The sequence below is a fragment of the Columba livia genome, chromosome 4, assembly GCF_036013475.1.
Source record: "Columba livia isolate bColLiv1 breed racing homer chromosome 4, bColLiv1.pat.W.v2, whole genome shotgun sequence".
Taxonomy (NCBI): Eukaryota; Metazoa; Chordata; class Aves; order Columbiformes; family Columbidae; genus Columba; species Columba livia.
In genome coordinates, this window is record NC_088605.1 from 2,883,120 (window position 1) to 3,169,649 (window position 286,530).

The 286,530-nt window shown below is 45.5% G+C and overlaps 3 protein-coding genes across 15 annotated transcripts in view; all 3 read left to right on the plus strand.

Moving 5' to 3' along the window:
* Positions 1 to 11,666: 11,666 nt before the first annotated feature.
* Positions 11,667 to 139,014, plus strand: SLC4A11 (solute carrier family 4 member 11). Of its 10 annotated transcripts, none has more exons than XM_065060203.1 (21): positions 11,667 to 11,697; positions 55,790 to 55,840; positions 68,855 to 69,007; positions 78,871 to 78,917; positions 83,492 to 83,723; positions 84,369 to 84,431; positions 84,973 to 85,054; positions 94,542 to 94,665; positions 98,932 to 99,138; positions 104,080 to 104,164; positions 111,648 to 111,773; positions 112,508 to 112,621; positions 113,540 to 113,672; positions 113,986 to 114,059; positions 118,666 to 118,915; positions 119,652 to 119,758; positions 120,898 to 121,066; positions 124,071 to 124,244; positions 129,739 to 129,934; positions 131,973 to 132,142; positions 135,198 to 139,014. In XM_065060203.1, the coding sequence occupies exons 1-21, from the start codon at positions 11,682 to 11,684 to the stop codon at positions 135,259 to 135,261; spliced, it is 2,637 nt and encodes an 878-aa protein (XP_064916275.1). In that variant the 5' UTR covers positions 11,667 to 11,681; the 3' UTR covers positions 135,262 to 139,014. The 10 variants fall into 10 exon arrangements, with proteins under 10 accessions (XP_064916275.1, XP_021148537.1, XP_064916274.1 ...); XM_065060202.1 differs by lacking the exon at positions 11,667 to 11,697 and adding an exon at positions 37,860 to 38,100; XM_065060199.1 differs by lacking the exon at positions 11,667 to 11,697 and adding an exon at positions 41,923 to 42,401.
* A 12,289-nt stretch (positions 139,015 to 151,303) lies between these two features.
* Positions 151,304 to 164,156, plus strand: LOC102088062 (5-hydroxytryptamine receptor 7-like). 3 transcript variants are annotated; one of them, XM_013368327.3, is made up of 3 exons: positions 151,304 to 151,520; positions 152,547 to 153,109; positions 162,085 to 164,155. In XM_013368327.3, the coding sequence occupies exons 2-3, from the start codon at positions 152,601 to 152,603 to the stop codon at positions 162,854 to 162,856; spliced, it is 1,281 nt and encodes a 426-aa protein (XP_013223781.2). In that variant the 5' UTR covers positions 151,304 to 151,520; positions 152,547 to 152,600; the 3' UTR covers positions 162,857 to 164,155. The 3 variants fall into 3 exon arrangements, with proteins under 3 accessions (XP_013223781.2, XP_064916282.1, XP_064916281.1); XM_065060210.1 differs by lacking the exon at positions 151,304 to 151,520 and adding an exon at positions 151,556 to 151,685 and having other exon boundaries at positions 162,085 to 164,156; XM_065060209.1 differs by lacking the exon at positions 151,304 to 151,520 and adding an exon at positions 151,738 to 152,128 and having other exon boundaries at positions 162,085 to 164,156.
* Positions 164,157 to 248,794: 84,638 nt separating this feature from the next.
* The window catches only part of DDRGK1 (DDRGK domain containing 1), a 38,550-nt gene continuing 814 nt past the window's right edge, over positions 248,795 to 286,530 (plus strand). Inside the window, exons 1-9 of one of the 2 annotated variants that reach the window (XM_065060211.1) lie at positions 248,795 to 248,985; positions 255,197 to 255,349; positions 265,010 to 265,116; positions 266,964 to 267,065; positions 276,776 to 276,898; positions 278,828 to 278,866; positions 282,892 to 282,948; positions 284,257 to 284,305; positions 285,816 to 286,530. The exon at positions 285,816 to 286,530 is cut by the window's right edge and continues 814 nt beyond it. In XM_065060211.1, coding sequence (XP_064916283.1) covers positions 248,898 to 248,985; positions 255,197 to 255,349; positions 265,010 to 265,116; positions 266,964 to 267,065; positions 276,776 to 276,898; positions 278,828 to 278,866; positions 282,892 to 282,948; positions 284,257 to 284,305; positions 285,816 to 285,988 — 891 coding nt within the window. In that variant the 5' untranslated portion in view covers positions 248,795 to 248,897 and the 3' untranslated portion in view covers positions 285,989 to 286,530. Of the gene's footprint in view, positions 248,986 to 255,196; positions 255,350 to 265,009; positions 265,117 to 266,963; positions 267,066 to 276,775; positions 276,899 to 278,827; positions 278,867 to 282,202; positions 282,734 to 282,891; positions 282,949 to 284,256; positions 284,306 to 285,815 lie in introns of those variants that run through there. The other variant, XM_065060212.1, reaches the window with a different exon arrangement.

Sequence of the window (286,530 nt, forward strand, 5' to 3'; positions counted from 1 at the left end):
TAATGGTGCTGCCCAGATTAGGCAGTATCACAGCATATTGAAATTGCTCTGAAGTTGGATGTTGGAGCCAGCTGGGTTTCAGATCCCGATGGGGGAAGCTGGTCTGCACCTTATGTGGAGGGTGAGCACTCAGCTTGCTTCTTTCTTGCTGCTTTTCAGCAGGACAAATGAGATTTGAATAATTGCTGTGTAAACTGAGAGCAATTGTTGAATCTGAGAAGGCTGAAAAATACGTGCTTTTCAGTTCTGTTGTTGATGTCAATTCATGTTGATCGTGGTTGGAATCTTAATACTGTGCCATTATGGCAAGCGTTCCTGTTATAAAATAAAAGGGAGGCAGGTTCCTGTTTTGCGTGACTTTGCAAAGTTGCAGTTAGAATAGTCAAACCGGTCACAGGCTCCCAGTTTGCAATGGTCTGGTGTTGGCAAGAACTTCGTGCTGTCAGCATCTGTGTGCACTTGGCCAAGGCAGTCCTAGGCCAAAAGGGGGTGCAAATATAAATGACTGATGTGATGCAGCTCCCACCTTCTTCTTTGCTCTTCTGTATGTGTGACCTGTTGGCAAGTACATCTTGCAGCAAGCTTCAAGCTTGCTCTCCTTGGATTGGGGAAGGAAAATATGTATATATACACAGATGTTTTTTTTCCCTTGTTTTCATATCTCTAGAGCACTTTCCTCCCTTTAGATGAGGGAATGGAGCCTGTGGGAGATGTTTAGACTCTTGCTCTGCTCCAACAGGTGGAATGTCACCTAAAGAGTGCAGCTAACATGCAAGGAAGATGATTTAAATCATTGCAGTTGGAAGAGACCCTCAGGACCATTGAGTCCAACCACAACCTGACTCCAGCACTAAACCATGTTCTGGAGAACCTCATCTAAATGTCTTTTATACCCCTCCAGGGACGTGGTGAAGGAAAACGCAGTTATTCTTTCTTAATGGTTGTGTGTCCTTCTGTTTCCTATCTTAAGCCAACAGTGATTATTTTCAAACTGCCTGATCCTCTGGAAGAAGTTTCCCAACAATAGTAGTGCAGCAGGTGGCTTTCTGCTGATGGCTGCCTCCTCAACCTTCACCAAGATGAAAAGACCAGATTATCTGTAGTTAAGTGCATCTGCCCAGCATGGGGTTCAAGGAGGTAACAGTAAGTTTCTAGATACCTTCTGCTCTTTTTTCCCTCTTTCTGAAAAGTAGTTTGGCTGTGATTGCAAATAGTGGCATCTGTCACATGCTAAAGGGCTAAAAATCTGAGTTGGTTTAGTAGAATAAATAGAAGCTACCTTTTGTTATCGGGGACTTGTTGTTGATCCCCTCAGTTTTGGGAGCCCTCATATAGGTGGCACTTTGAGATGCGCATCCGCTGACCGTCTGAACTGAAAGCCACCCATTATGCTGAATGGTATGCAATGGAAGTGAGCTGGGAGGTGGACACTCTGCCTACCGGTGCCTGATGAAGCTGCTCAGTTTTCGGTTTCCAGGACGGCTGCATCATAGGCTGTCTCTGCTTAAAAATTCTAACTTGCATCTTCACATAAGGTTAAAAAGGTCTCCAACTCAACAGCTGCCTGGAGCCCAGATACTATCAGTTAATTTAGTGACTTAAGTCTAGTTTATTTTCCCTTGAGATCATGAGGCTTCTTTTTCTTTAGGAACAACTAAAACATCAGTGTGCTATGAACATTTTTCTCATACTAAATCCTAAAAGCAGCATTATACTAGCTATTAGGAAGAAATTTCTCTCTATCCCAGCTGAAACCAAGACATTCACCTAAAGCTTTAAAACTGCAACTGAATCTCTTGTCCTCTTATTCCAGCCAGACTGAAGTTTTGCTTGAAAAGGGTACAACCTAGTTCTCCCATCCTCTGATTTCTTTTCTGGCTTCTCCTCTGATAGACAACTGCATTGGATGTGCCTGTTCTCTGGCAGAAAAGCCCCTGATGCTCAGTCGCAATAATTGCTCTGATGGGACCTTACAGGTAACAACCTTCTGTGTTTTGCCCTGTGTAGGAGTGACCGAGTCGAGATGAATTTAACAATTGCTGTGCATGCTTGACTGTTCGCTAGCTTATGCAAATCTGGACTTGAATTGGGCTGGGCTCTCTTGTTTCAGAGAATATATCTGCTCAATAGCCTCTCAAATCAGTTGGAGATGGTTTCCTATCTCTGAAGGGCACATGAGGGAAGGCTGGGGACAGGACGTGCTGACAGTATCCCATTCCTTGCCAAGATAGTTTTGTGCAGCCATGGTGAGTCTGAAAAGATAGAATCTGATACCCATTTGGATGTGGTGAGGTCACGTTGACAACAGAGACACAGTGTTTCACAACCCCCATCACATCATCTCCCAGCCTGAAGGATATGTGATAGCTGGAGCCTGAAGAGGATTTGCTTTTGAACAGCTCTTGGTCTCGGTGCAGATATGATCTGCAGTTGCTTTTGTAAATGGCTTGCATGACAGTGGAGAAAGATGTTGGTCCCTTTCCCACCTGGAGGAGGGACTAAGCTGATGTGCTTAAAGCTCCACCTGGCTGGGTAGCCTGTGTCCCCTGATGCCTCTAGATTGTTAGATCTGGTAGGTAAGCTCTAGAAACCCTCTATCTAGTCCTAGCTAGCTGCTCTTGCTGGCATCCAGTTTGCAAACTGTGGTGCTGTAATAATAATAATGCCCAAGAGACCAGCTGAGTGTGGCCCCAGGACAAAAAACCAAGCCACAGTCTAGCCTTGGTTAACACTTCTCTGTTTCATGTCTGTGTTTGCAGCAGCCCACAATCGGGCTGCTGTTTGTGATCTTTGATCTGAAGTTGTGATGCTCCCAGTGTGACCATACACATCTTCAGAGGCCAGATCCCCCCCTTGCTGCTGAAATATCAATTGAAATCTTTTCAGTTTGGGGGGGACACTGTCACCTTGTCACCGCTGCTGAACTTGATGGCTGCAGGCTCTGTGAAATGCAGGTCATAAAAAGACAGTTAAAAGCAAAACACTAACTTGGGTGTAGCTCTTTCAAAGAAAGACCTATCTGTTTTTCATTAGTGTTTGGGGGCTCTGTTGTAGTCTCTCCTGCTTGTTAAAAGCCCTGAGGTGAGTCAGAGGACTTTTGGTGGAAAAAGTACGGTAATGATGGCAGTAGACAAGTAAATGTTTTGCTAGCATGGCTGGGGAAAGGCATACAATATGGCAAGGGAAGTTGTTCATATGCTTCTTGGTCCTTTTTAGGAAGCCACTGCTGTGTAACCAGCCTGTCTTTGCAGTCCACCTTGGCTCGAGGTACTTGCAAACTGCTGAGGGCAGCTCATGCTGATCGAGGCTGACAAATATAACATAGTGCTCTGCTGTAGGTCTCTTGAATTCCCTGTTTCTGTGCACGCTGTCACCAGGTCCCTCCTGCAATGTGTTACTAGGGTTTTGAGTTGGACAGCGGTGAGTCAGTAGTGGTCCTGGTTGTATCTAAACCCTCTGACTTGTGGTATGCTGTGCATCTCCGTAGCTAAGAGTGTCCAGAGGACACCCACCACATGCAAGCAACATGGCCAAGAGCTACCTGCTTCAGGACAGCTTTCCTGTAGTGCCCACACCAGGGGAGTAAGTGTGTGAGATCTTTGGCCTTGGCCACCCTTTAACTGAAAGACAAAATCCCAACAACAGCATCCCTGTAGCCTTGTTCTGTATAGAAGTACCTGTCTTGAGGTCACTCCAGGTGAACTTCCAGGCTTGTTTTTGAGCTTCTTTCAGGGAAAGGGGCTGTTGTTTGGTCTCATTCTGTGACATGACTCACTGGTGCTTTCAGCAGCAACAATGGCTGAAATAGCCAGCACTTCTTGCAATGTGATTATTCTTAATTTGTGCAGGATGGAGAAGTCTGGAGTGGAATTGTACTCTACTTGTGTGGCTGCTGTCCTGAAGGGAAAGTGCCTCTAATTTCTTAAGCAAAAGGATTGTGAGTCTTGCATTGGTAAAAACCTTTAAAATTTGAATTGTAGAATAAATCAGGTTGGAAGAGAAGTCTGGAGGTCTCTGGTCCTGCCCCTTGCCTCAGGACCAGCGGCTTTTCAAACTAGGTCAGGTTTCTATGGCTTTTAAGGCTCAGTCAGGTTTCTAAGAGCCATGTCCACTCAAGCTGTGAGTAATTCCAAGGATGGGAGACATTTCCACCTCACTGAGATCTAAATCCAGTGCATAACCACTGTCATTAAGTAAGAAAGTGTATGGTGGGGGGAAATACAATAGGACTGAGTTGGAATGTTGATTTTCACAGGTAGTATTTGTAACTGTGCACCTCTGAAGTCTGTCTTTTATGTTGACTTATGTTAGACAACTGTTTGCACCAGTGAGATACCTCCTTTGATATTTCTCCAAGCTGAATGGACCCGCTCATCCCATTCTTCTCATACTCTGTAGGCTCCTTGTTTGTTCTGGTCTTGCTCTGTTGGTTTTGCTTCAATTTGCCTCTTGTGCTGGAGAGCCCAGGACTAGGTAAAGCACTCCTGATGTGGTCTCACCAGTGCTGAACAGGGATAAAGAATTACCAGAAAGTTACAGAAGAATTTCCATAGGCATAGGTGGCTTTGCTGGTCTGCTATCTCTTCAAAAATTCTTCCTGCTCTGGATAACGCAGAACACGAAATAGCCAAATATTAGATGAGTAAGAGCTTAAATCTTACTATGAATCTACAAAGGAACAGTAGTTGACACTACTTGCCTTGACCTAGAGATAAACACCATGGGCTCTTGGTTGTCTGAAAGGAAAGTGTGGGTTCAGTTGTCTGTGTCAAGAGCAGAACATCACATTCAGATACCCCTCATCCATGATGAGCAAACCCACTGCTTTACCTGTTTCTCTGGATTATGATAGATCAAGAAAGTGGGTGATGGCATCCTCCAAGATGCTTCAAGAACAAGAACCACCATCCCACATCTCTGCTATCAATACATTCTTTCAGTAGTTTTAAATATTGGCATTTCTTCAAATAACTCTCATCCTCCTGTGTTCCTTTGAGAGATGACGCAGTTGCTTGTGAGGGAGGTGAACTGATGCTCAGGCTCATTCTTGTCTTGCGTTAAGGTGATAAACAAAAGGTTTAAGTCTACAACAAACAGGCTGTAGCTTGGTGTCAGCTCTGAGATTACTCATAATTGAAAGGCGTAAAACTTTATGCACCAGCTGTTGCTTTAGCACTGAAACAATTGGTTTCTCCAGGCAATTAGCCTGTTGACTCTTGAGTTTGAAGGCTTTCACCTGCACAGACAGTGAGGCCAGATGACTCCTCGGGTGATTTCCTGGATTCCTTTGTATGTGGCCAGGCTCATTAGTGTGGCAACTCTGCCTCGGCCCTGCCTTGTTTCCTAATCTCGTGGTAACTCTGGCATGCCAGATTTCTTTCAAGTACAAGTGTTTGTATTGGGCATCTCATTAGGATTTCAGCAGTGTTATGTAAATGTTTGTTATTGCCCTAACATGATGTCTGAACCCATGTCTATTAGTTTGCCTGTGCTTATTTTCGTCGGGAAGTCAGACCAGTTTACTATTTGCTCCAGGTCCAGCTCTGCTGTGATGGGAGCGGTTCAGGCATTGATATATTTGCCTGTATTCAATGGTGGTTCAAAAGGGGTCTGGCTGAGACTACTGGTTTATTGCTTGCTGTGGAACATGCCCTAGATGGGACAGCTGTATGTCTGCTGAAGCTGTCCTCAGGATAGTTTTACAAGCTAGACAGCCATGTCATCTTGCTAAATCACCAGACAAAGGTAAAATAAGGGAGCGCTGGGGTTTTCCTTGTGGCATATGGATTTTCAACCAATGTTTGTCCAGAGTGTTGCTCCAGACCCCAAACTTCCTTTTCCCCATTTGTCATTGATGGCTTGAGCTGCAGTTTGCTCCTGGGAATGGGGCAGAGCATTGGAGCTGGTCCATAGGGTAGAAGTGGTGGGAGATACCAGCTCCCTCCCATGAATGCTTCTAGGTCTGCTGGTATTGATGACAATATCTATTTGTATGAAGGTCTTGGACTGGAGTCTGATATTTGAGTTGCCAGAGCTGCTACAAATCTACACAAACATCCTTTTACATTGATATTTTTCTGTATCTGTTTGTGCAAAAGGATCCTTGGACTAATCCTAGAGGCTGTTGGTTTATTAATCTCTGGATTCCTCTGTTCTTGCGGTTATAGCTTCCCTGCTAATTAGCCATTCTTCCCTTGAAAAGCAGGAACATATCACCTCTGAATAGGAGAGTTAGGCTGTTCAGACCCCCACCAGCCCACTGGCATTTCTCCACCTGCCACAAGATAAGGGAATTAAGAAGTGAGTTTGTAATAACAAAACAGCAGAGTGATGCCCTGTGCAGTGCAGATGAAATAGCTGCTTTGTTTGCCGGAGGCTTGTAGCTGACAGCTTGCTCAGCCTGGGGATGCCTTTTATTTCAAACCGAAATAAAAATAAATGTCAAAGTCTGTGCAAGCTGTTGTTGTGACTGAATGAGGTACTTCATCCCCAGAAATGTTCCTCTGGACTTGTGTGAGCTGTCACAGTCCTGGAAGAATCAAAGTTGATTGAGCCTACAGCTCTGTGTGCATCCAGATCTTGTCACTCCGAGATCTATTGTAGTCTCTGCCCTGGGTATTTGAAGTACGCTAATAACTATGTGGGAGGAGGTGCTCTTAGCTGCTTTTCCCCCTAAAGGAAGTAAGGTTTTATATAATGGTACCACGTGTGTCTTGTCTTTAACAACCAGCTACAGCCAAGCTTGAGAGGTGATCTCAAAGCCTTTTACTAGATTATAAAGGAACGGACACACAAAGGGAAATAGCGAACTAGCATCTCTGCCGAAGGAGTTTCCTTGTACTACAGTGGTTGCTGAAGAATTTGCTCATGATGTTGAATCCAGGAATAAATCTGGAAGTCACTCATTCTGTTGCTACAAGAAAACCCTTGAGGTGCTGGAGTGAGTTGAGAGAAGGGAATGGAGCTGGTGAGGGGCTGGAGCACAAGTGTGATGGGAGCGGCTGAGGGACCTGGGGGATTCAGCTGGAGAACAGGAGCTGAGGGGAGACCTTCTGATCTCTGAACTGCCTGAAAGGAGCTTGGAGCCAGGGGGGGTCGGGCTCTGCTCCCCAGGAACAAGCACCAGGAGCAGAGGAAACGGCCTCAAGTTGCGCCAGGGGAGGTTGAGGTTGGATCTGGGAACAATTTCTTCCCCAAAGGGCTGTGGGGCATTGGAACAGGCTGCCCAGGGCAGTGCTGGAGTCACCATCCCTGGAGGGCTGGACAGATGGAGATGAGGTTCCCAGGGACATAGGTGGACTTAGTGGTGGACTTAGCAGGGCTAATTTAATGGTTGGACTTAATGATCATAACAGTCTTTTCCAGCCAAAATGGTTCTATGAAACACTTGTCTGTCCAGCACTAGTCTCAAATACTGGAGTCCTTTCCAGCTTGGATTATGTAGCCATTTCTAACTAGTCCCCCATCTCCCTAGTTCCTTGACATAGGGAAGGGTTGTGGGGCATGCCTTGAGTGTTCAGAACTCCGCAATCTTATTAGATAATTCTTGCTAGAGGGAAAATGGTTATATTAAACTTTGACAAACTCGTTAATTCCGTGTAGTTGAAACTTTTCCCCCTTGGCTAGCATAACTCACAATGAATGATAGTGCATGGTAGGACAGCAAACCTGGCTCACAAGTAGCACAGCTGACATGATATGGGGAGCAAATTATGCAGGGAGTGGGTGCAATCCCCCTGTGAAAGCTTGTCCATGTGCTCCATGATCAAAGTGAAAAAAGCAGTTGTGCGGTTGGGTTTAAAGATACTGGCTTGCAGGAGAAATAAGCTGTTTGGAAGAAAAGTATTTTGGTGGAGACACATTCATGTTCCTGTTGCTTCATCAAAATGGGATGCATTCAGGTTATTTGAGACCTGCGATCAGATAGATGAGCCCAAGAGTCTCCATGTTTGAAAGGGCAGGCTGAAGTCTCCTTTCTCTAAAACCAGAAAGGGCATGTGGCTGAGCGGGAAGCTGAACCTCCCTTAATGTTGTTGTTGACTAGTTTCTCAACTTGTTAGGTTGGCATTGGTTTGTGTAAGAAAAAGTGGAAGTGGGTGAGGTTATTCTTAAGATGGAGAGCTTCCTGTGGCTTGGTTGCTAGGATGGGTAGCTGTGCACTTCTTAGAAACAAAGCAAAGGAGAAGAGCTCTGTCTGTCCCACAAGACAACATGCCTTTAAGAGTTTACTGCACAAGTACAGAGGTAGTGATATTGTAGTTTACAGCATCTATTTATAAACCTCTGCAGCTCAAACCTGGTTAATGAGGCTATGCTAAAACAAAACACAGCTGAGATAAGGTTTTGGAGTCTCCTGAAGAAACTCCTTGTGGAAAAAGCCTGTGAAGAGCAGTATTCCAAACTGCTCCTGATGGTTGGAAAGGCAAGAGATCATCTTAACTGGATGCAACATACCCTCTAGCTTGATATCCTCAGGTTCTGAGAGTGTCCTTTTTACCTTTCTGCTAGTCTTGTTATTACCTTTAAATTTACAAGGCAGGTTTTTAAAAGGGCTTTGCTGTGCCCAGCAGTTATAAGGATGATCTTGAAGAAAGAGCTGAAGTTGTTTGACATGTTTGCGTCTGAGCTGAGACAATTAATGAGCAGTTAGCTTGGCAGAGATTGGAAGAACGACTGTTCAACCTATTTTATGCTAAAAGTGTGGTTGTTTAAAGCACAGTAGGATTATAGAATTCCTAATGAGGACACTGCCTAGGTCAGGGATCTGAAAAACCTCATTTATGAAAGCAATCCCATTGTAAATAAGCTTTTTTAGTCTCAGTAAATAGATGCCAAGTGCTGTGGACTTGCAAATGGTGAAACTGAACTGTAAGGGGTAACATCTAGGGGTAGGCTTCTGTTCTGGACAGGATTCATTACCTTTCTGCAAGCCATTAGTTCAGTAAAGTGGAGTAACTGATCCATTTCTGCCTCATTTTCAGATGATATCATATGCTTTTATTGTACCCTGAAAAAGGTATGAAAAACTTCTATGTGGATGGCAAGTTGGCAAGGTCTAGATAAACAACATAAAAGCATAGAAAATTTACCTTCTTAAGAGTATGGGCTGACAAAAGGGGAAGAAAGAGCTACCAGGGTCATAAGTTAAGGCAAGGCTTGCATAATGGGTGCCTCTAGTTGATTACACTTCTAACAAACCATAAGAGACTTGACAAAATTTTTCCTCTTCAGCTCAAAGGTGTGATTGAATAAGCTGAGGAAACTCAGTCCCTACAGAAAGAAGCGGGATTTTACTTTGTCACCAGTAGTTTTACTGCTTTAAAGATCTTGTATGCCATTGATCAGAAGAAGATATACTTGACTTTCACCAGCAAATGGTGAAATTCTCAAATACTGCAATTAAGCCTCTGCAGTTGCATGAGCAGAGTTTCATTTAAGCATGGAGCATCATAGTTAGTGTTACCAGGTTTTGCCTGAAGCTACAATGAAGGAAGAAGATGAAATCAGAGTTATGACTTTTCATACAGCCTCTACCACATAAGTAATAGTAGACTGCCTGGGACTTGTGCATGTGTTACTGATATAAGCTTAGGACTGGAGATGCACCTTTCATTGGAATGTTCTAGACATCAGATGGCCTGGCACTTAACTGGGTACTTGTATTTATAATCTTTGCACCCTGCATGGCTAGTGTGCAACTGATTTGGTACCATATAGAACCCTTCTTGCTGGAGCTGGAAATCCTTAGAGCAGTCTGCATCTATGGTGATAGAATTGTCTGTCATTGACTTAATGGAAAAGATGCGACCGTATCTCATTATTTCCATCTCTGTTCCAAAACATAAAGCAAACTGAATAATAATCAGATATAAGGTTATACAAATGTTGAATGAGGCTCAGCAAACACTACTGTTTCGAATCTGTTTCCCTTGAGCACAATGCCTAACACTCAAATTCATGCCAAATGGTTTAAAAATGGGCAGGCCACAAAAGCACAGAATAATGGAACTAATACTGTATGTTTTATGGCTGAATAATTAAAGACTGACTTACACTCTGTCACTCATAAAAATAAGAAAAACTTGCAGGAACTGATTCCTGCCTGCTACTGTGAAAGTGTTGGTGCTTCTGGTGCTGGTGTCCATCAGCAGGTTTGTGTTTCCAGAGCTGCTGGGCAGCCTCTGCTCCTTAAAACAAGAACATCCAACAGCAAAGGGCTTCTCCACTTGAGCTGCACTAGTTATACAAAACATATTTTGGCCACCTGAGCACTCCTGACAAGGAGAATGAGTGAAATGAGGACCTGCCCATGATGTAGAAAGGCATGTTCTGTGGTGGTCTTGCCGCATCTGTTTGGACACCATCCCTTATTACAACTCCTTGACCTTCCCAAGCTGCTACTCTGGCCTACTGGTGTTAAACCCAGGTTTTGAATCTCCTTCAGTCACTAATTATCTCGATATATCTCCTGCTGTTGCATATTTTCTCTTATTTTTTACTGGCTCCTATTCATTACCTCCTGCTTGCCCCATACCTGTTTCCAATTTCATTCAGTAAAGCCAAAACCCTTTAGTCTTAAATTCAAAAGTCTGAGGGTTGTTGAGCATATGTAATTTAGTTGCTTTTTCTCCTCCCCTCAAAAGGCTTATAATTCGCTTAGATTTTCAGTGATGACAAAAATTAAATTTGACACAAAAAGCTATCCCCTGCTCATTAAAGTCCCAATTCTAAATCATGGGTCCAAGGCTTTTTTTTTTTAAAAAAAGTCACCAGAAATTGAACAAAACAATGTGTTTATTCCCATGCTGCTTTCTGAGAAGCAGTTGAATTCACATGTTCCAAAATAACTCTGCCCGAGGCAGACCCGGCTAGCATGCGAACTTCTATCTCGAGCAGCCAGGACTTGGTGAATTTATAAGCAACTGAAAACAGTACTGGGAAGAGTTAGGCAGCCTTAATAATATTGTCTGAAGATGCAGTCTTGGAAGGAAGATTATCTCTTTAAACAGTCTCCTTAAAAAAAAAATTCCCATAAGAAGATGAAGGGTTTAATTCAGACTTGCCACACTCTTGCGCAGACCTCCACAGACCCCCACATCATTCCTGTTTAAATAGCCCAGTATTCTTGAATCTACCACAATAGCACAAAAGACAAATGGAAGCGATTGTGTGCTTGCAAGTCTATTTTCTCTAATGGATGCATTTCAGGGGTCATGGGCCATGTGGCCCTCCCTTAGATATACAATCAGACCCTGAAAGAACATTGTCTGCTGGAGAACTTCCTCTGACACACCACCCTGCTGAAACAGCATGACAACAGCCGTGTTTCATTTTTCAAAGGGCTGCGTCCAGCCAACTTTGTAGTTGGGACAATGAGGAATACGTATCTCTAAAGCAGCGTGTCTTTTAATAGTTGATTTATTTTTAAGAATGGGTGTGATTCAACGACTTTTTAAAAACTTCATCTCCTACTGTCTGTATCTAAAGGAATAAGCCTGGTGTTGATCTAGTGGTTCTTTAAATGGAAGGCTGGAGTTGGCTGGCTTCACTGTTTTGAATGTATTTTTATCAGTGTCATAGCAGAGTCTGGGTTCTCCAGGCTTGCTCCTTGGCCTCTCTAATTACTGTCAGTCTCACAGCGTGTTCGTCTGACCTGTCCAAGCGGGTGCCTTGCTGCGGTGATGTTTCCTGTGAGAGGTTAGTGGCATTTCTCTAGTCTGACATTGGCATGTGAGCTCTGCAATAACCAGCATGAATGTGTGTGTTGGATAACCCTGCTGCAATGGTTTTTATTATATTCCCCCCAATTAGAGGCTGGGGAGGAGGAGAGATGCAGATAGGTCTGGGGCTTTAGCTGCTGAGTAGTAGTTTATGGTGTATTGGTGCTTCACAGTGGGCTTTTGAAGTAACGCTTTTCTGTTTGTTTGACCATCATCTGTGTAAGGGCTGCAGCATGTTGGTAATTTCTGCAGTTCAAACTCCTCAAGGGCACTGGAAAATCCCTGCTAGCCCTCATCCTGGATAAGAAATGGGAAAGAATGAAGAAACAAACAGTAGTCATGATGCTCAACTGATGTCCACCATACTAGGGGCTCCTCTTATGCCCTTGCTGCCTTTTCAATGCCAAATCTATAGTACTGGAGCATGAGGCACCTCTGCTCAAATCCTCTTCTATGCTCAGAATTTTTTCCTTTCTTTTTCCTTACGAAGAGGTGCTGACCTGTAATACTTGCTGTGCAACACCTCCAGACTCTTTTATCCAGGCCTGCATTGTGCTGGTGGATGTTGGAAAGCAAAGTATGGTGCTGCGAGCAGGACTGGGCATGGGGTTTTGGAACATAAGATGAACTGCAGTGGGTGATCTGTGCCTGTTAAAATGATCTTGAGTTTTCTATCAATTCAAGTTCGTCCATGCCCATCAGAAGAACTGTCCCTCAATGCTCCCTGAAGCTCTGACTGCTCAGGTATGGTAGTCAGGCTGTTATGTACAATTATCTTTAAAACTGAATCCCTATGTCTTCTAAGTTTACTTGTGTATTTTTTGCCTTCCATAGTACTTCCCAAGCTTCTCATGCTCTGACCCATAAGTCTGGTGGGGTGTTTAATGTACAAGCTGAGATGAACATAGGTGCCAAACTTTGAGATGAACAAAGCTGACCATTGGTTTCCACCCTTCCACCCCACTACATGTTCATTTCAAATTCAAGCTGATGGAAGCTTAAGTTGTTTTTGGCATCTTGTATGGGCTGACTTATCTTCCTGATAAGTCCTTGAAGGGTCTTGCTTGTAATAATATTCCTCGGTGTTTAATGCAGCTGAATAGCTCCCTGGTACCAAGCAATGGAATTAACAAGAAAAGTAGCCAGTTCTGCTCACTAACTCTTGGAAAATAGCCTTGCAGTTGGAGAAGCACATGCCTGTGTTGATTGTGACCTGGGTTTACACTGGAGTAGCCACTACCACCTCTCTGTGGACCTACAATCCCAGTCTTGTTCTTCCAATGTGCTCTCAGGTTGAGGTCTACTCTGGAACTGGACTAAATTCAAAAAGGGACTAAGAGCAGGCTGTGAGCACAGTGATAGGCATCCCTTTTACGTCCCTTCCATGTGTTGCTGACACATTTGGCACTACAGTACATAGAAAAATGTGCTCTTTGATTTGGATTCAGCATAAACATCTTAGGGGGCTTGCTATTAGTGCGGGATAGGGAGCAAGAAGGACAAAGGATAAGGAAATTGTATTTTCTCAAAGCCACAGTATTTTCATTTCTAATTAGAGGGTAGGCATAGCTAGCAAGTATTGGTGACTTTTTTCTTATTACTTGTATCTCCTCTAGCTTTCAAATGCTACTAACAGTATATCTTGTGCTCTGAAGCTAATTGGTTTCTCAGTAGCCCAAGTTGGTGTTTGTTAGTGCCAATGGGCTGCATACATAAGCAGGCTTTGACTTCTGTACTCAAATAGAGTATTTCCTTTGCATACAGGCAGTTCTTTAACTGAAAGTGAATGCCTCCAGGTTGGAGGAGACCAGTTCTTGTCTACTGAAGATGCTGTTCAGTATGTAGAACCTGGCCAGGGCTTCAGCTGACCAGAATGGTACAAGATCTGCCTTCAGGTCACAGACTTGAGGTTTTCTGCTAACAGTGCATTTGAAATGCCACTTTGCTTCAGCCTTTAACCCTCCTGAAGAGGTCCCCATGCTCATTTCACCTATTGCATATCAGACTTGTGGGAATATAAACTAATGGGGGAAAAATGGTTTTAAACTGAAGGAGGGGAGGAAATTGTTGGCCCTGAGGGTGGCGAGAGCCTGGCCCAGGTTGACCAGAGAGGTGGTGGATGAACCATCCCTGGAGTTCTATCATATGAGGCCACAAGACACAGCAACCAATGAGCTTAGGTACTAAAATTTGAGCTTAGGTTTGGAGTAAACAGTGCAGGATCAGCCTGAGAGGGATCTGGGCATCAGTTTCCACCCTTGTCAGGTGTTGAACTTGGGAACCTGCACCCCTCTGGAACAGGCAGCTCCTGTAACTACACTATTTAAGTATTCTTCACACAGATGGGGGGAATCATTTTACAAGTTGAATTTCTATTGGCAACAATAGAACTTGGTTGCTGCTGTGGGTTTTTTTTTTAAGTTTAATTTAATAATCTTGTTCACACAGAGTAGAGAAACAGTTAATCTGAGTGGTGAGAAATCTGCTGACAAAGCATTAAATACTTGTTTATAACAAGTTAAGACTTTGTTATCTCTGGTAATGAACATCTCCTGGGCTGACTGAAGAGCTATGACAAGCCACAGTACTCTTCCTCACTGTGTTTTGTTTGGATGTATGATCCTCATCTTGATAACTTACCTTTGGAGAGGCACTTGGAAGAGAGACTCTTTCTTTATGAGAAACTGAAATGATATTCCCTAAATTATCTTTTCTTAAAATGTCTTTTTTTTTTTTTTTTCCTGGTACTTCATGGTGGCACTTACGTAACACTTTATATCTCAAAAGTTCTGAGTGTGCACTAAATTCTGCTGTAACTATTAGAAAATAAAACTTCTGGCTATTGGCAGAAAAATGAATGTGATGTTTCCGTATTTGAATCATTTAGTACCTAAAATAGTAAAAGATGGGGATCTGGCCGGCAGTTATGTAGCCCAAGTGTGACACAGATATCTAGTAAGGAGACCAATAGAGACAGGCAGAGGAAGCTTGAAATGATGAGCACTAATTCTCTGAGGCAGGTTTCTATTAACATGACTATTTCTTGAGTAATTTTCAGCTGTAGCTCTTGTCTCAGACCCTTCTGTGTGGATATATTTAATTGCACATGGTGTACCAGACTCTGAGAAATGTACTGCAGGGAAGGGATGTATCCACACTGGGATGTGGATTCTAACCTCAGCAGATATGGGTTTGTAACCCAAATTGCCAAAATACTGAGTCTAGCAAAAAGCGTTTTCTTAAGCAAACATCCTTTGGCAGAGGGGAAGACTGGATTTCTCTAAATAACAAGGTTTTTAGCTTAACTGACATCTTCATCAGTTCATCAGCACTGTATGTTTGTGGGTGACAACTCCTTTCTCCTGAAGGAAGGATACTATAGGTAGTGATTACACATTTATTTCTTCATCTCCGACTTTAACCTCTTTCAGCTCCTCCAGCAAGCTGATAAATGGATTCATCATTAATTCTTGCTGTATTTCTGTGTTGATATATGCCCATCTCAAGTGTACTTCATTCCTGGTTTCTGTGGAGGTAACTATAGCACCGTAAGCCTCTCTCTGCTTTTTTCTCTACCTGCTATTAGTTGAAAGGAGGGATTCAGCTCTTTTCATGCTGACAGAGACATCAGTAAGTTGTCACTTCTCTGCAGAACTAAAAATCTGTCTCTGTGTGAAGCTGAGCTCGGAGGAACTTAATCTTCATCTGTGGCACACTCTTCATCACCAAGAGCCCCAACCCTCCTGTTCAAATGCTCCAGGGTTTCTTTTGTGCTGTGGTGCTCCCATATATTGCTCACTGTATGAGATATAGTTTTTGTCCGCTGCAGTTTCCAGCTCCTAAGAAGATGGATTGCTTACTTATCTAACTTTTTTCATTTTTAAATGTGGAGGTATCCGTTTATGGTATTCCTTGCTTGCTATGCATGTACCTCACCTGGTAAGCTGGTTAATTATGATGTCCCCACTGCAAGGCAGCTCCTTTAAGAGCTGGGATAGTGTTGGTCAGGCATGATACTTGACTCTGAAAACAAAGCAGTTGGAGGCTGAGCCCCTTAGGAAAGCTCAGAAATTGGAGTAACTTTGCTTTCATCTTCAAAAGGCAGTAGGTGACAGCTCTTGCTGCAAATTAATCACAGTCTGTGCATAGAATGCCAAGAAACCCAATGCCTTGATCCTGCAATGCCTGGCTGCTCTTAACTATGAACTTGGTATCATCCACGTCATTGGTGCTGTGTATTTAAAGTTGAACAGCACCTTGTTAGAGGATTGGGAACTGTGCAACATAAGTATTTCCCCATTAAGCAGATGAAGTGGTGTCCCTTGGCAAAATGTGTTTGTAAAACTTCTGCTAGAGGTCCTAAGGCTTGGTCTAGGAGATACAGGTGGCTTTGTTCCTGGTCAAATTCCAGTTGAGTTCTGCCTCCTGACAAGCTGTGGGAGCTCTGGTGGAATATGGTAGACACCCTATGCTGTGTGGATCCTGATGTGTTGATGCTGGATTGCTGTCTTCTGCTAAAAATGGTGGAAGGTGTGATGTAGGTCCTGGGTGAAGCAGTGCAGGGACTCTTGAAGGAGAGAAGGTCTGTGTGTGCAGCTCTGGCCTTGACTCAAAAGTCACATGCAGACACAAATCAAGTGGAGAGTATTCAAATGTCACAAATGCATCATGGTCAGTAAGTGTCTCCAGCTTTGCAGATGAGAGAATGTGAGAACGATGTGTTTTTGGAGGAGTCTTAAAGGATAAACTGTTTTGATATTTAAATATGCACCCGGGGAGGCAGGTAGTTGTGTGTCTTGGAGAAGAATGCAAATTTATTTGCTTGCTTGGATGATTGCTTGACCACCGCTTGTAGCGTGAAATGTGAATTTGGAGAGTGACTAACAGAATGGCTCCAGTGACAGAAGGCAGATGTGGGGTGGGGCGTGCTGTCTACAATGCGTATTTAATGAGCTCGGGTTTAAAAGTTGGATGTAGAAACACAACCATGCATGCATGTCTGCTGTAACCCTTGCACAGCCTTTGCTGGATCCTTATTGAATTGCAACTTCGGTTTTTACTGAGGAGGTTTGTGTGAAGGCATTGAGAAGGAACCTTGAAAACATGGTCCTGGGAAGTCCTAGGGGGAAGCATGGCAAGTTTGGACTTTCCACTTCTGATCAGCTTTGGAGGCTTTTGAAGCCTTAGGTGTTGCTTGGGTGTATAAAAGCAGAGAGTCTGGCTTTTTACCTTCATGGAGTGAGGAGACACCTTGTTCCCAGGGTGACAAGCCATCCAGCAGCTCTTCAGGGACCTCTGATATGGGGTGATGGAGTCTTCCCTACCTGACATGAGGCTGGATGACCACATGGAAGAGCAGCATGAAATACATCTGTAATGGAGCTTCAGATAAAATGTGCTGTATCCATGCAGTTTAGCTGTATCTGTACTCTAATTAAGAAGCAGTTTAGCACTGGCAGCTTAAAAATGAATCTATAGTAGTGGGGTTTTTTGTATGCTGTCTTACTATGAATAAATACAACTGGTCTTCTCTATCCAAGTGTTAGCAAAAGCAGAGCAGGAGCTAAGAAGTCAACATCCATGCTATTTTGCTCTTACAAGATAAATAGAGCTGCCTGATAGAGTTGTAAACAGTTCAGTCTCCTTTCACTGTGGTTGACAGTGGATGTGAATAAAAAACATCTTCAATACTTTTATAATCTTTTTGATTTCTGCCCAAACTGGACAATCCAGAGCACTCATCTGTAGGTCCGTGGATGCTCTTAACATGAAAAGGTCAATGTCCACCAGGTAGTTTGTCTGCCCAAAACTGGCTCCATCACACCCTCCATAAGGGTGGGTTTGGAAGTCTGAAGGTAAAACCATTCTTGTTGCTCTGATCACTTGCAGCAGAAGTAAAAATGCTTCCAAGATTAGGAAATAAATCTGAGGTGACTTACAGGGGTACTGTGATGTTATTATGTCTTGTGTTAAATAACCACTCGTGATGACCTTAATGAGTGTGTTTGCCAGTGAAAAAGTATGAGGCAGTTGGTGTTTAAAATGACATTCTAATACCTGCTTGTATTACTGGGCATTATCTTAATATGGAAATACTGGTATCATCTGGGCCCTTAAATTTTACTGAAGGGTCTCACCAGTGTAAGGCCATATATCTATTATGTAGTATTCGAAATAGCCTTCTGTAGGTATCTGAAATTCCCTGTGGGCAGCTGAGCCTTTGGCTCATCCCATGGGTTGCTGCAGCAAGAATCTGCTAACAAAACCCAGCCTGATCCACTGAAATAAGCTCTTCCCTCAATGTCATCAGCCATTTGGGGCTCTTCTCTTGAATAACACATGTGACCTTCTGGTCCTTCATCTTTGGGAAAGCTGGGGGACGGAGGATTAGTGTTGTGGCTTGTGTGCTGTAGGTTTTGTTGTGTGGGCTAGAGGTGTTCCTTGTTCTCCTCTCCACTTTAACATCTCCAGCAGTGCTGGGGGGGCTTTGGGATGCTCTGTTCTGTCCGTGAGCACTCCTTGCCCTCAAAATGAGTGTGGATGGGCACGTTAAGGAACATTTTTCTGTAACAGGGCATCTCCTTTGCAGGGTAGAAGAGAGATGAGCTGTCTGTGGTTGCACATCTTGCCTTCAGTTGACTAATGCACTCTAAAGCATTCCTTCCATCTTCTCTGGCGGTGGTTTTTCTTTCAATCCAAATGAGATGAAATGCAAAACAACTCTTTGAAATTAAAGCTTCTTGAGCTCAAAGTGCTGCAAAAGTCATGCTGGATTGCAAGATGGGTCTGTGCCTACAACCCCCCCCACTAAGAAGTCTCCCATGTGAGTAATTTCTGCCCATTTAAAGACTAAAATGAACCCCTGAGATAAACACCTCATGTTTTTCTGAGGCACTGAGTGTTTAATCCCTACAGACTCTGCCCCCTGAGACACAGCCTGGCAATTTATAGCAGATCTGAGAGTTTTCTGAACTGGGGCTCCAGAAATTCTTTTTACCCAGTTTCACATCTGACAAACTTTTAACTTGGAGTGTACAAAAACAAATTCAGAACTTATCCATCCGCAATCCAAAAGGGCAGGAGTTCAGACCCACTTCAGAGGGCTTTTTTGTCAAGCAATCCTGATTATGGGTTGGACGGCCAAATCACACTGCAAGCCTGTAGGCTAAGGTGGTGGTGGAGAGGCGGCATGAGAAGTGGCTGTGATAATGATGTGTGAGGTTGGCAAGGTTGCAAGGGCTAAATCGTGTGTGTAATCTCACAGGAGACTTTGCTATGGAACAACAGATGTCACAGCAAGGCCAAGAGGGATGCTAGCCAGAACCGAGCAGAGCGGGCCATATGTACCTATTGTAGACCACATTTTGTTGGCTTACAAAAGCATGGTTGTTACATGGTCGTTGGGGTTCCTCCTCACGCTGTCCTTGGCTCTTCTAGTGTACAAACATGATGTCCCCCAGAAGAGCCTCTGACGCTCGAAGGCACCCATGCTGGGAGATGTCAGTTCTCTAAAATGTTCTTTTTTTTGGGGGGGGGGGGAAAAAAGCAGAACTACAATTCAGTCAAATTCAAGATGTGCAGAACAAGAATCCTATGGTGCAGGACAAAGCAGAACATGCTGTGCTGTGTATTCTGCTGGGGTTTCCTTTCGTATTAAATGACTTAACAGAAGGAAGTCATAACCCACTCAGTGTTCTCTCTTTTGTCTGGAAGAGTTAACTTTGCAGCACAAAAACAATCCGGCACAGCAGAATGACCTCGTTAAGCAACGTAGAAACCCATTTGCTAAATGGTGGCTTTCTCGGTAGTTCTGCAGAGTGCCTCTCTAAAGAGAAACTATTATGCTTACTGTGGGGGTCTTTTAGATGTAGCAAAGATCATTTGACAAATTCAAGATGTTTCTAGCATCTGACCCAGCTATAGACTGTGTTAAAGTACAGCTGCCTGCTGAAATGACCTTGGTCATCAGGTTGGCTTTGGCCACTTCAGAAGCAAGGGGGTGTGTGTGCCAGGATGGAGTGAGCATCGGGAGATGGATGTGAAACACTTGTCAGCAACAGAGTGAGCGAAACAGACTGCATACAGCTTCCTACCTCTAGAAAAAACATTCTCAAGTGGTCTAAGAGGCTTCTAGTTTTCCTTGAGTTTACCTCAGTTTACCAAGAGGCAAATAACCTGAGAGCTTATCTGACTCCCACTAGAGAAGATGTGAAACAATAGTGGTGGTGGATGAGACCCATCCAGAGGCAATAACCAGGAGTCAAGAGAGGTGCTGGCAGCCCTGGAGTCCCTTGTTCTGGAGAAGATGAGGGAAAAGCCCACATGACTTCTCCAAGGTGAGCCAGTGCCGCGATGTTGGCTGCACAAACTGGGGGAAATCTGGAGAGCAATTTAAAATGAAGATTAATTAGCTGTAGATGCCTTTCTGCAGAGCACTTGCTCCTGTCCACACCTGGTTAGACCTCATTGGATCCAGGAAACATTTGGAGGTTGCCCAGACTGCTGTTTTTGAGCACACTGAGAAAGTCTGTTGCATATGTACGTGCTTAAAGCAGCAGATATATTCATTTTGTGTGCCTCTGGCTTCTTCTGGATGGCTGAAAACCTAGAAAGCAGGCTCTGAAGGCCTGCTGCCTGCTTCCATGCCTTCTGCCTTAATATTTCTAAGAAATGAACATTGTAAGCAGGCTGTGTTTGTGCTGGGAGTGTGACACTCAGAACTGACACCCTTAATTGGGATCTGCCTTATAGACAAACTTCCTCGGTAATAAAACACAGAATTTCTTGCACACAATTCCTAACTTCTTTATTTATTTACCCCTCATCCCTCTGAGCCTGGAAGCTTAAAGTGAACGTGCTGTTCCCAGCTGTAGCTTTCTTCCCTGCTGCTCCTGGTAGGGAAAACCTCTGTCCAAGCAACAGCCCCTCTGTGGCCAATGAAGTAACAGGGATGGGGCTATTTGGCTTATCCCAAGCAAGCAATGAGCCATGGGTCGTTGAGAACAAGACGAAGGATCACCCAGATGCATGGCTGGGACTCCTCCTATTGCTCTATTTCCCTCTTGAACTTGGGCAACCAGCTTTATTTCTGCCTTGGTCTCCTCCAAACCTTTTTTTCTTTGAAGCTTGAGGGGAGGGAGAAGCCAATGCCAGAGGAAAAAGTACCTTTTCAGGAGGTGCTGAAAGGACAAGCTGCTTCTGGATGCTGTTATCTGCTCTTATGGCTTTGTTCCCAATGCCCCGGTGCAGCCCTTAGGGCTGTCCCTGGGTATGAGTAATGGTTATAAGATGAGGCAAAATGAAGGGGCGTCCCTTGGTCGGGGCTGCCAGCACAAACAGCTTCCCCAGCCGTCCAAGCCAGGAAGCCACGAAGTAAGCGTTTCCCCTTGGAGCTCCTTCCGGAGACAGGGGACCTTCCTGCATGGGGATGCCGGCCCTTTCCTGGCTATATTTGGATGATCTGTGCAGCACAATCCTGTGTAACTCTTGCAGCATCAGTCCACAGAACAGAATTGTAGAACAGTTTGGGTTTGGAAGAACTTTTCAAAGCTTATCTAGTGCAATGGCCCTCCCATGAGCAGGGACATCTTCAACTAGATTGTGTCCAACCTTGGGATGCTGTGGTGGAGAGGGGAAAAAAACAAACAAAAAACCAAAACAACACCTTCCCCCAAAAAAAAAACAACACCCACCCTTCTGAGTTAGGATGAAGCAGCAGATCTGCAGGAGGGATGGTGGTGAGACAGTCCATGGCCACAGTTTGCCTCCTGTTGGTAGAGGTGATGATGGCAGGGCTGATAAATGGCACTGATGGTCAAGATGGAGACAAGGCTGGCCCTAGGAAGTGTGCTCAGCTTGTGTCTTTCTGTCTCTCCCTTGGGATTTGAGATCCTGAGCAGATGGTGAGAGCCCATCTTAGGGTAATGTTGTGGAGTCTCCTTCTCGGAGACATTCAAACCCACCTGGACACGACCCTGTGTGATCTGCTCTGGTGACCCTGCGTTAGCAGGTGGGTTGGACTGGATGATCTCCAGAGGTCCCTTCAACCCCAGCCAGTCCGGGATTCCATGCAAGCTGGATTTTGTTGCTTTTAAACTCACACCTCATTTTCTATTTTCTTTGTCAGGCTAATAGTATCTGAGTGGTGAGTGCTCAGATACTATTACTCACATATGGGTTGCTATGTGGTGGGACACATGGTTGGGGATGAGGTTTCTCTGCCCTGTAGAGCTGCAGGATGGATGGAGAGGAGGAGGAGGGGTGTTTGGGAATGGTCTGGATAGTTCCAGCAGCTGGTCCTGCAGCTTCAGTCACGCTCCTAGCGCAGGTATGCAGGCAGCAGCCCAAGATGGTCATGACTGAGATTCCCAGCCCTCACCAACTCTTGGGAGTTTGGGTTGGCCAGAAGCTGTTCTTGAGAAGCACTTGGAACCCACCCAAAAATTGCAGGTCTTAAACTTACAGAGAGCTGGCAGCTCTGAGGAGCTGGCTCCAAAGGATGCAGGTAGAAAAGAGTTGCTTTTGTTTCTTCCTGTGCCAACAAACCATGTTCCAAGGTCGTAATGGTGTGAAGAGGAGCTTTTGGCAGCCTTGGGGTCTCCTGGATACTGGTGGTTACTTTGATCATCTTAGATGGAGTGTCCCCAGCTGCGTAGCAGGACTCCAGTACCCATCTCACACCAGTACAGTGGTCTGGCAGTAGGAATATCACCCTGAGGGCACTGTGTTTGCTTAGAGCACATGAAAGTTCCTGCTGAATTAAAACAAACAAACAAACAAGAACACCCCAAACAACCAGAAAACACTGAAAAAATCCCCACAAAACAAAAACAACAACAAAACTCTTCCAGATGGCTGAAATAACTTTGGAGCAGAGGTGCTGCTGCTTCATCAAGCGCCAAGCTTTTGGAAATCTTTAATGTTGGCAGCAAGTGTTCTGTTAGAGGATAAATAATTGTCCAGTGTTTTTCCTGACTGGTTCTGTGATGCTCTCTCTTGCCCTGTTAATCAACTCTATCATCATTAAACTGGATTCTAGTGTCATTACTGGGGCATAATTCACGGAGGGAAGTAGAACATAAGCTTGTGTTACTGAGCCAAATTTGCTTAACCTACCTAAAATAGTCTGTCAAAGTTGTATTCCTCCAGGCTTCCACTAATTCTGTTTGTGTTGCTGAAGATCTGAATGACTCTCTATGATTTGATCATTCTTTGATTTAGGAATTATTGGTTATCTGGGAGTTCAGTGAGACGTTTCTGGCTTACACTGGAGAGTTGGAAAGGCAATAGTGAGGACCAAGGTCGAAATATAATAGCTTCTGTAGAAGATATAACAAAAATGAGAATATCTCCAACCTGGGAAATGTCACAAGGGAATAGTGAAGAGTGTTGACAAAAGTGGGAAATTAAGGTACGTTATCCAGGGCTTTTATGGCTTAAAAGACTAGCAGAAGGAAACTGTTCTTATGACAGCATGTGAAGCTGTGGAGCTCCCTGCTGCAGGAGTTTGGAGATGCTGAAATGCAGATGACCTCAAAAAATGAGTGAGAATGAGTGAGTACAGACATGTGTTTCAGGTTGTAAAATGCAGAGACCCATCTCTAACTCGAAATCCTTGGAATCCAGGCTTGTTGAACACCTTAGGAGACTTCCCCATAGGCTGGGCTGGTGAGAGCACTCTCTTCTAGGTATTTGTTGGTAGCTGTTATCCAATCCAGGACACTAGACTAGATGGAGATTTTGTAGATCAGTGGAAGGAGCTGTTCTTAAGCTCTTGAGATGCTCTTCTTTTCCACCCCACCACTATCAGCAATTCCCATCCTGTTCAAAGGTAATGTACTGATAGCAACAGTGCTCCAGGCTTTAGCTTTCTCTGCAGAACCAAAACCTTAATGGGATTTTTGTGTGGGAAGTGTGGCCAGAAACACTTGCTCTGTGTTGATGTTGTAAGCAGGTGGGTTGTGTTTTCAGCTGTCTGCATCCTGCTCTCTTCCCCAGTTCTTACTAAGCTGTTCCTAATGTTTTTCAGAGGAATTGCTAAAGCCTTTCCTCATAGTTTCTATTGCTTGATGATGCTCACAACCCTTATTACAGAGGAAATGCACCAGGTGAACCTCTTAGTCTTTCAGAAAGTCAGATAATAACTTTGAATCTGGCCAGGATGGTGCTCTCAGTGCCTGAGTATGCTCTGTGGGATTGGGACACTGCTCGTTAGTGATTTCAACCTTTTTCATGAGTGAGGTTGAAAGCAGTCCGGTGACTTGACCCACACGAGATCTAGGCAGCGATAAGTTCAATATAGACTGAAATCGCCTGCAAATTGTGCTAAACTGTTCTGAGCTGGACCACGTGCCTTGGGCAATATGGATAAGACTTTGACAAGGCTTTGAGCATCTCTAGGGCTGTCAGATCTCATTTACCTTACTTTAGGACTGAGCTTGAAAGCTGAGTTGGTTTTGATGTTGAGACAGAACCAGCCTTTTCTCTGGTGAAGACACAAATTGCTTCTTCAGCCTGCTGCTGGGGGACCGAAACCAGAGACGTGATGTCTAACCAGGTTGCCCGTGGAGAATTGCTTGTGGTGAAGATACACAAAGCTGGGGAGCAAGCTTGGGTCAAACCTTCACTGAAGATTTCTTGCTCAAACTAACAAGAGAACTTAATTTATCAGTGTGGACCATGATAGATATCTTCATGCCAGTCTGAGCACTGAATGTCTGTATCCTGAGGAGGTGACAAAAGTCCTGGGGAGGTTACATTGCTCAACCAACACGACAACAACTGGCTCTCAATACTTAGTAATGCCCATAGCATTGCTGCAGAGTACAGAGAAGTATTTTGACTGTGATAGTTCAGGTAATCATCAAAATAGCCCAACTAGACTACAGGGGAGTCTTGTAGCACATGTCAACAGAAGATGGCTGACAGTAAACTGCTGTGGTGTTTGCAGTATATATTCAATAAAATACTTGCAACAGCACGCAAGCCCTCTATTCAAATGCACCGTGGGTATCTGCTTTGTATCTTCAGGCTGAAAACAGAGCTCTGCCTGGGTTGCTTCCTTCAAATGCTGCCTTGATTTGCTCCCTTCTGTCCCTGCCAGCTGGCAGCAGTGCAGCCTGTTGGTAGCTTCATCTGACAGCAAAAGAAAGACTTAAAGGAATAATGTTCACATCAACCATAACCTGAGTGAGGAGAGATGGACAAACATCTTGAAAAAAGTGTGACCAAGGAGATTAAGTATATGCAATGCAGCTCCTACCCAAACATTTTTGCATTGTTTAGGGAAGAGCAGTGCTAGCTTGGTATGTTTGTGTATAAAAGTAAATATCCTTGTAGGAATTTACTGTTGGTTTTGTTCATTTTTAACAAGGTATCTTTTGTGATCAGAGTGTTTGGTATCTGGAAGGGGATGGAAGGTCAACCTCTGGCTGCTCTGCAGGAGGGTTGCTCCGGGAAGGCGTCATTGGACCTTTCCTAAAGCTTAGGACAGTATGGAGTTACAGCAAACTTGATTATTTAAGGGCATCCTTTGCTCAGCAGCATTGTGCATTAGTTGGTTTAATGATGTCAACTCTGTGACCCCAATTCTCGCTACTTCTCTGGCTCCCAGCAGGTCTCAAGTTCAAGATCTCAGTGTTTACAGGCAGAATTATCCGAGGCTGGCACTGTCTTGGGGAAAGAAAATTATGTGAATAGAGGAGTTGTTTCTAGCTCTCAACTGAAATGTTCACAATATCAAAATGCTGTCCAGTTTACCAGGGTGTAAGAATATTCTCTTGCGGGAATAGCAATTGCGGGACAGTCTGAGTTGAATCTAGCTGCCTTCGTGTCAGCCTGGAGTTTCTCTGACACTAGAGGTTTTCAGAAGATTCAAGATATGTGATTTTTCTCAGTGTTTTTTTCATTGGAGTAATGAGTGAAACCTTTAGACTATCAAGAACATTTTATTTCATGTAGAGGCCAAACAGTTGTTCTGTAGTGGGTGTTAAACCAGTGAAACTCTAGTTTTGGCTGCTCTGGTGCTGAGAGAGTTGAAATGGGTTCTACAAACCCATCTTTGTGGATAGTTCAAACAAGTTGAACTCTTGTGGGGGGATTTCAACCATCCAAAAGAGGGGTTGAAAATAAAAAGGATGTAATGTTATGTTGAAGTTGTGCTCCTGATGTGTTTTACTTGTTTTTTTGGGTGTAATTTCTTGCCACATGCTAGGACTTCATGACTTGGTTCACTGGAAGGCTGGTGAAAGGGCAGGGCATGTGGGAGCTGCCCAGAGAAGGAAATCACTGTCAAGTCACTCTCTGCTTTAATTTCAGTCTCTTTCTACCTACTTCCTCAAGATTCCTAGCCAGGAGCCAGTCTGTCTGCATGAGGAAACCATCCGAATGCATGACAGCATGCCAGCCTTTCTGTAGGTGGCTTTTTGAAGTCTGGTCCTTATCTTCACCTAGGACACCCAAAAGTCTAGGACTGAAGGACAAGGAGATTGATGTTGTAATCCCAGCTGCCTGCAGAACAGGATCTGCAGCTTGGTGTATACAAGGCTGTCATGGTGAACAATTCTCAATGCAGCCCTCAAACTGGCAAGTCAAGCTTGGTGTTTGCCAGTTTGATGCATAAGACTTCTTCCTGGGGTAAGAGCCCTGCTAACAACAGTACTTTGAGGCATTTTGTATAATTCTGCAACCTCAAGCGGAGCATGAGAAAAAAAGGATGGGCTACCTAAAATATAAATCAAATTCAAGTGGTGGAGTCTCAGAAACATGTTGTAGTTGTTGATGTTTTGCAGGTTTGGTGTTGTGAACCGAGGCCAAGTGCGTCCATTCCCATCTGTAGGAGTTGAAACTATCTGGATGGGTTGCAAACTCTTGCCTAGGGAAGAAAATCTCTTACCAAAGAGCTTATGGTTGTTTGTGCACAGTTACAACCTGTTTCCCTGAGAATAAGACCTACCCTGAAAATAAGCCCTATCATGATTTTTGAGGATGCTTGAAATAAGCCCTACCCCAAAAATAAGCCCTAGTTACAGTTAATTTAAAAAGTCAAATTGTGTCCAAGCAGCTATATATGTAAAAAAGTAATAAGTGTGGGAGCAAAATTTAATATAAACTCTGTCTTATTTTTGGGGAAACAGGGTAGTTGTGTGAGGTTGCAATGTTTCGGAAATGAATCCTACATGACAAATAAATTCTACATGAATACATTGTGTCCCTTTACATGTAGGGTTATTTCTGGTGAAGGAATCATTTATTCTTCTGGCGCAGAACTGATGGTAAGACTGAATTTGGAGATAAGAACCACTTGCTTTTCTTCAACTCTCTCTATATATACATATATAAATAAAACTTGTTTGCTGTACTGCAAGCTTTGGGTTTTTCCAGTTTGCGCAGGAATAATACTCTCCTGGGAGAAGATGACTAGGCTGCAGTCTAACTGGTTTAATTGTTGGCTGACTAGCAGAGAAGTCTTCAAGATTACCTTGTTTGGTTGTGTTGTTTCAACTCCCCTGTCTCAAAGCCCATCTACAACTGCTTTCCTCACAGGTTGGACTTCTGAGAAACTGTGATCATTCTCTTGTTTGCTCTCAGGATCCTGTTCAGCTCTGTCAACAATGCTGGAGCGAGCGATAGCTATTCCAACTGCAGGCTTTAAACCTACTTGCCCGATGCTTTGTGCCAAGAATGGAGCTGAATTATTAAAACACTGATTATTAATGCTAATATGCTTGATTATGGGTATGGATGAGGCAAATGTAAGCAGCAAAACAGGAGCTGTGAAATGTGGGAAGCTTACAGTCCACCTGGAAGTGTTCATGGAAAGGTTTCTTCTTGAACCCTTTGTAGACTGGCAGGTGACTTTTTTAAGCTTGTTATTTAATTTTCACCTTCTGTTGTGCAAAGACTGAAAAGAAAACTCAAAGTCTCCAGATCATGCTGAAACAGTTCCTCCCTATTGCAAAAGGTTGCAGAAAGCAGGCTTAATGATACCAGAGTTGGACTTGGATGACTGTGGCAGGTCCCTTCCAACTCGAAATACTCTATCTCAATAATGGCTTGTCCATCTGTTTATTCTTTCTTCCCTCCCATGGAAAATTGGAGGTGTGTGGCTGGATTTAAAGGGGAAAGGGAATGACTGGTGAGGTGGTGGAAGGTCCAGATGGATTTGGCCCAACATAGTTATGTAGATCCGTTTGTCTGCAGGTCTGCTAAGCTCCTGCAGGAAGTCTCTTCTGAAAGTGGGCTTAGCCTTGTTTAATATTCGGGAAAGCCCTGGGTTGAATGAAGACTGGCTGGTCCAAGACATGTTATGGATAGCTCATGGTGGAATGGTGGACCTAAGAATGGAAGACTTTGAGCTTTGAATTAACTCACCTACACCTAAGATAGAACTTCAAAGCATGACTATCTGCATTAACCAACAGAAATAAAAATGCAAGTGTGTGCTTGATTAAGAAAGAGAGCTATTTGTAATACTTTCAGACTCTTTCCTGCTTGGCCTTGTACTTTCTCAGTATTGACAGAAGGAGATAAGGCAGATAAGCCCTTTGTGGCATTGATTTTTCTACGGTGTTTAATGTAAAAATATAATTATATGGGTGCTGAGCTGCTTCATAATGTCATCAAGGGTTTTATTTACCCAGTTTCCCAGGGAGTGGGAATGCTACTGCTCCAAACTAGTTTTAAGGAACAAGTGCTATCTAATAGCTTGTACACTTGAGTCAGCTGGGCTTTTAACATCAAAAGAGCTTGGTTTTGTTTAATTTGACAGTAGGGACTGTAGATCTTTCTCCTTGTCTGGGAGGTGGATTACCTAATCTTGACTTTGCTGTTGGGAGGTGCTGCTGGTGTTTTTGCTGGAGTGATCGAGGTCTGTGTACCAGCATCCTGAACCATGGTGAGCAATGGTCCCTCAGCAACAACATCACCTACCTGTGTGTAGAAATGAGGCAGAACTGGGGCTGTTCCTTCAGGCGGTGGCTCCTGGAGGCTATTATGCTACTGATCAGCAAGCAGTCAATTAAGTTTTTGATTAATGAGAATGCTATTTTAATGGTCTGTGCTTCAGTATGTGCATTCCCAGTTACTGCTTTCATGCTCTAATTAGCTTGGAAGGGCTCACCTGTAAATGGGACAATTTCTATCCCGTATTTGTAGGGCTGAAATAGGATGGAAAACTTTAATAACTATAACTTGAGTGATTTTTTTTTTTTTGTGTGTGTGTGTGCTTTTGTTTTTGGGGTTTTTTTGTATATGGTGTTTGGGGGTGGGGGAGTTGTAGTTGAGGTTTTTTGTGGCTTTTTTGTGTGGTTTTGTTTTGTCAAGGTTTTTTGTTTGTTTTTAAGGAGGTAAAAGCTGACTGGCTGCTCTGTGCTAGCACATTTCTTACCAAGAAAGGTGGTGAACACCACCTTAGATCTGTAAATGACCAAATTTTGTGCCCCAGTTCCCTTGTAAGGGTAGGGAACTGCAAACTAGACACCTCTATACCTGTCCCTTAGTGTCCCCAACCAACCTGAAACAGCTGTTAAGAGGGTTTTGTCCTGTCTGTGCTGTTTGAGGTGTGTTGATAACTACTAAGGGCTTCTACTTAATAGTGGGGAAACAAATCTCCTTGTTGCTTCCTTATCACAACCTGCAAGTTGTGTTTGTGCTGATGTTGGGGAGGTGAACCTGTGAATTGGTCTGGCCAGAGATGAGACTAAACTCATCAATTAACTTGGCTTCATCTGAGCATCTACTTCAAAGCTTAGTTATAACATAGCTTTATTGTTGGTGGGTCCTTCAGCTCACCATAAACTTCTGTGTCTGGCTGGCCAAGAGGTCCTCCAGTCCCTAGGGTGTCCAGGTACTGGCACATACTAGTCCAATGGGGGTCAGACTAGATGACCTTTGAAGGTTACTTCCAACCCAAACTATTATATGATCCGCATTCCATTTCTAATTGATGAGACAATCTCCAGAGTATTATTACACTGAGTTGTGGTTCTGCATTAGCTTTTACTGTTATTTTATTGGCTTCAGAGGGCAGGTGTCTCCTTAAAACTGATGTTCCTTTGAAGCGATGGTCTCAAAGCTGAGCAGATGTGCTCACCCATGGGTACATGGACACTTTCTGCCCTTGGTCCCAGTGAATTCTTCGCAGAGGACAATGATGTCCCCACTCCAGGAGGACCTGAACAGGGATGCTGCTGTTCCCACACTTGGCTCAAACTCTTTGCTGGCTACTTGGACTTGGCATGTTTCTTAAAACACCTCCACTACCACATCCTTTCACCCAATATCCAGTTTTGATCCCAGTCTACTCAGTGTCAAAACTAGAGGTGTCAAGTTATGATAACTTCACTTGGAAAACCCTGCTACTTGTACCCAACTGTCCCATCACTGGGGGAGGATGGCACTTCAAAGGGAGAAAAGCAAGAGGCTTTTAATGCAACTCAATGTTAAACAAGCATAACAATCTGTGAATGTTTTAGCAGCAAGCAAAATGTTATAGGGCTTTGAAGCTTGTTGTGGAACTTGAGGCTTTTTTTGTTGTTGCTCTTGTGTATTTGCTGCCAGCAATTGTATCTACTCAGTGAGATGAAAGTTGTCATCCCAAAGTGTGAAGAATCTTCACAACCGCATCACTGCATATGATCACTTTTGGTGTCAAAATTGGGGTTTTTAGCTCATCTGGAAGCCGTTACAGTCGCTCCTGACTACCAGTCTCGTTGTACTGCAAGTCTTCATGAACCTGCTGCTGAGTTGGATTAAAAACTACCCTTCGCCTGGAAAATGTTGGTCTTCAGGCTCGTTCTCCTGTGTGGTTTTGCATGGCGTGAAACTGCGCTGGTGCCTGGTGCCCTCCTCTTCTTGGTCACAAAGGTTTCGGGTAAATATTTACATCCCATGGATGTGGCGTGATCTAACTGATGTGTTAGGCAAGGGGCTTTGCAAGTGTGTGTAGCTAAGATTGAAGGCTATTCCTTATTACATCTTTAGATGTTGCTGAGTGTTCCTGTTTTTTATCTGTTGCCCTCAGTTGTGTAATTCTTTATTGCTCTATTACATGACATCATCTGGATCTGCCGCTCTAGTCTGTTCTCTGAGCTTCATAACACGTTCAGCTGAGTCTTGAGTAAGGACCATCATTTATTTCTAAATCCATTGGTGTTCTGAAAATAACTAAATAACTGCCATGCTAAACTCCTTATCACCAGTATGTTGCCTCCAGCAGCAGTGAAAATATTCACATTGTTTGGTCACTGCTAACTACAGAAGAGAGCCTGGGTTGCCAGTGGCTGGACTATTTACTGAGGGTTTTTTTTTCTTTAAATTGTACTCTTGCATAAAAACAGGCTGGCAAGTGTGTTCTCAACTGGAATCAACAGTTTCTTAATGCTCTGAGGCTAAACTGAGGCTGAAGTCAGCTATTCATCTGCTGCTCTATGCAAATCTATTGTTTATTTATCTCTGCCTGAGACCTCCTCATTAGGATAGGAGGACATTGTAGGGCTGGAACACCATTTAAGGGTAGGCTTTTCCAATGTTTTGTGTGATTCTGTGGTCTTACCTACATAGAAACCAAAGCAAAGGAAAACCATCTCTTGCTGAATGTCACTTCTTAGGTGACATCAGTGGCATGGCTGGGTCTCGGTAATCCTGCTGCACAAGTATATGTTGTGTCCCACGACAATAAGATGTGAGCCCTCAGCAGAGGACATGCATGGACCTGCTGAGTGGGGCCAGAGGAGCCACAGAAATGACCCGAGGCTGGAACAGCTCTGCTGTGGGACAGGCTGAGAGAGTTGGGGTGTTCAGTTGGAGAAGAGAAGCTCTGGGGAGACCTTATTGTGGCTTTTCTGGACTTAAAAGCGGCCAAAAAGAAAGATGGGGACAGACTTTTTAGCAGAGCCTGTTGTGATAGGACAAGGGGTGTTGGTTTTAAAGTGAAGGAGGGGAGACTGAGGCCAGACATGAGGGAGAGATGTTTGTGGTGAGAGCCTGGCCCAGGTTGGCCAGAGAGGTGGTGGATGAACCATCCCTGGAGACATCCCAGGCCAGGCTGGACGGGGCTCTGAGCAACCTGAGCTGGTGAAGATGTCCCTGCTCATGGATGATCTTTGAAGGTGCCTTCAACCCAAGCTATTCTATGATTTTGTGTTGATTCTGAGGAACGTGCTGGCAGGGAGAGATGGAGCCTTGGCTCTCTGGTCCTTGGCTGACTGCTGCTATAGGGTCTAGGGAGCAGTGATACACATGGAGATACTGTATCCTGTTGTTAATGAGACATGAAATGGAGATGTGCTTTGAGCTCCATGGAGACATCCTGTTTAATTATTTTGGGAAGGTAAGCTGATACTCAGTGTTAGTGGCAGGCTAGAGCCTAAGTTCCTTCTCAGGAGATGGATTTCAAAGCAACACTCACTTAAAAGTAACTTTTTCCTTTATACCAAGGTAACAATGAGTAATATTCCTTCAAATTATGGTTCAAGTCTTTCCCTCAGAGCGTCCTCAGGAGCCTGGAGACAGACCAGAGCTGTAAGAACAACGAAGTCCACATACTGTTGTTCCCCTCCTGAGCTGCTCTATCTACTTTACCTCCCCTTGTTCTTTAGTTCACCTCCCCTACTAAGCTGTGCTGCACCTCTGCTTTCCTACAAAAGATGGAAAGACTTGAGATGGCATTTGGTGTGCTGTAGGACTCCAAGGTCTGGATTAGATTAGGCTTTGTGTTGTCACTTGCCTGGGGAAATCTTTCTCTTCTGCTTTCCATGTGGATCTTGCAGGGAGCCTCAGAGTCCCTGAGATGTTCTGTACTGTACAAGGTGTTTTAATCAGTCAGCCAAGGTGAGTGCATGGGGCTGTGCTCTCTGGTGGAAGCTTTCAGTGGCCACAAGTCCATGTCAGACTTACAGTTCACTGGTCGCAGCCTGGAGGGGTGTCAAGACAAATCTTCTGCTAACTAAACTTTTTAGCAGGCTACCAAATGTTCTTCTTGCTCCCTTTGTTTCCAAGATCATTAGGAGAAGGTTCTTCACCCAGAGGGTGCTGGACGCTGAACAGGCTCCCCAGGGAGGTGTCACAGCCCCAACCTGACAGTGTTCAAGAAGAGACTGGACATCATCCTCAGACACACGGGGTGACCTGTGGGGTGTCCTGTGCAGGGACAGGAGTTGGACTCGATGAGCCTTGTGCATCTCTTCTAACGCAGGACATTCTATGATTCTAAGATAAGCCCAGCTACTGGGCACTTAAGTCTGACCAAGTCTTGTCTTAGTGTGTTGTGACTCTGTCTCTCCAGTAAAGTGTGAGCTGGACCAGTCTGACTGCCTGATCTTAAGTGTTGCTTGTGAAATACTTTGTGAAAAGAGACGGCTGGATGAGGAACAACTCTTTAACCCTTACTGAGGGGAAGGCCTGAGCATCCTCTGTTCTTAGACACATGGGAAGGGAATGGTTTTCTTGCCTTGTGGTCTAGGCAGTTTCCAGGTAGTCCACAGTTAATATTTTGGCCCTTGAGGCCTCATAGAAGGTGAACAAGGTTAATTCAGTCCCTGCTAACCAACACAGTCAGGAGACAAAAGCTCTGGCAGCATTGGTGTCCATCACATGAACCAGATGTTGTAATCTGCTCTGCTGAACCTGTGTTAGCAAGTGGGTTGGACTGGATGATCTCCAGAGGTCTCTTTAACCCCAACCAGTCTGGGATTCTGTGAACCACAGCTTAGTATTGTGGATGTCCAGCTGTGCTGGTTCCTGCTCTGCTGGCAAGTGGGAACTTCACACTTCACAAGACCTTCCAGTCAGGATGCCCAGGTTTTGTTAGGGGATCCTTATTCCTGCTGCTTCTGTAAAGGTGTGGCATACATTGAAAACTCCTTCAAAGAGGAAAAGGTTTATTCCTGATGCTATTCCCTGCCCTAGATGTGTGCTCCTTAGGAGTGCTAGAGCAGGGACTTTGCAGTCAGATCCTAGGGGTGTCTGTAAAGAAAGGTGGGATCAGACTTTTTAGCAGGGTCTGTTGTGATAAGACAAGAGATAATGGTTTTAAGCTAAAGGAGGAAGATTCAGGAAATTCTTGCCCTGAGGGTGGTGAGAGCCTGGCCCAGGTTGGGCAGAGAGGTGGTGGATGAACCATCCCTGGAGACATCCCAGGCCAGGCTGGACGGGGCTCTGAGCAACCTGAGCTGCTGAAGATGTCCCTGCTCATGGCAGGGGTGGCACTGGGGGAGCTGGGAAGGTCTCTCCAACCCAACTGTTCTGTGATCCTCTCCAAGCTGCAGTCCCCTCCTGTGGCATTCAGCTCCTTTCCAAGAAGGCAACGGTTGGGTGAGAACTGCTCCCCTTATATGCTTGAAGAAACCTTCAAATACCTCTGGGGGATGAGGTAAAAACATGGGGAGGGGGCTGTGTTTAGAGTAAGAACAGTTACTGTGTTTGAGCACTCAGTCCTGCTTGCATCTCTGTCCTAGTTGGTGGTAATGTAAGCTGGCTGACTAGTCCTGGCCTAATAAAACCTGCATGCTGCTGTGACTTTTGCCAGGGAGTTTCTGCCTGTAGGTTTGGCAGAGCACACTGGAGAAACTGGCTGCTTTCCCCCACTCCTACCAGTGCCAGGGGGAAATCACCATCTGGGTGCAATCTACATCTAAAGGACCTTCCCAGCAGCACCAGCCTCGGTCAGTGCTGGCCCTGTGGAGCTCCAAGCAGCTGGAGGAGAGAGCCAGTGGTGCTTTAAGAGCTGTAGTAAGCCATAGGAAAAAAGAAGTCTACAGGAGGGAGACAAATGAATGAGTATTTATGTACCTCTTAATCAGATGTAACTAGTTTTTCCTACTGGCCATCCCCTTAGTTGTGAACATGAGCAAGGAGAAGCAGCAGTGTTATGTCTTTTTGCCTTAAAGCATCAGGATTCTGCATCAGCTCCTTGTGCTGCTGCCTCTTAAATTCCTTGGATCCCCCTGTGCTAAAGGGACTGGTGTTGTGCCTTCTCTTGGAAATTTGTGACTATTTTTCTGCAGTATTCTCTCCTATTTTTCTCAGGTGGGGGGAACCCTCAAAGATTTGACTCTTGAAGGGTAACTTGAGGCTCTCATACTGTTCTGTCTGGTATGTATTTGTGCTTTCTCAGTGGGCTGGAGGACAGGCACCAAAAAAAAAAGGGGGGGGGACAGTTGCTAAACTCACCCCAGTGTCTCAATCTTCAGGTTGCAGCTGCTCAAATTGTGAGGCCACTATTACCTTGGCCTATAATACTGAATTTCTGTGACTGTTGAAAGCACATTTAGTGCTCCAAACCAGCCTGGGTCTCTGCAGGACCAGTTCAGAAGTCTATCATGAACTGGGATCCTCAGTACTGTGGTTGACACCTGGAGGATTCAGCTCCACAGCTGAGACCCAAGAGCTACAAGTGGTGGGATAAACACTTTAAAACCCTTCCAAATGACAAAAACTCCAAGAAAAGTAGCTGTTAACTGGTGGTTCCCCTCGGGGGGGGTTCCCAGCAGGACACTGTGCTCCCTCTGCCGTGCTGCAGCATTTATTGCAGTGTCCTGCAGGGCTGGGCTGCTGCAGCTGCACAGAGCAGGAGATGCGGTTGGGAAGCAAAGGTTCCACTTGACTTGACTCGCAGTTAAAGCATCAGGAGACAGGAGGGGATTTAACAAGTTCAGAGCATGATTAAAACAGAATAAATGAACTATGACTGCAGGTATGGTAGTGCTTGATTTTTTTTGTTGATTCCATGAGCAGCTTCTTGGCTCTTGTTTAAAGCCTTGGCTGTGTCACAGGGAATCCCAGCAGTACTGCATGCACGAGCGTTGGGTAAGAGTTTCTCTGCAATGCTTGGGTCCACCTAGTGTTGCTTTCTGCCTTCCAAATTCTTGCAGTCTGCAGCGCTAGCCCATCAGAAAGATCATGGTCTTGGCAAAATTGTCCTACTAAAAAGCAAATGTACCTGGTATCTGTCCACGGCTTGGAGGAAACCCAAGTATCTTCTGCTGGGATACATGGCTGATCCTGCTGGACCAGGCGAGCAGGTCCTGTGTGACCTGGTTGTGAAGTCAAGGAGAAATCCCACCGGATTCCCAAACCAGCGCTAGATACAAAGAACTACCTCATACCAGTCAGACAGTCAAGAAGAAATAACTTGCTAAGAGAGGGTAATGAGCATCTGCCTTGAAGGGAGTTTGTCTTCGTGCATAAAGTTAAAACCTGCTGGAGGGAAATGCTCAGATGAGGCTCCTCAGAAGCTGAAGGGCTCAGGGTAGGGTGGAACTGCTGCTCCTTGGATCCAGCTCCCTCTGGGTGACCGTGCTGAGCTGGGTCAGTGGAGACCGCTGGCAAAAAGTGGGTCTGGAGACACTGGGGTAGACCAGATAGCGCCAGACAAAAGGTATCTGATACCTTCTTTGGTGCCTGGCATCATATCGGATAAATTGATACCTTTCCAAAAGCTATACTGGTGGTGGGGCTAATATTTCTAGCAAGGGACACCTATTGCTATAATAATTTGTCATCATCGTAAGGAAATATGGTTGGGTTTGTACAAAAGGAAATTAATATGGGGCCCAGTTTTCCACCACTATCTGTGCGCCCATGGGGTGTAGGTCTTGAAACAGGTCTACAAACCTGTGTAGGAGACTTGTATGAAATACAACCCTGCAAAGTTGTCCCTGTAGGCTTTTGTATGTGTTCCCATAGGCATGTCCTGGTTGCCTCTTCCAGGAGGTGCAGACAAGGTCCCCACTTGGGAGACCGGGCTCCCAGTCACCTGATGTAACTGGACGACTATGTATTCGACTTGTGTGAGGAGCTAAATGTATTAAATTTGTACAGCTTAAACCATTAAAACAACTATTAGCTTCTGCAATGTAAGTAGAACTTCAGCAAAACCACGAATGGTTACTTTTAAAAATACATACATCTTGTAAACCAGCATAATTGCATTAAAACCAGATTTCCTTACTCTTCTATGATGATTTTTGGGTGGGAATGGGTTTCTCTTGTGAGCTGAAAGAGGGGGCACTTAACTAATGTTCCATTTTCAGATGCTGATTCTTTGAAATTAGGTGATAAATAGCACCGGATAAAAGAACATTCATGCTTTACTGGATCTGCACAGTATCTTAAGCCTTCAAATCTTTGCAGGGGATTTCCCACCTCCAGCTAAAATGCTGCTAAATGTTTTTCTAGGTGTTTTTTAATGGTTGTGGTTTGCTGATTTAGAGGATGGGGAAGGTTCACTCTGGATATGTTGCATTGAGACAAAGATCTGTAGCAATCAAAAGCCAACATACCTTTTAAGTCTTCTTTAAACCTCCTTCAGCCCTAATTTCCAAATTTCCCCAATTGCTTGCTGCAGCTCCACCAGCTCAGAACCTTTTGGAGGAAGAAAGGATTGGGAAATGGAGGAACAAAAGAGTCCAGCCTTTATGGTCATATAGCTATTTATCCTGATATACTGTTTACAGACTGGGGGTGATGCAAACATCCTGTTGCCAGTCTAATTGCTACCTTGTTTTTATTTCAGCAGAGGGGTGTTAAGCTTTATTTGCTGCTTCCCCAAAATGCTTCATGTTCAATGTTCCTGGTGTTGGCACCTTCTGGGGAGAGTGATTTAGCAGGGAGGAAAATTAATAATAATAATAATAATAATAAAAAAGGCTTGTTTGGGTTGTGAGCAAACAAGGTAGTGGCAGCTGGGGAAAATTCACCAGAGGGGAAAAAAAAAGGGGACAACAAAGTCTGTAAGAACTTAAATTTGCCTGTTTTTTTTTTCTTAAAGCAAACAGTGCAGGTTGGGGAGCATCACTCTGCACCTGCTTTTAAAGACTTTGTTGCTGTTGTTGCTGCTTGGTTTTGTAAGGAAACTCGAGGTCCATCGCTGCGCCCTGGGGATTTATTTTGTAACCCAACTGGCTGCTTTTGACTCAAACCTGCCTGTGCCAGGTTACTTAAGAGGAAGTTTTGAAAGGACAGAGAAAACTGGTCCGAATGATGGGGCAGCGTGCTGCACATCAACACATATTACGGGAGAAGCGAGATTTGTGAGAAAGGGGCTTTGAATCTTTGTTGTTTGAGTGGAGCCGGGGCCGTGCCGGGGTGCCCCGAGGGCCGCGGCGGGCGGGCACTAGGACCCAGGCGGGGGTGTGCCGCCGCTCCCTCCTTCCCCTTCCAGCCCGCACCGCCACTTTAGTTCTTTATTTATTATAACTATTATTTCTTTTTTTAAGCCGAGCCGGCTTTTTTCCTTCTTATTTCGGCCGGGCGAATAAATAAACAATAGCCTCCCGAAACCACAACAAAGCCCGCCAAAAGTGTGGAGATGAAGACGGGATGAGAGGAAAACCCCGGGCGGCCATGGCAGCGCGACGGGTGTTTCACCTCCAACCATGCGGTGAGGAGCAGGAGTCCTTGCGGGGGGGACACGCACCATAAGTGTGATGAGTGTTTGCCGGCAGTTTGCATAGTTTTCCCCCCTTTCCCCCCCAGCTTTGTTTTTTTGCAGCAGCGGGGAGGGCTGGGATGCAGGGGATGGGGTTGTATCCTTCTCCCTCCCCCTTTTGGGTGCTGGGTGGGGGGAGAAATCTGTGAAATTCTTCTGTTTGCATCATTCCTCAAGGCTTTTTGTTCAGGAGCTGGTTGTTGGCTGGGGGGAGGTGGTGACACCCCCCAAATTTTGCGCTCCGTGGGTCGGAGCGAGATGTTCCAGCCCCGGGAGCGCGGATGCGGAGTGAGAAAAGTACCGGGGGGTAAAGGAGCGATGAAAACTGCCGGGCTTGTTGTTTTGGGGGGGGTTTGCTCCCCTTTTTTGGTACTTGTTTGTACCTAACTAAGGGGAGGGTGTTTAGCTCCGCTCCGGCACTTGCGGATGCGGTTGCGCGACTTTGGGTTGGTAATGGTGTAAAAGCCGCAATAAAGAGGAAAAAAGGAGGGGGGAAAAAAAAGTGAAACTGTATATGTCAAGCTGAACTAATGTAAAGGGTTTGGGCAGTTGTGTGCGTTAACAAAAACTCCACCGATGTGTTGTGGGGTTTGTTGTTTTTTTTTTTTTTTTTTTTTGAAAAGGTGGGTTTAAATGCGCTTTGAAATGCACTTTGTGCTTGACTCTAAATTAGCAAAGTTATTTTCTGAAGTGCCTCCCCCCCGCCTTAGCAAAGGAAGCGCTTCCTTCATCAGCATGGCTGCGTTAGCGCTGGTTTGACACTGCACTAAATGACAGGGACTTGGGTTCGTGGAGGAAAAGTCTGGCGTTTTGGTGGGTTTTTTTTATTCTGGAGTAAAAGCAACTGTAGGTGGCACAACAGCTTTGCTGCTTGCGAAGCAGCGATCAGGAGCCTGGTGCTCAGATCCTCTTGAGGATCTCCAGGAGGATTGTGCCCTCGGTTTATTTCCTTTTTCTCCCCTTTCCCCGTTTAATAAGAAGTTTGAGGAAGAACATGAGATATGAAGCGCGGCTTTCTTCTGCCCTGCTGTTTTCTATTGTCGCTGTTGAGACCTGGTGTAGTAGATGGGCTGTGCAGCGGCAATATGCATGTGAATAATCTATTTGAAACATAGAACTCTTTTTTTTTTTATTGAGTTGTTGCAACATGCAATGTTTGCAGGACTTCTTAAGTGGGTTTTCTGTAGGTGTGAACGTAGCTTTGTTCCCTCCTTTGTGGAATTTTCTGTCCATCAAATGCTGTAGCTGAACCACGGGACAAACAGCTTGACCTGGGGCTGGGTGAATCCAGTGGTACTTCACCCTTCTCACCTGGGTTGCTGTTGAAATTGGTTTTCTGGCTGTCTTTTTTTATAAGGTTGGAAGAGAACAGTGATGCGACTCTTCAGTCTTGTCCACCCCACCACCTCAGTTGTTGCTACCACCCTGTGACCCGTTTCCCTGCTATAATTGAGACACGTTGGCTAATCCATCACAAGCATCCTTCTAGTTTTGAAATATATGTAGCTTTTACATGGTTGCTGCTCTGTGAGAATTAAGTACCGCAGAGGAAGTCCCTCTCTGGCTCTCGTGTCGTTCCTTGGCAATTTGAACACTTTAGCTTGTTTAAATGAACGCAGCTAGAAATACAAGTTGTGCTTTTACATGGAGCACTGGCTTGACTCCCCCAGCGGCATAAGATATCTGTATGTAAACTCATAGCACCTTGACTTCTAGTAAAGCTTGTAGTAAATCATTTTAAGGCTGTAAACAGTTGTTAAAATGAGCTTTATTTTTACGTCGAGCCAATATGAAGACAAAGATGTTAGCTGCGAAGCTGGATTTTAATCGGGAGTTATTTGATTTAGCACGGTGCTGTTATATTTGCCTGTATAAGGCTGAAAGCTCAAACCTTGTCCTTGCAGAATGGTGGTGATGTTCTGCATATGTACTTTATGCCTTAAGAAAGGTGATAAATCATATTACCTAGGGGGGGAAAAATAGCTGTGTGGTGGAGTTTGGGTTTTTTGGGGGGTGTGTTTTCAGTGAGTAATTCTGAAAACTGTGCTGTGATTTAGGTGTTTCTGGGAAGCCTCAGTGATCGCTATCCAAAAGCTTTCTAGTTCTTTAGCTTGCGCGGCACTTGAGTTACCACTTCCTAATACAGACCCACCAAAATTCATCTTTCCAATGCAAAACCACTTCTAGAAGAGCCTCGTTTCTTTCATGTAGGATTTGTTTGGAAGTAAACAACGCTTTGAGATGCTTTAATGACTCATCTTCATGAAATTGTCATCTAGACTCTAAATATGCAAACAACTGCCCAGCACACCAGGTAATGCACCATATGTTAAATCCATGCTCCCTTTGCTGCCAAGATGTGACATGATTTCCCTGCCAGAGCAGGACATGGATCCCGCTGGGAAGGATGCGGTGCAGAAACGTTAAGGAATTGCCTCAGCATTCCCAGTTTTTATAAGTTCATCTTAATTTGAGCAGTGGTTTGTGATGGTGAAGTCTGCAAAGCAGCTCCTGTAGGAGTTTGTGCTGGGGACCTGGTGAAACTGGAAAATACTTACTTATTTTCTAATGCAATATAATTTCCCGAATATAATCTAATCTAAGGTCCTTGTAAAGCCTTTCTGCAGAGCAGGGTGACATGCTGGCTCGGAGCAGAACACTGTAGGCTTCTGCATCTGTCAGTGCTGGCTTCGATATCAAAGTGTTTAGCTGTCACTCATAATTCCCTGGGTTTTTCTGTTCCCTGTTTCTAAATTCATCCCTGGCTCTGACTTGCAATTAAAAAATATATATACACCAAGGGCTCCAGTGTAACTCTGTTATTGAAGGAGTATTTGCGAGCTCTGGTGGACCAGTGGAAGCTGTGATTTGGGTTGGACACAGAGGGAATAGAGTCCAGTTTCACTCCTCATAAACATCCTGCTGAGAAACTGAGAGAAGATGGGCAGGAACACATGAGAACTCCATCCGCGCCACCGGAGTGGGTAACGCTGAATTTATACTTGTGTTGGGCAGGAACTTTCCTCTCTGTGGTTGCTTTTTGGCTTTCTAGGTTTGAAGGACCTGATGCAAGTGCCAACAGTGAGGGATGGATGGAGATTAGTGATAATGTGGGCTCTGGTGGGGGGGAAGACTCCCACATTTGAAGCTGGTGGAGAGGAGATCTTGGCCAGTCACTGCTTGAAGCTGGACCAGCCCTCATCTCAAGATGCTGTGGGTGGGTTTTGAACAGCAGTGGTGACGGGAGTGAGTTATTGTTGGGTGCTGCCTGCTCATGGGGGCAGAGGAGCAGAAAATTAGGAGAGAGGGGCAGTCTGGGGGTTGAGGATGAGGGGACCTTCCTCCCCTTTGGGTGTTGGGGTTAGTGATGACCCCCTGCAGCAATGGGAGCTGCATCTTGGGCTCATCCCCTGGGGAAGAATCACCCCATAGGACATGGAGCTGAGCATCAGGCTTATTCCATCAGGTTCATTCTCCTTTTCCTCTTACTCACTGCCATCTCCTTCTCCAGGAGCGAAACGCCTCTTCCCCCCCGCTCCGAGCCTAATTGCATCCCCAGGGTTTAACACACGTGTGTTTGTTTTATTCAACGTGTTGGCTGTTCCCACCGGAACAGCCTGATTTATTTATTTTTGTTATTTTTTAGGGATTGAGCTTTTTTTCTCTTTATTTTTTTTTTTTTGCTTATTGTGCACAACAAGCCACCGCGCAAGATATTCCTTGGGGTGGGGGGTGGGTGGGTGAGGAGGAATTGTAGTAATGCCAGTACTTCTTGAATATTATAAACCTGGCTTATCAGCGCGACGCAGAGCTGGAATTTGTCTCTTCCTGTGCTGCATCTCTGCTTTCTGCGAGGGGCGTTTAAATACAGGCTGGAAGACGCAGCCTTTCCAGTGTGCTCTGCCGGGCTGTGACAGCAGCAGCAGGGCTGCTTGAGCAGCTCTTTTTTTATATATATATATATATATTTTCTTGCACTAATTCCTCTCCAAAAAGGGACTTCTCTAGGAGAAGGCTTGGAGACTGCATGTCCCAACAGTACCCGCTGAAGGAGGCGAAGGGAGACGCGGTTTGCTTCGTACCTGGCTCTCCTCTCTTCTCCGTCCTCATGGAGCCGGCTTCTTTTTGCTACCCCCGGCTCACCTTTCTCCGCTCGCCCTATGGCCAGTTTGGGGCCAGCGCTGGCTCTTCGCAGGATTTGGCCCCGTGGCCACAACGTTTGGTGGCGCAGAGGTGGAGCGGGTCGGTGGACGGTGCGTGATTGGGGCTAAAAGGGTTGGCAACTGGAGAAGGGGTGGTGTTGGGGTATAGCAGAGAAGCCCATTGAGATTTCGGGGGGTTTTGGAGGCTGGGGGTGAGGTGGTGCGGGTAGGACGCATTGGGGTGGTTTTGCTGATGGATTTTCCCCTCGTGGAGCTCGTTTGGCCGCTGTCATCTCCACCGAGGAGCAGCTCTGGTCCCTCCTGCACCCTGGTGCCCAGGGAGAGCTGATAAACAACCTCAGCACGGAGAAAATAATACAAATAGAAACTGATCTTAGCCATTCTTCTGTTTCATAAGCTCGTTCACTCACTGAAACGAATCCGGCGGTCTTTTGAAACCTGAAATACTTGCTGGAGGCTGGGTGGGCTCCTTTCACCTTTAGACTTGGGATGCTGTCGACTCTTCTGAACTATTATTAAAGGTATCAAGTGTAGGAATAGGGGAAGGTATTAAGATCCTCTAGTGGAGATTTTTCTCACTATGAGGAAGTATTAAAGTATCAGCTTGGTTCAGAATTTTACATGTTTATTTACTGCAAAGAGTCTATAAGGAGAATCTCAGTGGATCCTGTTGTTTTCAGGAGTGGTGTAGGTGCTGGTCCCAAGGAACAGGAGTCTTGCCTGTAAAACTCTTTTTGGAGAAGGTGTGATGATGAGGTTCTGAGCAGCCTGATGTAGTTTGAACGTGGTCCTGCCTGGAGCAAGGAAGGTGCTGGGAGACCTCCAAGGGTCTTTCCCACCCTCAAATGCTTCTTGAACCACAATAATCCTTCCTTTGCATCTTATTAACAGCCTGAATATGATGTGCCTTACCTGGAAAAGCTCGTCAGGTGGCATGCAGAAAAAATAATAGAGGCTGGATGAGCAGTCTCAGCAGAGAAAATGCGTAGGAGGTGTTTAAAAACATGCGTTGCCTGTGGTTTCGTGCAGCGGAAACAAGTCTGTAGCAGGGACTGAAAACGGGGTATGTGGCTCTGACTGAATTTCTCCGCTAACAGCGATGCCTCGCCTGGCACTGGGGAGCGTTTGCTGCCTCCTGGTAAATACGATTACTGGGGAAATTGTGACTTAAAAGTCACAGAATTACTGTAAGGGACTTGGAGATGACGGCGTGACCCAGTCTTGCCAGCGTTTGGATAACTCGCTGTTTATTTCTGTCTTTTTTTAGGGTTCTGCTTTTTCTAAGCTGACTTGATGCTGCTTTGGGGAGTTAGGTTTCTTTCTTTATTATTATAATTATTATTATTTTTTGGCCAGCACAGACCATTCCTCTGGGCTTTAAACATCCAGCTGGGGGAGACTTGGCTTATTGTTATGAAAATCTTGAATTGTAAGGAAAGTGAAGCACTAGAATAGGCTGGAGGGGAGCAGGGGGGGGATGTGGCATCTCCCCTCCAAAGCATTTTGGGCACCGTGCAGTCGAGCGCCGGGCAGACGGGCTCGGGTTTAAGTCTCCTCGGGTGAGGTGAGGTCTTTCCAGCTCTATTTTCTGCGACTTGCCGGTATAACGCAGACTTATCGCCCTGTTTGCCGTTCCCTTGTGCAGGCTCCTCATTGAACACGTATGTTAACCCTTGAGTTGCTGCTGAACTGTCAGGCTGGGTAGCATAGAAAAAAGCATCGGAGCTCAGCCCTGTACAGGGCAGAGCACAGCAGCTATACCTTTAAGAAATTTGCAATATATACCTCTTGGCAGCAGGTTTTTTTGTGTTGTTTATGGTGGGGTTCTTTCCCCCCCTTTTTTCTTCCTGCGTCTTCACATCCTCTTGTTCTCCCTGTACTTCTGTCTGTAAGGTACAGCATCTTCACTTGAGTTGAGCCTGGCTGCCACAAAGCTGCTTTTCTTCTATTTTTTTCTTTTTTAAGGAGGCATGAGCTTCATCTATACAGCATCCAGCACAAACCACCAGCTCCGAAGCACAGGGTTGCTTTAATTCTATATATTCTTTCCCCTCCTTGGTACAAGAAGCAAACAGCTCTGAGATGGGGCTGGGGGTGGCAAGAGGAGACAACCCCAAGCCCACCCTTGGCATGTGGAGCGATGCTTGGCAGGCGTGAAGTTCCAGGTTGGGAGAGCTGGGTTCGAGGTGTCTGTTTTGGGAGCTAATGAGTCGCCCTCTCACTCCACCCATTTGCCTCTCGCCAATCGGAAGTGAGGGAGAAAGATGCTCTGGATGGATTAATATTGGAGCCGTGTAGAAAGCACCAAGTGTTGCCTCTTCGGCCACCTGAGCGAGTGGCATTTGGGAACAAGTGCTGGTGGCTCGGAGGGAGCGGGGGCTGTTTGAACAGCGTCTCTATTGAAGTAGCAGCGCAGGTAAGTTTTGCTCTTAAAAAAAATAGAAAGCCACTCGAAACTGAAGCACTAATGTTGCTGGCTGATGCTTTTGGACAGGAAATCTAGAAAACCAGCTCTGCCAGCTCTTTAATTATTTAATTCGCTGAAGTAAGGCAGTGCTTGATGTATTTTCAATGGGCTTTGCTGCTTAGCGATGATATCTATTGCCTGTGCTGGATGTCTCTGTGCTGTTGTGTTTAAGGATGGAGGATACCTTTTGAATTCAATTTACATTAACCAGAGTGCTGTCTTTCAGGCTTTGAATTTAGTTTCAGGGTATGCAAGGGGAGAGGAGCACAAGAGGTCTTACCTGTTCTGTTTTATTTCTCTAATTAATGTTAAAGCATCCAAACGGTGTGCCTGCAAGGCTTTACATACTGATGCTTCACGTGGGGAAAGTGCAGTGCTGAGTGAAAACAAAATGCATATATGTAATCTAAAGATGCTCGCAAACATCATCCCTGTTGCTGTAGCCATGGAAGCCACGTAGATGAATGGTAAACAATGTCCTAATGAATAACACTATCATGGATTGTCAGTCTGCAATTATTTCACCACTGGACCAGGGCATTTTTATTTTGGGTTGGTGATAGACAGTAAAATCAGATCTGATGCTGCTGGCTCTTTTTCCCCCCAGCCTGTGGTGGTGTTGTCACTGCTGTTGTTTTGTGGCTCCTAGACATAGAAACTCTATGGGGTGATTTGTGTTCTCCTGCCAAGCCTGTTGTAATTAAAAATGCCTCTTTCTGTGGGGAGGGTTGAGGCTGAGCATCCTTCGGACTGCTTGAGCATCCTCTGAACTACCCACTTTTAATGGCAAGGGGAGGTTTTTCTTTCTGTGTCTTTCTGGGAACCACAACTGAAAACCTGTTTGGTGATCAAATGGCTGAGTTCAGTGCTGTGTCTTTTTGTGTTTACAGCAGAGACCTTGTTTTTTTATTTAACTTCTGGTTTGGGGTGAATTAGAGCTGGTCTCCTGCTTGATCCAGATGCCTTTTGGGTGGTGGTGGTGAAGGGGTGCAGGAAGAACTTCACTGCAAACTTGGCCCAGCCACTGCTGCCTCTTTAGTGTCTGCTGGCAGTAAGATTGGGGATAAAATAAGTTGTAGAAACATGTTTTGGAACACAAAGTATGGTCTTGGTATCCTTGGGGGGATGCTGGAGCATGAAACTTGTGGTGCTGGAGCATCTCTTCCACTGAACACCAAAGATGAGTCTGTAGCTGCTAGTTTACACCTTAAGTAGTAGCTTAATTTTTACAGTATTTAACACAACCGAACCACTGTAGGGAACAGCTCCCTTCCTCTGAATAGCCCCAAGCAAGTGAAATGTTGACAGACTGACTGTCTCTTAACCGCTTCGGCATATTTTACATGGTACCACTGCAGATAAGTGGCAGGTGGTGGCCTCTGGAAGACCTGGCTGTACAAGGGAAGCGTTTCAGCAAAGAAAACTATCCAAAGCAGCTTTCTGAAGCCGTGTCCAACCCTCACCAAGATTTGGGGCCATTGCAATATCTTTCTCTTTTTTGATTAAGAGTTAGGAGGTTTTTGATAGGGCCATGTAAGGGAAAGAGCTGTCAGAAAAGCTGTCAGGAAGAGTGAATGCTTTCTAAATTATTGAAATGTTTCAGGAAAAGTCTACCAAAAAGCTGCAACCGGTCTGTTCTTGGGTCTTTGCCAGCTTGTGGGATCTCTGGAGGTATTTGCTTTCTCTTCTCTCTGTGTAGCACTTATGCAAGAAATCCTTGCAAGCCTTAAATCACTTTGTTTAGAGGGCCCAACGAAATGAAGCTTCCCCCTGGAAAGAAAAGGCAAAGAGCTCAAATTCTGTCTGGCAGCCAAATCCCAAAGTGTCGTCGTTCCCCCTGCTTCTCAGCTTGTCCCACTCACCTATGAAATGCTGGCCAAGAAACTTGGTGGAGGAGGGAAACAATATCCCATTAGCAAAGCAGCTGCATGATGGGCAGGGTTGCTTCCTCTTGCAGCTCACCTCTGGGAGGCACCCTCGGATATTAATTGCTTGGGTGGGCTAAATTGTGATGAGTGTGGTGCTGCTGGTAAATCCAAGCACCTCAAGCCCAACCTCTAACATGCATGGGTTGGTTTTTGAGGGGGAAGGTCTCTGGTTGTCCCCGCTGCGTCCAGCAATCTTTTATTAAATGGTTTTATGGCGATGGGTGCTCTGGAGGAAGCTGGGGAGGGCATGGAGAAGGGGAATTATTTAATGTAGCAGGGAAAATGCTTTGAAATCAGACATGTCTGATCCCTGAGCCTGTGTGTGGGTGTGTGTTTGCCTGGCAGCGAGCAGGCAGGAGATGCCTCCTGCTTTATCCTTTCAATATGATGCTTTCTTATTTTCACAGCCAGCAACTGTGAAAATTAGTTCTGGGGTTTCGTGTACCAGAGTGACCCCAGCATGATTTAAGACCTCCTCATGCAATTTACCTCCACCAGAAGAATATGCAGCTCCTTGCGTATAATCCCTGAATCTTATATTTTAGTGACTGCTGAGCCATGAAGCTAGAAGTTGTGTTTCCCACCTAGATCAGGACTGGCATCCTGGGGTGGTGACACTGTGATGGAGGACACTGTTCAGGTAGATCTGTGGAGCAAAGTGACTGGTACACCTGGGAGATGTCAGAGGGTTGGTGTCACCTCCTTCAAAAAATCAGAAATGGGACACAGGTGTGTTGGAGATGTTTATTTCAGGGTGATCCAGACCTCTTAGTCCCAAAAATGCAAATTCTGGGAATATGAAACCCTTGTGGGAAGCGAAGAGGTGGTGCAAGCCTTTAGGGGATACTTCTGGAAAAGGGGGTCAGGGAAGACAAGCAATTCATCTGTGGAATTCTGTGGCAAGAAGAGTATGTTTAAACATATGTAACTTCTATAAAGAAGTGCTTTTTATGAACAGAAACATCCTCTCCTGTAAGGATTGCTAGAGGACTTGCCTGTGTCTACACACAAGGAGGGAAGAGCTTGTGTCCCTGCAGGCCTGAGTCTCGTGGCCAAAGCAACAATTTGCCATTGGATTGAGCTACTTAAAAGCACCTTCCTGCTACATGTCTGCCTTGGACAACACTTAATCTTCTCAGTTTACCAAGGTGGAGGGGTTTGGAGTAGATTTAAATCTTCTAGGGTCGTGGCTGTCTTCTAGACTGTTTCCAAGACCTCAAAAATTGATTTATTGTAGGTGTTTGCATGGGGGTGATGTGTAAAATGACCCATCTAGGTAAAGGTCTCCAAAAAACAACCTACTTTATCACAAAAGTGGTGGCAACGCTTGCTGGTATAGCACACTGCTGCCTGTGTTAAACCTATAGGCACAGCATGTGGGGATGAGTCCTTCATCCTTTGGTGTCTGGTTGCGATTTTTCAAAGGCTTGACAGCTTCATGATGAGGAGGATAAGCTGAGAGGAAAAGTGGGGGCAGAAAAGGAATGTAGACAGAGGGTTTTCTGCCCTTTTTGTGAGCGCTGGCTGGAGTGTCCCCTTAAGCTTTCAATGTGATGACTGATAGGTTGTGAACTCTTCAAACAGTGATGAAGAAAAGCAGTATTAGGAAGTTATTTAGATATGTAGTTCCTAGGTCTATAAAGTTATTTTTACAGGCAGAAAATAGTGGGCTGGCATAGCATAGATTACCCCTTCAGCTCTATTGCTTGTTGAATTCAGTTTTTCATTTACTTCTTGAGTTATTTTATTCAAAGCTTGTCCTGAAACTTTACATGCTGTTGAGGACTTGAGAGTGTGAACATGTAGGTTCTCTGTCCTCTAAATATAAGCACTGGAGTTCTGTGTCCAGCTCTGGGTCCTCAGCACAGGACACACATGGACCTGCTGGAGAGGGGCCAGAGGAGCCACAGGAATGATCCAAGGATGGAACAGCTCTGCTGTGGGACAGGCTGAGAGAGTTGGGGTGTTCAGCTGGAGAAGAGAAGCTCCGGGGAGACCTTAGGTGCGGTCTTTCCGGACTTAAAAGGGGCCCATAAGAAAGACTGGGACAGACTTTTCAGCAGGGCCTGTTGTGAGAGGACAAGGGGTGATGGTTTTAAACTAAAGGAGGGAGATTCAGGCTGGACAGGAGGAAGGAATTGTTGTCCCTGAGGGTGGTGAGAGCCTGGCCCAGGTTGGGCAGAGAGGTGGTGGATGAACCATCCCTGGAGACATCCCAGGCCAGGCTGGACGGGGCTCTGAGCAACCTGAGCTGGTGAAGATGTCCCTGCTCATGGCAGGGGGGACACTGGGGGAGCTTGAAGGTCCCTTCAATGCATACTATGCTATGATTGTGTGTGATGGGCACGGGGATGTAGTTGGGGGGAGGAGGAGCATGGCTGGTCCTCTGGTAGGTTGTCATGGGTCTCAGCCCTTCCCAACAGCGGTACCCCTGAGAGGAAGGATGAACTGAGGAGGACAGGGCTCGGTGCCTTGTGAAGGGGTTGATCCCCTCAGCCTCTGCTCGGGATGCGATGTGGCTGGATGTGTGTCCTCGCTGAGACACGTGTTGTGCTTGCCGGGGGTGAGACTGTAAAACTGCAGTCAAGAGGAGTTCTGTAGTAGATCTTGATTCTTATCCCTTCAAGGTAAAACTCCCTGGGAGGTAGCAGAGTGCCGTTATTTCCCATTTAATGACTTACAAAAGGTCTTTTTATCACTCTCGGTTCTTTTCCATTATGTTTCCCACTGCTTTTGTCAAAGCAAACCGGTGCTTTCCAGGGAAAGGTCTGCGTTTGGGCTTGCCATGGGCAGCAGCATTACACCATACTTACCAGGCGCTTTCCTGCCCGAGCATTAACACACACGCTTTACTCGTCTTATACTTCCGTGAACTACGGTGATCGGTTTTGAAACCCTGACTTTTGTGGTTTGTTTCTTTTGCCTTTGTCACATCTCCAAGTGTAAAGAAAAACAACAGGTAAAATCTCAGCCTTCTGTTTTTTATGTGAGTTGTTATTGCCCAGCAATACGGGCACATTTCTCATCACTGTGCCAGTATGAGCTGTGCTTTCAGTAGTGTTTTCCAGTTGAAATATGCAGGCCCGTGGGGAAGGGATCAGCCTAAGGAATGGATAGAAATGAGATGTGGTAACTTAAGGCCAAGCAGCTTTTCACGTGCTGCTGTCCACTTGTTCTTGCTGACTTGAATGGTTTTAAGTAATCTGCAGCAAATGTCTCCACCAGGAGACCTCGCTGCTTGGTTCTTCCCTGAAAGCTGCCAAAACCTCATGTTCCATAAGCACAAAAGATGTGCATGAGAATCCTGCAGTATCGATGTATTTGGACCCCTCGGCTGGTCAGTGCGATCAGATTTGCTGCCTGCCGGTCTCTTTTCCTATTTTTCTGTGGTGATGTAGTTTTGTGTTACAAAAGGAGTTTGTGGCTGAGCTCTTGCTGCATACAGAGGTTTTTAGATTCTCCTTTCAGTCAATGCTCCACGTAATTAAAAAATGAAACCGCTTCTCCTGCAGGTTTCCCTTGGGATATTATTCCTTCTGTGTTGTTTTTTTTTCCTCAAGTCTGATTTTTCTGCTGACTTGGGGTGGAGGAGGGGAGCAGCATCACTTGGTTATTAAAGTATTAGTATAAATCATGACTCTCTCCCAACCCCAAATGGCATAAACCTGGGTGCAGCTCCCTGGTCTCTTGTGCCGCTGTGGACCCCTTTGTCCTGTGATGTTGATTCATGGTGAGAACAATAAATGAGTTCAGAGTTTAGTATCAAATACCAGGTCTGGTGGAGCCTTGGATAAGGGAGAGTTGTATCATCTTCCCCAGATCTAAACCTTAGATGAGACAAAACACTTGCTCAAGCTGGATTTGGCCCCAGATCTGTTTGAGGGAGTGCAGCCAACCGCAACGTTCCCCATCATGCGGGGAAGCTGGTGCCCAACTATTTAAATGGTAGTGATGGATCTTTTAGCATTGATTAACAAACTCATCTTGAAGTGGCCAAAACCTCGTTGTAATGCTAAAGCCTGACATGTCTTCTGGAAAGTAGATTTATTTCTAGATAGTTGACTCAGTCACGTTGAGAATTGGTAATTCCTTCTGGGAGGAAATTGGAAAAGTCTAAAGGTTTTTTCCAACTGAACAGGTGATTTTTAAGAAATCTTTGTTGTTATTGTAACTTGCTCAAAGGTGTTTTGCCTTATCAGCTTTAAGGCAAGACGTTGTATTTGCTGATGAGTTTCAGAAATGTCCTCAGAGTGAAGAATGTGTTGAAACTGGGATAACGGAGCACACCCTGAGTAGAAGATGAAGGTACCCAATGGTTTTCCACTGATGGGGTAACTAAATTCTTCAGATGTACAGGCTGCTTATGTTCAGAGCCAATGTTAAAGGGTCTGTAAGTGAAAAAGTATCTTCCTAATAACTCTGTCAAGATAGTGTTGCCTTAAACTCCAATTAAACCTCAAGACACCAGAATTTAGAGAGATTAACTGGGGTGAAATCATAAAAGCTGAAGTCTGGTACCGTTTGTATAGAGCTTGTTTTGCTTCAATATAAGGCTTGTGCTGCACGGGGCTGTTTGTTTGGAAGATGCCAGCAGCAGAACATTGTAATTGAGTTACCGAAGTATCCAGAGAATGTGTTTTTATTTGTAATCCGCTAATATTGCAAGGCTCAAGAGAACTTATTACTAACTTTAAAACAAGAGAGTTAAAATGGGTTATTAGATCTGAGACACATTTCCCCGCAGGAATTTAATAATGGAGGATGGCACGGTAGAGCTTGTTCTTTGTTAAATGCAAATGTAAAAATGGTAAGAATGTTAGAAATCAGGAAGTATATCCACTTATCTGATATGTCCCACTGCAGATCATCTGATTCGTCCTAGTCCTAAAACCAAGCACCTTAAACTAGAGCAAAATACCAGTTGAGTAGTAAACTTCATGTACCTCCCTCTTGTTGGCTCTAGGAGTCACTGCAATAGCTTTAAGTCAAAAGGCAGTGGTTTATTTCTGAAATCCTAAGCTGTATCCCTGAGTCTAGAGAAATAGGCTTTGTTTTCCATTTTGCAGTGCTTCAGCTCTTCAATTTTACCTTTTGAATTCAGTGCTCATAAAGGGATGAGAAACCAGTCAGAAGCTTTTATTTGAAGAAGCAACTGAGTGGTGACACTTGTAATGCCTGTCCAATTCAGTCTCATCTCAGAGACATCCCTGTAGCAAATGAGGTGGGGTGGCAGCCAAAACTGATTTGCTGGAGTAAATTAACTCTTAAAAATGAAGAGTGCTGCTGAAATTGTCAAAAGACCTATAGCACAGGCTTTTTGGCAGATAACAGAAGATGGCATCTTGTTCTGCCTTTGGATGGGGGAGCCTGGTTGTCCCTGTAGGTGTTGGGTGGGGAAGCGAGGGCATGGACCTCTCTGTCCAAGATACTAGAGGCACGAGGGTGAATTTGCTGTGTTGGTGTATCTTGGCTCCTTGGGGTAATGCCTCCAGCTTTGCCTCTAAAACCCTGACCTTATGTCTTGCTGAAATTGCTTTACTTGGATGTTTTTTTAATTGCTGAAATCTTTGCAAGAAAATCTGGGGGAAAAGAACAAGCCAAATGTGCTTGGTGGATGTGAGGGAAATGATGTGCTGGTGTGGAGAGGGGAACTCCCACCCTGTGCTAATGAAGTGCTCCCCAGACTGCAAGTCTTCTCCTCCAGCCTGCAAAGGGCTGATTTATACTTCATAGAAACACTTCTGCAACTTCAGGCAAACCCTGGAGCATTGTAATGTTGATCTCTAACATCTTTGGAGACTTGTATTCCTGTCCAGGATTCCCTGCGCTTAACAATTGCATTGATTAGCACAGTGTTTTATAACTGCCTGATGATTGAGCTCTTTTAATTTTGAGAGTGGAGAGATGGGGCAAGGAAAGGCAGGTTGGGGAGTGTCAGGCAGTGGGTATGTACCTTATTGCTAGAGAAAAGATGGCTCTGCCTTGCTGTCGGTTCTGCATAATGTGAACCCGTTGCTCCTGTCTCCAGCAAAACATGATTAAGGAGCTGGGACCTTGGATATTAAAAATCCCATAAGCCTTATGCAAGGAGAGGCATGTGCTGTTGTTTGCCATGCCAACTGCTACTGAGTATGCACTTAAGCACAGTCTAGCTGGTCTTGTCCTTAGCTAGCGTCCCATAAACATATAAGCTATGCTTGTGCGAAATTGATTAAGGAAAATACAGTGTTGTAGAAAGAGTTTGTGTTGGAAGTGATGTTCCAAGCCCCCCAATGCCCCCCCTGCCATGAGCAGGGACATCTTCACCAGCTCAGGTTGCTCAGAGCCCCGTCCAGCCTGGCCTGGGATGTCTCCAGGGATGGTTCATCCACCACCTCTCTGCCCAACCTGGGCCAGGCTCTCACCACCCTCAGGGACAACAATTTCTTCCTCATGTCCAGCCTATAGGGAGAAGATGACTGATGCATAAGGAGGAAATATATTAATTGCCCCCTCTTTCTCTGTTCTGCTCAGTTAAATGCTACTTTTTCTTGGCTCTCAGAGATGCAGATTATGTGGCCCCCAATTTACCCATCCTACCTCTGCTTCTGCTTATATCTTCAAGCTAGTCCAGTAGCTCTATGCGTGTGTCTGGGCTTGCGTAAACACCCCATTACCTTTTACCTCCTGGGCACATTACACACCATTCCTGATACTAATGTGCGTAGCCCCTTCCGTGGGGGGTTGTAACAGCTCTTCAAAAGGCTCCAGCAAGACTGTTTGGAAGCCTGAGTCCCTTTGGTGCTATGGGACAACATTACACAGGGAGAAGACAAATTACCAGGGCTGGATTTCAGTCAGGACAATAGTAGGGTGAGCACCTGACCCTTTTTTTTCCCAAACTTGCCATTGCATCTTTAATTACAAGGTTAAGACCTCTGTTTTATGACTCATCTGAAAAAACAGTACCTCCAACATAAATGCTTGAGCGTGTTGCCTAGGGGACTATCGCTCGTTAGTGACTCAGAGGAACGAGTGCCACCTAATGAAGTGGCACTGACTGCTGTAATACCCCAGCTTTGCCCTTTTCATGCCTGGTCCAAGCAACGACCAAATCAGAGCCTTCTGTAAAGGTATGATGTCAACTTGGGCAATGCTGCAGTTAGAAGATACTTTTAACAAGGAAACCAACCAGCCAGCTCTGAATTCCTGCTCATTAGGCATTATCAAGCCATAGAAATAGGTGTGTTCAGTTAAAAAGCAAACAGTGCGTCTCATTTTGCCTGGTGAAGGATGAACATGTTGCTTCAGGCTCCCTCAGAAGCTGTAACAGAAATGAGAAGTTGATATACCTTCCTGGTGGGAACGTCAGGTCCTTGGGTAATCCATCCGCATAGGTGTATTTTGTTTCTGTGAAATACGTAAATGCAATCATTACACAATAAGAGCCTCTTAAAAAAAAAAAAAGACTTTCCTTTGATCGTTAGCATGCTAATTAGTCTGGATGGATCTTCTCCTTCCCTTCCAGGTGGAGGGAAACAATTGACTAGTGTAATGGGTGCCCCTTGGCCAGGGTGCATTTGTTCCTCCAGCCTATTGTTCTGGGATGAATTTTGGAACATCGTGTTTCTCTCTTGGACCAGACAGTTGAATTGCCCTCAGGTTTTTGTATTTTATTTTATTATTATTTTTTTTAATGGTCATCAGGGTGTCCCTCCAGGAACTGTCTGCACTGAAGGTCTGTGACAAGCGTTAGGGCTGGAAGGTGCTGCCGTCAGTGGCGTGACTTGTATCCGTCTGGTGCACAAAGGTTCCCAGTGGACCAGGATGAATTATGATGCTTGAAAATGTGACACACTGTAAAGGGGGGGGGGAACAAACCAGAGCATATAACCTGTAAGCCAAAAGTTATAGGGTAGAGAAAGGGTTTTTGGGAAACTGTCTCATACCTCAAACGAGAAGCAGGAAGCCTAATCTGTAGAACAATAAAGCAGGGAAAACCTCTTTCCTTGTTGGCCCAAATTCATCCCAGGCTTGCGTAGGTAATGTTTGATTAGCTTAATGAATTGGGAAAGACAGAGCAAATATATTCCTCTTTTTGATTGCGTTTTGGCTGGGAAGAAACATGTAAATGGGCATCATCTAGTAGTAGCTTTCTAAGAGACCGCTTGGGTGACTTTTGCTCAAGTAAAGAGCTTTGTTAGCTCACTGTAAAACAGGGCATGCACCTGTGCAGAAAAGCTGGTGCTCCTAACCTAGGCAGTCTGAACTGTCAAATATTATTAGTATTAAAACCAGCCAGGCTGGGTTTGGGTACCAGCCTTCAATCACACCTGAAGGCAGGTGCCTCCTGTGCTGTTTGTACATCTCTTTGCGTGCTCAATACGTAATTTTGTCAGCAGTTAATGGCAGGACTGCCTTGCTAACAAATAAAGGATTTGGTCCCACTGCGTTTGTGGGTTCGTCCTTGGGCAGCGTCACTTCCCACGTGTGGTTTCCTCGGGACACCCTGTTGGTGCAGATGGTGCTTGCAGGACCCCAGCTCAGGAAGGAGACCCAGGAAAGCTACAGAGTTCTGGTGCTTATCTCCAAGTGCCAAGCACTGTTTTGGGATATCCTAACAATTAGGAGCAGCAGAATAGGATGCGATATCCTGTTCTCATCTAAATTGAGTTGTTTTTTCTAAATTAAACTGGTTCTTGTTACATAAGCATAAGCTACAGCCTGGACTTCATTATAGCTTTTATTTTTGTATACAAGCTTTGTAGATGCTCAGGCTGTATTATTTTTGGATGCATTTGTTCAGGTTTAATAGGTCACTGAGATGATCAGGCTTGTCCTGATCTTTAGTCTTGCTGTTTTGTGGTCCCAGCCCAGGATGTCTGAGACCACTTAACTCTTTTCAAGCAGTAACTGTGACTGTATGGAATATTCTGGTAAATACAAGTCAATAAACAAAAGGTTGAAGTTGCCACACTCAGGAAAATCTGATGCCTGCAGTATTTTGAGCCTGGCTTGCTGGTGTAACCCAGACTTACAGTGAGTTTAGCAGTAAGGTGAGGACACTCAGCATCTTGATGATTTCTCTTTTTCTGTCTTTTTAGAGTCTCCACCAGCAGCGATGTCAAGGAATGGATACTTCTTTGAAGAGAGTGGCAAGTATTATTTGACTTGTTTGTGTATAGTGTCACTGTACTGGAGGGACAGATGCGCTATGGGGTTAGCTGGACTTCAAACTCAAGAGATCCAAAATGCATTTAGTTTAAGCAGCATGTGAACAGCATCCTGCATGGTAGTTGTGTAATCTTGTACTTGAAGCAGACTCTGCATTTTTAAATCCTGTAGATGTTCTAGATATGCAAAGCAGTAAATAATCATCTTTGCATTGTCATCAGTGACTGTTCTGGGTGGCTCCTTGTTTTTCAAGTTCTTTCAGGATGTTTTCCTGTAGTGCAGGCTTGCAGGTGTATCTGTGCGCCTTTTTCTGGAGTGGAAATCACGTGGAGGTGTCAGATCCCTTTGGAGACAACCTGCCAGGCAAATGTTGGATGGCTCTGGTAAACATGTCTTTCAGCACGCAGTGCCCTCAAAGATTTTATTAATAATAATAATATTATTTGAATTAAGTTGTGGCACTTGGACATTTGTATCATCTGCCTCAACAGAGGTGGCTCAGTGTGTACCGGGGGTTGCTAGGGAGAGATCGTATTGAGATTTTGACTCAAGACCAGCCTCTTCAGGATGTAGTTTTGAAGGTCTTGGGGCTTCTTGCCCTTGAGAAGGGGCAGTGCTTGGAGTATTAGGTACTTCCAAATGGGGAGAGTAGAAGACTCAAATGTTGTTTAGGCCTGTTGCTGTCTCAAGGCTTATCTTTCTTTTTTCCAGGGGGCCAAGTTTTAACATATGGGAAAGGGGAAGCTGAACATCTGCCAGATGTCAGCTGCAGTAGATCCAGCATCTCTTTTGACAGTGTTTCCTTTGGTACTGGCTCGCTTGCCTTCTCTGAAAGCGTTAAATGGAGCAGGTTTCTGGGTGCAAAAGGATGAAATGTACTCTCAGCTCTATTGGGAGGTATTTTCTGAAGGCTGGATTGAATTGTAGAACAGCAGAAATTAATCCCTGACCTCAGGGATGCTTTATTTCTTTGGTATTGGCAGGTTTTCTAAGAGTACGTGGTGCATGAGGTCTGGGCGGTCTTGCTCTGGCCTTCTGTGGCTTCCTTCTGGTCCCTTGGGATGTGGCTGGTGCTTTCTTGAGGACTGGGAATGTAAGAGGGTGATCCAGGTTGGGACCTGGAGAGATGACTGAGTCTCCAGCATCTGGCTGAGAGCTGTGTAAAGGCTTGGGGAGAAATTCTACTGTGTGATATAACAAGGGAAAACATAGAGTCTGACATCTGGGCAGGAACAACCCCAGGTTCCAGTATAAGCTGGGGAATGACCTATTGGAGAGCAGCATAGGGGAAAGGGACCTGGGGACAGCAGGGTGACTGTGAGCCAGCACTGGGCCCTTGTGGCCAGGAAGGCCAATGGTACCTGGGGTGGGTTAGAAGGGGGTGGTCAGTAGGTCAGAGAGGTTCTCCTGCCCCTCTGTTCTGCCCTGGGGAGACCACACCTGGAATCTTGTGTCCAGTTGTGGCCCCTCAGTTCCAGCAGGACAGGGAACTGCTGCAGAGAGTCCAGCGCAGCCACCAAGATGCTGAAGGGAGTGGAGCATCTCCCGTGTGAGGAAAGGCTGAGGGAGCTGGGGCTCTGGAGCTGGACAAGAGGAGACTGAGGGGTGACCTTGTTAATGTTTACAGATACATAAAGGATGAGTGTCAGGAGGATGGAGCCAGGCTCTTCTCAGTGACAACCAGTGGCAGGACAAGGGGTAATGGGTTCAAACTGGAACACAAAAGGTTCCACTTAAATTTGAGAAGGAACTTCTTCATGGTGAGGATGGCGGAGCCTGGCCCAGGCTGCCCAGGGAGGTTGTGGAGTCTCCTTCTGTGCAGACATTCCAACCCGCCTGGACACCTTCCTGTGTAACCTCATCTGGGTGTTCGTGCTTCATGGGGGGATTGCACTGGATGAGCTTTCCAGGTCCCTTCCAACCCCTGACATTCTGGGATTCTGTGTTTTGGTGTCACCTGCTTCATCCCAAGCCCTCCTGCCCCAGGGAACACTAAGCTTTCTGTCTTAGCATCTTCTGTGGAAAGGTTCTACGTGTCCCCTCCAGGACTCGATGTTTATTCTTCCTGAAACTGTCCAAGCAACAACAAAAAAAGCAGAAATCTGGATGTTTTTAGAGCGCATGTTTGTAGTTGGGGCATTCCCTGTGCAAAGCTCTCCCATGAGATATGCAACTTGGTGCCATGGCAGCGAGCATTTATTTCTGCTCTATTTGTGTTATTACTTGGCTTCCTCTTTTGTTTTAAGGAGATGACACCTTAGAGGTATCATTAAGGACATCATGAAACTGTGTATGCTGCTTTGCTTCCCTGTCGTTTTTGGGTAGGAGGGAAGGTTGTCCTCTTCAGCCTGCATGCAGGATTGAATGCTGTAGTAACTGTGACTGAAAATACAGTGGATTTCTTGGTTATTTCACGCTCAAATCTGCTGTCATTCTCGTTCCTCATTACAAACTGACCTTTTTTTAAAAGTTCAGTTGCTGTTGAGTGATGAGTCACCTCCGACTGCCTGATTTAACTGTGGGCTTGTGTGTATCTGCACAGAATATATGGGCAGCACATCTTGGAGGTTGCGTGTCAATATTCACATCCCTCCACTCTCTCTGTACAGAAGTCTCATGTGCTCAGATTCTTCAAGACTTACCCAAAAACATAATCAGGGCTAGAGGAAACCACAGAGGAAGAAGTTACCTTTTCACATGGTTTCAAAACTGCTTGTTTTGAAATGCAGCTGTGTGATGATTAGGCTCTTTCTTGGCACCACTTGCTGGGATCTGCCAGGTCATTATGGAGACCAAGAGATGCTCTTGCCCAACCTTTAAACTAAAAACCACCATGAGCCAGCACTGGGCCCTTGTGGCCAGGAAGGCCAATGGTACCTGGGGTGGGTTAGAAGGGGGTGGTCAGTAGGTCAGAGAGGTTCTCCTGCCCCTCTGCTCTGCCCTGGGGAGACCACACCTGGAATAGTGTGTCCAGTTGTGGCCCCTCAGTTCCAGCAGGACAGGGAACTGCTGGAGAGAGTCCAGCGCAGCCACCAAGATGCTGAAGGGAGTGGAGCATCTCCCGTGTGAGGAAAGGCTGAGGGAGCTGGGGCTCTGGAGCTGGAGGAGACTGAGAGGTGACCTCAATGTTTAGAAATATATAAAGGGTGAGTGTCAGGAGGATGGAGCCAGGCTCTTCTCGGTGACAACCAGTGACAGGACAAGGGGTAATGGGTGCAAACTGGAACACAGGAGGTACCACTTAAATTTGAGAAGAAACTTTTTCCTGGTGAGGGTGGCAGAGCCTGGCCCAGGCTGCCCAGGGGGTTGTGGAGTCTCCTTCTCTGCAGACATTCCAACCCGCCTGGACACCTTCCTGTGTAACCTCATCTGGGTGTTCCTGCTCCATGGGGGGATTGCACTGGATGAGCTTTCCAGGTCCCTTCCAATCCTGACATTCTGGGATTCTGTGAGAGCGGGGGAAGAAAGATAAACGTCTTCCTTTGATTGCCTTAGCACTTATATTTTCTTCCTTCTTTCTCAGTAGAGAAACATCTTTTGATACTATTGCTCATTGCATGGCCGAGTTTTTTCCTTATCTCCTTCTGAGATCGTGCATAGACATATGGTTTTCTGTTTTCCTAGTAATTAGGATGTTTTTGTTTCTGACAATATCTGGGGCTCTCTTCAGACACTGTGTCTCTCTGCCAGCTTTTTCCTTACCCTTGTTGCATTCTCAAGAGCAGCTGTGGCAATGTTAAAACTCAAGTTGAGACTCCAGGTTTAGTTTAAACTGTTGTGATGGTAGTCTTTGCTGTAGCCCCAAACCAGTGTTTTGTAAGAATCTCCTGGATACTAACTGGTCATAAAAACTTAATTCCATATTTAATAATTTGTAGCTGTTTGTTAATTGCTGAGGAAAGCCCAGGAAGGATTTTCTAGTGGAGAGATGCTAATATCTGACTATTCTGGAAGCTCAGAGGGTTGTTATGGTCCCAACCATGTACCAACCTATTTGATAACTTCTTAATGGGCTAAAAAGCTGGAAAATTAATCCAAGGAGCCCGTGTCTTGAGCTACAGGTTCCAGTTTCTATCATACTGTCTTTTCTTCCTGTGTTGCTGGAAGAACTTGACTTAAAGTCACTTTTGTGGCCTTTAGTGCATTGCAGAAGGTAAATGCATGCGGGGTGAGTGGGAGGGGGGTAAAATCTATGTAGTAGTTTGCTCTCTAGAGGCAAAACCAAGGGAAAAAACAAGGAAATCAGTTTGTACCTGCCAGTGAGAAGTTTCTGATGGGGAGTGTGGTGGCAGCGGGTACAATGACAGTTGTTGACCACGTTGTGTTTTCAACCCATGTGTTGTCATTTTCAATAGCTGTCCCCTTGACATTCTTGCTGATGAAAATCCATGCTTTTACTCATTCTTTTGAGTCAGTGGAACAAGCACAAGCAGATGAGTAGCATTTGGTGTCCCCTCATCCTCCCCGCGAGCGATCCGCGTGTGTTTATGTCAATTGAATCTTCCGCAAAGTTGTTTTGCCAAAATGAGTTTTTCTCCCCGGCAGCTTTAAGTGACTAACGAGATGATTGTGTAGACCCAATCCAGACCTAAAGATAATTGGAGTCCTGACGAAATGCAGCTCGGCAATCAGTGCTCGGAGTAACTGCTTATCAAGCGCCGCACTGTTGGCTGTCAACCTCCTGCACCCTCCGTGATGGTGGTGGGGAAATCCAGTGTCTGCAACGAGTGGATTAGCTCTAAAACTATCAGTATTAGCTGCAAGTGATTAAATTCTGCCAGTGCATGATGAGCTTTTTAATTGACCCCAGAACTTTTGCTGATAAGACACAACCAGAGGGTTTCTAGTTCCTCTAGCAAAATCCGAAGGAAGGAGTCCCAGTATAGCGCTGGCGATATGTGAATTTGTTGCATTATTTCAAAGCTGGCTCGACAGATATCGCACCGTAATATTTTATATTTGTCTTCCAGAGCAAATCCCTCACTGCTTGGTCTCCTCTGACTTATTAATTGGTTTTGCTGGCACAATAAATTGCAGTTGCATTGAGGGGCCCCAAGGCCCCAGTCTGCCTTGGGATGTTTGGATATGTTTTATCTGCTTGGTTTTGTTTTTCAGTTTACAGTTTGGTATGTGTGCTATGGGTGGTTTGTTTTGTGTGGTGGGTTTTTTTGTGTGTGTGTTTTTTCTTTTTTAAATTTGCCTGTATCTATTTTGGAATTGTTTGCCTAACTATGAGATGAATCTAAATTTTTTTAGTGAAACAAATCATTTTGCAATAGGTTTCCCCTGATGAGATGCCCAGTTTACCAGTAGGAGATGAGCTATTGCTACCTATGGAGAGCCCAAGGGGCCGCTTGCAGGTTTCTTGCAGATTGTTATTTCAGAGAACTGTCTATTGGGAGGCCTATAATAAAATGAACACTCCTGATTTCTGTGGGTTCTGGTATGGAGCTGAACCTCCACGTGCTGCTGTGTTTTGTAAAAACAAAACAACAAAAAAATAAACAGAGCCCCACTGAATTACTTGGACTATTCACAACATTTCCTAGAAATCTGGCTGCAAAACACAATACTGGAATTAATTCAAAGTGCCTGGGTGTTGTGTATTTGTTTTGGGTTTTTTTTACAGCAGATCAGTTCTTTCAGTTCTGTTATGAATTATTACTGAAGTGGCAAGGGAAGCTTGGTTTCCATCTGGCTCCTTGTGACAAAAGACTGACTTGAAGTAGGGTTGGAAACATGGCTGGCCAGCACTGGAGGGATCCGGTACTGAAAGGATTCAGGTCTGGTGTTGGTGATTGCACCTGCTAGACACTTTCTACATCTCTTTTTTTTTCTCCACAGGAGGAGGTTATGGTTTAGTTCTGTGGTCTTGAAGCAGGTGGCTGTTACTCCAAAAGGCTGCAAACCTGCATCTGATGGGTTCCCAGTGGCTGCTCAAGAGCCAAGAAGCATCATCCAATGCTTCCCCAGCTCTTCTGCCCCTTAAGCTACTCATGGAGGGGCTGGGAGGAGAGGACATATCTCTAAATCCCATCTAGGTGACCTGGAGAAGTTGTTAGTCTACCTGTACCAACCTAGAATATTTAGCTTAATAAAGCAGGTTGGTCTTCTGTGCTGGGCATTGGGGAGGCCAGACCTCAAATCTTGGGTCAGTTTTGGGCCCCTCACGCCAAGAAAGGCCTTGAGGTGCTGGAGCGAGTTGAGAGAAGGGAACGGAGCTGGTGAGGGGCTGGAGCACAAGTGTGATGGAGCGGCTGAGGGACCTGGGGGGTTCAGCTGGAGAACAGGAGCTGAGGGGAGACCTTCTGATCTCTGAACTGCCTGAAAGGAGCTTGGAGCCAGGGGGGTCGGGCTCTGCTCCCCAGGAACAAGCGCCAGGAGCAGAGGAAACGGCCTCAAGTTGCGCCAGGGGAGTTTGAGGTTGGATCTGGGGAACAATTTCTTCCCCAAAGGGCTGTGGGGCATTGGAACAGGCTGCCCAGGGCAGTGCTGGAGTTGCCATCCCTGGAGGGTTGAACAGATGGACATGAGGTTCTCAGGGACATGGGGCAGTGCCAGGGGTGGGGAATGTTTGGACTCGATCTTGAGGGTCTTTTCCAACCAGAATGATTCTGTGATTTTAAGCAAAGCATGGGAGAGAGAAACTTTGGACTCGTTGTGCCAAACAGTTCTCAGCAGTCCAACACCGCAGTCCGTGGACATCCCCTGCCCTCCCAGTTGTCTTCTCCTGGGCTGGCACGGACCACAGCCATGTGGCTGCCTGCCACACCATGGGCGAGTCTCCTTAGGACAAAACCAGGGAGCTTTGCCAGGGAATCTCTCTGCTGTGGAGCAAAGGAAAAGCTTAAAATTCTAGCAAGCATCCAACTGTATGCAGAACAGCTTTATTTAATCGCCGTGGCTTAAAATTTTAATTTTGAGAGAGACAGCTTTGCGAAACGTGACTTGATAGTGTTGCTATTGCTTGGTGGCTGCAGCATTTCAATTGTTCTTGTCTGCGTAATGAAATAATTTGTTAGGAAGGAATTTTTCACAGCTGTTTTTTCAGACTCTTGTGATTCAAAACAATAAGTAACCCCCTATCTTTGAAGTTTAACCTCAGCAGGAGCATGAAAAATTTAGGCAAATACCTGTGTGAAAGATGTTCTATCCATAGGATTGGGGTTTTTTGCCTGAAAAATGAGAATTATTTTGATAAATAGGTGATTATGTGGAAATCAGCATATGAGATGTGACCAGAAACTTGTCTTAGTGTGAGAGCAGGATGGTATTTAAACCCTTTTTTTCTAGAATACTTTGCAGATTGGAGGACTGGTAACACATGTACAAAGTTCTTCCTGATCTCTCCCAAATCCTTCAATTGCTTTATCCCTGCTAACCTTAACTAATTGTAAGGTTATCTAACCTTTGGAGGCAACACAAGTTTTGTGCAGAGCGTGAAGGTCGGAATGGAGGTGGAGGCTCCATTATTGAGTTTCTTTTTGCCACCCATTGTTGGGTATTTGGGTATTTTCTGAGTGATGCAGTGAATCTGCAACCCTGCAGCACTCGGGGAACCAAGCAAGTCCTCTGATAGCTTAAAGCTTAGGCTGATCAATTTAGCTGAGGTTAATCAAAACCTCATGCCTTTACTCAAAATTAGTGTCTGCTGTTGGTTTAAGTTGAAAATCCATGAGAGTGGAAGAGTCAGATGAAGCTGAATTGTGTGTGTTTTGTTTTTAATTTAATGCCAGTATCGTGACTGGTTTTTAGTTAGATACAGGGCTTAATTTTCTCTTGAGTTTCTTAACACTGTATTCTAGCTGAGCACTGGGATGCTTCAAGAACCGGATCTGATTTTAGGGTAATGCTCATGTCCCAGTTGCTCCCTGCTTACCTTTATAAGCTATTGAATATATACTATTATTGTTTCTGTTGTCCTTCTGTACTTCTTCTGAGAAAGTAGATGTAAATAGCTCTTGGGCTCGTTTGAAACGAGAACTTGCAAACTCTTGCCTTTGCCTGTTGGGCTCCAGCAGAGCTGGTTCTCTGGCTGTGAGGTTTATGGCTTGAAATGCTAAGAGTGGGGCCAACGGTTGGATTTTTGGGTTTTCTTCAGTGACAAATGCATCTAAAGCAGTGATGTTAGAAGGAAAACTTTACCTTTTCCCAGGGTGAAATGTCTGAGGCTGCTGAAGCTGCCAGGAGCAGAGCACCTGCTGTTGCTCCTGTGTTCTGGTGAGGTGTCCATAAGTCCTGTTTTGCAAAAGCAGTAAAAAGGACCATCCTGTAATTTGCTGTCTTTTGTGCTTCAAAACTCATTTGAGAAATCTGAGATGGGCTAGCTGATTGAGTTTCCTGACATTGAGCTCAGAAGAACCAATTTAATGTAACTTTAGCTTTCTGAAGAGACTTTGGGATGGGGCAACTACCACTTCTGAAGAAGAGATGCCATCCAGTGATTCTGGAAGCTGGGACTTGGATTTGGCTGCAGGAATAGGCTTTGCTGTGCAAAGAGGTGCTGTAAATGAAAACACTTTTCCAGATTTGTAGCGTACCTTGAAATGTGAGGTTAAAGAGCAGTGGTTTCCAGAAAACTGCATTGAGTATTTGGAGTGCTAATGTAGCATATGTCCTTTAGAAATAAAGCCACCAATTTGTGCAGAGACTTGGCAGAGGTCAATAGCTATTGACAAGCTTTGATCTTAGCTTTCTTATTTTTGCCCTGCTAATCTAGCTATGTGGATATGTACCTTATCTCATCCATGTAACTTCGGTTAAAACAGTAGCAGCAATATATCTGATTAAATAAAAAATGTGTAGCATGCACATGCCCAGAAGTGGACAACATCTGGGTAATGCCAAAAGGAAGAAATGCCCAATCTCCCCCCAAAAATCTTTCTTAGATGCTTTGTCTGGCTTTCTGTGCTAAACTGAGTCTGCAGCAATGTGTGGATAGATGCATTTGCACTCCTATCCTCCTGGTTAGTGTGGATGCTTGCAGATGTTGATTAAAATACAGTGATTGGCTTTGTCTCCTCTGAGGCATAACCGAGAGGTTATGCTGGGGCTGTGTCTGGCATAAGCCTCATAACCTAGGATATGAGATGATGTTATTAGTAATAGAACTGCTTCTCTCCCAGGAAATTGAGTGTGATTAAGATTTTTTTGGCTTTCCTGGAGAAGTCTGCAGCCCTTGGGCTGTGAGTGCTGCTCCCACGGAGCAATTAAGCTTTTCTAGGGAACGTATATGATGTGGCTGAAGTTGTGCTTCCTGCTAACTCCTACTCTGATATTTTTTATTACCCCAGGTGCAGCTGCCAGGTGCCACTAAGGCAGTGGAGGGAGAGTTAATGCCACCTCTGATTGCTGCAGCTCAATTCCCTGCTCTTCCTGGGCTCTTAAAACTCAGCTCAAAAGCCGAATAGCCGCAGGGCAAAGCACCTTGTCGGGATTGTGAGAGGGCTGATAGTGGCAGGACCGGGTAGATGAAGTGGCTCTGAGAAGGTGATGAGAGTAAGGAGAGAAGGCTGGGGGTGGATATTGAGATGTTGGAGAAAGGCAGGTCTGGGCCAGGCATGAATTACAGGGGAGGGGGTTGTGCTTTAGAGAGGAACGGCTAGGGAAATTGCCTCTTCTTAAAATTCACGGCATCTGTACTAGAAGGGGGATGGTTTATTTTCATGTTGCATATGATGGGCTGAGGTACAGAAGGACTCAGGGTCAAGGCATCTGCTACTTATGGCTGCACAGGGTGAGAAGTTGATTTTATTCCTGTAGTACTAAAGGATGGTACCTGCTGTCCTTGGCCTTGTGCACTTTTCATGCTCTTGCTTTTCTCTTTGCGATGAGATGAGTCCTGCAGAATGGACTGAGGGGGATCATCCTGACCACAAGGTGTTCTTCAAGGTGCAGGAGGGGTGCAGGGATCTTCTAAGCCAAGCTTAGCTCAGTTCCCAGCTCTGACCCCCTGCTCAGCAAAATCTTTTTCTCTAGTGCTTTCAGACAATATTTCAGGGTGAAGTGGCACTTCCTGTGCTCAGAGGTCTGACTCACCCTGTCATGTAGCTCATGGTGCTGCAGCAAATGCTGCCTGTGTATGAAGGCAGCAATCCGCAGTGGTGGAGATGGGGGGGAGCATCATTTTCGGGCTCTTAAACTCTTCCCCAGCCAACTTAAGGCAGTATGCAAAGGTGTCTAAACCCCCTCCGCCTCCCTTGAGCGACTGCTCGAAGCACAGGTTATAAAGCATTAATGATAGTGCTTCCATATGGCAACCTGATTGATATTTATACAAATTATGTGACGGCCACAGCAGATCTGGCTCTCAACTTCTGCAAAACACCAGCCAAACTTTCAGAGGAGCTGAACAGCTTCTGCTGTCGCTTGTGGCATCTGCTGCCCTTCAAGCAGCAGGGATGGCACTTGGTGTTCATCAGGCGATGGGGAGAAAACAGCTGCCGGGGCTGGAGGCAGCTACTGATCCATGCTCAGAGGGAAGGAAAGGTGCATCTGCCATGCACACAGCTCATCTTCTCACCTCGAGGTGACCCTGCATTTGACAGGAGTAAGTTGCTTGCATTTTAAAATGCCTGGCAGGCTTAACAGGCTGAAGGATTCTAAACAAGGAGTGGGTTTGAAGCCTTAAGGTGGTTTAGTGACAAAGCAGACACCTGCCTGGGAGCGCAGTTCTTGTACAGCCCAGGTTTGGGATTATTTGCAAGCTGAGTGTTTTGTCCGTCCCTTGCCCAAGGGACACGAGGCTTCGGCTGCCTTTTGTTCTGCTCTTTCCTCCCCTAAAGAGGGAGGAACAGAGGATGCTTCCCTTGCCAGAGTCCTCGCTGACCTCTGCCCAACCCTCTGATCTTACTCCACCCTTGCCCTTCTTCCAGCTCCTGTGCTGCTTCTCTCCTGTCTCCAGCCCTCTCTGCTGTCAGGGCCAGTTTCAGTGGGCTTTGGGAGGTCAATAAACAAGTTTTCCCTGCTTGGCTTTTACCCATTTACCCATCTGTGTCTTAATTGCATTAAGACAGTGGGGAAAAGCTCAGCTGTGTTCTCAGAGCTGTGTGCTCAAACCATCTTGCCCCCACATGCCTCTCATTGGACCCACCAAAAAGGGAAGGATGGAGAAGCTCAAACCTGTTGTGACAACTTCCCTGGGACTGCAATCCTGGATATGGCTGAGATGGAAAAGCTGGGATCAGTGATTTGAGCCTAGCACAGGATGATTTTTGCTTTGCAGGGCAGCCCAAGCTGGCATAGGGAGGCTGTCAGCACTGGTGGGTGCTCTACTTTGCTGGGGAGAGATTGTGGTGTCCATCATGTGTTTCAGAGGAACCAAACCCCAAATTTGATGCTTTGTTTGGGATTGAGATGCTTGCATATGCTTCCAAAGCCAATGGGAACCTGCCTGGTTCTTGTCCATCCCTCCATGACACAGGCTGCCGCTTGATCCTGACACATCTGCCAGCCAGGTGTTTCATACCTGGTGCTGTGATACTTCAGGTACTGCATTCAGGTGTCTCCTATGCTCTCCTCACTCAATTATTTTTGGCTGTTTTGGGCAAGTTTCTGTCGTGCAGGGGTGGAAACAGCTGCTTAAGCTCCACCAGCAGCAGAGGATGGTACCTTTGGTGCATTTTGGTGGCAGGTTGGATGGGGACAGCAGCAACTTGGATGCTTTTTGAGGCTTTCAGAGCAGTTCTGACAGAAACCCATTCACATTTTTTCATGTAAAAGAGATAAATAAAGGAGGCAGAGATCGGGAGGGGAATTAATCTGAGCATCTTGTCAGGTTTCCCATGCCCTAGATAAGCAGCTCAGAAGTCACCTGAAGTCTTGGAGCCCCTGCAGCCCTGCCAGAGAGGTGATGAGTGTTTGGGATGAGTGCCCGTGGGGTGTCACCCACAGCAGGAAGCCCTGCTGCCCCTGTGCTGTGTCACCGGGTTCCTGTTTGTGGCCTCCCCGCTCGGGGCTTGTTTTCTACTGTTGGCTCAAGATCACTCCAAGATGCTGCTGCCACCTTTGTTTGCTTATGAGTTGTGTTTTTTTTTAAAAAAAAGCCATTAATACTTTTTGTTTCCATTCAAGCTTCTGCCTTGAAGTTCATCCTTTTCATTTTGCCGTAGTGCCTTAAAGCAAGCTAATGAAATATATCCCTCCTGCTTCAAATTAAGCGTAAAAGACTTGTCAGAAGATGGGTAGAAGCTGCTGAATAATCCTGGTAATGTAAAAATTGACATTCTATAATGTCCCTAATTCTCCTAATTAAACATGATACATGAGCACACCACAAGAGTCCTCCAGCTGCTTCGTAATAAAACATTGCAGTGAACCAGCTTGCTGTTGAATGTGGCTAGGTTAAACTCTAATTAGACGCATTGCAAAAGGCTAAGGAGTTGTCCGCTGTAATTAAGAAACTTGTCCTGCTTTCTTGGTGCTGCTGCCTCCTGTGACCTGCTCCTCTGCCCCACGGGGAGCTGTAGGTCTGCCTGTCCATATCAGGTATCTCCTTGGAAACCTTTTTTTCCTACCTTCCCCCCTCTGGGTTTCAAATTGCTGAACCGCGACTGAAACGGCCGCACGGTGCTGGTGATTCAAACTGCCGAACGTGTCGAGTTTGGGGGTGTACTGGGGGGGGCCGTGGTGCCAGTTTTGGCTTCTTGGGTCGCTGCTTGGCAATTTTGATGGTTTCCAGTTGGAGTTTTCACCTTGCGTGGTGTTATTTTTGTGATTGGAGAGGAGGGAGGTGCATCCCCTGGGATCCACCACTTGCCGTTGGCCCGGCGGGTGGGCCGGTGTGCGAGGCCCATGGTCTCTCCAGGCCCTGCAGCTGCCCTTGAGACCCACCTCTGAGGCTGATCCAAAAAGCATCAAAACTGATTTTTCTGTTGTTTTCATCCCTCGCCAGGCATAGGAGATGTCCTTCAAATTGTTAAGAAGTGGGTATCCCCTCACCGAGTGGCTCCAGGCCCTGGTGCGTCCCCATTAACCACTTTCACATTTTGTTGCAGGGTATCTCAAGTGCGACACGGATGATGGCTGCAGGGCCAGGGAGGAGTCAGGGGGCGAGGAGCTCTTCGACACGGTGAACTCCTCCATCGTCTCGGGGGACAGCATCCGCTTCTTCATCAATGTCAATGTGGAGGGGACGCCGAATGCCACTGGTGAGTGACACCCCCCTGGGCCATTCCTTGCTGTGGAATTTTGGTAAACTTAAAAGTTTTGGCTGCTGAGTGGGTCTTTAACCATCTGCATGAAGCGTCTGAACTCATTATTCCCCCTGCCAGCTTTTTTTATTGTATTATTTTTAATTAAAAAGGCCTCGAATTTGGGGCCTAGGCCTTGTGTTGCTCTCGGTGGTGTGGCCTGGTCGCTGGAGAAAGAACCATTTCTAGCGAGAAATCAGGATTTTTGGTGTGTTTGGTCCCTGTAGATAACTCAAATGTGGCTCTGGGGATTCCCAAGGGTTTTAGAGGTTTGTTGTTTGGTTGGTTTTTTTGTGGTTTTGGTTTGGGTTTGGGGGGTTTTGTGTGGTTTGGGTTTGGGGTGTTGTTTGCTTGAGTTTGGGGGGCTTGTTTGGGATTATTTGGTTTTGGAGGGGGGGTTGTTTTTTGGAGTCTTTGTTGGGGGTGAGTTAGGTGTTTTGTTCTTTTTCTTTGGTTGGTTTTGGTTGGTGTTTTATCACATTTCAATTTAAATGCTGGAAATGAGTTGGAGCTGTGGACTCTCCAGCTCAGCTGCTGCTCTCCACAGCAGCCGGTAAGGGAAACATGTGGTGGGACTTTCGGGTTCAGACACTTGCCTTTTGGGTTTAATCATCCCAGCTACAGCAAGCAAGCCCTGTACCTGCTGTGTTGAGGCAGACAGCACAAATGAGGAGAAAAACCAGCCTGTTAGCCACCTCGGATGGAAGTCAGTCCCCCGCAGCACACAGCTATGTCTACAGTACAGTGAAATGCTGTTGTGTGTGTCATGCTGGGTTTATAAATATAAACTATGTGCTCTGTGTCAGGGCACAAGTCTTAAGCTCCCCTAAATATACTTCAGTGGGATCTGTGCCTGCTTCATGCTGGGGAAGGGGATGGTTTTTGGTGGCGGTGCCCACAGCATTGCTTGTTGGTGGGCACCAACCCACTGGCAAAATGCACCCCTGGGGCTTCCACCCTTGGTGGGGAGTCACAGTGTCAGCTTTGAGCAGTGGTTTGGCTCATACCGAGTGTTTTGGGAGGAGACAGAGAAGAGCTGTGCAAAAAGCAAGTGGCAAAGAGTGCTCTGCAGATCAGTGGAGAGACGTTGGACCAGGCTGGGTTTGCTGGAACCGCTGCTGTGTTGCTCCTGGGGGGACAGAGCTGAGAATGAAGCTGTGCAGTCGTGTTGCAAATGGACACGTGTGCCCAAAACTTGTGTTCTTTCTGTACTCCCTGCCAGGCCAGCGTCCTTTAGAAACTTTGTCCAATGTGGGGAGCAAGGTGGAGGCAACTTCCAAGCAGCATATATTGTGATGGTATCTAAAATGCTCCCTATTGAGGGATAAAATACCTGGCTTGCTTGAGAGGTTGCTTTTGCCTCTAGAATGCTATTTTAGCATCCTTTGTAATGCGTGTGCTAAATGGTGTGGGAGGGCTAGCAAAACCTGCATTTCATGCTTTGTGCCTACAAAAATGCGACCTCTAGGACATGGCAGCAGTTTAGGTTTATTCTGAGCAGGTGGAGGCAGCCTGGAGCCTGCTTGTGTGGGCACGGACTGTTTGAGAGATTAAATGCAAGGGCTCTGGATTATCCTTGGTGTCATGGTACCGGAGTCCTTTAAGTTTGCTGAAAGTTATTTTTAGATTACAAGCAAATCCTGGTTGATCTACAGCGATCAATTATTGGAAATGGTGATGCAGAACAGTCAGGACCCAGAACTTTGCTCAACTATTTTCAAGTCCACTTTTTAAAGTCACCACTCAGGCTTCAATATCATCTAGCAATTTTAAAGCATGCGATTTTACAAATGGTATCTGAATTGGTAGATTTAAGGGGAACTGGACTTTGCTATGACAAGTCTGGGATTAATGCCGTGGGGTGCATTGTTTGGGAATGAGGAATGCAAGTGCTGTGGATTCTTCTGTGTCTGAAGAAGCTGATTTTCCTTGTGTGTCCTCCTGGGCTTCTTATAAGTGTTTTCCCTTCCGTTCCAAACAGGACAAAAAAGGCTTCCTTATTTCCCTCAAGCACTGATGCTTGTGACGATGGTATTAGTTGCATTCCCCTTTTTTCAGCTGAGGTATTTAGGATTTTTAAGGAAAAATGTATCTCTGTGCTGGGGAGTCCCCTTTCAAATGCAAGGATAGAGGTTTAAAAAATGGATTTTAGACAGAACTAAAGTCCAGACTTTCAATAAGAGCGGGTGTAAAGTGGGTTTTTTTGGTGGTGGTTTTCTGTTTGGTATTATTTTCCATGACAGCATCAAAGTGGTCCAGGTAGCCAGGTGGTTCTCTGTGAGCATCAGGCATGGGATTCCTCAGACTTCCAGGTATTTGAGTCATCTGGGCTGTCAGCTCTTGCTCAGAGGTGGTTTGCTGAAGCATCTTCTAGAACTGATTTTATACGTGTGTGTGTATGTATATATGTATGTGTATATACATATAATATAAGTCAGTCTCTGGCTGCAGAGGGTACAGCTGATCCTCCTGGAGAGCTGACTTTTCAGGTGGCTGGAAGTGGCTGAGATGAGCCCCTTAAGCTCTTTTGCTAATGAAAGCAGCTGTGGGGAGAAGAAAAAAATTCTTCGCAAGCTTTCTATGATCTTTTCAGAGCCGAGATTTAATTGTGCCCTTGCTGAGGTGTATCTGGGAATACTGCTCCTTGTTCCACCCTGCAAGGGGACACTTTTCAGAAATGCCCTTGCATTGTTGCTCCCCTCTGGGTATTTTGTTTTATGTTCAAGCTTTGCATTCCTGGTTCAAAACTTGTGGAGCTGAGCACCTGTAGGGCTCGTCTCCTGCAAGATGAGCTGAAAAGGAAGTGGAAAGAGGAGGAAAAAATATCTACATGCAATGCAAAATCCCCCTCAAACACCTAATTTCCAACCCCGACTTGAGCTAGTGCACCAGGATCCTACAAAATCCCCTGTGGCTTTTTAAGCAGAGGGGAAAAGCAAGTGTGGGAATGACACCTTCCACCCCTGTCCCTTTTTCTTGCTTTCTCCAGGCTCTGTGAAACCTCTGAGCTGCAAGACCTTGTGCCAGAGGGTTCGCTGTTGCCCTCTTGTGTCTTGCAACCCATTGCAACATTTGCTATGGGGCTTGGGCAGTTGATGCCTGGCCAGAGAGGGACTGACCATGGGCCATCCTCTGAAAAGTGCTGCCCAGGTTGATTTGCTCCCTAGTGTCAGGTATTTGCTGCATAAAATACCTTAGCTCAATCCCCAGCAGCAAAAGCCTTGAAGGTGACTTGAAACAAGACAAATCACTGCCCTGTGATATTTGTGGGTCTCTGTGTGTGTGTTCTGGTTGTCATAGCTCAGTCTCTTGCTAAATGTGGTGTCCAAATCATTCCTGCTGGAGCCTTTTTTCTGGCGAGCTGTTGTGAGGTTGCTGCCTGCCTTAGTATAAGGATAAAAAATCCAAGAATCCCATCTGGGAAGGAAATGAGTTGGTACCCCAGCGTTTGGCTGCTGGAAGACAATGAAGTGGAATTACAGATACAGTGACAGCTCTGCCATCATCCTGTTGAGCTGTTAATCTCTGTATGATGGATGTACAGCTTGCTATGAGCATAATTGGATGCACTTTACTATAATTCTGTTTTAAAAAGATCGCTGTGTGGGATTAAACGTTGAGCCAACAAAACATAGCACAGCCCATAAAACTCTGACAATTAACCATTGTTATAAAATGCTGGGCTGTGTGCACAGATGTGTGCAAGCCAGGATAGCCTGAAGAAATCTAGGGTTTAAGGTATGGCCTATCTCATTTTTAGCTAATACTGGCTGCCGTTGCATGGAATATTGAGCCCAAATCACTGCAGGTTACCAGGTGCTAAAATGCTGCTCAGTCTTGACACTTGAGTCCTTTCTCCTGGGTGTTTTATTGCTTCCTTTATAGTAGATGATGAAAAAGGTGGTATGTGTGGGTTCTATTTTTTTTGGGGTGCTGGTTATCGTTGTTGGTTCGTTTTGTGCTGGTGTGTGTTTTTTCCTTTTTACCTCTTGTCCTTCCAGTTTGGGTTTTGCTGGCAAAACTTCTGTTTTCAGCAAATAATAGCTCCAAATTGACTGTAGGTCTTTACCTGAAGCTGCGTGCTTTTGGACCTGGGATCTGCACTTCAAGGGGAAGATGAGGATGTTTTTTAGAGAGGCTCAGGTTTATATTTCAGTCACAATAAATAGAAGTAAAATGTTAATCTGTGCCCTGCTGCATGTATTTTTGTAGGAGTCAACACTACATTCCTGACCCAAATGAAGTCCTTTTTTCCTTGACTCCCTTGCCTGGGGTCAGAGAGTGAGCCCCCACCAAAGCAGCAGAATTGTTGCCTTTCCTGTGCTGTAGTTGGGAAATCCAGCTTGGTTTGTGTGCATCCATCACAATTCTATGTGTGGGCTTTTCTGTAAACCCATCTGGAGCCTGGGCTGCAGGTGGACATACCTACATCCCTCCAGCCTAAACCATCAAACCAGGGGATTGAACCACTTGCTGCTTTATTTGCAGCACCCTTGGAAATAAATCCCTGCAAGTGAATACAGCAATTTGGCGTCGGTTGAGCCTCAAAGTTTGCAGACAGGCAATGGGAGCCTCATTTCTTGCAGTGGGTCTGTACGATTTGCAGGGCTGCAGCCTTGTCTTAGGTCACAGTGCTCTGATCTGTTTGGCAGCACCCTGAAGTCAACCAGGCAAGTATTTTCATCGCTTGGATGTTGTTCTTGCAGTTTGGGGCTTTAAAACAATTCTTTGGACCTCATTCTTGTGGCTTGAGGTTTTTAAAACAATGCACCTTCTCCTTCTCGCCCCAGACTGCAATAGAGGGGTTTGCACAGGGCTTTTTTTTCCCTGAACTTGGTCACAGTTTATCAGGGATTTGTGTAGCCGTAGCTGCTCAACTTTTGCAGTGTGTTGCTCCTTATGGATGATGCTTGTACTGGTGGTTTTAGCTGCAGAGAGGTGCTTGAAACTGTTTCTTGTTGGGGGGGAAAGGTAAAAAATCCTGATGGCAGCAAAAAGCCAATCGGCAAGCAGGATGTGCTTTTGTCGGGGTGTGTGTGGGGGGGAAATAACGGAACACGATTTACGCTTCAGGAGAAATTAAAGCCCGTTCCACCCTCTGGACAATTGATCATTCCTAGATACGGAGAATCAACAGTTTCCTGTAAGCCGTTCCAGGGGCACGCACGTGCGCGCCCGCCGCCGCCGCTCCGAGCAAAACACGGCGCGTTAACTCACGGCCCAGCCCCTGCCGAGATGACTTTATTTTCTTGAAGGGGACGAGGAGAAACGCTGGATGCTGGCGCCAAGGATATTCCAGAGAGAGTAGCGTCCAGAGACAAGTGGTCTGGGCCTGAATGGGTATCATTCTGTACACAATAGTCACATTTCCTCACATTAATACCAAAGTCCTTTTTATGTCTCGAGGCACAATGCTGACCCACGCGTTCCATCTGATAACTCCTGTTTTAGCAGTTTGATGTCAGCGTGGGATGTTGGGCTCCCAAAGCTTCCTATACTCTAATGGAAAGTGGATACACCGATTGTGTCGGGGAGATGGCCTCCATCCGAATTTCCTGATGAGGGTGTTTTCAAAGCGGTGCTTAGGAAGTCAAGGGAGGTGCGGGGGGGTTGGGGAGCGCGGGTGGTTCTGTGCAAAGGAGGCTTATTCTCTCTTTAAGGTGCTTCACCTCGGGTTTACTTCAGGGCAGCTTCCTCCAGGACTTTGAGCACACTGTCCCTCCACTTAGTGTGGAAAAAAAATACACCTTTTTGCCCTGCCCCTACACAATTATTTATCTAACAAGATTTAAAGAAAATTGCTCAAGTTTGGTGGGGATGAGTCCAGACTCAGCACAGGCACAGCAGGACGGCAAAGCAAAGGATCCCCTGGAGATCCTGCTTGTGCAATCCCTCGCTGCCAGTGATGAGTTAGAGCTATCTGCACTGCTCCTAACAAGCTTCTCTTGTGTAATGTGCTGATGTGTTTTTATTTACATTTTTTTAAGGCAACAATCTAAAAGCAGAACACTTTTTGCTGTTTGCAATGTGCTTTAACACAAGTGGTTGTGGCTTAGATTTGCTTAGACCACTGAAAAAATCACCCATATCCAGTTAAAGTTACTTTTTTAAATAGTAAAAACACAGCAACTCAAACCTTAAACCTCATGCCAGATGCCTGATATTTTTCTGAGAAAATAATAGAAGTGTTAGTGTAGTGTTCTGCTCTGATTTATTAGCCTATTTATTATGCAGATGCTCTGGGGAGTGCATGTAGATCTTAAGTAATGATCACTGACACCTGCACAGCCAAAAAGTTCCTGCTCTCCCATTTCCACTCCTATATTCCAACTGAAATATGATCTTCAGATGCTGTGGATGTGCAGTGTGGAGCTGTTCCACTCCAAAGACTGTGGTGTCTTCTCAGGTGTTAGGGGCGGCACTGGGGACCTGTACAGGGGAAGGGGTGGAAAGGGGATCTTCTGTGAAAGGAGATCTCATAAGACAAAAGGTGAAAAGCCTTAAACTTTAACATATTAATTCCACGGGTTTATTTTCAGGGCGGCCTTTGCATAGATGTCGGTATCTAAATGAAGGGCAGAGGGGAAGCGAGTAGGGGATTTCATTTCTCCGAGTTGCTGTTGGGATGTTATGCGAAGGGCAGCTGGAATGAGACCACTTTGGAGTACAGCAAACAATTTTCCTGCTGCGTTTCTTGCTTCAAAATATTAAATTTCCTTGTTCATAGTCCTGTCGTTCTGAAAATGGTGGGAAAGAAAAAAACAGAGGAACGCCACTGTGCCCTGGCAGGGTTCTGAATGTGGCTATGAGTGCAAGTCTAACATTGGCGATTCATCGCTGTTGCTGGAGTTGAACTCCCAGCGAGCCGCTTGTGGCACGTTCAGAAGTGCTGCGTGCTTGTGTGCATGAGGCCTAGAAATTCGGGATATTCGCGTTGCCTTGATGTGGCTGCCAGGGGATGTCGGAGATGTGTCGCTGGCTTTTTGGTTTTTCCCCTGGGCAGAACCTGGAGTGCAGCCCAACAGATAAGGTCGGTCACCCTGGCAGCTCTCCTTCAACTATGGATGAGGACAGAGACAATGCTGCCCCTTACCTAGCTTGCCGAAAATAGACTCTTGCAGCCTGCTTTGTCCAACAAGGAGGCCCACCAAAATAGAAATGAAAATCTTACATGGCCTTGACCTCTTATTTCTGTTTAAGTATACATAATCCTGACCTTTAGGTGTGAAATCTAGTTATTATTTCTAGTAGCGAGACATAATGGATGATTGATGGGTATTTTCTTCCTTGTTGTCAGCAGATGGTGAATCTGTGTTTTTTCTATATCCGTTTTGTCACCACCAAGGGCTCCTCCATGCAAGAGTCAAGGGTGTTGCATCTTTGCAGCTCCTCCATAGCTGGAGAGAATTGGTGATGGTTCCACAGAGGAGAAAATGGGTGTCAGGCTGGTGGTGGATGGTCTTGGGCTTTAGCCAAGCTGTCTCCTGATGGGTCATGGGCAACCCTATGCAGGGTTTTGTCCCTCATGATGTAGTAGGTTCCCCCATAGTAACTAAACAGGTGGTTCAGAAGCCAGGCAGAAGAATGTTTGGAAATTCTCTGTAGTTTGGGGTGTTTCCCCCCCATTTTTCATGTTATAGTGGATTTACTACTATCCCTTAGCAGATTTTTTAGCATTCCAGTGGGTCTTTAAGATAACAGCCCTGAGCTGGGATGGCTGTATCAGTCCATCTCCTTTCCCTGAGTCAAGTCTGAGTGACATGTTGCTTGGATGAAATGACAAACGAAGCTCTGGGCTTTCCAAATCATCAATTCCATACCCAGAACAGCTTTTTTTGGGAAGTTTGAAAGATCTCAGTCCAACAGATGTAATTAGATTGGTTTTATTTGTGTTGATAAAGCAGCACTCTGAGCACCTGAGAGAGCTGTCAACGGAGAAGATTGATACACGCTTGAAACTGATAAGAGGAACCAAGAGCTGCTGCATGATAAGAGGACAACGTGAATTTCTGTTGTATTTTCGTGCATCTCTAAGGACAGACTGCAGATATGTAGATACCTTTTTAGCGTGTGTTTGCTATTGTTCAGGGTTGTGGGTGTTTTTTTGTCTCTCTAGAACTATTTCTTGCAAGAGCAGAAAACCCAAAACATGTTTTCTCCTCAATGAATATTTATGGCTCCCAAATCTTCCAGCATACTTTTGCATGTGTAATTAGGCTGCAAGTTGAGTAAGTGAGCGTTGAAGAACTACAAATGTAAGAGCCTGGGGAAAACACTTGATGTTTCTGGTTTATTTGGGTGCTTGCTTTTTAATAATAAATAACATTTTTAAGATGAAACAGCTTGTGTTTTCCAAAAGATGTGTCAGAACAGCAGTAATTGGGACCATTGCACCAGCAGACTTGTCTAGTTAAGCGACTCTTTAATCACATGTACAAGGCCCAAGTGAACTTGGGGAGAGGTTGAGTGATATAACCAAAGCCTCTGAACCATCTTATTTGGTTTAGTGGGAGATGAAGGCAATCTTTACCCTCTCCTCCACCAACTCTGCTCCCAGTTTGCATTGCAGCCTTTTAACCCCACCATGGGCACAATTTGAGTTCCTGTTTGATCAGGGATGGTGTTGGTTAAAGCAGCTTTCTGTATGCAAAAAGAAAACAATTGCTTTTTTTTGAGTTCTGGCGGTTTTATATGAATTGCATCCTCCACTTATTGAGATTAGCAGGGCTGGGTTTGAAGGTGCCTGTGCATCAGGTCAGCCTGTGAAATGGAATCATTGCAGTTCTTATAAGTTAGGAATTAAAGTCCAGATCTGGAAAGGAAGCAAAATCTTTGTCTGAATAGCTGTACCTCTGTGTTACATCTCTGTACTTTTCCACAGCTTGGCCTCTGGCAAGGTTTTTGGTCTTCAGTGGGTTTTTTCCAGGCTGTTGCTATGCTCATCTGAATGAAAACTATTCATGCGTTCCCTGTATAATGTGGGGAGCAGCTCAGTCTTGCGGGTTTTATGGAGAGTATGAAGATGGGGACTTGAGGATGCACAGTACCTTGGTACTAGTGATGCTACAGGGAAGTTACCTTGGATACAAACAATATGGAGTGGACTTGTGGCAAAAACAACTGGGCTTCATTTTTTAGCTTATACCCCCCCAAACTTCTTCATAGATACCCTAAGAAAATGTTTATGTTGGTGCTTGGGAGATTGAACTGGGGATTTCCCGGGGACCCTCATCCCCGTGTGTCGGCTGCATATTAAGTGACGTTTAATAGTCCCTAAACAGCAGTTTTCTTTCCCAAGAGCTGTGTTGCTTTATGCTTAGATTTATGGAGGCGGCGTGGTGAGTTGACAGGACATTAATGTGCTCATCCTCGAGTCACTGCGTGTGATCTCTCTTGGAAGTGCCTGGGTGTTATTGTTGACTCTTTAACGAGGACAAGAATGGTTTCCAAACAAGGGTGACTCATGCAATCTTAGCCTCAATCTATCAAACAATGATGCATGGGATTAAATGATTACCTAAAGGATTAGGAGTTAAATTTTTGGGAGGGATGAAGGGTAAAAATACATACGGAATCTGAAGGGAAAAAAAAAAAAAGCTGGAAGGCACAAACCCTGACTGGTCGGATAAAGCCAAAGGCTGTTTCTACACTTTACACTCCCAAAATGGGAGATGTTGTCAAAATTGAATGGTTGGTTTTCTCTAGAGATCATCCTTCACCAAGAGAGCAATACAACACTTTGTTCTGAGCCTTCTGCTTGGTTTCTGCTACCTGTGATCATAATACTGCTCTGATTTTGTCTTATTTTTTCCGTTTTCCAGCTGAAAGTGAGAGCGCTGGCTGCGTGTTACTGCACACATCGAGGAAGGTAAGTAAGAACGCTGCGTGATCTAGTTACTGTTCTTTATAATCTAGAAGCAGCAAAAAGGATCTTGAAACACTCTGTGGGGGTGAGGAGGTGGTTTTTGCTGACCAAAACAGAAGGCATATTAACACCTCCTTCCTTGAATTCCTCTAGCTGTATTTAAACCTTAAAAAGCCATGTGCTGCTTGTTCTCTAAACAATTTCTCTCTAACTCTGGTTGTTCCGCTGCTTTTTGTCCCAGACAATTCCTTGACATGTTAATTCATCACTTTCTCTTCCGCAGCTGCCTGCGAAGGGATCCAAGTCCGCCCCACAGAGATTCAGGCTGCTGAGCTCCTCGGGAGCCGAAAGCAGAAACACCCAATAGACATTGCCGTGATTTGGTTTCCTGTTTATTCCAGCTAATCAGATCTGCCTTCATGAGCTTCAGCAGGAGTGAATTCCCTGGAAACACACGGTCTAGGAGGATGATTAGGAAACAACGCTTAGTTTACGCTTGCTCCCAAGACCGTAACTCAATAGCGATGAGGTGGAAATGCAGAAAACCCCCCCTCATATAGGCTGTATTGCTACAAACCTTCAATTGTGCAAGTACACAGAAAGTATAGAGAGAGGGAATAGGCTTATTTAATACTATGCGCAGTCTTGGTTTTGGGGGCTGTGAGACATGACTCGTGGTAATTTCAGATTTCTTGACTCTTGCTTCATCTGCCCATTGGGGGGACTGTGTGAAAAACGTCTAGCACCACCGATCCTGGTAAATCAAATATTACAGGCTTCGAAGGCTGTTATTTGGGCCCTTAAATCTGTGTCCTAAAGCCTTGGGGGCATTTTAGGGAAGCCTAGAGAGCTCTCTAACTCTGCTTTGATTCTGGCCTCTAAGACAGTTCAAAAGGTATTTCAATGGGCTGAATTAGTAGGGGGAGAAAAATGTGTAAATAACATTAATAGAAGAAACTTTCTGTGTTAAAAACCAAAACAAACCCACCACTAGCAAAACAAACCAAACATTGTTTGGTGTTAAGTCATAGAAGTTAAAATAAGCTATTCTGTTCTCAGGAATGGAAGTATCTTTGATAATAATTTGTCTTGTTTAATACTAGTGCCAAGGTTCTCTGAGTTGCATACACTTGAGTGAAAGTAATGTAAGAACTTGATCACATAAGTGCGAATTCTAAGCTCAAATGCAGGATCTGCCTTTGATAAGTAATAGTTGGAAACAGCTAACACATAAGTGTCTCTTCTATTTTATTTTTCCTTTTTGGAGCTGGAGTAGTCCTGCTTTTCTTGCCTGTTGAGCAACAAATAGCAAAGAGCTAGCAAGCTTTAGCAGGGCTTGAGAAAAGACACCCTTGCCAGTTTTTGCCTCCAAGGAGGACTGATGTAAATTTTGTGCTTCAAATGTGAAGGAAATCGGGACCTGAGTTGTGGAGGAGATGGTTCAGAGTGTCTGCGAAGGGGGAATTGCTAGAAAAATGGTCAGATCCGTAGTGTTGTCTGACTTTTCCCTGTCTCTAGTAGCCTGTGGTTCTTGTGCCCCTCTGGAGTGCAGGAAGGGCAAGCTGTGTCTTGGGCAAGTTGCGATCTGGTATGGCGCTTGGTAGCCATAAATAAGGAGAAGCTCCTTTGACACATTTTAATAACCATCACAGTGTGTTTCTGAGGGAATTGGCCCAAGTGACTGTGGCAACAGCACAGGTAGAACTCTGCTCAGGACAAAATGCTTTTTGGACACCCCTTCTGAGGTTCTTGCAGTAAGTGGAGTGGTGTCCAGAGCAGCCACCCAACAGAGAACCTGCATTTTGGGCCTTCTTGGTGAGCGTTGAGAGCTCTTTTTTTGCACAGGTAGTATGCAACTTTGGCCAAGAGAGCTGCCTGAAGCCAAGGGAAGCTGTTTCAACGTGTTCCCCCTTCTTTGGCACAACAGTCTCCCTCTTTGCCAGGATGCAACGTGCAGCTTTGCAATCAAGGATATTCAATGCTATTAAAACAGCTATTAGGTAGCTGTCTTGGGTTTCTTGCTAAGCAGTTTCCAGCATCAAGTATCCTGGTGTGACTTGACTATCTAGATAAAAATATCTGCGAAGAAGCAATCATTAATCTCTCCTGAAACCGGCGAGTGTTCTGACTGGAATAGTTCAGTTCAAGCTGTCTCTGAGGCATTGCTGTACCAGCACTTCCATTCATTTTATCTTGATTTGTCTCAGGGAGTGATGTGTTCATATCTTTTCATGGTGACTAGTTGTCTCGAGGTGTTTAATGTGCATGTCTTCCCCGGAGTTACGGGAGAGACAATAAGGGCGGCTATTGTCCCTATTTCCTATAAAGGACCAGGGCTATGAAACAGGAGTTGATGTGGGGTTATTTACCCAAAGCGTTGCCCGAAGCCTGTGGCAGAGCTGGAGCTGAATCCTTATGAAACATTTCTTCATGGAACTGGTGGCTGGGCATTGGAACAGGCTGCCCAGGACAGTGGTGGAATCACCATCCCTGGAGGGATTTCAATGATATATAGATGAGGCTCTTAGAGACATGGTTTAAGTTATGGTTTGACTCAATGATCTTTGAGGGTCTTTTCCAACCAAAATTATTCTGACTTGCAGTTGACTGGGTTGTCCTGCCCCAACGAGCAAATGCTGCTGTTGTGCACAGGAGGATCAGTGTTGATTGAGATGATGTGGGCCCTCTTTGGATGCCTTTGATCCGTGTCTGCTGTCCCTCAGCTTTCTCCTTCTACTGTTTTGCTTCTGGTGGCTTCTCTTGTGCATGGGAGAAGTTGGTGATACGAAGCCACTGCTGCTTTTTTTGCAAGCTCCTCGGCACGGTGGCACTCCTGATCCTCTTAACCTTCCTCCTACCTCCATGGGTACCTCTTCTGCCATCCTCATCAAATCCTCTCTAGGTCATTTGGCTTCTTTGCTGATTGAACCTACATCCTAGGTTGGATTTTCCATGCAAGACAAGCTGAAATGAGTTACCTTTGGGAGGTGGCTGCTGGTCATATGGTGACCCCGTGAAAACCAATGTTACAGATGGTGATAGGTGTTTTAATTTGCTATCATACAGTGATAATTTGAGAATGACATTGCCGTTTGTGGTTAAATGGTGTCTTTTAAGTGGAGTTGTAACATGGCTGTGTCACTGTCTCCTCTCCTAAGAGCAGATGGCAACAAAGCCTTGGGGGTGGGAGCTGAAATCTCTGTGAATCCTCTCCTGGATGCTGTGTAAGAAGTGATTGATGCAGAGTAAAACAGTGCTAATTGCGATGGATGTATACTGACAACTTGATAGTTGCTGTGATAATTACAGTAATTAGGGAGATGTTAGCATTTTTTCCCTGCGTCTAGGCTGTAAATGGAAAAGGTAGAGAAGGTTTGTGTGAGAGGAGGGTGTCCATGACTCAGGCTCTGGGGTGGTTCCGTAACTTGGGGGGGAATGCGCCAAGATCCTGATTGTGGAGGCAAATTGGTGTCAAACTTGTAAAAGCCGCTCAAAGCTTGATTCTTACTGAGCTTAATGGGAGCTGGGGGTTTAAATGTACCTTGACAATCTGCTCCTCAACACCATGAATTCAAGCCTGGCCGCTTTCCCGTTGGAAGGAAGACGCGTGTCGCAAAGCGCGATTCCCATTTCCTCGCTCCATCTTAAGCTGTTGAAGGAGAGGACAGAACTGTCAGTCCTGGAGCACACTGAGAGTGCCAACTGTGTGCGTGGATTTCTGACGGCTGTGAAATGGGAATGATGCATTTTGTAGTCTGATCACTCAATTAACGAACTTCACAGCTGACAAGTACAGAAAGAGGTTGAGGTTCTGTAATACAGCAGGATTGTTTCTTCCATTTCAAGGCCAACAAGTCTGGGACAGCAGAAGGAACCAGCAGAGAGTTGAGACAGTATCAGTCTGTATCAGTCGCTGTCTACTGTCTTTTTTTTTTGTTTTTCCCCTCCTGTCACACATTAATTCAAAGTTTAAATGTTATGCACAAAGGCAGAAACTTCCCTGGGAGCAGGAAGGATAGAAATGTAGGAAGCACCAAAAAATGTAATGACCCAGATGGCGTTTCCTTCTCCCACTTCAGACTCCCAAACTGGGAGCACTGGGGAGAGGTGGTTTCCAGTTTGAGAAGAACTGGGTTAGGTTGCCCTGAGGTACATACTGAGCTCAGAGTCTATTTCTTCCAAATGGCTTTTCACACATCTCTGCAAGCTTCTGGAATTATCTAAACTTAAAGAGAGTGTTAAATGCTCTCTTAAGCTAACTTATGTGCTTTATCCTGGGCAAAAAAACCCTAATGTTTTTATTCTGCTTTCCATGTCAGGGTATAAATGGTACCTAAGCATTCACCTGTGGTGACTCTGTTATGGTAATATACTGAAGGCTTGTGTTTTCAAGTCTTAATAATATGACAGAAACCTGATTTTTCCTGTAACATGAACTTGAACAGTCAAAGATATAGTAGAGTCATTGGTTTGGTGGCAGTAACTTCAATGGAACTGCTTGTGAACTACACAGAACCTACACCTCTGCTGTTGGGTGTTGTGTGCAACTGTCTAACCCTCTTCTTTTCTTAACACAGTACCTGAAATTAAAGAATTTTGAGGAGGAAGTCAGAGCCCACCGAGATTTGGATGGGTTCTTGGCCAGAGCCAGCATCATCCTTGATGAAACAGCCACCTCCTTGGACGATGTTCTTCGGGAGATGCTGAAACACTTCGCCGAAGATCCTGAGAACATGGAGCCGAGCTGCAACTTTGAAAAAATCATGAGCACTTTATTCACGGATTCAGGGACCCCACGAGAAGGGAATGGTAATCAACTCTTGATTTGGTTTTGCCTGCGGGTTACTGTTACGTTGTCATCATTTCCATTGGTGATGTGTTGAACACTCACTACCATGTGGTCCCCAGACTTGCATGTTGCATGTGACACTTGGGGTTTATTTTTCCATGTCACCCAGGCTGAAGGGTCTCGTGTCTCTGGGGTTTTTATGTTTTCGTGGGGTCTCACCCCTGTTTCATTAAGATGAGACATGGTGATGTTCTCTGGGTGAAGAAGTCTACGGTGCTGGAATATCTTGTCTGTTTGGACCCATTTGATGTGCTTGTCCTCAGAAAGTGTCTGATGCTCTTCAGCCAAGAGACACTTGCTGGTGCCCCTCCAGAAATGCCTCCTTTGTCTTGTGATTCTCCATCTGAGTTCACGCAGACTGGGGAAGTTTAATGCTTTGGAGAAGTAATTGGTTGGGAAGGGCTGAACCTTCACGTTGCTCCCAGCCCACTGGAAGGGATGAGAGCCGCTTGGTTTTCCTTCAGAAACTCAACCAGGGCAGCGCTAACCAACATCGTTGGCCCACATATCACCTTAAATTATCAGCAAATATCATAGTCTAGTCTAAAATGCTACCTTTTAGCCCAAGATGTAAAGAAGCTTAACTAAGCGTTGTTTCTCTGTAGGCACCCCCGAAGTTTCAGAGTCAACAAGAAAGAATATACAAACATGTACATCGCACCTCAAATGTAACTGTCACAGCCTGAGTGAATTTGTTTAACAGATATGTCGAGTCCTGAGCATGTAGTAAGCATGTTCATGCTTTGGTTACTTCTTGCTACCTATCTTAGAGCTTTGCATTTATAATCTCTTTAATTTAGGCTTTCTGCCAGTAAAGAAAAGTTAAGCAGTGCCACAAAATAATATAAGAACAGTAATTAGGAAGAGGGAGAGAGAAGGCAGGGGATTCAGAAGCTGATGCCTCAGTCCTGTCTGTGTGTGTGTGTTGAGTAATACTAATCTAATAACCTAATATTGCAGTAGGTTGATGTTGGGAAGGGAACACAGCTGCCTTTGCAAGCTGTGAATAGTTTAAGGACAGAATTCAAAAGCATCAAAACAAATGTTTCCATCTTTCTCTGTCACCCCCTCATCCTTTCATCAATCCACTGCGCAGATAAATAAGTGTGCTTGGTATTAGTACTCAGCTTCCATTTGAAAGGAAATGTTATTTGCAGTTGCAAACTGAACATGGGTAGCCTGTAACATTTCCCTTTCTTCTTTTCTTAGTTCACCTCTTATCGGACACAATTCAAGGGGTCACAGCGACAGTCACAGGGGTGCAGTATCAGCAGTCCTGGCTCTGTATCATGTAAGTACCTCTGTTAAATTAGCAGAATCCACTGAATGCTCAAAATTTGTAACTTTTCCTGCTGCTGGGAAAAACAGTGGTTCTGAATGTGCTCTTGGAAGTCAAGATGGTGATGCCCTCTCCATCTCTGCATCCTGTCCTGGGGGATCTCAGTCTCAGCATTGGGCTGCTTCTCTTTGCAAATCACAGTATCACAGTGTGTTTGGGATTGGAAGGGACCTCGAAAGATCATCTAGTCCAATCCCCCTGCTGGAGCAGGAACACCCAGGTGAGGTCGCACAGGAACATGTCCAGGCGGGTTGGAATGTCTCCAGAGAAGGAGACTCCACAACCTCCCTGGGCAGCCTGTTCCAGTGCTCTGTTACCCTCACTGAGAAGAAGTTTTTTCTCAAATTTAAGTGGAACCTCTTGTGTTCCAACTTGATCCCATTACCCCTTGTCCTATCATTGTTGGCCACCGAGAAGAGCCTGGCTCCATCCTCATGGCACTCACTCTTTATATATTTATAAACATTAATGAGGTCCCCCCTTAGTCTCCTCTTCTCCAAACTAAAGAGCCCCAGCTCCCTCAGCCTTTCTTCATAAGGGAGATGCTCCACTCCCTTAATCATCTTGGTTGCCCTACGCTGGACCCTCTCCAGCAGTTCCAAATGGTCAAGCAGCAGCTTGAGTGGAGACGACTGCAGTCTCTTCAGGGAATTAAGCTGCTGGATGTTATTGAAATCTGGTGTTAATAAGCTAAGAATGCTGAAAAAAAGTCTGAGCCAGAAAATGCTAATTACTGAGAAATGTTAATGAGAAGAACTTCTGAAAGGGACAATCAAACTGGTTCGTGGATGGCTTTGCCTGCCAAAGTCTGGGAACTTGTACCAAAAGTTCTCATAGGTTCTTTGACGAAAACATCTCAACTTTGTAGCTGAAAATTGAAGTCATAAATTCCAACACTATTTAGACACTGATAGCTTTGTCTGACAAATAATTCAGACACTTATTAATTGTCAACACTGTTAAACATCAGAGCAGACCCTTAAGACAGTAAGGACTCCTGTCACCTGGGATTTATGAGACGTGGTGGCTTCACCCCAGCTTCCACTTGACCCAAACTGGATTTTGAAGTATTGTCCTGAAGTCAAGCGCATTGTGTGAGCTAAACCGTCCCTTCCCAGAGGATGGCCAGAACCTGAGTCGCTGAGCCAGCCAAAACAATGCGATTTGGCTTCTGTCTGTTGCTTTGTACCTACGCAGTCTCTAAGTCAAATTATCAAGAAATATGTTAATTTGTGGAGAAATTACTGGGATATGTTGGAGAGGTACCTAAAGGCTCGGGGAGTACATGCACATGTTTTGGCCTTCACTGCCAGTTTGCTAGGACAACTGTCACAATGGGTGTCCTACTAGCATTTTTCTCCTGTCCTCTGCTTATGGCTGGAAGAAAATCTATTCTGGTTTGGAAACAGATTATTTTTAAAAAGAGGAGGGAAAGCAACAAAAGCAACAAACCCTCCCTACCCTTCTTTCTAATCTCTAATGAAAGAGAATAACATGGTCTTTATATAAAAAGGTAACTATTCCATATCAGGGCCCTGTTCTGCAAAACAGGTGAACTGGGTAATGTCTGTGCTACATGTGCTACTGCCAGCTCTACACATACATCTGGCATGTACAGAGCAGCTTGCACAAAGAAGAAAATGAGCTTATACAGTTAAATGGTCTTTCTGTACTGCTCAACCAAGAGGGTTTTTGATGCCATAGGTAGTGTAGCTGCAATGAGGATACGCACATTCTACTTTAAGAAGGGTAGAGGGTGGAGGTTTCTACAGTGACATGGCTCTATGGAGGCTTTAGAGAGCGTTAACTTAATAACAAAGCTTTTCTTGAGGTCACAATACAAATGCTATCATTATAGATATGAAGCTGAAAAGGGTAGGTTCAGCCTTTCTGTAGAAAGTGTGCCAAAGCTTTAAACACATCCATGTGAGTAATGCCAACTTCCAGGACAAGACATGATTTGAAAAATAAGCTTAGAGCCTGAAGGTGTCTTGTACAAAACTATCCTTGTTTCTTCCTTTTGTTACTCTGAAGAGGGAGTAGAAAGTGGTGGGAAAGCAGTGATGAGTTATTAACTATAATTATCTAATTATTGTGCTGTATTTCTGCCGTAGCTATTGTGCAACAGATTGTGAACCATATTTTTAGATCTTACATTTTTCTTGAAGTTGGATTGCAAAACAACTTCCAAAACCCTGAAGTAAAAGGAATTTGTTGATGAAAAAATTATCCATATGTGTGGGAAGACCCTTTAAGATATCTGCTGTTCTTTATCATTGCATTTAGTCTATACTCTTTGTTAAGTTTTAAGTTAGCACTAAAGTTTTTTGTGCATGTTTTTATTGCTAGTGGATGAGAGAGGCTTGAGTATCATGATAGGATTGTATTAACGAGGAAGAGTAGCTCTGAGACTTGGTAGTGCTGCTTCTGCATTGTTTTAGAAGGGAAATATTGAAGCTGAAACTAGTTAGAAAGAAAAATCTTGTGTAGGATTTTCACTGGGTTGTGCGTAGTCTGGATGCAGAGGAGCATTCATAATGACACAATTTGATTCTCTTTTCTATGCTGTAGAAATGGCTGTTCTTTCTTGTCTGCCCTGTCCTCAATGGGAAGCATGGTGGGGAAGATCTAGGGTGAAATAGCTATTCTGCTTCTGTTGGAATTGGTGCTTTCCTGACAGTTTCAGGTCTATTTAAACCGCCAGCAAGGTCTGATGTACCATATAGATCTGGGCTGGAGCCACATGACAGAACAAATTGTTGGGGAATTGAAGATCTTGAGACTTGAACATTCTCCTGAAGTGTCCAGGAAAATAATTGGCTTCTGAATCACAATAGAATTTAGGGGTTATTTTAAGTCAAGAATAGACTAAAACTTGACCTTGCTGAAGCCATACCAGGCTACTTAAGCTTATGGAAACTCTGAGACTCCTTCATTAAATTCTGTGTAGCTGAGAGCAGCACAACACTGCGTGCCCCACTAAGAGCGATCTTCACCTCTAGAAGAATGAAGGTTACTAGTTACTTGTGTCTGTGATGGTTTTCTAAATAGAAAGCAAGTCTCCAGAGTTATGGATCAGCTTCATCAGTCAATGACATGATCTCATAGCTTAGAAACCATGGACACAACTCTTTCTTTCTCCTGTTTACAGCATTTGCCAGAAGGGTAAGACACAAACCAGCATGGAGATCTCTTGGTGCTTCACTGTGAAGCTGCTGGTTGATTGTTTATTGTTAGAGAACTAATGGCTGTGGTGAGGCTGCATCTGGAGTTCTGTGTCCAGTTCTGGGCTCACCAGTGTAAGAAGGACAAGGAATTACTGGAGGGAGTCCAGAGTCCAGTGGTGGCTACAAATATGTTTGGGGGCCTGAAACATCTTTCTTATGAGGAGAGACTGAGAGAGCTGGGGCTGTTCAGCCTGGAGAAGAGAAGCTGAGGGGGGATGTCATCAATGCTGATAAATATCTCCAGGGTGGGTGTCAAGAGGATGGACCAGACTCTGTTCAGTGGTGCCCAGTGACAGGGTGAGGGGCAACAGGCACAGACTGAAATACAGGAGGTTCCATCTGAATATGAGGAGCAACTTCTTCACTTTGAGGTGCCAGAGCCTGGCCCAGGCTGCCCAGAGAGGTTGTGGAGTCTCCTTCTCTGAGACATTCAAACCCGCCTGGACACGACCCTGTGTGATCTGCTCTGGTGACCCTGCGTGAGCAGGTGGGTTGGACTGGATGATCTCCAGAGGTCTCTTCAACCCCAGCCAGTCTGGGATTGTATAACTTTAGATTAAGCATGGTATGAGAGATCCCTAAGGCTAAATATGTTAAATTAACTGTTAACTGTCTGCTGGTGGATCTCTGTCCTTGATGTCCTCCTAGCACAAACACCAGCTGTCTGGGTTATTCAACAAATGCTGCCTGAGCTGTGTGGACTTCCCAAGGCATCACAATTTCCAGGCTAAATTCTCCTTGCCAGGAGATACACATAATTGCTTTGTTCCAAAGCTGAACCCTTAGAAAAACATGAAAGCAAGCTACTTTGTAGTCTGGGTTGAGACATTGAAGAGTGTTTCCTTTAGCTGCATTGATAAGGCACATGGATTGGTGAAGGACTTATTTTCAGTGCATGGAAGTGATTTGCTAAAGCTGTTTCAACAGGCGAAGCAGGGGAAGAAGCCTCTCTGAAAGCACAGGGTGGTTTCGTGGTTTGTGTGTTCCATGTTGCTATAAAATTGCTTATTCTGATATAGTGTGTTATTGCGAGGATTCCTGTGGAGGAGTTTAACTTGGAAAAACCCAGGTAGCTTTTCACAAACAGGTATTGTGAAGTTATTTTGGCTATCAAGCAAGACTGTTGTTCAAACAGAGTAAAGTTTAAGAGCAGTAACTTCTCAGATTTAATGCGGAACTGATGGTTGTGTGAAATGCATTACTAATGGATCTCTTAGCAAAAGTAAAAGCAAAGCCTTTCTCATGTGCTTAAGAGTTGGTTCAGACCCAGAGGTGCTTGGATCTGTAGAAAAGTCATGTTGCTTCAGGTTTTGCTGTAGAATAGATTTCAAACAGAGATGCTTCAGTTGCTATGTATTCCTCAGAGTAGCTGCCTTTCTTCCAAAGATCAAAGTGGGTTGCTATGGGAAATTAAATAGTTCAACGGTTTAAAACAAATATCCTTTAGAGGAATGAATGCAAGATTTGGAGTGTTGTAAACAAGAGCCTCTTCTCCAGAACTTACTTGCATCATCTCTCAAATGTTCTTTGGGTTCCAAGAACTGCTTAATTTTCTTTTGAGTGCCTGTAGCCACACTTGTTGGGCTGTCTTAAGTTACGTTGGGGAGCTGAAGTGCTTGAAGATGCTGTGTTATGAAAAGGAGTTCTCAAATTCAAACCCTTCATTAGGAATTTGGATCCTGAAATAAACCTCTTGGTGAGAAGGATGACTCGTTCCAGTGTGTGCGGGGAGGAGGAAAGGTGTCTCCTTATACATTGACCTGTAGGAAATACTTTTTCCAGCAGAGATGAACTGTGAGAGGAGATGGGTCTTTCTGGAGCTCAGCAAAGCGCATTTACCCATCCAAAACAATATCCAGCTTGGAGCGACTTTGAAACAACGGTGCCAAGCTGCGGGTGAGCTGGTTTGCTGGTCACAGCTTCGTTCCTCACTTGCACATTCTGGTTTCTGAAAGCTTGTGCCTGGAGCGGCTCCGCGGAGGAAGATTTATTTGCAGCGGATGAGAACAAGAAGTGTCGTTGTTGTTGTGCATGGGGACAGGAAAAGGCTGGCTAGCTGATTACCTCTGCTGGGCACTTTTTCTTACTGCAGGGGATAATTTGTTTCTGAATTAACTTCCTTTCTTGCCCTGTTTAAAGAGGGTTTCTGTTTCTCTTGGGTCTCCATAGTTTGACCCTTTTTATGATTTGTTTGAGAAATGTGTTATTACTCCGATAACATCTTGGGCGTGGGGCAGACCTGCAGCGTGTGTGACTCGATGGATCAGTAATTTTGGTGGAACGTTGCCAGTTCTCACCATCCAAGTGCCACGCTGAACGCTGCTAGATACCCAGCCTGGAAAGAGAGGACGGCAGCAAAGGAGAAATACATGCTATAATTTAAATGCCCTTTTTATGAGCTCAATTATTGGAAGATCAAGATAAAATTGCTGAGAACACAACCTGGCATCTCATGAAATCATAGCACAGCACTTTCCTGTGTGACTAATACTGGGTGAAAACAGATTTTTCAACTTGTTGGCCAAACCGAAGGGGAATCAAATTTAGCTCAACTCAAACCAAAAGGGAACTTGGAGGCTTTGGCCAAACCAGACATGATTTAGAGTCAGCTGAAAATGTCTTGCTAGTTCTCGGATGTTTTGGGGCTTTGGCTATTTACCCTGGAGGCCTTTTTTCTCTTAGTGGGAACTTCAGTGCTACTTGAAAAAAAAAATTGCTTGATTTTCAAAGTGACTTTCATATTGGCCTGAATTATGCTGAGTTTTATGTATTATATTTGTATCTGAATTCTGGAATTAAAAGTGGAAGCTGTAGGTGCTACATGAGGGAATAGGATTTGAGGCAACTAAATAATGGCTTAAATTTGAAGAAAAGCTTGAGATGCTGGATGACACACAGGCAGAAGTGACTTGGCCTTGTGATAGAAGTACTAGTACATGATCTTTTTACCCAAATAAGTAGGTATAATAGAGCAAGACCAGGCTCAGTGCGGGTGAGGCTGCGTTCTGCACAAAGGTGCTGTTTTTCTCCTCCATGCAGCAATGCTCAGGTGCATCAGACCTGTTTAAATCTGCTTTTACTCTGGTTTACCCTCACTAACCAACTCAGCCCGATTTGTAGAGCTGTTATTGACTTAAATCGCATCCATACATTGACCTAAATTAGGCTGGAAATTCTTCACTCAGTTTTACTGATGTAAGTGATATTGGGATTTGGGTGCATGTGTTGGTGCCAAGAGGGCTCTTAACAAGAGAGTTGGAAAAAACACTCTTATAGGTGTGAGAAGTCTCAAATTCCAGCTCTGTGCATAAAGCTATTCCAGAAAAAAATGGGTAATGATGACGTTGGGTTTCTTGAGAATATGCTCGGTGTTGCTAAATCTTTCATTATGGCCTAAGCTCTGTAAGATCCTCTTGTTGCACACTCTCCCAGTCCCTCAGGGTAAGGAAACAGTGGATCCTGGTTTAGAAAAACACAAGATTTTTGGGGTGGCTGCTAGGAAAATTCAGAACACCTCTGAAGAATGAGCTTTGTGATTCAGTGACAAAGAGCAGCCTTTTAAATAGTCAGGATTTCCCATTTGTACCCAAGACACTCTTGAGCTGAAGGGGTGATGTAGCCCTGTGGACTGGCGCTGTTGGGTTTAGATAGAAATTACTGGAGCTGAAACACAACCCTGTCATTTAGGGGAGAAAACTAACTGCAGAAGAACATGTGACTTGCTTAATAATTGCACTATATAATAGATTTTTTCCAAATAACTTGCTATATTGCTACATGACTTCACATGTTGTAGCAAGAGGAGCAGGGCTCCCGCCTGTTGGCTCTTCTCCCTTAAGTAAAATTAAGCTGAAATTGGGGGAATTGTGTGAGGTTTCAGTTCTTTTTGCTCAAATGGAGTAGGAGCAGGCAAGCAGGAGAGCTCACTGGGAACTTGGACCTAGCATGTACGAATTTAATTGCACGTATGTGACTTGGTATCCTGCCCAACTTCAGGCTCCGGGGCATGTGCTGGTGTGATCAGGAAAGGGGTGATGTCTGGAAAGCATTAGTACGGCTCTGAGCAGGAGGTATCTGATACCTGCTGCTGGCCATCTCTGGAATAGAAATGATGCTTTCCTTTTCAAAATGAATTAACTGGTGAGCTCAACAGCGGAGGTATGAAAATGCTGAGAAATGAGCACAAAATAAGGGCCACTTTTGCCAGCGGTGCATTAACCATTCACTGTTGTTGACCAGTTCAGGTGGATGAAGGTGAGTGAACTGGAGGTGTTGGACCACTTCAAAGTTCTCTTGTTAGTCTAAAGCCCAGAGTGCACCTGTTTTCCCCATTAACTAGTTGAACTATAACACAAGGAGATTCTGTCCAGCCACAGCAGGATTGCTAATGAGGGCTTTGATCTGTCTAAAAACCAGTGTAGTCTGTGCTCATTTGATCCCTTGGGAGAGAAGGACAAGGATTGTTGCAGATCCAAAATACAACTCTGGAAGCTTGCTTTCTATTTCCAGTTTCTTCAGAAGAGATTTACTCCTAACATTATACGTAATAATCAAAGCAGGTCCTATATATGTATTTTTTTCCCCTCCCTTCAAGGCTGATACAAATGATCAGAGTTGAAAAAGGAAAAGGGGCTGTGGTGGAGGGAAGTTAGGAAATAAATGAAATACTCTCATCTTATTAATGACCTACATTGTTCTAATTAAGCTGTTTGGTTGCTCTCAGACAAGTGCCTTTGTCAGATTAATTTGCACAAGTCGGCTGCTTCCAATCTGTGATCAGCAAGTCAAATTCCATAAGAGAAAACCATGGTGTGATTTTTTGTGTGCATGTTTTTAAGAACTTGATAGAAAATGTGATGTGCTCCTGACTAGAACATCTCTAGCCAAAGGTCGTCTTCAGTGGAACAACCCTCAGGGTGCATGGGTGCGGGAACACATCTTAAAAGGAAAAAGGTGGGTGAGGATTATGGAAGAGAAGTTGGAGGAGAGATTATTTAAGGACCGATAGGTGCTTGCCAAATGAATAAAAGGGAGCAAGTAGTCCAAGTGACTTTGAACCAGCTGAAAGAAATCACTCTGAGGTAGGAAAACACACTTCTAGACCTCTTTCAGGTAGTCAAAATTTGCGTATGTATCTTGTCAGTGCTTTTCTGAAAAGTTGAAGTAATAGGTGGCTTTAACAGGAGCAGAAGATCTGCAGTCCAGGCTGGTGTTAACCTCCTCCTGCAATTGCACTGTTTAAATATCCCGGGGGGAGACAGACCTGGTCTTTCACAGCCTCCAAAGATGATCTCTGTGTTTATTTCAAACAACTTGTTGCTGCTCTTTGTAATGGGAGTCAAACAGCCCTTGTGTGCCCAGCGCTGCAGGATTGCAGCCAAGGATTTCCCTCCGAGCACTAATCCTGCCTGTGACAGCCTCTGAAGATCTTGAGCAAGCAGGTCAGCTTGGTTTCTGTAACACACCTGGACCAGAACGGGGAAAAATAACAGCTGCAAGCAAATAGGGAAAGCCGTTCAAACAGAGAGGAAGATCTGCCCAAGGCAACAGCAGTGGAAATGTGTTGGCTTGGCATCTTGCCTTAATGTTTCTAAAAGCACTTTTGGAGATCAGGTGAAATGAAATTAATTGTAAACTGCTTTCCAGTAACGTAGGTGTTGTTTTTTTTTTTCTTCTAAAAGCATTTTTTTTTTTTCAGAAACTGCTATAATACCACAAGTACTACATGTGTTATATTGTCTTTTGATTTCTTGGCTATTAAAAAGCAAATGAGGAAGAGAGATAATACATCTTCTAAGTTATGTCCTGTAAAATAATAACTGTTCAAATTCTGCAAGAGAGCTAGCAGAATTGGGCTAACAGTAGCTTAAAGTCACTGCTTAATACTTCCAAAGTGAGCTTTTCACAACCAATGTTTTGTGTTTCTCAAAGTTGAAATGTGTTAATAGACCTTGCACACCAGAAGAAAGCAGTTTTTATGGTGCAGGTGGTGAGAGCCTGGCCCAGGTTGGGCAGGGAGGTGGTGGATGAACCATCCCTGGAGACATCCCAGGCCAGGCTGGACGGGGCTCTGAGCAACCTGAGCTGGTGAAGATGTCCCTGCTCATGGCAGGGGGGGCACTGGGGGAGCTGGGAAGGTCCATTCAACCCAAACCATTCTGTGATTTCATGTGTCATAGTGCCAAGTATAACAATGCCATCTTCTTTGACAGTTGCACTATAAGGTCCCTTCAGCGACGTCACGTTTGCATCAGCCGCCTGGAGAGGCCTCAGAATTGGGGTGAAAACTCCTGCGAAGTGAGATTTGTGATATTAGTCTTGGCTCCTCCTAAAATGGTGAGTATCGTGCTTTCGGTTTTCTTTCTGGTGCTTCAGAGGGTTCTCCCAAGATTGCTTTTCTTTTGTCTCCTTCTAGGGTTAATGACGACACACATCATTTTTAAAACACAAGGGGGTGTGAAAAGGCCTGAGATCTTCTCCACAGTTGTCAAGATGGTTTATACTAAGTGTTTGTGAGGGTTAGATTAGTCAGCTGTGTCCTCATGGGACCTTGGGACGTTCTAGTCTGGTCTGTCTGTCGTCTCCTCTCTCCGCCACTACCCTTGTTTAAATGGAAATACTGGTGTTTCCTTACTTCCCAGGATTTTCTGGCAGGCTAGAATGGCTTCTAGCCTGACTGGGAGGAGAACACTGCAGATCAAGTATGTCCATAGTCCCCATACACTTTTTGTTAGAGCTATGGCTGTGATGTGTGTAGTACTTTCTCTTTAGTACCTCCTCTGGAGACATTCAAAACCCACCTGGACATGTTCCTGTGCTACCTCACCTAGGCATTCCTGCTCCAGCAGGGGGATTGGACTGGATGATCTTTTGAGGTCCCTTCCAATCCCAAACATACTGTGATACTGTGAGTATTCCCTCCAGCTTTATCAGTTTAGCTGCTGTTTTTAGAGGTAAGTAATGTTGTTCCTGGTTAAATCCATGTTTGTGAAGGTCTCTTGCAAGTCTGCAGCTGATACCCCACTGCAAGAGTCTCAGTTGCTTTCCAGCGAACTCTCTTGATGGGACTGACAGTTACACTACAGCTGTGGTTCCTGTGGTTGTGGATGGACTGATGGAACCAAGAGGAAGATGTAGTTTTGTGACCTGTATGGCAGTATGGGCAAGACTGTTTGGGAGCTGGGGTGCTTGTAAGGTCAGACTGTGCTGAGGTCCTTTGGGATGTGTTTTCATAGCTATTGGCACTCAAACCTGCAAGGTTAAAGCTTGATCAAGTGTACTTAGTAGTTCTTTGGTGTAGACAAGGCTAACAAATGACCCAATAGAACACATTTACTGCGATATCACAAGGGGAATCAAGGTCAATTGGGGATCACCATCCTGTCTTCCTAGAAAGCACTGGCTTGATGAAGATGGCGTGTTCTTCTAGCTAATGGTGGATTGGTTCAAAGCTCAAGACCTTTTCACACTTCAGCTGGCTGTTTATACCTTGGGGCTACTAGGTCTTTGTGTCTAGGAGATGCTGGAGAGGTTGTGGACTTTGTCTGGAACAGGACATATCCTGATTCAGTTTCCTGCTCTCTAATGCTATCTGTGTGACCTTGAGACCTTCTAGTCTGGTCTGTCTGTCTCCTCCCCTCTCCACCACCACCCTTGTTTAAATGGAAATACTGGTGTTTCCTTATTTCCCAGGATTTTCTGGCAGATCTTTCCCAGCTGAGCAGTTCAGCACTTTTGGCATAGGTCTTGAACCCAACAGGATGAAAACATATTGATGTTCCTTGTGAAAAGCAGCAGGCAAACAAGTGAACCTGCGTGCAATTGCATTGATCTGTCTTTCATTGTATGGCAGTTGGCTTATCTCTGGGTGGCTACGTGCAAAGCACCCAGCGAACAGCTCTGCATCCGCTTGTGTCCTGAAAGCTTGCAATTCCAATGAACAGCATCAAATTAAGGAAAGGGAGTGGAAGCCAAGCAGAGCTGCAGTTGCCAATATGCTTTTTATGTTAAATTAGTTTATCTAGCCAGCTCTACGTACGCATTTCTGGTACAGCAGTTAAAATAATTAACCTGCTGGCAGTAAGAGATTAAATGAGCCTTGCTTGGGAGGGTGGAAAAAGCCCAGAAAATGGGCATCTGTGGTGATGAATCCAGTTTCTTGGCCTTCTCAGATCATAGAATCATGGTTTGGATTGGAAGGGATCTTTAAGACCACCTAGTTCCAACCCCCTTGCCATGGGCAGGGACACTTTTTGCTAGGCCAGGTTATTCAAAGCCATGTCCAACCTGGCCTTGATCACTTCCAAGGATGGAGCATCCACAGCTTCTCTGTGCAGCCTGTGCCAGTGCCTCAACACCCTCATGGGGAAGAACTTTTTTCTTTATATCTAACCCAAATCTCCCCTCTTTTAGTTTAAAGTCATCACCCCTTGTTCTGTTGCCACATGCTCTTGTGAAAAGGCCCTCTCCAACATTCTGATAGGTCGCTTTTATGTACTGGAAGGCTGCTCTAAGGTCTCCTTGGAGCCTTCTCCAGGCTGAACACCCCAGCTCTCTCAGCCTGTCCTCATGTCAGGGCTGTTCCAGCCTCGGATCATCTATGTGGCCTCCTCTGGACTTGTTTCAGCAGGTCCCATGCTGGGAGTCCCAGAGCTGAACCAGCACTGTTGGGGGGGTCTCACCAGACTGGAGCAGAGGGGCAGAATCCCCTCCCTCCATCTGCTGCCCACAGAGCTGGGGATGTAGCCCAAGATATTACTTGGTTTCTGGGCTGCAAGTGCACGTTGCTGTGTCATGTTGAGCTTCTTAACAACCAACACCCCCAAGTCCTCTTCCTCAGGGCTGCTCTCAGTCCATTCTCCCCCCAACCCAGATGCAGGACCTTGCACTTGGCCTCGCTGAACTTCATGAGGTTGACATGAGCTCATCTCTTCAGCCTGTCAAGATCCCTCTGGATAGGATCCATTCTCTCCAGCAAGTCAACTGCACCACCCAGCTTTGGGTTGTAATATAGAGAATGGAAAAAACTTGAGTTCTCTTGTGAGTGTCGGTGCTGTTCCTCAAAGTTTCATCTCGTTCTCTGGGATAGCAAAGAAAGGGAAGGTCATTGAGCAACCTGCAGTAACCCCTTGCAGCATCCAGCCCAAGGACCACTGCTTCTTAGAGGTGAAAGGAGAAGTCTCCCCTGTGATGGCAAATCCGAGCTGGTTCAGTCCAAAAGGACCAAGCATACAAACTGTAAAAGCAACTTTCAGAGCAGGCTATTTTCACTTAAATCCAAATCCTTACCTAGAAACTTATGTTGAATGTGTCCCAGCAACCATCTCTGCTGATGGAGAGAGAGAGAGATGGAGGCAGGGCAGTGTGAGTGATGGAGCAGGTTAGTGATGATTTTGGGATTAGTTTGGTGCCACCCACATGTCCATGTCTGTGTGACAAGTGATGCTGGCTGTGCTCATGAAGAAATTGTTCATCTGCTTTGTTATGAGTCATAAAAACTAATTCAGGTCAATCACAGTTGCTCACTACGACTTTTCACAGTACTGCGAGGAGGCTGGAGGCTGTCCAAGGGAGGGTGGTTGTTTGGGTGTCTCCAGCAGTTGCTGCATGATGAGTGTGGGGTGTAGCTAAGGCAGGGAGGTTAAAACTTTGCGTCAAAAGGAGCTCTTACTGAGCCGTGATTCTGCATGACTTTGCCTTGGCAAGTATCTTATCTGTTCTGAACAAAGCGTGTGAGCAGCTGGTCAGGTCAGGGTTTGCAGAGTGTGGATTTGGTGGGTTTGTGCAGGGATGGGAAGCTCGATCTCCTTTACTATTCCCTTTACATCTCATTTCCAAGTTGCCTGGAGCAGGAGGAAAGTGGGCTTGGATACTGTTAAAGCCGGACCCTCAAAGATCAAGCCTACAAATAGGTACTTGTTCCTTTTTCCTGTTTGCAAGTCTCCTGTCCCTTCCAAGTATTTGGTGAGGATAGTGATGCTTGTGTACATGCTCAGCTGCTTATTTCCTACGCTTTCCTCTGTGCCAGTAGCAGCTTTAGCTGAGAGCTCTAAATCTCCATTTGTGCTGCCAGAATTGCCCTGGAGAGGCCAACTGAATTGAGTTTTAATGCCCAGAAAATAGGAAGCTGATGAAGCAGATGTGCACAATAATCTCAAGTCTTCCGGAAAAGACATCAGGACACTTCTACCTGTAGGAACCTTGGCTACAGTGTCTTTCCACCACAGTGGCAGCAATGCTGAGATGCCGTAGGACAGCAAAGACACTTTTTTGTTTGGTACTGGCAGCTTTGAAGGGAAACTGGGGATAAAATGTATGCTTAGCATGATTCAGCTTTGGCTCAAGTCCTGGGAAGGTGATTAAGACTAATCAGTGCTTCTGGTCAGGGCCTATATGTTGATGCCTTCACAGGATCCTGCTGTAGTTGGTGTCTTCATCTGCAGTAGCTTCCACATGTGCCTTTTTCCATGGGATGTCTTTGGGGTCCTGGAAGCTGAAGAACTTGGTCTTTAGATGGTGCCAAATAGGGAAAATCAGTGGTATCTTTGGAAGTGAAATAAAATAGTTTTACAAGGTTTCTTCTGTTGTCTTTTCCCTGCTCAGAAAAGTACCAAAACAGCCACAGAAGTGGGAAGGACCTTTGCCACAATGTTTTCGGATATAACCTTTCGGCAGAAGCTCCTAGAAACCAAAACCGAGGAGGAGTTCAAGGAAGCCTTAGTCCACCAACGCCACTTGTTGACGGTGGTGAATCAGAGACCCTCAGCAATGAGCGATGGGCACAAGTCGCACAGTCCTAAACCACTCAAGGTAAGGTTGGCCAACATTTGCCCATGCCCCTGCTCCAGTGGTGTCCAAATGTGTAAATGTGAGGGGTTTTGGGCAAGGAGAAGAAACACTTGTGCTGTTTGCATCCATTGGCATCTCCTAGCAAGCTCTCAGCACTGAGGTTTCTACAAATAGCTGCTGTGTGTATGTCCATCTTCTTCAGCTCCCACTGTAAATCTTAAAGAAAGCACTTCAAAGAGGCAGGTGCTGAAGGGATGCAAAGCAGCAGGGGGTTGAAATGGTTACAGGACTTTGATTTCCATGTGCTCGGTTAAGGATGGGATTAATGGATCACTATACATTATCGGTCCAAGGTACTTAATCCTTACAATCAGAAGTCTCTGAAGAAGCCACTGCTTGTCTTTCCCGCAGCCAAAAGGCTTCTTGGCCATCCCTGCATGGTAATTTCACTTAAAAGTTGCCTGTCAGTATTTGGCTTGACTTCTCGCTGTTTGATCTTTAGCTCTGTAAAACGTTACTTGCTTTGTACTCTAAAGTCCAAGGGAAATGCTGTAACTCAGCTTTCTCTTTTGGAATTTCCTGTGTATTGGTCATTGCTTTGCTTTTCCGTTCAGAAATTCATTCTTTAACCAGACAGCATACCTGACAAACAAACTCTGCCATCTCTAGCTCTCTGCTCCTGTCTCTGAATTACAAATAACCTTAAAGCTTTGGGTTGCCTGTAGTGCAGAAGCTGGTTAACTTATCACTTTTTTCCTGGAATAGACTTGAGGTTTCAAGCTGCACATCTGGAAATGAGCAAAGCTCATGTTGTTTGCCTGCAGAATCCCCTTGCTTATATAGGTAGTGCTTTGAACTTGGCTGGACCCCATACCTGCTCTTAAGTTTTCAGAACAAGTCCTGAAAACCCTCTTCAAACCTCGGTGATTTAGAGTGATGCTATTCAGATTAGTTGTAGCAATGTAATTGAGGTAAAGTAGGTTTAACCCTTTGCCCTTGCTTTTTCAGAAGAGTTGTTTTTTGTAGAGAAGTTGACATGCCTGGCTCTGTCTTTTGCTAAAACCAGCCCTTTATAAACAGCTGAAGAGGTGGTTTGGTGAGCAGGAGAGCTGGGTGCAAGGCTGAGCTTATGATGTTGGTCCTGGGATGTGGTGATTCCTACCTGTCTTGCTGAGCAAGTAGACTTGGCCAGGTGAACCTTTGGCAGCCCTGAGCCAGAACTGTAACAGTGACACTAGTTTCATTTAGCACTTGTTCCATTGACCATCCTTGGTCTGGATTTGGTAAATATTTTTAAAATTAATTCATCCTTCCACTCTCGGGAGATGCAGCCTGTGTATTGGTAACTCTGCCTTCTCATGTCTGTTGGAAGAAGCCGCTCCTGACCTTGCCTTGCCAGCATAGACCTTAAGAGAAGGGATGGAGACTTCTTTTTCTGACAAGCAAAGTTTGCCTGGAGAAGTGAGGTTGATTTTCAGATCATAACCTGCATTCCTCAGTTCCTATGAGAACCATCTCCAGCAGCATCTCCTCCCTTTCTAGAAAAGAAAGGAAGCATTTAACATGAGAACAAATGAGACCAGGGTGTCATTTCAACATGTGAACCACCCCCAGTGAAACAAATACCCTAATCCAGAGCCACCATGTGATTGCAACTGAACCCTCAGGAGGGACCAGGATAAAGTCTCTTGGTAGCATAAAAACCAACTTTCTGCTTCTCTTCTTCCCTTGATCCTGCAGCAATGGGGAAGAAATGGGCCTTGAATGCCCTGTGAGTGTGATTTTTGCAAGTGCTCGATCTTTACCTCTGCTAAAATACCGAAGGGGACACGGCAGTTGCGTACCACGCTGTGCCTGCAGCACAGTGAGTTTGCTTTTGCTCATCTCGGGAGGTTATTTAGGCAAGGCTGCATACTCAGTCACAATTAAGTCAGCCTGAAATCATCTTGTTTACTGAGGCATCTAATTGTGATTTTGTTCGTGGAGGAGTCCCTAGCAGTTGTGATGATTTCTGGCTGTGATGTCTGGGGTTTTTTTGGTCTCTGATACCTGTGTGGATTTGCAGAGAGGGCTGGGCAGCGTTGGCTCAGCATCAGCAGGAGGGGGGATAAACTGTCTGTGTAAAATGGTTGTGCAGCCCCCCAGTACCTTAGAGGACTGAGAAAGGGTCAGTGTTGTCGGAGCAGATATTTTCTATTTGGCTGTGTAGCTCATAGTGCTGATTTAGCCTCTAATCCAAACAATGGTTGTTTATGGCAAGAGACTTGGAGGGATTTGTAGAATAGAAAGTAGAAAATTCATGAACTTCATCTGGGATTTTTTTTATGTGCTCCTTTTTGCTGCAATGTGGAGCAAAGCACTGGGTAGACTTGCAGAAGAGGAGACTGGGAGAAGCCAGGAGAAAGAGTTGGTGCTGGGTACCTGAGCTGTGGTTCTTAAAGGTTAATAAGCCTTGAGCTTGGTGGGGGATGCAGCTCTGGGAAAGAAAAGCTTTCAGGATAAGGTCACCTAGTACTGGGATATTAAATGAATAATATGACAGGACCATGAGACAAGTGCCACCATAAACAGGAGTGGAAAGCCCAACGTGACCCACTGAAGGAGACACAAGTGGAATGGCAGTCCAAGAAATTCCCAGTGCTGGAGTATGTGAGGAAACGAGTGAAAACACACAAGAATCAAGTGTTAGCATTGTCCTTCTGCAGATTTTTGGAAACCTCACAAGGCACAAGCTCAGAAGATAACAGGAGGCAAAAACCAGGCTGGAACATATCTGGAGTAGAGTTAGACAAGGCGAATGCATGGTGGTTGGGTTGGGAGATGAAATTTAAATGGCAGTGACTTCAGAGATCAGTAAACTTGGTCTTTTCTCTCCTCAGTGCAACCGAAGTTGAGTATGAGGTTAGTAGAGCAGAGAGATGATGTTTAGCCATGCAAAAGAAACTGCCTTCCCCTTATTTAGCCCCAGATTTGATGTTGGTGATATCTACAGAAACAACCCTGGCAAGGTTTAGGCTGACATCCCCGCTTCCCATCCCAGGCTAAACTTGCACACATGCAAGAAATACATCCGTGAAGGAATTAGAGGGGTCTCAAACATAACCGATGGCCTCCCCTTCTCTCAAATTTGCTTCAGCGCACCTTGTGGGACAAGAAGTTAGGCAATGCCTTTCTTTTCTGGACTCTTATTTCTGGCTATGGCAATGTGTAAGTGTCCCTTCCCTCTCAACCCTGGGCAGCAGCAAGCGTGTGGCCTCTTTCCCGGAAGATGAGCTACCCTGAGCATCATTTTTCCCCATACTCACTGTAGTGAGACAAGTAAACATATTAGTCATTAAAGCTATTGTGATTCTCAGGGTGACTTGTGCCTTCAGGAATGTCTTTCTGGGGGCAAAAAACTTAAATTGCTTTTCAAATTCAGATGGTTTTGATGTCCAAATATGCCTCCAAATATGGTTTAAGCTCATACTTGAGCTTTTTTATTATTCTTAAATTGCAGATGTTGTGCTGGTGTTTGTCTTTTCATCCTAGTTGTTCAGGTTGGAGAGTTGAAACTGTCCTGAAGTAATACAGGTGTATTGGTAAAATATAAAGTGCAACAGAATTGACTTAAGCAGGTGAAATACAAGATGTGACAATTGCTGGTGAAGGAGCTGGTCCTCTGAGGAATCTTTTGCAGACTGTGTTGTTTGTACCCAGTGTATTTCTTCTAAAGGAAAGGTTTCCTTGCTGTGTTTTATTTATGACTGATCTTCCAGGCACTGCAAGACAGGTGAGACCCATGAAAAGAGGCAAAGCTGTGTGTAATCTGTTAGCAGAGCACTGTAGTGCCAAGTCCTTTCTAAAGCAGGACATTTTATCAGTTTTGATGTAAACCAGCCGAAGAGTTAGGAAGATGCCCATGTGGTTTTGAGATGATCTGTTGGTGTGAATTTTGGAGCTGTGATTTTTCTTCCCCCTATCCTTCTTAGCAGAGGTTATGTCCTGTGTGTCTGTTCTGCAGCAAACATATTAAATACTTTACATGGGACAGCTGGGGCAATTATTAGCACCATATAAAGGTGCATTTGATTTTTCAAAGTAGTATGTGTTCTCTGAGATGAGGCTGAGTGGAGAAAATACGACAGGTGCCTCATTTGCAAGTGTTGCCTACTCTTTGATGCTTTCCATGTGCTTTCTGTAAGGATGTAGTTGTGAAAATTGGGAGGCTGTAAGTCAATAGCAGCTGTCACATATTTCCAAAAAGCTCCTTATTGCCTGTAATGTGCATCAGGTTGTATACACAATTGTACTGCACCTTGCAGGCCCCCAAACCAGAAATAAAAGTGGAACACATTGGGTTTTTGGAACCCTTTTACAATGACCATACTATCCTTTAACGGGCAGAAATTATGGCTTGGTTATGTCGAGTTATTTAAGCTTGTTCCCCTTTGCTGACAGTTTTAGTTCCCCTACATTGATTTGAGGTCTCCCTGTCCCGTGGCAATGCCAAGAGAGGGAGTTCTTGCCGGAGATCCCCTTTTGGAGGCTTCAACGTAGATTTGGAGGAAGAGGTTTTTCCAGTGGCGTCTAAAGGAAAAGAAATCGGCTGGGAAAGACATCTCTGACCTGATCTTTACCCAGCACCCCAGGGTCTAATCCTGCTCTTGACCTGGGTGTTTCAGAAGGTCACACTGTGCATCAGTTCCCTCACCTGCAGGGATGCGGATATGAATGGGAGGGGGAAAAGGGAAGGAAGGGAGGAAAACAGGGTGGTCTGGGGGATTTTTTTGTCTTTTACAATGCTTTTGAGGATATAAATTGAAGTGCAAAGAGTTTATTTTTATTATCGTTACAAAATCTGATTTGAATACCCTATTCAAAATGACTAGTTTTGCTCCTATCAGTATTGAATAAGGAGGTTAATCTCTCTAACAATACATGAGCCTTTAAACTGACACAGTACTTCCTTCCTTTCTTTAGTTGCATGAGTTTCTCAATGTTGGCAAGGGGATTTCTGATGACATTGCACGAAGACTTCCAGTGTACGCTTTGGACTTCACTGACGGTATGTTGGCCAATGTTTATGAAAACATTGGCCTGATTTTTTGAATTTTTGTGATGCGATGTCCTGTTTACAGTGCGCATTGAATGTGTCCTTTGATACGTGTAATAGCTCTCTTATTTCTTGTTTGAAAGGATATTTTGACAAAAGCCTGTGAATAGGCAGCGTGGCACACCATAGATGAGAATCTTGCAGCGCTCCATTAATGAAGATGCTAGCTGTATGCAAATGAGGACTTTAAATTTTATTAAGCAATGAGGCAATTAAATGGATTGATTGTAGTCGCGTGTAGGCACAGATCAACTCATTGCAACCTAATTAGTCAGCACTGGCCTAATGGATCCTTTCTGCTGTCTTTGCAAGCCAGCGTCAATCGCAATTATGGTCTTGCTGTGGGAGCTGAGAAGGTTTAAACCAAATCTGAGCTGTAGTAACTTCAGCTCGGTGCTTTTAAAAACAGGATATAGCTTGTCTGCCAAAGCCGGATCACAAGAGCAGCAATACAATGCTTATATTGAGCCTCAGGTGTCAGGCTTTATATAGCTTCCACAAAGTCTTTGTTGGTTTCAAGAGTCACTTTCTCCCTTTTCGCTTTCAAACTTTCACTTTCAAAGGATATTATAGGCTGTGAGAAGTCTTCAGGGCAAACCGTAATTACCCAGCCTTAGCTTGACATCAAAACATGTTCAGGTTCTTACAGCTTATTAGAGAGTTGATTAATATATTCAACTGTCAAACCCGATAAGTTTGCATGAAATTAAGATCTAAAACGGAGGATCTTAGGACTTTATTAGACACCTTCCTGCTGCTAAATCCTCCTCTGCTCAAGCCACAGTGTCCCAACCTTCCCCCCGTACCTCTGCTGGGGGCTGTTTCCCTTGGAGTAGGCATAAGAAAATAAGATGTGCACCTGAGCCCTGTTTTGTAGACAAGTATTCTGATGCAAAACCACCTTCCACAGCAGCTTAAGCTGAGATTAAGTGTGGCTGGGGTACAGGTGTGTGTCCTCTCCTCCGTTTCCACAAGGGTGGAACGTAGCAATGGGCTGTTGGCTGCAGGAGATACTGTGTGTCTGTCTGGGGGGGCTGCCAAGTGGTTCCTTACCACAAAGACTCAGCTTTGTCTTCTGGCGCTGCTTCACCCACCACGATGGGTTCTGAAGTTTGTGGTGTTCACTCTGCTGGGAATAATATGAAGTGCTGGCTTGGCAGAGTGGTTGAATGCCAGATGCTTTCTTCAGGTGCTTTATAACTGCTGGGATGCAACTATTTTCAGGAGGCTTGGGGTGAAACCAGGGCAGCATTTGCTTGTCTTCAAACAGAGTCTATATTCTTCAGGGATTTAGGGTATTCTGAGGAAGGTGGATAAGAAATTATTTTCAGAGTAGCAGGAAGGAGTCTAATAAAACACAAAAATTATTTCTTGGCATGTGTATCTCTGGCACTAGATCTGGTGGGGACTAAAGCTCCTTATCTGGACACCTCTGGAGTGGGTTCACGACACTTCATCTCCATGCCTGTTGTCTTGTAGGGCTGTCAAAATCTAGCTTTTCATTATAAAGGGGTATTGAAGCACTTCAGAAGGTAAGTGCTGCAGAAGCACCTTGTGAGGACCCATGTGCATCTCGAGACACAGCAGTGAATGATATGGTTGTTCATGTCCTGAGCACAGCAGGGTCACAGGCACAAATGCATCATACGATGGTCCTGTAGCCAACTTTGGCTGTCAGCAGATTTGGAAATCCATTTCTGGGTCCATTTTCTGCCTCTGCATGTATCCAAATTAACCTGTGTATGCTGCCTATGGGGCTCAGAGCTACAGCCAAGTCCACAAGCTTTGCATGAACCAATGTACGTGGCAGATTAGACTTGACCTAAACAAGATACTGGGACTGACTAGCTTAAAATAATTATTCCCTTGGTTACATCTGTCCTGAATGATGGAACACTGTCATAGTGAGAATACAGCATTACAAATATTCAAGTAAAATGATTTTGATAGAAAATGTATGTTTTAGTATGAAGTGTGTGTTTAAAAGTGTCAGTGCATTGTTATAGAACTTCTGGAGAGTGGAAGATGCAGAAATGAGCCAAGTGAAACTCAAGAACGACTGCAGCTCAGATGTGAAGTACTCACCATAGGAGCAGCTGTGCTGGTTCAAATAGGATATGGGGGAAAAAGAGGATTTTTTTAGATATATTTTAGTATGTGCCATTTCTTCCCAGAAACCAGAAATTAGGATGAATTATTTAAAGATCTGCATGGAATTAAAACCAGATGGAGCATAAAGCATCTGCCATAAACCACCAAGACCAGAGGTGATCAGGAATGTGAAATTCCTGGACCATTTCAAAGCAGCAGTGTACCAGAGCATTGGGGATTTGGGCTATCCAAGGCTCTGCACCCCACACAACCACACGTGCATCATCAGAGAGCTCTGAGTTACAAAGATGCCTCTCTCTTTTTATTTCTTATTTTTTTGAGTGGTTGGAGCCTCCAAATCCTCAATCTGAGGAGCATCCTGAGGATTTGGTTTAGACAGATAAACTGATTAAGGGCAAAGTGATAAATAGCAAGGCTTTTGTAGGGCCAGCAAATATTTTGTCAGTTGGACTTTGGAATTTGTCTTCACGCTGCACAAAGCTTCCCATTAAGTTATCCTTAACCATCATGATTTTGGAGAGGAAAGAAAGAAGTCATTGTTCTTTGCTTTTTCTTCTTTTCCACCAGATTAGGAATTTGTCAGCTTTAGGTCTGCGTAAGATTGTGGAATCTTGCACATCTCACTGAACATACGAGGATCAAGGAAGGATTTTCTGAACATTTAGTCCAGGACTTTGGTGATATGGATGACTCGTAATAGGTGTCTTCCAGCAGGAGCATCTCAAGATGAACAAGTGAATTATGCTGAGCCTAAGAGCACCTGTAATTTTCCCTTTAAGTTAGGATTAACGCAATTCGGCATGTAGTCTCCTCTTAATGATGACAAACTTTGTTTATGGGGCTCTGCCTTCTTTTTAAAACAAGTTTGTGCAGAACTTCATCCTGATCTTGTCAAGTAGCCTCAAAATATGTGTATCAATATTATTGCTATTTAAGACTCACTTGAACCATAGGAGCTTCCTGAATATTTTGTTGTTGAGGCTGGTTGGAACGAAGGAGGGAATTCTGCCTGGGCTCAGCTGCAAGTTTTATCCTGAAATCCCTTGAATTTTCTACCCTCATTCTTTAGTGTGTATTTTTTGGTACAACACAGAGAAAGAAACACTTATGAATGTAGTGCCTGGAGTGCTCAGCAGGGGAAGTTGAGGTGTCTGTGACTTTTATGGTGAGCTTTGCTGTGTTCTGCTGTGTCTCTTCACCTCTTGGGGAGGAAGGGTGAATGGGAGATAAGAAGGCTGAGATTTATTCTGCTTCTCCCTGTTTTCCTGAACATGTGTGCTTGGCTTGTGGCTGTGGTGGGTGGATAGTTCAGCTGGAGATGTGGATTTTCCTCCCTGTCCTTGGTCCTGCAGAGGATCCATAACCAGCTTCTGACAGATGTGCACATCTGCTGACAACATCTTTGGCATTTGGTGATGATGGTTTGCAGGAGGAAGATCCCCAAAGCTCCCAGTAATGCAGATGTGCTTAGAAGGAAAGCTTGAAGCCACTGGAAAAATGGGATTCGAAAGGGAAGTTCTGTGTTGCTGGTTGTCTAAGGTAGAACAGAGATTAAACCTGAAATGTTGACTGTGGATTGGCTGTGGCATGTGCCAAATCATCAACTCTACCACCTGGCTGTGCTGGACACCTTGTTTGGCAGAATTGCATTCTTGAGGGAGGAGGAAGAATTGAAGGAGACGCAGATAGGCTTTTCCCTTCTCTTTAGTGCCTTTGCTGCTGCATGTTCATCAATGGAGTATCTCCTGCATCATTCTGCAGCCCTTTATTCCTAAATATCACCCAGGTGTAAAAGTTCAATTTGAAGACTGATTTGTTGGATCCTTTGGGGCATCATGACCTGAGTTCACATCTACAATGCTTTTGAAGTTTCTTTGTGTCAGTGGTGGATGGGAATGCATTAAAGACACATAAAAGCATCTTATTTTGCCTGCGGGTGTTTCCTTCCAAGAGATGAGCACTTCATGGGAAATGGGCTGAAAGAACCAAGAAACGGGAAAGCTCTGAACCCTTGATTTCTTTCTTCATACTCCCCTGGTCTGAGCCTTGATTTTCTTCTTCATACTCCCCTGGTCTGAGCATCTGTGTGGCTTCTCTGCTCCAAAATCAGAGCGGATTTCCTTTTCCAGCTACGTTCTTGGTCTCACTTGCACTGAGATTTACTCTTCACAGGACTTTAGGGAAGATTCATCCTCTGTTCATCTTCAGAAGACTGGGCAGAGTCCAGCAGCTACTTACATAAGCGAAAGCCCAGCTTGAGACCATTAGCAGAAGTGTGTAATGATTTGAGTTTTTATTGCTCAAAACTTACGAACACATATCCTTACTGTGTGTTTTTACCATTGAAAGGTGATTTTTAATTTTTCTGTTTTAATCAGGGTTTTAATAGACACCGCTGTGCTGTAATTAAATTTGGTTTGCATTGGGTATTTCAGAGAATTGGGAAAGAACATTAATAGTCATCCATTTCATAGAATGTCCACCTGTCTCAGTTTTGATTCAGTAAATGTATAATTACTAGACTTAAGGAGCTCTACCCCAGTCTCTAGGTCTCTTGGTCATAAACTTATTGATGCACAATACCAAGCAAAATGAGGTCAACAATGATGCAGTTTTCTCTGAAACTCTAGACTTGCCTTTTAAAAACTGACATTTCAGAAATTCAAGCAAGTAAAATAGAACTGTCATGTTGACGAACGTAATTGCTTCCCGTTTCAATGCCTAGATGTACCTTAATTTCAAGGGATTGCTTCTGTAATAGTCAGCTACTCAAATTTCACAGCTGGACTGAGGGTTGGATTTTTCTGTGACAAATTTACATTGTGCGGTTGGAGTGACACGCATTTCAACGGCTTTATGAGCCTCTGCAGATGAAATGCCATCGTAACACAGCCCACCTTCTCTTAAATGAAATAATGTCAGTCCCTGGGTTGCAAATAGGCCCTGAAAATATTTAACCAGGTGTTGAATTTAAAAAGGCAAAAGGTAAAATGTGGTTAGCACGGGGTTTTAGAGCTTGTGTCAGGTGAATTTGTACGGGGAGGCAGGATTTGCTCATAATTTGAGCAATTAAAGCATGATTAATCATGTTTGTGGAAAGGTATGTTTAATCTGCTGTGGTTATTGTCTCAATTACAAAGTGAATTTTGCTGCCCACCAGAAAGGATTATTTGTTCCTTGCATCTTGTTTGGCTGATGATGGACTGAGTAAAGTCTGGCTTTGTACCTAAAGTCTTGGACCCAGATGTGATGTGGCACAAGGGCCTCCATGATCATCAAGGACTTGCTTTACAAGTGTTGGAGCTGAAACTAAAAGCCATCCATGAGCTTTTGTGATATTCTTCAAGGCTTCTTCCTTCCTTCTGATGGTTTGTCAAACTGAAAGTTTTCTAGAAAGCACTTCATCACTTATGTAGTTTTGTCTGCTCAGCAGATGAGCTTTTTTGTTTAATACTATTTGCTTCTCTGATTCTGGTTGCTTGTCACTTTATGAACGATTTCAAAGCTTTCAGGCATTGTTGCCTCTGACCTTTCATGTTGGAAAGACTCCTTTGTCCAAAAAACGCTATTCTGGAGCAACGCAGATTCCTCTGAACAAGGACGTGACTGTCTACTAATAAAACTACCGCTTGTTCCGCTGTTTGAGCTGCCAAGTCTGTCCTTTTCTCTAAAGGACTTGGACACTTGGGGAGTGTGAGGTAGGAGCCCACAGCTCTTGGACTCCAGATCACATGAAGAAGCTTCATCCACGAGAAGTAAATTTTAGGCCCTTTGGTTGCCAAGAGCGGTTGGGAATGTGGTCTGTGGTTTCTGAATGTTCACAGTAAATTGAAAGGAATCTGCCTCGAAACAGCTGGTCCTCCAACTCCTGGAAGGTTGGGCTCGTTTTTGCATGCTTGAGATATCTGCTGTCAATTTTTAGCCCCTGCCCTTTAAATGTTGAGGATGCTGACCATCAGAAGTCGTATTTGTCTGCTCCTCTCGTATCTGTGAATAGGAACCATCACAAGGTGTCCTTTGCTCATGCCTGTTCATTACACACCATCTTTGATTTTTTTGGTTTTTGCATTCTCCTTTTGTCCTTATCTCTGCACTACAAATGATGCAGAAAACAGATGTTAGATAAGGTCTCAAAGTCATCGAGCAATTGTAGCAATGTCCTGATTTTCTCAATGTTTCCCCAGTAGTCTCTAATGCAAAGCCCTCCCTTCTCAGATTCAACTCATGGGCTTGTAGCTCCCCCAGCAAGACACTGATGCCACCAGAGGCTTAGATGGATGTTTGGGACATTAAGGCATGATGTCTGCATTGGATTTTACTGCTCAGGAGGCTTCCAGAAGGGAGAATTGGATGATTCCATGCTTGTCCAAGTGTCTTGCAACAGGAGAGTTATCAAAGGTGGTGACACAGGTTGAAGGCTGTTTCGAGGTGTTTGAAAAGGCCCTCTCTGGTGTGTCCTCTCAGAGGGGGAATAACTTACGCTTTCCTCGAGCAATATCAGCTGTTGTCAACTCTCATCCTTTGTCTGGTGTGATCTGAGCTCACTGGGGATGGACATCAGGCTGAAAACAGGAAAGGGAAGCTACTTCAGTGGCCCTTAAATTCATATTATGACACTTTAATTCTATTTTCTGGCTGCTTTTGTTTTGGCCCGCTGTGTTTTTTCCGACGGAGACGAGAGGGGGTGAGTGGATGGAAAAGAAAGAAGCCATTCTTTCAGAAGGGCTTTTTTTTGAAGCAAAACTCTTAATGTACGCATTCCTGACCTCTTGTGCTATTTGTTTTTCTAAGTCTGCTGGCGCTAATTGGCTCAGCGTTGCATATTATTGATTCAAGCCTATAACCTCAGATTTCTGCCTAGGGAAAAATGAAATTGTTCAAGTTTTCCTGCCCAAGGCATCATGAGTTGAGAAGATGAGTGTTCGTCATGAAGCTCATTAGGGGCATAGTCCAGAACACCTACTATGTTGGTATTAAAAACACAGGGAGTGGGAGGCTTATAAGCCCTAAACTTAGATTTTCTTCTTTGATTCTCTTCTGAATTTTTGGGGCTGGCAAAGCTGAACCAAAGGCTTCCAGTCTTTCCTGTTTTGATGATGGCAGAAATGCAGTGGCATGTTGGTCCCAGATGAACAAAAGAGCACGGTTGTGCAAAAGCAAACATTAAAGACCTATATATACATTTAAGACTGAAGTGTGGACTGAATTTCTACTTCTGCCTTTCAGCATTAAAAGAACTAAAGACACATGGCTGATGCAAGGAGGGTTTAAATGCTTTGCAAATGGGCAGTAATAATGTGATTTTTGTTGTGGTTTACACTAGGTATTATTGGAAACAACAAAGCTATAGGGAAGTACATCACGACTATGATCTTTCTGTATTTTGCCTGTCTCCTTCCATCCATTGCATTTGGGTCACTCAATGATGAAAATACCCGAGGAGTTATTGGTAAGTTTACCAGTTTTGTGCATCTGTTTTAAGATTCCATGTATTTGAACTGAGTAGCTCTTGTCACAGGAAGTCTTGATAGTTTTTATTTGATGAACGGGATGCTACTGAAAGATTTTTTTTAACTTAAATTCATGATATTTTCCTCAGAAGACAAGAAAAATAGAGCACTAGTTTAGATAGTATTATCTGACTTGGACTGATACAGATAAATGCTACCGTATTTTTACATGATGCTCACTTTACAACTATCCATATGTTTTTCCTAGTACAAGCTACTGTGTTTTCTTTTTAATCTGAATTTGATTACCCGTATCCAAACCACTGGTGTAGTGTATGGTACTTTCTTCTGTCCCCGTTGTAGCCTTTGAAGCAGTTCATACTGCTATTACAGTTCACAGGGGTCTCAGCTGAAATCTTGTCCTAAAGGCTTCCACGGAAACTGGTCAGGTTTTTATACCTGTTTCAAATAAATAAACCTAACCCAAACCAAACAAACCCCCCACTCCTAAGTTTCATAGTTGAACATCTAGAAATGTGATAGCATCCTAAATTACTGGGACAAGTTGCTGGCAAAGGGTTGCTCCTTGATTTCTCAGTGTCTTACCTCTATACCATCTTAAGTATTGCTCTTGTTCATTAGCAGTTGGTTCATATGCCCTGTGAGTTCTCCTTGGTTGGGGAGATTTTGGTTAAAAACTCTGTTTGCTTCTATTCTTCCTAATCACCCGTAGATGTGAAGAAGACAATCATCGGGCAGAGCATTGGAGGGCTGCTGTACGCACTCTTCTCAGGGCAGCCTCTAGTTGTACTCCTTACCACAGCTCCTTTAGCGCTCTACATTAATGGTAAGTCATTAAACTTGCACACAAGTGGAACCGATGCGATCGCAATCTGTGAAATGCGACTTTGTATGAGAACCTTGTGACCCTGTTACAGTTTCAGTTGCACTGGTTTAATAAATCAATACTAAAGGGTTGCTTATGGTGCTGAGGGAAAGGGGAGGAATTTGACTCAGGTTTGGTTAAAGCTCGTTTACAAAGGAATCATTTTGCATTAAAAAAACCACTTGGTGAGAATAACGATTATTTCTGCTCAAAGGAGGAAATCTGTTTTTGTCTTATGGTTTCCCCATGTGGTGACAGTTAACCCATTTGAGAATAAGAACCTGAGACAAAGTTTATTGCCTTTGTTTTGTTGGTGGCCTTTTTGGTTGGTTTTTGGTGCTGTTGCTGGGGTATTTTTAACTGTTGAAGGTGTGATCACTGGCTTCCCAGTTGTGGCTGCAAGCTCATATCGCTGAGCCAGAGGTGTAGAGGAACAAACTCAGTATCTACAGGAACAATCAGATGAGCTATGACTAGCTTGAAAGGTTTTAAGACATGAGGTTTTACCCACAATTTGACTGAGTAAATATGATATAAAACCATGTACGAGATCCCTTGCTCAACAGCATTGCGAACCATTAGCGAGAGCAAATTCCAAGGGCTGGTTTTTGTGGCCTTGATCCCTGGGAAAGATGCTTTGAGATGTGTTGGGAGAAAGTCTTCCAAGTGCTTCTTTGTTTCTAGTGGAGAAAAGGGCAGGGAGAATGATTTGGGCCACCAGTGGTCATAGGGGAGCGTAAGAAAAGGGTTTTGATGCTCTCTGCTGTAACTGCCTTGAAGTGAAGTCTTGAAATGGGTTCATTTTGCCACCAAGCAGAGGGGAATCACAGAGTGGCAACAACATTTAATCTGATGTGCGAATGCTTCATTTTTTTGCAGTCATCCGAGGTATCTGTGATGACTACAACTTGGATTTCAATGCTTTCTACGCCTGGACTGGCCTGTGGAACAGCTTTTTCCTTGTGATGTACTCCCTCTTTAATTTCAGTCTTCTGATGAAGCTCTTTAAAAGGTAGCTATTTTCAAGAAGTCATATTTTGATCTGATTATTCAGCAAATGGAAAAATTATACATTCCACAAGCTCCTTAATTGCAAACTTGCTGTAAAATGTATTTTGTGTGATGAGGCTAGTATCATTTCAGCTTATTGTTCCAGCTTGAAAGAAGCTTTTAAAGATTCACTAGATTTTGTTTCCTGAGTTGAAGTCTAACTAAAATTGGTATATTTTCATGTAAATGCATGAATATGCTGATTTTCCTTTGAATAATGGAGTTGAATGCAGACACTGCTAATGGCTGTTTCAATTCCTGGGGTTTTTCCACAGGTCGACAGAAGAAATAATTGCACTTTTTATATCCATCACCTTTGTGCTTGATGCTATCAAAGGCATTATTAAAGGTAAGTCTTGCAACAGTGTTTTTCAGTGCCGCTTCCTTGTCAAAGGGAAGTATAAGGCTGTAAATACGCATGATGTTTGCTTGTTCTGTGTTCATTCATGGTCTTCAGGAAAAAACCTGTGTGAGACTGAAGCAGCCCTTTGTCAGCAGTTTGCCTGGATGTGTAGAATCTCTATCCGTTCTAATTTCAGGTAGTTGAGATAGGATTAGTATCTTAACTTTTACCAAATGGAGAAACCATAATAACGGTGCTGTGAAAGCCTTTTCCTGATACCAATCTCTTCTTGAATGGTCTTGGCAAAAAATATCCAATTTAAATGCAGTGCATGTAGACCTCTTTCCTTGCTACATGATTAAAACTACATGGAAGGGAGGTGAAAGGTGTGTTGAGGTTGTCCATTTTTATGTGAGCACTGAGACCCTTCCAGTGTGCTCCTAAAGCTATTCTGCCCTTTCCAACCACTTGGTCCCTATTTCTGGGTTAAGCTCTAGGTGGGTATCCATGAGCAGCCTTAGGGTTTAACCAATTTCTCTGGCACTTCTATTCCTCCTGATCAGGATTGGTGGGAGGTATTTGTAAAAATGTTAGCAGAAAATGCCATGTGAATGGCAATCTTTCTGTTATCCTGGTGAGGAGTTGGCCAAGTCTGCACTCCTTGTTTGTTATGACCAATTGTCCAACAGCCCCAAATCTGGGTTGTCCTTTGAAATCCTTCAGGACATCACTCAGCACACTGAGCACGTCCCATGTTTTCAAGATTCTCAGGCCTGGCTCATTATGGTATCTTTGCATGCACAGAAAACACCTTCAAAGAGCAGGTTTGACACCGCAAAGCAATTTGAAGCGAGATTCTTCCTTGCTTCATTGGGAATCTTTGATTTGGCTCCTTGGGTGTGTACTTTGGTGCAATCGAAGGGTTTTTTCCTTTGCATGACACCTGCATCTTTCAAGTATCCTGCTTTAGACAGAGCTTGTTGAAAGAGAAGGTGTTCTGGGATGCTTTGCTTCCTCCTTGCTCAATATGTAGTTGTGAGCTTTGCTTAGTGTGCTGCTCGTGCCCTGTTCTGGAGGTGTGGGACAGTCTCCCTGTGGCACTCGGTGTTCTTCAACAAAATATTAAACTACTCTGTAAAAATTAGCAAATGCAAATATTCAGTGCTTACATAGTAGATGATTTCCCATAGCAGGGGGTTGGGTGTGGGTTAAAGCTGCAGAAACCACCCATTGGTCTCAGCTGCCAGAATTCCAGGAACACGCGAGTAATACCTCAGAGTATTGTAGTGGGGATGGGGAGAGGATCATGGAAGTTAATTAGTATAATTAGTGTAATTCTCCCTTGTACTTGGGAAGGGCTGAGCTTACAGGAACAATAAAATCAAACCAGCACTTCACTTATTTGCCAGCTCATGTTGGCTTGAGCTGCATCTGGAGTCTTCAGTGCAACAGGAGGTGGGACATCAAATCAGACACGTTCCCAAATGCAGAAGGGCACTGATGCTGGCAGGCACAGAATTCATCTTTAACCCTCATAGTTAAACACATGGCACCAGTGCAGCTCACAGCCACGTGCTCATCTTCTCCTGCTCCGGTTTGGTAGCAGGAGGTGATGGTTGCAGCTGCCATTTCCTCATCAGAACTTCAGTTGAGTAGTTAAGTAAGTTAAGTAAGTTAAGTTGTGGAGTCTCCTTCTCTGCAGACATTCAAAACCCGCCTGGACATGTTCCTGTGTGACCTCACCTGGGCGTTCCTGCTCCAGCAGGGGGATTGGACTAGATGATCTTTTGAGGTCCCTTCCAATCCCAAACATACTGTGATACTGTGAAGTAGGAAAAGAAAGCTGGTAGCAGGCTGTTAGATATGTCCTGGTGACAGTGAGCCAGCTCACAGGGACTTTGTGGCTTCCTGAGTGCCAGTGGACATGCTGCTCTTGCCCAGATGTGTTTTCCTCATTCTGTTCCTAGCCTTGATCTTTATTTGCAAGCCACTCATAGATGTGCAGGAAAGGAGGAGGGGGAGGATGCGATCCTGTACAGAGGAATCAAGCCATGTGCGTTCACGCCATCCCGGTGACACTTTGTTTTTGCCGTGTGGCCCAGCCACCGAAGCTGTGTTTGTTTGATCTTGACATCTGCACTCTGCAGGAAGCGGCGCTGAACCGGCCGAAGCAAACAAAGCAAGTTAATGTTGTTGGAGGGAACTTGAGCGCACCCTGGGTTTGAGACCAGCTCCGTAGCAGCAAGGGCACCACCTGCTTTGCTGCTCTGTCTGAATGTGGGCAACAGGAGTCACTTAGATCTGTTATAAAAACGAACACAAAACTTGTAGTAATCTTAATACTTTACAGCAAGTGTGTGGTGCAGGATGAAGGTAGTTGTCTTGGCACGTTCTCATTGCTTTAATTTAAAGAAAAGACTGAAGTCCAAGTTTATTTTCCTACATCTAGGACAGAGTGGAGCAATCCTACCTGGTTTGGAGGTGGGTGCAAACTGAATTGCAGCCTGAGAGGTAGTGTACGTAGAATATAGAACACAGGACACCAAAGATGTGCTGGGCCATAAATGTATTATTGCAGTGTAGCCAAGTGTGGGAAAATTGAGAAAATCCCCATGACCCGACCCAAAAATTAATTTGTTTCTTATTCAAGTTCAAATCTAAATACAGAGGCATGCGATTGCGTTCTGCATAGTTGCTGTGCTGTTGGTTTATCATATGCTCAGTAATGGTGCGTGTCTCTAGGACATGGTAACACATAGGGTCAGCTGAGATGGTGAACAGGCTCTTAGCCATGGCCAGCTGCTAATCCTCAGGAAATACTGCCGTAATCATTTGTGTTGTGACAAAAGTGTCCTTTAAATGTTCAAAACCGGAAAGCACAAATCCTCCAACAACCCGTTCTGTGCTGTTGTGCGGGTCACGGCAGTGCTCTGTGCCTCAGTTTACCTGTTTGCAGAGCAGGTGTGGGTGTCCTGCCTGGGCTGGATGCAGCTGTGAGGACGGAGGGAGGAAATGAGAGCAGAGCCTCTTCCGTAGAGCGTGATGCAGAAATACACCATGCTAATGGAGGTCATAGTGAGATTGCTCCTTGCTTCAGGAACCTTTCTCGTGCTTTAAAAGCACGATGCTCTCCTCATTTCTGGCTGCTGCTGAGAGCAAATGAAAGGTTAAACCTGTAGCTGTAAACTATGATCTTTAAATTTATATACTGAAGTACTGAATGTGAAATAACCGATCTTTTCTCTTGTGACCTTTGTGCCCTGTTTAGCCCATCCACTTGTCCAATGCCTAGACTTCCATTAAAACACAAAGGTGGTACAAGAAGGGTTATTACCCCTGCTAAAATGACAAAACGTGGGGTGTTTTACACTGGGGTGAGCTCCAAAGCAGCAGTAACACAAACTGTGCTTTGGCCAAATCCAGGGTGATTGCAAATACCAATTCTGTTTTGCAAGAATGTTTAGTTTTGCTCGGTTTTGAATATTTAGAATCACAGTTTGCCTGCTTTCCCTGTTGGAGGTGGAAAAGCTGAGGTGCTGGGGGTTTTCAGAAACTTGATTATTATTTGGTGATTATTATTTTATTGCATTTTCACCTGAAGATGATGGTCTTACGCTAAACTCTTCAAGTTTCCCAATGCAAAGTTTGAAGGGATATTTTGGACTAAAGCAAAGAAAGGCAGAGACTGCAAAGCTTGGAGGTGGCTTCATCCTCCTGTACCTCCCCATGGCTATGGGGTGAGCGGTGCTGCTATCTGATAGTGAAATTTGGGAGCATCAAGGCTGCAAAGCCCAACATCCATCTTCTGGTTTTACTTTCTCCTTGTGTCACCTCAGGCTCTTGTTCCCAAAAGATGCAAAAATCATCCGAACATGTAGATAAGCTTGGAGCCAGCTAGTGCCACAGAAATGGGAACACAACTGTCTAAATTATCAAGGGTGTATTTACAGCTGTTAATTACTTATGTAAATGCCTCTTAGTGAACCTAATACACTTATGGACAGTTCCAGAGGCATTACTGGGTGTTTCACTTGTACAGGTTTACTGCACGTGCTCTTGTAACTGTATTTTCATTTGCAGTGTACATTTAAATCTTCTGCCAGGTTTTGCATATCAAAACACCTTTAAAATATGGACCAGCCTTGGAGGGAAAGTAATTACTGTACGTTTTATAGTCCGCTTAAGGATCTGTGCAGCCTGGCTGCTCTTAATTTTATCAGAGTTCCTGATGGAATTTGTTTACCAGGCTGATCAAAGTAGGTTTATATCGTTATACATATTTTTAATATATAATTTATTTAAGAGTAGCGATTCCAGTGTTAGGAACAAAATAATGTAAATAATTGGCACTGGAAGTCCTTCAATCGTTGTTGCTTTAGATGAATTTAATTTTGACCTGTTAAAATAAGTAAAAAATAGAATTTGCAAAGTGCTGGCTTTATAAGAGAAGCAGCTCTCCTGGTTTCTGTTCACTGCTTTGAGGGGTAGAACTATAAACCTGCTGAAGCGTAATGTTAATACTGCATGATCAAGCAAGAAAGAAGTACTTTATATTGCTTGCTTTGATTGTCACAAACCTATCCTAATGCTTGCCTGTTGGTTGTTTGTACAGTTTTTAAGAAATATTACTGCCATGGGCGCACAGGAGACAGTTACTTGGAAAAAGCACGAACTGATGCTATTCCAAGCCTCGGCATCAATACCACCTTCTTGATGAATTCATCAGTGAGCAGATCCATATCCCTAGAGAATCAAACAGGCACGCATGATGTGCATTATGGACGTGAAACTGCCGTCCTTAGTCTCATGTTGATGTTGGGTACCCTTTGGCTTGGCCATACGCTCTATCAGTTTAAGAAAAGGTGAGTTACTTCAGTCTTAGAGCTCAGACTACTGGTTATTTCGTGTTACCTGTGAGGAATGGCTAACGGTTCAGATCTTAGTTTTGTAACCTAGTAAAATCAGGTGGAACTCTTCCATTAGTGACAGTGGAAACCAAAGCCAGAGATGAACTTGGCTGGCCACCTGGAAAATGTGAGCAGCAGAACAAAACGTTCGGTCACTGGACGTTGCCCTTCTGTATTTGTTTTGGCATCTCAAGTGACTTTTTAAAAAGCTTTGGGTGAACCATATCGTTTGTGTTGGAACTCATGTAACTCTTCCCCAAACAGGCATTGAACCATCTTGGTGGGCAATATCCCCGGTGGGTGCTGGAAGGTCTAAGGGGAACTGACCTTTGCTGTGCTCTTGGGAGTCAAATGCCCAGCCCTATTTTGGATTTTACTCCCATTGCCCTTAGAACTCCTCATAAGCAATCAAACTAAAGTGGAAATAAGACACAAATTGGTGCTTGGAGGATGTTTTTCTAGCTTGCATCTTAGTTTGTTTCTTCATGGGTTTTGCTTATGCATTTATCAACTTTCAAAGGATTCCAGAGGATTTAGGGCTGAATTAAAGACCAATTCTACACTCCAAGTATCTGTTTAGAAATGCAAGATTGGACTGAGTTTTCACTTGTTAAAGCATTAATGCAATCTGGATTGAGCTGTTGTCCCTGCAGTGTGGTGCTGATGGGGATTTTCTGTCTTTAAATTGCAGCCCATATTTGCATGCAAGAGTACGTGAAATTCTGTCTGACTGTGCCTTACCGATTTCAGTTCTGACTTTCTCTGTTGTGGGTTCCTATATCTTCAAGGAAATCGAAAGTAAGTTAATTTTTTATTCTCTGGAATATTTAGTGGATTAAAAACAAATTAAATCCAAGGAAGATTTTGCTTAAAAAATAGCCAAGTTCTGTATAATTTCACAAATACTATGTGTACGTCCCACCACACCAAGAGCTCAGATTTCCTCAATGTTAGATTGAATTCATGGAAAACCCTGATCAAATAAGTCTGAGTGAAGTTTTTTCTCTAGACGGATTATTCCAGTGTGTTTTTCATTTCAATGTAATTTAAAGTATATATCTCTTACAATAAGGGGAGCCACAATTTCTAGCAAAGAACAAAGGGCAGAGTAATTAACAGGCAGGAAGGGTTGTTGCCAGCCATGCAGACATAGAGATGATGATCCCAGCCTGTCCTCTTTGTCTCCAGCTTACGTTTTCCTCATTTAGGTGAAATGGTGCAGAGCATCTGGGCAGTTTAAGTCACACAAAGAAATCTAAAAATGAGGCACCATTCATTGGCCAAATAGATCAACTTTTCCATATCAGGAAGCGTTAATGGGGACAGGAATTGCATTGTCCTGTGGTGACGTGAGTAGGTGATGGCGAGGAAATGTATGGAAACAAATAAGAAATGGCTTTTTTTTTTTTTCTGTGATGGCCATTCCATCCAGTTGGATTGTATAATGTGTGGCCATGTGTGATTTATCCCTAGTCGTGGATTTCTTCCAATGGCAGGAAAGTAGGGGCATTTTAGACTAAAATGCCTTGCACAGCTTGTTGGATGTGAGGAAGTTTTTAAATGCCTCTGACAGCTGATTAACTGAGCAGGAGTATGCTGCTAGTTAGAAATAAGGTTTTCTAATCTAAAAATGCCTCGCATCTGTGGGAAAACAAGTTTCCCTCTTTTGTTTTGCTTAAATATATGTAATGTCCTGCTAGAATGAGCAGTAATCTGTCAAATCAGGATGGCAGCCAAGTTCTAAGGGGATGGAGGAAAACAAAATAAACTAAACCAGCCAGATGAGCCCATCTTCTATGGCCTTCTGGCTCCCACATGCCAGAGCATCACGCCTGGCATGTTGCTTCCCCATAGTTTGTGGTGTGCATGAAACGTTGAGTCTATGTGATAGCTGGACATGAAGGTGCCTCCTAAATTCATTCTCCTCATCTTTCCAGTGTCGAAATTTAACTACAACACATCTGAGAGCTTGTTCATGCTGGCCCCAGTCCAGTCCCTGTCCATCGGGTCGGTGATGAGCGCCATGGGGCTGGGGTTCCTTCTGTCCATGCTCTTCTTCATAGAGCAGAACATCGTGGCATCGCTCACAAATGCACCGGAGAACAGGTATTGCTTTCGGTACCCTTCATCCTTTGTGGAGGGATGTCCTTGAATCTCTTTCCCAGCACTGCTTGTCCAAAGTTTGTCTTGAATATCAGGATATTTGTGGTGTGTTCTGGAGAACTTTTGTTGTTACAGATGAAAGTAACTCTACTGCTTAACTCCTCGCCATCCCAAAAACCCAACGTTGTGGCACTGAGCCAAAAATACAAAGCATCAATTAGCTCATCACCTCAATCTGTTTCTTCTTTACTGATGTATGAATGTTATATAGATATGTTGTATGATTTGAGGTCTGTGGGTGTATCTCCAGGTATTTAGGGTGTGTCCGACCCATGTGGACACTTGCACTGCTCTTATAGTACAGAGGAGTTATTGAAAATGGAATGTCAATGACCTGCACGAATGTCATAGCACGATCCGCTGCAGTTCAGCATCAGAAAATAAGAGTTTGGAGCCGTTAGTCTCCAACTGAAAAGGTGGAAGTAAAACAGTATGTCTAATATCTCATATGTCTGATTTACGTGCAAACTTGCGTTGAGATGTTGCACTATTAAAATATTCTCTCTGTTTTTGTGCCAGCTGCAATCAGATATGATATCAAGAATGAACGCATACGACTCTTTTTCCAGGGAAACCACAACGTCTCAGAGGATTTTTTGCTAATGTAATGCGTGGGAGGGTTCTCTCCTTGCATAAAATACATTAGCATTCTCCCCGGTGTAGTTGGAGTGACACGGAGAAAAGACAAGCTCAAATCCAGTTACACTAATTTGGTTTCCTTTGACCACAGGATTTTTCCTCTTATCTTTATTATATCCCTTTAAGTGAAGTGTTGCATAAATCTGTAATGTAAGTGGGTCATCTCTTCCTAATACAAGTTGGTGTTTTCCACTAGGATGTCTTTAAGGAATGTAAAATATTATTTGGAGCTCTTCGTAGTGTTTTTCATAATGCCTTGTTACAAGGCTGAGCTTATGCTGATCAGGTATTAGGACATGGGCTTTTAGGGACAGGAAAACTACAACTTGACATCTTCTGTTTGTGATGCCATCATAGAATAGAAATACCATCATTTAGACGAGCTACATGGAGAACGTGCTGTTTGGTGTCTTACCAAATGTAGTGATATCCTCCTGTAGGAAAAACAAAGCAGGGGAAGAGATGTTTGCCTGAAAGAACACTGATGTGCCTTGGTAAAGAATAAACAGAGCAAGCTTATGGGACAGTCCAAGGAATACTGTGCTGGTTGGGGACTGTGAAGGTAACTCAGAATAAAGTACATAAATATCTGTGTGTTGATCTGGACAAGCTTAATGGAGCCTGTCTGCTGGTCAAAGCAGGTGCAGACCACACGTGGTGCTGCAAGCCTGCTGAGACCAAACGGTGTCCCAAGGGGGCTAAAGTGATGCTGCTGTTACATGTATGGCCTTTGTACATAGAATACCCTCTAAAAAGGGCAGATGGGACAATCAAAAGATAACCCTGGGGATGCTGGAGATGCTTTTGCTCTGAGAAAGCAGCACATGAGCAGGGGCTGTGCTTTCAAAGTGTGAGCCAATGCAGGAAGCGTGTTTACAGTCCCACCATTCCTGCCAGCACCTTCCAGCTTCAAAGGCTTTGCAGTGTAGACATCTACCTGACCTGGTCACCCTGTGGCCACCTCCTCACTCAATGGAGTTGAGCGCATCCTAGTGAGACCAGTAGTCTTCTTCCAAAACCAAACCCCACCCAAGATTTCTGCTGCCTGAACAATGACATCTGCTGTTCTTTGAGACAGATGTTTTGTTGTAGAACATGTCTACAGGGTCATGTCTAATAGCTCCATGCACCTCTCATCCTACAGCGTCTCTGGCTCCAAGTCTCTGAATGGAGTTTGCTTGGGTGGCATTAAGACACCTGAATGGTGTTTCTTGCCAGCTTGAAAGTGCCAGGCAGAAACACAGTTATAGACCTTTAAGTATCAACCTCTCAGTGCTGAATCCTTCCCCAGCCTTTTTCTAAACTTATTGCATCTGAGTGGCTGGCACCAGATGGATGTATTCAGGAGAGGGGCAGACCTTGCAAAAACATGGCAAGGTTGAACTAGATGAGAGTTTGATGTTACCAGCTACTCTCTGTGTCATCCTTGTGAAACTGTCAGCTTCCTTGGTGAATGCTGACAGTTTCCCTGTACCCCAAGAAAGAAAATGTAGAGGCTACCCTCTATGCACCAAAGTTAGGAGCTTATTTCCTTGGTTCCCAACCAAGGAGGAGCTGAAGTCTAATGAATTCATGTCCTATTTTCTCATCGTGCAGTAGCAATTACATAATTAGGGGATTACTGCAGCATACTGAGCACATGTTCTGCTTGTGAGGAAAGAGAGAAATTGGGGTTAAAAACAAGACGGGGGGGAAACTTCAGTATCAGTAGTTTGGCAACGCGTGCTCAGGTTTCTAACCACTCCCTGCATGGAATGGATAGATATGAGTAAAAGTTTTACACTGAGGGTGGTGAGAGCCTGGCCCAGGTTGGCCAGAGAGGTGGTGGATGAACCATCCCTGGAGACATCCCAGGCCAGGCTGGACGGGGCTCTGAGCAACCTGAGCTGGTGAAGATGTCCCTGTCATGGCAGGGGGGGCACTGGATGAGCTTTGAAGGTCCTTTCCGACCCAAACTATTCTGTGATTCTATGGACTCTCTGAGCAAGTACGCATGTATATTTTGAGTGGACTCTGCAATAAACGTAGCAGTAAAATGCTGGTGAAATTTTAATGGGCTGTTATTTTAGTGGGTTGCCTTTTCTGCTCAGTATTGTTCTTTCCAGGAGACGACTGCTTTGGGAGCAAACTATCAAGTTTCATTACCTTTCACGTTTATGTAACACAGGCTGTGAAGCAGGAGGAGTGTGAAATTGCTCTGTGCACAGAAGTGCACTTCGGTGTTCAGCATTTGAGCTCAGGTTCAGCAAGGGCAGTCTGCTGTTGTTTGCACTGGGTGTAACTGCTGTCAACAAAAACCTCATTTCAGGTTGGTGAAGGGAACAGCTTATCACTGGGACCTCCTGCTCGTTGCGCTGATCAACACAGGGCTGTCACTCTTCGGCCTCCCGTGGATCCACGCTGCCTTCCCTCACTCCCCAATGCATGTCCGCGCCCTGGCCTATGTGGAGGAGAGGGTAGAAAATGGGCATATCTACGAGACGTAAGTAGGAATTGTCTTGGATCTCTTTGGTTTGACTTGTGGTTTCCTAATCCCTTGGGTACAGCGGGTTACGTGGTTGGGGAGTTAGCTGTCATCTTGAAGGCCTGCAAGATACAAAGGGAGATGTGCCAAATGAAGCCACCTCAGGTAGTGACCTTGCTTCATCCCCCTCACCAAAGTGCTTATTTTAAGACTGACACAGATTTCTGTCTACAACTACCTGAAAGGAGGGGTTTAGTCTCCTCTCCTGAGTAGCAAATGATAGGACAAGAGGAGATGGCCTCAAGTTGCATCAGGGGAGGTTGAGGTTGGATCTTGGGAACAGTTTCTTCCTGGAAAGGGCTGTGGGGCATTGGAACAGGCTGCCCAGGGCAGTGCTGGAGTCACCATCCCTGGAGGGGTTTAAAAGGTGTTTAGATGAGGCTCTTAGGAACATGGTTTAGTGCTAGAGTTATGTTTGGATTTGATCTTGAGGGTTTCTTCCAGCCAAAATGATTCTCTGATCAGTGGCTGGTGTCAACCTGCAGGGGTTCAGCCCGCTCTGATGCAGATTGTCCTCTGGAGGGATCAGCCAGGGCCTTTTTTAGGGTTTAACCTTGTGGAAAGCTGAGGAGATGCTTTGGCCAGATCTTTCCAGATGTCTTCACCAGAAAAAATCCAGCCTGATTCATTGCCTGAAACCTGTCTGGTGGTTATTACAAAGGGCAGGAAAAATGCAGCATTATTTCAGAGCTCCCATAGCATCTTCTGCCACGTTTCAGGGAGGGGAGATGCTTATTAAATTGTCTTGTTTCTTAAGCAAAAGCGACTGTGGAGCTGTGCTTGTGTCACAGCATCCTATTTAAGACCAACTTGTTTTTCTGTTCTGAGTTGTCCAGCACACTCCTACCAGATGCCTATTTAAAAAATAAAGATTAAAAAAGAAAAATTCTCATGAAACCTGCTCCAAAATAGAGATTATCTGGTCTGTTTGATCTCAGTATGTTACAACTGAGTGTTTTCACCTCAGAAGTGGTAATTTCCACTCACATGCCATTAGTTCTATTATCCTGTCTTGCTTTCCATTTTCAGAGTTGCCACTTATCAAAAGTGAGGCTACGCAGTCATTTACTTTGGGGGATGAAGTGTCTGTCTTTTAATTTTGGTCTTGCCTTCACGCTGTTCTTGTTGCCAGCTGGCACAGCTGCTTTTTTGGGTCTGTGATGGACAGATTTCACCTTCTACATCTGGAAATAGCCAAGTCCTGCTGCTCCCTGCGATGCTTTTCCAAATCTTTCCTGGAAGATCAGTCCCTTGGGCTCATATTCTCATTAGTATGTGTTGGTGTTAGTTGCTGCCACAACTATATCTTTGTCTTAAGTCAATGCTAAACCCTATTTAAAACAAAAAAGGCAACATTGTAATTTGAGTTCTGTAGGGTTTTAATCCATGCCCTTGCTCCTGGCATCCATGATCTGCTCTGGGATATCTCTACTCTCCATTTCTTTGAGAGATGTGTAATTTACACTTTGAAATCTGTGTGCCAAACCTTCCCCTGTGTCTTCTGTTGTCAATTTTAATACCTGGTGGTTTTTTCCTGTTTTTCCACCATCTTTATTCTGCCCTCTGGCTTCTCCTTGACAAAGTCTGGTTCCCCGCCTGAATTAAGGAATACTTTCTGCCCTCGTCCCCTGTTCCTTCACACAGCTCCCCTAAAAGAGCATTTGGTGATGCTCACCTAGATATGGCTCCGGATATTATCCTGAAAGAGCTGTGGGATGCCCCAATCTCACTAAGTGTCTTCCCTTGCTGCACAGCTTCCTCTGCTGAAGGCAAATCGGTACGTCAATGAGTGCTGTGAACCCGATATTGGGGCGAAGAAGGGAACGGGGATTTGCTTCATTATCTGAACTCCCTGTGAGACCAAAGCTTTTTGTTCTCTGCAAAACATTGAGCTATAAACAAGAGGCTCTAAGCGATGTTGTCTTTTTTTTTCTTTTAGCCAGCTCTGCTGAAAAACGTCCTGAAGCTCAATTATTATAGAAAATCAGGAGCTCTTTCAGCACTGGCTCCCTTGGCAGCCTCCTCTCCTGCACTCGAATCAAAGCGCTAAGTGAGGATGATGATGTAAACAAGAATAAAGATCTGTCACAACGAGAGTAAAACTTTCTTCTCCCCTGTAGAGTAACCACTTGAATTTCATGTGGCAATCTGCAAACAGGCTCTCATTACTCATATGGAAGAGACTGGGAATGAATGGCTAATCCTGTGCTAGCTGTATTTAAAGGATCCTGGGGAAGCGAGCCTGGATCATGCTTTTTAATCTCCATTAACTACTTCATTGCAGCACAAGCTTTCTGGCACTGCTTCCTCAAGGGCCAAACCAGTTTCTGAACACATACAAATTACAAGGTGTCTTCTATTGACTTAATGTGACTGCTCTTGATATCCTTACTTTGGAAACAAGAAACGTGCTAGAACTGGCAGAAGACAGAGGCTGGTCTTCTGAGACCAGCTGGGCTGGGAACTTAAGCTTTAAGGATCACAAGTTGTGTCAATTATGAGCAATTTAAACTATATTCTGCTAAGAAATTCCACAGTACTTTAATACGTGGTGTTAGCAGGAGCTTGCAGTAGTTAGTTGCAGTGGATCTTGTCTGTGATCAAACTCCAGTTCTGCGATTGCTGCATCCCCAAGAGATGACAGGCAGAAAATTGCATGAACTTCAAAAATCTATTACCAAAGGGCTGCTACTCTGGGCTTTTGTTGTACTTGCATGCTTGCATCTGGTAGAAATGAGGTGGCTTTATATCTGATTTTGATCCTGACTTTGCTTTCCAGGAACCTAGCAGGCTTTTGCAAGCTCAGACTGATACTTGCAGGCTTTGATTTGATCCAGTGGGTTTGGTTTTTGCCTGAAATGTTGCTTCTGTACCTTGCCTGATGATGAAGCCAGGGGAGTTCTTGCTGTACCTTGATGAGGCTAAATCAATTAGTGCATCCTTTCTCTCCTACGCTACTGGGCCACTTGAGAGGCTCGTAGTGGTTCTGGTAGGGGCTTGACCAGTCCTTGTTGGACTGTCAAATTACTCTGAATTAGCGCTCGCAGTTGTGCTTTAAGCTGCTTGGCTCTGTCATCTCCAAGACTTCTGTTGTGTGGTGAAACAGACCTGAAGGCAGTGAAAAGGGTGCCGAACTATATCCATCCAGGTGATGTCCCAGTTCTTCTGGATCTGGCAAGCACAGTCTGAAAAGTGAAGTTCATTAGGAAAAGTGTGGCCAGCAGGCCAAGGGAGGTTGTTCCTCCCCCTCTGCTCTGCCCTGGTGGGGCCACATCTGGAGTTCTGTGTCTAGTTCTGGGTTTCCAAGTTTTAAGAAGGACAAGGAATTACTGGAATGAGTCCAGTGGTGGCTACAAAGGTGATAAGGGGTCTGGAGCATCTTTCTTATGAGGAGAGACTGAGAGAGCTGGGGCTGTTCAGCCTGGAGAAGAGGAGCTGAGAGGGATCTCATCAATGGTGATAAATATCTTCAGGGTGGGTGTCAAGAGGATGAACTAGCCTCTGTTCAGTGGTGCCCAATGACAGGGTGAGGGGCAACGGGCACAGACTGAAACACAGGAGGTTCCATCTGAATATGAGGAGAAACTTCTTCACTTTGAGGTGCCAGAGCCTGGCCCAGGCTGCCCAGAGAGGTTGTGGAGTCTCCTTCTCTGAGACATTCAAACCCCCTTGGCCACGACCCTGTGTGATCTGCTCTGGTGACCCTGGTGTTAGCAGGGGGCTTGGACTTGATGATCTCCAGAGGTCTCTTCAACCCCAACCAGGCTGGGATTCTGGGATCCTGCTTTTCTTCAGCTTCTCTAGGCATTGGCAGGGACCTCTTGATATGGGAGACTTGCAAGAGGATCTGAAAAAAAAAATACATATTTGGAAGGAGGAAAGATGTGGTTTCTGTTCTTAAAACCTATCTGAGTTTGAGAGGGTGAGTTACTTAGAGGTTAACATCTCCTGTGGCTCTTCTGTGCATCCTCTTTTGGTAATCCTAGATAATATGTATGATCTGTCCCATTATACACAAAGGAATTCAAGTGTACTCAGGATTTTGGGTTCTGTTTGTGATCTCTGTTGTTGCTTAGGTCTGATGGCTTTTTGTGATCCAAACCCTGAGAGCAAGCCTTAGGCTGTTACCCTTGCCCTCTAAATAATAGTTCTAATGCCCTCTAAATAAATAGTTCAAGGCTCCTTCATCCCCACAGCTTCATTGTGCTCTTGAGTGTATGAACAGATTTGAAATTCAGCCTGATGTTACTTGTAAGCCAAACTCCCAAAAACTTAATATTGAAAGAATTTGCTGGGAAGCAGTCATTTTTAGGACAGAAGGGGTTCTGAAGTCCCAACAGAGCACATGCAAATGTGGAAATGTGTTTGGGTAGCTCTCATGGCTGTTTGTTGTGTTAATTGTCAGCATATTTTGTGCACAGGGTTAATTTGGAATATGAGGTCTCACGCCCAGGGAACGAGGCCACTGGATGACGCCAAAACAGCCTATGGACAAGAATTTGTCTTGATTATAGTGGGATTTACTCACTAACTTATCCACTGCATTGAATTTATCTTCTAAAAAAAAGTTATGTTAAGAATCACCCTTTTCTCCATTATAAATACTCTTGAAAGATGAGTTTTCTGTCCTCCTATTGTTTCTGGTATTTTGTTTTAAACTAGGAGATGCTCACAGGTTTAGTTGAAACGAAATGAAGTAAAAACAAAGCAACCTCCCCTCACCCCCCAAGTAGGCTCTGAAATTTGCTGCATGTTTTCTTGTCAGGCTTTTTTCCTCCATTGTGAAAAAAATCAATCTGTGGTCTGTCAACTCTGGAAAATTTACATTAATTAATTACATGTTTTGCATGTTAATAGGCAATTTGCAGTGCAACTGCTATTATACACAGCAGAATTGAATTTTTGAGCTCCCCGAGTAGTGCTCTCAGCTTTCCCTCCCATGTAAACAAGGAGATCCTCATATACATCAAAAAACGCTGACTCGCACTTGAGAGCCTGCAGACTTATTTTATTCGAGAGGCTCATTAGTTCCCGTAGAAGTTGATGAGTTTTCTTTTGGATCAAAGCCAGCTGGGTAAATTGAGGAAAGGATTACTGCCCAGAAAGAGGAGTCTTGCCTGGCCTTTTTTTTTTTTGTTTGATGTGCTAAACAGAATTAGTTTAGAGGGCAATTTAGTTCAGGATGGGATCTGTGGAGCTCTGCAGAAGGGGAATTTGGCCTTTTTCCAGCTGCTGGGTTTGAGCTGTGGATTAAGCGCCTGGCCTGAGTCCAGCAGAGCTCGCTCTGCCTTCTCGGGCCAGAACCGCTGATCTCAGTGCCGCGGCGACGAGTTTCCCTTTCCCCCACAGCACGTGTCCTGCAGCTACGCGGAGCAGGGAGCCCCAGCCATAAGCTTTACATGAATGCTGAGATATCATCCTGCTCCTTTAATCCCTGTTTTCTCGCTTTCAGGATTGTGAGTGTGAAGGAGACGCGGCTGACGAGTCTCGTGGCAAATTTCTTGGTTGGCCTCTCGCTCCTGCTCCTGCCGTTACCTCTCCAGTGGATCCCAAAGCCCGTTCTCTACGGCCTCTTCCTCTACATCGCGTTGACCTCCATAGATGGGAACCAGCTCTTTGAGAGGGTGGCTCTCCTGCTCAAAGAACAGGTACGTGGACCAGGACACCAGCCTGCTGGAGCAGAAAATGAAATGTGATTTACAGCCTTGAAAGCAAAACGTGCCAGGAAAGCTGCTGGTGTTGGGAACAGTGTTACCCACAAAATTCATGTTCTCAAGAGGCTGATTTCCAGCTCCAACCCGCATTTCGAACCTCTCTTTCTCTGCGAAGAGGGAGTGAAACTTGTTCTCTATGTGAGCCTGGCTGCCACCGAGACATGAGCAAGAGATATCTTTCCATTACAGCAGACAAATGAGTGGGAGAATAACGCGGTGCGCTACAACAAAAGTGGTGTGGTTATTGTTGGGTTAAAAAGAGGTGGTAGCTGAATTTGTAGAATTACACCGTGTCTCATCTGTCCTTTAAATTCTGCATAAAGTGCTTTCTGCTTTTCACTGCTATGAAAGCATTTGAGTTTTCTTGTTCAGAGTAATGTAGTCATTCTCTTTTCAATCTAAGAATTGCTCTGGAGCCCCTACTTCCAGAAGGTAAAAATGAGTGAGTGTATGGAGCCAGGATTCCTGCTACCAGTCAAGACACCCCCCCCTAAACTGTGTAGAATACAAAAATACATTCAAAGAAACTGCTGCTCACTGAATGTAGGGTGTTTGTAAGTTTTAAAACCCCACTGTGATGTCTGTCAGCTGCAGGGTAGACACATTCTAAAATTAAAAATAAAAGTAATAAAAGAACATGCATAATGTCAGTAAATGGTGATCCTTGATTTCACCAACAAAGCTTCAGAACAGGTAACTTTTTTGCTGTATTTTACACTTTCATTTTGACTCGGGTGGAATATCACGGGATGGGATTTTAAACTCTAAGTTATTTGCATTATTGAAACCCTTCTGATGTGGGATGAAAAGGAACCTGGAAGATCCGTTTTCAAGCCATCTCTATTACGAGTGCTGAGGAGGTGTTGGTTTGCAGTGTATGTGGTACCTGGGAGCAATAAGAGGTGTCCAGCTCACCCCTTATGAAATGAGGTTCAGAGGCTTAGTAAGGCTCAAATTTGGCTCTGCATCTCTGCTAATCTATCTTGATCTTCGATATTACATCTCAGAGATTAAAAGTGTGAAATCTGGGTAAAGATTACATTTGTCATGTCAATTTTTGAAGAAGGATTGAATAGTTACTGATGTATGTGGAATATTACTGGTTTTAGTACCAATTATGTGTGGAATTTTCCAGGCTTCGGTTTGGGAAATTAAAAAAGTGTTCTCAAATATGGAGATCTCCCTTTTCTGGAAACCTTTTAATGAGTCATGGCAGGATTTGAAATCCATTGAGTCTGTATTGGTGCCAGCAGACAGTCGCTCATAGTCTTCATTGATGTATAGACAGTGAGTCAAAGCCTGTGCTCAGACATGAGCAAGTAACTGTCAAAAGAAACCACGAGTGATATTTAGCCTATTAATGTCACTTTTTTCCTCTTTATTTTATTATTTTTGCAAAAATGGAGTACAGCCTCTTTCCACACCTCTGCAATCTCAGATCGTGGTCTTCCCCTATTGGGGCTCAGCCAAGAACTGGGACCAGCTGAGGACAGGATGCTGTAAAATAATGAGGAGATGGGTTGCAGGTGGAAAAACCATCCAGCAGTTAGAGCCCCCAAATGCATCTGCTCACTCTCACCCCCCTGCACACCCCCACAGGCACTTCACGTGTTGCTGCAAAGCCCTGATAATCCTGCTCAGGGGAATCTCATTACTGTACTTATCAAGATATTTTCCTTGCACTCCAGATGCTCCCGAAGGTGATCTCAGCTGGGTGGTGTGTCTTTTCTTCCCCACGTTTCTAGTGCCCAGTCATCTGCTGAGTGTTGGTGCCAATGCTGTGGTTTAAGGCGCTTGTTTTAACCCTGCAAAACCTGCGTTCAGCTGTTGGACCTATTAAGGACTCTGATGTTGATGGACTATTTGTGCACGTTGACTTCCTAAAAACCCTTGTGTTCAAAAGCCCATGATACATTCCGCAGTTGCAAGTCCAGGTCACTGCATATCTAACGTGTAACTCTTCTCTTCCTAGACTGCCTATCCTCCGACACATTACATCCGCAGAGTGCCCCAGAGGAAGATCCACTATTTCACAGGCCTGCAGGTCCTGCAGCTCCTCATCCTCTGTGGTTTCGGCATGTCACCGTTGCCCTACATGAAGATGATCTTCCCGCTCATCATGATAGGAATGATTCCCATCAGGTATGAAGTGTGTCTGCCTTTTTTATTTCTGTCTCCAATGCCTTTTGCCTTGAGATTTGGACTGCAGGAAGTCTGAGTGGTCCAAAAGGGCATCTGGTACTTTCCTGAGTAGCCAGATCTTGGAAATGGGTGATGGTGGAACCTCTTCTTCACCAGCTGCTCAGGCTGGAGGAGGAATAGCGCAGGAAATCTGTCATTTCACTGATGCTGGATGTTGCACAAAGGGTTCTGGGCTGGCAGGTGCTTTTCTTACAGCTAGCAGAGAGGTAAATAAGTCTCCTCTTGCAGTTTGGGATGCCTGAGGCATTTGATGATCCTTATTGCTATGCAACTTGATTTCTGAAGGGCTGTGCTTAGAGCAGAGCGAGAAACTTTCCCAAAGGGGGATCTTTATCTCTTACCTTACAGACCTGCACTGTGGGATCCTGTTGCAAATGATCCTTTAGGTCAAACTGACCACATTTAGTCTTAAATTTTATCTTCAAAAACGGAAGAACCCCACAATATCTTGCAGTCTTGAGAGAGAACCATTGAGAAACTTAACTAATTAATTCCTTAATGTTCATTACCAGTGACTGCCCATCATTCTCCGGTTAAATCATTCATGCTCTCCATCCTTTGGTTATAATGAGAAGTCATAATAAGATTGTGGAAGGAACAGATCTGTTTCCAGTCCATGTGATTATTTTTAGGTCAGCATGGTATCCAGTGATATCTGGTTGCCTTTGAGCTTGTAGTCTTGGATATTTTCTGTCTGATCTCAAAGTTCAGGGCTATCAAGGTGATAATTTGCCAAGGCAGCTGTTGTGGTGTTTTCCTTGGGTGATAAAGGCAGGTCCAGCTCTTTCTAAAACAAAAGCAAATGTCAAAACTACCATGGATTTCAACAGGATCAGGTTAGAGCTATTTGGACTGGATTTTTAAAGATAAACAAAATCTTGGAAGACACTGGGATTATTGTTCCTATGGTGAGAGTCTCTCACCCACCCTTCACACGGGCGCCACTTGGGTGACTGGTTAAGTGGCTGGTAAATACTCCAACTGTGTGCAGTGCTGGCTGATTGACTCTTGTGGGAATTGCAAGTCCCCACACAGAGCAGCTCGGTACAGAAAAGAAAATGTGGGGCCCTCTGCCAAACATTCAAATATCGGGCAGAGTGGAATAAGCAAAATTAATGTGGAGAGAGTGATGTCAAAGAACCTGATTTTGTAATAAGAGCTAATTTAGCGCTGCAAATATCGTCTTTTGAGTAAATAAGATGTTGTCATCTTATACTAGCTCTGCTAACTCATTTGAGGGCAGATTTTTCTAGTAGCTGGATAACCAACCCTGCTGTGAAGGGGAACATGGTGCTACCTGGCACAATGTAGAAGTTTGCTCTTGGTTTTCCTTTCTCTGACATCTTTTGCTTTTGTGTCGTTTCGGGGGGTCCAGCTGAGGAGGCAGCACCATGATGCATGAGCTCTGGAGTTAACAATGATTTTTTCATAGGGTTTGGCACTCTGAATAGATGAGACAGAGTAGAAGAAATGAAATATCTTTTTTTTGAAGTGAAGCGAAGGGAGGAAGAGGAGATGGGAGAGTAGCCAGGGGTCAAACTCAAGAATCAAACCCAGATGAGTGAGTCATGGCTCAGTATCCCATCCAGAAAACCAGCCATGTTACTTGTCTGTCTCCCAGCCACATTTCCATCTGTCTGACTGCATTAGACGCATGATTTGCGTTGTCAGTCGTGAGGGACAGTCTTTTTTTCACTGGTGTAGCGTTAATGTGAAAGATAATGGATTTAAATGTCTTCTCATGATTGCACTGAAGAACAGCCTGTTGGGAGCAGATGTGATCTCTTTGGGTATCCCCGGCTCCTGGCTTTGATTCAAAACTTTGGGATGACTAGTTTATTTTGTTGCTCAAAGGAAGGATCTTCTTTCCAAGTTTTCTGTGATGCTTATCTGTGCTCCCACAGCTCTCAAGCATTTTATTTCATGACAGGTCTATTTAAGCAGATTCTGGTACTTCTCAGTAGTAAGAGCTGTTTTAGTTCTTTTGCGTAGCTATTGAAAAGGCCCTTCCAAGTCTTAAACTGGCTTTCTAGTGCTTTGTGTCTTATTTTAACAGCTGAAGAATAATTTCCTTTGTTAAGCAAAGTGTCCAACTTAATATGCAATAGGATTTAACAGGAGAAACTTCATAGCATGTTACAGTGCTGTGCCTTTCTCGCCCAAATATGTTAATTCACGAGGATTTTGTTGCAAACAAGCAAATAGTAATAGAAAAAAGAAATTAAAATGAGGGAATCACTGTCTTCACGATCCAGCAGAGAATTCAGACACCAGGTGGGGATAAAGTCTTACCAACAGCTGATATATTTGCTGCTTCTCTAAAGACCAAAGCATCTGGGTTGTCTATTAAAACTTCTTTGTGGTGAGAGCTGAAAGCAGTGACCTGTGGTACTTGGAGAACTGAAGTGCAAGGCAAATAACCCTCAAGTGCAGGACTTTGAGCACTGTGAATTTAGAGCCCGGTTTCTCCAGTGGGCTCTCAATGCCTGGTGTTGACAGTGTTGTAATGAGCATAAGGCTGTATCAGGTGGGGTTCGAGTGTTGGGAAAGTGGTGAAGAAGGCAGAAATTAAAGCGATTCTTGGCAAAGTAACCCATCCACTAACAAACCGGAGGCAGCAGGAAGCTCTTGCCTGCCTCCCCAGCACAAACCAGGACCATATGTGTGGGTCAGGTGCTTTTAAGGCGTTGTGGTGACACAGTGCTCTAGGTAAGTGGCTTTTCTCCTGTGAGGGTGAGGATGTTCTCTTTCCCCTTCAACTGAAATGAGGAAGTTTCTTCCAGGATGAGCCCTGCATTATTACTTCTGTTATTATTTCTATAAATGCTGCATTTACTTTCAGGATTGGTTGGTTTTACTTTCCCCCATTTCATCTGCCCTTCAGCTGGGCAGATCTGTTACACGCAGGGACAAACTCAACTGGGGGTCTCTGGACATACAAAAGGTTTTATAAATAAAAACAAGTACTAATGCTCTCCCTCTTGTTCAATTTCAGGTATAACCTGCTCCCTAGGATCATCGAGGCCAAGTACTTGGATGCTATGGATGCAGAGTATTAAACGGGGTCCTCCGCACACGGAGCAGCGAGGACGGCTCTTTCGGAGTGGGAAGATGGCTTTGCCGAGGCGTAGAACAATCTATCTGCAGATCTTTCTTTCACCACTTTCTTTCTGCTCTACTATGGCATTGGCAATGCGCACACATCCAAGACCACTTGAGCGTTGAGGTGTCAAACCAAAACAGCCTTGGACTTGAGAGGCCGAAGCTCTTTGGAGCTGTGAGGCAAGCGAGCTTTATGGAAAATGCTACTTTCCACATCCCAAAACTGGAAACCCCAAAGATCAGCGTGTCCAAAGGGTTGGAGCATGTGTTCTCAGAGTTGTCATGTGTTCCCTTGTTTGAGGGGTGGGGGGAATCTCTTTCTTTTTTAGTGCACCGCGTCCTTTTCTTTCAGAACACTATAAGGACAGTAACTGACCCTTCTTTTACAGAGCGACAGTCCCTTTGAATTCCATTTCCTGTTCATCCAGTGTTCCCAAATTGGTATTTTGGGTGGGATGGCCTCATGCTAAACCACTGTCAGGAGAGATTTCTGGCCACCTCTTCAGATGAGCAGGGTTGGAAACAGCTATAAATTGTACTGACACAATCCACAGCTTTGGATGAATATTTAATTCCTACAAATGAGCTGGAAATGTTCAGAGGTTGGGCTTGCATGGTGATGTTGATGAAACTGCATCTGGGTCTAAGCAATTTGGGAATTCCTTTGGATCTTTCTACTGTTACTTCTTGGTAATCAAACACGAAAGTGTATTTTTGCACAACTCCAATATTCTTGCTTGCACCCAGAGTCAGATACTGAAACTTGTCAAAGGGCAGTTGTGTTAACGATTGCATATACATATGTACAGTAGTGCCTATGTGTACATATATACATATGGATTTCTGTATATATTTTGCATAGATCTACAAATAGGCCTGATTCTTTCAAAATACCCAAAGTGTTTTGTGCAGTCAGTGTTACCTGTGATGTCTTTGACCATACACTTGTTTGCCGCTTCGGTGCTGCTTTTTCTCATTTGAGATATGGTCACTTCTTTTCCTTTTGAAGCTGCTCAGTTACTGGTTTTGTTCATGTGTTTGCTGTCTTCCCATGGCTTGTGACATTCTTCATTCTGTCTTGATGCTCCAACATGTGAATTTTGCATTTAATTTGAATGTACAGCATGCAATGAAACTTTTCCTCTTTCGCCTAATCAATATTTGTTGGTCATTTCATTATTTCTGTTTTGTAGCTAATCTCAAGTTTCCCCCACTCACAGACATTATATTATATTATATTTCTGGATGAATCTAACTTCTGCTGTCTTTTTATATTTCAGTTTATTTAATTTTGCTTGTACTATGGCCAGTTTTCTTATTTGGAGTACTGTGAAACAAGCTGCCCTTTCGTTCAGTGCTTGCCCTTTGCACACTACAGATCACAGGTAAAGTGTTAAAAAATGTGGCCCTCTGAAGATAATTAACTTTCAAAACAGTAGAAACGAGGGAAGAAAGGGAATACAAAATGCAACACAAATGTATTATTAACACAGAAGTGTTTCTTACCAATTGCTTACCCAGTAAGTGGTGCGGAGTTCTTATCAGCATGTGCCCTATGAATTGAGTGTCTTCTGCACAATGAGGAAGACTTGACCCTTTAATAAGGGAGGAAGGCATTGGATAAAATTCTCCTATGCTAACGCTAAGCCACACTCAAGCCACTGAAGATTTGGTGTATTTGCACTAAATATCAGAAGGTATTTCATCTTGATGTAGCTGCCTACACCTTTAAAACATGTGAAGAAACTAGATTTTCTAATGAAGCCCTTCATCTTTGTATTGATACCCGAGAGCAGTGTGAGCATCCCCAAAAACATGGCCAATATCTCCCAGGGCAATTGCAGGACGAAAAGCTCAGCTTAGCGAGCGAAACAGCGTTGCGTGACCTTCGTGTTGCACCAACCAGCTCCTGTAGGACTGCTGGGAAGTCTCAGGGTCAGGATTGACCACCCCAGGACATCAAAGCAGGTAAATGCCACTCGTTGGGCTCTCAGTCAATCTCAGAGCAGCAGGGGTAACTCACGCTGTGTCTTGATAAGTGGCGTGGCAGCAGGTGTCAACATGTGCATGGTTTCTGAATGCCTTTGTCAATATTTCCTAGCGTTTGAGTCATTTCTGTGGTGAGATCACCAATAGCCGTTACTAAGGTCTACATGTCTAAACGGGGCAGAGTCAACAGGATTTCGGGGCAGTGTCAAAGCGGAGGTGGTAAAAGTATGTCTGATCTTCAGTGAACAGAAAAAGAGCAGGTGACAGCAAACAGTTCAGTACCTGCTGAAAGACAGGGAGTGCTAAGGCCTGGTGATGCTTAAATAACAAGCTTTTCCCATAGATGTCAAGAGATTTAACCAAAGCTAGAGTGAAAAGCATCATCCTGTGGGTGAGTGAACTGAGAGGGGAGATTTAGATTAGATATAAGGAAAAAATTCTTCTCCATGAGGGTGGTGAGGCACAGGCTGCCCAGAGAGGACGTGGATGCCCCATCCCTGGAAGTGTTCAAACCAGGCTGGATGTGGATTTGAGCAACCTGGTCTGGTGGAGGATGTCCCTGCCCATGGCAGGGGGTTGGAGCTAGATGAGCTTTAAGATCCCTTCCAACCCAAACCATCCTGTGACTATTAAATGCACGTGTCCTGGGGTTGCATTTCTGGTGTCTCAGCTCTTGGCAGGACGAAGTGACCCTGTGGGCTGGTTTGAATCTTGTTTTGGATGCTATGGCTGGAGAAAGGAGAGGATGTACCCAAGGGAACGTGGCTCTTGTCCTTTTTGAGGAAGAGCAGAGGCCCTGGGTGCAAGTCCCTCCAGCACAGAGCGTGGTGGGGCGAACTGGCATGCAGGTCTTGCCGGAGGAAATAGTTTTGAGATGTACCCTCCATCCCCCCACTTAGAAGGACCAAAAATGTCCTAATTTGAAAGCATCATTTTCAAATAGTATCAAATGTTGCTGACATCATTTGAAATTCAGATAACTAAGGGCTTAAATATCCATTACAACTCCTGTTTATATATTTTTATTACTGTTGCTTTACTTCAGCCCTTATGTTTTCTTTGTAGCGTCGATAGGATTCTGTTCTACAGGATTTTCTTTCTCCAGAAATCAGGGGCCAAAGAATTAAGTGATGGGAAATCAGCACAACTCGGGAAAAGAAGTTGTGTTGTCTTACACTGGTTGAACATTTGGACCCTTGTCTTAATACGCGTGTAGAAGTGAGATGTGAGACGTGAGGCCTCTTGGCTTACAAGGGGTTGTGACAACCCTGCAGAGGATTATTTTTCGTGCAAGTACCTTTTCTCTTCTTGTTTGCTTCTGGTTTTGCTGACTGAAGTGCAGGCGTTTCCAGGAAGTAGGCTAATTAGGGAAGGAGAGTTTGTTCAGAGTTGATTGAGCACTTTAATACTTCTGTGAAGGTTTAAGACAATTAGAATGTAAAAGAAGTTTTATTATAAGCTCTTTATATACGCACAATGCTATGTATAACTTTTGCCAAAGAATCGCGTTTGCAATATGTTGATAGATGCTGAGAGTCCGTGATGTTCACCTGGAACCACAAGGTAGTAAAAAGCTTCTGAAACAATTGGGTTTTGGAAGTAAACTTCTGACAGCTGCCAAAACTATCAGAAACCAGAGATAGACTTGTAGTTTTTGATCCTTGCATTGAATGTAGGAGCTAGAAGTTGGCTTGACAATTAAAATTGGATTTATACCTGAATAGTTTTATTGGTCCGATACTTATTTTGTTGCCTTCAAAAATATTGTTGATGTGCTATGTGTGGAAATAGGTGTGTTTCTGCACGTAAATTAAGGCAAGTTGGTGAAAACATGGACTGCTGAACGGGTGGCGTAGCACTTTCTGGATTGCTTAGGAAGCGAATCTGACAACTTCACTAGCAACAATCCCCAAATGCTCTGGCATAAAGATGTGAGGCTGTTAATGAATGTCAAGCTCTATCTGGATATGCATCAGTGCATTGCTGAGAGAAGATGTAAATGAATTCAACTGGTTTGCTCCGAGAGGATGGGAATGGAGTAAATGGACTCAACTGGTTTGCTCCAAGGCTGCCACCTGGTGAAATGCCTCGAGATGGGCACGATGACCATGGGATGTGATACACGCTTCCCGACGACCTGTGTGAACTGAGATGGTAAATGGTCACCTTTCCATATACTGTAGGTCGAATAATTCTCCCCACAAAGTCCACGTCTCCAGCTGCACCAAAAGACTGAAAGTGTTTGTGAACTTCTGCATATCGTATTTGGCTGCTTTAGAAACTGCTGCTGAACTGTGTTCTGTGGACACCCTTGGGAGGAACGTGAAGTTGGCCAAAGGTGGACAGAGCTGGAGGACACTTGGGGGGTGGGAGGGGAGGGAAGGGGACAAAAAAGGGACCTGAGACATGCCATGTCACCAAAAGCACCCTAGCTTTTTCCAGCCTGTGTCCCGCTAGGTGTGTATTTACACTATCTGTTCACACATTCATGTTACTCCTTGATCAAGCTGCTTTTTTTCCTCATTGTGTTCTGTGTTTTCCCTTTCTAGTGTTTCCACCTGCCTGGAAGGTTAATGGGCAGAACTGGGGTTGGCTCAAGCTCATCTCTTGTATCTGTCCCCCCAAAACTTCTGTGCAAACCGTTTTCTGTCATCTCCTGACCTAGAACTCGCCTCCCCAGCCCCTCTCTGGAAGTTGGCTCTGCTGTCACCTCCATGGAGATGCTGCCCAAGGATCCAGTAGATATTTTTCTCCAGAGAACTCAAGGCTGTGTCTGAGCAGCAGATCCCTTGGGGATCGCTTTGCCATAATGAGCAATTATGAAGGATTCCTAATGATCCTGCAGTTGCACAATCTTCTGCATCTCTTTAGATGATCATTTTATGGCGCAGTGTTCCAGTTGGGCTGTCCTCTCATCTGTCAAGCTCCCAAAGCAGCTTAAATAGATGTGCTGGGATGGCTTTGCCCCATTTTCTCTCTCTGCAGAGGCCTGTGGATGTTAGAATATCTTCTCTAATTGTTTTCATATCTAATTAAGGCATTTAAGTACCAAACCCTGTCCATTACATTACTGCAGATCTGGTTGCAAAGAGCAAACCATCAATATTGTGTAAAGAGCAGACAGACCGGGGGGTGTAGCTGGAGTACATGCTTTAGCAACACAAATTAGCACTTTCCTCTTCAGCTTTTTGTGTGTTTTCCTTTCAAACAAAGACAATCCTTGGCTGCGTCTGTCTCTTTCCCTTGCAGAAAACTCTGTGTGAGCTTGGATTGCTTGGCACTATTCAGATGTTGCATTAAATATTAAGAGCGTGTCCTGGGGGAGATGCTGCCTTCTGCTCCCCATCTGCATCTCCGCTGCAAGGAGCTGTTGCTCGGAGAGCCGAAGGCTGCTCTTGGAGCAGAAGAATGAGATGCGTGTGTCATCTCGGTTGGTCATCCATGTGACAAATTCCTGCTGCTGCAAAAGCTATTGGTATCCCTTATTGGCAGTAAAGTCTTTTATGTGATCAGGGTTTTCCAGAAAATCAGCATATCAAATTCAACAGCTGGAGTATCAGTTTCAGTGCTTGGGAGTCTTGCTGAAGGGCTGAGAGCAGTTCTTGCTCAGCAGCAATCTGTGTCTCCGCACACTTTTTGCAGGCATTGAATTTAGATATGTGTCTCGTGACTGTATGGTTTAGATGGTTTCTGCAAGTGTCCATACGGGGCAGGGTAATGTGGCTGTGCTGGTCTCTGCCAGGCGAGGCTGGAGAAGGTGCAGCCCTTGGTGCCATGAGCGGTGGCATCTCCAGCTGTGCAGGTGATCTCTTTTCAGACTGATTGACATTTGAGTGACATGACTCTGCTCCCCAGGAACAAGCGCCGGGAGCAGAGGAAACGGCCTCAAGTTGCGCCAGGGGAGGTTGAGGTTGGATGTGGGAACAATTTCTTCCCCAAAGTGCTGTGGGGCATTGGAACAGGCTGCTCAGGGCAGTGCTGGAGTCACCATCCCTGGAGGGCTGGACAGACGGACATGAGGTTCTCAGGGACATGGGGCAGTGCCACGGGTGGATTATGGTTGGACTTGATGATCTTTGGTTCTTTTCCAACCAAAATGATTCTATGACCGAGCTCATGCAGTGCACCCTCCTCTCTGTCAACTGCTCACCGTGGGAGATATGTTCACCGCCTTTCTATTATTTAAATCTTATAGATATAGCATCACATATTTCTCAGCTTCTCCAATTTAGGATCAGTGCCACTGACTTCAAGCTGCATCCTCAGCAGGGTTCCAGCCCGCATCAGTGATCCACATCTTTATTGCAGAGCCTCCTTTACCCAGGTGTTAGCAGCTCCCTCCCATCTCCAAGGCTTCTGATGCCAAATTGTAACGAGGTTTTAAGTGCCCACGGCTGGCAGCTGTGACTGCTGGGATGTGCATCCCTCTGTCCATCCTTGACAGATGTTGGGCTGTGATCTGAAGCACCAAACAGGTCTAGGTGGATCAATTCCCACGGTGGAAAGTGAGATTTAGCTGCAAAGCTCAGCAGCTGCTGGAAAGCGAGAAGCTTATCGACCCTTTCAGGATTTTAGTCTCTCAGGTTTGGCGGAGCTGCTCTGATTTAATAAGTAAGGTGGCTCAGTGCTTGGTTCTTTTTGGAAGCGTTTAGCCTCTCTGTTCTCCCTGTCCTCTTTACTGATGTGAAGCTGTACCTCATTCCTACACAGGCTTTACCCGAAAAACAGAAGTTTTCTTACCAAAGTCCTGAACTTTAGTGCAAATCAAACCCTCTTCTCCTTGTCCTGAGCTGAGAAAGGGGCTGTATCTTCAATATTCCCTCATTCCCCTCCTGCTTTCCTTGGAGTGCAAGTGCAGGACAAGCTCCGAGGATGTGATTTAAGAGGAGGAACCTCCCCGAGGCAGAGCCGGCTCATCTCAAACCCTGTGCCCCCATCCCGTGCTATAGCGGAGCCGCTTGGCTGGGGCGCCCTGCAGCACGTCAGAAAACCAGCGCTGGGTTCATTTTCCAACATGGCATGTAACTGGTTAAATAGTTCTGTGTTTGGTGAATCAGGAGGTTTCCGTCACAGATTGCCAAGGGAACTATTTTAAGTGAGGGGAAAGCACATGTTCCTGTTTAGGGAGATACGGCCTATAGATATTGCACTTGCTAAATCTGCTCTTAAAGCGCATGCCTCTATCTAGTGTTGATTTTACAGTGAATGATTTCTTTTGATAAGAGTTGCTTGGGGCTCGGGGTGGGGAGGGAATTCCTTTATTGTATAAGGAAACTCTGTATTTAAAAACAAAATAAAAAAAGAAATATACTGTTTATATATTTCTACTTTGTGCCTAATCAGTGTCCTTTATTTAACCTTTAGCTCCCAGCATTGCTTGGACTTCTCTCCTAGGGCTGATGTACGTTTTTCTCTGGTCACTGGTGGGGATCCCTGTAGCTGAGATGCTTCTGTAATCCCCAACATCTGAGCATCTCAGTGGTGAATATGGAGTCTGGAGAGCCAAAAATGGGATTCCTTTGTGCTTTAATGGGGAAGCATAAGAAAGAACAGATCCTTTTACCTGACGTGGTGCACTGAGAGCACCCAGACCTGGCTAACATCGCCCTTGATGAGAGGTGTTGAGGCCAAAATCTAGTGGATTTTGTGTCATGGGGGAGCTTGGGGATGATGGCTTCTCCAAGGGGTGAATTCACTGTTACCTGCCACAGGACCCAGGCTTGGATAGTGGTTCTGTGAATCCAGAACCTGTGATTGTGACTCTCCAGCTCCCTCTAGTCCATCAGGATCCCCAAGGAGCTCGTTTTGCAGAAAAGTGGCTTTTTGGATGTGAAAGCAGAGGTTGAGGGAAGGGATGAGTAAGGCCCTGTGGGGCTGCTACGACCATCTGGGAGCTGCCAGAGTCTGCAAACGTGCTCTTTGCCTCCAGCCACTGCATCTGCATGTTCTGTGGGATTCACCTTCCATGCAGAGGGTCAGTTCTGGCCTCCATCAGCTTGGGCTGCTCTAGAAGCACTGCTGGTGCCCCTCTTCAATTTTTCAATGTGGAGATATATATATATATATAGTCTTGATAGGCTATCAGGAAAAGGAGGGCAAAGGTCTTTGCAGTGTTACCTTCAGAAGGCTGTTGAGCATGTGGGCATAGAATCACAGAATGTCCTGAGTTGGAAGGGACCTACCAGGACCATCAAGTCCCACTCCTGTCCCTGCACAGGACACCCCACATGTCACACCATGTGTCTGAGGACGTTGTCCAGTCTGTTCTTGAACACTGTCAGGCCTGGGGCTGTGACACCTCCCTGGGGAGCCTGTTCAGTGTCCAGCACCCTCTGGGTGAAGAACCTTTTCCTAATGTCCAACCTAAATCTCCCCTGGCACATCTTCCTGCCATTCCCTTGGGTTCTATCAGATTTTTGGGTCCTGAACTGCTCCACGCTCTGTCATAGGGATCTTTGAGATGTGCCAGTCCCTGGGGTGGTGAAGGAGGATCCAGGCTGTTTGCTGTACCATCGTTTTCTGCAGAAGAGTGATAGATTGCATCCATCTTCATAGTAAGGTCCAAAAAGCGACATTCAAAAGGAGGCATGTACAGAGATCCTCAAACTGGTGCCCAGGAACTAAGGCTGTGGCAACAAGAAGCAGCTTGGGGTGGCAGGAGAGTGGGGCATGTGGTAAATCTCTCCATTTTGAAGTCTCAGTCTGTGCTGAAGGATTGCATGTGTGGGTTGATTGTCCTAAACACTTGGAGATCATCTTGCAAGATGACTGGGGAGTGAGGGTGTGTTCCCACCTGAGATGGATCCATCCTGGACAGGCAGAAGGTACCAAGAATGGACACAAAATTGGTAAGAAGTGGTTGTGCACCCATCAAAGAAAAGCTGAGAACTGTGGAGACCCCTGGCCTCATGGTCTTGTTGTGGCAGATGCCTTTCTCTAGTTTATGAGGTCCTGTTCTCAGGAACAGCTCCCAGGTCCACGCTTGGTGCCCAGGAGTAGCTTTGGGAAGGATGAAAGCACCTTTGGGCTCAAGTGAGGTGTGACAAAGGGCTCAGTGCTACATGAGGACCATGAACAGGTGGGGGTGCAGCAAGCCCCTGGGGTTGGGTGCTGGGGAGATGAGAGGGTGGGCAGATGGCATTTGTCACCTTCCAGCTGGCACTGCATGGGGTTTTATAGAATCATGGAAAGGTTTGGGTTGCATGGACTGTCCCAGCTCCCCCAGTGCCCCCCCTGCCATGAGCAGGGACATCTTCACCAGCTCAGGTTGCTCAGAGCCCCGTCCAGACTGGCCTGGGATGTCTCCAGGGATGGTTCATCCACCACCTCTCTGGCCAACCTGGGCCAGGCTCTCACCACTCTCAGGGACAACAATTCCTTCCTCACATCTGGCCTTATGGGCATCTGCCCATGACTGCAGACAGCGAGGCCAAAGCCCCACGAGGTGCAAAATTCAAAGCAAGCATCTAATAATAGTTGGTTTAAATGTGAGTGGTGTTTTGCACAGATCTGAGCTTGGGAAGGAAGGGGTCAGATGGGGACGTGTTTCCACCCACCATGCCCTTGCTTTCCCAGCAGGACACGCATGCGACGCGCTGCTGGGAGCTTTGCAGGAGGGGTTTAAGTATCCCGTGGCCAAAAATTGCCTGGATAAACTGTTCAAAGAGGATTGCAGGGATGCAATTTGCAGTTTTGCCATATGCCATGTCTTGGTATGGAGGACACCAAAAAATGGGTTCTTCCAAGGTACATGAGTTTGTGAGGGAATTGCCCTTCTCAGTGGCCTGCTGTGATTTAAACAGAAAAGGGAGTTGGCGTGTTCCTCCCTGCACTTTCCAGCCCTATAAAGGACCAAAATATCTCTTCCCGGGTCTGATGGGGTCTGTTGCTGCCCCAGATCTGCATCTGCCACTGCAGTAGAGCTGGTAGGAAAGTGCCCATCAGCCCCCGCCCACTGTGTTTTGGGGGGATTGAGGACCTAGAGATGGACCAGAAGGGAAAGCAGGAAAAATGCTGCAGCCACCAAGATCTCAGGCATCTCGAGTGTTTGGTGTAAAAGTCAAAAAAAGCCATTAGCTGCAGCTTTTATGTTTGTTTTGGGTGGGTTTTTTGTTTTCTGGCCAGCAGTTTGCAGCCCTGAGCCTCTCCAAGCACCAAAACCGGCTGGTTTTTCATCAGGGATTTAATCTGCTGAGAGCAGGTGCCATCTAGAGGACACACAAAAGAAGACAAGGAGGAGCTTCATTTCCAAACCTGCAATACTTTCTCCAACACCCCCAAACACCTGCAACTTCCAAAGGGTCTCAGCCCACCTCTGGGATGCTCTGCTGGTTGTGTTGGCTCCAAGTGTGGGGAAACCAGGCTCAAAACGGGGAGCTGGTGGGTGCAGGGCTTGATGCAGGCCTAGCCAGCCCCAAATCCAGAACAGAAAGTATCTGGAATCACAGAATCATTTTGGTTGGAAAAGACCCTCAAGATCATTGAGTCCAACCATTCCTCACCCCTGGCACTGCCCCATGTCCTGAGAACCTCATGTCCGTCTGTCCAACCCTCCAGGGATGGTGACTCCAGCACTGCCCTGGGCAGCCTGTTCCAATGCCCCACAGCCCTTTGGGGAAGAAATTGTTCCCACATCCAACCTCAACCTCCCCTGGTGCAACTTGAGGCCGTTTCCTCTGTTCCTGGCGCTTGTTCCTGGGGAGCAGAGCCCGACCCCCCTGGCTCCAAGCTCCTTTCAGGCAGTTCAGAGATCAGAAGGTCTCCCCTCAGCTCCTGTTCTCCAGCTGAACCCCCCAGGTCCCTCAGCCGCTCCATCACACTTGTGCTCCAGCCCCTCACCAGCTCCGTTCCCTTCTCTCAACTTGCTCCAGCACCTCAAGGCCTTTCTTGACGTGAGACACCCAAACCCATGGACCAGAGAAGCCTGCACCAGGGTTTTGTTTTGTTGGTTTGCTCTAAGGGAGGCTGTGAGCTCACCTCTTTGTAGTCACATAGAACCATAGAATAGTTTGGGTTGAAGGGACCTTCCCAGCTCTGCTAGTGCCACCCCTGCCATGAGCAGGGACATCTTCACCAGCTCAGGTTGCTCAGAGCCCCGTCAAGTTTTCAGCTCAAGGTGTGCCACAATGATTCCTCCTTCTTGCTGCTGTTCAGAGGGCTGTCTTCTGCTGGATTTTAGGAAAGGTTTCGCAAGGAGTGCTTGCTCTGCATCACCTTCTTCTCTCAGTCCTGATTTTGAACAGTCTGGAGTTATAACACCAGCACCACACATTGAGGGGCCAGTTCAGCGCTGCGTGACTCTGAGCCAAAGAAACTACATCAGCACGTACCTCACTGCATAGAATTAAAATCAGGCTCTACCCAAACCCTTGGAGATGGTGGATGGAAGCACAGTAGGTGGAAATGCTGCACATTCGTTGCTTTGAATAAATAATGAGCGCTAATGATGCTTGTTCATTAACAGAAGCCTGGTAAGTGGGTGACCTCAGCTGTGAGCTAGAGCTGCAGGGTTTGTGTTGGAAACTTCAGCCAAATCATTCAGTTTTGACCTTTTCCCCTTTTATTTCAGGCTTTTTCAGTCCCACCTGTGCAGGACATGGGATGAGGCACCGGTGCTGCCAGTGGCTTGCACTGACTTGACCTACAGAGACAATGCTTTGGGAGCCCCCTCTGATGAGCAAAATCTGCAAATCACGGGTGATTTAAGCACCAAAAGCTGCTTGCTGTGTGTGCAGACTCCAGCAGAGGGAGCGTGGCCGTGTCTGATAATATTTGTACCCAATGCTCTTCAGAAAATGCACCTGTTTTTCTTTCTGAGATGAGCTATCCGGATGTCTCCTTTGGATGGCGCTTTCCCACAAGGTTCTCAATCGCTCCCATCTGCCCAAACAGCAAAGTGCATGAGGTTTTGGATTAAAAGTTTACTTATTTTTTTTAAATTATTTTTCTGTTTTAGGGAAATCCAGCGAGAAAAAGAACCAAACAGAAGACCCGGCTCTGAGAGTTTTAAGTCACAGGTAGGTTGTTAATTTATCAATGTTGTATTGGCTTTTCCCTTAGTGGAAAAAGGGTTTAGCTAGAAAGACCTTTGCTGGTTGGGTCCCTTGTTGATGTCTTTTGGTTACTGATGTCACCACTGTGAGTTAAGGTCCCCTGGTCCCCACGGGGTGTTGAGCAGTGTCCCCTCTCTGTGTCTCTTCTGTCTTCCTCCTTCCCAGAGGTTCCAGGTCCCTATATTGATGCTGTGGTGCAGAGAGAAACCAAAGAGACGGGAGGATGCAGGGATGCTCGGGTGGGCTGAGCACCTTGCGCCTTGGACGAGGGACGGGGAGCAGATCATCCTCCATTCCAAGCAAAGATGTTCCACTTCAGCACTAATATATCTCATTTAGGGTCTCTCCTTCAAACACTTTTTTTTTCCCTTTATGGAATTGTGGGTTGATTTTTAAAGGGTATGTGTGATTTGAGTATTTAAATGGAGAATTCAGTGTCTTGGGACTTTGAAGTGCCTCTAGTTTCCCTTCAAGATCCAGTTCATTTGCCACAGGCCCCTGCTGGACCCCTTCTAGTGGGTGCCAAGGGACTAAGAACGCTCACCCCAGGCTGGACCCAGAGTCTAGAGGTCCATTGTCTGGAGACCAAACCATCTATTTGGTACCACGTTCCCACCACAGTGAGGTGGTGTTTGCTGGGTGAACACCTCTGGGCAGATGGACTTCAGTCATAGAGTAGTTTGAGTTGGAAGAGACCGTCACAGCTCCCCCAGTGCCCCCCCTGCCATGAGCAGGGACATCTTCACCAGCTCAGGTTGCTCAGAGCCCCGTCCAGCCTGGCCTGGGATGTCTCCAGGGATGGTTCATCCACCACCTCTCTGGCCAACCTGGGCCAGGCTCTCACCACCCTCAGGGACAACAATTCCTTCACATGTCCAGCCTGAATCTCCCTCCTTTAGTTTAAAACCATCACCCCTCGTCCTATCGCAACAGGCCCTGCTCAGAAGTCTTGGCCACCCCTCCATGAAAGTGGATTAAGACCCTTCTGTTTCCAAATCAGAGGGGGTTTAGATACCCCAGACCAGCTCATCGGGACATTCTCTGATGGTTAAGTGCAGTCCTTAGTGATGCTCCTTGAAAGCTGATAGTGTCAAGTGATTAATTTTATCTGCCTGGGCAGGTTCTGCCTGTTTGGAGAGAGAAATGTCAACACCTGTGGTACAGGGAAGATTGCTTTGGGATGTTAGTCCTGCAAATATTGAGAGGTTTAGGACCTTGGAGTTAATGAGATTTATCAGAATTTGCATATTAATAACTGTGCCTATTACCTTGCCATTAGAGTTAATAGGGTGTCATATTATCAATTAACAGTTAACAAAATAGCCACTTTAATGGTCATTCATACATGGAGATGGAAGAACATATCTTGGCGCTGCTTTTATGACACGGCAGGAAAACTTTGTGTCTTGTTTGCTTGAAGATGGAGCGGGCAAAATTTGGCTATTTGGGTCTTCAACGTCTCAGCTTTATTCTGCAAGGACAATTTTCTTTGGGGTTCATCCCTCATGCTCCAGTAACATCCCTGCTCCTCCAAATCTGTGCTCCCTTCTCGGCCAAAGGGAGAAATCTATGGTTAGCAGCTAAGCTAAGGAGCACTGGCTATTTCCTCCCCTAATTACCATTAAATGCAATTAGTACTTCCCAGGGTGCCCCAGGAGTAAGTGTCTTAGCAAGGTCATGGCGGCCTGCAGCTGGAGAAATGTTACACTGAGGGTTTTAGGGAGAATGAGAATTATTATTTGTAATCCTTCCTTCATGCAAAAATTGGTATTTTCCCTACTTTCCTTCCAAAAATCAGCCACTGCAGAGAACTGCCCTCCAGCTGCTCACCGCACGTCCCATGAGCTGGCTGGTGGCTCGCTGCCCTCGGTTTTCCAGGGATTTTGCTATGCCCCAAATTATCAGAGCAGCTCATTCCCCCTGGAAAGGGGGGAAAAACCCTCCTCTGGAGTCCCCAGACCCACAGGGGTTTTGGAAGGCAAAAGTTGTATGTTGTATCCTAAAGAATTAGGGCTGGGATGGGAGAGAGGGAGCTTAATTCTGCTCCCTGAAGCTATTGCAGGATTCTGGAGGTTATACCACAAGTCAAAGGTCAGCCAGAGCAAAGGGACCATGAGGTACATCACCTTCATAAGCACCTTCTCTTTTCCCATCCTCTGCCAGAATGTGAAGCCAACCGCTGTGCCTAAGCTGGCTGATTCCCAGTGATGCATCAAGAGGAAGAAAATCCCTCCCTGTCTCTCCTCGCTAATGCACAGGAGCCGCGCTCCCAAAGGAGAAACTGGAAAACAACCCTCCTGCCCGTCCCCCAGCCCGTATCCTTCCTGCCAAACCCCGGTCCCAGAGCTGGAAAGCAGGACAGGGGTTTGCAGCTCAAGCACAGATGGTTTTCCTGAAACTCTCCAGGCATCTGGTGAGAGGCTGCCTTGGCATTTAACAGCTGGTCCTTAGGGGATGGGTTTATTCTTGGTCTAATTTGTCAGGGTGTTGACACTGCAGAGTCTTTTTGTCCTGCAGCAGGGGCTTCTGCAGACCCCTCTTTTCTCTTTGGAAATGCACAGTGTGTTTTTCCTCTAAATATTGGTGAGTTCAGACTGGCCACTGGAGCAGCTCTTGGCTCAGGGTTTGCAGGTTGTGTTTGTGGATCAGCCCATTGTAGAAGCATGGAATGGTTTGGGTTGGACGGGACATTCAAAGCTCCCCCAGTGCCACCCCTGCCATGAGCAGGGACATCTTCACCAGCTCAGGTTGCTCAGAGCCCCGTCCAGCCTGGCCTGGGATGTCTCCAAGGATGGGACAAACATTACCATGGATGTCAACACTCTCAAGGAAAGCCAAATACCCACATGTAATGCAAAGAGCAAGAAAGCCAGAGCTTCAGCACACCCTGCCCTGGTGAGGAAGCTATTTTAGCCAGCCTCCCACGCAGGCTGTGGTGATTGAGCAGTGAAGGAGAGACCCCAGTGTTAAGCACAGCCTTAACAGCCCTGGTTTAGCTCACTGGAGCTTTCCTTGCAGATGTACTTTTTGCAGGGCACATCTGCCCCAAAGATCTTGAGGTTGGTGCCAGCTTTGACCCGAGGTAACGCAGTGCTCTGCATCTCAGAGATTTAAATGTGTTTTTTCCATAATCAGCCCTCTGTGCTATGACCAGGAGGACTGGAGGGTGCTGGGATGTTTGTACAGGTGGCACCAGGGGTGGATGTGCCCACCTTGCTCTCCAGGTGCTTAGCATGGGGTAGGGCAGCGGGAAACACTTTCCAAGCCTGCAAACATCTCCAAAGCTGCCTGCACCTCTCCTGGATGGACACCTGTGGCCCAAGGTGCAGGATGGGACCTGTGCAAGGGGACAAGCCACACACTGTCCCCCTACCCACCCTGGGGATGCAGCAGATGGGCTGAGCTCCCGGGGGAGATGCCTTTAGGAGCAATTGATGCAGATGACTCTGCTCCGCTTCTTTCGGCTGGGGAGGAATGAACAGCAGATGTTTGATACCCTGGGTTGAAGTGCCAGAGAGATCCCAGCACTGAAGCACCTGTGAAACACTTGGCAGAGAGAAAAAGGGATGTGGATCTCTGCATGCTCTTGTGTGGTTTGTTTATTCTCCCTATTTTGGGTTTACTAGTATAAGGGAAAGGCTTATCTTTAGGGCTCCGTATCTCCCTGGCTGTTTGCTGCTCTTTGAGCTGAAGGAATATGGGATCTCATACAAGCACAGGAGTGGAAAAATGCATTGAGCAGGGAAAGAAACCCTCTTCTGTAAAATAATAATAAAACAGAAATGGGAAAGGGTGCTCCGGAAATAGCCTTTTGCTGTACCCCTGCTTCTGTACCCTGCTTGCTGTGTTTCAGGCAGCTCCTCCTGCGCCAGGACCGCATTCTAAAGCATCTTCTCAACTTCCAGCCTTGCCCTTGAGGTCCTCGCACGCTCCCCCCTCATCGCTGCAGGGATGGGGTGGGTGTTTGACCCCCCTCCTTCCTCGATCTTTGCTCCTCCCTGGGGCTCAGAGGGACCATCTGGGTCCCTGCCCGGGGAGAGGCGAGGGGAGGGCGGTAGGAGGGACCGGCGAGGCGGGGACGGGAGAAGGATGCTCCGGGGGTGGTTCTTCTGCTTTCTCGCCTGCCCGGAGCTCGCAGGGGCTCGCCTGGAGGATGTCTCACCCCCTCGGCACAGGTAACTCCGGGACCCCCATCACCCCAACCTGGGGGGGCGCTGCAAAAGCGGGGGAGGGGTTTGCAATCCCCCTCGGATTTAAATAAAACTCCCTTCAAGGGGAAAAAGGGGATTTGAAACAAAAAAAAGAAGAGGAGGATAGGATGCTTGGGGCCCTGCAGAGGGGTGAGTGCTGCCCTAAAGTTTCCTTACTGATGGCTGGGAAATACTTAGAGGGGTGTTACCTGAGCGGGGGGGATGATGTAGCTGCTCCCCTGTATCTCTGTGATGTGTGGGGAGGTGATGCTCCAGGATGCCCTGGCTGTTTGTGGTACCCTGGAGATGCTGTATGCGATGGATGTGCTCCCACCACGATCCCCATGTATCTCTGTGATGTGTGGGGTGGTGATGCTCCTGGCTCCGGGATGTCCTGGCTATCTGTGGTACCCTGGGGATGCTGCATGTGATGGATGTGCTCCCACCATGATCCGCAGCTCCGCACCGTGCTCCCGGGGGTACGGATGGTCGCACGTTGCCATCACACACCATGTGCGTGGATTTGCAGTTGCAGCTTTGAAGTTTGTGTGTTAACGTATGCAGGGGATGCAGCCGATGATGCGTGTGCACAGGTTTGTGGCCGTGATTAGTGTTACACATAACTCTTCGATTTATACATATGCATGTGGTTGCATGGGATTTAAATGCAAGGAGGGACAGAAGTGCAAAACCAGCAGCACAGCTCAGCAGTAACACATGAAAATGTGGGCAGTTATGAGTGATTGCTGTTGTCTTTCCTTCTGGAAATGCATGCAGATGATCAGGCAGCCCTTGCAGGAAGACTGGACAGCTTGTGCTCCTTTAAAAGTGGAGAATGAGCTTTTTCTGAACATCCTTCAGCAAACCGTGTGTCTTTGAGCAGTCTTGAGAAGCGGCTTCTTGCTGAGCATGTAAGATCCAGCTTTGGGAGGAAAGAGCTGGGGCTGGTGGGGTGAAATATCTTGTTTTCTTTGCCTGCTTGTGATAAAATGTTCTGGTTTGTCACTGGAGGTGTCACTGCTGGGAGGAAACTCGTGCCTTTGCCCACTGCGGTGAGCTCAGAGCATGTTGCTAAGGGCCAGCCCCAGGCGGTTTCTGGAGCATCATCTTCTCTTCGTGGAGAACGCAGAGCAGCAGCACCCGGCTCAGAAATCGCTCCCGAATCCATTCATGACTGAGGAACCCTCCGCCCCAACCGAGCCAGACCTGCCGTCCTCCAACCTCACCAACACGACGGACTGTGGCGAGGAGATCCTGCTCTATGGGGACACCGAGAAGATCGTCATCGGAGCGGTGCTCTCCATCATCATCCTCATGACCATCGCCGGCAACGGGCTGGTCATCATCTCCGTGTGCATCGTCAAGAAGCTCCGGCAACCCTCCAACTACCTGGTGGTGTCCCTCGCAGCCGCCGACCTGTCGGTGGCCTTCGCTGTCATGCCCTTCGTGACCATCACAGACCTGGTAGGGGGAGAGTGGCTCTTTGGGAAGGTTTTTTGCAACGTGTTTATCGCCATGGACGTTATGTGTTGCACCGCCTCCATCATGACCTTGTGCATCATCAGTGTGGACAGGTAAGGACTGACGAGGTGCTTGGTGTGTACTCAGGTGGGCTGGAATATAAGGGTGTTTCTGAAGGTTGGGGGGCCACCAGAATCACGTTCCCAGTTGGATCAAGGCTTCTGCATGTGTTTTGTAGATGCACAGGATTGCAGAGGGTTTTCCGCAGGAATTAGGTGCCCCAGTTCCTTTGGAAGAGCTGGGCTTAAGGTGCCTTCTCAAGTAACTTCTCTGAGTTACTTTGCTTAGTCCTCCCCCTCTAAGCAGCTGCTTCTCATTGTTCTTCCTTGCCTTGAGAAGCAAAGCCTAGAGGATAAACCCATGACCTGACCTTCTCCAGGGAAGGAGGCTGGGCCATAACATTATTCAACAAAACAACAAGCAAAAAAAACCCCACATGCCCTTTAAAATCCAGGTTACAGAGCTTCTGGAGCCTGGTCTTATGGGATGCTCTCTTGCTGCCTGGACTTGGCCAAGGATGTTGGCAACTCCCCCCACCCCATCCCAAATCCCCAAACCCCCTTGTTTAGCCCGGTACAGGCATTTGTGAGGATTTTCTGGCTTCAACTCCCACACCGGGAGTCAGGAGGGAAAGGCTAAGCCCGTCTGGCAAACTGGCAAGACTCGGGCAAGTCAGCACCCCCATGGGTCTAATTATAGCAGCCTGCGTCATTAAGGACATTGTGCTGACGAGTCGGTGGGCCGGATCCAGATCTGACGCGAGCTTTGGCTTTCTCAGGGGTTGGTTTGGGTTTATGCTGGCACCGCTGAGCCAGGCTGGTTTGTGATAAGCAGCTCAGGGAAGGAGACAGATAATGAGATGTGTGTGTGCCTTCAGCTATAAGACCCCCCTGGCCACCCTCCCCGGGTGTGAAACCAGGTGATAAAGCAGAAAGGACAGAGAAAATCCTGCTGATGATGGCTGAGTTATCCCCCACCAAGCGAACAGCATCTCCTGCTCCGAAGCCCTCGGTTCCCACCAGCCACTGCTCCCCTGTGAGCTGCCCTGAGCTCCAGCGCCCTGATCCGCTTAGAAAGCAAAATCACTCCCTGGGCACACGGCAAGGTCCAGTTCTGCTCTGAACTGGCTTTGTTTTAATTTTAAAAAAGCCTGTTCCTAAACCAGCAGGTGTATCTGGAGCTGGCAGAAGTCTGTCTCTGTGAGAGGTAAGAGGTTAAATGCAGTAATGGAACATGTCAATGTTTCCTCTTGATGACTGAGGAGCAGGGAAGCAGCTACACACTGATCATATTGGCTTTGCTTTAAAAAAATCACCCTTCCCCCTTTCCTTCCCCCTTTCCTTCCCCCTTTCCTTCCCCCTTTCCTTCCCCCTTTCCTTCCTCCTTTCCTTCCCCCTTTCCTTCCCCCTTTCCTTCCCCCTTTCCTTCCCCCTTTCCTTCCCCCTTTCCTTCCCCCTTTCCTTCCCCCTTTCCTTCCCCCTTTCCTTCCCCCTTTCCTTCCCCTTTTCCTTCCCCCTTTCCCTTCCCCACCGATCCCATCTCTTGGAGAAACACATTTCCAAACACACACATAAACAGGACAAACCTTTAACAAAAATCACAGCAATTCATTCCACTTGTCCATCACATCCCTCCCACCCAATGACACCACAGTCTGAGGATGCCATGCAAGTGGGTGCCTCACGTTGACATTTCTCCATCTTTTCCTCTTGGAATGGGAACAGGCAGGTTTCTGAGGAGGTGTGGACGTTAATGTCAGGAAGTCTGCATGTGCCGAGGCCAAATCTTGGGTGATCCTGAGGGCTGCAGAAAGGCAGGAGTTGCATGTGCATAACTGTAATCCTGGCTTAAATGGGAGCGGCCCCAAGGTGGTTCTAAGTTGGATCCATTGGTCACACAGCCAAGGAGGATGTGTTTTAACTGGGTTATGCTGGAGGCACTTGTGGGTACACTTCTGTCTCCGGCAACCCACACCTCTGTGGGGGAGCATCTCCACCCAGTTCACCCAGATGAGCTTGTTGAGGCTCTGAGGAGCCTAGAGGTTGCAGGGAAGGAAAACCATCCCAAAACAGAGGGACACGGTCCTGTGTCCTGTCTCATGCAGCTCTTGAGCACCTGCTCATCTCTGCACCATCTCTGAGTGCTGGCCACGCAAACCTCCTCATCTTTTTTGGATGTTGGAGAGGAAAGGGGAGCTGCAGCAAAAGAATAACAGAGTGAGCAGATTGCTAGGTGCTTTTTTACGGTCTTGACCCTTCTGTGCTTCCGACCTCTCAGTAAAGTGATGGAGGAAAAACCTGTGATAACAAGAGGCTGCCACAGCGCCTGAGTCTTCTGGCACGGGCTTGTTCTTTGAGTGCATTTTCACAGGGACCATGACGTGCTGGGAGCTCGGCTGGGCTGCAGCATCACAGTTTGCTCCCAGACCTTCATCCTCCTTGGCCTGATGGGAAAGTTGCCTGGTGAGAGGGCAATTGCTTGAGATGCATTTAGAGCCAGGGAAAAAGAGTGAAGGTTGTAATTTGAGCAGAAGGAGGACTGGCAGGGCAGAGGGAAGGGGTGGAAAGTCCTCCCAGCTGTGTCCACCTCAGCTCTGGGTGGGAGGAAGTACACACTGAGAGTGCATAGGGGCTGACACAGCGAGAAGTGATGAGCATGGCTGGAAGATCAGAACTCAGGAGCACAAGTGTGATGGGAGCGGCTGAGGGACCTGGGGGGTTCAGCTGGAGAACAGGAGCTGAGGGGAGACCTTCTGATCTCTGAACTGCCTGAAAGGAGCTTGGAGCCAGGGGGGTCGGGCTCTGCTCCCCAGGAACAAGCACCAGGAGCAGAGGAAACGGCCTCAAGTTGCGCCAGGGGAGGTTGAGGTTGGATGTGGGGAACAATTTCTTCCCCAAAGGGCTGTGGGGCATTGGAACAGGCTGCCCAGGGCAGTGCTGGAGTCACCATCCCTGGAGGGTTGGACAGACGGACATGAATTCTCAGGACATGGGGCAGTGCCAGGGGTGGGTTAACTGTTGGACTTGATGATCTTGAGGGTCTTTTCCAGCCAATGATTCTGTGTTACAACATCATCCTTGTCGCTTCCACACAGCAGTTGATGGGGACGGACTGAGGGAGAGCACAGATCCAGGACCACACCTGGGTCTCCACTTTGGTTTAGGCAACATTTTTGGTTTAGCTCCTGATGGAAACATCTCCAAGCACACTTTTTGGCTTTGGTGTTGGTACAAAGCAGAGCTGAACCCAAAGCTAAAGCGAAAATATACTTGAGTTTGCAGACAGCCTGAAACACCTGCATAGAAAGAGATTAAATAGTCGGTCATCTCAGTGAAATATTAACCGAAATTTCCACTGGTGACTATAGCAAGCTGTTCCTCCTGCCCCACAACAAAAAAGAGGAGCAGCATTGGTGCTCCTTGGAAATAGAAATATCTCCTTTAGTTCTGTCCCACATGCCAACTTGGTCAGCACTGTTTGACAGGTGCCTGTTTCTGCCAAAGAGGAGGTTGTGATTTTATTGATGGCTGAAGTGTCCTCATGTTTTGATTAGTTTAGGTATAAAAGATGCTTGGTTTGCCCAAGATGATGGGTACTATTAAAACGTAGGCTGCTATTATTGATTATTAATGCAGAGTGCTTTCTAAAAGCCTCTAATTGAAGCTGGTAGAACTAATCTTCTCTGAAGGGGAATTTGATTGATTTTCTTTTAAATCAAAAAAGAAAGGTGTTGCAAATATCCGTCTTTCTCTTCCATTTTTCTTATCTAAAAGCCTGCCAATGTTATAGATTCTTTATTGCCACAAACCAAAAAACAGAACAACAACAGCAAAACCCCTTTTGGCTGCTCAGCTTTTGATGAAGCTCTGGGTAAAGCATGCCAGGCAGCTGACAAAAGCAGCTCCCCACATCCCACATATCACTTCAGGTTTTGTTAGTGGAAAAAAAAGTCTCCATCCGTTTCCCAGGCAGCCCCGCTGGGGCTCTCCCTTCTCTCTGGCAAGTGTTTTCCACCCAAAATCAGATGATATACTCCAAACTAGCATCGTCTCCAGCATAAAGGATGCCTCCTGGAAGAGCTGATGGGATGAAACATCCACAGTATTTTGCTGGATTGTCCTTTGTCCAAATACGTCCCAGGCCAGGTAGGTCCCTGCACTGTATCTCCAGTGACCCGGAATGCATCCCTGGGATGCTCCCACCACCCCTGTCTTAAGGCATGGACAGGTGAAGCCACCGGCAGCTTCAGCCTCCAGGTTCCAGTGTAAGTTGGGGAATGACCTATTAGAGAGCAGTGTAGGGGAAAGGGACCTGGGGGTCCTGGGGACAGCAGGGTGACCATGAGCCAGCACTGGGCCCTTGTGGCCAGGAAGCCAGTGGTACCTGGGGTGGGTTAGAAGGGGGTGGTCAGTAGGTCAGAGAGGTTCTCCTGCCCCTCTGCTCTGCCCTGGGGAGACCACACCTGCAATATTGTGTCCAGTTGTGGCCCCTCAGTTCCAGCAGGACAGGGAACTGCTGGAGAGAGTCCAGCGCAGCCACCAAGATGCTGAAGGGAGTGGAGCATCTCCCGTGTGAGGAAAGGCTGAGGGAGCTGGGGCTCTGGAGCTGGACAAGAGGAGACTGAGGGCTGACTCATTCATGTTTGCAGATATATAAAGGGTGAGTGTCAGGAGGATGGAGCCAGGCTCTTCTCAGTGACAACCAATGGTAGGACAAGGGGTAATGGGTACAAACTGGAACACAGGAGGTTCTGCTTAAATTTGAGAAGAAACTTCTTCACGGTGAGGGTGGCAGAGCCTGGCCCAGGCTGCCCAGGGAGGTTGTGGAGTCTCCTTCTGTGCAGACATTCCAACCCGCCTGGACACCTTCCTGTGTAACTTCATCTGGGTGTTCCTGCTCCATGGGGGGATTGCACTGGATGAGCTTTCCGGGTCCCTGACAATACCTAATATTCTGTGATTCTGTGATACTCCTCCTGGAGGTTCTCTCTCCTTCAGCAGGATGGGCCAGGCAGGACATCAGCCTGGAAGCTTAAATTTGGCCCAGAGGAAGCATGGGATTATGGTAAAATAGTGAGGCCCGGGAAACTCCAATTCTGGGCTCATTTGGGCTCTGCCAACCTGTTAGAGCGGAGATTTGTCCTTTCCCGATTTGCCAGCTGCAGAATGGAGATAGGGACACCTTGGAGAGATTTTTATTTGTCTTTTTATTTCATCCCTAGCATAAGAATTCAGTGATTATTCATTTTATGCTCAACGGTAATCACTGAATTGGCAAATCCATGGGGTTGACGGTGGAGCCCAGCCTGGGGCAGGTCTCCTACCCCACTGCCCTGGCACCTGTGGGGCTGAGGATGTGGAAGGATTTTAATGGAGAAGGAAAGAGCAGCTACACAATCAATCCTGCACAGTGGTGGGTCCTGCAAACCCTCAGAAAATGCCAGTAAATCACTGCTCTGGGATCTGGCTTTTGCTACCTGCTTACCACTAAACTTGATTAACAACAAGACACACACGCAAGAATTTAAGAAAAAAAACCTGAATCGAAGCAAGAGAATTTGATTTAAATTTCATTGCAAGTCTGTGCAATCTCACCTCCCGCGCTGCTGTAAACGCCGGCCTATTTTGAGGTCTTCTTCCCTCTCTCATCCAAATTATAAGCAAAGACCTCAAAACAGCCCCGTTTCCTCCAGCAGCGCCTGCACCAGGCACCCGCAGATGAAATGTGTCAGCTTTGCCAGCTTTTTAAATCTTTTCACTGTGCATTTTGCTTGGCTAGCATGTAAATTCCTTGAAGTTTCAGCAAATCCCAAGTGGATCGGCTTCTAAAGAAAAGCTAGTAATAGCGTGATAAAGGATATAGCACAACACAGCATATATTAGTTCACAAAGTTCTTGGCTTGGGTATACAGAGGAGTGATTTTTTAGGTGCTGAATTTGGATATGCAACAGCAGGGCATGGATTTCAACCAGCTTAGGAGACAAAAAGTCTGCTCTCCATCCAAAACCCCTTCCTACAGCAGGAAGGATATTTGGCAGCATCGCTCCAACCTGCTCCCACCCATCTTTCAGAGTCATAGAATCATAGAATCATTTTGGTTGGAAAAGACCCTCAAGATCATCAGTTCCAACAGCTAACCCTGGCGCTGCCCCATGTCCTGAGAACCTCATGTCCGTCTGTCCAACCCTCCAGGGATGGTGACTCCAGCACTGCCCTGGGCAGCCTGTTCCAATGCCCCACAGCCCTTTGGGGAAGAAATTGTTCCCCACATCCAACCTCAACCTCCCCTGGCGCAACTTGAGGCCGTTTCCTCTGCTCCTGGCGCTTGTTCCTGGGGAGCAGAGCCCGACCCCCCTGGCTCCAAGCTCCTTTCAGGCAGTTCAGAGATCAGAAGGTCTCCCCTCAGCTCCTGTTCTCCAGCTGAACCCCCCAGGTCCCTCAGCCGCTCCATCACACTTGTGCTCCCGAGTTCTGATCTTCCAGCCACGCTCGTCACTTCTCACCGTGCTCAGCCCAGGTTGGAAGAGGAAAATGGTAAGTTTTGGGAAAACAGCACCAAATGCCGTCCATCTCCGTCTCACAGGTCTTTTCCAGCATAGACAAGGCCCCGTGGGGTGATGGGGTTAAAGCTGTTTCTCATCCCGAGATGTTGTGTTGCCTTTGCATCCTTCACCCTGTGCCACTGCTGGGCTTTCACGTAGAATAGGTGGTCATGGAGGGTTTTGCTTGGTTTGTGTAAGGCCAGCTGGAGAAAATACAGAGGAAAACAGGAAAAGAATAACTCAGTGAATGAATTCAAATTCATTTTACCAGGGAGTCAGGGTAGAATACTTTGGGCTTTGAATTTATTTGGCAGCCAGGAGGAGTGGAGGAATTGGATTTTTTTATTTTTAATTTTATTTCTGTCTTCTTCCAGTATTGGGGGAGGATCTGGAAAAGGGAAATAATCAGAGAAGAAAAAAATCTAACACCTACAATGAGACTGATTTTCAGAAAAAGAAATCATGATACAACAGAGGTAAAATGCTCTGCAGAATTTTTTATCTTAACAGAAAAGCTCTTTCTTCCCTGGAAAAGCTTCCAGCAAAAAGGATCCAAACAGCTGCTGTTCTTAGTGCCCCTCTGGACTGATGCAGCTTATCCAAAACACTTAAGAGGTGATGTGATCTTGCCTAAAAATGCCTAGAAATTCCTGATAGCAGGCAGGTTTGAATCGAAAAGGCTGTAACATAAAAGAAATCAATTTGACAGCTGGAGGCTTTTGCTGTACTGATTGAGACAAATAGGAGGCCAAAGTTTTTCAGTGGGAACATTGTTTGACAGTGGCAAACTCCCTGCTGATGTCTTAGTTTATAATTTTAACTTACCACCTAATATTGGGCACAATTTCTTAGTCATGTGAACTCTCTCAATCAAGGCTGCAGATGGTTCAAAATTCCACCCCATAGTCTAACCAGGAGCTGATGGGTGGTGCAGTTTCCAGCTCCTTTCAGTCAAGCTAACAAGGTAACTTCTAACTCCAGGCATCAGGATTTGTGAATCTGTGGGTCACCACATGCTTTTGGGATCTCCTGCTCAGAGATCCTCTCATTTTGCTCTCCAGGGAGGTCTGGGCACCATCACCTCAGGAGATACGGGCCATGCAGGGGAACAGACTGCTCCAGCTGTTTGCAACTGGCAATCACTCCTGTCTTGGTTTCTAGAGGTCATCTCCAGTACTTGTTGCAGGAACCTGTAGGTTTGTCCTAATATTGCAACCTAGATGGAGACAGGAGTGATGGGTGTGCTGCTGACAGTGGTGTATCCCATGGATGCCAGTGTCGCAAGATGCAAACACACTGTCCATTGGCTGAAGGAAGGTGTGAGTCAACAGCTACCAGTGTTACACCACAAGTCCATCACCCACCCCATCACTACCTTTGCTTTCTGTGCCCATCCAGAGACATCCCGAGGTCTTTCCAGAGGCAAGATTGCTCCTTGTTCACCCTCAGGGCCATCTCAGCTGCAGGTTGTATTTCTTCTCCAAGCTCCCAAGTTGCCTGGCTAAATAAGGGAATGGTTTTGTACTTCTCACTTCTCTTTAAACACTGGTATGAGTCTATTCATTTATTTAATCTGGAGTGAGTCCTGATGTATCATGGTGCAAATTTGACTTGAGTGAATGGCAGAAGATGTGCCAGGGGAGGTTTAGGTTGGACATCAGGAAAAGGTTCTTCACTCAGAGCACGCTGGACACTGGAACAGTCTCCTCAGGGAGGTGTCACAGCCCCAAGCCTGACAGTGTTCAAGAAGAGACTGGACAACCTCCTCAGACACACAGTGTGAACTGTGGGGTGTCCTGTGCAGGGACAGGAGTTGGATTTGGTGATCCTTGTGGGTCCCTTCCAACTCAGGACATTCTATGATTCTCTGAAATATTACTCTGTGGATCACCCATCCCACTCCTGGGTGTTTCCCTGGGAAGTCATAGAATGTCCTGAGCTGAAAGAGACCCACAAGGATCATCAAGTCCAACTCCTGTCCCTGCACAGGACAACCCCACAGTTCACACCATGTATCTGAGGACATTGTCCAAATGTTTCTTGAAGGTGTCTGGAGGGCTTCTCCCAGTTGCTTCAACATTCTTGAGTGAAGTTACACGCCATGTTTGAAAGCTGTTGCATGTTCTTTGTACACACTAATTCTGGTGGAAAATCTAAGCTTTTTTTTAAGCGTTTTTATTCCCAAGGAAGCCATGTGGAGCTCAGACTGACTCAGCTGTTAAACGACACCTCGTGTCATGCACGGGGTGGCTGCAAGAAAGCAGTGGGGAACAGTTGAAGCAGAGTGTTTAGGCAAGAGAGCTGAAAGGGTGTGAAATGTATCTCATGGAAGATGCTGCAGCTGTGTGTCTTCAGGAACACTTTCATTTGGGGAATTCATTTCTTGTCCCCACCCAGGGCTGAAATTCTCCTGTGACAATTAACAGCTGATTAGGAATGAAAACCTTCCAACCCCCCTGACGCTTCGCAACTCTTCTCTTTTCCAGGTATCTGGGGATCACTCGGCCACTGACGTACCCCGTGAGACAAAACGGGAAGCTGATGGCCAAGATGGTCTTCATCGTTTGGCTCCTGTCTGCCTCCATCACCCTCCCTCCGCTTTTTGGCTGGGCCAAGAACGTCACTGTGGAAAGAGTGTGTCTCATCAGCCAGGACTTCGGGTACACAGTCTACTCCACAGGGGTTGCCTTCTACATCCCCATGGCCGTCATGCTCGTCATGTACAGCCAGATCTACAAAGCCGCCAAGGTCAGTGCTGAAAAACACCGCTTCATGAACTTCCCCAAGCACTATGAAGAGGAGGGCGTCTACTGCCTGGAGGCCTCCAGCCGGGGCCACCACAGCTCCAAGCGTACCAAAGCCGTGGAGGAATGCGCCACGCTTTCCAAACTGCTCCGGCAAGATCGAAAGAATATCTCCATCTTCAAACGGGAGCAGAAAGCAGCCAGGACCCTCGGCATTATCGTGGGGGCATTCACATTTTGCTGGCTTCCCTTCTTCCTGATGTCAACGGCTCGGCCTTTCATCTGCGGCATCCGCTGCAGCTGCATGCCCCTGCGGCTGGAGAGGACTCTGCTCTGGCTGGGATACACCAACTCCCTCATCAACCCCTTGATTTATGCTTTCTTTAACCGAGACTTGAGGACTACTTTCTGGAACCTCCTGAGGTGCAGGTACAGGAACATCAACAGGAGGCTCTCTGCCGCCAGCATGCACGAGGCCCTGAAAGCCACAGAGAGACACGAGTGCATCCTGTAGAGCCATGTCCTCTCGCCCAGTGCCTGACCAAAGGACTCTTGCCTCGCCATTTTAGGTTCCTTGCTTCTCTTGCCTCTCGGGGTTGTGGTTCTCCTTGCCCTCGGTGGGAACAAGTGGGCAACCCTTCCTTCTCACCTTGTCCCAGGTTGGGGCTGAGAAGCCATGAGAAAGACTGGGGAGTTCAAGTTCTACCACAGACTGTGGGCAAGTCACACACCTTTCTGTGCCTCAGTTTCCCCAACTGTTTAAAAAAAAAAAAAAGAAAAAGGAAAGAAAACCCCCCAACCAACCAAAAAAAAACCCTAAAAACTCAATAAGACTGTGGCTCTCCACCTTTGAAAAGGGCTCTAAGGTCTGTGGAGAGCACACAGTACATGATGTAGAGATGACATTGGCTGCATGTCTGTATTAAATATGACAGCAGCTATAGGCTCTGCTGTAGATCCAAGCACTCATGCCATCCCAGCTTATACAGACTCTTTCCACCGATGTAATTGCATTTTACACACTCAGCTCATGTCCAGGTTTGCACGTCAGAGCAGAAGTACCAATGACCCCATTTCCCCTCACACTGTAGCACTTGAAAGAGGCACATTCCCAGAGTGACGCACAGATGAACATGAAGTTTCCTTTATGGTTGCATAGGAAAGTCCAACGGTCTCCTCATCAGGGCAATGACCAATGAGCAAAGATGGATCTGTTTATTGGGTTGTACCGTAATTCATTCTCAGACAAGTGATGTGTGTTCGTAATTTGTGGCTAATTGACTCCATAAAAGCACGCTTTGGTTGACAACAGGAAAAAAAAATAGCATTTCTGTGACAGCTTTACAGTGCTTCAGTATGATGTCCAGCAAGCTTGAAAAAAATACACTATATGATGTATCTTTTTCTTTTTTTTAAAAAAAAGAAGTCTGGTTTCCTCATTTTGATGTAAATTATCTGGTCACTTTGACTTTCAATTGCTTCTTCGTGATGGTGGGACTTGTCTTCCTGCAGTTCTCTTTGCTCTTAACCAACCAAAGCCTTGCTTTGCAGCCGCAGAAACCCTTGCCTACTGGTTTGTAAATGGTGTCTCTTCCATGGGGTCAGTGGTTTGAGCATCTCCCATCTGGGTTCTCTTGTCAAAGCCAGATGGTTCAGAGGAAAGGGGTTTCTAACCCCCCTTTCACTACAGATTTTCTTCATCAAGCAAGCGCAGGGGTAGTCCCACCTCTTGCAATGTCATGCAGTACGAGTGGCTGTTGGAATTGGCTGTTGAATGTGTTCTTCTCTCCCCTCTCCTCCCCCTCCTCCCCTTCTTCTCTCCCCTCTCCTCCCCCTCCTCCCCTTCTTCTCTCCCCTCTCCTCCCCCTTCTCTCCCCTCTCCTCCCCCTTCTCTCCCCTCTCCTCCCCCTTCTCTCCCCTCTCCTCCCCCTTCTCTCCCCTCTCCTCCCCCTTCTCTCCCCTCTCCTCCCCCTTCTCTCCCCTCTCCTCCCCCTTCTCTCCCCTCTCCTCCCCCCCCTTCTCCCCTTCTTCTCTCCCCTCTCCTCCCCCCCCTTCTCCCCTTCTTCTCTCCCCTCTCCTCCCCCCCCTTCTCCCCTTCTTCTCTCCCCTCTCCTCCCCCCCCTTCTCCCCTTCTTCTCTCCCCTCTCCTCCCCCTCCTTCTCCCCTTCTTCTCTCCCCTCTCCTCCCCCTCCTTCTCCCCTTCTTCTCTCCCCTCTCCTCCCCCTCCTTCTCCCCTTCTTCTCTCCCCTCTCCTCCCCCTCCTTCTCCCCTTCTTCTCTCCCCTCTCCTCCCCCTCCTTCTCCCCTTCTTCTCTCCCCTCTCCTCCCCCTCCTTCTCCCCTTCTTCTCTCCCCTCTCCTCCCCCTCCTTCTCCCCTTCTTCTCTCCCCTCTCCTCCCCCTCCTTCTCCCCTTCTTCTCTCCCCTCTCCTCCCCCTCCTTCTCCCCTTCTTCTCTCCCCTCTCCTCCCCCTCCTTCTCCCCTTCTTCTCTCCCCTCTCCTCCCCCTCCTTCTCCCCTTCTTCTCTCCCCTCTCCTCCCCCTCCTTCTCCCCTTCTTCTCTCCCCTCTCCTCCCCCTCCTTCTCCCCTTCTTCTCTCCCCTCTCCTCCCCCTCCTTCTCCCCTTCTTCTCTCCCCTCTCCTCCCCCTCCTTCTCCCCTTCTTCTCTCCCCTCTCCTCCTCCTCCTTCTCCCCTTCTTCTCTCCCCTCTCCTCCTCCTCCTTCTCCCCTTCTTCTCTCCCCTCTCCTCCTCCTCCTTCTCCCCTTCTTCTCTCCCCTCTCCTCCTCCTCCTTCTCCCCTTCTTCTCTCCCCTCTCCTCCTCCTCCTTCTCCCCTTCTTCTCTCCCCTCTCCTCCTCCTCCTTCTCCCCTTCTTCTCTCCCCTCTCCTCCTCCTCCTTCTCCCCTTCTTCTCTCCCCTCTCCTCCTCCTCCTTCTCCCCTTCTTCTCTCCCCTCTCCTCCTCCTCCTTCTCCCCTTCTTCTCTCCCCTCTCCTCCTCCTCCTTCTCCCCTTCTTCTCTCCCCTCTCCTCCTCCTCCTTCTCCCCTTCTTCTCTCCCCTCTCCTCCTCCTCCTTCCCCCCTTCTTCTCTCCCCTCTCCTCCTCCTCCTTCCCCCCTTCTTCTCTCCCCTCTCCTCCTCCTCCTCCTCCTTCCCCCCTTCTTCTCTCCCCTCTCCTCCTCTTCCTCCTCCTTCTCCCCTTCTTCTCTCCCCTCTCCTCCTCTTCCTCCTCCTTCTCCCCTTCTTCTCTCCCCTCTCCTCCTCTTCCTCCTCCTTCTCCCCTTCTTCTCTCCCCTCTCCTCCTCCTCCTCCTCCTTCTCCCCTTCTTCTCTCCCCTCTCCTCCTCCTCCTTCTCCCCCCTCTCCTCCTCCTCCTCCTCCTCCTTCTCCCCTTCTTCTCTCCCCTCTCCTCCTCCTTCTCCCCTTCTTCTCTCCCCTCTCCTCCTCCTTCTCCCCTTCTTCTCTCCCCTCTCCTCCTCCTCCTCCTTCTCCCCCCTCTCCTCCTCCTCCTCCCCTTCTTCTCTCCCCTCTCTTCTTTCTATCAGTCATCTCCCTGGTTTGCTGCCTACAGTTGTTCATTTGTGTTAGGTTGTACAAAGCTGCCTGAGCCTCCCACAACAGGTCTGTGTATTGCATGCTTTGCAGCCACATCCAGTCCCTAGCTCCTACTGCTCAGAAGTTGCTATACATTTCTGAAGCCGTGTATGTATGTCCAGGATGAACTAAAGATCCAACGTTGCTGAACTGCCCAGGGCGCGTGGCAGCAGTACAGACCTGTCCTCCGCTGTTCTTTCAAAGAACAATGCTATTACCATGTGAAACTTGAGTGGTGACCCTGAAATGCCTTGTGGTCTTGCATCCTGCAAAAGAGAGACCCCACCAGTGCAATGAGACAGGGGAAGGCATGATCATTTTGGTCAGAAGAGCACCTCAAGATTATCAAAGCCAACTGTTAACCCAAGCCTGGTAATAACCCATGTCCCTTAGAACCTCATCTCTGTCTATTCAACACCTCCAGGGATGGTGACTCCACCATTGCCCTGGGCACCCTGTTCCAATGCCCAACAGCCCTTTCCAGGAAGAATTTTTTCCTAATATCCAATCTAAACCTTCCCTGGTGCAACTTGAGGCCGTTTCCTCTCATCATGTCATTTGCTACCTAAGAGAAGAGACCAACACCCTCGATGCTACAACCTCCTGCCCTCACGCTCTTGCTTTCACAGTTCTCCCACATGAACTGGTGCTAAACCGTACCACACCCTCTCTGCTTCCCCTTGATGTTGTATATTCACCTTGGTGCACTTGCTACTCATCACCTTTCCTCACCTTGGTTGCAACTTCTCACAAAGCTTCTGCTTCCAAGCCCATACAAGAAGTCCCCATACACCACATCTCTAGGGCACGGCCTGACTGCGCATCTCAGGAGCTGTTTATCAAAACACAAGCCCTTTTCTCCCAGAAAACACCTGGGGCCATCATCTCATCTGTCACAACATTTTAGCAGCAGCTGGTCGCCAGCTCTGCCCTGCCGTGGGGACATCAATGTGCTGCAGGGTCTGATGTCCTCCCTGGGCTCCCCACAGCTCCCTGCCATGGAGATAACGGTGCCCTTTTGACAGAGCTGTCTGGATTAAAACCAACCAGCTGCTCATCTGGGCTATCTCATAAGGACCTGAAAGCCCCAAGACAGCCCATTTCACATTCAACACATAACAAGGGTCTGGCTTGTTCTGCTGTGCTATATTTATAGGCCTAAGATCATTGTGGTGTGGTGTGTGGTGTGATTTTACTTACTTTCTGTAAATTACAGGTTCTTAAACTGCCTTCAAAATTCATAATCTTGTTTAATTCCACTTAACATCACTATTCTGATGGTATTTCTAGCACTGCTTAAAAGTATTCTGCAGAAGAGGCATGAAACAGTATTTAAGCCTTTCAAAATGAAGTCATCTGAATAGTTTTTTTGATTTCATGATTCTTCCAGAAGAAAAAAAGTAGGGGAAAGAATATTATTCTGGATGAACCAAAACACACACTTTTTCTAAGCAAGGAATCAAGCAAAGTCATACATTTGTCTTAAAAATCAATGCTTTTTTTAACTTGGAATTGGATGTTTTGTTTCACTCAAGGCTTATCTGATAATCTCTCTCTTATACTTTCATTTTAAGCTGTAGTTGTGTTGAAAGAAAAGCTTTGTTCCCAGAAACAATTCCAACAGTTTGCCTCCAAAGTCTTTAAACATAATAGATTCACTGAAACAAAACATTTTGCTCAAAATATGAGATAACTTGCATTATTTTTCCAGTGGTTATTGTCTCAAGCTGTGAAACATCAGCTTAAACCCTTGCTTTTTAACTCTCCGAGATTAAATTTTGTTTAGGTTATTTAACCTAAATAATGTGCGTCCCAAGACACCAAAGCCTTTTGTACACATGAGTGAGCACCAACCATTTAGTTAAGCCAGTCAAGATCATCATAGATGAGCCACTAAATCATGCTGATAATACTCGGTGGTGTTTGTGGGGTTTTTTTCCCATTGTATTTATTTATTTTTTTTAAAAAAATCAGACAGGAATCAATGCATTCAGCATTTGGGAAAAAAAAAAAAAAGGCTTAAAATAAACCCGAGTCATTTTAAAACTGATTCTAGTGTGCATGCCTAACCTAACTATGTAAGATTTAAGAGAAATTAGCTCTGTAAGAGTTCGTGTTTATGCAAAAACCTGAGCTCATGGAGAAAAGTATCAATTTAGGAGGACAAGAGGAACTTTCATGGGCAATGAGAGAGTCCCAGCAGACCCGCAGCAATGCAGTGGAACAGAATGAGGAGCCTTGGGCAGAGAAAATTGAAGTAATTCAGGCATAAAACGAGCGGGTCTCGAGTCAGCTTTTTAATCCACTGTGTGTGTAAGGGAAATACTTAGAGAAACACAGGCAGAAGCAATTTGGGGAAAAAAGAACAAACCCCTACAGCCGCCCCAGCTGGGGCTGGGAGGTTTTTGATAACGATTGAGCAAAGCCAGGCAAGATGAGCTGGAGATGTAACGGAAAGCCCAAGGCAGTAAAAGCTGGCATATCTCTTCCCAAAAAAGCGTGAAATCTCCCTGCTCTCTGAAGTCAGCACTTTGCAGATGGGTTTGGCTGAGACGAGTGCCGGAGATTTGCACGAACAGCTCGGCAAACCCACCGTGCTCTTCATCTCCACTTGCGTCCTGCCATCGCTACCATCTTCTGCTGATCATGCAATATTAAGACACCTACAGCACATCAGACTGGAACCTGATCTAGTCCAGGATCCTACCCCAGGCAGAGACCAGAGGCAGATTCTTACAGAGAGAGAGACTAAAAACCAGAAAACCTGTTGCGGTATCTCTAGCCGTCCTTTCTGGTCACAGCAATTAAAGGTTCATCAGTTTGCTGAGCCAGAAGTGCTCTTGTAGTGTTTAATAACCTCCAATAGGTGCTTTCCTTCTGAACTATTTCTGTTTTTCCTACTCTGCCATACTGAGGCAATGAGTTCCACAATTTAATTACTCTTCAGGTAAAGAAGTATATTCCTTCACTCATTTTGAACACACCACCATCTAGTGATAGGATGAGAGGTCATGTATTTAAACTGAAAGAGGGTAGATTTAGGTTAGACATAAGGAAGAAATGCTTCAATATGAGGGTGGTGAGAGCCTGTCCCTGGTTGGCCAGAGAGGTGGTGGATGAACCATCCCTGGAGACATCCCAGGCCAGGCTGGACGGGGCTCTGAGCAACCTGAGCTGCTGAAGATGTCCCTGCTCATGGCAGGGGGTTGGAACTGGACGGCCTTTAAGGTCCCTTCCAACCCAAACCATTTTATGATTCATTATCTGCTGAGCTCATTAGGCACTGGCTAATCCTTGCATCAGAAAGAATGAGTGTTCATTCCTGTTCACCCTTTCCAGGCCAGTTCTGATTTCGTAGACTTCTGCCACATTCTTCTATTTGAAATAAAAAGTCTATCCAGCCCATAAGTCCTTCTCCAACAGTAGATATAAGGAGATGCCTTGGGAAGAATATTAGAACAAGGGCAATCTGGATCATATGCCTTCCCACTCTCCACTACTTTCCAAGCATCGAACTACTTTTAGTTCAGGAAATTCCCTGCTCAGACATGGTTTCCATGCAAGCCTCCATGTGACCCCAGGGATTTTACACAAACAAATGTTAAATCTTGCATCTGGGACCAAATCTTCTTCTTCAGAGATATTGAAACCTCAGCTGCATCAGGCCTTGAGCTACCTGATCTACCTCTGAAACTGCCTTTGCTTTGAGCATGACAGTTCAGAAACCTCCAGGTTTCCCTTCCAGCTTCAGTATTCTATGATTTGTCTAATTTCCCACTCAAACTCATGAAATATTTATCACCCATATTTTATTGGTGAGACAATCTATAGATCTCCTACCCTCCATGTGAAGCTCCTCCAAGCTCCTCTTTTGAACCTTCTAATAGCATTTAAGTTGAAAGTCTAATAAAACTGAAAGTCAGCCATGCAACACTTTCTACCTGCATTCCCATGTAAGAAATTATTTCCCTTTGTTTTATTGCCATTTTAATCTGGACATATTTCATATTCACCATGCAAGATCTTCAGCTGCCTGGCTCTATTTCTTTTCTCCGTCTTGTGCATCACTCTGAGACAGAGCTTCAGCAAAACCCCAATGACACCAAGTGAATGGACACATCACTTCTATTGTACAAAGTCATCTTGTGGCATGTAATTAAGGCAACAGGTGGCTATTTCCAGCCTTTCTCATGGCACACAGGGAAGGAAGCAGTCTCTGCTCTGCTCAGACAGTTCCACCTTATTTTAACAACTCCAAGATCTTTCATGTAGAACATATGATTTCAGAAGAAATCAAGAAGAAAGTGGGAGGTGAAAGATGATATTGTACAAATGTCTTATTATGTGAAGAGCTAAATGTATCTTGCAAACAGACAGTTTTCTCTAGCTCTCTTTCGGTTGGATCAATACTTCTCCCTGGGTGAACCTTTCACTTGGCCCCTTGGTCATCAAGGTGGGCAGCCATTTACAACACGAAAAAACCTTCCATCTGGGTTGTTTGCATGTGTTTGTTGTTTATGTCCTTCCCTGTGACAAAAGTATCACAGGTCTCTCAAAAAAAAAAAAAAAGAAAGAGGAGGAAAAGGCAGCATTTCCCATGGAGAAATAACTCCAGGAAGGGTCTTGTCACTCTATGATGGATCAGGTGAACTCAAGAGGTCTCATGAAAGCAGCTGACTCAGGGATGGAAGGAACAGCTCATAGGTGGTGACAATTAGACCAGGGAAAGATTTGTTGGTAGTGGACACAAATAGGGTCCCTGGGCACGGGATGTGGAGAAGGTGGAGTTGCATCACTGACCAAGCTTCTGACATCCAACCTGATGGAGGATGATATTCATAAAACTGCTTGAGCTCCAAGTCCTTTGACTGCTGAAGGAAAGCATCACTTAGATGGACAGGTAGCAAGAACCATCTGGAAACATGGTCACTGACAGAGTCAGGATACATTCACAACATTACAACTAGATCAGCCCCCACGATTTACATGCTAACCCTGCTGGGTTTCATTATCCTAGTGCTGAGTTTAAGCCCTGAACCTATCCCCCTCCAAGGCATAGAATCATAGAATACTTTGGGTTGGAAGGGACCTTCAAAGCTCACCTAGTCCAAGCCCCTGCCATGACCAGGGACATCTTCACCCAGATCAGGTTGTTCAGCCTCATTCCAGGCTGTTTCAGATAGGCTCAGGTTCAGATCTGGGCAGCCTACACACACTGTACATTTTCCTGCTTCCCTTGCCAAGCACATGGACCTTGGATCTGCTGCTGCGTGACTTGCCAAATAGCTACTCTAGCAATTAAAATAGGCAAAATCTTTAAAGGCTGCAGTATATGTGTGTGTGTGTGATGTGCATGTGCGGTGCTAGTAGATAGATAGAAACTTGCAATACTTGCTCCATCCCATGCAAAAGATGATGAAAATTAACTATTTCTGGGTGATGAGAAAGGCTGTATAAAAAAAAAAATGCTGTATTTGGCTACACTCTTTCAGCCTCTCTGCCACTTTTAGCTTCATATCTCTGACCCTTTGAACATGGTCAGCAGACTGTTAGCACAGCAATTAGGAAAAGAGGGAGGAGGAGGGTGGCCAAATGCCAGACACTTGGTGACAGCATGTGGCAACACAGCCATGTGCTTGTAGGTCATTAGCACTGCTCACGAGGATTCTGCTCAAAGCCTGTGATTTTTCTGTTCGAACACAGACAACCTGAATGCCAAATGTACATTTTTAGATTGTGCAGTGGCTTGGTCACTTAATTCACAGACTAAAGCTTTGGGCAGCATCTTATGTCACGTGCCTGGCATGAACAAACCCAGATGAACTGTAGCCATGTCTCTAGAAGATGCTCGCCCTAAATTATTGTGGAAATTAATATCCTGGGATCTTTAAGCAGAGCTTTGGGAGGCCTTTTTCATCTCTTCTTAAAGGCTGAAAGAGAAACATTCCTTATAACAAGCCATGCTCTTTCCAAGCTCAGAAAAAATCTGAGCTACATATGGAAATTGATGCAGCTTAAATAAAATGGTTCTGGTTGACTATTTAGCTCCTTGGAGACATTAATCAGAGTTTAGTGCTGTCACTTCTCAGGACTCACTTCTCTGCTATATCTTCAAAAGGCATCAAAATGTCAACTGCCTTTAGCAAGAACAAATCCAGCGTGTGAACAGACTGATATCAGTGTTCCATGGTGCCCACAGACACGTTGTTCCTCGGGTGCAGCCCAAATACCCATCATCCTGGGGACCACCGACATCTCCCCCACCCCTCCTGCCCCACCTGTGGTGGCCTCCATGCCATGGCCAACACAACAGTCCATGGGGAAACAACTCAAACAGCACTTTGGACCAGATTTGGGGCTGTCTTATGTCTCTGAGCCAGGTTAGGCCAGACCAGGCCTCCTGGTATGGTGGAAGACTTGGGAGAAGATGAGTGCAGAGACCCTCTGAGTCTTCAAGGATGCCCAGATATGGCAAAGCCAGGGCTGCACAGAAGCAATATAAACAAATAAATATGTCATTTAAATTAAGAGCAATTAACATGGGGCTTGGGACTGCAGGATCAAGCTAAGGGATGAAATTGCCTTCAAAACAGATAGTTCCAGGCAATGTCTGTCTCTGTAAGGAGCTGTTCATGCAGCTCTGGGAGAAATAAAAGGTATTTCAGATGTGGTCAGCAAAGAGGCATCTGTCCACAGTAGGGAAAGACTGCATTGCCCACCGCCCATGTGTGTGTCTGGATGCCAAAATAACAGGTTGCTTGCAAATTCCACTGGGAGACATTTCCTGAAGTTTGTCTTTCTGTTCTTCCTCACTTCTTTATGCTTTTCCATTGGCTATTATATGAAAATTGACTAGAAGTGTCTAATGATGATGAGACCTTAGTTTAACAACAGGAACACTAAAAGAAACATTACTGTGCTGGAAAGAGAAAACATTTCTCTCTTGGGCATCTAATACAGCTCTGAAAACCAACTGTAACCAGAAACTCCCTGGCACTATCAGATTTTAGCCCAAAGACCCTCCAAAAACCAATTCAGACTTTTCCTGCCCCACTAATTTACAATGTAAGGTTGTTTTCTAACAAGCAACACCCTATAATGCCTTTTTTGGAATTAATCTAGGGTTGCATCTGGGTTGGAAAAATTTTAGCAGGAGTAATAGAGATATAACAAAGAAAGCAAAAATATCGCTGTGAAAAAGTGCTGCAAGAATCAAACATCAGAGGAAGAAAATCAAGCAAATAACAACTCAGGATGTGTGTTGTTTTTCGAAATCATTGTGATGGAGCACCTTTCCACCTCTGTTTGTTATATAGCATATATATTTTATGAAAGCCACTAACATTTTTTTAAAAAGCTTCAAGGAAAGACATATCAACAAAGATGAACTACTAGTAATACCACTGAGCCCAGAGAAGAATAAAGCTGTACAACCACCAGATGTAGAGTAAATCAATATCTCTGCACAATCCCATTATTAGGTTTGAATTCCATCACCCAGTCTCCTAAATTATCAAGCAGAGCTGTAAGAAGAGACAAGGGGAATTGTGTCTTCCCCTACTCCAATAATACTGTGCAATAAGTGCCTAAAAAGCACCTGTGCTCAAACCTAAAGGCTAGCAACTCTTGAGCATGGCCAACACCATTATCACATTGCTGCCCAAAACAGTCTGTGCTCTGACAGATAATTTTGCAAGACAATATTTAGGGCACTTCACGCCTGGGGAGATATTCTTCTGGCAGCTTCCCCATGTAAGGATTGGCATGCACATGTTGTGCATCTGAATTAGCTCCTCTCATACCACGACTTGCCCAGAGATCAGCCACAACCTGCTCTTCATCTCGCAGCTCTCATGGCTGAATTCTCTCTCATCTTGCAGAATTTAGGTACCCGGTTCAGACAATCAAATTGGGCTTTGTTAGCATGGCAGTCATTAATTCAGCAGAGCAAAAAAGGAGCTAAAGGGCATGAGCTGCAGTTCTTTGAAGAGGCTGTACTCCCTTTCTTCTCCTGGGTCACAGCACAGCATGACAGAACCTTTTCTTCCTACAGCCTATTTCCAGTAGAGCATTTTGGGATCTAAACTTTATAGGGGATGGTGTCTAGACATAAAAGGTTAGATGTTTCCTTGAACTTCTTTCAGGAAATACTTCAAAACAATATGAACATGATTGGCTAGAAAACTAGTTTATTTTGCTTTTCACAGGCTCTACCCATGATGTGTTCCCAAATCCTTGCAGTATCAAGATACGCAGCTTATCTCCACTGGCTTCTTCAGTACCCAGCGTCACCAAAGCACTTCATTGAGGTTCAAATTAAAATTCTTCATGGACCATGGAAATAGTTGGACCCGTGTCACCTAATTTTGGATACTTCCTTATGTCTGAGGTAGTCACACAGCTCTCCCATTGCCGATGCTGGGGAGAAGTAGACACCCTTGGAATCATAGAACAGTTTGGGTGGGAAGGGAACTTCCCAGCTCCCCCAGTGCCCCCCCTGCCATGAGCAGGGACATCTTCACCAGCTCAGGTTGCTCAGAGCCCCGTCCAGCCTGGCCTGGGATGTCTCCAGGGATGGTTCATCCACCACCTCTCTGGCCAACCTGGGCCAGGCTCTCACCACCTTCAGTGTCAAAAATGTCTTCCTCATGTCTAGGAACTGATTTTCTTGACCAAATGCTGATGTCTGCTGTGGATGAGATGAATTCCACCCTGAATCAAGTGGTTTTTTTTCTCCAGACACTATAAAGGGAGCTCACAAGGACTTGCTCAGAGTAGATGTCTGTATTAGAGCTATCTGCATTTGAATGGATAAATCCCATCATATCTATGTAGAGCTCTGCCACAGCTAGAGCTCTAGCTATTTCTTGGAAACCTGGGTCAAAACTCTTGGCATAATTGGCTGGGGATGACTCAGAAATCCCGCATACACAATCCCATGGTGTGTGTCATTAAAACCTGGCCACAAAATGGCTAAGAAATGTTGCCATTTCTAGCACAGAAAAGTAGAGAGAAATAAGACGAGGTTTTAACTCAACAGGGAAATTGTGAGTACTTCAATGCTTGCTGGAAACCCTTGAAGAGTTGGACCTGGGGTGATGGTGACGCACTATAGTGTCTATCCTGCAACATCTGGGTCTCCTATGGGTGCAGCTCCAGCTGTACTCCGACATACTGCGGGGTGGATTAGATGACATTTGAAGGTCCCTTGCAACCCAAACTGTTCTATGATTCTATACGCAAGCAGAGCAGCCTTGTTTCAGCACATGGGCTCTCCTTTCTGTCTAGCTCCAGATCTTGGGCTGAAGTGGCCATTTAGAGCAGTCTCATGATTTAATTCAAATGTGACTGATGCACAAATGCTAAGCTGGCCGTGCAGGAGTACCCAGAGGGACTGGGGAATGTCAGCTTTCCCACTGACGATGCACTCACCCAGAAGACATGGCTCCTTGGTTTTAAAGTCTGATTGATGGCAAATTTAGCTTACCTAGGCTCACTAATCTGAAAAATTAGGGTCAAAGCTGAGCTGGGAAGGTCCAACCAGATTCAAACAAGATCATCTCAAATTGGGGTATGAACCTTATTTTAAGTCAACATTTAAAAATATACACCCACAACATTTTGCACACCACAAGGAATAAGTCAGTGACACTTCAAAAATATCACAGCTTTTAGAAAACTAAGATATTATTTGGTATTTAATACACAAAAGAAAAAACTCAGACTGACATAATGCCACCAGCTGATGGGGAGTTCAGTTGTCTTCCCACCCCCCAACATTACATAAAAATAAGTGATAGAAAAGAAAGGATCATAGTGACAAGTCTCTTGGCTGTCAAAACATCCATCATCAAAATGAAAAACAATGTGGACATCTCACACTTAGTACTTTTGTTCTTACTGCCAAAACTAAGACAGAAATGTTCCAGTTTAGGATGTGGACAATAAATCAAGCTGCCAGCCTTGGAAAATTTCTTCTTAGTACCAAGAAAAGATACCTTGATACCTACGGAGATGAGACCCACTTATATTTCTCCAAAGTTCTTATTAAAGCCGTCTTTGCACATGTGCTATTTTTTCCTCACAACATCTCACAGCAGGTGGGAACAGGAAAAAATAGTCTGCAGCCTAGTAATTAAATAGGCTTGTTTTTAATACTGTAAATTGCAGCGAGGTGCAACTGTCTCAGGTATATATAATGCTCCAATCACTGTCGCCCCTCAGTGCTCTCCCCTCCGCAATGTACTTAGTCTCTCATTCCCCTGCAAGGTGTGAAGTGCTATTATCTTCATTAGAGAGGCAGGGATGGAGGACAGGAGGGACCTCCTGGGTTCTCACAGATACCTTGTTATACAACCCCTTTCTCGGACATACCAAGGCCAATCTGAAGAATAAAGTCCCCCAAGATTCATCCCAATCCCACCCATGTTTTTCCCCTTTCAGGAGGTTTTCAGACCCTCACAACCGCAATGCCTGAGATCTCCCCACTCCTTCCCAGCCTGGATCCTTTCACCATGAGGTCTGAGCCACCTCCAGTTTGGCAGCAAGACCTTGCTGTGAAATGGCTCTTTGTTTCCAGCACTTATTTCTTGCACTCCCTGTTCAGGATATTTATAGAGAGCAATCATATAATGTCTTAGCTTTCACTGCCTAGGTGGAATGAGCCAAAAATCCTTTTGTTTTGTAGTGGAAGACAAAGTGTTTGTTCCTCTCCCCTTCACCTGTTCCAATTTGGGCTCGTTTACTGGACACAGGTGACCAGAATCACAGAATGGTTGGGGTTGGAAGGAACCTCTGGAGATCATCTAGTGCAAGCTTGGCCAAGTCATTGGACCCTCTGAGTTCCCACATCTCCTTCAATCCCAAGATCATTCTGTTTCTGCTTCATGAGCTTTGGTGGGGGAGGAATAAAATATCATATTCATCACCCAGGATGGTATTTATCTGCAGGTAAATGACTTCTGGAGATGTTTCTCCTGATTATACATTCATTATGGTATGTGACTTGCTCTATGTAACTGTGCTATAGCTGGGGCAAGGACAGATATCACTTGCTAAAAACATATCACAGCCAGCATTCTGGGATTTCAGCCCAGGGCAAAAAAAGTGTTTTAAAAGCAAATAAAATAAACACATGTTGCTAGAAGTGACAAGCAGAATAATCTAATTGCAAAGTCTTAAAAACAGAAGAATAATCCGTTACATGCACAAAAGCAAAAGACATCCAAGAACTCTGATATTTGCCAATTTAAATGTCTCTTTGATCAATTTTCTTGGTTTTGTTTGTGTCTTATTTTTCCCCTTTGTGTAGCTCACCAGAGTTATACTGTCTCTAGCTCAAACTGCATCTGTGTCTCTACTTAAGCATAACACAGGTCACCTTGGAAGGAAAGCACAGCAGAAACCAATAAATAATTAAAAAAAATAAAACCAACACATTGGTAAATCTTTGAACAGTAACTGAGGAAGAGCTATTTCACTAAAACCAACTTCAAGTCACTGTGCTCTCTCACTAGGCCAAAAAAATGTTCCTTTCTTAGGATTAAAGCAGCTCTCCTAAATGAGGTTGGCTATGATTGACGCCTTAATTGACTGGCACAATTTCATGCTTTAATAACTCCAGGCTCCTCAGTTTAGCCATGAATAAATTTAACTGTTAAGTCCTTGCATATAAATCCTCTTGTCTGGAAGTTCTTATTCACTGTTTAAAATGTAAACTTGAATTAACAAGACTCACCGACCCATGAGGAACTGGTTGCAGCAATCTGCAGCATCCCCTGGTCAATACATTCACCAATGCCCCCAGCTCCTTCCCTTCTGGACTCTTGAAAGTCCCTTCCAACACAAACTATTTTGTGATCACAACCAGCTGGCAAAGGGCACCAGGTGGGGTGTCTCTAGCCCTCCACTTGAGAAGCCCTCATGCATTTTGGTAGCTGAGCACCACCCTGATATCTGATCATCAATTAGTGGGATAATCCACTTGTGTTGAGGCTGATGACCCACCCAAGAGCAGGAAAATAACTGGTTTTCTAAGCAGCATCTTCTGTGCCTCTGATACTTGCCCTGGTGCAATGTTAACATTTTCTGGGGGTGCTTCAAGCAGCTCCTTTCAATTTGGCAGGTGCAAGGGCTGACCCTGGGGACCCTTGAGACATCAGGAGCTGCACTCAGCCCCTCTTGCGTTCTCTAATCATGCATTTTCCCAGATATGGCTTGCTCATGTCTGTAACTTTGTAAAGCCCAGGCATGATATCTAAGCACAGACCTTTGGGATGGGTTATCTCCTGCTGTCTTACATCTTTTATGCAGGCATTTTCACTGTGGGTCTGGTTCGTAGGTGCAGTGCCCTTTCTCCTAGATTTAGAAGAGCCCCTAGTAAAGAAGGGTGAAAAGGAAGCTCCTAGATAGTCTCCATATTTAGGGCGTATTTTTAGCTTTTCAGTGAATCTTTTTGCCTTTTTTTTTCCCATGTGTCTAAATCTCCTAATTTAGCAATCAATCACAGCTGGTTCCTGGACTGAAGACTTTTTTTTTTCCCAGAAATGTCCTCCTCCTCCTCCTCCAGCAACTTAGTTAGGGATATTTAGTTCAATTGCAGGTTGCAGCTGAAAATTCAAGCATTTAGTCAAAATGTTGTGTATACATCAGTCCTGAGAGGCTTTTGCTTTCCCATCTCTGTGTCCCCACACGCAACGAGATCAATCAGGCTGGCCCCTACAAATGTATGTGAGTGCCAGTGGTCTGGAAAAGCCCATTTCATCCAAAGATATCTTTGATCAAGTGAGAACCACCCCCCATTTCCAAAATCTCCCCTCCAGATTCCCACCTGCTCCACCTGGCTCCTGTGGGCTGTCCCTTCCTCCCCAGGGAAACACTGGTCAGAAACTGGGATGTTCGCAAATACCGTGATGAGAGGAAACGGCCTCAAGTTGCGCCAGGCTAGGTTGAGGTTGGATCTGGGGACCAATTTCTTCCCCAAAGGGCTGTGGGGCATTGGAACAGGCTGCCCAGGGCAGTGCTGGAGTCACCATCCCTGGAGGGTTGGACAGATGGACATGAGGTTCTCAGGGACATGGGGCAGTCCCAGGGGTGGGGGAAGGATTAGACTCAATGATTTTAATGTTGTCTTTCATCCAAAATGATTCCATGATTTTATGAGTCTATGTCCGTGGTACGGAAAATGCCCTGAAGATGCGCAAGGGAATTTCTGGATGTCTGACAGGCCCATCAGAGTGAGTGATGTAGCTGGACTGTGGGTTGCTCCCAGATGAGCTGGAGGAAAACAGAGGCAAAAAGGAGGTGACCAGGCTGAAAAAGCTGGGGTTGTTCAGCCTGGAGAAGAGAAGCTCTGAGGAGACCTTATTGCAGCCTTTCCGGACTTAAAAGGGGCCGATAAGAAAGATGGGGACAGACTTTTTAGAAGGGTGTGTTACAACAGAACAAGGGGTGATGGTTTTAAACTAAAGGAGGGAGATTCAGGCTGGACATGAGGAAGAAACTGTTGCCCTGAGGGTGGTGAGAGCCTGGCCCAGGTTGGCCAGAGAGGTGGTGGATGAACCATCCCTGGAGACATCCCAGGTCAGGCTGGACGGGGCTCTGAGCAACCTGAGCTGGTGAAGATGTCCCTGCTCATGGCAGGGGGGGCACTGGGGGAGCTGGGAAGGCCCCTTCAACCCAAACCATTCTGTGATTCTATGATAAAAACTGTTAATGGGTGACTTCTGCAGCACTGAACTGGGTCTATAAAGTCCTCCCTGCAAGGAGATGATCTCAGATGTCCCCACCAGCTACAGCATGATGCCCTTTCAGAAACAAAACTCCCCAATCAGCATGCCTGCCTAATTAATGGGCCTTGGTGGATCACATTTCCTTTCTCTTCATGTCAGCCTCACAGCCAAGATCTAGATACAATGCTCAGCTCGGCAGATTTGATTTACTATCATACAGCTCTGTGAGTTTCTCCCTGGTGTGCATTAAAGCACTGGTAGATGTTGGTAAAACAGATGGTTGGTTCTTGTAAAAAAGAATAAATATAATGAGTGCTTGCCAATATATGGGATTTTTCCTGTTTTTCATGACTCTCTTTATGTTGTAGGAATGAGCTCCCTAAGAAAAACCTGAGATCCAGACTGAGTTGAAGGAAAGTGGCTGTGGTTTCCTCATGCATTTCATTTTGGGGGGCTGTGGGGTAACCCCATCTCAAACCTAAGCCTTGACCATGCCAGTCCTAAATTTAGACCCTATCCCTTTTGTTAATGAAATGCGAAGGATGAAGGTGGCATAAATAGGAAAATTTCTTAGTATTTCTGTAGCACCTTTTGCTTTGTACCTTGTAATAATTTGCATTACCTTCCATTTCTTGTTGACCTCTGACAAATACAGAAATCTCTGCTATCAAAGACTGCTCTTCTTCAGCAAATTGAGCAGTTTCGTGATCATAATGGTGGACCCCAGGGGAAGGGAGGGAACCAAAGGGGCTGGATCTATGATTCTATGATAAATGGCTCAGAAAGGCTGGATGCAGCCCAGAGAGCACCAGTCATCCAGCCGATACAGGCATAAGATTGTAAGTCAAATTGGATTCATGTGTGTGACTGGCAGTTGTGTTCAATATTAACTCCCCTGTGTGAGCAAAGGACTTCTGCTCTTTTCTGATAAGGTCAGGTTTTCCCAAAATGGGGCCTGGGACAACCCTTTCCTCCTTGGAAACCCCATCCTGGGGGTTGATCAGCCAAGTGGGGGGCTCGGTAGGGAATATCCTGAGTGGACATTGTTGGTTTGCATTGGAGGTTACTGCCATAGCAATGCATAGAACTGACAAGCCCCAAATATGGCTCATTTCCTGGTATAAACATTCCTGAAGTGAGCAGAAAATATTACAAAGAGGTTATGGCAGGGTGTCAGGGGTTCCCAAGCATTTTCTTCCAAGGACTTGCTGACTCGCTTATCTCTTCTCCTTGGCTTTCCCCACCTGCAAGGAGATGTCCAGGTAGACACCAAGTGGGATGTGGAGACCTCGGCTGGCTGAGATAAGATGCAGGATGAAGCCCATCACCCCCACAACATCCCCCTGACCCATTCAGAGGTGTTTCTGGGATGGAGATGACTCTGGCTCAGCCTTCAGGTCATTTCTGATTGTGGGGTCTCACTTTATTCATCCTTCATCCCTCGTCTTTCAAGGACATTTGCTTTGCAAAATAAGAGCACTTGTCAACACCATACAGCCACGTCACAGTGGTGAGAGGATGGACAGGGGACAATGCTCCACATGTCTGCTCTTAGGTTAATAGAATCATCAACTCATAGAATAGTTTGGGTGGGAAGGAACCTCCCCGTGCCACCCCTGCCACGAGCAGGGACATCTTCACCAGCTCAGGTTGCTCAGAGCCCCGTCCAGCCTGGCCTGGGATGTCTCCAGGGATGGTTCATCCACCACCTCTCTGGCCAACCTGGGCCAGGCTCTCACCACCTTCAGTGTCAAAAACGTCTTCCTCATGTCCAGCCTGAGTAATGGTTAATTAGCCAGCCTTCCCACCCAATAGATGAGAACCTGGAGATTCATCACACTCCTTGTCCTCACTTGGCACCCATGAATCTTCCTGCTTCTCTACATATCCTTCCACAATGGTCTGTGAAGATGGGCTTGCTCTTTTCTCAGGGGACATGCAGTGCATCAGGAGGGATAACGGTCACAGGTCTGTTGGTGGCCCTTGCTCCTCTCTTAGTCACAAGCACAGGATCAGTCACCATCCATCACCAAACAGTGCCAGCTCTGCCTCTTCTTCCACCCACATCCCCAGGGCTGAGCCTCATCCTGCATCCTCAGCATCCACGTTGCAGAGCTCTGCATCCCAGCCCAGCACATCTGGGTGCCTGCAACAACCCTCACCCTTCTTCCAAAGAAAAAGGCTGCTTGAGCTTCAGTCTGTCTATAAATGATGAAAAGCCCAGCTTTGCTTTAGTCTGTCTCAATGCTCCCGTGTTTGTGAACAAAGAACAGTCAGAGGAGTTGGAAGAATTTAATTTGCTTTAAGGGAAAGCAAATATGGGCTGAATTGCCCCCAGTTGCTCACAGGAGAAAGGCAATGTGGCCCAACTGAGCTGCAACTTGGCGAGATGCTTCAGCAGCATCTGGGGATAAAAGGGTTTTCAAAAGCACTTATTTTGAAGGGAAACTGGCAAGAGAAACAGACTCTTTTCATTGGGAATTGTGGGAGGAAGCTAAAAAATATCTGGTGGAAAACTGCACCAATTCTTTTCTACGCCTCATCTGCTGCTTTATTAGTACTCCTAAATCTGGTTTTCTAAATAAAAACATACCCAAATTTACATAAACTTCATTAAAAGCTTGTATCTCAACTCTGCTGTTCTGTAACACACCCAGGAAATAGAAAACTTCAAACTCCTCTGCAGTAAAATAAGCAACTACAAGAGAAACAAAACAACACTTTAAGACTTCTTTTTCCTCATTTATCTCTGCCTTTGCCTCCAAGGTTTGTGGGTGACTTTTCTTTCCCTTTGAGGTCCTTTCTGACAAAATCTGGAGCAATGCTTCCCATCTCCTAGAAGTATCTTAAAAAAAGAGAAGTGGAAGCCTGACAAAATGCTAAATAGGATGGGTATTGTCCTTCTAAGTGCTTTTATTTCCCTGCTGGCCCTGCTCCTCATGTCCCCATGACCAATGACACCCTGGGGTCATGTTGGCCGTGTTGATACAGGGTGTATCTGAGAGATGCTGTGGAATTTGGGGATATGAGGATGCAGAGGACCGTATTTCTGGTAGGTTGGCACTTGACTAAAACCTAAAGGAGAGTGTCTGGCTGGCAGGGCTTGCTGGAGCGACAAGTGCTGGTTCCTCTTTGGGATCTCTTTAGAGTTTGCTGGGATTTGGGGTCACGTCCCCTAATGTACCCAGTGCCTCAGTTTCCTCTGGGAGTCAGAGTTGGGTAGTTACAATGCACACCTTCTGGTGGTTTATATACCTGAGTATTTCCTTTCCATATCATTAATGATCAAATCATGAGGAGTGGAGGGGAGGAAAGGATTGGGAAGTAGAGTCAAGGCATCCACAGCTGCATCAGGACACCACAGACTCACCAAGCACCTTCCATGTTCTCCTTCAGGTCTGGCCTAGACGTGTCACTCCCATTCTTCAGCACAGACAGTGCTTTGAAGGGACACAACCTGGAGACCGGGAGTTCAGACCAGCCTTTCTTTTCTCCCGAGTGTCCACCTATCAGATAGAGCCAGGAGAGCTGCTTTTCCGCTCATTTCCCCTGCATCAGTACTGGGAAAAACTAGGAAGGAAACCCAGAGAAATGTTTAGATAGGATCAAGTTCACCATCACAATGTCAAGGAGAGCATCAACATATCCTCCTCTTGCCTCCCTCTCCATTGCTTTGGGGGTACTGTGGTTGGAAGAAACCTGGGAGCATCTAAATTTCATGCCAGATTTGCTTTAAAAAAAAACAGGTGGACAAAATGCTTTTTCATTCAGCAGTGAGGAGCAAGGGAAGAGGTGAGGGCAGGGGATTTGTTACATGCTATTCCATCAGCAAAGCCTTTCGATCTTGCTCTTTCCTTTCCCAGATACATCAAACACAGCTGGGAACAAATTTCCCCCTTCCAAGGTTAGTACTGCCAGTGCTCATCAGCAATAGCTGTTCCCATCGGACCTTCCCTAGATATTCCAGCTTATACTCGCTCTTCTCCCATCCATTTTAAACACTCATGAGAGCTTGAAGAAGAGGGTGGGTTGCTGTTGTTTCAGGTCTACCATATGCCCTCAGCCACGCTCCTACCTTGGCCACCTCTCTGTACCTGGGCACTCATCCAGCACAACCTCTTGGTAAGAAAATGCTGAGCTGCACAATGCTGAACCTCTTGTGTAAACCTCAGACCTCATTTCTGGCAAGAAAACCTCTCCTGGACAATGGGACAAAGACTTTTGTACACGCAAATGTGACCAGAATAACTCTGGGTCCTGCACTTGGGATGTACCCAAGAGCTACATCTACAGTGAGGAGGGGCACAATCTCCCCTTGTCTCTGTCTTCATCTCTCAGTTCATCAAGTGTCTTAATGAGATGGATTTATTTAATGAGATGAATTTAGTAGGGGAGTTTAAGAGGCGATCCAGTCCCTACAATTGAGATTATTTTTCCTGCCAGGTTGAGACAGGGACAATGACCAGGATGCAGCTCCTTGCAGTGGGAGCTGTTTGAGAGGGGGTCATACTGCAAGTGTCTGACCTTTGAGAAGACGAATTCTCAATTAGGGCATTAGGACTGTGACTAGTCTGCTCACTGGAGAGCTAAAATGGGAGAAAACACCAACCCAGTAAATAATCTCCTCTAGGGATCAAGCCAGACCCTGCTGGAGGGAGGATGGGCACCTGGGAAACTTGGTGCTCCCCAAAGAAATCCCAAGCAAGACACAGGCTGTTAATTACTAAGGGTGTGACTTCTTTCTTTCCTTCTTTCCCAAGGGCTGTATTAATGCTTTCTGGAAAAAAAAGAAAACATTCTCGCTGTGATTGGCCATGCATGGGGGATAATCTGGACACGGTCCTCAGTGATTTGTAATCCCACAGTCAGAAAACTCACTCTCTAGCATCGTGCCCCATGTGATATCGGGGGAAAACAAAACCCTTCACAGGAACTGGCGTCTGCAGCAAAGAGCCCAAGAGCCCTCCAGATTCCAAGTATTTCCTTTCACTGGAGTAAATTATGTTTTATGACTATAATTAACTGGGAGCCAGTACACACTGCGCTGGTTTTAGAGCTGACTCAACGTTGTCTACGAAGCACAGTGTGATAAAACGGTATTCAAATCAGCTTCTTAACTAAGCTGGCGAGTGACACAATCTGGAGATGGATGCCAAAAGTGAGTGGAGGTTTGCAAAGCCCCGGGCATGGGGAGGGGTTTCAAGGACTTGCAGTATTTTCTTTAAAGAGTTGGTTTCCAATCTGCAGTCTGTGGGTGGGTCATGGTTTCTGAACCAGGGGAGATGCCCCACAAGTTCCCAGAGTGTTACGTTATTTTTCTAGGGAAAAAAAAAAAAAAAAGGTACACAAAAGCACTGGAAAAATCTGAGGCTGGAAAACACAACTGCTGAGCAAGAGGATTTGATGAAGACAGATGAAATAATGAGAAGTTCACAGAATCCCAGAATGTCAGGGGTTGGAAGGGACCTGGAAAGCTCATCCAGTGCAATCCCCCCATGGAGCAGGAACACCCAGATGAGGTTACACAGGAAGGTGTCCAGGCGGGTTGGAATGTCTGCACAGAAGGAGACTCCACAACCCCCCTGGGCAGCCTGGGCCAGGCTCTGCCACCCTCACCATGAAGAAGTTCCTTCTCAAATTTAAGTGGAACCTTTTGTGTTCCAGTTTGTACCCATTACCCCTTTTCCTATCATTGGTTGTCACCGAGAAGAGCCTGGCTCCATCCTCCTGACACTCACCCTTTATATATCTGTAAACATGAATGAATCACCCCTCAGTGTCCTCTTGTCCAGCTCCAGAGCCCCAGCTCCCTCAGCCTTTCCTCACACAGGAGATGCTCCACTCCCTTCAGCATCTTGGTGGCTGCGCTGGACTCTCTCCAGCAGTTCCCTGTCCTGCTGGAACTGAGGGGCCACAACTGGACACAATATTCCAGGTGTGGTCTCCCCAGGGCAGAGCAGAGGGGCAGGAGAACCTCTCTGACCTACTGACCACCCCCTTCTAACCCACCCCAGGCACCATTGGCTTTCCTGGCCACAAGGGCCCAGTGCTGGCTCATGGTCACGCTGCTGTCCCCAGGACCCCCAGGTCCCTTTCCCCTACGCTGCTCTCTAATAGGTCATTGTGGCTAAAAGGACTGAGTCTTCCTGTTTGCTTGGTGGAATGTTTTATGTATTGTTGAAGATGCCAAGTGAGACCAACAAGTGGGAACTACATGCAGGGTTTCAGTTTTGTGCATCTCCGTTCTGCACAGTTTTGATGTGGTGCAAATCAAACTTCCACCTCCTCATCCTGCAGCAAAGGCACAAGAGGGCTCCAAGGACAGAGAATGTAGATGGAAAAATACAAGGATGCATATCCCTGGATGAAAACCAACTCCTAGTCCCTCTTTTAGCTGTATTTTACATTGGATTATAGAACAGGAACGGGAAAAGGAGCTGCTGCAATATTTTACATTTCAGTGATGTCATTAGGTATATGGGGGAAACGAACAACCAGGGCTAACTCCTGCTTGGGTCTAGTCTTTATTATTGCTGTGCCCCTGAGCTAGAGAAAAGCAGCTCTTTCCTTATTCTATTTAGATTTTCAGAAAATTTTGGCAGGTTTTAGGCTGTTAGCTCCACTTCTAGATGTTTTTCCCAATTTCCTAAGTAACAGCATCAGAAAGATCAAAGCTCTAGAGATGTTTCCTCTTCCAAACCAGCATACAGGTGAATGCTCACCTCGAAAAGTTTTGTCAGTGGTCTGAGCGTGTGGGAAGTCAAGGAGAAGTGTGAAAAGGTCTAGTGTGGGAAATGGTTCATTACCATTCATCTACCAGATGAATCTTGTCCACGACGGATGGAATCTCTTACCTCTGTGGAACAGGGCTCAACCTCTGGGGCTCTTTGAACCTTGAGGGGGCTCTCAGGAGGCTCTGGGAACAGGCACAGATACCTTCAGCTCCATCGCTAAGGAGCAGGTCATTGCAGCACTGTGGCACCCAGAAATCACATATTTGTCACTCTCTTCTTTTTTTTTTAGCGAAACTGGCCAAGATAATAATATCTTTACAGTGCCTGCCCCTCTGGCTGGGATAGGGCACATTTCTAGGACATCATAGGGGACATGAGCTTGTGTCCTGCCCTGCTGAGCCCATTTGGGGGTTTCAAAAGAAGCCTGGGCACAGCAGCTATTGATCCTAATCCTTTTTTTCCCTGCTGTATAGACTCTGAAGCTTCCACTGGCCCATTACCATCCAGTAAGGGTTCTGGTTTCCCACAGTCCAGATGGGTATTAGCAGTGGCAGAAGCTGTCTGCATGAGAAGCAAAGAAGAGATGTAGCTGGAGGGCAGCTATTACATCTAAAAAGATGAAGAAGAAAAAAAAGCAAAAAGGATAAAACCTAATAAAGTGCTAGCAAACTTCCTGGGGGAATGGAAAGAAGGGAAATAGACTTTCAAAGAGCAGATGTGACTTGCAAGGCAAGCACTTGCAAAGATACACTTCCATTTGGGAAACAGTTTCAGCCATTGATGATACTCCTGTCTTCCAGTTGTTTGCAGCCATGTCATAGCCAGACAAGGGACCAGCAGGATGGACACATGGATGAGGTTCTCAGGGACATGGGTTAGTTCTCAGGGTTGGGTTAATGGTTGGACTCGATAATCTTGAGGTTCTTTTCCAACCAAAATTATTCTATGGTGAGTCTGTAGCATCCTGAGCTCTGACCACGGGAGCCTCTGCGCTGCCTGTGGCACAGTGATGGAACCTTTGCCTGAGCATTGACATCATTTGTGACATCCCTCATCCTGCCTGGCCTCCAGGATGCCACCAAGCATTGATTTCCATAACTTCAGACCTGACCAGGTGGTTGGAGATAATGTATGAGCAATAATACATCTCTTTGTGTCGCTAATCAGTATTTATTTCCCTTATTTCTCTGCTAAACTGTGAATTCTTGAAGGTGTTGTCATGACTACTGAGGAGTGAACTTGACTCACTTCAGCAGCCTTTGTTCCCTCCAAGTGAGCTGATGTAGAATTTATCAAAGCTTTCTTGTCACCAGCTGCAAAAAAGTCGTATCTATTTCTTGAGAGGAGCTTCTTTTGCAAGTCTCTCTCAGCTGCATATAAAGGGCAAAGCAACAGCCCAAGCCTGCCATAATGCAGTGATTTTAATGCCCCTGGGTGCTCTCAGCAAATAACTCTTGAATTGTTCCCTTGTTTCCAGCAATCTTTCTGCCACATTTCGAAAGGTCAGTCTTCTGTGAGCTCTTCTGTAATCTCTCTGCTCAGATGTGTTACAATATATTCTGATTAATGGTTAAAATTGGCATCTTTTTTGTTTTAATGGAACCTCCATTGGAGAACGAATTCTGAAAGGGTTTTCGGGAGCTCTGAAATATATATCGTGTTTCTGGCTCAAATAAATGCATGACATAATTCCACTAAAATCAATGAAATTGTACTCTGGGACGCTTCTCAAGTGCTGATGTTAAAGCTGTACAGCTATAGTTTATTGCTACTTATTGCTTACCCTTAATCTGTTTTAATTTGATCTGAGTCCTAGGCCTATCACGAGGAATTCCCAAGGGCTTCATGGGGGCTTGAGCAACTCATTTAAAATCGATGGATAGAAGTGAAGTGAGAAGAGTTCCCCCACGCTTGGGTGAATATTCAAGTTCCTGATCTCACTGTGATATCAGTACATGTAGAGTTAGAAGATGCAGAGCCATGGCAGATTTCTATAGCTATTGATATTACCAAAATTAAACTGTTATGCTACCAGGAAAGCTGCTGAAACTACAGCTATTCAATAGATAGTCCTGCCACAATTCTTGAAATAATAGTCATTGAATTCAAATGTGCAGAAATAAAAAAGAAATGTGCAAACATAGAACTGAGGAGGAACCAGGTGAGATGGGGTCAGAAGAGTTTGCAAGGCTGTCACAATGATGCTCTGCAAGAAGGTGCATTGTTCCTACTGCAAAAAGGCTTTGGGAAACATCACACCTTGAAATTGTAGTTTAGAACTCTGCAGAGCAGATGAAACCCCCTTGGCGTATTCTCTTGAATTTAATTGGGATAATATAAGTTAAATCTCTTTCTATAAACAGATAAGTAGAAAGAAGAAGAATGTGCATTTACTTTTGTTTTCTTGCAGTGTTTTAGTTGCCTGGATATATATATAATATCATAGTACCCTCCTTTATTGTACACAAATATTTGTTTTCCTTTGACTTCACAGTTTTCAAATGTGTGTTAATATCAGCACCTCTCACCCAGCTATTGACTTGAGCATATTTGCAGATTAAAGTAATTTTCTTCATAGCTTACTTTCTATAGTGCTTATTAATTTTGGTTTTGGTACTATTTTTCTTTGCTAAACAACTTTTAATTGAAGGCTTCCTGATTCTTCCAAAACTGGCCACACCTGGGCTCATAAAGTCATAGAATCATTTTGGTTGGAAAAGACCTTTAAGATTGAGTCCAGCCCTGGCACTAAACCATGACCCTAAGAACCTCATCTCTGTGCCTTTTAAACAACTCCAGGGTGTGGATGTGTTAAAAAGCTGATGTGTTCAAAGTGCACCCTGCCTCACTGAAGGTCTTGAGTCTTTTTACAGTGCATCAATCCTGTCAGGATCTGAGTTTCATTATATATATCAGAAAAGCAAGCATCATTCACTGTTAACTGCACGAGGCAGTTTTGTGAGGCTCCGTGTGGCCTCGGAGGTTGATGTTTCAGCACCTAACATACAAATGAAAACTTCACTTGGATGTCCAGTTGAAAGACAGTTCAGAAATTCTCTCCAGCACCAACCACTGCATCAGTTACAGCAGAGAAGTTGTGAACATTTGTCTATTCACAGACTCGTCTTGCAAGCTGGAGTGATCCATTGCTCATCATCATCCATGGCCTTTGCCTTCACCTGTTCTTCAGTCTTGGGACAAGTCTTGAATTCAAGTAATAAGAAGAAAATGCTTTCCCATCCCAGGATAAGTCCTGCTTTCAAAATATTCCCCTTCTTTTCAAAGGCAAAATGGATTCTCTGATGTTTGATGCAAACTCACAGCTCTCCCAGACAATGGATGAGGTGGAGGGATGGTGGAACCTGAGAGTGAGGTGTCTACACTGCATCCAAGCTTTGCTCCTCTTCCTTGCCTCAAGTTTGGGGGAATTCATAGACTGTGATCCCACCCCAAACCTGTCTCTTTTTTGGAGTACAGCATTACCAAGTTTGTCCTACTCGGAGAAGTCCAGATTTTATGATATTCCCTCTGGATTCATACTCACCAGACATTCCTTTGTGACAAAAAGAGAGAAAGGTTAAGACTAAATATTGAAGGAGAGACATTTCCCACATGAGGACAATCAAGAAGTGGAACATGTTGCCCAGAGACCTTGTACCACCTCCAACCTTGGACATTTACAAAATCAGACTAGATAAAGCCCTAAGCAACACATGTGGCTGACCCCACTTCGAGCAGGATGTTGGACTAGTGACTCCTGAGGCCCCTTCCAACCTGAGTTACTCTATAATCCCATGACCCTATGACCCTGTGGTCTTGTTAAGGAATAGCCTAGTGATTCTAGGAGCTTCCAGGGTTGTAAGGATGCACCCTCCTGTAAGAAAATCAAAGCTATAAGACACAGGGCCTCTGTCCCACTGTCCAACAGGACAACGTCTTTGCAACCCTTGGGCTTCTTCACATCTTGCAGCCTGCAATGCTTCCTTTATCTTGAGGACTATTTGTTTGTTCTCTTAAAATGTGCTGTTAATGTGACCATCGGTGAGGACTGTAATGTCTGGGAAGAGATTTCTGCTCTTAGCACTGACCTCTTGCATAAAACTCTGTTAAAAGTGTTCCCACTTGCTTTCCTTCTCTGCTCTCCTCCTGTTAAAGTAGAGACAATTTAGAGCCGCAATATTTGTAAATGATTTAGCCCTGTGCTGTGCTGAGCTGCTAAAATAATCATTGGTTCTCCCTCAGATTAGGACTTCATGCCAGTGAGGATTTGGACATGGGGTAGGCTGGTCTTTTGAACATTGTGAGTCTTATCCTACCCCCCGCTTCCTTCTCTCTGCAGGAAAACGCAGTCATTCATCTGCCCCCATTTCTGGATGTATTCTCAGGCACTGGAGAGCTTGACCACTCACTGTTAATCAATAGAGCTGGAGTGTAGCCATCAGCCTATTACTGTTTCAAGCTTCTTCAAAGCAAAAAAAATGCCTGGAAAAATGAAAGGCAGAGATGAAACACATACATTTCTCTGGTAATATTTCAGAGGCAAGGGCACAGCGGTAGCTTTCTTTTTTAAGCCTGTACCCTATATATAAAATATATTTGAGGGATTTGGAGAATGAAGAAAAATTAAAATAATTAAGAAGCTGACGGAATTGATTTAGAGTCTGAGGAAAGAGGCAAAGAATCCAACACTTTCAGTGTGGTGGATCATGTCTGGCAGGGATGAGAGTGCTGTCTGGAACTGACCTGATCATGGCAGCATGAGGACACATCCAAGCAACCCCTGGCTCTGCTCCAGGTTGATGTTGGGCCAACATGACTGCACCTGCACCTGGGGCTGCTTAGAACTGGTGGGAAACTGGGCCTGGCTGCAGTGGTCTCCTGAAGGTGCCAAGACCCATTGTAAAGAGTGCTGTAGTCCAAGGGTTTCCAAAAGTAAAGTCAATCCATGGCTCAAGCTTTGATTCTGGTCATGTGTAGACACCTTCCAGGCAGATGAGGTGTCTTGGAGCAGCTAAAGCAAAGGGTGTAAATTCCTAACAATGGGTGGAAAGAAGGACCAGTTTTCATCGGCATGATGGGATCTTGGCCTGCCTGGCCAAACCACTCACTTTCCTCCAGGTGACATCAAACTTTCACCTGCAGGGACATCAGCAAGAGGTAGAAGCTGAGAGAGCTTGGACTAGGCAACTCAGGGATGTGTAAAACCTCTCCATAAGTATCCATTGCAGCAGGGAGGTTATTTTAAGGAGTGCGGCAATAACTGTAAGCACGTCTGTGCTCGAGTCAGCAGACGGAAGATGCATAATTTAAATCAGGAGTGACCAGACTAAGGTTTTTCCATCTGCCTTTCAAGTGCAGCAGTAGGACAAATATGCTCACATCAGATAAGACTAAGCCAGTAGCTTCACTTCCAGTGGGCCAGATGTGCAAGCCCAGACCTTCAGAAGTTCTTCCCTCCTCCATGAAAAAGGACAATCTTCTCTTTTCCATTTCATGCACCTCTTCATTCATTTCAGTATGTCCTGGTTTCAGCTGGGATAGAGTTAATTTTCTTCCCAGTAGCTAGTACAGTGCTGTGTCTTGGATTCAGAAAGAATTTCCCTTAGCAAGATCAGCCCACATTCTCCTTTATTTGCAGTGTCTGCCTCCGTCCCAAAGAAGTGCTTTTCCTCTAATGTGATTAGGAGCAGCACCCTGCAAGCTGGCGGCCAGGTACTCATTGGCAAGCTGCCTAGAAAGCAAAAAATTGGGGTGGAAAAGTGGATTTTCAGTGGTAAAAGCTAACTGCACACTGGTCTTTACTTCAAAATGTTTGCACGGCTGGAATATCTGTGGCATAAGAGATCCAGAGAAAGAGATTCCTCCACCTCCTCACCCTGCTGCAAGGAAGTATTTCTCATTAAGTGACTTTACAAAGGTCACTGTTCACTCCAGATAGATTTAGTCACTTGAAAGCCGCCATAGGCTATGATCCTTCTTGTGCCTCTTGCAGCTATTTGGCCATCTGGACAGCCCCAGAAGAGGCATCTGTTCACCCTGTTTTCTTGCTCGGATGAAGACGCTCCTCTGTGGGCTGAGTTTGCCCTGTAATTTTGACTCCACATCTTGATCACTGAAAAGTAGCATCAAGGTGAAAGGTTTGATCACTAACAGGATGCGTCTGTTGAAAGTGCCCTGGAGAAATTTGAAGTCTCCTCCCCAAGTTAAAAATGTGAGCAGGGGCAGAGATACTTGTAAATGCTTTGCCAGCAAGTGGAGAAGGACTGGGGAGAGCGACACTATCCTGAGAGCAGAACTGCTGTCATGGGTCTAAAGGATGTCCCAAAAAGATGATCCCGTGGGCTTATATGAACTGTGTATGGCTGGAACTGAAATGGGGCAGAAGGGGGAAAGGCATCTACTTTAGTGAAGAGAGGTGACCATATGAGAAGTTTGTATTGTAAGATAGTAGTGCTCACCACAAGACATTTGTAGAGCTGCAAGAAAGGTCTGTGGCATCTGCTCAGAAGCAGGATCCAGTTTTAGATCCTCCTTTTTAGGTGTTTTCCATACCCATTTCTGATCCCAGCTCCCAGAGAGGGCCTTAAATATTCACAGCAAGTTTTAAGCATTTTCCCAGTCTTTAACGTTTCCTAACTGCCCAAATAAATCCTTCTTTTACTTTTTTGTTCTATTTTCTTTTTGTCCTCTCCTGTCCTCCCTTAGTGGATGTCAAGAGCATCCAGTAAGTCCTGCATGTCACAACGCTTTAGCAACTGGAAGCTGACCTTTTCCTTACTTCCTAGTCCTGCTCCTTCTAAAATAAGTTAGCCCAGTTAATTTTACTGTTCCTCATGCTTTTTGCTGTCTGGGTGTATTTATCTTCTTCGCACTTGGACACACTGTCCAAATTCTCAAGGCCCCTTTTGACGGAAGGGACACAAGTCTGGACACCGAACTGCATCTGAGGCCTGTCCAGTGTGAAGCCCATAGTGGTTCTCCACATCTCATGGAAGAGACATGGCCACTCACCTCCACCATGCAGGAGAAGGAGCTAACAGACACCAGACCAAATGTCTCCATCATTTTACCTGGAGATTGAGAAGGAGGATTTTGTCACAGTCCTCCTGCATTATTCTATCAGCAGATGTCAAGATAATGTAAAGGGTTCATCAGCACTGCTGGCAGCTTAGGAATCATAGAAGCATGAAATAGTTTGAGATGGAAGGGACCTTCCCAGCTCCCCCAGTGCCCCCCCTGCCATGAGCAGGGACATCTTCACCAGCTCAGGTTGCTCAGAGCCCCGTCCAGCCTGGCCTGGGATGTCTCCAGGGATGGTTCATCCACCACCACTCTGGGCAACCTGGACCAGGCTCTCACCACCCTCAGGGACAACAATTTCTTCCTCACATCCGGCCTGAATCTCCCTCCTTTAGTTTAAAACAATCACCCCTTGTCCTATCACAACAGGCCCTGCTCAAAAGCCTGTCCCTATCTTTCTTATTGGCCACTTTTAAGTCTGGAAAGGCCACAATAAGGTCTCCCCAGAACCTTCTCTTCTCCAGGCTCAACACCCCAACCCTCTCAGCCTGTCGTCATAGGAAATGTCCAGTGGACCTGATGACCACTCTCTAAAGGGACTGACCCTACCAGCTACCTGATCTAGAGGCTGAAATTCCCAATGAATCCATTTTCTCTAGGTCTTGACTTTGATTGCTTCCGTTAAATGCTTGAGACAATCTCCTCCTGTTATGGTGGCTGAGTTGCTGGCAGAGTTTATTTCCAATTTTATCTTCATCCACCTCTCTTCTCCTTCTGGGCCACAGAGCAAGTACGTGCATCTTCATGTATAAAATAACAGCTCCTTTCCACTTGCTAAAAAAACTTACAACTGCCTCAGCAACCCCCTCCTGCCTCCAGGCCATAATGCTGGGGAGCAGAAATGTGGAAAAAAGGGACCAAGAGACAAGAAAAGGGAGTTTTACCATAATAGATGTTAATACACTTAAGGAGCTCATGTTTGCTTTCACCGGGCTTGATTCCAGCGTATGTTCTCCTAATTACCAAGTTTTGGGACCTCGTGGTGTGTTTGAACGCCGGGGGCTGCATGTGATGGAGCTGAGTTGGCTCGTCGGGCATCCTAGGTAAAGCTGCTTGAAAACAATTTTCCTGAAGTGGTTTCCCTTTGGGAATGGTTTGAGTTCATTGTAGTGTTTCAGGGGAGATGCTGCCAGTGTTTGTTGTGGAGAGGGTAATTTAAAAGGATGGCTTTTCCCTAGAAATGGTCAACTCTATAAAACGAAATGAGGGGCAAACCCTGCTTGGAAGTTACTTGCTTCTGGGTTTTATCAGGCTCATTTGATGCCAGTATTATTATGTTAGAGTATATATGATAGCCGTAGCTAGAAAATATCAGCATAAAGTGTTTCAAAAGCACTTCCAAGGTGGCATCTCCCTAGGACATTCAAATGTTGACTTTTCATCCTTCCAAAGCAAAACCTGGCTCTGAACTTCCAGCAAAAAAAAATCTGCCATCTCCACCTTGTGCTGCTGCCGACCCTCAGAAGAGCAGCCAAGGGGAAGGGATGCTCAGCAGTTCCCAAAATCATTGCTTAGCAGAATTGTCTCTCTTTGCACACCCGAGACGCTGTGAGCTCTCTGCAGGAGCTTTGCTGTCTCGCAAGGGGAGAGTTTGTCCTAAAGAAGGACATGCTTTCTTTCCCTGGGAATATTTACAGCAGAGAGAATAAGCCGGATGCAGAAGAGGCCTGGAGAGGATTGCATAATGGCGGTGAGACTTCTTCTTTCCTTCCTTCATCAGCATCTCGTACCCTGGGGATTCCCACATCTCTGGGAGCCTGGGACCATAATGGCAAAGCAAGCCGGTTCTTTCTGAACTCATTTGAGAAACTTCTCCCTTTTCTCAGTAGCATTGCCTCCTCTGGAAACTTCACACAGGATCTGAACCATTCTTCTGTTTATCTTTATCATCCCTACGTGGGACCTCCCAAGACTGCATCCCAGCTCACCCATCCTTGGTCCAAGGTAGGTGGACCAGCTCAGTACCAAACTGTCTCATCCCGATTCCTCTTCTCATCAGTTCATGAAACTCCCACAGAGGCTTCACAACCTTCTTCCCCCTCCCAGATGTCCATGCTGGACAGCACTGGATGTTTTGCAAGGTCACCCATGTCCTGTCACGGACATTCCCAGAGCATTGGAGAAAGAGGGCAGGCATGGTGGCTTCCTTCCATCACAGAAACTGATGGGGTTAACTCTCTCATCACATTCCAATGCCAAAGGGATGACTGCAGCACCATCCTGAAGCCGTCTCACACATACATGCATTCATTTTGCTCATTTCTTAAATTCTGCATCTTTCCCTTGAACCTAAAAACCCTTTAAAAAGTCCTCCTTTCTCCTCAATCTCTCTTCCGCTCTATAACAAAACAAAACAGCTGTGAAAAATGCATTCCTGGTGCTATAATGACGCAGCTACGCAAATCTTGGGGGCTTTAGTGTGACTGTTTGATTACAACATCTGCCTTTCATGGCACAATAAAACACAGGAGTGCTGGCAATGAATTGTGTGCACAGCGTGACATTGGATGGGGCAGGAATTACCAAGCAGCATGTTATGGGCACAGGCATGGATGAGTTTGAAGACAGAAGATGCCTTAGTTCAATGTTAGGTCTGGGAATACAGGTAGGTTTCCATCTGTCTTACCATGTCCTATGTGGGCAAATTGTTTTAGGCCCCTGAGAAGCATCATCTGTTGGGATATAGTGGATCTGAGGATGCTTGGGGTTCAAAGGGCTGGAGGCCCCATGTACCTGCAGACAGCTCATACATGAGGAGGCAGCAAATCCTTCCCGCACACGTGAGTGTCCCAAACACCTGGGTACAGGATAACCCACCCCTGTCTTAATCTCAAAAATCCACCAACTCTTAACTCTGGAGGAGGTTTAGCCTGGGGAGGTGGTCTCTGGTTTTTGCCCCTTTTTTGGCATGCTGAAATCATGGCGATGGTCATCCTGGAAGGCAGCTTAAAACAAAATCAAGTCTCACTTTCTTCCTGGATTCTGTGCCTCCAGAGAAAGGTCTTCTTTGTGATGTGTGATCAATTTAAAAGCTCCTGAACAGGACCCTGACATCCCCAGTTACCTGCTCTTTCCCCATAGCAGCTCCATTGAACTCCTTGCTCTCTCCAGGTCTCCTCCTGTGATGAGTTCACCACTTGTTTGATTCAATGTTCTCCACATTTGCCATGCACATGATTTGCAAAATGCTGGACTGAAAGACATTGTGAATATTATTGTTGTACTTGTGAGATTTCACTCAAAACACGTATTTTTGAAGGCTAGCAAGAACTCAAAACATAGTATAAAGCAGGAAATCATGGTTGAGCTCTTGGTAAGAAAGGTCTTCTCCAAGCCAAGGCTATTTATGTGGAATATGGAACCCAAAGCAAAGAAAACTGTGGATTCATATCAGTGGCTGGTTGTAGGTGTAAGAAATACCCAGCAATTCAGACCAGACACGAGGAAGGGATTTTTTACAGTGATGTTGGTGAGAGCCTGGCCCAGGTTGGCCAGAGAGGTAGTGGATGAACCATCCCTGGAGACATCCCAGGCCAGGCTGGACAGGGCTCTGAGCAACCTGAGCTGGTGAAGATGTCCCTGCTCTTGGCAGGGGGGGCACTGGGGGAGCTGGGAAGGTCCCTTCCAACCCAAACTATTCTATGCTTCTATTCCATTCCAGATGTGTGCACTCAGAGTAGCTCAAACCAGTGAAAACATTGACCATTTTTTAATTGTTTCCTCCTTCAAAAAGAAAGGAAGAAATTACATTTGGGTGAAATCTCTGTCCATTTCTCTGTCCTGGAACTTCTGAACCTGATGGATCAGGAAGTTTTCAAGAAAATGTTGCAGACAAGGAAAAGGGCCTTAGATGTTCTGGGGCTTGGCAGGCATAGCAGCTGGTGGAGAAGAGAAACCAGCTTTATCGCTCTGCTCATGTCTGCTCTAACAGGATTAACCACTGATAAAATTTGGTTCTTGCTGCTTTGAGTTAGTTATAAGCAACAGTTGCTGCAGGGAGGTAAGTAATACTGGAGAAGAGGCCTCTTATGAAACGTGCAGAGATTTTGAATTTATCCTTATTCTCCAAGTGGCAAAGGATGAATCGATTTGTGTGCGTGTTTTTTTTGGGGAAAGGGGAAAGGGCATGTGGTTCCCCCATGGCAGCAGCTGCCCAGTGAGAGGGGGACAGGTTCAAATCCCTGAGCAGAATTTAACTTCTTCAGCAAAAGAATTCCAAATTTTACCTGAATCCATACAGGACCAAGGGAGATAATTCAGACCACTATAAATTCTCCTCAGAAGCCCTTTGTGCAAATCTGCTCTCATTTCCAAGGTACTTTGGAGATATGAGAGTACCAGGAGGATATTTTCAGCCTCACATGAAAGAACCATTTTTTCAAGCAGAGAAAACTATTTGATTGGGATTTTGTTAATTTTCTGGGCACTGCCCAAGGAACGTGCTGTCATTTTGCTCCCATGCCAAAACTTCCTTATTTACATGTATTTCCTGGAGGGGATGGACTAAGCCTTCCATTACTCAACAGCACCTTGGCTCCTGCACAAAATATATAAGGACTAAAAATATATAAGTTTATACGGAATGAGGGCAGAGAAGGTGCTGTCAACTTAAGGTGACTTTGTTTTCCACCCTGATCTTCCCTAAGAAATTAATGAATATTAGTTTTGCTATTTTGAGTGGATCCCAGGAAGGATCCTTCCTAGATCTGGGAAGTTATGGTTTGATCCAGCACTGCTGCAAATAAGTGACCTGTGCTTCAAAATGTATTGATTTTTGTCACTTGACCCTTTTTCTGCCTGGAAAGCATCCCACCAGGTCCTGAACCGTGCTACCTCCTGGCAGAAAATCTGCAATATGAGTTGTAACAAACACAATTAGTTTTGGCTTCATTGTATTTCTAAGAGAGCCACAAACAACATAAATTCAGGTATAAAACCCCAGGATATCTGAGACAGACGAAATAGAAAAGCGCTGCATGTGTTGAAATACAGCCTGACAGCTGCAAAATAAATAATTCCTGGCTATCAAGGAATCGGAGCAGAAATCAAGCTATAGCCATAATCTCTGGGTTGTAAAGAAAAGGACTTAAGAAGCTCGAGAAAGGGAGTTTATCACCATGTTGCACATTTTCCATCTTTGCTGTCAGATGAAGCAAACTACTGTCCGTACCGATCCCTGTTCCCAGGGTGTTCGGGGCTGAGATAACTTTTATGCAATTTCCTTGCCATTCTGCATCTCCTCTTCTTAATCTGGCTGACACAACGAGAGACCGAGTGCCTTTAATTAACAAGGAGGGAACAGGATGAATTAAACCTTGAGGTCTGAGTCATTAACAATTGAAAGCATTTAGACAAGTCTTTTTTCCCTGCAGCGTGGTGTTATTATTAATTATAATGATCAAGCGGGCAGATATTTCTCAGGATCCATAGCAAGGTATTAAATATTGCAGGGGAATAAGCGTGCATTTTCAGTCCTCGAGAAAGGCTTAACATGATACTGGTCCCTTTGGGTCCTGGCAAGAAGCATCAATGTGCATAGTTCCAAATTTTGCTGGTCGCTCTGGTTGCTGGGGAGGAGAAGCCCTGCTCCCACTGACCCCATGGCCAGCAAAACACACAGATACTGTGCTCCATGATTAATCAAGCAGCATGGAAGGACTGGAAGAACTGGAAATGCCTTCCTTCAGAGATTTGCAAGCTTTGTAGCTAGATAGCAAGGTGTCAGAGGGATGGGTCCGGTGAGCAAGCACCATGCTCGTGTTCCCAAAGCACCATGAAGCTCCTATCTGCAGCATTTCTCAACCATCCTTGTCCTGGAGTCCAGTGGTGATGGAGTTGGGAGCTAGAACCTCTGTGGTTCAGGTGTTTTGAGTGTTTGATCTGGTGGGTCTCACCAGCAAAGGCTGAAAGGGAACCTGAATACAACTTGTGGATTGTGGTTGTTGTGTTGGACCTCTACTAATTCTTTGCTGCAGCACTTGGCTGCAGGAAAAAGTGCATTTTCCCACTGACTTTGGCCTAAGTAAAGAGGGGGCTTTGGGAAGAGTGGACCTAGCAGCTGTGCAAAAACCTCATTTACATTCCTGCTTTGTGTATCGTGCTCAAAAACTCCAGCATTGTTCAGTCACCATTTTATGATTTGGAATGAGCTTTCCGTAGGGATCAGGAGGACCCTCGTGGTTCCTGATGCAGCACAGGGAGGGATGCACTTCCTAGGGCAGCTGGATATGGTCTCTAAAAGGTGTCCCTTGGACTGTGGCAACAGCACTGATTTCTTCTCTTTTCCTGTGGCATGTGGTAGGTCATTGCGGCTTTTCACGCTCCATGCAGATTAATGAAGTTTTGTCCAAGTACCATTTGCATTGCAGCACCAGGTTTCTGGAACCAGAGAAAGCTGATTCTCTGGACTATGCACCCAATACCTGATTACTTCAAACCTCTCTGGTGACAGCACTCTCAGCGACACATGATGGAAATCTTCCTCCTCATGTTCAACCCATCTTGTGCTGGGCCAAAGCTGAGGCTGAGTGGCTTCTTTTCCTGAGGTCTCACCTCCATCCTTCTTCCCAACACCTCTTCCAGCCTGGACACTGCTTCTTCATGAGTGACTAAGGTCAGACTAGCAGGCTTGTAGCTGCATGGATCATTTTTTCCCAACCCTTACACAGAGACGTCACTTGCTGTTGTCAAGTCATACTCCATCCCTGTGTTTCACTTCAATTCAATTTCAGGTGCTGCCTGGGATTTTGGGTGTTTCAGGGCTCAAGAACGGGATTATCTACCCCAAACAGAGCTGACTTTTCACCCTTAGATTAGTAAAATAATTCCCATTTCATTACCCACATCTTCCCCAGGCTTCAGAAAGAGAGACAACACTGAGTGTGTATTTGGGCCATACGTCTGTTCTTCACATCCACTTGGGCTCTTATTTTTCCAACTCCCATCTTCCTTATATTCCCATTTACCTTTCCAGAGCTCTGATTTGTCCATTGAACTCTGGACCTGTCACCCAGGCACCCATTTTCAGAGAGTCTCCAACATGTATTAAAGCATTTTGAAAACCCGTTTATGGTCTCACTGACTTGAATTTCTCAGCGCTGCTCCTTAAGGAACATCAGTTTGGGGTCCTGCTTTGCCTCCATCACCCAGCTCGATCTGAACTGACATAGGCAATCTGGTTCCAAGCTTGTTTTTTATAGCAGTCTCCAAAACCTCTCCTTTTCTTTCCAAAATGAAGTCTGAAATACCTTCACCTTTGTGACTCACTGTGATATTATGTGCCCTGCCTCATTACATGTTACACCAGTGATCTTTTCCTCAGCTGAAAAGATCACTGTCGAGGCTTTTGTATTGTTGGCTGTGTTATTGGCAAAAATGTCACGGCCCCTTTAGGAGCACCCACAACGTCCACCTGCTATTTCGGCATCAACTCTGTACTGATTTTGGCCAGGAAGTCAAGGAGAAAATCCATGACCCATCCCTTCCCGTGTAGTGTTGGGGTTGGAGAATGACCTGTGATTTTTGGACAGGTGGCATCACACAGCCTTCCTGCACAAAGTGACACGCTCAGCTTGGCTTCCCAACATTGTCTCCTCCTCTCACCCACCCACTCACACTTGATGTATTTAAGCCCCCAGAGAACAGATCAGGAGAGATAAAATTTTGCTCTGGGAGAGCATAGCAAAAGCAAAGCAGTTCTGGCCGGGAATTTTGCAGAGCCCAGAGAGGCCCGTGGTTAGGACCACGTCGGAGGATGCACGCTGCTTATCTCATCAAGGCAGAGCCATCACGTCCCTCCCACACAGCAGCCCTCCTGCAGCCCGGCAGGGTCTGCAGCACCAAATGGCCTCCTACTTAAAAGGGAATTATTTATTTATCCTGCTGCGAGATGTTTTAAATTAAGGTTGTAGCCAGAACTCAGCCTGGTATTCATAACCGGCGTTAAGATGCCTAATTATCGATTCAAAAGCCTATGAAATTTATATGGGCTGTTCTGCAAAGTGCTGCTGTTGTTGTAATTAAACTGGGTAGGATAACATTTCTGGAGTGATGTGCTCGCTCAAAAGGACTCAGTGACCCATGGACTCTTTGGCTGACCCTACAGAGACCAGGAGCATCTTAAAGGTCTTCAGCCTCTGGTTCCTGGAGTCAAGGGAACAATCACTACCACGAAAATAACAACAGCTGGGTGCTTTTGATTTTAGGGAAGGGTACGACACCATCTCCAGATCCAAGGTGCTCAAAGCAAAGTAAAAAAGTCAAATTATTGTTGTGTGTGGGAGGGGTTGTGTGTCTTTGGAGCTATTTGCTGTATAAGACTCATAGCTTGAACCTCCATGATTGGTGCTACTGAACATCTTAAAGAGGAGAGGGGAGTAATATAGTTCATCCAAAAATGCCACAAGACCTATTCCTGGCTTGAATATGGAGGGAGAAATATAATCCCAGCCCACTCTAAAGTGTTTTTCATCAGGCAAAGTTTACTTTGTCTTGCAAACCTCTTTTTTTCCATTTTTATGTGATTTAAAGAAAGATGTATAATCTAAACTGTTATAGAAAATTTTCATCTGTTTGAAAACAACAATGAGCAAACATTTTAGGAACAGTTGCTGTAAGGAAAAAAAAAAAAAAAAAGCTGTGAAATAAAGAAAAAAAGCGAAGATTTTCTTGTGTGGGGGGAAACGCCTCTTCACCCAAAGCCCAGGGTTCCTGGCATTTTTCTTAAGGAAAGGAAAAGAGACACGATTCAGAAAAAAGCTGAATGTTCAAAAGGGTGTGAAATGAGATGGCATGAGCATTCGCCTTGTGCTGACTCTTTTAAAGTCTCAACTTACCTAATAGCTCTGTCTCTTTTCAGATAGGAGACAGAGGAAACAATTTGTACAAATGATTGCTTGGAGAGAGGCCACAGCAATTTGTATATGCTAATCAGGTTGTACCTGCCAATCATGTCTTATTTTCAGCGGTATCTGCGGTTTGCAAATGCAGAGAGTCAGAACACAGTACCTATTCATAGAAACAAGCCAAAATAGATGTATTTTCTCTGGTCAGAGGCATCACTAAAGCATCTTCCTTACAATTATGCAATCCTTCGCTATTAGCAGTGATTCACGGATGCCAGTCGGAGTAAATATATAAATAGATAAAGCTGATCCCTAGGACATTCCTGAGTCATCTGGAAGCCAACCTTTTCTTTTGGGGGACAATATGACCCAGCTTTTCCCTTTTCCTGTTGTACTACTGTGAAAACATGATGTGCATGTGTCTCTGCCTACCGCAAACTGTAAAATAGCATTTGCAACGTTGCAAGGATGTGCGTGGCCAGAATTAATATCAAGGCAGAACAGCTCGAATCTTCCAACTCAGCCCTACCTTTCTGGCTAACTTTGTATTTCAGCTGAGTCATGTTAAATGGGACTAATTTTTGACAGGGCTCAGTGCCAGCAGCTCCAACTGACGCTAATAGGCTCAGCAGATGCTCGGAACTTTGGAAAGCCGGGCCCTGAGGTGTGATGCTGGGCAGAAAAGGAAAATTATTGCATCCTTCTGAGCTGTTGATGGCAGCGGAGCAGAAGCTGTGTAATTCAGCAGAGGATTGCTTTGCTGAAGGGTGCAGAACGTCCAGGCAGGGACAGTCCCTTTCACCACGGTGGGACAAGGCCACTGTGGCCTCGTGGGCGCCTCTACTGTGACATTCAACAAGGTCAAGTGCAAGGTCCTGCACCTGGGTCAGGACAACCCCGGTATAAACACAGGCTGGGGATGGAGGGATTTGGAGCAGCCCCCAGGAGAAGGACTTGGGGGTGCTGGGGGTGAAAGATGGGACAGGAGCCACAACGTGTGCTTGCAGCCCAGAAGCCAAATCGTATCCTGGGTTGTATCCCCAACCCTATGGGCAGCAGGTGGAGGGAGGGGAATCTGCCCCTCTGCTCCGCTCTGGTGAGACCCCCCTGCAGTGCTGGTCCAGCTCTGGGTCCTCAGCACAGGACACACATGGACCTGCTGGAGAGGGGCCAGAGGAGCCACAGGAATGACCCGAGGCTGGAACAGCTCTGCTGGAAGGACAGGCTGAGAGAGTTGGGGTGTTCAGCTGGAGAAGAGAAGCTCCGGGGAGATCTTAGTGTGGCCTTTCAGTGCTTTAAAGGGGCTGATAAGGAAAATGGGGACAGACTTTTCAGCAGGGCCTGTTGTGATAGGACAAGGGGTGATGGTTTTAAAGTAAAGGAGGGAGATTCAGGCTGGATATGAGGAAGAAATTGTTGTCCCTGAGGGTGGTAAGAGCCTGGCCCAGGTTGGCCAGAGAGGTGGTGGATGAACCATCCCTGGAGACATCCCAGACCAGGCTGGACGGGGCTCTGAGCAACCTGAGCTGGTGAAGATGTCCCTGCTCATGGCAGGGGGGGCACTGGGGGAGCTGGGAAGGTCCCTTCCAGCCCAAACTGTTCTAAGATTCTATGATCCATCAGCCACAAGACATATCCCTCAGCCCTGCCAGCTTGGAGCAATTCCAGTGTAGAACAGGTGCCTGTGCTTTGGCAAATGAAAAGCAGCGTATGTATGAGCACTGAGTCACAGTCCAGGTCAGGGGTGACCTGGGTAGCACAGACCATGTGAGGATGCAGAAGAGGGTTCTTGCTGCTCTGAGCATGGTGCAGAGCCCTGGCAACCTGCATCCAGGTGCCTTGGTGCTTCCAAAGCTGTTAACTTTCTGTATTTCTTTATTTCTCTCCCTTTTGAAAGAGGAGAGTGCTACCAAGGGTGAAGAAAGGAGGTTTAGAGGGAGATCAGTAAGATCTGCTGGGGATAATCTTGCCTTAGGCTTCACAGGCTTTTGAAAAGCAACAAACAGAGACACATATAAGGGTCTGTGAAGGCTTTCACCCATGGCTGCAGGCTGCTTTGATCCTTTCTGTTGCTGAGGTGAGAAGTCGTGGTGACTCCAAGGCTCAGTGATGGACCAGTACCTGGAAAAAGGCAACCTGAGGATCACCCAGCCATTGCCTCCCTGAACTGAAGAGAAGGGTGCTGCAGTCACGGGCAACAGAATGAAACTGTCCCAGTGGGATTGGTTTGGGAAAGCTGCCAGCAAAGTCTTTCCCTGGGGCAGTTAAACTCCAGCAGAAACACCAAGGAAAACATTAGAAGCATGGGAAGCCTGGCCAAAAGCCTGGGGAGATCCCTCCTTTATCTTGCTAATGGTTCTGCTTTCGTATGTGTAATCGTCCATCACACGGGCTTTACAAGTGGTAAAAATTAATTTACTCACCCACACAAGTTGTTGATTTTCTCTTGAGCTGAAGGGGCAAGAGGTCATGCATTTTTGCAGCTACTTGAGCAAGATTTCAGCTGCTTATTGGTGTCTGAGATAAACTATTTATGAAATATTTAAGACCAAATTCTTACTTTAAGTTTCTGCTGCTTTACAGAGAGTGGTGGCAAGTTGTGGCTGAAAATGAACTCTTTACTGGACTGCAAAAAGACAAGCTTTTGGGTTGGAATCTCAGCTAATGTTGAGTTCACGAACCCGTGAAATGCGTGGTTTGCATTAAAATAACAGCACGCGTTAAAGCGACTGTGTTAAATGCTGCAAACTTTGAGTTTGTGGGAAGACAGATGAAGTTTAGGCTAGAAAAGATCTTTGTGATGGTGCATGAGATGCTTCTCTGTTGCTAGTATGAGTACACCTCTTCAGTGGCCAGTGATCTTCACCAGAGACCACAAGAGACTACTGTTTGGACTGGACATTCATATTTCAGCCACAGCTGGCACTCAGGAGCCAAAATGTTTGAAATTATCTGCAGGGAGAGAAGAGGACGGGGATGAAGTTGGGCATCCAGTTCAATCCTTAGCTGGAAAAACCTATCAGCATCGCTCAGCTCTCAGACCCAGACACGTAGGCATCCAAAACGTGGACACCAAGGACTACCCTGCCAACCAGACACGCAGTTTTGCCGTGCTGCAGCCTTGCCCCCTTCTGTATTTATGAAGCCGTATGATGTTTTTTCCCCAGAAACCTCGTCTCTCCTCCCATCTCCTCGTTCATCACCAGGCACCCAGACAGATCTCCAGCGGCAGACGCTTCCTGCCACTTGAGACATCTCCTGGCACTTTGCGGCGCTGCCCATAGAGCTCTGCCCTTTCGGAGCATCTCTGCTGAGACAGGCTGTGCCCCCCGATGGGAAATGCATCTGCTATTGCCATGAGTGGCTCTGACAAGAGACTTCCTGGGACTATTTTGATGTCTTGAAGTATGTTTTGTTGCAAGGAAAGGAGTGAGGGAAGAGGATTTTTTTACCTCTTAAATAATGAGTCATACAAGCCCATATGACCCAGCTCGCCTCGCCAGCCCTGTCTTTACCCGTCAGATGGATTTTGCTTGTTACTCTGCAAAGCTGGCCTCTGAGGTTTTGGGTCTGCGAACAAAAATGCAACAAAAACAACAAAGCAATCCACGTCTCAACTAATGCTACAGGGAGGAAGACAAAAATAGGGGAGGGAACCTTTTTTTGCTTGTCTAGAAATATTTATTAATAGCTCTGCCATGGCTGTGCAAGGACAGGGCTATGCCTCCTGTACAGCTAACAAAGCTGAACGCAGGTGGGAAGATGCTTCTTCATGTTTTGGGACTAACCACATCAGCTTTGCTAAATATGCAAAGTCTCCATCCAACAGCAAGAGCTCAAGAAGAGTGGCTTGTTCAACAGTCCATGTCTTCACCCCAAGGTTCAAACACATCCTTGGACACTGAAAAGCAGCCTACAATCCAAAGAGGAGGGACATCTTCATGACAGCTTCCCACTTAAGGAAGAAGTCTCTTGAGAGTGCCCTTTTGCTGCATTTTAGCAATACTATTTGTTCAGTCTTACACTGCCATGAGCTGAGGATAGGATGAGGATGGGATGGGGCAGGTGGGATTAATACATGGACAAATGCATTTGTGCTTCCTTAACTTTGCTCCAGCTTGCCTTATTCTTCCTTAGGACACACTTAATTTGCCAAAACTTGGAGGGTTTTTGAGGAAGAACTCCACTATTCATACCACATGCTGACGTTCTTCCTCAGTTTGGGTGAAGAAAATGTTCTTCACCCAGAGGGTGCTGGAGCTCCCCAGAACAGGCTCCCCAGGGATGTGTCACGGCCCCAAGCCTGACAGTGTTCAAGAAGCTACTTGACAACGACATCAGACACACGGTGTGAATTTTGGGGTTGTCACATGCAGGGACAGGAGTTGTTCTCGATGATCCTTGTGGGTCCCTTCCAACTCAGGACATATGATGATTCTATGAATCATCTGCTGTTGGTCACTGCCAGATCGTGGACAATTCTGACTGTCAGCATGGCCCAATTTGGCATTAGCATGGCTTTACTTTACAATTTTGCACATCTTCAATAACTCATTTTGCATCTGTCACATGAGATCAAGAGGTTTGCAGGCTCTGAAGTGTTCCTCAAACAGAGACTGAGCCTGGACCTAGCATGCCCCTCTTTGTGCCACAGGACCTTGGGTCTGTCCCCCTCTAAGAATCTGTATTTCCAGCATTCTACCTGGCCTCTGTGTGCTATTTTCCCACAGCATGCAGCAAGCAATTTTTCTCAAGTCCTCAGGGGCCCCATCCAGAAATGCTGTGATATATGTTCATTGGGATGGAGCTAATAACAAAAAAAGCAGCAAACCTCACTCAATCAATTATATCTTGCAGAGATTTATGGATTCACGTCTCCCACACCCTGCCAATCACATCGTGCTGTCTCAAGTTCCCACAAAACCTTTCAGTCCCTAATCATAAAAATAAGCATGAAAGTTAACTCCAATATGAAGTAGTCACCGAGAGTGGGTTCAGTTCCCCCAACAGACCCATGGGAGACCCTCTGGGTTACCCCATATCAATAAGGGTGAGGACTTCCCAAGAATCCTCTGTTATTGCTGCCAGCGCCCTACAGTGGCTCGGGTACCCCAGGTCACCTCAGATAGAATTAAACACCTATATTCAGAGAACTGGCTACCACTGTGCCTGTATTTTCACCCATCTACTGTTTTGTTTTCACAGAGATGGGACCTAAGCACAGACCCTCCCCAGTCTTGAGTGGGGGTTCCCACTTCTTCAACCTTTTTTGCTCTTGGACGAGTTCACACCAGCTGGGCTCTCCAGCCATAATGCAACTATGATAGCAAATATTTTGTAGGTTCTTAGGTTGAAAATAGATCATTCTGTGTGCATAATGAAAAATAAATGCTGTTTTTCCTCTAAATATCTGTTCACGGATGGTTGGTTTTGTTTGTTGAAACAGATGAGCAACCTGGGTGAAGCGTTTCTGTGCTTCCAGTGGGAATTACTGGGCATCTGGGATGGCTGAGCTCAGTCTACATCCCCTCTTCAGTGGAAGTGTGACTAAGGTTTCTCTTCGGTCATATTTTCCATGAAGCACTTGCAAAACTAATGTCTTTGAGATGATAACTTCCCTCCCTTCAAACGTGAGGCTCAAGATCTGTTTGATCTGGCCGCCACTGCTTCACTGCACAGCCAACAGAGACAAATCCGCATTCCCTGAGCACAGTTAAGACACACATCTAGACTAAGTCCAACAAACTGTCCTTTCAGTGACTTTTTCACTCCACCAACTGCAAAGGGAGCTCAGGGTCAGAAGCTCAAGCAGGTGCATCTTCCCGCCAGGCATTTTGTGTTAAGTGAGGTGAGTCCTACACACACAGAACATGCTCATAGGAACCTCCTTCAGAGATGAGACTAATTCCTACAGATGTTGCTGAGTGATATTTTAGTGTTTAATTATCAGTTTTGCTCCTGGACTTTTTCACACCTTACAACACACTCAGGACACAGTTCAGAGCAAATTCTCAATTATTGCTCTTTCCTCCAAGGATATGGATTTCCCCCCTAGCATTTCCAGATATTCTCTACTAAAGGACTTTACCTCAATGACTCCCACTACACAGACTTAAAAAACAAAGACCCATGGGGACAAGAGATTTAAATCAGCCTATTTGGTGCAATTTTTAATGGTGAATCCAGCCAGAAAGCCAGCAAGAAGTTGAGCCAAAACCAAACACAGCAATGCAAAGCACTCAGCAGCCCTTGTTTGGATATGATGGATGCTATATTTGTACAGATCAATGATCCATTGCACTATATAACACCTTTGCTACAAGCGATGCATAATTTTAAACGTAGACCCTGTTCCCTTTGGGTCTTTTTTATTCATGAAAATCCTTGACTTAATATCAGAACACATTTTTCAGGTTCCCCTCTGTGGCTTGGACATCCTTATCACACCAGATCTGTAAAAGCAACTTACCAGCTCATTTCTAGGTTGGACATAAAACCAGCAGAGTATTTTGGACAGTATTTCATTAGGAACACTTAATCATCTTAACTACTACTGCCTTCCTGAATAAAAGATTGCAAGTGCTTTTGCTTTCATCTCGGTACAGCTGGTAAGGGACAATCCTACAGCTCATTGCGTGAATATAGCACATGGTCCCGGTGAGAATCTGGTTATTTCTTTTTACATTTCAAAAGGCAGCCATGGTGCAAAAATGCATCTTAAAGGCCCTGGAGCACTGGTTTTTATGCTTTATTTTTATTTCCCAGCACCTCAGTGGATTTCAGCTAACAAACTGTCAACTTCAGATGTGTTTTGGGCATAATAGTATTAGCTTTTTTTGCTTTTCTTTTCTGGCAGCTCAACCCTTTTCTTTCAGTTCAGCCCGTGGTGCAGCTGAGATTCATCTCCCGGGCTCTTCTGAAGAAGTGTCAATGGCATAAGCTTTTCATTCTTTACACATAAAGATCTGGAGACAGAGAAATTCTAGCCCAGATCTACTGAGGCTTTTTGACTATCCAAGCCTAGTCTTTCTGTCCCCTGGACTTGGTGACATGCATGCTTTTTGGTGGCAACTTTGCTTGGAAAAGACCCTCAAGATCACCAAGTCCAACCGTTAACCCAGCACTGTTGATAAACCATGTCCCTAAGAACCTCATCTATGTTTAAGCTCTTTTTCTTGAACACCAACCTTCAGCCCAATTCTCAAGCTTTGTTCCATCCTGAACTGGTCTTGGGAGTAGCTATTAGAAAATAATATAAGCTGCAGAAAGGATTTGCCCTTGGAGAGGATTTCTGCAGCCGCAGGAGGCAAAACTTAGCAGAGGTCCCATGAGGACCCATCCTCACAGGAAACATAGTCAGAGTTCATCTCCGCAATCATCAAACTCCTCAGTGTTTAGCTTCACCACCACATGCTGAGCTGCCGTCGGTCCCAGAGGGCCAGAACACTACCAGAACATCAAGACAAAGGGTCACAGGAAGATCTGAGTGGTTTTAAAAGCCCCGAGCTCTGTGCAGCATGATAAATTTTTAATATCCAGTGTGCACTAGTCTCTGCCCATGCCCGTGTTCAACACAGAGATCTTGCAGAGCAACAGCAAATGTCTTTCCAGCCAAACTTTCTTCACATGCACCCAAGCCAGGGTGATGAGCAAACTCTTCTGGTGTCCATCTCTTCTGTCTATTAGAAAGTCAGATTTTGCTGAGCGCAACTAAGGGCTTCGATGAAGTTTAGGGATGGAAAGAAATAAGGGAAGCTGTGAATTCATTGTATGGTGTCTGTTTTGTTATAATCACAGAATCATAGAATAGTTTGGGTGGGAAGGAACCTTCCCAGCTCCCCCAGTGCCCCCCCTGCCATGAGCAGGGACATCTTCACCAGCTCAGGTTGCTCAGAGCCCCGTCCAGCCTGGCCTGGGATGTCTCCAGGGATGGTTCATCCACCACCTCTCTGCCCAACCTGGGCCAGGCTCTCACCACCCTCAGGGACAACAGTTTCTTCCTCATGTCCGGCCTGAATCTCCCCTCTCCTAATTTAAAACCATGCAGAGCTCAGGAACACCCAGCATAAACTGGGATAGCTACATCCATAGCTGACACCTCCTGAAGTCCAACTCTGCCCCTACCTCAGCATGTGTTGGCATCTTAGCTCAGTGTTTAATAGTTTTTCTTTATTCTTCGGGAAAAAAGGTGTAAAGATTGCCTGAACTTCACTTACAAAGCAGCTGCCTGGGAGAGAATATATGGGGAGAAAGGGTTAATTATAGTCATTTCATAGACCACCTTCTGATGTCTTACAGACACTGGAGAGCTCACCAGCACCTCAAGGTGTGTGACACTGCTATAGGACCTGACACTGTCTTCTGGTATAAATGTTTTTAACAAAGCTGTGTCTATAACCACACTTCAAAAAACATTTTCTTTTGGTTTATTTGTGATACTGTGAAACAGGTTCATAAAAAGCACCTGGGATCTAAAGAAACTTTTATTTTGTATCTTTTGAAAAGTGTATTTTGGGGATCTTTTAAGATAAAATTGAAGTAAGCTTAAAAAATTAAATGTAACTTTAAAATGAGAAAATTGAAGCATTTTCATGCAAGGGTGTTAAAAAAGGTGTTAAAAGGGTGTTTCAACTGTCAAAATGTTTCATCTTTTTCAGGGCTGAATTAACAGGAATTCATGAAATGTTTCTGACAACCACATCGGCTCTTTTGGTAGCATCTCCCATTGCCTCTGACTCTGGAGAGGACGGGTCACATTCTGCACCACCACCACAAATCCAACCTGCTACTCTGGAAATTGCAGCCGCATTTTGAGTGAGATGAGAGGAGACTTGACTCACATCATTCCTAGCTGGGCCTTTTTCTGACTTGTGCATTTATTTGTCAACCGGGTGAGTCTGCAACCAAAAAAACCTTCTGTGCAAACAACATTGCGTCCTGAAGGAGCTGTTGTTGTGTGTATTGCAGATGAAAAGGCTGAAAAATGTCCAAAGTGGCACAGTGGACACTGACAGCAGCCAAAGCTCTGGCTGTTCATACTGATGGGGACATCATGCTTAACTCCAGCATTGAGGACAAGGGCTGAGCTCTAGTGCGTCTCCTAGATTCCCTCTATGGTCTATAGGAAGAGGTGGCTTTGATGGGGCAATTCACAGAACCATAGAATGTCCTGGGTTGGAAGGGACCCATTGGGCATGTAAAGTGCAAGGACTGAGTCACCTGCAGGTACCAATGTCTCTCCACCATCTACAGAAGAAGCATGGAAAGGTGGCTGAGAAAGAATCAGGGAATCATTTATGTTGGAAAAGACCTGTAAGATTGAGTTAGGTCATTAACCTAACACTGCCAAGTCAAGATCATAGAATCAGAGAATAGGTTGGGTTGGAAGGGACTTTCAAAGGTCATCTAGTCCAACCCCTACCTAGCACTGGGATGGCTAAAATTGAGTGAGATGGGCCCCATTGCAAGGGTTTACCAGCTCCCAGTGCTGACCTGAGTGCTGCCATTAGGCGCATGAGTTAACAAGAGACCTATCTGCAGCAGATCCACCACACCAACAAACAGACAACTTTAATCCTGTATAGGAGAGAGTGGGACCATCTCACTTCATCTAATCCACTAATTTCAGCATCACAGGAGGCAAAACCACATTTTTCCTCGGAGGCTGGGTACTCATAAGCTTTCATACCGACAGATGTTAAAGCTTATGCCCTCCTCCCCATTGGCACATAATGTCAACAGTGTCACGGCAGGTGTTAAATTGGGATAATCCACAAAAATCATCATAATAATGCATTTCTAAGCAGGCACTGAGCTGCCAGATATTGTCTCGGGATTGGTTGCAAGTCTGTAAAAATCAACTGGAATAAAAGTGCTGTTGTGTGCAGTGCTGTCCACCCATGGCCCATGAGATCATGGGAAACATAAGTACTATTCAGGCCAATCGATCAACAAATAGAATGGAGAAAGATGAAGGACCTGCAGAAGTGCAGCCTTATTTGTATGTATAAAAATGATTGATACAGCATGAAGTGACCTGGCCAGTAGATTTTGATGTGAGAAGGTAGAGGGAATCCTTAGATACAAAAAGCTTGAAGAACAGCAGCTAATGTAGCCCAGGAGGCCCTTTTTGTCTCCATCACTTCAATCCAAATTCACCACTCACAGCTGGGCAGGTTGTAGCCATCCACCTGCAGGAGATGACCAGCATGCTCACTACACAATCTTTGGTGGGTTTTTCACCCTGTTTGCTCTCCTGACCTGCCAGACCCCAGCCACAATCCCAACCTTCAGAGTGATGGAGAAACGGGCCACGCTGCATGTGGCCAGGCAAACATCTCCTGCTGCATGGATGTCCCAAGGTGTCCCATCCCATAGACAGACATCATATGAACTCAGCCCTCAGCACTGACAGGACAACAGAGACTTAGACTTTGCCCCACCTCTTGAAGAGACAGCAGGGACATGTCTTCCTTTCATGGGTTTTAAAGGGAAACATTTTGCCAGGGGAGGTTTAGATCAGATATTAGGAACTACTTCTTCCCCAAAGGGCTGTGGGGCATTGGAACAGGCTGCCCAGGGCAGTGCTGGAGTCACCATCCCTGGAGGGTTGGACAGACGGACATGAGGTTCTCAGGGACATGGGGCAGTGCCATGGGTGGGTTAGTGGTTGAACTCGATGATCTTGAGGGTCCCTTCCAACCAAGATGATTCTGTGATTTGGCCCTCCCACTGCTTGGACCAATGACCCAACTCAATTCAGGAACTCAAGAGCTAAAACTGATAATTTCTGGGCACCAAAAGCCACAAACTGTTTATCCTTCTCTATAACCTCCTGCCCATCTAGTATCCTTTTTCTTTTATCTATTATCCTTTTTCTTTTATCTATTACCCTTTTTCTTTTCCCTTTCCCCTCTGTGCCCTCTTCCATTGCTGCCAACTACCTGCTCCTACAGAAGCGCAAACCTCTTGCCAAACTCCAGGCAAACAATCTTAGTCTGGAGATCTGCTGTTTCTATTTCAAACCCCAACACCGACTCAGAAGCCTGTCTGATTTCTTTCACAGTTGGTTTAACAAAAGATAGTACTTCTACCTACAAACCTGGACCAGCAGAGAGAGATTTGAAGATGAGAGAAATCAGGGACTCTCCACTGTGGTCTCAAAGCTGATCAATTCAAGACGAAGCGCTGAAATCTCCATCCTCCTCCACCCCCAAATCTCAGCCTAAAGCATGAAGGGATATTTCAGACCTGAAACCACCTCCGTGTGATCAGACAGCATTTGGGCACACAGGGAAAAATGCCGGTAGGTCCCGTCACTAGTGGTTTTATCTGCACCATCTTTCCCAGCTTCAATCTCCCACCCAGCCTCTCCAGGCCTGAACGAGCCCAGAGATGGAGTTCTGCATCATTTTCCTGTTTAAAAAGGACTTGATTACATTAAAAGACCCTTTGAGGATGGAGAATCCCAAGGCAGGAGGAAGCTCAAACTCCCAGGTTTCTCTCTAATCAATGTGCAGTGCTAAATCAGGGTTTTCTAGACTCTTGCAGAAATTTGTAGGCGAGGCACCGGAAAGGCTCCGGAGGCTGTCGTTGAATTTTGATGATGTTCATCCATTATGGATGAAGCGGTTTATGTAAGAGTCTTTCCCTGGCGTTCATCTGAGGCCAGGCTGTCCTGGACTGCAGATGGTAATTCGCAGCGCATCAGAAACAAGAGCAGGGACAGGAGGAGGGAAAGGGCACCCAAAGCTGGGATCACTGCTTTTCTTCTGACAACTGGGACCACTTGGTTTCCCGCCCCCAAAAAAAGCTCCAGCGCCTGATACAACCTTGTCCTCTGTGCAAGGTACATCCTTGCTGTGTTAAATATGTATAAAGCTTCTGTTTGGACATGAATCATGCTGTGTTTTTTTGATCCAACCACACCTCCATCCGTTCCCCTTGCACCTCGTGGAAAAAGGGATTTTCCACAAAAGGATTTCCCTCCCATCTTCTTAGGTGATGCTCTGACCACATTTCCCCTGAGACTGCTGAGGCAGCCCAGCCTTGCTCACTCTGCTCTCTTTAAACAGAGAGGAGATTAATTAAGACAAAGAGTTTGCTAATTCACTGTAGATCTGTCCTCAGACGGGGCAGGAAAATGAACCACAGTTAATTAGCAAAGGTATGATTAATAGGACAATCAGACAGAACCCTCCTGGATGGATTATCGCTGACTGTCCCCCAGCTCAGACCTAGAAAGCCTGAGTGTCTTTGGACAACTCTTTTTATTTTTGCTTCTTGACTCTGCCATCCATCACAGAGGATTTCCACATATTTGCTCATTCTCCTACAGGGACATCAGATGACTGAACGATGACCTTCTGTTGACATCCTGACTGTGTTTGCAGAGCTCATAATGCCTGGCTGCTGAAGTGGCCCATGTGTCTCCACGCTGGTGGACAGGACATGGAAGTGTTCAAAGCCCTAGAAGGACCTGCAGTGAGATTAGATGAGCCACAGCTAGCAGAGGCCACCACTTTTAGCAGAACTGTCCATGGATAAGAACCAATAAAGCTCTTTGCCTTGTGTGTAGTCAACAGGTCTCCAAAGTCAACAGGACATCTCTTCATCCTTAAGAAAGCCAAGGATTGGTATGAGCACACAGAGCTCCAGGAGACCAGTCCTATCCTCAGGTGACCCAGAGAGGTGGTGGATGAACCATCCCTGGAGACATCCCAGGCCAGGCTGGACGGGGCTCTGAGCAACATGAGCTGGTGAAGATGTCCCTGCTCATGGCAGGGGGTTGGACTAGATAGGCTTGGAAGGTCTCTTCTAACCCAAACAATTTTATGATTCTAGGATTCTCAGTCCTACCCAAACATCTGGACCAAATCATCCAGATCTTTTCATTCTCGTAGTCCACAGTAAATCCCACCTCCAGCCTCTCCTGTAACACCTCCCACACCCAAGAACAAGCCCTTTCCAGTCCCATACAGGCCCTGTAAAGCCCATTTCCATGGACGGAGGCACTATTCCAGGTGAGGGTGCCCCTTGGTGGGTAGAGGACACCGTGTTCTCAATCTTATGCTCTGTCTTTGCTCTCTCATGCCAACAAGTATGTTTGTAACTTTGCCGAACGCTGCTACATATTGAAGTGACATCTTGACTGAGCTCATCTGCATCAGCAGCTGCAGCTTTGCCTTCCTTTTCCCCACAGAGGTTTCACTGTTTTCAGAAGTTCTCCATGGGCACAAAGTGGGTCAGTTCAATTTGCATTGCCTTCTGCTCAATTTGAGGCTCCCACCAAACCTACCAACATGAGTGTCCCCAAAATACGTGGGACTTGCTGGAGAAGAAACAAGGCAAAATGGTTCCTGCACTTTCCAGGATTTTCTTATCCTCCTCACAAATTCCCCTGAGTGACCTTGAAATATTATGTGCGTCTCACAAGATTGTAAATGAAAAAAAAAATCATCATAAACCTGCTGCCTGGGGATAAAGTGACTGATCATTTCTCTTCTCTGCTTGCTCCTCCCATGAGTTTTATTGTCTTTGCTCCAGGATTTCCTGTATTTTCCTGTTTACAGGAATTTCCTGGACAAACCTATAGGTTTGTCTATGCCTCCTTCAGACTCCGGGACAGCCTGTTTATATCCACGTCACGTCCGGGCATCCAAAAATTCAGCTCTGGTTTTAGCACCATAGGTAACACCCCAGGCCAGGCTGGACGGGGCTCTGAGCAACCTGAGCTGGTGAAGATGTCCCTGCTCATGGCAGGGGGGGCACTGGAGGAGCTGAGAAGGTCCCTTCATCCTAAACTGTTCTGTGATTCTATGACTCCTAGGGAGATTTTCAAGGACAAAAAGGTAAATTTGCCCCTGGAAAATATGAGAAATATGATTGATCCTCACAAGCTGGAGTCTGGCTCTTGTGATGATCCTCTCCTACGAGTGGCGGTGCCTGGAAGAGCTTCTTTCTCTGAAAGAGCATCCCTTTGCTCCTAACCACACTGTTTTCACTCTTCTCCATTGAAACTGGTCAACAGCTTGCAAAGATAAAAGCAGAGGAGAGGGGTGAGCAGGAGGGGAGCAGTAGGCACAGATACAACCCTTGTTTCCTTAGGAACCCGGCAAAAATAAATAAAAAGATTTTTTTAAAAAGGGATCTGTAAACACATGGTGCTCCCAGCCCTGCGTTTAGCACCCAGCCTGCCTCCCCATTGCTCTGCCTGCAAGACGCAGCCTCTGCCGGCATCGCAGAGAAGCCGCAGGCCTGTGTGGGCTGGAGGGACGCCTGGAGATAAAATCAGCACCACAGATGCTGGTGCTGGGATATTTTCAGTCGTGTGACAGGCTGAGACCATCTCTGCAATGCCTGAGCACGGCGAGGTGCTGTGCTTAATTAGAGAGGGAGCTCTGCTGCCCTTCCTTCCTTCCATCACACGCGGACACGGCAAAGCTGAGGTTAACAAAAGCCCGGAGTTAACTCCTCCAAAGTCGTAGAATCACAGAATAGTTTGGGTTGGAAGGGACCTTTCCCAGCTCCCCCAGTGCCCCCCCTGCCATGAGCAGGGACATCTTCACCAGCTCAGGTTGCTCAGAGCCCCGTCCAGCCTGGCCTGGGATGTCTCCAGGGATGGTTCAGCCACCACCTCTCTGGCCAACCTGGGCCAGGCTCTCACCACCGTCATTATAAGAAATGTCTTCCTTGTATCTATTCTGAACCTACCTTCTTTTAGTTTAAAACCATCATCCCTTGTCCTATCACAACAGTCCCTGCCGAAAAGTCTGTCCCCATCTTTCTTATTGTCCCCTTTTAAGTCAGGAAAGGCCACAATAAGGCTTCCTTGGAGCCCCCCCTTTCCTCGGCAGCAGTGGGTACCAGCCCATGTGTCACTGAGGGGGGAACTGGTGTCTACAACTTTGTTTTTCATTCTTGTTTGTAAAAGGTTTGGAGATCCCAAAGCTTCGGATGTGTGAGTCATTCCAGTGCTTAACCCGCCCGTGTCCTTTTATAAGCCCTTCCTTGGGAGTCTTTCCAGTTGTTTGGCTTTTAGCTACAGATCTGACGCTCCTGGGCATGTGCTTTGCAATCTGTGGGAGGAAATGCTTTCTCAGATCCTCCCGGGTTTGCCCTGAACTCCTCAAGGAACCGGGAAATGGATAAAACAGTCTTTCCTACCAACGGAGGGGATTTGACCTGGTGCTAAACCCACCACCTGCAGAACAGTGGCTGGAAAGGAAAGAAAAGGCAGGGAAGAAACACACAAGTCCTTTCCTATTCCATATGCCCCGGTTACCAATGATTAAATCCAGTGCCAATGAATTATACAAATGCTTATGCAATTAAAAGGAGCTAGAGTCAGTCCTTCTGCAGTCAAAAATAGCTCCATGCACCAGTGAAGGGCCTTGCCTGCCTTCACATCTCGTTAGGGAGAGAAAACACTCAGGGCTGGTGAGTGGGAGAAGCTTCAGACAGAACAAAATATTCTTGTCTGCAAACGCTGGAGGGCAATGTGATACATGGGCAAAACACACAGCCAGCCCCAGGTGTTCCCACTCCTTAAAATCCTCAGCCTCAGGGTCTGGTCCCCCTCTGTGGACATGGGAGGGACATCTATGGATGCACAGATAGCCAGAGGGTATCTGCATCCAAGAGGGTGTCTTGTAACAGTGCTGTTTGCTACGTGCATGGTCCCAGGAGCTCTAGAATCAGAATGTCCTGAGTTGGAAGGACCCACAAGGATCATTGAGTCCAACTCTTGTCCTGACATAGGACAAGCCCAAAATTCACATTATGTGTCTGAGGATGTTGTCCAGTCTCTTCTTGAACACTGTCAGGCTTAGGGCTGTGACACCTCCCTGAGGAGCCTGCTCAGTGTTCAGCACCCTCTGGGTAAAGAACCTTTTCCTAATGTCCAACCTAAACCTCCCCTGGCACATCTTCCTGTCATCCCTCTGGGATGGTGATCCCTCCATATCAGCATAAGGGATTCGTCTCCAAAAATAAAAGTGGACTGCTCTGGTCCCTGCAGGTAGGTGCTGGAAGGATACCCCAGCCCCAAGCCTGGCCCCCACATCCTTCGCAGCCAGGGCGGATGAACCCAGCTCCCATGTGGTGTCTCTGGACCACCACACACTGCTCTTGAAGAACATTTAATAGTGTTTTTTCTCATCCTGCTCCCTGATCTTTTCCTCCACAGTCCATCGAAGAGCGGCTGGTCCCCCTGGCAGCAGGAGGAATACCATTCCCTTGTCATCTCCAAACAGATCAACAGATTGAAGAGGAAGGGGAGGAAGATAAAAGAGGTCTCCCTCTGCTTTGAGCTGAAATTTTGGGGTCTTGCAAGGGAACATGAAGGCCATGGTGATGCTGCTGAAGGATGAGTGATGGCCCCATCACTGGCAATAAAAATCTCCTAAGATTCTCCTAAGATTCCTAAGGCCCCTAAATCCTAGTCTTTCACTGCATCCATGGTATCTAGAGACTTTTATAGGAAAATTAAGAACCAGGGAAGGAGACGGCAGCTCAGAAGAGGTGTATTTGTGTGTTGTCTTCACCCAGCCACCCACACCAGACACTTGCTGACCATCCAGTAAAGGCTTCTAAACCACAGCATAAACAGCATTTATTTCCTACAGCATACGCCTAAGATGTCTTGAGCATTGGGGAGTTGAATGGTTTCATTATCTGAATAGGAAGCATGTATTATAGAAAGATAGCTGTGCTGCAAGAGGCTGGCATTTAAGAGTTGATAAACCTTTATTTTCCCCCATTTTCTTCATACTATCTATGCCCCAGCATTTCTCCGCAGAGCCCTGTGACAGCCAGTTTGTGCTCATGTTTTTTAAATGAAACACAAATCCATCCCTGAACTACATTAATAAGTATTAAAGATGGGGCCAGCAGCTGGTTTAACCAAAGTGCCCTAAGCAGATCTGGGCTTGAACAATTTTGTGATCTCACCATTAAAATTTAAACTGGTTACAGCACTCTCTGAGAGGACAGAGATAGTGCGAGGTGATTTATGGTTGGCATCAGCCCACTACTGCCCTGTGCACATGTGGCTGCATGTGACACGAAATGGCAGATGAGCAGGAGCTGGTGACCTTCCTTGAGATGGAACCAGGGTGCTCTTCTGTCACGGTGTCTAGAAATATCAAGGAGAAGGTTTAGGTTGGATATTATGAGGATGTTCTTCACCCAGAGGGTGCTGGACACTGGAACAGGCTCCCCAGAGAGGTGTCACAGCCCCAAGCCTGACAGTGTTCAAGAAGCGATTGCACAATGACCTCAGACACACAGTGTGAACTGTGGGGTGTCCTGTGCAGGGACAGGAGTTGGACTCAATGATCCTTGTTGGGTCCCTTCCAACTTGGCACATCCCATGATTCTATGAAAACAAGGCTCAGAGTAGCTCTGACATTCTCCCCTAAACATTTACACTCCCAAGTGGGAGAGAGTTGGAAAAGGAACCATTCCCAGTGATCAGATCTGTGGGAGATCCTCTACCACATTCCTTCTCAAGCTGTTGGGATAACAAGAGCTTGTCCAGCTTGATGGGAAAGGTTGCCATGGGAGAGAACTGAGCACAGCTCTAACGCCGTGCTGGTCTTCGGGAAGAAAAGTATGAGGATGGGGCAGTCATGAAAGGCGTACTCTGTACAACTCTATGGGATGTCCTTGGCCACAATAGTGATCTACAGGTGATCTCTATAGTCAATAAAGAGGAACAAAGGTTTCTGAGGTCCAAATCATCTCCTCCTGAAGCCAATGTCAAAAGGAGGTGGGTCACCTCCCAGAACCGTCTGTCTCTCAGCACTAAAGGAGCAGACCTGGGTAACCGGCTAAGATATTGATATCCAGATATTTAGTTTAGATATTTGAAGTCAGGTGAGGCAAGCCTTTCCCTTGTGACTAAGCCAGATCAGCATTCTCCAGCCAAAGCAGTGAAAGACTCTGGGATCTGCAGGGCACCAAGCGTTTCTTTTCCAAGGGAAAGCTTTATATTTACTCTGGGAGTACCAAGGGGATTAGCCTGAATTTACAGTAGTCTTTGAGAAGGGATCTGGAGACACCCACCCTCTCTGCTGGCCAGGGCATGCATAGGAGCTTGAAGGAGAAGGGAAGCAAAATCACCATCTGGGCTTGGCAGAGACGCCCCTGAGATTCATGTTCTTGGCAATTCCAGCACTGCTGAGGCCTTCCAGGATAAAGTGGCAACGGACCAAACATACCGACTCAGCTGCACTTGGCCCAGGGTGTGGAGAGGGGTGGAAGGAGGCCAGGAATGCTCTGAGAGTCCATGGAAGTCACCAGAGATCTTCAATCCTTCCTGGCAGTGGTGGGGCTGCCGGTGAGGGAGGCGGATGTCTGTGAGTCCCAGAAACGTCATGGTGGCAGGAAGATGTCTAGGTGGTATATGTAATTCTTGTACAAGTTTGTAAAACGAGGCTGGCCGGTGGAAACACAAGCAATGAGCAAACACGTCTTCTTCTGGTGGTCCATCGTAGATTGGGGAATATCCCATGGACATCCCTGTGTCCACAGGCCACATGTTGAAAATCACTGATGAAAAACAATGGCCACAGAAGGTTCCTAGAAGGCAACTGGACATGTATGTGCAATTCTTGCTGGAAAACTCCTCTTGCCAACCTGTGTCCCACCTTCCAGCTTCCCAGATACCTGAGGGCATCTCAGGTGGCTCCAGGCACAATGGTCAGGCAACCAAATCACGCCCGTACACTGTGGACACTGGTGTGGGTGGCCCAATGCTGGCAAGACCCCACACTGGTGATGGTAGTGGTGACACCAAAATAAATCACCCCATCCCCAGATACTACACGAAAGAGGGACAAATAAGATTGTTGGGTTTTTACAGCACAGTCCCGGGGTGGTCACTTGGTGCAACATTTCGCATCTCAGTTTGTCTGACAATACAACAGAGGCTTCACATTCTGCATCTGGGAGCATGTTTACTATTTGGAAGTGGTAGGTGTTGCACACAGCAGCATCCAGTCAGCCTGCCAGTGAATTTATGTCAAAGTTTTGCTCATGGAAAAAACATATTGTGGTAGATAATGTTCTCGCTGACAAGCCAGATGTCAAAACATGGCAGGATAATGTTACTGAAAGCCTCAGCTGTTATAAAAGGGAAGTGAAGAGACAATTGTTCCTTCATTAGACATCAAAATTTGATGGCATATCACTGTGACTGAAAGGCTCATGAATGCTGAAAATAAAGCCAGGCTAAAAGTTCCCAGGATATCAGCTGGGAGTTTCATGGGAGAGACTGACAACTTTTGGCCTCCCTGGTGTGTGTGGACACAGCCAGGAGACGTGCAGGGATGTTGTGAGTTCTGCAAACTACCAGCAAGAGCTGATCTGTGATAAACAAGCCAAGCCAAGGTTGTTCATGATCAACATTCCTTTCCCCTCTGATCAGTGCAAAGTATTTCACAGACTCAGACTCACAGAACGGTTTGTGTTGAAGGGACCTTCCCAGCTCCCCCAGTGCCCCCCCTGCCATGAGCAGGGACATCTTCACCAGCTCAGGTTGCTCAGAGCCCCGTCCAGCCTGGCCTGGGATGTCTCCAGGGATGGTTCATCTACCACCTCTCTGGCCAACCTGGGCCAGGCTCTCACCACCCTCAGGGCCAACAATTTCTTCCTCATGTCCAGCCTGAATCTCCCTCCTTTAGTTTAAAATCATCACCCCTTGTCCTATCACAACAGACCCTGCTAAAAAGTCTGTCTCCATCTTTCTTATCGGCCCTTTTTAGGTCCAGAAAGGCCGCACTGAGGTCTCCCCAGAGCTTCTGTTCTCCAGCTGAACACCCCAACTCTCTCAGCCTGTCCTCCCAGCAGAGCTGTTCCAGCCTCGGGTCACTCCTGTGGCTCCTCTGGCCCCTCTCCAGCAGGTCCATGTGTGTCCTGTGCTGAGGACCCAGAGCTGGACCAGCACTGCAGGGGGGTCTCACCAGAGCGGAGCAGAGGGGCAGAATCCCCTCCCTCCACCTGCTGCCCACGGGGCTGGGGATACGATTTGGCTTCTGGGCTGCAAGCACACATTGTGGCTCATGTCCCATCTTTCACCCCCAACACCCCCAAGTCCTTCTCCTGGGGGCTGCTCCAAATCCCTCCATCCTAGGTGACAGGAAGTCACCTAGGTAGGCTTGTGACGATGTGACAGGTGGAATGGAAACTTGCAACCAGTGTACAATCCTATTGCTTTTTTATTTACACAACGGAGAAATCTCCAAAACTGAGAAAATGTGGGGCCAAGCATTAGTCTGGAAAATAATGTAATTTTATTCCCTTTTTTTTTTTTTACTCCATTAAACACTTCAGAAGCAAGTGGGAACAGCACTTCCCTTCTCCCTCCTCTGCTTTCCCATCTGTAAAATGAGGAGATGGCAGCTACATGTTTCTTATGCAGATCTTGAGATCTTGCAGAGGATAAGCTACCCAAAGGACCCCCATTTACTTCATGCTGATGTCTATTCCAGTTTTTGTGTTGGTTTTTTTTTCCTCTTTCTTTACTTAAAAGGTGTTCAGGAGATGAGCCACACGTAACTGAGATATATCTCTGCAAAGGATGCATGCATTCAACAACACCTATAAATCACTATTGAAGTAGGTAAAGTATTAAGAACAGGCGCATTTTTGCTTTCTTTTGCTACAAAAGCCTCCTGGAAGAGTCATGGCAGGTTGCCTTTGTGTTAAGAGACACAATAAAGTTGATAAAGAACTGCCATGCAGAGCTGATGTCAAGAGAAAATCTGCGAGACAGATGGGGCTCGGAGCATTGAATGTAGATAAATGGTACCAGCAAAGTTCAAAAGCAATCTGAACAGTCACTGCTTGTCCTTGTAACTCGTAAAAAGGATGATGATTGCTCTGGACAGTACCCTCGACTCGCGTTTTTCACAGTAGAGATAACACTAGTGTTTGGCACATTGGTCTGGGCAGAAAATGATGGGGAATTGGGCAACTCTCCCCAGTGTGAGATGGAATCCCCTGGTCCTTCATATTGGTCTAACCTGAGCCCCTCTGTGGGTGTCATTTACAGGTGGAGACCTGTAAGTCATGTGAGATGTTTCTGCCTGTTGCTTTGGGCAAGATCCAGCAGTGTTTTACATCCATCTGTCCAGTATTATCCTTCCAGCATCATCCATCCAGTGTGTTCAGATATCAATCTAGAAGCAGCGTGGCTTCTGGAAACAAACCCTGTGCAGCAAACCTGGGCAGGAGTGATGGGCTTTTCAAGATATGACCCAGCCACAAGCTGAAGATTCACTTCTCTCTGGTGCTCTCAGCATGGCAGTTCTGTCTGAGGGACCAGGGTCACAGAGGTGTAACAAAATTTGGGACTCCTTTGACTGACCTGCTGATGGTCCGGGAGCACTGAGTGGTGCAGGTGACACATCTGAGGGATGGGATCCATCCAGAGGGACCTGGACAAGCTCGAGAAGTGGGGCCATATGAACCTCATGAAGTTCAACAAGGTCAAGTGCAAGGTCCTGCACCTGGGTCGGGATGACTCCCGATATCAACACAGGTTGGGGATGGAGGGATTTGGAGCAGCCCCCAGGAGAAGGACTTGGGGGTGCTGGGGGTGAAAGATGGGACACGAGCCACAACGTGCGCTTGCAGCCCAGAAGCCAAATCATATCCTGGGTTGTATCCCCAGCCCCATGGGCAGCAGGTGGAGGGAGGGGATTCTGCCCCTCTGCTCTGCTCTGGTGAGACCCCCCTGCAGTGCTGGTCCAGCTCTGGGTCCTCAGCACAGGACACACATGGACCTGCTGGAGAGGGGCCAGAGAAGCCACAGGAATGACCCGAGGCTGGAACAGCTCTGCTGGGAGGACAGGCTGAGAGAGTTGGGGTGTTCAGCTGGAGAAGAGAAGCTCCGGGGAGACCTTAGTGTGGCCCTTCTGGACCTAAAAGGGGCCGATAAAAAAGATGGGGACAGACTTTTCAGCAGGGCCTGTTGTGATAGGACAAGGGGTGATGGTTTTAAACTGAAAGAGGGAGATTCAGGCTGTACATGGGAAAGAAATTGTTGTCCCTGAGGGTGGTGAGAGCCTGGTCCAGGTTGGCCAGAGAGGTGGTGGATGAACCATCCCTGGAGACATCCCAGGCCAGGCTGGACGGGGCTCTGAGCAACCTGAGCTGGTGAAGATGTCCCTGCTCATGGCAGGGGGGGCACTGGGGGAGCTGGGAAGGTCCCTTCAACCCAAACTATCCTGTGATTCTATGATTGTGTCATTCTATGATTCTAAATACAAGTTTGGATGCCCAGACCCACACCAGATCTGAGCATGCTGACTCCATCTGCTCAGAAAAGATGGAGCAAAGCTTCCATCCCAGAACACACTGGGTACACAAAACAAAACGCAGGTGAAGCTGGAGAGAGGACGGGCTGTGGGGCTGGATGCCCCTGCTCTAGTCTCTCCTGTGTTCCTCCTCAGCCTTGTTCCCAGGAGCACCGTGCTCAGCCCCAGGCCCCACAAGAGGCACTGGCAGACCCACATCTCTTAGTGGCTAAAGCAGAGTTAGTCAAAACATGAAGACGTGGGTCTCAACACAACTGAGAGCATCTGCAAATCCCTTTTGCTCTGGGCCAGTCTCCTGGGAGCAGCACCAATACGAACTTCGCATCCCTTATTTTGTGCTAAGGCACATTAAGGTGCTGATCAGAAAGCAAAGTGGGGAGCGGAGCTGGCAGACAAAGAACCATTTAGTACTTTTGTTCCTAAAATGATCTGCTGTTTTTTAATGACTCGCAAAGACACAGCCCTCATAACCTTCTCCGAACACTTTTTACATAAAAGCCCTAAAACGGCAGGCAGATAATTTTCTCCGTATCACAATGATGAAGAGCAGTTTATTCTTCAGCCGTCACTTTTTATCACTTCCTTTTGGGGGATTTAGACACCTTTTCAGGAAAATAAATCTGGGAGTGCCCTTAATAACCTGCATGCCTGATTAGTGGTTATTATGCTGAGCTGGGAAGGTGACACCCCGTGACATCCTCACTCTGTGTCTGGGGACCAAGAGGAGAAGTGATTGATGCAAGGTCATCCAGGCTGGCTCTAGAGGGAGCAGAATGCAAGGCCAAGTCTTTGGAGGCTTCAAGGATGGTTTAATTATGGATTCTGCTCTTCTCCCTGGCTCCGAGGACATACCCCTGCTCCCCAGTTCCTCTCAACAGCTCCTAGTTCTGTGCCAGTCACAGAAGCTTAGTATGCAAGCTCAGCCATACAGATGTCCTCCTCTGCTACCAAATTGGGCTGCAAATATTTTGACCGCTGACTCTCATCGGCACACGCCCTTCCATCCCGCATGGCTCCTCTCAGCATCACTACCCATCTCCAACTAAGCATCATCCCAGTTCCCTCTCCTGCTGCTCCATCACATGCAACTGACTGCCATGTGGTCTTCACCCTGGATCGCAACAGAGAAACTGCTCCAAGATCTGCAAGAAGCCGTCCTTCCCCAAGAGATGTCACCAGGCTTGATACTATCCTTTCCCATGTCCCCAGACCCACCACCCTCTTAGCACCCCTTCCTCCTCCACTCTCCTCTTTGGGGAACCCTTCATTCATGCCCTTGGGTGGTCCACCCACGTGGTCAGCATCCCTCACCCACAAACCTAAATGAAGCTTGCAAAGGCTTGTGGGCACCTGGGGACAACCTGGCCATGTGTTGTCCCTGGATAAATACTACAACCATGCTGAGCACCAAGCTGGAGAGGGGTGGATGGAGGCCTAGGAGGGACATGGAGTCTGAAACATTGATTCCTGCCCCATCCAGCTCTGATTTTTAGATAGTCTTCCCGGTGTGGCCTTCAGCACACCTCATTCCTCACCCACGCAGCCCAGAAGATAAAAGCAAATTGACTTTCAGCGCTGATGAATTAAAAGCTCCTTGGCCTCTGAGTGAAAGGAAGTTTTCCCACACAATAGCTCAGATCCCATTAAAGCATTGACAAGCAACCACTTTGTACTTCACTTAAAATTTAGCCAGGAGGGAAAATATTACTTCGGATGGCAGGAAGAGATTGCTTTTAATTGAAACTCTTTCTGTGCTGAGCTGCTGTTGACACTTAGTTTTCAATTAACAGTTCCATGGGTTTTAGTTCAGTTCTGCAAGTCGAGGCTGTAAAGTGAGCAAAAAAATATATCAAATTAAATCACATCAGAACTTCTGGCTAATCCTGGAGAAATTTAAAGGGATTTAAATACAAGTCTGCGTGTTTGGTTCGTTTTGTATCCTTGGCTCTTCTCACCATTTCCAAGCCCCACAAGGTTGCCTCCACAAACCATCGAAGAACTGATGTTGGGAGGGACCTCTGATGTCTTTAATCCAACTATTTGCAGGTCAACTTGAAAGCCAGAGCTGTTTGCTCCTTAGTATTTTATATGTTTGTGCAGAATTTTCCCCCCTGACTTCTCAAGCTGCTATCAACAACTCAGAGTTCATGCTTCTGTCTTTGACTTCTAAACCAATGGCTTGGCTGGAGAGAAACTCCTTCCTTTAAAGGTTTTACTCACCCCCAACCATCACAACATGACAGATTGAAACATAACATGTTTATCGTGTCCTAGAGAGTCTGTTTTATGTTTTCACTGGAGCAAGAAAACCTTTGTGGAGCTGATATAGGAACACGTATAGAGATTAAGACTTAGAAATAGAGATTTAATTAATTTCCTCCAAGATGTTCCTTTGAAAATCCACCAATGTACAAATGCACTTGTACCCACCACATTCCTGTGGGTCAAGTCCAGCCCTGAGCACCCCAGTATGGTAAAACCCATGATTCCCAGTCCCTTACTCAAGCACCTTGTCCTTTTCCAGCCACCTGCGTGACGACAAGCTTGGACATTATATGCCAGACCCAGGGCAATGCCATGGAGCGACCAGGTGGATCTGGCTTTAGCCCCATGCAGGCAGTGTGCAGGAATGGTCTCACCTTGAAGCCACCAACCTCCCAGTAAGCAAGCTGCTTAGTTTTGCTGTCATCTCCCCATCTTTATTCTCGAAATACAATTTAAAAATATACCAAAACTACTTTCAGAGAGTTTCTTCCAGCATTCTTATGCATGAAAACAAACCCATCACCCAGCGGCATGGCCAAGGAGGTCATTCCAAGTGTAAGCGGTTGGGATTGTCAAGAGTAGAAGGTTGGCTGGAGCACGTTTGCTGCCGGCAAGTCCCACCATAGGAAAGGCAGAGGAGACGAGCAGCCCCCGCAAAGCCAAAACCCTTAAACCAGAGCTGGTGGCAGCGAGTGGTCCAAGCTGCAGTCAGCAAGTCTTCCCAAAGATATTAATCACCTCATTATGTCCTGATTTAAGTGCTAAAGCCTTTATTGTCTTCGGTCCCTAGAGGTCAATAGAGCGGCCTGATTGTTGGGCAATTTATTTGAGTCAGTGTAATAACATTTAAATGGGCTGTGAAGACAAAACAAGATGCTCCATGCTTCAGTCTAGCCAGAGGTTGCTTTTGTCCCCTTTTTTTTTATCTCTGGCAATAAAAGTGTAACTCTCCCAGGTCCTCCAAGCTATTTGCTCTAATATATTACCCATCACACTAGAGATAAGTGCAGCTCCATCTCTTAAATTTTGTGTGGGTTGCTCTTCATTATTTCGGTGAAGCTTTTTGGGAGGGGTGAAAAAGCAAAAAGTTGGTTTTATTTGTGGATTTTTCCTTCCCTTGAGTGAAAAAAGATGATTTAGACATCGTGCTGGCGAGGCTCATGTACCAGAGGCTGCTATACAGACTTAAAACTGGCTTTACTCTTGATCTAGGCAAATTTCCCGCCCTACTGAACATCCGAGCAGCGTTTCAGCCTTCTGGAAATCAGGATATCTGGTTCCTGTTTCCAGCCCTACCAGCAATTCAACCCGTGCCCCTGAGAAGCTCACCCAGGCTTAGATTTGGGTGGGAAAACTTGCTGTCAAGCCACGTCGTACTTTGTGAGCAATTTGACATGAATAATCTGGGAAGAGGGGACTGATCCACTTGAAGAGCCACCATCATGCTTACCCGCATAGCAGCGCTGCTGTGAATCATGATAATTGATTTGGGAAATTAATTTTCCTAACGATTTAATGGACAGAAATGTTATCAATGTGCTCAGTGGGCTGCAGGGAGATGGGGTGGTGGATGTACATGGATGAGGCTCCTAGCACCACTCAGCTACACCTGCAAGCTGAGATCCCCCTTCTTCAGAGGGTTTTGGGAGGAGAAAGGCACTAAAGAGCACAAGATCAGGTTCTGTGGTAGGAAGGATCTGGTTGGACCCCAGGGAAATGTGCCTGCATCTGCTGCATGAATGAGATTTGCATAATGACTGAGGTGGGAAGGGGGCTTTGGAGGTTTCTAGTTCAACTTTCTTACCAAAGATGGGCCATTTTCTAACTTAGTAAATTGTCTTTGCTCCTGTCCAGCGCAGTTTTGAATATCTCCAAGGATGGAGAATCCACAGCTTCTTCCTGTATTTGACCACTCTCACAGTGAAAACAATTTTCCCTGCATCTCACTGAAGTTGTTTGTCACCTCTGTCCTTTCGTGTGCACCTCTTGGAAGCGTCCGGCTCCACCTTCTCTATAACCCCTCTTTAGTGGTTGCGGACACAACTTAGATCCACCTTAGACCTTTTCTCCACTGATTTGTGACTTCTCCTTTTGCCTGTGCTCGCAGCCAGCCAGGGGATGCCGGCTGAGCTTGGAGACACAGCCGTATTTCACATGTGCGCTCCACCACTTCGATGACCTCGCAGGTTGCAGAAGGTGGGGTGCCAGGCTGGTCTCCATGAGCTACAGGAACCTGCGACATCTCCTTTTGGCTCTTCTGGGCTGAAGTTCTTTTAGCAACTGTCAAAACATGCTCTGCAGCTCACGGTGAGGTTACGAAAACGTGGTGTTTGGCATGTGTCTGGAAATTGGTGGCCTTCCAAGTATGGTCCACCTAATTTATTATCTGGATTAGGATGTGAAGCAAGTCCAAATAAGAATAAAAGTAAGGAAGGTGTAGGAAGGTGTGAATACCAGCATAGGAAGCTACAATGTGTTGCGGCAAAATGTGTCTGCTCGGCTCTTATCTGGACTTCTTCATTCTTCTGAATTGGAATGGAGAAGGATATAATTCCTCGTGATATCCCAGCTTTGGTGTGCAGCGTGGGTGGGAGAAGATGTGCAAGATTAGAGAATTCGGAAGCTAACAGTAAATTTTGGAAATAATCTGAAAATTGCAGTTAAGAATGGAGATGGCCTTGCAAGCCCTGGGGACAGGCTATGGGGACAGGCTATGGGAACAGGCTATGGGGACAGGGCAGTAACCGAGACGAGGTGCGTGACATGGCCAGGAGTTCCCTCCACACATCCTTGGCAGGACCAGACCACTGATGTTCTGCTGCTCTCCAAGACCACGTCTGCACTTTCTTGTTCCCTGACTTTGCTTCTATTTAAAACAAAACAAAACAAAAAAGTTTTGTTTTGCTGTTTTTTTTTTAACATGGACTAACAGAACGCCAGATAATGACAAACAAGTGAGCAAGATTTCTGGCACAAGCAAACGAGATTTAATCTGTCAGCCCGTGGGTGGATGGAGCAGGATGGTGCTGGCTGCAGTTCTCTCAAGGTGGCTCCTTCCATCCTTGGAGCTGCTTAAAATAAAGCAGATGGGAATACGGAATTATCCCCCATGCTGAAATACGGTCCTGCGTCCAGAAGGTGTTGCTTTTTGTGGAGTTTCTGATCTGACACACCATATCCACACCAGTCACTCAAGGACCGACTGAAAAGCAATTTCCCAGACAATTTAAATGACGATGCTGGAGCCGGTGAACCAATCCCAGCAATGTTTGAGCTTGGTTGAGGGGTTGAGAGGATTGAAAAGCATGAAGGAGGCCAGTTGGACTTGAGGTGGAAGAACAAGTCCTGGTTATTTTGCTGATAGATACAACTACAGTGCACAAACAGACCCAGAAAACACAGAAACACCTTGACGTGGTTTGCACAAGGTCATTTGGTGTGGGAGCTTCTAGCCCAGGTCTAGCCAAGGGACCTGGACCAAAATCAAGGAGTTGTTTAAGTCACCCCATGAGCCAGGAGGTGACAGTGGCTGCTCTTATCCAAGGCTTGTTGACTTTTTTTCCTTCCCTCTTACCCAGGATGTGTTGGTTAGGTGACAATTCAGCTTGGTTCACACCAAAGACCTGTGGCATTAAAGCAATGGGTCACACCAGGGCAGAAGGATGGATGTTTGTCCTCTCTCTACAGGCCAAGTTGGGAGAGGTTAAGTGAGTTAACCAGGGCCACACAGACAAGCAGTGGCAGAGACAGGCATGAACACAGATCTCCCAACTCCAACAATGACAGGACCCCGAGAAGAGCTGGCGCTGTCAATCAGCAAAGGTGGAGAAATAACTGTGATGTCTCTTAACATGTCCCACCACTCCCCCATGCTCTGCCCTGAGGCTTCATGGTTGAAAGGTGATGCCTGGGACATGCAAGGTGCACTGGCCCAGGTTGGCCAGAGAGGTGGTGTATGAACCATCCCTGGAGACATCCCAGGCCAGGCTGGACGGGGCTCTGAGCAACCTGAGCTGGTGAAGATGTCCCTGCTCATGGCAGGGGTAGCACTGGGGGAGCTGGGAAGGTCCCTTCCAACTCAAACTACTCTATGACTGGGGAGCAGGGAGAGCCAGGGACCTGCAAGTGAACCTGAGGAGCAAGGGGAACCTTGGGCTTACCCAGCGTCCAGGAGAAGGACATGCTGTTGAAGGGATGCTGCATAAGATGGGACTGGCTTTGACATCAGGCTGAGGGTAGGGTTGAAACCCCTCTGCGGAGGCAGAAAACCGGGGTGATGGTGACAAGTGTAGGGCCACCAGCAGCCCCAAGGGAGCAGGAGGAAGGTGGAGGCCATGACCAACCTGAGCTGGTGAAGATGTCCCTGCTCATGGCAGGGGTTGGACTGGATGAGCTTGGAAGGTCCCTTCAACCCAAACCATTCTATGATTTTATAAGCACAGAACCTGGGGCTTTGGCTGGCCGCAGACGGGCTCCATGAAGGACTTTGTCAGGAAAATGGCCAGTTTGGCCAGCACAGACCAAGCGTAACCAGGGACTGGGTGGGTGTTAACAAGCTGGGAGCACAAGAGATCTGACAACATCCTTCCACCCTTTGTCATCTCCATTTTGCACCTGGGGAAACTGAGGCATGGAACATTGAGAGGGAGATGAACCCCTTCTCTGCTGCCACCAAGCCTTCCTCGTGTCCTTTAAAATCTGTGGGTAGAATGATAAAGGTTTTTAGGCACCTATGGATGAAAATAGTGCCCCATGGGCATTCTCATGTTCAACGGCGATTAAGCAGCTTTTCAGTATCTCATCCTTGTGCTTCAGGAGGAGTGAGAAGAAGTAACCACCTGCCCTTTCTCTTTCCTCCCTGAGTGGAGGAGAAATGGCCTTTTGCTATTTGCCTGGCTGGAAACAGGAACCTGTTCTCAGCTCCACTTCTCCAGGTTATTTTTGCTCTTCTGTCAAAACAAAACTCCTGAAAAACACAAACCAAAAAAACGACAACCAACCAAAAAAATGCACTTAAATGTTCTTAAAAGGTCTCAGTGAATACTGCATAGGGTGTCAGAAACAACATGACTTCACCAGGACATTCAGAATCAAATCTTGCAGCCCTTTCCTGTGACTTCAAAGGCCACATACGTCTTTGCATAGCCTTGAAATGGAATTGCTTTGTAATATCCAAAACAAACAAATCCAAACAATATCCAAAACAAACAAAACCCCAACACCAAACCCCAATATAACTGCAAAAACACATCAGGATATTTCCATTTCATTTCTTTTTGGCTGACCGCCCCTAGGGTTTGCTGTTTCCTGGGGATAGGGGAAGAAAATGAGAGGGCTTAAAAATAAAAACATTTGCAAAAGCCAGCAATTTTGGGGTTTTTTTGCAAACACAGATATATTTAAATATGGCAGGATGCAAGATGAAGCTGTAAGGTGTAGCTGCGTTGAGGCTGTGGCTTTCCAAGGGTGTCTCCCTCCAACACCAACCTCTGCGGATGGAAGACGACCGCACCACGCACAGGGCAGGAGAACAGGCTGTTCCGCGGAGAAGCGTGGAGATCTTTGGCTAATGAGTTGGCCTGGTTTCCACAAGGACTGCCAGGATGAAATGGGGTCTCTCTTCCACTTATTCATTGGAATTGGCTGGTTAAAACCTCTCCATCTGTGTCACTTCTGTGATGAAAAACAACAAAAAAAGTGAAACGGGAAGAAAAGGAATGCACTTCCATTTATCTCTCAGTAGGAGTTTTGGCTGAACCCCATTAAAACCAAAGTAAGCTAGGGCTTTTTATCAGGCTTTTCTAAACCAAAATCCACTTTGTATCCTTTCCCTTCATTCCCTCATTTCTAGAGCAAATAAAAATTGTAGGAGGGAGGAAATAAAAACTAAAGGTGTGAGGTTTGGTTTAGTTTTGTTTGTTTGTATTAAGTTTGACTTTTTGGGAATTAAATATTTTTATTGTAAATAAAGAAACATCACCTGACTGACCTTTTTTCGCCCCGCTTTTAACCCCACATAAACCTACTGATGCACACAGCTGTAATCGCTGAGTGGTTCATTTGATTCGGGGCATCTCCCAGAAATGCAGCTCTGCTGATCTGCTCTTAAAGATAATGGAGATATGGATGTCCAGAAAGGCAACATGCATGAAAAGGAGGCAGATACATGCTCACAACCTACAATAAGTAAATCCTACAGAGGGACAAGAGGCTTTTGCATGGGCCTTTCAGCAAAATCCATCCAACCAAGCGACTTGGAGCAGAATGAGTTGCAAGATGCAAAGTGGACGTTCTTCACCTAACATCCACACAGCTGCTCCAGAAGATGATCTGTGCCCGGTCATTCTGCCCAGCATCAGTTTGGGTTTAAACATCCTTCCTGAGCTAATACGTGATGCTTTCCACAGACCACATGGTTTTCCAAATTCTGATGCATCAATTCTGGTGCATTTGAAGACACTCCCAGAGTTTTCCTCAGGCAATATTGATATAGGATCAAAGAATCATTTTGGTTGGAAGAGACCCTCAAAATCATGGAGTCCAACAATTCCCCCACCCCTGGCACTGCCCCATGTCCTGAGAACCTCATCTCCATCTGTCCAACCCTCCAGGGCTGGTGACTCCAGCACTGCCCTGGGCAGCCTGTTCCAATGCCCCACAGCCCTTTGGGGAAGAAATTGTTCCCCACATCCAACCTCAACCTCCCCTGGTGCAACCTGAGGCCGTTTCCTCTGCTCCTGGCGCTTGTTCCTGGGGAGCAGAGCCCGACCCCCCTGGCTCCAAGCTCCTTTCAGGCAGTTCAGAGATCAGAAGGTCTCCCCTCAGCTCCTGTTCTCCAGCTGAACCCCCCAGGTCCCTCAGCCGCTCCCATCACACTTGTGCTCCAGCCCCTCACCAGCTCCGTTCCCTTCTCTCAACTCGCTCCAGCACCTCAAGGGCTTTCTTGGAGTGAGGGGCCCAAAACTCCCCCCAGGATTGGCAGTTTGGCCTCCCCAGGTCCCATCACAGGGACGGTCACTGCCCTGGGCCTGCTGGCCACACCAGTGCTGGTACAACCAGGATGCTGGTGGCCTCTTGGCCACTTGGGCACACACTGAATCATGTTCAGCCACTGTTGACCAACACCCGCAGGTCCTTTTCCACCTCCTCTAAGGTGCTGCACAGCCAGAAACGAGTTTTAAACCAATCTGATGAGAACCAAAATGGAACAGCAGCAAAACCATGCTATGCTGTTGAAAGGAAACAAAGGAAGGTGAAAGCTGTTTGGAATTTCCCTTGGATCAACACATTAGGACCAGAGGAAATGGGCTCAAGTTGCACCAGGGGAGGCTGAGGTTGGATGTGGGGAACAATTTCTTCCACCAAGGGCTGTGGGGCACTGGAACAGGCTGCCCAGGGCAGTGCTGGAGTCACCATCCCTGGAGGGTTGGACAGACGGACATGAGGTTCTCAGGACATGGGGCAGTGCCTTATGGGTTGTTTGTTTCCATATATCATCACCCCAGTGCAACAGGGAAGCTGTCGTTACAGGCTGCGGGAGAGGTTAGCAGTTTGGTAACCACAGGTGGGAATTTAAATGCTGTTCTGAGCCCAAAGATCAACAGTTCTGTTTTTCCACATTTCCTCCATCCTTTTTCCTCCAGCTCAGAGCAGGAGCAAACCTCCTTCCTCCTCCTTCCACCCACAGAAATGATTTAGGACCCTTAATACCCATATATTCGAGAGCGCTCTCAGAGGGGTCACTTCCTCCCCACCCATCACAATTTCCAAAAAGTGATGCTTCTGATTTAATCATCTTTACTAGAAGATTCAGCTTGAAAGCCACCTCCTGAGAGAGGATGGCTTTGTTGTATCGCTTTGAGGGGTCAGTGCGCATACAAATCAAATTCCCGTGTCTCCAATTTAAAGAGAGTTCTTAGGACTGTAGGGTTAGGATTGAAGAGTCTAATAAGGGGAAAGAATTAAGCCTGCAATCACTTGGGCTGATTTAAATTAGGTTTTTTCCTCTCGCTTTGATTAAAATAAGCCGATCTTCCTTTCCACCTGTGTTTCTTACGCAGGCTGAATTTCCATTAACTTCAGTTGACATTTTTTTTAACTTCTTACAGGTACAACTTTATGGCATCCCTTCAGCTGGTCGCCAGGAGTTTCCTTAGCACGTCGCCGCTCTTGTGATATTAATTATAACATCCCTCTGCTTTATATACCAGTCACCTCTGTTATTAAATGGACCTCCTGTCTGCCTTTCTTCTATCTTATTAAAGAACACTGACCTTGGCTATCCATTACAGAATTATAATGAATATTCATCACAGAATGTTGATGATCCTGGGCTTACATTGTCACCAGGAAGATTTAGGTCAGACATAAAGGAAATCCTTATTGTGACAGGACAGTGATGAACTGGAAGGGTTTGGGGGGTAGGACAGGGCCCCATTACTGGTGGCTTTCAAGCAGACAACAAAATATCAGGGTGCAGCAGACAGAGCTGATGCTGATTTGGGGCAGATAGGTGGGTTCCTTGCACTTTATCACACTTTCCATGGAAGCAGGAGTATGGAAAATGTCTACAGGTAGCCATCCAATAAAAGGAACAGCATAGTGTTTAATAGTATTATTTTCAAGCTCTGGACTAATCTTACAGCAATTAAATCAAATAAAAGACAGTGTAACTTGGGCAGTCATCACTGGCCATTGATTCGTTCTTCCAGCCCTGTGTTAATGGCACAAAAGACACTGTCTGTCCCCACCATTGTCACCTTGATGTCATCATTAATTTTCATTAATCCTCCAGCACCTACACTGAGCTCAGCTTGTCACTTTGCACCCAGGTCAGAGCTGGAATAATGCCCAGCAATGGGATGGGAAGTGCCTGAGGAGCAGGCTGGGCGCTCAGCCATGGAGAAAGCTGCAGGAGCCCTTGGGGCTTTGGTGGCCACTTTCCTGCCTCCCACAGGTATTCACACCCTCCTCCTGACAGACAGCAGGCATTCCTTTGAATGCATTCAAAAGCAAAGATGCAAACCCAGGGAGAAAAAGAGCATTGAAGACATTAAAGCAAAGAGAACCTCAGTCAGGAGAGTCCTAAGCTGCTGATTCCTAAATGCAGAGGGAAAATCTGCCCTTTCTTTTTCTCAAGGCAACTGGTTTTCGCCACCGTTAGATTGTGGAGCTGTTAGCAAGGGAGAAAACACAGGCCAAATGTCATAGAACCACAGAATAGTTTGGGTTGAAGGGACCTTCCCAGCTCCCCCAGTGCCCCCCCTGCCGTGAGCAGGGATATCTTCACCAGCTCAGGTTGCTCAGAGCCCCGTCCAGCCTGGCCTGGGATGTCTCCAGGGATGGTTCAGCCACCACCTCTCTGGCCAACCTGGGCCAGGCTCTCACCACCCTCAGGGACAACAATTTCTTCCTCATGTCCCGCCTGAATCTCCTTCCTTTAGTTTAAAACCATCACTCATTGTCCTATCGCAACACACACTGCTAAAATGTCTCTCAAAGAATACGAGTTCTTGCATGGGTCTGACCTCAAGAGGAGTTGCAATAGAAGCCCTTGTTTGAGGCACCGGGTTATTTGCCCGTCCCCATGCTGATACCTGCATGGTCAAAAGCTGCTCACACTCAGACAAAGCAGTTGGCCCCAATGGGGTCCACAACTGAGCCTCAAAACCACTATATGGTGCTGATCCCCATGGCGGGGCCTCCCTCTCTCCCTGTCTGATCCAACGACCATGAGCTGACCTCATTTGGGAACAATGTGATTTTTCTCATGCTTCCACTACAATGTGGTTCTACTTCCCATCAGTAAAATAAATGGTTGATTGATTTTGAAAATCCTGTAAAATGGAAACAAATTCCCAGGACTAATATTCTTCAAAAATATTCTTCTGAAGTTGAAGTATTGCCTTACAATGGATGAGTAGTACAGGAGTATGAAAGCAAAATGAGCCCTGAATTCTGCTCCTTCTTCTCAGAGAGTTCATTTTAACCACCACCATGTCCATGCTTTGTGGGTTCTTACAGACAGAAAAGCATGTTTGCTATGAGGGACTTCTTCAGGTCTTTAAAACAAATCCCTGCCATGTTTCTGGAAGCATCTCTTAGATCATGCTTAAAATTCAGGGGGTTCCCATCAATCTTCTTCTTGCACCTCAAGATAAAATTGCGGGGCATCATCAACCAGATGAGGGAACTGATCAGAAAATAGATCCAGTAGACATCAAATTATAGATTCACCCTGGAGATGTGTCACAGAAAACATCCTGGAGAAAGATTAATGCAAAAGGTGCAGCCGCAGGTAAAAATTTACCCTCTACCAGAGGAAAGCAAATGGAAATACTCTCATCATCACCAGTCAGCAATAGCCTGTAGTAAACAAGAGATGAAGTATATATGGTCCCTAAGGACTTGTTACTTTTGAAAACTATAAGAGTGAAAGCAAGCATTCTTCAGTATTGTCACAGGCAGGCGTTTCCATTTCCACAATAGCTCATTGAGAGAGAAAGCAGGTAACAAAAAGCCCTCTGAAAACCCACTGCACGAATGCAGGCAGCCAGCAGAACCGTTAGATTCTAGGGAAAAATACTGCAAGGTTATGTTTTTGGAATTCAGGATATTATGAAGACGAAAATACAACCAGGCAAATGGTGCTGTGCTTTAGACGTTTATGGCTTCGAGCACCACATTTTATTTCTCAACAAAACTAAAGTCATGAAGTCAGAATGTCAGGGTACGTCAGATCATTCTGTATATAATACAGACAATAAAGGAAAAATGTAACTCCAAACCCTTATGTACCTTTCCATCCCAGCCCTGAGAGCCAAGCTCTGGGAATAAAGGAAGGAAAACTTCCTGTGTGCCATTCTGTCCTTTAAAAATATTTGTTTCCATCATTATTTTGATTCGTCTGATGGGATTGTGCATAATTAAATGTTAGCTGACATATCCCTTCCTTTCCATTGCTGCCTAAAAACCTCCTATTGGTTTTGTGCTCCTCCTCTGAGATGACAAAACCTGCAACACAGCTCCTGGGGCTTAAGGGGTCTCTTCTTGCCCACACAAACCTGCCAAATATTTGTATTATAGGCATCATTTGCCATTTTGGGGTATGTACCTCTGTGGTCACAACCTGCCTGCAATCCAGGGAGTACGTTACACGCCTGGGGCACATTAAAAGATGCTCGACAAGGGCTGGGTTAATGCAGAAATCTAGCCCAGGAGCTACTCAGCCTTGTACACCACTTTTTCCATTACAATTTGGTTGCAACCAGCAGGTGAAATCCAATGAATCTCTCTATGGGGTTACTGGGTTTGCATCTCTCTCCAGGGGATCCAGTTCAGCTTCTTTTCCATTAGAAAAAGATGAGAGCAGAGATCATTTCTGTGCACCTGGGCCTCTGTTGCAGATAAATCCCTGCGGAAAGAGATCCTTGCAAAAGTACCTTTCTGATGGCTTTTGAGGGACAAATGCTGCCTCAGTTTCCCCATCCTGTTTCGTTTTTTCTTTTACAGGCTCCAAGTTTTCATGATTCAACACACACCATAGATGTAAAATACACAGAGGCAGCAAAAGACTCCTGGTAGCCGCTGGCAAAGGCCGCGTATCAGTCCTGACCCCTTCACACCTATCAAAGGGATGCAAGTTGCCTTCTTCTGGCCATCCTGGCAGCCCAGAGTGCCATGTCAACCCCAACCACTCGCACCTACTATCCCCCAATCAGGAGTCTGTACTGGGACCAGTACTGCTTAATATCTTCATCAATGACATGGACAGTGGGATTGAGTGCACCCTCATACAGTTTGCGGATGACACCAAGCTGAGAGGTGCAGGTGACACACCTGAGGGATGGGATCCATCCAGAGGGACCTGGACAAGCTCGAGAAGTGGGGCCATGAGAACCTCATGAGGTTCAACAAGGTAAAGTGCAAGATCCTGCACCTGGATTGAGGCAAATGCCAGTATCAACACAGGCTGGGGATGGAGGGATTTGGAGCAGCCCCCAGAAGAAGGACTTGGGGGTGCTGGGGGTGAAAGATGGGACAGGAGCCACAACGTGTGCTTGCAGCCCAGAAGCCAAATCGTATCCTGGGCTGCATCCCCAGCCCCGTGGGCAGCAGGTGGAGGGAGGGGATTCTGCATCTCTGCTCCGCTCTGGTGAGACCCCCCTGCAGTGCTGGTCCAGCTCTGGGTCCTCAGCACAGGACACACATGGACCTGCTGGAGAGGGGCCAGAGGAGCCACAGGAATGACCCGAGGCTGGAACAGCTCTGCTGGGAGGACAGGCTGAGAGAGCTGGGGTGTTCAGCTGGAGAACAGAAGCTCCAGAGAGACCTTAGTGTGGCCTTTCTGGACTTAAAAGGGGCCGATAAGAAAGATGGGGACAGACTTTTCAGTAGGGCCTGTTGTGATAGGACAAGGGGTGATGGTTTTAAACTAAAAGAGGGAGATTCAGGCTGGACATGAGGAAGAAATTGTTGGCCCTGAGGGTGGTGAGAGCCTGGCCCAGGTTGGCCAGAGAGGTGGTGGATGAACCATCCCTGGAGACATCCCAGGCCAGGCTGGACGGGGCTCTGAGCAACCTGAGCTGCTGAAGATGTCCCTGCTCATGGCAGGGGGGGCACTGGGGGAGCTGGGAAGGTCCTTTCCAACCCAAACTGTTCTGTGATTCTACAGCACCACCAGTGACTCACAGCCTTCTAGGGACTCTCAGAAACCTTCCTGATTTTCGAAAGTTCACCCCACAAGGAAGGCTGGCAGGTCAATATTTGGGGTAAAGAATTGATTCTTCCTCTGAAGTTTTCTGCACAGCTTTTACAATGACCCCTGGAAACCTGCTATGCTGGCCCTGGAAGAAAGCAAAGTACTAGATTGCATGTGCCTTGAGTCTAACACAGCCTTACGATCCTCACAATCCTCTGTTCTGCCATTTATCCACAGATGAGCTACAACAGAGACAACAGCTCTGTTCCTTTTCCCACCCTGCACAATTCACACTAGCTGTGAGCACCGCTTGTTGGAGAGAGAAGGCAATTCAGTCGACACACGTAGCACAGGCAATAAATGCATTACCAACAAGGATGGGTAACTCCTGATCCTCTAGACCCCTACCAAGTGCTTTGATTTTAAGGATTTTTTAAAATTTATTTTTAAACTGATGCTCTGCCTTCTCCTGTTCTCCCCCAATTTCCTCCAGCAAAGTGATTTGTTCACATTAGCTCCAGGGAGATGAAAGTAGCCTGGCTGCTTTTAGAGTTATCTGTGAACTCCATGCAGTTCGAGAAGAAAAGCACATATTCCACGTTGCTGCTGCAGCGTGCTGAGCTCTCGGCCAGCCAACAGCAAGGAGCTGCGGGGATGGAGGAGTGTTATTTCAAAGCCAGATAAGGAGACGGCGCATGCTGAATTCAAACCAACCTCTTCTCATACGTGCAATTCCTTCTGTTTTATTCAATGGTCATTTGCAGAATTACACATAAATTTCAGCTGGAAGGTACTTTGTCCAGCTTAGTGTTGAATATCTCCAGGGAAGGTGATGCCCCCACCTCTCTGGGCTTGTGCTCCAGCATTTCACCATCCGCACAGTGAAAACATTTCTCCGTATATCTCATTGGAATTTCTCTTGCTGCAGGTTATGCGTGTTGCCTCCTATCCCTTCATCACACACCTCTGTGAGGAGCCAGGCTCTCTCTTTTCTATAATCTTAATTACGTAGCTGAAAAGAGCAATTAGATCTCACCCAGCCTTCCCTCTCCAGGCTACACCAAGCCAGCTCCGTCAGCCTCAACTCTTACGTGCTCCAGACTCCTGATCATGTTCACTGGGACCTTTATATAGTACTACAGCAGGGCAAGACCTCATTTGGCCAAGTCGTTCATATTCAAGACAGATGGACAGACAGACACATGAAGAAGTGAGAAGTCTGGCATCTCAAGGGCGGGGAGCAGGAGGAGATGAACTCAGGCAGATAAACAGTCCACTCTTTGGCTACACCAGAATTTTCTAACACTGTAGTTCTGCAGACACGTCTTTTGGTGATATGAGGGTTGTCAAGAGCCAGGATCGGTTCTCTGGCCCATTCCACCTCCTGCTTACAAGCACGGAGGGAAGGCACAGACAGAGGGATGATGAGAATGGCAGAAAGAAGCCTTCAGAGGAAGGGAGCACCAGAGACAACATCGGGGACAACCACTATTTAGAGTCATAGGATGCCCTGAGCTGGAAGGGGCCCATAAGGATCATCGAGTCCAACTCCTGTCCCTGCACAGGACAACCCCAAAATTCACATCATGTGTCTGAGGAGGTTGTCCAGTCTCTTCTTGAACACTGTCAGGCTTGAGGCTGTGACACCTCCCTGGGGAGCCTGTTCCAGTGTCCAGCACCCTCTGGGTGAAGAACCTTTTCCTCATGCCCAACCTAAACCTCCCCTGGCACATCTTCTGCCATTCCCTGGGTTCTGCGGTTGGTCACCAAACAAAATTTAGCCTTGAGCCAAGATGAAGTAAAGATGCTTTCTTCTGTGTTGCACGCAGAAAAAGAAATGCAGATTGTGATTCAACCAAGATGTTCAACGGCAAGCAACATTCCCATTACGCAGAGTTCACCATCCAGCTAAGAGCACTTAAGTAAAGTGGCTGGAAACACGGATTCTTGCGCTAAAGCCTGACCTCAAGCAGCAATTGTGTTACATTTGCAGTCCCCACCAGTCCCCGGGGACAACCCAAGGGAGATATTGCTGGGTTACAGCACTGCACCCATTTTCTCTACCTGCCTACGTACAGGAAAGAAGTTGCATTTTAACATCTCTGGTTTTCTTTTCCCTTCACTCTGGTGGATCTGTGGACAGAGTTCTTCATTAATTTGTGCTGGAAAACCTTATCATCGGGCCTTGGTCACTGCTCGCGTGTCGTCAGCCGAGTCACAGACTCTGCAGGACATTTATTTCAAATGGGGATGACTGCCCTGAGAACAAGATGGCCTTTTTAATTAAATGGGTTTTAATGGAAACAAGAGAAGAGACAGGTGAAATTAAACGGGAGCTGCTGTGACAGAGTTCTTAACTAATGACTTTTAAATTGGTTACAATTTACATTTTGAAAAGATACATGAAGCTCATTAAGGCTCGAGACAAATAACGAGGCAGAGCAGGGACATAGCTCTGCAGTCGGAGCAGCACTGTATGAAAAAGATAACCAGAACGATAGCAACTACTGACCATTAACAACATTTATGCAATTTATGTCCTCCCCAGGACTGACTTTGTGCAGAAGGGAAATATTTTTATCTCTGGTTTTCAGCTATGAAATGCCAAGCACAGAAAAGTAACTTGTCCGGCGCTCGGACTAAGCTCAGATGAGCTATGTGGAATTAGTTAAGGATGATTTCCAGCAGAAAACACAGGTCTAGAAGAACAGGTCATTTCTGGGAACATGTCCATTGCCAAGAAATGTTGGGTAGGAGCCATTTGGTATCATTTATAGCCAAAAAAAAAATGAAGAAAACAATGTAGATGAATTATTGGAAAGACATCCCTTCACAGAGATGCAGTCACAGTCAGACGGTCCTGGTCAGGGCATTATCCACGGACAGTCCCTGCTTGAAATCAGGGACATCCAAATCCAGACACTTTGTTCACCAAAGAGCCTTTGAAAGGTTTTGGTTCAGTGCACACCAGGAAATCTTTGAGCATCACTTCTCACCCACGCTGCTCTGGCAGCTTGAACCGTGTCCGTCTGTGCCTTCCTCCATGCTCGTGAGCACGCGGTGGAACGGGCCAGGGAACCGATCCTGGCTTCTGACAACCCTCATATCACCAAAAGACGTGTCTGCAGAACAACAGTGTTAGAAAATACTGGTGTAACCAAAAAGTGGACTGTTTATCTGCCTGAGTTCATCTCCTCCTGCTCCCTGCCCTTGAGACGCCAGATTTCTCACTTCTTCATGTGTCTGTCTGTCCTTCTGTCTTGAATATGAACGACTTGGCCAGATGAGGTCTTGCCCTGCTGGGCTCCACCGCTCAGGTCTGAGTCATTCCAAAATGTAAATCCCCACCTCTGCGGCCATGCGAGAGGAAAATATCTGAATTTCAGTCTTAGGGATTTCATTTCACCACTATTTTTTTCTATAATCCCCCATTAGCACAACAGTTTCCATCTCCAAATATTTTTGAAGACCTGCTTGGTGAAATCCTCAGATTTCTTGTAGATTTCTATTTTTAGTGGTGATATTTGTTTCAAATCTTCCTCCAGCTTTTTAGGTGAAAGAGGATTTTATCTGATCGCCGAGTCTCACTCCCTGCATCACCTGCCCCAGGGGAAGCTGGGGCTGAATGAGACCAGAAATGAGACGCCACAGAACACAACAGAATGGGACAAACCTCAAAATGGGTTCAAATCTTCAAATGTAGAGAACCTTCTGGTGTGTCCTGGGCTCTAAAGGAGGAAGACAATTGGTGAGAACCAAGGGATGACTCAAGGGATGACTGAGCTGCAGAGAGAAGAGGAAAATAAGGATGAGATAACTATGGAATCCCACCTACCAGAGTCTTTCTCATATAACCTCAAAGCTCTGTCAGTGTTCTCACAGCCTAAATAAGGCTCAGATTCATAGAATCATAAAACCATAGAATAGTTTGGGTTGGAAGGGACTTCCAAAGGTCATCTAGTCCAAGCCCTGCCATGAGCAGGAACATTCAGCAGCAACCTGGGAGCACCCAGAAGACAGAAATCCAGGGCTGCAGCTCTGCTCTGCACACAAAGTCCTGACAAATCGTCCCCTTCGCTCAAAAATTCCAGCAACTCTGGCCCAAAAAACCCACGTGTGCAGAACCTAATTTATCTCTGCTTCGTTTTCAGTTTGTTTTCATACACATCTTAATTTTGCAGTTTTGTTTTCAAGAGCTAAGACTCTGTTTCAATTACCTTTATTTAAATTTCTCTGTTAAAGGTAAATTTAAAGGTCATCATCTCAAGCAACAAAACGCCATGTTATTTTTCTTAAAATGAGCAAACCAAGTAGAGCAGTGAGAACAAAGCATCAGGGTGAGACCATGACAGGTCTCACAAGCTTCTGTAGAGGATTTGGGGAGGTGCTGAGCTACCACAATGCACCCAAGTCCTGGGTACAGTTCACCCCACGTGTCGGTTTATTGAAAATAAATATATATAACATATAAAAATATAATGATATATAAATATATTAACTTTGGCACACTGATTCAGACGCCTGCCAGAGTCAGATCCTGTAATTCACCGAACGCTTCCTGGAAGGTGCTGAAGACCTTTTGTACCCACTGGCACAAATGAGTGGATCCAGAAATGTTTCCGTTCATTAACACATTTATAAATGAGGATTTGGAAGAATCCCAGCGGTCCGTACCCAAGTGGGAGGGAGCAGGCAGGCAACACTTGCGTTATTCCTCCCTGTAAATACATTCTGTTGCACAAAGGTTACATCCACGCCATAAATTCAGGCACACCCAGTAATGATCCATGTGAGAAAACTGTTAAGAAAGTTCCCCAGGATAAATTTAGATGGCAATTTTCATTTTCCTAGATAATTCCAAGGCACGGTTGGATGCACAGAACAGTCCAGGAACAACTCCCGGTTTGCATCCAATCACCTTCTTCTGGAAGGTGAGACAGTTTATGAGCGTGGAAGAGGGAAATTTGTGCCAGTTGGCCACAGGGCCAAGGATACATTTAGCTCCTGGATGCACTTAAGTTTATTAGCAGAAACGAAGCTGAATTCGCCTCTATTTAGAGTCTCATTACCGGACATCAATGCATGATGCCACCATCGCTTACCGAATGCAAAACTCTGGGACTACACTGCCAGCTGGATTAATTCTTGGTGTTGTTATAAGGAAGTGACGATCACTCACGCAAATGTATATAATTCCTGCAGACGATGAGGCATTTGAGGGGAGAATGTGCTGTTATTTGACCTTTCGTCACAATAAAGAATCATCTGAAAAGCCACATATTTTCTCCCCAAACCACCTGTGTCAGGATCAGGCGCTGCCCCCCGGATAAATCTGCAAATTCTGGATTGCTATAATTCCACCGTAGCCCAATAGTTGCAAGACTGAGTGGGACGAGTGTCACCCTCCAACAGCGGTCACTTAATTAACAGCCACTGCTCATCACACACGTTTTTCTAGTGTCTTGGTAGAAAGTCAGCCTCAAAATCCTCTGAAATCTGCGTGGTTATGAAAGAAAATTGAGGGATTTTTCGAGGGGTAAAAATACAACAGAAATACAGACCAAGGGATGTAAAATGTTCCTGAAGAAGCCCCCAGTCTTGTAACTGAACTGACGGGAGCATTTGATGGTTCATCTGTAGTTTAAGCTCCGGTTCTCCACGGCATAATGGTGACACCTACAGGAAAACCCTCATCTGTTGCCTCTGCAGCCCAGAGGGGAGCAGATCACATCACATCATTAATATTAACTCTTTAATTAAGGCCGTAAGGACCGTGCAAGCAAATAAAATACATATCGCACAAGTAAGTGCTGGCTGGAGAACGAGGTCATCAGCTGGATGATGACAAAACAGGATCTGGGAGGCACCAACTCCTTCTGCATCAGCTGTAGCAAAAATTAAGCAAAGTAAAAAAAAGAATAAAAGGTTAAATTTCTGGAATAATACTTATTTCTGGATGCATCTTTCAAGCTTTGCTTAGAGTTTGCTTGTGTGTGGCTCCAGTAACCAGCTACTGAGTAAAACCGAGACTACCCATACCACACAGGTCTGTGCTCCTTTCCCCACCAGCGTTAAAGGACTTGATACAGAACCATAGAAGAATATTTTAATGTCTAACTTAAAAGTCCATAATATTTCTTAGAAAGTTTAATATGTTCTCTAATCAGAGTGAATTTTAAGAAAAAAATTGAGTATTCTACAGATATTATTTTTTCTGCTATTAAAGAGTGACCATTTTTCAAATTCACAGGTAAAGCCATGGAAGAAAAACCCAGACATTTTTCATTCCTTTTTTATTTTTACAAGCAATCCTGACCATTACATGAGACAAAATAACCATTGTCCAAGCGCACCCTAACGATAACCACCTGGAAAGCTTCGGTTTGTGATTTATCTAATTGCCTACAGGTGCAATTTCCCTCGTGCCTCAAAAGTCACAAGAGGACGTGTAGTTTCTGACCACACAGTGGGTATTAGACTAATGTGGTAGTACAGAACCAGACTATAGACAATACAGTTTGAGTAGAATATGGACAAGGGGGCATTATCATCAATTTCCACAAAGAGATTTGAAATATTATCATTAAAACCTTGTAATAAAACATTCAGTCTGTAGTTTAGTTCCTTTTTGAGAACTTCTCACTGTGTCCACACTGTTCAGACTTCCCAAATTTCTTGGCAGAAGCTGTTTTTTCTGTGGCAGACAGATCTGAATTCGTCTCAAGCTCACCATGGTGTGTTCACAGGCAGCTGTGCAGTCCACAGTAATGACTAATTAGCTAAAACATTTATTTTGATTATGACTATATGTCCAAGGGTCTCTCATTTCCATTCTCAATTTATCAAAACATTTCTGAAAAAAATATCCCTAATGGCAAACAATGCTTTAAAAGGGATCCCCAAAGCAAGAAAGGGCTGGATCAGTCAGAACGCTACAACCGCAAAGCAAGTCAAAACAAGTAAAAACTAAAATCCTTCTATTTCACTCACACCAGGACTAAACGTGACAAATGGTTTCAGATCTAACAGTGGGTGACCATCCAAAGGGTGGGGAGAAGTTTGTTCTCCACCCTCTACCTTTTTTGTGCTGGTATGTGTTCTGGTCTGGCTAAAAATCAAATCTAGGAAAAACACCCCAAAACATTAGTTTCCATTGTGTGGTCACAGAGCGTTGCTGCCAGCTAAAGGGAAGCAACAGGCAGTAGATACTTCATTTGGCTGGACACCAGCACAAGATCGGCTTAAATCAACTACCAATCTATAGCTGAAGCCCACCAACCTCCCACAGGCCAACAGACCAATGCTAACCTGATTTTTAAATAAATAACTTTCCTCTGGGAAGTTTGATTTCCTACATCTATACCAAATTAAGCCAGCTTACTACACGAGATGGCAAGTTCAGGGTCAGTGTCTCTGATTTTAAGGGGCAAATTCTCTCTGGCTCGGGCCATGTCAGGATATCATTTCTCCAGCTGCTTAGAGGGCAGAGGTCCAGAGGGATCTCGACCAGCTGGATCATTGGGATGAGGACAATTGTCTGAGGTTCAACAAGGCCAAGTGCCGGGTCCTGCTCTTGAGTCACAACAACCCCACAAATGCTGCAGGATCAGAGGAGAGCGGCTGGAAAGTGCCCGGTACAAAAGGACCTGTGGGTGTTGGCGACAGTGGCTGAACATGAGACAGCGTGTGCCCAGGTGGCCAAGAGACCACCAGCATCCTGGCTTGTGTCTGGAACAGTGTGGCCAGCGGGACTAGAGAAGCGATTGTGCCACTGTACTGGGCACTAGGGACGCCCCACCTTGAATCCTGGAGTCAGTTTTGGGCCCCTCATCATAAGAAGGACACTGAGGTGCTGGAGAGAGTGCAGAGGATGCGATAAAGCTGGTGAGGGGCTGGAGCACAAGTGTGATGGAGCGGCTGAGGGACCTGGGGGGTTCAGCTGGAGAACAGGAGCTGAGGGGAGACCTTCTGATCTCTGAACTGCCTGAAAGGAGCTTGGAGCGGGTTGGTGTCTCCTCCCAAGTACCAAGTGATAGGACAAGAGGAAATGGTCTCAAGTTGCAGCAGGGGAGGTTTAGATTGGATATTAGGAACAATTTCTTCCTGGAAAGGGCTGTGGGGCATTGGAACAGGCTGCCCAGGGCAGTGGTGGAGTCACCATCCCTGGAGGGGTTTAAAAGGCATTTAGATGAGGTTCTTAGGGACATGGTATAGTGCTGCTGAGTTCAGTTAGGTTATGGTTGGACTCAATGATACCGAGGGTCTCTTTCAACTGACATGAATCTATGGCGTGCTACTGAAAAGGTAGCTCCAACATGACCGTGCTTCAGCTTGATTCCACACTTACACACCCCTGAGTTAATGGTGGAGTACAAATTACTCACAGGTGTAACTTAAGTGCCATTAAAAGGGACACCCTGACAGATGGTGTGCTTAGTGCAGCTGGACCCAGTGCAGGAATCAAAGCGCAGGTTCACGGTTTTGGATATCATAGAATCACAGGATATTTTGGGTTGAAGGGACCTTCCCAGCTCCCCCAGTGCCCCCCCTGCCATGAGCAGGGACATCTTCACCAGCTCAGGTTGCTCAGAGCCCCGTCCAGCCTGGCCTGGGATGTCTCCAGGGATGGTTCATCCACCACCTCTCTGGCCAACCTGGGCCAGGCTCTCACCACCCTCAGGGGCAAAAATTTCTTCCTCATGTCCAGCCTGAATCTCCCTCCTTTAGTTTAAAACCATCACCCCTTGTCCTATCACAACAAGCCCTGCTGAAAAGTCTGTCCCCATCTTTCCTATCGATCCTTTTAAGTCCAGAAAGGTTGCAATAAGGTCTCCCCGGAGCTTCTGTTCTCCAGCTGAACACCCCAACTCTCTCAGCCTGTCCTCCCAGCAGAGCTGTTCCAGCCTCGGATCGTTTCTGTGACTCCTCTGGCCCCCTCCAGCAGGTCCATGTCTGTCCTGTGTTCCCTGAGCCTGCAGACCACGCGTGGGCCACCCCGCGGTGCTGCTGAGGAAAACACCCGACGGCCAGGCGCTGCGTGGGGCCGGTTCTCCTCACAGTTTTTAATTCCTCCCTCCGCGTTCAGCACCGGCTGGGACCCGGTTCTGCGCTCCCTCACAGCCTCTCCCCGCCGCCAGGCCCCCTCCCCCGCGGGCTGCCCAGCGCTGCGCCGGCCCGGCCGCGTCGCTCCGCTGCAGGCACAAGAAGGGCAGCCCGCGCTCGGGGGCCTTGCGGCGGGGCGGAGGGTGCCGGCCGGTGCGGGCGGGCCCGGGCCGGGGCTGTGGGAGCCGCGGGCCATGGACGCCGTGCTGCTCGCCGTTGCCGCCGCCATTCTCGCCGTTCTTCTCTTCTTCGCCACCCGCGTCCGCGGCCAGGCGAGGGCAGGTGGGTCACGGCCCGGCCGGGGCTGCTCCCCGCCACGCCGCTGCCCTCGGCGGAGGCCTGCGGGGGCGTCTCCATGGAAACGGGGTGGGGGGGGCACCGCCTCAGGCCTTCCCCTGATGAGGGACCCGCCATGGTAGGGGGTCCTGCTGGTTCCCTGGGGATCCCTGGCATTCTGCCCTTCCCGCCGGGCCGCGGGGAGGCCTCCAGCAGCCGGCCGGGGCCTGGTTCCCCGAGTGGGCCCCAGGGTGGGGGCAGCCGGGGGGGTTGGTGTCTGGCCGGGTGCAGGGAACGTGTCCCTGAGGCTCCTCCTGCCAACGGAGAGTGAAACCCCCGCGGGAGGGGACGGCCCAGCCGGGCTGACGGGACCCCTGGGCCTCCCTGGTTAATGCTCCTGTCACACATGAGGCCTGTTTTACGTTAATTTCCCAGAAAACTCCCACTTCTGCTCTGTTTCCACCTCGCCTGATGCTGGAGGAGGTTGTGAACTGGGCCAGGTTGAGGTGGGGTGCTGTGCAGTCTGGGAGCAGGAGGATGATCCAGCACTTGAGTCTTTCCACCTCTTTCTATTTTATTGCTGACCAGCAGCTGTGGAAGCGTCAAACCATTACGGAATTGACCTTGTGTGGGTGCAAGTTGAATATTAGGGGAGAAGTCAGATGTGGCTGTGAGCTTCTCAGCCTTCTTGTGTTTTCCAAGGGTCTCACATTTGGATGTTTAGCCAGGGCAGTCACTGAACCCTTTGTCAGTAAAACAACAGCAGTTCCAGGTTTTGGGGCTTGGTTTTTATTGTTTTGTTTGTTTGTATTTGAGGGGACTAGAGCTTTGACTTGTGTTTTAAGACAGAACAAAACTCTGTAGTCTAAACACAGTCCTGCCAGTTCACAAGTGTGCACTGGTAAGTACTTTGTGTTAATTATTATCAGCAAAAATTGCTTTTAAGTTTTCCAACTGCTTTTCCTTCTATAGACATGGTCTAAATCTTCCTTTCTCAACAGCCTGGAAACTGATGACGTTTTGTCAGATTTCTAGTTAGTTACAACTGAGCTTTTGCTAAAAGTGAGTGGTGCGTGTCCTAGAGAAATCAGACTGCTGGAAATACATAATTTCCTGAGCTTGACTTGTATCGTGACGTAGGTAAAAAAGGGGCTATGGAGCTTGGGAGGATTTTTTAAGTGTACAAAATTCTAACTAACTTGAAGCCCGAACATTTGTTTTAAATGGTTTGAGTTCTCAAAAAGCTTTGATACTGTTTTTGAGCAGCTTGGTTAAATTTAGTTTACATTCAGAATAATTAAATTACTTTGAAGCATCTCTTTCAGTGGCATCTTTTTGACACTTCCACATTGGTCTTGCTTTTTCTTATTGTGATTTTAAGGCAATTCCTACCTTAATATGCTGATTTCTGTCATTATAAACCCCTTTACAGCATTTCAGATTGGGAGAATGACTTTGTTGTCCTTATACAGCAGAAATTATTATTTGAAACCATTTGGGCTGTGGTGTATTATTGTCAAAATTCAGTCGTAGATGGGGATTTGCTTTCCTTTTCTTTTGTGGAAAATGGAAGCTGCTACAATTCTGCAAGGAAATCTTGTGTCATGGAAAGGATTTGAAACCAGGGTCTCTGACCTAGAGAACTGATTGGTTGTTCTGACCTTTTGGGTTTTTTTAATGTCTGGGGATTTGGGCAGCAGCTTCTCTTCATGCTCTCTTTTGGGGAATTTTAAAATTGTTCAAGACTTGCCTGCTTTAGCTGACAAAGGATCACAAGAAGTCAATCCTGTAACTTTGGATTTCCTTTGAAAGGTCATTTGGAGCAGCACAGTGTTTCCAGCAAGATCATGCCTGGACTTGTTCTGCTGAGAAAAACATACGTTACTGACTTTTACAGATGGTTGGCATATCTATTTGTGAACAAGCCCTGATGTGATAAGCTGTGCTAGGCAAAAGCAGCTCCTCGGGGAAGCCCAACACCTTTCTGCCTGTTACGTTTTGAATCTCTTTCTCCTTGAATTTCACAGGTTAGGTCAGCGTGAAGGTAGAAGCTGCTGGATGCTGCCGGTGTGGTGGGAAGCACCACCACTGTGTGAGAGCGTGGTAGGTGGAGCTCTCCCCACATCAGTGCTCACAAACTAGTAGCTGTGTCTGGTTGGACTGCCTCAAAACTTGCCAGGCCAGCTGTTACCCTGATGGACTTGGTTATCTGATATAACTGAAGCTAATCTGCTGTGATAGGCTTCTTGAGAGAAAATATCTTTGCTCTGAGCAAGTGAAAAGTTGCAAAGGAGCAGATTTCAAGCTAGGGGATGTAAAATTAGGTCCTAAGAAGTCTGGGCTCTGAAAGATTTTATAATGGTATGACAGCTGTGCTCCACATCCAGTTTAGGAAAGAGCTCTTCTCTCAGAGCTCTGCTGTTCCTCTTTGGGAAGGAAGTGGTACAACCGGAGTCTCACAGTTGTGCTGTGCACTGGCTGACAAGTCAGATGAAATAATCCCTGTTGCTGCTTCTGCGCTGTGCTGATGTTTCTGAAAACGCAGAGGCAGAGCTGCTGTCTCAGCACAGCAGTAAACCTGCTGGCCCCGAGAGAAAGGGATTGACTGGTTTTTGAAAGGCTGAGTTGGAAACTGGAGAATGCCCAACTTAAAATACAACCTAAACCCCTGTCTGTTATCCAGACATCTGTTTAATTTTTTGTTTGTATTTCCTCTTAATTTGAGGGCTTTATCTAATTAATTTCGTCTGGCCTGCCATTCTGCAAACCATTGAGCAACTCTTGGATCAACTTGTATTACCTATATAATGTTTGTCATTAACTTTCACTCAGATGGCTTTATACCAAGTCTAATTAGTCCTTGTGTGACTAATCTCTGCTTGAACTGGCTAGCCTCGGGTGCCACTTTTGCCTGAGATCTCTACAGGAAAATGAAGAGATGTATTCAGATAAGTGCAGTGGCCAAACCACACCCTGTACTGCAGCAGGAGGTGAAAAAACCACAGAGCTAGACCCCGCAGAAAATCACTCTTGACCTCAAATCTGACAGTCAATCCAGTTCCAAGAAGAGCAAAAGAGTTTTTAAGTATATCCTCCATATTCTGTGAAATCAGCAGTCACACCCCTCCATGTGCAGTTTTGATCGATCTATGATGCTTCCAGATCAGAGGGAAGAGAGCGTGGCTAAATTTCTAGATGCTGGAATAAATAGACTAATCATTGACCAGGTGTAAGTGTTACAGGCAGAGTAAATGATCCTTTTCTCCTCCACGTCATGAAGGATGAAAAGAAATGCAAGGACTAACATGGATAATTTTCAGATGACTATCCAGCTGAATATCTTGCACACAGAAGCTGTAGGGGAAGAAGGAAGAAAAAAGCTGTAGTAAAGCATCTCTCTTCCTACTAAATGATAATCCATAGTCTCTAGGTGTCTTCTGTTTGTCTGACATTTTGGAGATCTGACAAGTCTTGTCCAACAACTTGTGTGTTTGACCATGATATGGGTCAGGTTCAGTGGGACTTTTACTACTTTCTGAGCCCTGTCAACACTAGTCAGCTTTGAGGAATTACCATGTCTCCTATAGAGAATTTAATTGAGAGAACAGGACAGCTTAGTTCACACGTTTGTCTCTGTGAGGGTTAAGCACCTCAGTTTGAAATGAGTACATGGCGTATAAATAGATTCCTCTTTCACAAAATGCAAAACAGTCTCTGTTAAGCAGGACAACGAGAACCAAAAACAAGCCCCAGAATGAATGAGTGCTAGAGCTGCACAGCTGATCCGCCGTGCAGGACCACCTTTGGAAGCTGCTGAGATAGACACTCTGAAGCTTTCGCATGGAAGGGTGCTGAGGTTTGAACCCCAGTGTTAAGGAGGAATATTGCATTTGTATAGAAAGTACTTTTGCAGACTATTTCTGGCATTTAGCAGTGTCCCAATAAGTGATCTGCTGCTCTGCCTTTGCAGTGTAATGCTTTCCTATAGCATGTTTGACAGCATTCAAAATAAGCATTATCATATAACTGTTTAGGTTGCAAAATACCTTTAGATCATTGTGTCTAACTGAAACCTGGCACTGGCAAGTCCACCACTATCCCATGTCCCTGAGAATGTCATCTCTGCGTCTGTTCAACCCCTCCAGGGATGGTGGCTCCACCACTGCCCTGGGCAGCCTGTTCCAATGCCCCACAGCCCTTTGGGGAAGAAATTGTTCCCCACATCCAACCTCAACCTCCCCTGGCGCAACTTGAGGCCGTTTCCTCTGCTCCTGGCGCTTGTTCCTGGGGAGCAGAGCCCGACCCCCCCTGGCTCCAAGCTCCTTTCAGGCAGTTCAGAGATCAGAAGGTCTCCCCTCAGCTCCTGTTCTCCAGCTGAACCCCCCAGGTCCCTCAACTGCTCCCATCACACTTGTGCTCCAGCCCCTCACCAGCTCCATTCCCTTCTCTCAAATCACTCCAGCATCTCAAGAGCTTTCTCATCCTTCAGGGCCCAAAACCGACCCCGAGATTTGAGGTTTGGCCTCACCAGTGCCCAGCACGGGAATATAAATAAGACGGGGCAAGCCTTGAAGCACAATTTTCAGATCCCTGGAGCCTACGCCCTGTGATTTATTACAGACCTGGTTTGGTCTACAGATAAAAGGGGTGGATGAGAACAAGTGGGTGACAGCAGTGTGATAGTGCAGTGACTCAGCTCAAAATGTCACGGTGTGTGTTAGCGCTGGGTTTGCTGGGGGACTGCTGACAGGGTGCAGCAATCCTGAATTCGTGGTGGCTTTGTTGGCCAAACACTTCCCCACATTATTCTGTGTTGCAGCTTCTGGTGAGTTCGGTGCTGCTGCAGCTGTATTGTTATCAGTACCAACATTAGCTGCTTTGAAGCTGGTTGAGATATGCTGAGATGAGCTGTGAGCACACCTTTGATCGTCCTGTAGATGTAGTCGTAATGAATCTTATTTCCTGATCACAGATATGCTAATAGGAGGGTTTTTTTAGGAAGACATTGTTTGGATCTGAGCATTCTGGAGACTTGGCAGAGTGTGGAGAGCAGTTTGTGTTCCTATTGGGGCACCTTATAGTCCAGCACGGCACAAGAAATGCATCTTGAGTTTAAGTAGATGAGTAGTTTTGCAGCTTTCTGTGAGACCATTTGAATATTTACCTGAATTAAAACATAGTAGGTAATACTTTGCAGGAATGAGCAAGTATTAACATACGGAAATATCAGTTACGCTTATCAACAGAATATGCAAAGCAGGTATCAAGGATGGTGATATTTTGCCATTATCTGTTTGTTCTGGCATGACTGTGGTAATTGATAGCAACAGGATCATGGAGGTCTCAAAGAAAAACCTGGGGGAGGATTTTCTACAGAGAACTTCTGAAATGAGCCCACCGGTCACTTCCCGCCATGCTGTATCTCAGCTGCTCCTCTGTTATGATATTCCTCATTTGTCAGATTTTAATTAGTAACTGCACCAGATGCAGAGAGGATGGTAGCAGGAGCTGCAGTGACTTTTGGTCTTCCCCTCCATGTGTTTGTTGGGAAACCTGCAGTTTAAAACAGCGTGGTAGAATGAAGTTACAGCTGGAATTTGTAATCCTTCTTCGCTATTCAGGGTTTGTTTCACGTATAATAATTTACATATTCCATTCTGAAACGTATATGCTCTGAGGTTTGGATTCAGATGAATCTACTGAGTTACACAAGTACAAAATAAAAATCAGAATCCTTCAGAAGGGAAAAAGAAGCACCTCTGGGTTTTTGACTTTTGGTAACTCAAATTATTAGACTGCTAGTCCTACCAGGTGAAGGGAATGGTTTCCTGGCAGAAGGGAAAAACAGATTATCAGTTTAGATTAAAGAAGAATGTTTTTTTGAGCAGTTGGAGAGTGGTGCCTTTGTGGTATGGTGATTTTTTGAGGGTTTTTGTGTGGGTTCTGTGAGATCAAATAACATTACCAGCACCCAGCTATATGTTTTTCTTTATGATGATCTCTACACTATTGCAAAAGAGACTGCTATCAGGATAAAATTTCCGTTGCACAGAGCACTGTGCAGAGATAAGAAGGTTCCAGTGCATGATTCCACTTAATCATGGCAAAGCAACTTTGCACATATCTCCTACCATGCACAAAAAAGTTGACTTGCAAAAAGATAACTGCAGCAAGCAGAGATGGCAAATCTCTCATCGCTTCTATTTCTCTTTTCCAGCCGATGAGGAACACCAGCAAAATGTGGCTGTGGCGGTGGCCAGGCCTCGGCCCCATGAGGAGCGGGGAGACGCGATGCCAAGGCGCCGGAGGAACATGGGAACCCGGATGATGGCCCAGAGGAGAGTGCAGCAGGCAGAAGACTGGGTGGAAGGTAACGTTTGGTTCGGTTCATCTTGCAAACATTGAAACATACCTTAAAAGCAGACATAAAGGTTGGTGAAGGAGTGTGATTGGCTCCTGAAGAAAAGTTTTCAGTGTTGCTGACTGAATCATTTACAGCTTGACTGTCATCTCGCTCGCTGTCCACCTTCTTTCCATACTTCATCACTTATCTCTAGACGCCGCTTAGCTTTAACTGAAGCGTGTACCTGCTTCTGTGGTGATTTGTGGCAGTTTGCTGTGCCAACAGTGCATCGCAACATATTCTTAGCTTGCTCTTTAGAAGCTGCCTTTTGCATTTCCTGCTTCGCCATGCAGGTTAAATTTGGGTAACCAGAATCTGCACCTTGCAGTAGAATAAGAAGCTGTAGTAAAGTATTTGTTTCTTGCAAATTGTTGGGAAGTGTTAATTCCCTGATGTAATCTCTGGAAAATCTGGAGTTTTCTTTCTGAGAAGCCATCCAGGTGGTGGTCAGAATCAAGCTGGTATGCTGGGGATCACCACAGACTGCAGCATTTTGTCTTACTGCCCGCAGGTTGTTGACAAGTCCTCTGTTCTGTGTTGGATCTACAGTTAGTAGCTACATCTCTGTGCTGTGCTTATAGACAAGAATATGGTGATAAATAACATCTTTCTACACCCTGTGAGCCTCGCTCCCTTTTCTGGTGAAACTTCACACATTATTATCTTTAATCAAAGAGACCACATCACCATGATTCACCTAACTGGATTCCTTCTACTTTCAAATTGTGGGTTAAATGTTAAGGTTTCTGCTTAAGTATTGATAAAAGTGAGCTTTGCTTTACTTGAGTTTGCAGTGGAGATCAGGGTGTCCTTTTGGTCTGCAGAAGGTGAGAAACAGTAGGAACATGTCTGTTTGATGCCTTAATGAGGGTCTAGTTGCATTTTCTTCAGCTTTTCTCATCTTGCAGTTTGTAGAAACCATCTTGCACTCACGTTGGCCTCTAAACGTGCTGTTGGAGCTAATTGCATTCAACGGTTTCACAAACGAAACACTGACAGGTCTGAACTTTTCAACTTGGTTATTTCTTTTTCATGTGAAAACATCCTGTAAAGAAAATGGAATCTGAAAATCTTTTGCCTTAAACTCCAGACAGGGAAAGTTTGAATGCCGAAGGACAACAGTGAAGCTGTCAAAACAAACAACTTCTGTCTCTTTATCACTTTAGCAATAAAAGAATCTGTGTTGTTGAGCTTTATAAATAATTCTTTTGCAGCTTGCAGTACATCAGATGCAAGAGCTGAGGTTCTTGCATTAAGTTTTCTTTGAAATGACATCCCTGTTTTATTTACCTTTTTAAATTTCTTTTTCAAATTAAACCAACTTTTTGCTCTTTGCTTCTGTTTTGTGCTTCTGTGTGGCTTTTTATTCTTATTCTGGGATGCTCTTTCCAAGTGCCTGAGCACCACTGCACAGCAGTAACACCGGACTTTGGAGACTGAGTGTAGACTTGAGCAGCATTGAGGTGTGAGTGACCAGTGGCCATATTATTATTAATAATACTTGGGATTAGACCCCCAGCTTTGCCATGGACTGGCTGTGTCTGTGTTGCAAAGCCTATAGCCTGGCCTTGAGCTTTTCTCAGACGGGTTATTTTTCCCCTTAAAAAAGGGTGTGTTACATATTTTGAAGCCCACTCCCTGGACATATAGCATAGGTCTGCAATCACCCTTGGAATTGTCTCCTTTATATGGGGGACATGTGCATTTTCTTTTTCATTGCAAGATAGACCACTTTTGTCTGATTACTCCGTTTGAACCTGTTGAAATAGCAAGTTATCCCTACAGCAGAGTTTTGTGTTCTAAAAATCAGTTGGCTCCCATGGAAGGAGAGCCCAAAATGCCTGGAGTGATGCACAGTCCCAGGCAATGCAGGACCAGTTGGGGCACCTGCGGCTGAAGAACAGATTTGGCAGCATAGACAGCAACATTGAAAACAAGCCAGTCTGGTTTCTTCAGCCTTGACTTGTAAATGTTCTTGTTGCTTCAGAAGGCTTCTGAACATCTGCAACTGAAGTGGATTTTTTTTTTTTTCATTGTTAAAATATTGTTAAATTTGCTGAAATGTTTTACTTGCAAGTTTCTGTTCTGCGTGTGGAATTTCCACTCTGGGCCTGTGTTTAGCTTTGGGAAAGTTACTCAATCCTGCTCTGTGTCACTCTGGCTTGTGCCACAGGTTGGTGGAGGTGGGTCACACCAACCTAGCACTGCAAGATTTCTAGCCCTGAACTTGGGAAGGATTCCCTGGCTGTATCTCTGTTATCGTTACAAACATAGAAGCAGAGTCAGGTAGGAACTTCTGTTATTAACGAAATATTCTGCCCATCAGGAGCCGGTTCTGCTGACTCTAGGAAAGGTCTCAAAGCACCACTTGCAGGCTTCGGAGTTGTGGTTTGCATGAGGGTTTTCTGTTTTCCATCTGACAATCAGATTTCAATTCCAGAATGACAAAGAAAGCTTCAAGGGTAAAATAGTAGCCCACGGTTTCTGCTGCATAAGCTTGGTTTTTGTGTTATGCCAGTACTCAAATCTCTCGCAGAGTAATGGGGAAGGAACAAAAACAAATTGTGGCACAGGGATCAGAACCTTGAAAACTTCTAATTGTCCCTTCTGTGGTTGAAATCTTAATCTTATTTACTTGCAAGGAGTCATTTAATACAGACAAGGATGGTAAATGGTTGTTTTGAGTGCTCAAATCTACACCCATTGCCAGCAGAGCTAAACCAGGTTATAATTCTTCCTTTAGCTCCGTGGGGTGAGGCATCTAAATTACTTGCAGATTGTCACAGACAGAAAATAAACGGTGAAGCACTAAATGCCTCAACTTTCCTACCAGAATTGTAACCCACACGGCGTAGGTAGGTTCCTTATTCACGGGTTCCACGTGGGCTATGCTGAGGGGGCAGCCCCGCCAGCCGGGTGCCTACACTGGCTCGGTTTGCCTGACTAATGTTTTTCAGTGGTTAGTTGAGTACTCAAAGGAGGTCATCGGTTATGAGAATATCAGCATCTATTAATATCCTCTGATGACCAAAGATTTGCCGGGGAGATGGTTTTTTATTGGTGACAAAGTAATTCTCAAAATGACTTGAGACCCCCCCCAAGCTGTGTTCTACCGGTGTCACTTCCAGGCTGGCTTTAGAAAAATGGGTTTGGTTGGTTTATATTGCCCAACTTAATTCTAGTCATAGTCTTTTATGCAGCACAATCTAGGCGACTTGTTAAATTCTGCGTGTCTCAGAGGACATCTGCTCCGCACGTCATAGCAGCGTGCCCATGCCTTTCCCTGTGGAAAATGAGTCTGGAAGGAGAGTTCTGTATTCATGTGGCTATGTTGCTTCTGATAACCCAGCTAGCAGACTTAATTAGCTCAGTTGCATTTTAATTTCAGTTGAACCCAGACAGAAGTGGCTTTGTGGGGCTGGCTGCAGCCAAGATGCAAATAAACTCTCTGTGTGGATTTCTGACGTCAATCGTTTAGGGCAGGCAAGCTAAGCGAGGGAAAGGGGGTAAACTGGAGTCTGGTCAACGGTTGTTCGGGGCATGAAATAGTGTGAATAAATAGCATGAAACCATTTTTCAATCTCAGATCTTACTTTTATTGACCAAAGAGAATGTCTGTGGCTCTTGTCTTTTGCCTGACTGATACTCTGACTGCGTCCACTTGGACTTCGATCACCTTTGGGTACATGTTGTGTTGAGAGTTTTTATTTGGTTGCTGATCGTGTGCAGAAAAAGCAGGCGGCCAGTTCTTGAGTTGAGCTTGTGCTTCCACACCTGCTCATTGTGCCTTGTACACTGCAGGGAGGTTGGTACTTCTCTTGACACTACGTATTTTGCTTCTTGGAGCAGAAAGCAACCCGGCCAATTTGATGTTTGCATAAAAGTTTTAGTTCTGTAATTTCCAATGAAGCAACAAGAAACTTGTGGGGATGTTGTCTTGATCCCACTGTGGTAGAAATAACGAGGATGATGATCCGGGGCAAACATCTGCTTGCTTGGAGGGCTGTTGTACCTTATTTCCGACAGTGGCTTTGTACAAACATGTAGCGAGAAAACCTGTTTGCCTCAGCATGCGATACAAAGAGTTTCTGGAGAGAGGGAGGTGTCTCCAGGGTGGTTCGGTGGGTGAGCAGGATGCAGGTTTTGCAATCCAGGTTTTCTCTTGCTTGGAATGGTGTCTTGGACCAAAACTTGCTGCTGTTCATTTGGGGGAACATTGCATTTTTGTTGGCTGAAACTGGTGGGTGTCACCACACCATGATTTGGGGTAGTTACAAAGAAATAGGTTTCTCTAAGGAATGTTAGGAATCTCCAAAGTAGCCCCAATATGTTGCCAGGGAATATTTTCAAGGGTTTAATTTTCCAAGGTGCTCACTTCCACATCCTGCAAACAATTGACCTCTTGGACTTGTTGCAAAAAGTGTTGTCAAAAATGGTACTTTGTGTGGATTATTATGTTTGTTTTGTTCTGTAACAAACAGAAAGTAAGTTCCCTCAACAGCCTGTATTCATGACTGGAACAAACTACCGGCTCTTTACTTTTGATAGCAGCACATAACTCCAAAAGGGTAAATATTCCAACATCTGCAGGCTTTTAGCCCTGTGCATCTGAGCACAGGTGTAGGAACATCCACTATAGTGAACATTGGGTTGAATTGACTTCTGCAGAATTGATAAAGCCAACAGCTTTTGACGGTTTCAGTGCTCTAGCTTCTAAAATAAAAAAAAGATAACAAGAGCTTACCAGTTCCAACATAAATTAAAGCATAGTTCCTCTCTTCTTTTGCTTGGCAAGACTTAGAGATCACAATCTCATGTTTTCCTTTCTAAGCGTTAATCACTACTGAGGCAGAAAGCACAAAACGAATAAAAAAGGGGTTTAGAAGTTTAAAAAAAACATAATATTTGGACATTTTAAAATTCCTGTCATTGCTTTGTGTAGCATCCAAGTCCAGCATTCAAATCTTGCATCTAATAAACATTTGCATGGGTGTTTCTGATAGTTTTAACAAGAAATAAGATTTAAAATGTTGTTTAATCCCCAGTTGGTGATGGATACTGAGCATGACTTAGAGAAGACGGTGTTTGTGCTGAACTGTCCCAAAACAAGAAGCGCTTTTCCTGAGCAGACCACCTACCTCTCGTGTAGCTTTGCACCTCCCCATACTGTGCTGTGCCAAAACATCTGGAAAATGTGTAGACTTAAAAACACTGATGTGCTCCCATCCTGTTCTTGTGAAACAGCTGGTAATAGAGCTATATTAATTGATGCAGTAGTCGAAATAATGTTAATGCTTAATCAGTAGGAAAACCTTTCTAGTACAGTTAAAGTTTAACTACTAATACCCTAAGTAGTGAATCAAAAGTTAATTTTGACTTGTTGCTACTCATATAGAAAGTGCGTTTAGTGTTATCAAAGTATCCACAATGTGGATCTGCCCTTGAGACATTTTGAGCGCAGATGGTGTGTGGCAGAGGTGGGTGTGTGGTTTCTCTGTTATGCCATATGGCTTTAGTCGAGAAAAAACTTCATGTCATTTGAGTTCTGCTCAAAAGGACTAATGGCCTTTGTTTGTCTTTTTTCTGTCCTAAGCGTAGGATGGTTTTGTGCCTTCAGATTAATAAGCCAATGTCTCGTTCGGTTCCTAAACCAGATAGCTACTAAATTTAAAAAAATGTATTAAAATTTGTTATAACTGTACCAGCACAGGGCTGAGTTAATCATGAATGTCCACACTTTGAGATGAGGCAGACTGATTCCTTTCCAACGGCTGGTGTCACACATGCATTCCATGTTGATAACACTTATGTCTTCTGCCTTCAGGATGAACTGTTTGTTTTGCCTGCCATCTTTTCCCCCTTTCTCTTATTCTTTTTGTTAGGTACCACTTAAATAGTAAATGAAGCAGCTAGCCATGCCTAAAGGGCTTTTTGTGAGTAGCCACATGTGCAGCTTGCATCCTTTTTCATGGATGGGAATCCATTTGTGTCATTTTCAAAACTTAACGGGAGGCAAGACGGACTCTTTGATGTAGATGGCAACAGCAACTAAAATATACGATGTGGGTTTTTTCATTTGGAGGTTTTGCATATTCTGTACACAGTAGCTGGTGAATTCCAGTCCTGATAGAGAACATTCGCACTCCAGCACACTTTCCAATGGTATTGGGAAGTATTTTTAAAAAGTACTCTGTAAATTTCAAGAGATTCAAACATCTGTGTGACTATTAACTGTTTCTTGTTGTCCTGCCTCTCAGTATGTTCAAAATAATTAAGGAAAAGCTAAAGTTGCCTGAAACTACTCAGCTGTCTAGCTGAGCAAAACCAATATTTGTGTAAAACAGAATATGTAAAGTGGTGTGAAAGCATCTCTGTAAGTCAGATTATTTCTGCTTTCTGTCTCTCGGAGCTGGTGGGAATGCTTTGCAAGCTCTGGAAATGTTGATATCATTATATTGGACTCTGTACACATGGACCAGGACACATTAGCGAAATTGTGACTGTGGTTGAAAGTAGCCCCATCGTGTCACATTCAAGCAGTTGAGGTGAAGAGGGTCCTGTGCACGTTGAGGTTTGATGTTCTTCATCAGCACTGTATCGTGAAGTGGGAACAGGACTTTCTTTTCTTGCCAGGGGAAAATCGCTGCTTAAAAACTGCTTGTGTCAAGTTTGGAGCACTGAACTTCTTCTGGTGCCACCCTACATACATTCCAGAACTGCTGTGCTTTGAGACATCAGACAAATTGTGCGGAGCAGCATAGAATTGTAGAATAGTTTGGGTTGAAGGGACCTTCCCAGCTCCCCCAGTGCCCCCCCTGCTATGAGCAGGGACATCTTCACCAGCTCAGGTTGCTCAGAGCCCCGTCCAGCCTGGCCTGGGATGTCTCCAGGGATGGTTCATCTACCACCTCTCTGCCCAACCTGGGCCAGGCTCTCACCACCCTCAGGGACAACAATTTCTTCCTTGTGTCCAGCCCGAATCTCCCTCCTTTAGTTTAAAACCATCACCCTTTGTCCCATCACAACAGGCCCTGCTGAAAAGTCTGTCCCCATCTTCCTTATCAGCCCCTTTTAAGTACAGAAAGGCCGCAATAAGGTCACCCATTCAAACAAAACTACTTTTTGAGCTTCAGCTATACGATGATGTCTGATGTCATTGGGTTCCCCAACTGAGTATTTATATAGACTGGCCAACCCCAGTGCTCTGGTGATGACAAACTGCCTTCACAAGTGAGCACAATAAATTGAACATCTTGCATCCCATTTGAAGCACAGAAGCAGATGGAGCACGTGTTCCCAGGGACTGACCCCCTGTTAGGTGGGCTTGTGTTGGCAACTATAAATATGTGAAAAGTGATTGTTAAAAGCTGCTGAAACTATAGGTTCTTTATGTTAAATTGCGTATTGCTGGCTGTGTGCAGCATCCACTCTGCTTTTGATGCAGCTATTCTGCTCTAATAACCAATTCATTCCGTAAATCCTTTTACCACGTGCTTATATTCTCGTCAGCATGTTCAGGTTTATTTAGCTCATGTTTATTGCAGCCAGGTTTAGTGCGTTGTTGACCTTTAAAGCTCTGCTGAATCACGGGCTGCGGCTGCACCGCTGCCTCTGCCTTTTGTTGGATGTTAACTCCATGTGCTAGAAAGAGCTTGGAGGAAGTGGGACTTAAGGGATCACATCAGATGCTTCAAAGGGGAGGAAAGTAAATGCAACTGAACAAAGGAATGTTTGATCCAGGACTGGAAAAAGACTTTAAAAGCTTTGCTAGACTTCTGCCTGACCTCTGCCTCAGGTGCTCTTAATATAGATGAAATCTGAGAAGTGTTCCGAGCCTCAGCTTGAATTACGTCATGGATGGTGTTTTATACTTGCGATGTTTTCCTGAAATAATTTTCTAGATAATAATACCAGCGTTGAACTGTTAATTTTGGAGTAATAACTGCTGAAGCTGGGTTGCTCACCCGTTGTGTTTGGAACTCCCCTCGGCCTGCTATTTAAAATATAAACAGTTGCTTTATGCTTCAGCAAAATTGTAGAAGCAACTATGCCAAGTCTGAGTGGCCCTTTTTGCTCTGTTTGTTTGCGGTGTAGGAAGGGGGAACCCTTTTGATCATCCCAGTAGTCAGATACCAGTAATTCTCTGAAGCCCAATTCACCGAGGCTGCCTCAAATTAACTTCCATATTCTGCAAACAGCTCTGTTATTTGAGAGCCACCTACACAGCTCTCAGTTACATTTATTTCTGATGATGTGTCTCAGTGGCTTAACCATAGTACCATACTCTGTACTGGAATTAGTAAAACAGGAGTGTTCCAAACCTAATTCTACATGGAAAAGAACGGTGGGTCTCGTTCATCCATATGCTCCTTTAACAGCAGCTTTTTGGGTTCCCAGAAAAAGGGGGCCAGGTTCTCTGGTTATCAAACACGATGGGCTTGTTTATCTTCTAATTTCCTCTTGTTAGCCCGGTTGTAGAAACCAAGGCCTTGGGGGTTGTGTGAGTGGAGAATGGTTTGTTTTGTTTGTTTTTTCTCCGCCAGTGATGATGGATAAAACTTAATCATGGAAGAACTTCCCCTGCAGTTTTCCCCTAAACCAATGCCGCATTTCAGGAATACGGCAGGACCTGGCAGTGCCGTTCGTCAGGTTACCCAGCAGACTCCAAGTGCGTGGATCTGAATTCAGCCTCGAGCGTAACAGCACTGTGGGTGCTGAAAGCGTAAATTATTTCAGCCAAAAAGGGGTCCGTGCATTAAAGATGTTTCATTTTTATTCCGTTCACCGATTCAGATGCGTGAATCTCTACATATTGTGCAGCGTTCCATGAAGTGAGCCGGCGGTTTCTCTTAGAGCGTTCAGGTCAATCCACAGCTCTTGTGTTGTAGGATCAAGGGCTAATTTAGATCAGCAAATAAAGTGGCCAGATGTTCATGGTCTGGGGTGAAGGGGAGGAAATAGCAGTTTATAAAAACTCTTTAGTCTTAGTCCCTGGGTGAGCAGAAATACATTATATTTGCACACCGTTTGGGCGTGACGCTTTCCCATTCCACAGTTGCAGAAATCATCTTTAGAAACAACCACCTGTCATACAAGAGGGAGCTATTTACATGTAGTTTTGTTGCAGTCAAGCCCAAGATTTGCATTGCAGGGATTTTGTTTTCCTCCTCCCAAAAGGTTGGTTATATTATATCAAGCTAGAACTAGTGGGTGAGTAGCGTGCACCTGAATCCCACTTTTGAACTCAGCCTGTTGTGCTGAGCTTAGAGGTAACTGGGAAGAAATTCTCTGCAGGTGGGTGTTAACGACAACCATGAGCACATTTTGTGTATGAAAGAAAGTCTACTTTGAATTGTGGAAAGCAGAAAATGTTTATGAAAAGCTTTATTCCAAATGATCATGTAAATTTTTACCTCTGGCTTCGCTTGAGCGTGTGTTTGCCTTGTTACTTTGTGGCTTTGGCAGTCTGGTGCGATTTCTTTTTTGCTTTTTTCCATCTAATAGGTCTTGTCTGAAATGTATGTGTGTCTCCTTTTCATCTGCTGCTGCTTTCCTAGCAAGCAGCGAAGTTTCTCAAAGGGACGTTTTACAGGCGATGTCAAATTTGTCACTTATGTCACATTGCAGAGGAAGATGATGCTGAGGAGGTGCCAGAATTTCAGGTGTCTGGGAAAATCGGAGCGAAGAAGCAGAGGAAATTAGAAGAGAAACAAGCCAGAAAAGCACAGAGAGAGGTAAGAATTTCCTGCCACGTCTAGAGCTTGGAGCAGAGCTTGAATAGCAGCTCTCAGCAAAGAACTGGTGATGACAGACACCCCAGAAAGGTAAAGACACTGTCATCGCTACAGGGGTTGTGGTTTTCTCTTAAAAATTTAAATTGAGCTTTTTATGTCGTATCCCAAGAGGACCGTGGAAAGTCGTGTCTCTTTTTCTTTCCCTGAGGTTCTCTGGCGTTCTCGTGGGCTTTTTACTGCACGTTTCCATTGGTTTGCAGTGCTGTCTCCCCTTAAAGATACACTCAAGCCCACAGCACTTTGTTGTATCGCTGGGGCTGTGACCAAAACCATGGGCGGTTCTGAGCGGCGTTTTTCATGTGCTCTCAGAGTGCAAAATCTTTGCATGGCTTTTTCTGTGTTTAGCGGTGTTTATTGTGTCTATGGATTGGGGGAGATGAAAAGTAGACCCTGTAATCCACTGAAAACTGTGGTGCAGACAGATTTTAGTAGAAGTTTGGCCCTTAAACAGAGACCGAGTATGCAGAGCAAACACACTGTAACTTTTTGGTTGTTCTTGCTCAAATCTGTGTATAAAAGTACTTAAATACTGTTGCACTTTTTCCATTTTGCCCAGCATTTTGCTGTTAATTCCAGGGAAGGCCTTTTGAATCTTAATTTCTGAAATGTGCTCGTGGATGGCAGCAGGTTATACATTAATTCCTTTTAGTTGTTCTATATATTTTTTTGCAAGTCCTATATTGTTCTGTAACTTGGAACGTGGGCTTGCAAGAAGTAGATAAAACTGATAGAGCCTTTGCTTAAGAGAGGCTGGAGTGCAGGGCGGACTTGACACGTCTTACAAAAAGAGAGGTTTTAGGAAACTACCGACATTTCTAATGCGTGGAGGTTCCAAACAAAGCTTGTGAAACCCAATTTTGAGAGGTTTAAATCCAGTTTCTGCTTTCCAGAACAGATAAGGCAGTTGATAATAAACTTGATTATTATGTTGTATATAAACTTCCATTACGGTCCTTTTCTCACTCATTCTACGCTTTAACCATTTTGTCATTACTTTCCATATTCATTCTGTTTAATTAGACTCTTTTTTATTGTGGAAAATTTGAGCAAAGTCGAATGAATTTAGATAAGTAGCGGTTGGCGGAGCGAGGAATCTTTTGTTTCATTTTAAACCATGCTGATGTTTATTTTCCCGTGTAGACAGATAAATTCCTCGCTTAGAGCCTTTGCTCTGACACATTTAAAGCCACAAATCCTCCATTTGGATGACTTCTGCTTGTTTTCTTACTATATTTTCAACCTTAAGTATCCTGAAGAGACTGAATCTAAAAATATCTCTAAACAATACACTAAACACCCTTTTATATTTTTTCCCCATCTCGCAACAATCTCTTTGATAGGTTTGGTTTAAAAACACATTATAAGATGATTTGAAGAGAGCTTTTCCTTTAATAGTTTCTGCCCAGGTTAATGATAGATTTGAATGTACCTCCCTCCTTAGAGTCCATTCTAACTAAATTTTAAGTGTGGAGAAATGGAATGTCACGACACTTTATTACATAATATCACTATAATAATAAGCTCATATGCACATTCAAGGCTTAAACCCTCATTGAGATGCAGATAATGCCAGTGAGAAGGGTAATTTCTAAACCACAATGTTAAATGTGCTACAGATCAAGGTGCAGGGAGTTAAATGATAATGATTTCTTTATTATTGTCTTTACCGTTTCTTTCTGAACATGCATCTAGGAAGACATTAAGAAACCCCCCATCGTATCACAATATGAAGTTTGAAAATGTCTGTTCAGGAAGAGTAATGGCTTTGGTTTGGGGTTTTTTTTTAGGCTGAAGAAGCAGAACGAGAAGAACGGAAAAAACTTGAGTCAAAAAGAGAGGAGGAAAGGCGGAAAGAAGAGGAGAGAATACGTCTGGAGGAAGAACGGCAGGTGGGATTGGTTGTATTTGTAGATGGAAATTTTGTACAGATTTGCCTTTGAGATTGATCTGTGTAAGTTCTCTGATCAGCAGAACCCCCTTTGCCTTTCATTTCTAGTTCTACATTTTTTAATTTGGCTTTTTTTTTGTTGCTCCATTTTATTTGAATGACAGTAACGCTCAGTTATTTCAACCGTACATCCCAGCATTGATCCTTCCAGTGCTTGGCAGAAGTGAAGACTGCTCCAAACATCAATGCACACACAGCAGTGAACACCCACCCACGGCCGAGTCCAGCGCAAAATGAAACCCAATCTCCTGATAGTAAATCTGCTACTGCTGCCAGCCAGGGTGACAGATTGTTTGCTTAACTTGTTATGTTGACAAACGTAGCTGATAAAGTTGGCCATAAATTTGTCCGGGAGGTGTTGAAGTGCACGTACGTGAAGGAAGGAATTGTCGCAAGAGAAATTTTGGGGGTTGCTTGCTTGGTGGTTGATAAGAGGAGTTTGGTTATCACAGAATTGTAGAATAATGTAGATTGAAAGGCAACCGTCTGCTCTGTTCTGCTCAAACCGTGTCCAGGTAGAGCAGCTTGCTCAGGACTTTGACTTGGAGTGTGGCTTAAGGAAGATGATTTTGCAGCTTGACCAGGCCCCTGTTCCATCACGCGCGTTTGAGCTGCTCCTGACAGCTGTAACCAGCCGGGCAGAAAGTGAGACACATCAGCAACCGATTTTGCAACTGTTGGGTAAAGTTATATTATATTATTCTAATTATACAAACGTAGACGTGCTTCACGATTAAAGATTTCTAAACTATGCATACAAAGGTGTGTGTTTGCAGGAGCGACCCAGAAAAACAGCTTCTGTGCAAGTGAAATGCTTTTGTTGGATACAGTGAGGGAGGCCAACTTATTTCGGAGCTGCTTTTGGGTATTTTGGGCATCAGTGCTGCTGGTGAAGAACCGAGAACAAGCTTCACGCTCTCTGCTGCTCGAGCAAGTTGTGTGGTAGCTTTGCAATGTGCTTCTGGAGGCGAGGACCGAGGTGTTCTGCACGATCCAGTGCTGAATAATTGCCGTCCCAGGGGAGCAGAGCCCCCAGCTTTCAGTGTGGATTTTCTGGGGTACTTAAACATGCGTGGAAATGTGTGTGTCTGGTTTGTAATGAGCACATTTATTTTAATTCATTCGAAGCGTGGGTTGTATAAGTGGAGTGTGTTGCTGATAACATTTTGAAAGAGGAAAATGCAATTTTTCCTTTCCTCTGTTGGGGGCACAAAGGCAGGAAAAAGCAATTTTAATTTTTTCCATACGTTACACACGTAGATTATATCCATGAGATCTTATTGTAGAATGTACATTTACTTCTGGGGTTATCCGTCCTAAAATCCTATATCTGCTGAACATTCTGTTGTTTCCTTTTCATCAATAGAAGGCCCTTGAATTTCAGAAATCAAAATGGATGAGGAGAATGTCAATACTACACCATCAGGATGTATAGCATGGTCTGAGACTTTAACTTATAAAGCAACTTGAACAAACTTCCAGGGGACCCATTGTTCTACAGCTGCCCTTCTGAGAGAAGTGTACAAAGTGAGAATTACACCTGGTAGTAGGCAAAGAGTAAACCCTGAGGTTGGATAAGGGATGTCGGTTAATCCGAGTCCCTCCTGTGCTTGGGCCAAGGTGTTTCCTACCAGCACAACTATCAGCCCTGGCGTCCTCTGGCTCTGTCTGCTGCGTTTCCCCTGCCCACACACTTCAGTAGCAGCAACTTCTGGTCCCTGTGACTACTCTGCATTTCTCCTGAGTATTTCCTGTTTCTCCCAGTTCAGAAGGAGGCAAGATGAGCTCTAAATCACGCGTCTATCACCCATCTTGCTTGCCGTGGGGCTTGGCATAACAGGTAACTCAGATAGCAAGTTTCCTTCCAGTGGTGGATTAATTCCAGTGGTTTTTTGCCACCCAGTCCCTTCATTTCTTTTTCTTTTAAATATATTTTTTCCTAGATTTCTGGGAATTTAATATCCTTAAAACCTGGTCGAAATTAACCAAATGACTCCAATACCCCATGGGGAATTAGGAGGGTGCACTGGCTTGATGACTGTTTTAAGTGTCACTTCCTTTAGAGGAGGCTAATGAACAAACTTTCCGTTCCTTCCAGTGCGGCAGCTGAATTGCTAAATAAATTGCAGTTGAGCTCAGCCAACCTGCTGGAAAGAAGCTCTAGAGGACAGAGATGTTATCCTGTTAAATGCCTCCAGGTCTGACCTGGGGTTTCACAGTGTGGCTGAACAATCAGGATCCGTCAGGCACGGTTGAAAAGTTGAGGAGAAAATAAGGGTGAAATTCTAACTAGGGGTCTCTTCACACAGAAGGTGCTTATTCACATGTTTAATCTTTTTAATCCTGAGTATTTTGGTTGAATGAGGAAAGTTAGGTTATGGTTGGACTTGATGATCCTGAGGGTCTTTTGGAACCAAAGTGATTCTATAATTAATAGGAAGGGGTAAGTAAGGGTGTTGGAAAGTGTTTCCCAGAGTGCTGGAGACCCCCAGGCTGCACAGAGCTCTGGAATCTCTTGTCTGCTACACAAGGCGACACATGAGACTCATCCAGCAGTGATAATGTGGACGTTTTGTCAGAAAGCTCGGTGATAAAAGAGGAATATAAACGAAGGCTTTGGTGTCTTTATTTTAGGTTTTAAGTGTTGTGCTCAACAGTCCCAAGGGCTGCTTACTAGAATTTTGAAAATTGCTCAGATGCCTAAATCTAGTTTGCTATTCTCTTTCGGCAATAACTTCCTTGGCTACTGCAATCTGTAATTTTAACCTTTGTTTGGTTCATTTCTTTGTTCTTTCCAGCAGTCGTTATCAGGGCAGCAAACCCAGCTACATCACAAACATTATTCTGCTGCTCAGAGGAAAGTATTTTCAATATTTTATATTTTCCTTGTGTCTAAGACAAGTCAATAACCCAGTAGCCGCAGAACATTTTGAGCGTGGGTCGCAGTAAATGTCTCTGACAATATTTAATGTCCATCCTCGGCTGTTTCTAGTAATTTGAAGTCTGTCTTCATCCAGTTCTTTAAGTGGAAGCAGAACAATTCAACAAATTGTACATGTTTAGGCAGCGTTGCTTGAGTTCCTGCTTCAGTCAGCAAAGAAAACACTATTACAGGGAACTTGGTAATAACAAGACTTTGGTGGTTTAGTCTTGACTGGATGGTAGGAGGGGAAATAAATAGAATTAATAGAGACTTGATTACTGTGCGTGTCTTTATGATCACAACATCTTATCTTTCAAATCTTGTTACAGACGGATTGTCTGCTGTAAAAGATGCTGCCTCTCTCGTCTGGGCCCCTGTAAGCGATAAAGGGATCATTAAATATATTGTACATAGGATAAAATGGCATTTATATGTTCCTCTAGGGAAAGGACTCTTTATTTCCACAAGTAGCACTTTGTCAAGAATAAGCCCTTGTGGACTGCACGTGATGATATTGTCCCCCTGTGTAAGTTAGATCGAAATGCAAAATGACAAATGGTAGCTCGAGAAGTGACTGATAGTCATGACATAACAAACAGACTGTAGCTGGTTGTATGATTTTTGGAGACAATTTGATAACTGTCCTTCATAGCATCCCATAAACCACAAGGATTTTAGAGTTCATCACTAAAGTTTGTCTGAGAAACGCTATGGTTGTCAGATAGCTTCATTTTTCCCTTCCTTTTCCATTGCACCAGAGTATTTCTGCAGATACAGCGGCGTCTCCAAACGAGCACAACCAGCTTTGTTGGCTGCATTTCAGTTGAACCTTTTTTTCAGTGTCTCTGCCAAGAAGTGCCACCAAAATTGTGAACATTGAGATTGGCTTTGCGTGGAGTTTCCTTTCAGAGCTCCAGCTACAGCCTTAAACTAATTGCTCAATCCCAGTCAACAGCAACAGGCGATTCCTGCACCATTAAAACCATCTAAAAGTTTTGTCAGATGAGGAGGGAAACCAAAGAAGTTCAGGAGGAGAGAAACAACATGTTGCAGTGTGCAGATCTCCTAGAAATTCCCCAGTGTTGATCTTTGATAAGGACTGTTAACCCTTTCACACCCTGAGGTATGGAGTCTAGTGGAAATATTGAATTCTCGAGTCAGATGAAAACCCACCTTGTTTTATAGGCAAATGGATATTTCTCTCCAATTATTTTGGGGCAAGTATACCCAACGCTATAGTACAAGCAGGAACATTACCTTCATGGAAGTTATTTGGGCTAAAATCTTGCATATTCTTGTGAAAAATAACCCCCTGGTTCTATTTAAATAGATTTGTATGCGCATACAAATAAAACGTGGTTGCCCCTTGGCTCCAGTGTTGCAAACCAGCTCATATATTTTTAAATTCAAGTTTCCTTTCCAGCGTTCTGCTGACCTGATTGGCTCTGCGGGTGAGGAAGCTCCTTTACAATTGGCATTTGCTTCAGCGCCGCTTTACCCCGGGGATTTCCCTTTCACTCTTGGAGTTTTTTAGTGGTGAGATGGTTTACCAACCGCCACCTTATCAATGAGAGCGAACTTCCTCTGATGTTGCAAGACAGCGTCTTCATACAAAACCTTGCAGATTGCTCCAGAAATAAAAGGAGTGCGGACTGGTGTTTATTCACTTTCACGTTAAAACAAGATCTATATTGCTCAACTACAGCTGTCCCCAAATTTTCCAAACCGGGGCAGTTTCCTTTAGGCTTTCAGTTTTGTGTTTAAGTGCCTAAATAAAAATGATCTGGATGTTTAGAGCTATAGAAATGGAGGATCTGCTTGTGATCCTGGGGATCCTGTTGAAGCTTTTGAGAACTAAGACCCCTGAAGTTTAGGTGCTTTGATTTTATATTTGATCATGTAAGAATAGGCACTAAGTGTTTGATCATGGAGTTATCGCATTACATGTGGTGCTATGTGAACGTTATGATTTGTGTGCCCCTCAGCAGAGCTTTTCATGATCTGTTTGACATTTATATCTGCTAGTTATACATCGACAGTGCGTTTCTGGAGGCTGATGGAGGCTACTACATATTATAGTTTCAGTTTAAGCATCAGCCTTCAAGTGTACTCTTTCTACTCTGGTTTTGAGGGGATAAGGACTGGTAAGAAACACGTTTTCTCTCTTTCTAAAGGTATTTTTTTAAATTTCGTGTCTAAACCCTGGGGTACTGGGGAGGAATCCTACAGATCCATCTGTGCTATGCCAAATGATCAAAGTTCCTTTTCGCTTCCTGCAGAACCTGCACTAACAGCATGAAAACTGGATGTTATCCAAGGTCTGTTTGGTCCATGAACCTCAAAGCGTTTGGCATAGGAACTGGTTTGTTCTTCCTCATTCTGCATATTAAGGAAACAGCCACAAACCAGGAACGACTGGTAGGAGGTGGTGGCTGAACAGAGTCCAGGGTTTGCTTTGCCTTCCTCCCTAGCAATGAGATCTCTTCCACTTAGCACTCAAATAAGCTGCCTGGAAATGATTTGTTTGTCAGCAAGTTGGGTTTTTATCCGATTTGGAGCAGAGTTGGCCCAGCGCACAACGAGCACTTTCCTCTTGGGGAAAGCTGCTTAGGCAAAGCCCTCAGAAAAGCTACTTACTCTGCAGGCCGATATCACTTAGACTCAGTGTCACCTTAAATGGGTTACTGCAGTGAAAGCTAGAAACAGTGGCTCAGTATCTTGCCGGACGATACGGTCCTCCCCGTTTGCTAAAATAAACCTTCAAAGGCTGTAATCTGTCAACCGGAACGGTGCAGTTCCTCAAGCAGCATCCCAAACGCCAGAAGGATTTGTGATCCCAAGAGTCAAGCTTTGCTTTCAGCTGGAAGCCTGGGAGTGTTCAAGACACTGTGGGTTTCACCGGGTAAAGATTGAGCTTTTGCGCAGTTGGCACAACAAATGTTTTTAATGTCGTGGAAATAATTGTTGGGATCAAGGTAAGAGGCCGAAACAGAAGGTGATGAGCTGAAAGGAGCCTCAAAGCAAATCCAGGGCCTTGGTGGGCAGGTGGGACAGGGGGAGCCTGGAGAGCAGTGGCAGGACTGGGACTGGGTGCAGTGGGAAGGGGGTGCTGACCAGACTGGAGATATTATCACAGATCTTATGAGGAGCGGTTGAGGAAATTGTGACTGTTCAACCTGGAGAACAGGAGGCTGAACCTTCTCGCTGTCCACAACTATGTGAAAGGAGGTGGCAGCATGGAGGGTGTTGGTCTCTTTTCCCAAGTAGCAAGTGATAGGATGAGGGGAAATGGCCTCAAGTTTCACCAGAGGAGGTTTAGATTGGATAATAGGAAAAAATTCATAATGGAAAGGGTTGTTGGGCATTGGAATAGGCTGCCCAGGGCAGTGGTGGAGCCACCATCCCTGGAGGGGTTTAAAATACAGAGAGATGAGGTTCTCAGGGACATGGGGTAGTGCCAGAGTTGGGTTATGGTTGGACTCAATGACCCTGAGGGTCTCTTGGAACCAAAGTGATTCTATAATTAATAGGGAGGGGTAAGTTAGGGTGTTGGAAAGTGTTTCCCAGAGTGCTGGAGACCCCCAGGCTGCACAGAGCTCTGGAATCTTGTCTGGTACACAAGGCGACACATGAGACTCATCCAGCAGTGATAATGTGGGCATTTTGTCAGAAAAAGAGGTGAAGAGAGAAAGGTCTGAGTGATTAGTCTGTTGGGGTTTTTTTCCCCCAGTAAAGACGTGATCAAAATGGGAGAGTTTATTCTCACATGCAGGATAGTAAACTGATTTTTAAAAATCCTTTACACTCTAGCAAGCCGTCAGTTTGGGTAACATTTAGGTGGGTGAGAAGAGAAGCAAACCTGCTTCAAAAAAGATGCAAAAGGAAAAAAAGGCAAGCGGCTGAAGGTGAGCATCTGCAGTTGCCAAATTTCCACCCTGCTGGGATTTCCCCACCACCCCACCCATGAAGGGAGGTGGCCCAGCTGGTATCGCTCCTCCGAGCCACATGTTTTACCACTGAACTCCACAGCAGTTAATGAGATCAGAATGGGGGGAGGGCAAAGAAGCCTGACTAACCAAAATGTGAGGTTTTTCACATTTATATTTGAGCTGAGTGCCCCCGGTGTGACTTGCACAAAGCAAGCGCTGCGCTCAGTTTCATTCATCTCTCCTCTTGGCTTTGAACCAGTTTAGCTAAAGCTTTCTTTATTCTACAGATTGAATTGTAGGTGAATTTGAGTAGTAAAGCCTGTGAGACTGTGCAGGAAGGGACTGGGATTTTTAGTTATGGGATGAAAAAGCATCTGGAAATACTTAGTATTATGGAAGAGGCTACAACCACCATAAAACATGAGGCTTTGAGGGCTGATGCGCTTTAACTACCAAAGCAACGGCTCAGACCGCTTGAAAATGCTCTGCTGATCATAGCATCAAAGTTTGGGATCTGGAAAATTAACTCCTCATTTAAGGAGAACACAAAAGAGGGACTGGTAGTGAGTGCTTTGCCAATCTCACAGCAGAGATGCTTTTCTGCACGTGTTGGAAATAGAAGTACTGATAGTAATGGGCTGCTGGGCTTTAGTAAAATTGAAGGTCCTGTTCTTTGGGTAGGAATGAGGCTTGTTCATTTGTCGTTACATGTTCCAGAAACAGGAAAATATTTCTTAGTTATTGTTGCCCTCGGTTATAAATGGGACACCGTCTTGTGATTATTTTTTTGTTTAGAATCATCTGCAGTTTCCAGGTTTTGTGGTTATTATTTTTCCTCATTTCAAATCCTTTTGCATTTCAACCTCTGTAATAGACCAGGCGAAGAACCTTAGTCTTGTATTTCCAACGTGATTAAACGTAATGCCTTTACAAGAAAGGAACGAGTGCTGCCACTTCCAGATGAAATAGGCTTACGTTGCTGTTGGCACCTGTAGCTCCTATAAGGAAAAAATCTGCTGTTGGGCTTTTGCTAATGATCATTACAGTGATAAATGACATAGAACATGGTCTTGTTTTGTCTCAAGAGCTTCCTCAGATCTCTGGTGTTTTAAAGAACGGTTTTGACTTTGCACAAACAGTAAGATCCTCTCAGTCCTGTTTTCCTCGTACTTCTGTGTTGGTAGCATTTCTTCTTGTGACTTTATGGGAGTTCGATTAAATACAATTGGAACCAAATACACTTTCTGTTCAGTTTTTATTGAAGAGCAACCCTCCCACAACCATTGCTGGTTTTGACCATACATGGCATCTTTTTTAATATGGACATTTTTCAATATACTTAATGTTGCTATCTCTTCCTGTTTTAATGGAACAAGTGTTTGCTTTGCAGCCACTTAAGGAAGCAATTACCATATTAGTGTCAAAGATGTAGCATGGCAAGCGTTTAGAAATCAATATAATTGTTCTTTAAGAGATCAGTTCCTGTGCTAATAGCAAAGGAATGCGCAGAGATTGTCACCGCAATTTGAAGAACTCATCTTTCCAAGTTTTAATCAAGCCTTTGCAATGTGACAGCGAACAGAGGCCGGTCAAAATGGAATCTCATTGTACCAACACAAATTAATCTGCGGAAGAAACCATTGTGTAAGGAAACATTTTTCTTCTGGGTGAAGTTACACGTGTAAAGTGGTTTGGAAAGAGCTAAACAGATTTTAAAAGCAAATCCTGGAAAGCTGCAAATCGATGAGCTCCCATTAAAAACCTGGTCTTGTTTGAAACGTTTGTTTTAAGTAATCTGTCACATTTCAAAACTTTTAATCACAGTTTTGCTTTGTGAATGTGTGATGATTCTACATCACTTTGTATACATCACCATTTATTAGGACAAAGTTCTTCCCGGAGAGGGTTTTTGGGCATTGGAACAGGCTGCCCAGGCAGTGCTGGAGTCACCATCCCTGGAGGGGTTGAAAAGGTGTTTAGATGAGGTTCTCAGGGACATGGTTCAGTGCTAGAGTGGGGTTATGCTTGAGTTTGATGATCCTGAGCATCTCTTCCAACCGAAATGATTCTGTGATTCCACTGATGTGCTTGGAGTCTCCTGGGTTGGCACTATTATTTTTTTAAGACTAACATTCCGGTAGGTAACATTCAATTTTTATTGCAAATAACTAAAGCAGAGCCTGGAGGTTTTAGTTAACAATCAAACGTGTAAAAAACCCATTTTTTAATACAGTCATACCTTGTCTTCTGTGCCTATAATACTTCATACAGTTCTTTACATTCCATGTAGACATAGTTTGCCTGTATGTGATATGAAAGAGATTTTACTGAACTCTTTTACAGGCCACGCACAGACGGACACCAGTTAAACTCCAGTCTTCATGATCACTCCCAGTGCACACCAGCATGTGGCAGACCAGAACTGGGGCCAGTTACCCAAAATGTGGCTGTTGCATCAAAGTGCAGTTTGAAGCAGGGACTTCCTGTCACGGGACCCACAGGAGAAACATATTCATGCAAATTCAGAGAGCAGGTTGCTATATAAGAGAGGTTTTCTCCCCTGGGTCAGATCTGCTAAGAACCAGCTTGGTGCATTGTGTGCAGGCTCACGCTGCCGTGTGAGGTGGTTACTCCCTTGTGAAATTAATGATGCCATCAAGGGAGAACTTAGACTCATTTTTAGAAACGTTTTATCTGCTGTCTGTCCTAGTAAAACCTGACGGAAGATGCTACTTTACTTAAAACGAAACCTGATTTAGGAGAGCAGCAAACTGACCACTTGTCATCTTTTCTGTCCAGGAAGAGGAAAAAAGGAAGGCAAAGGAAGAAGAGGAGAAGAGAGAGTATGAAGAGTACCTGAAGCTGAAGGAGAGTTTTGTAGTTGAAGAGGAAGGGGTTGAAGAATCAATGACAGAGGAAGAGGTACGTGTGCTGGGCTGGTGCTGCAGCTTCCTTTCTCTTTGTTAGACTCAAGTTGGCCTTATTCCATTCTGTCCCATGTAAAATAAACTTGAAAGCGGGAGTCAGCCAAATATTTTTGCTTGTAAAGACTAAATTGTGTCCGTGGCACAGGTTAACCTGGAGTATTTCCTGGGGAACGCTACAGTTCCTCATCCCAGACTCCTACAAGAGTGCAGAGGCATCTGCATATTGCTGGAAATCAGTTATCCCTTCATCTAAGGACTGAAAGAAACTCATTCTGGAATTCAGATAATCTTTTGCTGTCGTCAGCTCTGCCTGACCCATGTACAATGGGCCAGAGGAAAGCAAGCCTAAATTTGGAGTTTGCTAGTGCGAAAATTGCTTGGTTTTGGTTTTATTTTCTAGACAAACAGAGCTGCTGTGAAATCAAATGAAAAACCAAGCTCGTCTCTTAAAAGGCTTTTGCTAAGAGAACTCACAGGACACAACAACAGGTTCTTGTGGGCTGGAAAACTCTGCATTCAGTGTTGCGAATTGTTTCTATGGTCGATAGTATTTAAACCTCTGCATAACCTCCTAACGCGCTGTTGCTGCGGCTGCCTGCAGACACACTGCTGGGGATGCTGCTTGAAATGTCCTGCTTTACATGATATCACAGCAAACACGAACAAGTTCCACTGTTGTGGGAGGCAGCGTTCTTCTTCGGGCTGCTGAAAACCTATGAGACTCATTTTAATTGCTGTCAAATGCAGAAATTACTCTCGGGTCATAGCTGCCAAATTTGAGGTGCCCGGTGCATTCCACAATAAGTATTTTTTCAGTTTGCGTTTACTCCTCAGCTAATATGACCCTGTTGAATAGAATGGATTTGTCCTTAGCGTGACTGAGAGTGGTTTTGGGCTGAGGAGCTTGTAATGAGCCAACAACGCTTGGCATTAATCACAAGTTCTCACTACGGACTGTTCCCACTGAGAGGAATCCCTCCATCATGCCAGGATTAACACCAAGAGAAGTTCTTTCTGGTGATGGAATTTCCTAAGAACGGCGAAATGCGTACTTACTATTGGAAATTCCTTCAAAAATGTGTGCCTGGCCTGTTAGAAGATCAGATTGAATTATTCCACTTTAGAATGTCTTTAAAGCTAGAGTGTTTATTTTCTATGTTCCTGCAGCTGTCTGTCAAGGAAAAATTAATCTTTCTATAAGTAGGAACAGAGAAGGGTGTTCCTCATGCAAAAAAAAGCCTGGCAGGCAGTTGACGATGCCCGGATCTCAACAAAACTTATCTGTGGTAGGAGTAGAGAGATAATACTTTAATAATAGATGATTTGAAAGTCATCTTCAGAAGCTCTCCCAGGCACATCGTTATTTGGAGACAGAAGCATTTTAGTATCCTGGTGCCTTGTGTTGTTGAGGCTGGTGTGCCCAGCCTCCTGCTGAAAATTAACATCCTGAGTGCAGAATTAAGCATTTAATTAAGGCTGATTGATTGGCAGGATTGCAGAGGAACTTGATCTGTTCACTTTAGTGTACGTAGTTTGTATTTCCTTTGAAAATGGAGCTGCTGATATTAAAATGCTGGATTTTGGGTGCGTAGCTTTGAAAACGGCCTGAGCCCCCACCCGTGTCGCACAGCTGTGTGTGCCCTTGGCCATCTGCAGGAGGTTTCACCTGAATAGCACTTCACCTCTGGACAAAATGCCCCTCGTGTACACATGTAACTTAACACACAACACACCCAGATGTGGTTATTTCAGGGTATGTTTGATGAGAGAATAAAACGTCCTTTCAGAAAACACCTGAACACAAATTGTGCTTGAGCTATATTCTGTCTTAGAAAATATCTATCATAAATAATATTTGTACTCACCGAGTTTGTGATGCATTTAATGACTTTAAAATAACAATTGCTTTCCTTGTTGTATGCAGTCTCGCAGTTTTCTGCTGGAATTTCTGGAATACGTTAAGGTAAGCGACCGCAGCTCTCTCTGCTCCTTCCATACTTGTAAAATATCTTTGTCAATAAGCTGAGTTGCAGAAAGAAGTGAAATCTTCGCTTCCTCTTTGATTTACTTAAATATTCAACAAGTAACAAAAGTGATACCATAGAAAAAGTCTGCATTATTTAATTAACCATGCATGAGCATGTCATTGTTAAAATGGTTTGTAATTATAGCTGCGTCTTGGCTTTTTGGGGCAGGATTGTAGCTCTTCTCCTCTTTCCTATGGGTAGATGTTACAAACTCTGCACCTGTTTATGAACAGCGATGTTTGCTGGTGATGGGGATTTAGGATTTTCAGGCGTTTTTGTTTGTGAACATCAGTTACTGACTTAGAAGACCAATCTCTGCATCTCAGTTCAGCAGGCATTTTCCTACAGACTTTTCCTGCAGTTTCTTTTCCTATTTTCATCCGTGCAATTCCCAGTGTTGTCGTAATGTTTGGGAGGGATGTTTAAGGAGATCACTTATTTTTAACGGGGTGTGTTAGTCGCCCTTTCATGCTGTTGTGGGGTTGATTATTTAAAACTGTCGTGTGTTTGTGAGGATTTCCACTTTTGATCTGTTTCTTTCTCCACTAACAGTATATCAAAAACCAAATGCATTTCACAGAATCCCAGAATGTCAGGGGTTGGAAGGGCCCTGTAAAGCTCATCCAGTGCAATCCCCCCATGGAGCAGGAACACCCAGATGAGGTTACACAGGAAGGTGTCCAGGCGGGTTGGAATGTCTGCACAGAAGGAGACTCCACAACCCCCCTGGGCAGCCTGGGCCAGGCTCTGCCACCCTCACCCCCAACAAGTTTCTTCTCAAATTCAAGTAGAACCTTTTGTGTTCCAGTTTGAACCCATTACCCCTTGTCCTACTATTGGTTGTCACCGAGAAGAGCCTGGCTCCATCCTCCTGACACTCACCCTTTATATATCTGTAAACATGAATGAGTCCCCCCTCAGTGTCCTCTTGTCCAGCTCCAGAGCCCCAGCTCCCTCAGCCTTTCCTCACACGGGAGATGCTCCACTCCCTTCAGCATCTTGGTGGCTGCGCTGGACTCTCTGCAGCAGTTCCCTGTCCTGCTGGAACTGAGGGGCCACAGCTGGACACAATATTCCAGGTGTGGTCTCCCCAGGGCAGAGCAGAGGGGCAGGAGAACCTCTCTGACCTACTGACCACCCCCTTCTAACCCACCCCAGGTACCATTGGCCTTCCTGGCCACAAGGGCCCAGTGCTGGCTCATGGTCACCCTGCTGTCCCCAGGACCCCCAGGTCCCTTTCCCCTACGCTGCTCTCTAATAGGTGGTTCCCCAACTTATACTGGAACCTGGGGTTGTTCCTGCCCAGATACAAGACTCTACACTTGCCCTTGTTCTATTTCATTAAATTTTTCCCTGCACAACTCTCCAGCCTGTCCAGGTCTCACTGGATGAAAATCTTTTGTCCTAATTAATCCCCTTTCCTCCTTTACTGGACACTGGATTTTTATCTGACAATGTTTAGTGTGGGAGTGAAAGCCTTCATTAGTAAGCAAAATTAATTTTGCAGCCATGTGGCAATTTCAATATTGCGTTTTCCACAGAAGCCAGAGAGATTTCTTTGGAAGGGAGGGGAACCTTGAAGTGGTCACATCTGTTAAGACCAACAGTCGGTAGAACAGTAGGATATTTCAGTGTCCCTTGGGATCCTCTGCTAAAATTGGGAGGGTTTCCAAGGGATAATGCAGTAGGGGCTGGTTCTGCACGTCACCGCGGTGGCTGCGATGGACCCAACAGATTAATCACAAGCTCTCTGTTCAGTGTTGAAGCACATATGTATAGTTTTATATTAATCACTTCATCTTGACATCATAGAAATTAATCACAGGCTGAAAACCTAATTCCGAAGCGCTTCAACACCTGATTTCCTATGTAGAGTTGCAGAACTGGGGCAGTGCTTTCTTTTACAAGTTTTAGTATTTTTATTTTAATCTTGAAAGTATGCTTAATGTATAGATTACATATAGCCCTCATCTTCTGTTCTATTCACAGAAATCCGCTGACTTATATCAAGAAGCCGTGCTAAGCTTCTAGTAGCTGTCTGAAAGACTTACACATTAAAGGAGCAAACAGCATTTTAAAAATATAAAATTGAATTTAGCTCTTGTGTTGAATAACTGATGTTACTGGTATAATTGGCTGGGGGGAGCTCATTCCTAAGGGTGTTAGAAGTAAAATGCAGCCTCTTTTCTGCAGCTCTGCCTCATGGGATTGTTTGAAATGGGATTTTTCTCCAAATCCCAGGGAAATAGGAGCCTGGAATTTTTCCATCAAACTGTTCCATGTATATTTGGGTGTTTCCGAATTACAGCCTGTGAATTGAAACAGCAAACTCCGCTTTCATTAAGGTTGGAAGGGATAGTGAAGGATTCAGAGGCTTTAGCCCTTCCTGGTTTATTTTCTTTAAGAAAAATGACGCGAGATAAGGAAAAAGAAAGTCCAACTTGTCTTAATCCTGGGAGCTCTTGCTCTGTTTCATCCCATTTCAGCAGCAGAATCCTACCTAAAATTAAATGAATTCAGTAAAGTATAGACATGTATATGTGGCTCGATGAACGTTAAGCCTGTCCCTAAAACACGAAGCACGTGGGATGTGTTTTGCTGGCTCGGGACCTCGCGATGTCATTTATTTCAGTGTGTGGGGAGCGCAGCCTAATTCCACCCCACCCTCTGGGCTCTTCTTGGAAAACTTGCAGTAAACTTGGTCGTGGAGGGTGAATATCTCGAAGTGAAGGTTTAAATCCTGTTTTCCTTGTTTATGTGGCTTTGCAACCCCCCCATCCTCCATTCTTTTAAAAGAAGATGTGATGAATTTGGCAGTTCCCAGCTCTGAGAACTGAATTCCATGGACTGGTTCCAGTTCCATGTGTTCAGTCCATGGTATTCAGTTCTCTAGCTTGGCTGCATCGAACTTCACGACTGCGAAGTCCGTGTGTGGCTTTGTTATTTTTGGTCTGATTTTATTAATGAAAAGGATTCATCTATTTCAGCCTCGCTTTATTTCTTCAGTGTCCTTCCAGTGTACAGCAACAAATGTATTTATTTATTGTTTGAAGTATTGCATCTGTAATGTAAATGTGGCCATAGACATATGGCTCTTAGGAATGTAGTCAGAATATTAACTGTTTTCAAAAGTTTATAAAAAATTCCTTATAAACAGCACATCATTTACTGCATCTAAACAAAAGAGTTTCCAAGACTTTAGCAGAGAAGAAAACAGGAACCGAGCAGCTCCAGCCGAGCACACCAGGTGTTTTCTCTGTAACTCTCTGCAGCTCCAGAGGAGCATAAAACCAGATGTGAGCGCTGGTGACTCTGTCCTGAGTGAGAAAGGCCGCAGGAAGAACCTCTTTCAAAAGCAAAATGAAAATCTGCAGTTCCTGCTCCTGCCGTTGTTCTCAGATATCCCTGCGCTGCCTGATAGCGGAGCAGTTCCAGCACTGACAGCTTTAATAAGGTGTTTGCTTGCCATTAATACACATTACATTAGTAAAACAGACTGAAGCGCTTAAAGCTGCCAGCCTCGTCTGGATTTTTATGGATGCACTGATACACCCCAGTGATGGTTTTAAAACGCGCTTTGCAACATTGCTCAGACAAAAACGGATCTTGCTGTAGCATCCTAGAAATTAGAGATAGCAGCTGATGAACTGGGGTGACAGGGGGATCTGGGCCTGTTTGTTGTGCTTGTGCTCATCCTGTCCCGTAACGTGCAGAATAAACTCTGACCAATTCGTTTGAGTCTTCACCCAGGTGGGTCAGGGCATCCAGTCTTTCCACAGAGCACGGTGGCTTCAATAACTTAAGTAAGTTAGAGTTGTTCATCAAAGAAAAGCACTAACTAGGAAAAATGAGTTAGAAAGGCAGGTTCTACTTTGTCCATTAAATGCACTTTCAATTTGAAAGGAAATGTGCTAACCCTGTAATTCATCAACTGCCTGTAACTCTCCTTTTGTTTCCGTAGAAAACAAAGGTAATCCAGCTGGAGGACTTGGCTTCGCATTTGGGTTTAAGAACACAGGTAAGTGCTCCCGTTTGGGGTGCAAGTACAAGCCATGAGTTTAAAAAGAACGGGAGAGAAAGTGGGTAAATAAGGGTAACACCTATGCAAGTGTTTCAGCACTACTGAAATACTTGGTGTTTGGTGAAGATCAGCAAAGTCAGCCCTAAAAATGTGGCCATTTATCAAAGTATAATCCAGCCAGTGAAGCGTTGTTGGTTTGCAAGGTTGTTTTTGGGGAGAAGTGCTCAATCTGCCACTTGCACAGCGGCCTGTTGGCTAACAGGTCGTATAGCGTTTGCAAACCCAGTAACAGCATTTGGGGTGCTTGGGAATCAAAAGCAGAGCTAGAAGCAAATTCAGAGGCTGCCTGCATAATTAGACAATGTTGTTATGTTTGCAGACGATAGATGAGCCGTTTTGCTCCAATTGCTTGTGTATTCTTACAACATTAAAGAACTTGCATCTTCTGGTGCGTTACTGAGGAGTATTGTACCTCAGCCCATATGAGCCTGTTGAGCGCTGTGATATCTCTTATCTGTCCTTTTTATTCCCTTCTGTCCTCTTTCTGTTCTCTAAACATTTTATGTTTTGATTCTGAAGAATAGTCACAGCTTTATTTGTTATTTTAAGTACCTAATCTGATCTCGAGGTGCCTCTTCGCAGCAGTTTATGCTGCTGTAAATCCAGGTTTCAATGCCCCTGCCTCACTTTTTTAAGCCAGGATTTGATTTAAGCATGCAGTGAGCCAGTTAAGGGAATTTATCTGGTTGAAATCTAGTATATAAACTTGCTTCTGCAGTCCCATAAAGGCAAGAAAAGGAGGGAGGTGGAACTGTGGAAAACAGAGCTTAGATATTGCCTTAATGTGTGGAACAGCATGTTTGGAGTAACTACAGAACCAGTTGTTCTTTGGCTTGGTAAAAGAGGTTTCCTCTTAAATGGAAAAGCTCTGGAATGGATTAAGTGTAACCAGGTTCTGGAGAAGCACCTAAGTGTATTTCATGGAACTTGGTGTTGCATTGGCACTACACAGCATTTCCCTGGGAAGATGTGTATAACTACCCCTTTTTTGTAAAACTGACAGCCCACTTGGCAATTAAAGTCTCTTTTGGGGATAGGGAAATTATTTGAACACCCCAAAATGCAGAAGCTCGCTTCATCCTTCTAAAACCAACATGTTTACTGCATCCACCTGCGTGGAAATGCTGATGTGTGTCCTTCACTGAGGAATTAAGCATAAACCTCCATCTGTAGTGTATCTGAATGTGTGAAATGTTCTTTGCCTCACTTTTGATCAGGTTTTTTTCTGTTTTCCCTTCTGAACAGGATGCAATCAACAGAATCCAGGACCTGATGGCAGATGGCACGCTGACAGGTGACAGCCAAAATACAAACAGCACTTTAGTTCGGCTGCTGAATAGGTGGTGCAGAAAATGCCTTCGCTATGGTGGAGAGAGATTTCTGTGTCGTTTCTGTTTTAAACTGTAGAAGATCCTAGTAGGACTTGATAAATAGTTATTTTTATTATCCCTACTTCAGCTGCTGTGAAACTACGGTTTAAAGCACTATGGGATGTGGTTGTTACTATGATACATTATACAGAGGTTAAGGGGGAACATCCCCAACAGCTCAGGACCAGCACAAGGTGAGTGAGGTGCTCGTTCCTGGCCATGTACCCACACAATCGGAGTTGGAACATAAGCAGAGCCTGAGCGTGTCTGAACAAGTCTGGTTTTATTGCTGGGCAGTCTGTTTCTTTCCAAGGATGAAGTAGAGGAAGGCGCCAGTGCAAACGTTTACTGACCTGGTGTCATGGTCATGGCTGGGAAGGAGCTCCCACGGTGGGTACATGGGGTACATGTGCCTACTCATTCAAATGACCTAAAAGAGGTCAAAGCATGAGGTTGTGTGTGGCCTGGCTTGGTCTGTGAAGGGCATGTCAATGAGGCCCTGCCTTGCATTTGGTCCTGAAATGCCTTGTTTGGACAAGGAATTACTGGTTGAGTCCAGCGAGGGCTACAAAGATGCTGAGGGGTCTGGAGCATCTTTCTTATGAGGAGAGACTGAGAGCGCTGTGGCTGTTCAGTCTGGAGAAGAGAAGCTGAGAGGGGATCTTATTTATGCTGATAATTATCTCCAGGGTGGGTGTCAAGAGGATGAACCAGAGTCCTTTCAGTGGTGCCCAATGATAGGATGAGGGGCAATGGGCACAGACTGAAACACAGGAGTTTCTGTCTGAGTATGAGGAGAAACTTCTTCACTTTGAGGTGCCAGAGCCTGGCCCAGGCTGCCCAGAGAGGTTGTGGAGTCTCCTTCTCTGGAGATGTTCAAACCCGCCTGGATCTGACCCTGGTCTGGTGACCCTTTGTTAGCAGGTTGGTTGGACTGGGTGATCTCTAGAGGTCCCTTCAGTCTCAACCAGTCTGGGGTTCTGTGTTAAGAACAGAGAGGTCTGTTCTTGATCTTGATGGAGCAACTGAAATATAGAAACTGAGCTTCATTCCCTTTCAGAGGGTAAGTTGGAATGGCTGAGCTGGGCCCTGTGGGGCTCTGGGCTCTCCTGCTGCTCCAGCAGAACCTCGGCACCAAAACTACACACCTGAAGCAGCAGTAGTCCCAGCTAGCGACACACAGCGAAAAGGACGTGTTACTTCGAACAAAACGAGTTTTACCGCGGCACTCGGCTGTTGTCGTAGCCCGGCTCAAAGCCCCAGCAGCAGCGAGGAGATCAAAGCCCGGCTGCTCGCTCGTCGTTCCGCCTGCCCTAGATATGGAACGCAGCCTCAGCAGTTTGAACGGCCCTTCCAAAAGAAGTGACTGATGTGTGTCGGGAAGTGAGAGGAGCCAAAGTGCTGACTTCAAGGTCCTTTCTTTCCTCTCCGCAGGTGTGATTGATGACAGAGGGAAGTTCATCTACATCACTCCGGAGGAGATGGCTGCCGTGGCTCAGTACATCAAACAGAGGGGACGAGTCTCCATCGCGGAGCTGGCCCAAGCGAGCAATTCCCTCATCAACCTCCAGCCTGACAGCCGAGCTCTTGCTCCAACCGTGGCGTGAGAAAAACACAGCAGGAGTTGAACCTTTTAATGAATAAGCTGCATAATTTAAACCAAATGGGAACCCTTCTCAGCCATTCACGGTGCTTGAAGCTGCATCAGCTGCAAGACTTGATCAAAAGTTTTGCTTTTTATTCTGTTAAAGGTGATATAAAATGGAATAGTCATTTGTACAACAGACGCTGGCCAAGAACTTGGGGCACTCTGCACAGCAATATCAGTAATTTTTACATGGTTAATTTATCTTGGCATTTAGTCTCGTGTGGCTATACCCAAACTTTTCATTGTTTCCAGATTCTGATGCCTGTGTCAAATGTGTTTGGGGTTGATTGCACTCAGAACTCTCCAGGCCTGCTCTGCACTTACGGAGCTGCATAATTTTGTGGCAATGACAAATACAGCCCAGAATAATAGTTGTGTAGGGGTGAGGTTTGCAGAGTTTTTCTGCTGTATCAACATTGAAAGGATGGAGTAAAAAGAAAATACTTTGTGTTTCTCTGTTCTTACTGAAATATCTACTGAAACTCTAGAAATGAGAGAACT

Coding starts and splice junctions, on each gene's coding strand:
- LOC102088062 (XM_013368327.3), top strand. CDS start 152,601: ATGTTGCTAAGGGCCAGCCCCAGGCGGTTTCTGGAGCATCATCTTCTC. Junction 153,110..162,084: donor TGCATCATCAGTGTGGACAG/GTAAGGACTGAC, acceptor TCTCTTTTCCAG/GTATCTGGGGATCACTCGGC.
- SLC4A11 (XM_065060199.1), top strand. CDS start 42,176: ATGTCCCAACAGTACCCGCTGAAGGAGGCGAAGGGAGACGCGGTTTGC. Junction 94,666..98,931: donor TCTTGGCTCCTCCTAAAATG/GTGAGTATCGTG, acceptor TTCCCTGCTCAG/AAAAGTACCAAAACAGCCAC. Junction 118,916..119,651: donor CTCTATCAGTTTAAGAAAAG/GTGAGTTACTTC, acceptor TTTAAATTGCAG/CCCATATTTGCATGCAAGAG.